Source organism: Pseudopodoces humilis, chromosome 1, assembly GCF_049639895.1.
Source record: "Pseudopodoces humilis isolate 2021_Gansu_Grassland_sample_001 chromosome 1, ASM4963989v1, whole genome shotgun sequence".
NCBI lineage: Eukaryota > Metazoa > Chordata > Aves > Passeriformes > Paridae > Pseudopodoces > Pseudopodoces humilis.
This window is the reverse complement of record NC_142200.1, coordinates 91,033,032-91,321,389: the sequence shown is the minus strand read 5'-3', so window position 1 is coordinate 91,321,389 and position 288,358 is coordinate 91,033,032. Positions and strand designations below refer to the sequence as shown.

General features: G+C 42.0%; 1 protein-coding gene and 2 long non-coding RNA genes across 3 annotated transcripts; 1 reads left to right on the top strand and 2 right to left on the bottom strand.

The window, feature by feature from the left end:
* The first annotated feature begins 4,920 nt into the window (after positions 1-4,920).
* Positions 4,921-13,064, top strand: LOC148185168 (uncharacterized). The gene is made up of 3 exons (XR_015773974.1): positions 4,921-5,108; positions 8,257-8,324; positions 12,046-13,064. It is a non-coding gene; the product is annotated as an uncharacterized LOC148185168 (long non-coding RNA).
* Positions 13,065-103,921: 90,857 nt separating this feature from the next.
* Positions 103,922-268,183, bottom strand: LOC148185166 (uncharacterized). The gene is made up of 5 exons (XM_088053667.1): positions 268,037-268,183; positions 164,336-164,403; positions 160,762-160,822; positions 154,732-154,790; positions 103,922-104,123 (listed from the first exon to the last, which is right to left on the bottom strand). The coding sequence occupies exons 2-5, from the start codon at positions 164,374-164,376 to the stop codon at positions 103,922-103,924; spliced, it is 363 nt and encodes a 120-aa protein (XP_087909793.1). The 5' UTR covers positions 164,377-164,403; positions 268,037-268,183.
* LOC148185167 (uncharacterized) lies at positions 135,370-138,159 on the bottom strand. Its single transcript, XR_015773652.1, has 2 exons — positions 137,972-138,159; positions 135,370-137,608 (listed from the first exon to the last, which is right to left on the bottom strand). It is a non-coding gene; the product is annotated as an uncharacterized LOC148185167 (long non-coding RNA).
* Positions 268,184-288,358: the final 20,175 nt, after the last annotated feature.

Genomic DNA, 288,358 nt, shown 5'->3' with positions numbered 1-288,358 from the left:
TAAGAACATGTGCCAGTGCCTGGCATGAGCAGGTTTTATGTCTGAAAGAATAGCATCTAGGGACATACATTGTGCCCATACCCATGTCTGTGTGTGTCACTCAACTCCATAGGAAGAAACGTGGGATTTGGGGGAAAATCTGGGGCAAGTAGGTGTCTAGCTCCCTTGCTCTTCTGACCCCACAGAGACCTCCAGCTGATGTGGTGATTAGCTTCCAAGTCATTGCCCAGCTGTTGCCCCATGACTGTATGGGCTCTTTGCTGGAATGAGATCTGTGCCCACCCTTGAGACTCTGGTGGCACAAAATCTGTGCTGCCTAATGCACTGCTTGCAATGCTGTGTAGGTTTCAGGAAAGTATCAGAAAATAAATGGAAAAGGGGTCTGAATTTCCCCAGAATAGACAAATTAATGAAACCTGCTGAGCATACAATAATGCCTAAGAAACCTCTCCCTTTCTCCTCTGTTTGTTTATATCTCACCTGCACTTCACTGCCAGACTGGTGGGACTTGGAGCTAGAAAACAGTTTTTCAAGCAGCAAGTTTGATCTGTAGGGCCTGGGGAGTCAAGGAGTGGTCTTCTCTCATCCAAAGGTCACTTCTTGAGTACAGATGTTTCACAGACCTTTGCTTTGATACAAATTAATTATGTGGATTTCTGAATAGTTGGATCCTAAGTGGCAAATACTTGGATCCAGGTGGTAACTGGTACAGATAGCAGAAAGTGAAAAGCAACTGTGCTGCTTTTTTTTTTTTTCCTTGGGAACTTAAAAATTCCAATCTTGCTGCATTAAACTAAGTCATGCAGAAATGCTCCAGCTGTTCTTTGCACTGTGGAAGCCAAATTCAGCATTTTGATGGGTTTTTTTCCTTTGTTTTTGAGAGACCAGTTGTGAAACTATTTGATGTCTTAGGCAACAAAATCGTACCTGTACTCTCCTTCCACTTATTTGGGTTTTCCTAGTTATTTTATTTAAGGTGGACTCCTTACAAGTAATTGTGTTCACTAGGAGGTAAAATGATCAGCCTTCTTTGCAAGCTGGAATGTCCAGTAGCACTGACAGACTTTTAGTCTTTTAGACTCCCTCTTCTTCTTTTTTACTGAATACTCTGATGGCAGCTGAACTCACAAAAATTTTGGTCAAAAGCAGTAGAACACACCAGCAAATAATTCCTGTGGTATGTGTTCTGTTTCTAGTAAGAGCTTTGTTTGGTACAAAGTGTGGTGAACCCTTCTCAGCTCACTCCATTTGCAGGAAGAGGCAACCCTTATTTAAATACTCCTAAGGGAGAATCCATTGAAGTATTTTTTTTTATTATTTTGAAAATTAGATGTGTCCTACATTTCCTATCAATTTCCAGCTGCTAGAGTTCTCTGGAAGGTAGATTATATTCATCATGGTGTTTTAATGAAGGCTTTTGTGTCTGCTTAACAGTGAGTTTCCTGCCCCTCACTTCCTTCTCAGGGCATTCATAAACAGCAACATTGAGTTTGGGAACACTTTCCCCATAGCATTGATGCCTAGAGCAATGTTTATGCTGTGGTTTCTGGATGCACGATCAGGAGAAGAGTACATGCTGTATGGAGCAGCTTGTACCCGAGCAGATCCAAGGATTGACCTAGACACTGGTAACCCCATGCTTACATGCCACATGGCTAGTCCCCTATCCCTCTAGTAGGCATGGACTTTCAGTGCTCAGCTCCTGCTGGTTTAATGGAGAAGAAAATTATCTGTGTGCATTATCAAATTATGTAGAGTCCTTTCCACAGGGCTTGTAATTTCAAAGTCATTCCTCTTGTTTCAGTGAAGCTATTTGAGGATTTTCAGGGTTAATAATAATTTTAATCTAAGCCTTTTTAACTTAAAAGTTAGTCAGCTCTCATAAGGCTCTAGCCAGGTGACTGGTGAAGGTCACAGCAAAGTGACACGTGCAGCATTATCTAGCCTGTTATCAGTGACTGCACCAGGCACAGTTCAGTACCTGACCATATGACAGCACAGTAGCCTGTTTTGATCTTCATTTTCTCGCTTTAATTGGGTGGCCTTGCTCGTGTCTCTCCCTGCCTCTAGTCCTATTAACTTGTGAGTGTGGAGCGGACTGGCTGAGATATCAAAAGACTGGGTACTTAAGATGAACAAAACCATTGAGCAGTTTATAGTAATTCAAAGAATATGGAAGCATTTGCACTTTCTGATACCACCTGCTTTGTGTGCCAAAGATTGTAATGGGAAAAAAGCTTACAAGTTTCAGGAGGGAAAAAAAAAGCCCTTTTTGTGGAAAAAAATTAAAGAAAAGGGCGACAGAAGTTGTCTTGGGATGTGAGTGAAACAGAAACATTGGTCATGAACTGAGTGAAGGAGTTGGATCTAATTACTGTATAACAAAACAAAGGAAGATGGCTTAGCAGACATCTAAATTGCAGATACTAAGCCCTACTGCAGAGCTATAGATTGGACTGTTGTAGGTAAATGTGGAAAATGTCAGTCCAGTCCTTTTTATGGGAATTGCCAGGATCACAAAGATACTCGTAGAGAAATTCATCAAATACTATTATCTCCAGATATGTGTTAATAATATTCTTAATCTTCACTATATTTTCTCTTGGGCCTATATGTTGCATGAATATTTCTTGGCATGCCTGCAGATCTCTAATTGTTTGTATATTTGGCTTGCCTCAGGCCTACTTTAAATGAATGTATGCAAGTATCTTTGCTATGTATGGCATTATTTAAGTGCAAATATCTGTGGTATTGTTTACCATGTGTCATACCATTAAAAAAGTTTAAAAAATAACCACCACCAAAAAAAAAAAAAAAAAAAAACAAATCAAAGAAAATCCAGAAGGGGAATCCTGAGTTTTTGATGTATTGAACAATCCAGTCAATGATATTCAAAGGTGTTAGGGCTACATCTGCACATTTAAAATTCTGTTGGTTGAACTAAATGTTTATATTTTTTTTTCAGAGTTGCCTGAGAGGGTGTAGGGCTGTGCTTGAAACTCATCTAGAAATGTTCTAATTAGCTCTAAGCTACCTTGTCCAATAGCACTGAGTTCAATGTCGACAGAAGTCTTGCCTCCGAAACAAATACACAAGGGACCCTTCCTCTCAGCTGATCTTAGTCCTTAGTCTCAATCATAACAGAGCTATTGTTTTGGTTTGCCTCCCTCAGCAGTCCTTCCTTTGGATCCCAGCATTAAGCATGTTGCATGAAGCCATGTTTTGTGTGCACTGGAGGGCCCTTGGTGCCTCTGGGGATGGGTAGCTAGGGACTTGAATGTACCTGCAGCAGTGGAGACTGAAATGGGGAGGCAGAGGCAGACACAGATTAAGAAATTGGGCCCTCCAGGTAGCAAAAGGAGTTATGAAATATGGTGCTATAAAAATTCTTCTAGGAGGGGGCCCTCAAATGATTGGCATGTCTCTTTTGTGGTTTATGACAGTTCTGGTGTGACAGAGAATGGCAGCCCCATTTTTCAGTATTCGAGGCTATTTATTGTGTGTCACTGTCTTTGAGTTGGCTGCTCCAGACAGGTACTTTCATGTCATTTCCTTATTCCTGCACTTTGCACTGCCTTGCTCTTTCTGTAGGGAAAGAGAAGACAGGGTGAGAGAAATGTGCTGTTGGTGTTTGCCTGCATGGCATGCTGCAGGAGTCAGATTTCTCACAGAACATTTGTGCCTGTGTGGCACCAGCACCCACAGCAGGGCAGTTGAGTGTGCCAAACAGAGCCTGCAGAAATCTGGCTGATCATGTCTGACACACTCTGATTCAGGCAAACGTGCAGATTATTGGGCTCAGTGCTGCACCAGTGGCACGCTCAGAAATGTTTGGCAATGGTCCTGACAGTGTTAGTGTTAAGACTACGGCATAAAAAGATACTGAGCTGCATGGATTTGCCTCATAGTCTATACATGGCCCTTGGACTACTAGCTGATCCCCCTAAATGAAATCATACCATGGTTAGTATCCCCTGCTCAGTTCCTGTTGTGTATTCTCTCTGATGGGTCAAGTTGGACGCAGTTCCAAATTGTTCTAAGTGGTTTGAGTGCTGTGAGTGGCCTGGCTGCAGTCATGCTGATGGGCATTTGTCTTCAGCTCCTCAGCATATAGGAGTCTCCAGCCCTAAAGCAATGGGCAGACTTCCCAAAAGGCAGGGAGGCAAGCTAGAAGAGTGGCTGCTTGCCATTTCTTTTTGGTCTATTCAGGTTAAAAATCAGCTTTGCATGCAAAGAAAGAGAGGAGGTCTCTGTTGGCTGCTTTTCAAGAGACTTTGACCTTTCTTCTCCTTACTTCTGCAGCAGGGTGTTGTGACTTCTTTTCCCTATCACACACCTTTGCCCCATCACAGACATACCCTGTCTCTGAAGCTAACACAAGGAACCTGCTATATCTCTCTGCCCTGACCCCAGTATCTTAACCCACTCTCCCTGTGCTCCCTCATTTATTGTTTTCCTCTTGTCTCTCTCCACTTCACCTCCTGTTAGGCAAAATCTGTGCTGTGTGGAATAGAGGCCGAGCGTGGGCTGCGAGAAGAGAAAATATTTAGACACCTCTAAGCATAGTGTGTCTTCTTGACAAATAGCCTGGTTATTCTGGATGAAGAAAGAGAAACAGCTCTGATTCTTAGCCACCACCACGGAAGCCTGTGCTGCTGCCACACTTCAGGCATTGCTCAATTCTCGTAAGAGAAGCAGGTCGATGGGAAGGCTTCTGGGGCCAGGATCCAAAGTGCTCCCCAAGAGTCTCTGGGAGTGTCAGCAGATTCCTCAGTGAGCCAAGAGAAGGGCCCCTGTGCATGGCCGGGCTCGCTGACGGCACCTCTGAACTATGCGTAGGATTAGCTGCTGTCACTTTCGCAGCCTTCCTGTAAAGCCGGGCTGTCGGGCTCCGTCCCCTCCCTCCGAGCCCCGCAGAGGACGCGGCTGTGGAGGCGTCGGATCCGCCGGAGGCTGGGGCAGCGCTCTGGCTAGCACGGGATCTCTGAGCGGGGAAAAGAGAAGGGCAGGAGTTGTGAAAGAGACTTTTTTACTTCATTACTTTCTTCCCATAGCCGGTATCCTGCCTGCGGAGAGCTCTTAGCAGACTCGTGGACCTGCGCTGCCGTGTGAGTTGAGAAAAGAGAAAAAGTGATGGAGAGTGAGAGAAAACCAAGGGAATCCATTAAAAAATGCCTCTGCTACCTCATTAATCTTTTGCAGCAAATAATATATGCAAAACTTGGGCTAGCAAAGTCTCCGAAGAATAACATTTTTTTTGGTGAGGTTTTAACAAATTAAAGAAATAAATTAAATCAATAGCACAGCAGGAAAGTGCTTGAGGCCTCCAGGATTTGTATGTTTTACCATTGTTCTAAAAATAAACTGGGGGGGAAAAAATTTAAAAGCCTTAAGTTGAAAAATAATATTTTCTTTAAGTAGCCGTGTTTGGGTTTTGCTCCTGCACAGTGCTTCGCCACCTTCCCTGGCCCTGAGGCTTACTTTTGGAAAAAGCAGGTGGAAAATAGTAGAAGCAGAGGTCGCAAAGCCATGTGGTGAAGGGAGAGGCACGCTGGGCGTTAGCGGGAAGGATGTAAAGCAGAAATTAAAACTCTTGTGCCTCACCCCGCTGCGACTGCTGAGACAAGGCATGTGTTAGAGATTAGCAATCTGCTTACTGGCACCCTTAGGCCCAAACCAGTGGGAACATTTCTGGCAGCTTGGGTCAGTTTTGGAAGAGAGGTGGCTGGTGCCCTTCTCCCTTGCTATACTGTAGACTGGTCATTATTTTAATGATCAGAACAAGGCTTCCAGAAGGTTGCCAGAAACCAGAGAAGCTAAAGTCCGCCTTCTGGTTTTCCTTTTCCAGGCTCCTTTTTTTTACTTTGCAGTAAAGTGACCAGAATGAACAGCAGTACAGCTCTGTCTTTTCTTCTCCCCTTAAACTGACCACTTCCCCTCTCATCCCAGCTGCTACCTACTAACATAATTTTCCACTGCCTCTCTTCCCTGGGCTACCTCCACTTCCCATCTGCTGCCTGCTGTCATTTTTTCCATCTCCACCCAGGCCTTGCCTCACTCTCTACGCTGTCCTAGAATTGGAACAACAGCTTTTTGATCTATGATTAAAAACTATCATTTTGATCAATGATCTGCAGGCAAACAGCATTCTGGAGAGAGGCCTAAATGATGGGTAGGTGCCTTACTTCCTACCTCCTCTACTAGAAGAGAATTTCTCCTACTCCAGCCATTGCTCACGCTGAAGCTGAATGCATGCACATTAGAAAAGAAATTAATTAAAAGAAGCCCTCAGAGTTGCAAAGGCAAGGCTGTTGTTTCCTAGTAGGTAAATTGCATCTTGACTGTAATTGCCCCGCTACTCACGCAAATTCCTCAGTAGTGGGAATTATATACGTATATGAACAGTATAAGGAACCATTCTGTTCTTCTGCATAGCTTTTTGTTGATGGACCTCTGACACTTGTCCTTCTAGCCTCAGTTCTCATCCCTCCAGCATTCTCTCAAGGGACTGGGCTACTGATTTTATGTAGATGATCTGTGCATGGAGCAATCCCACATGCACAGCCGGAATACACACATACAGACACACTCATACATGCACATGCTTGACAATTTCAACTCAGCCAGTGGCAGAACTCCAGCTACCCCTGGTATCTTCTGTTAGTCCCTGTGGGAATGTCTTTCTGTCATAGCATTTAATTACATATGTTTCTGCTATTTTCTTCCCTTTCATTTCTGCCTTATTTTGTGCACAGCATGGGCTGGGCTCAATTTCTGAGCAGCAACTCAATATTTAGTTTTCTTCTTACTGCTCACTGGGTGGCCACTACCCTTATTGATGGGACAACATTTAAGTCCTTCTCTGTTTCTCTGATGAGAAAGTGGTTGATTTCCCTGTGAGATTTTCTGTGTCCTCGTCATGCATGTGTATCTGTGGCTACACAAGTGCTTTATGGTGGAACTTGTATCAGAAGTATCAGAATACTTGTTCCCGGTCCCCTGATGGCGTCCACTTACTGCTTTCATTCTTGGGATGGTTTTAGAGTAGAAAAATAGGCCAGACAAAGCTGTGTAATTTGCCATAAAGGGAGGTAGGTATTTTGTTATTCTGCTAGTGCATGTTCTGTTTTGTTAAGAAGGCTGTAGGTTAACAGCCAGGTGTTTTATTCTGCCTGCTTCAGTTCTGAAGAGAGGGGAAAACTACCCCTTTTCAGAAGCCTCTTGGAAAGGGAGGAGAGCTTTTACAGAGGACAGTGTAGGGCATCATGCTCTATCTGACACATACCCCCAAAACTGGAGCAGAGCTTTTGGGAAACTCCCGAGTGTGGCACTGGGCCATGACATCCCCAATTGGCATCTCTTGGGAGCTGGCAGGAATGATTCAGGACTTGGAGCTGAGCATTGAAAACTGCTGGACTTAGGGTAAGTTTTGGGAGCTCCTTAGCATGTGAATACATAACAGCTGGGAAGATGAGGTGGGGAAGGAGTGGTGAGGACTGTTGGGGCTTTTTTCTGTTCTCTTTGTTTTCAGTTGCCTGAACTCACATCTGTGCAGATCCTAACCCCTTTGGCATGCTTTGGCTGCTCACATTAAGGAAAATGTGTGAGAAGACCACCTCAGAGTGCTGGCCAGCTTCAGATGCAGTTGTGACTGCAACCAGTTTGGCAGCAGCTGGATTTCTTTGACCACATCTTCCTGTGTTGGCACTGTTAAATCCTAATGGCAGTCCTGGATCTGGGGCTCGGTAGAAAACTTCTGGCTCTTGCTGACTACTGTGCTGACTCCTGAGTATTTTGAGAAGGCAGGCTCTTCATGGTGCTGGCATTTTCCCCTAAGAAGAAAGGAAACACATTTGGTTCCTGTAGGGCTGCAATAGCAACCACTGCCTGTAAGGAAGACCTGAGACATTGTATGATATTGGACTCGGGTGACTAAGAAGGATAATTCTTGCTGGGCTGAGGGTGAGAAAGAATAATCCTGCTTTTCCTGCAGATTGCTAGTCAGCAAAGTGTTAAAGGCATTGCTGGTTGGATGGGACTGAGGCTAGAACAGTATTTAGCATAAGCCCCTAGCAGGCTGTGGAGAAGGTCTTTGAGAGAGCAATGGATGGTTGTGTGGGCTTAGGTGTGAGGATGACTGAAACTAGTGAGGAGGATGCCAGGTGCTAATTGAACAGAATAAGTGTTTTCCCATCTATAATGTTTTACTGAGGTTCTCCTTTCCATCACCTTAGGAGAATGTTTTGTGTTTTATAGGCCAGCAGGGGTTTCCAAACTAAGACGTTGTTGGAGGTATGTGACCTGATCCAAGTTTTCCAGAGTAGGTGAGTAGACAAAGATGTGCACTCAGCTTCTTGAAGTGTGGGAGACAGTCTTTAGCAGCCATCATTTAAAACATGGGGAAACATATTTACATGAGAGATGTCTCAATTCCACCACTGTGGGAAAAAATAAATACTCATTGCCCCAGCTGCTGTAGTGTGCAGCTGAGGCTTGGCAGGAACTGTGGTTCAGTCTCCTCTGAATTTCCAGTTCTCTAAGAAAACTCTGTGTTATTGAAATGGAAGAATCTGTTTTCCACTGGGATTTAAAGCAATTTGTGCTGAATGCTGGAAGTTTTCAAGCTACTGGATTTTGAAATTGTCTTTGTTAAAAGAGGAAGGGGATCCTAAGGCATAGAGGCTTTGAGGCATGGGTCTGGATTTGTTTGTCATGTGAGTAGAGGGGAGATCTGCAAGTGGTTTCGTTAACCAGGCAGCAATGTTTGTCAAGGTAGGGACAGAGATGCCTACAGACCCCCCTGTAGCACTCACCCTGTGAGCAGAGAGCAGTTGTGTTGTTGCGTGTTTCCCTCATCACTCCAATGCCTGATTCCAGCCTCGAGTACCAAAAGTCTGTAGCAACATGTTTCTGGCCTTAGAGGGAGAAGGGCAAGGAGGTGGCCTACAAGAGGCTTACAAGGTCATGTCTAGACACTAGACAGCAAATATTTGCCTTTGTTTCCTGAACAGTGTATACCAACTTAGGATAGGATCTCCAGAAGTGACCAAAGGACACCTGTGGGAAGCCAGGATATACTGAAACTGAGAAATGCTTTATGGCCAGCAAACTTAGGAAAAGATTAAAATTTTGTTAAAAGAGGGCATCTTGGAAATTGTGGCTAGTTCTGAACCAAAGCTTAAGTCCTGTAAAGGGTAGACATGGGGTTAAAAAGGGTTCATCTAGGTAAAGGATATTCCACATCTAGCCTTGGATTTGAGGCTGAATTCTGTGATAAGAACCATCTTTAATGTAAAGCTGAAAAGATATTATAAAGATGAAACAACTGGAAATAAAAGAAGCCTGGCCAAATTTTTTATTTACATGGGCCATGTAAATCTGTCTCTTGAGCTGTAGTTACTCATCTGTTTTCTTTGCTTCCCAGAGGCAAAAGTAATAGCTCTATGCCAAAAAGCCCAGTTTTCCCAGCACTTACCAAAACCAGCATGAGTTCCTGAATGGCCAATATCACAGAAGTTTATGTGTAAAATTTTAGAGGGTTTTTTGTAAGCATTGATTTTGTGGACAGAGAGGGGCCAACTAAACCCCAGGCCCTCGATAAGTTTGGATTGCTATCTACACTTGATATCATGTTATTGTGATCTAGGTTTCTCTCTGCTTGATGTCTTTCCAAGATTCCCTGTATTCATTTTATCCTTGACAGGCAAGTGAACGTATACAGGCACTGTATCAAAAGGTTTGGAAAGGCAACAGCTGAACATAATCTTCAGATAAATGCAACATACCATGGCCACATAAAAATGGTCTGTCTCATGAATAGAAAAGTGAGGCCTATATCTCTGAAAAGCTTTTGACTTAGATTTCTCCCTAGAGTGTATTGAAGATCAAGTTATCACATCTGTGATCCTGTAACATAGTGAGCTGGGCTGTGGAAACTCTCAGGTATATACCTGCAGCTTGGCTACTCAGAGGAATTTGAGGCTTTTGTTGAGAATGCCCTGATGGGTGCTATGCTGCCAGGGCTTCATGACTTGAGCCTTCCCCAGCTTAGCCAAAAAAGAAGAAATGAGCTGCATATTCCAGCCATGATGCAGTATAAGCATACGAACAAATGTATCTAACTCTGCAGGGCCACATTCAGATGCACATGTTGGTTCCTCAGTGCCAGATCCTGCTATGAACTCTAGCTCTACATACTGTTAGAAATGGCAGAAGGAGACAGATATCTGTATCTCTGCACATGCACAGGGTTTTGTCTTTTTTTTTTGACCTGCAGCATATGGTGGTGTTTGCTTAATCCATAGAAAACTCGCAGAGCCATATATGATGTAACAGATATTTTCCTCACAGAATGCAAACCATAGTTTTGAAATGGGCTGTATTTGTTCCCAGCTCCTCTCCATTTCTGCTGCATAGATAGGCAGGTATGCTTGGTATTTTTGTTCTCTTTATTTTTTCTTAGGGTTTCTTTTTTTTTTAATCCCCTGGAAAACACATAAATAATTCAGAACACATGCTTTATGTCAACTGTTTCAATTATTTTATCTCTATAAAGAGGGCAGAGGCAAACCCCATTCAAACAAGCAAGGGGAGGAAGATGCATTGCAAAATGATGACTGGGTTATGCACAGATATATTTTTGACTGGAAAGCCCGGCTCAGAAATGTGATACCTGCATTTTAATGCTTGGGCACTGAGAGTTGCTGAGTGCACATAAAGACAGTTGAGAGCCCTCTGGCTGGATCTGTGCAGTCCATGACTTTGGGGCAGGATGGGCTCCCAGATGTTCAGAAATCCCACGCAAGTATGCTGTAACAAGAGACTCCATTGGAGGGTGCTAAATTTCTTGGCATTCCCTAGGAATTCAGCCCTTTATAAAGTACGAAGTTTGGGTCACTTTTCCTAAAGGGGAAGCCAAGTCCAAGCTCCTGAAGTCAGATGGAAGTGCTCTGTTGAGTTGAAAATAGGGTTGGATTGGACCCATAATATCTCATCTTCCTGCAGATGTGGTCGTTTCATTTGCTTTTCCATCTCATAGATTCTTGACTGATCAGCTGCTGTGAGAATTCATGAAAGTTACTTTATTTTTCAGCACACCTTACATACTCCCTATAGCTCACGTCAGAGCCCTAGTCTCTTTATATGGATATGTTCCCTCATGCCCCACTGACTGTTCTTCAGCATTGCTGAGAGAGCCTGTCCTCTGTAGTCCTCTGTAGTCCTCTGTAGTCCTCTGTAGTCCTCTGTAGTCCTCTGTAGCTTCTTGGTTCATTCTAATACCTTCATGAGATATATATAATTTTGTATATCTTCTGGCACAGTAGACTTAAACCCATTTCTTTTTTACCATGGTGATAATAAATGTCACCGCTACTTGCAAAGCTAAAGACAGCAAAACAAAATAGGTAATACCCATGTCCAAAGCGTAGAACACAGCAGGGCAATTACATCTTTTAAAAAACCCATTCCTGAGGATTATTTATCAGCCCTTTTTCAAAAACCTATTTGAAGGACAAGTCACAAGTGTTGTGAATATCCTCTCCCAGTATCTCATTTCTCTGCAGGTGGAAGATTCCCCTCATGTCCAACACAGTTTTGATGTAAATCTTGTTTCCTCCTCAGTGGCCACAGAAGCAATCAGGAGCAACCTTTTATGTACCAGATAGATGGGGGACCCTTATAGCATAGATGCTTCTGCTATGGTTATGTGGAACCAGAATTCTGAGGGCCTTTCTCTGCCATATATTTTACATCTGTCCTCAGAGAAGTTTGTTAATCTCTCTATTTTGATACCCTAAAAAGGTCCTGTGAAGGTGCATTCACTGATGTTTCCTGGGGCATTCAGACAGTGCACTGACAGAGGCTACATAGGTGAACAGAGAGAGTGAGCAGGCATATGTATATTAATCTGTTAAAGGACTGATATTTAACTCAGCAATGCTCCTGAACAGATGTCAAAGACTAAATTATCAGCATGTCTCTTATCTCTGGAATTTTGTTTTGTGCTGTCTTATTTTACTGATTGTTTTGTGGTTTGCTTCGCAGCTTCCTGGAAAGAAGAATTTTAAGAACGAGAACAGAAAAAAAGCCTGGTAAAAGTTGTAACTGGCTCTGCCTGTCTGTGCTGTGACAGCCAACAATATCACCTGCTGATGATTTACAGATTCCTAGGAGATGTGTTGTTGAGTCTCAAAGAACTGGAACAAGAACAACTCGCTCAAATTGCTTCCCGTGAAACAGCATAATGTATCCACCCGCTTCATGCTCTCCTAATTTAGGACATGTGTAGTGTGTAATGATGAACTGGCCAACTGATTATGTTGCTGTAAATCTCGTTCCCCACCTTACAAAACACCCCTGATTGACCCCTTTTTCATGATAGCTCAGTGCAACGTTTCCAGTCCACTTCTTGAGAGGGAGAAAATTCACACCAGCCACTTGCAAAAGCATTTCTCCAGAGAGAAAAATGCAACATTTTGTTGTTTTTATTTCATTGGGCAGCCTTTTCAAGTTCTGTGGCCCGCTTTTGCTTCCCTTTAAATTGTGACCAGTATTTATTTATCCCTCTTTGAACACAATAACTTAATTAAGAAACTAATCAGCAGTGTTGAACTGATCTTTCAACTCACCCCTATCACTGAAGGAAATTTATGAACGCATAGTACAAGAAAGATCCTATTATCTAAAAAGCTTTCTACTAAAATCATTTGGCATCTAAAATGTAAGACTTGAAATTCTGCACTAAATTTATAATGAAAATATGTGAACATTATTTATAGAGTCTGAAATGTACCCCAGCTGGATCTAACAAGTTATTTCTGGATTATTTATTAAAAATAAAATTGTTTCAAGTTTAAAGGATTGAATGGTATATTTTGGAATCTGAAGGGAAGATTGTAAAGGTACCTGTGTAAGAGAGAGAAGTTTAATGCTTTAGGTTGCCTCTTCCATCAGTGGAGAGAGGTTGGCATGTTCCATTTTCTTAGAAACTTATCTTTGGATGGAAATTTATTGGCTGATCATCTCAGCAGGGCATTAACAGGATGTCTGTAGTTAGTCGTCATCATCATCATCTGTTATTCCCAGTTCCCTTGGCTTCAGCCTGAGAGAATAATTCTGAATGCTACCTGGGATGGAGGCACCTGGGGCAGAAAGTGACCAGATCCCAAAAGGAGAGCTCCCTCTGTGCACTCTTGCGCAACTCTGGGAACTGAGCTGCTGCTGGCCGTCTAACAGGACAGATTCAATAGAACTTTCTCCTCTCCATCAGCTGAGTGCTGAGTAAATGTCAGCACTGGAGGACCTAGTTCATAAGTCGGAAAATGCCTTCTGGGGTAGGATGGCTCCAAGATGTTTGGCCAAATGTACCAAAACATTTATATTTCTAGACACAGTCTGCAGAAGAATTAAAGGTGCCTCAGTAGCTGCTCTGGAGGAGAACTGAGTGGTTAGAGGAGGGACAGAAGATCCTTTGCTATCAGGCCTCTCCACCTATCCAAGTGGCACTGCGAGCACCTAACTGCAGGTTTAGATCCAGTCCTTTGTCCTCCAAGGACTTGAACAGACAGGTGGAGATAACAATTAGTTCTATGCAAAATCAGGCCTAGAATTAGGGTCTGGTAGCTGGAATTAATGAGAAGCCTGGATTTCTATGGCTTTGGATCTTGTCACTGGATTAACCTGTGTCTAAGAACATATGAGCTCTGTTCCAAGGTTTGACTGCAACTGGGAAACTCCTCATAGTGCCTGCCTTTGGTGATTCTCTGGTAACTAAAAATATGGTGAAAGAGTTCTTAGAGGTCTCTTTTGTTAAAAGAACTACAATTTTATTCCTCCCTTCTTACTTTCATACAATTTGGAGAATTTCATCTTTTATCTTCTTGCCCTGTAGTAACTGGCTTGAAATGTGCCAACAGGCTCAAAAGTCTGTGGTGAGGGAGAGAAGATAGAAAGATACAGGCTGGCATGTAGTGCTTTCTTGAGAAAAGTAAACTTAAAAGGACATAGTGACTGTCCTATGAAGCTTACTGTATCCCTAAAGGATGGGCTAAAGACAAAAGAATGGACTGAGGGAGGTATGACATATTAAGGACTCATGCTGGAAATTCTTTTAGCAACTTGAGGAGCCCCCCCAGTTCAGTTTGCCACTGCCTAGCTACTGGGGTCAGTTGAGCTTCCAGAAAGGTATGATGCAGGAATTAATGTTCTCACACTTTCTGTCGCCCCATTTGCTTGGTTATGGATTATATACTCCACATGAGATCTGTAGGAGAAAGAGAAATGAAAAGAGAGGACTGCCATTTTTTCCAGGAAGAGCAGATTGCAAGACTGTGGCATTTTTCCCACACATCTTGAATAGTTTTATACTTGGGCTTTTTGAGGAGTTTTTAATTAATTTATTGTTTAAATAACTCTAATGAGTAGAGCCCCTGCCACACTGATTCTAATGAGGATTGCATGTGCTCTGTGTCTTTCTCATTGTGGCCTATGTAATTTAAATATCTTAGCCAACATGTGCTGTGGCAGATTTCACTTATATCTGCTTAAATTAAAGCTTGTCAGTTTAGGAGCTAAGAAGCATGCAAATATTTGAGAGATATTTGACATTCACTGCTGAAATCATTGCACTAAATATCTGGCATCAATGACATTACTTGAGAAGGGTTAGAAATTCTTGCTGTGTTGTACAGGCTGGACATTCTGGACTTAATGAAGAAAAATGTACTTATCCTTATGTGTTCATAATTAAGGTCTCCACCAAAATTTCAGCTTGTTTTTCTTCTGTATTTTCTCTGAGCAATATGTGACTGTTTGAGTAGCTCAAAGTTGCTGCTAGGAGAACAAACAGTACCAATATCTCAGAAGTAGTTGGAGTAATAGCACGATATAGCTGTAAAAGGAATGGCATTTCCTTATGTTCTCATCCCCTAGAAATGCAAAGGAAGATGGCGCTAAGCTGGAAGAGTCTGATGGAACCTTGGATGTTTGAACAGCTCCAGGAGATGAAGATTAATTTCCTGTGCATGTGTATTTTTTCCTATTATGGGTCACTATATCAAAACACCATACTATATGTAGTACGTACAGCATGCAAACTTTCTGTGCTGAAAAGTACTGGCTTGTTGACACACTGAAGTCAAAATTGGATATTAAAATGGAAGTATTAAACAACTAGGTGTAATCTCAATTGTAATGTAATTGTAGTGGTACTTAGTTGGTCATTACAAAGGGCAGGAGACCCCAAATATTCCAATACTGAGATAGAGTCCCTGCAACCGATTATAGAGTGTCTTCTTTTCTGATAGAGGTTCAATTAAAATGCAAACAATATCAGAGAAAGTATGATCACAAGATAGGCTGGAAAACATCCCAGGAGGTCTCCAGTCCAACATCCTGCTCTAGACAGGACCTGCCATAAGATGAGACCAGGCTGCTTTATCTAAGTGGGACTTGAAAACCTCCAAGGAGGCTGCACGATCTCTGGGCAACTCTAGTTGTCCCCAGGGGAAAAATAAATATCCTTATAACCAGATTGGACAGCTTTCCACTTATGCCATGCCTTCCCATCACACACTGCTGTGGAGAGCTTGACTCTTGTCATGTTGGTGATCTCTTTGCTCAGCAGCAGGGTGCTCTGCTGACCACCCACTTCTGGTGACTGAGATGCAGAGGAAGCCCTGATGTTCTGGCATCTTACATGGTATAAAGGCAAGTAATAGCTGTTAAATACAGCATTTCCTCTTCTAAAATCCATGTACTGACCTACTCCCTCACTCTAATCACTCCTTTCATTTAACCTTAGACTGGTGGGTCTTGTACTGTTCAAAGGTTTTGAGAACTAGGGAGAAGGAACATTTTCTTTGATCTCTGTTGATTTATGTTGTTTACAGCTAGGCACAGGACAAAACACCACTTCCCCCAGAGAATTTCAGCATTCCATTTTCCACAGTTTATTCCCCATTTCCTTCAGGATCTGACTTTTAGCCATAACCATCTGTCTTGTTCATCGTGAAATTTTGTGTAAGTGGTGTGGCACAAGCCCTGAGCATGTCCTACTCTGCAGAGTCTCATCAGAGCCAAGGAGAAGAGTCATGAACTCAGGTCTTGGCCCTGATACCTGTTCACTCTAACATGTGTCAGCTCCAATTATAGTCCCCTACACATACAGCCCACTGCCATGTCCAGGTTACCAGCTTTGAAGGAGCAGCAGCCTGCCCCTTTACCAACTAAACTCAGCCTAGGTGAAGGTCAGATCTGTCATGCTGAGCTATTTATAATTTGAGAGATACTGAAAATAACTTGGTGGGCAGAACACTGGTGGGGAAGATGGAGTTGACAGAACTGAGCCATCTTTTGTAGCACTTCAGCTTTCTTGTAAGGGAATTTTGGTTTTTGTTTGAATTCAGGGCAGGTCCAAGTGGAGCTGTTACTCAATCCAGCAGAAACCATGTGGAAGAGTGGATTCCTTTACCCTAAAACACTGTGCAACTCTGACTACACTTCTTCATGCCGTGGACTCACCTCTGTGATCCTCTCCCTTTTCATCCTGCTTTGCCCAGTTTCAGGTCTGGAACAATTCCCGCTGGCAGCCTCCTGTAGCACTGGAATGCTGAATGTTTCAGGCTGGCTGGTAAATCTTCACTTTTTGGATAAGAAAACTTGTATATAGAAAAATGAGATTTTGTGGTACTGCTCCACATGGTTTTCAGAACTGCTGTTTACTATTGCCTGAGCCCCTGTTAGTTGAAAAGCTTAGGAGGGGTTCAGGAACTTCACACACTCAGGGTGCCTCTGCACTTTGTTCTCTCTGATGGTATTCAATTAATTTGTTTTCTCTGAAGAATTGGACAGGCATTCTCCAGATTTGGTGCTGCACATGAATGCTCATGCATAATGTGGCTTAAAGAAAAGATGAATTGGTGAGCAGTCTGGAAACCTGAGGCACATTGCCCTTTTGAGTAATGATTCTGCATATGGAAGGGGGAGGAAAACATTGCCATAGGGCCTCTATGACCTGTTCATGGGTAAATAATTATTTAGAAAACATTGATTTGGAATGAAAAGTCAGCTCAAAGGCCTGATGGTTATACAGCAGTTCACAGGGTTAAACTGGGAAGGTTGTGAAATCAGTCAAAAATAAAATTAATCCCTGAACAAAACTGGCCTGGTGAAGTTTTTATTTTGAGAAATAAAGAGAAAAACATAGCATTGTTGACTACTGAGGGTGGAGAAAAGCATCCTCTAGGCTTTTGACATTTTTAAGACGCAATGTTGTACATCAAATTAATTAAGCCAAATGCTGTGTATATGCACAGGAACAACATTCCTGTGAATGGTGAGTGGGTAAGTCCTCTGAGCATTTCCAGGACATGGAAGACTTTAAAATAGACTCATCTAAATTTTTATGGCATGACATATAAGCCAGCCAGGTTTGAGAATTGGGCAAGGCACCTAGGAAGTCAGAAGCCTCACACTAATCTTTATTATCTAAGATGTTTCCTTTTCCTGGCTCCTGTTCCTCAGCTGAAGATTTAGTATAATGCCAAGTTTCAACTGACACTGTCTGTTTTATTTACTCAGTTTAGAGTTTAGATTTCTTTGTGATAGATGTAGTTGACTCAGCTGCAGCCCTTGTAAGAGGAAGATGGTTCATTCTACCTTTTTATCCATGAAGTGTCAAGGAGGAGATGAATTCATAGAAGAGGTAGGGTATGGCAGACAGGAAGGAGCAACTGCTTAGTAAAAAAGGCTTCCAGGGGGCAGGCTGGAATATAATGAATAAAAGCAAGAAGTAGATTCATAATTAAGTATCTTTAGGATGGGAACAAGCAGTTTCATGAGGAGCAGGATTGGTTATGCATGGCCTGGTCTGGTCCAAAGATTGACTGAGTTGAATTAAACCGGAATGGAAGGTACCCCTGCAAGGATGCAGTGGGCAGGGGGAAATGGATTTTTGTTATCCATTTTATGGTGATTATGTTTGACCTAGTCAGTCCAATTTGTGAAAAACTGGCTGGATGGCCTGGCCCAGAGAGTGGGCCAGGAATGGAACTAAATCCATTTGGCAACAGGTTGCCAGTGGTGTTCCACAGGACTCAATGTTAGGGCTGGTCCTGTTTAACATCTTTATTGATGATTTGGACAAGGGGGCTGAGTATATACCTGGTTAATTTGCAGACATCAAGTTAGGCAGGACTGAAGGTTTGCTGAAGGGGTGGGAAGGCTGTACAGAGAGGCCTTGATGAACTGGATCTTGGGACTGGGGCCAGCTGTGAGACCTTCAATAAAGCAAAGTGCAGGGTCCTGCACCCGACTCTCAAGAACCCAAGTCAGCACTACAGGCTTTGGGCTTGAGAGCTGTCACTCTGCCCAAAGCAGAAAGGGACTTTGAGGTGCTGGTTGACAGCTACTAAACATGACACAGTCTGTGCCCAGGTGGCCAAAAGGCCAATGGCATCCTGGCCTGTATCAGGAACAGTGTGGGCAGCAGGAGCAGGGCAGTGACTGTCCCCCTGTACTCAGCACTGGTGAGGCCATGTCTCAAAATCTGCGTTCAGTTCTGGGAACCTCACTTCAAAAAGGACATTGAGGGTCTGGAGCTTGTACAAAGCAGGGCAACAAAGCTGGTGAAGGGTCTAGAAAAATCTGTCTTTTGAGGACTGAGTGAGGCAGCCTGGAGAAAAGGAGGCTCGGGTGGGACATCATTACTCTCTGCCTAAAGGAGGGTGTAGTGAGGCGGGGATCATCTCTTCTGCCATGTATCAAGAGAAAGGACAAGAGGAGATGGCCTTAAATTGCACCAGGGGAGATCCCAACTAGGTATTAAAAATAAAAAAAAAAAAATTATAAGATTGGCTAAGCCCTGAATAAAGTTGCCCAGGGAAGTGGTGGGGTCACATCTCTGTAAGTGTAGGAGAGACTTGTGGCAGGTGGGGATAGGGTTTAGGGGTAACTGTGGTGGTGCTGGGTTGATGGTTGGACCAAATGATGTTCAAGGTCTCTTCTAGCCTTGATAATTCTGTGAGAAATTAAGAATTCTCATTTATTTTCTAGTAAAATCCAATTGCTTTTTTTTCAAAAGCCTCTCTTTGGAGGGGTTCTGAAGAAGGGAGGTTTACCTGCTGAATTGGGATCTCATAACATAAGAAAGCTCTTTCATTGCGAGGTAATTTGAGGTTATTAGAATGAAAAGTACCACAGAAGTCTGACATAGTAGTTACTGAACTGCTGAATACTCCCTCAGGTCCAGAAGCCCATTTCCTGTGCTCATAAGCTGCTCCTCCCAGCTGATGAGAGCCTTGCCAAATTCTGCAGAGATTGTAGGAAGTTAATACTTGAAGGTATCCTCTTCTCCTCTATTTATGCCAAATACAAGAAAAAGCAGTGAAAATTCTGCTTGTCTTGACCACAGCGGAAATATCTTCAGTCAATCAAACCATTAACACTATCTCCTGTTCTTTGATTCCTATTTGTAGCCTCCTGTCCCTTTGTTATATCTTTCCTAGTGCTGAAGAGAAGCTTCATCTGCTGCTCCTGCATCTCTGGAGGTAGGCAGCTCACTGCATGCTGCTGCTATGGAATGCTTTCCATCAACTCCAAGTCCCAGTGGGGCATATAATTCTTCATAAATGGAAAGGCAACTTTCCAGGCTTTGCCCCAAAGGAACACAGAAAGGAAAATGTGCAATATACGGTTTTCTTTCTTTTGATCCCTTTTTCTTTAGATAATGCATGTCAAATTTAAGTCTAATAGTCCCAGTGAGATCCAGTTTATTAGCACTAATAATTTATATGTTTTACAGACATAAACTTCTCGTCCTGCTCATTTCTGAAGTCAGTACACTAAATTCCCAAAATATAGTCTGAGCTTACACAGACATCAAGATCATAGTAACTGGAACATATTGTTTAAGTCAGTGGAAATTCTGGAAGTCTTTTAACACCCAAAATCACTCATTGATCATAAGTAATAATATTCATTCTTATTAATTATTGCTATAGAATTATGTTGGACCCTTTCCATTTTTTAATGCTTTAGGCAATGCTCCATCACACTCTGACCAACATTTAGAAAAAAAATGGCCCGTATGTCTTTTTCTCAAAGCAAATAAATTAATTTTTATGGAATGGTAAGTGGAGGGTAGAACTGAATAAGCTAGTTGCAATGGAAATAATCTTTCAAAACATTGGAAAACTTAGACACTTGCAATAGCATGTGGTCTAATTTCCTGAACCTGTGAGAAAGGACATGAATTATTATATAGCTTACTGCTGAACATATGCCTGATTCCTTATGTATGTAGAAAGCAAGTGTGCAATACGTGCACGAGTCAGGTCCAGCCTTTCTCATTCTGTCTCTTACAAGTTTAAAATCAAGGCAGACGTTGTGATTGACAGGAAGGAGTACCAAGAAGTGAGCCAGGTCAACTTAGGGTAGTCTTGATGCTTCTAAACTGGACTGGACAAGAAGAAAAATAACTTTTGCTAACCTCTCTAATTTGTAAATTTTTTTTCTGTATTTTGTTTAAAAAAAAATTGTTAGAAGTTTTGGAATTATATTTTTTCAGTGTGCATCAAAATGGCCAGTGTGGTAATTTTGAATATGAACCATATTCACTGTTCTTCTGGCATGGCAGTCTTCCTCTAATATTCCTGCACTGTTTTCACAGCATTTACAAATAAGTTTACTGAACCTTGTCATGGGGTGGGGTCAAAGACGATGCAATGGGAGGTTTTTTTTTTGGGGGGGGGTGTTGGGTTTGGGTTTATTTTTTTGGTTGGTTTATTTATATGGAGGACTTGTTTGTTTGGAGTTTGGTTTTTTTTAAAGAAAGAAACATATACCTGAGTATAAAACTCAGATAGAATCTTGGCTCCTTTAAGGTCACATCAAGATGGAATCCCACAAACAGAGGTTCAGTTGCCACATGGGGAATGCAGGATATTCACAGTTCTCATTCAATTTACTGCTTTTACTTGAAAGGTTTCTGGATTCCAGAGCTGGATGGTGGGGTGACATTGAATACAGGAATGTGTAGCACTTTATAGAACTTTTCTTTTATTACCAGCTTGATAATCACATTAAGTTAGACTGAAAATTTGAACTAATTCTTTCCCTTGAGGCCTGGGTTCTAATAATGGTAAAAATCTGTGAAATAAGATGAATACAATTCAATAATTATATTGATAAATAAAATGAAAATCAACTAATTGTGTCATTCAGTCGGTTGCCTGCCTCCGTTGTTGCTGCCTTTCTGCATCAGCGACTGCTAAACTTTTTCTGTCACACTTCAATAAATTTAATTGTGCAGAATAAATGAGCTAATTTTTGAAGTCACAGGCTCTGTTTGCAAGATAAGGATGATGATTTATTGACCTCCTTCTAACTCTGCAAGAATGTCACCCTCCTTTTTCCTGACAACCATAAAAAGGGGTTTTTGTCCCACTTCACCCACCACCTTGCTAAATCCTACTTTGTATATTTACCTTCCCATCTCATTTTCTTGAAGTGGCATAATACAGCACAATAGATCAAAGATCCCTGCCTGAGTTTGGTGGCTATATAGAATATTCCAAATGATTATCAGAACCATGGGGATTTTTTTCTTTCACCTTATACTACTTTTTTCTGATGATCTTTTCATTTTGGAAGGGTGAGGACTAACAGGAAGTACAAGAAAAAAGACACAGATTAATGCCAGTTTTTTTCTGGAAGCTATGTTCTAATCTCAGTCATGGTTCTATGAGTTCATATACCCTGCCAGGATGGACACTTGCTCCAGTGCTCATTCACATTGATAGTTTGACCAGGAACACAGGAAAAGCTTGATACTAGACACTGCACATGCCTTGGGAAAAAAAAGTCAGCTTTGAAAACTTTTGCTTCTGTTTCTTGGGCTTAGATGATGAGAAGATGATCCTGACTATCTTGTCTGTTGATACTGCTGCAATTTTGACAGCAATGGGTTTGTTAAACTGACATGAAATGGTAGGAGTGAATAGGCTGTACCCATTCTTTCCCACCTCTCTGATTTTCTTTGTGTTAGGGTTTTGTTTTTAGCAAAACATCTGTATGACAGGCACAACTACCCTTTTTCATAAGGCTGGGTATTTTGTTCTGTTCTTTAAATTAAGGCCTACAAATAACCTATGTGTGTATGAAAAGGTTTGACTAGATACTGTGGATCAGTTTATGGTACAACTGTGTCTCTGTTACAGCAGACAAATCAGTTGTCATGCTGTAGCAAAGTGATCCCTGAATCTCAAATCTTGGTAATCCATTGAGTTGATAAAACCCTTTAGAGGAAAATAAGATCAGCATCGATGCATCAACTGTGTCAAAAAATGCTCTCAAAGCTCTCCCTCCCTGCCTCTGTCAAATAAATCCAATAAATGACAAGGATGGGGACACCTTCTTTGTGTATAAAATGGCTGCCTCCTGAGGTGCACTGGGCTGTGCAAACCATTTCAGTGTGCACCGTGTTCCTTCTTCGCACTGAGATTGAAACTACTATTGAATTCTTTGACTATGATGCTAGGCAACATAGTAGATCAAATATATATGAAAGCTAGCTAGACGCTGACAAACCTGGCATCCTGGAAGTGCACAGCAAAAGACTTTTTATGGAGCCAGGATTTCAGCCAGGCACCTAGAACACAAACTGTGAGAAAGCATTTTTTTCATGTTTTCGTTGTTATATTGGACCTCTTTCTGCTGTGCTTTTCTTCTAAAGAAGACTTATAACCTCCTAAATATTTCCTGTCAGGTGTTGGCTAGGTAAAATGCATCCCAGGGAATTGCAGCTGGAGGAATCACAACATCCCACATACAGAGCAGTCCAAATTTCTGCCAAACTCTTCGCTGTGTCTTAAACCGCTTGCACTCTTTGTAATTGATGCTTGTAGCAAAAAGGCAGAACTTAACCCAGAAAAGTCTTCTGCATCGTGGCTCTGCCTTCCTTCAAACGAAACCTTACGCCCGATTTAACAGCCTGCCTGGGAGCTCCACACAAACCTAACACAGACAGCCTTTGCCAGACTCTGCTTTTTTGCTGGTAATTGCTGTCCCTCCACGTTTTCACTGTGTGGTTGGTGTTTGTGCCTTGGTTGCTGTGCATCACTTAATTTACACGATCTCAGGAACCTGTCAAACTGCACTGGAGTGATTATATTGATTTTGGGAGGAGCACTGAAAGCAAATTAGACCTAAACAAAACTTACTCTTTGGCAAAGAAAGCATTGCAACTTGAAAAGGATAAATTCCGCCAGCACGTAATGTTTTATTGGGCTGTAGTGAAATACTTCAGAGAAAGATTTCCAGCTCATAAAGCACTTCCAAAACGTTGATTGACCTTCTGTTTCATGGGCCACTATAATTTTTCTTTTTGAAAATTGAATTCCAACTGTCCTGCGGATTTCTTGCACCAAGAACAAGAAAATAAATTTTGTAATAAACCTTGGACATTGTGGGAGGTATAGGAGATTTCTGAAAATGCTAAGTCTGATTCAGATCAACATTTCTAAAGCCGTGGCTTCCTCTGAAGAAAGACTGTGTACTTCTTTTGAAAGGAAAAGGAAAGTCAGTAGTCTTGCAATTAAAGTAGTGCTAATTTTCCAGTTCAGATTTTTTTTCTGCTGTGCCATTCACCAGATCTTAAATTGTAAGTAGATGAAGAACATATTTTATAATTAATCCAAATTGAACATATTCATCATGCTCTGTAAATTGTAGCACAGTTCTGCCCTCCTTTATCCTTTTTTGTTTGTTTTCTGATTATGTGGGTATGACTGATCATTGCTGGTGTGCTCTGGAAGTGGCTTGGCAAAATGCCACCAGCTTGTCACTCCAAGTCTAATTTACAGACTAGCTGAAGGGTACAAGCTTTGGTGAAGTAATTTGTCCACACATGAAACCAGAGTTAGGCAAATAAGAGCTCCTCATGGAAGAAAACCTATCTTCCTTGTTGCTGAATGTAGAAGCTGAACTTTCCAAGTGTGGGGATAAATCAGAGATAAGACTCTGGTGAGATTTTCTTGTCTTTCTAACATACCAGGTTTTTTGTTCATTCTGACAAAGATGTGGAAGCCAGCTCCATTACCAAGGCAATGCACAGCCGAGACCAGAGTTTAGGTTTGGTGTCTTCCTAAAAATACTGGGCCTTTTGTTCATTCTACTGAATAAATGGAAGCCAGGAAGCCAGGCCTGTTATTCAGGCAATGCAAGGATTTGAGATGATTCTGTATTCTTTGATGTTTGAAAACTAAGTTGGCAATAATAGAACCGTCCAATTATGTAAAAATCAGGCGCTTGAGGGTGTATTGAAGCCCAAGCTAAAACAAATAAAGAAGAGTGTCTAGAGATAGGAGCTATTCAGTGCCCATGACTAACTTGGGTTCCCCTATTGCCAGACATTTTCCAGTCCTCAGGAGAGACCCAGTATGATTAAATCACAGCATCCCCTATTTCACAGTATATACTTACTGAAAGACATTTGTTTCCAGTTGAGATTTTTTTTTTTATATGTTGTAGTTTTGAGACTGCCTTGGAATATTTTATATAACATCAGCCACTGTGCAGATTTGTCTATTGTACAGTAATTACTTAAATAGGGGATTTTGTATGCTACAGCCAATGATTCATGAACTGCAGGGTATCTGCAAAAGCAGGCTTTCATTGGGATTATGGGATGTAAAAAGCCTGAAGGTTTCTGCCTTTGATAGCAGACCTGCCATGGCATCCACATAGGGTTTGTCTAATAAATTGTATTAGTGCTGATAACTTCCCTCCCCCAACGTCTTACTATTCTGAAGTGTTTGAAAGAAAACTGTTTCTGTATAAATTATTGCTGTGGCTATCATTAAAGCATACGTTCAGCATCCATGCTGTTGACCATGAAGTATAACAGAGAAGTTGAAAAAGTCCTTCAGAAATTACTTAACATTGTGAAATTTGCAATTATGTGATTTCTAACTAGAAATAAGGGAGCTGTGGAAAGTGTGGGGGAAAGAACACACTTTGATGTTCCCAATGTTTTCAATGGGATGTGAGCTCTAATCTTTCATTAGCTTAGGGCTAGGTAGCTAAATCTCCTACCTGCTTTTGGAAATAGTCTCAGCCACTGATGAAAATGGAGCTACTGATTGATTTAGGGCATTGTCTAATTTGGCATATTGAATTATTTCAAGCCCACAAGAAGGAGGAGGACATGCTGATGACAGCATGTTCATGCCTGTGTATTCAACCAATGTGTTAGACTAGGGATGCATGCCAGACACAGGTAAGCCTTAAGTTTTTCCTTCTGTGAGATCTAGCAGGAACCAGGCAAGGGGAATCATAAATGTTATGATAATGGCTTGCTGCCTGATAAAAATACCTAATTTTTCCAGACGATAAAAGGTTCCTGGTGAAATTTCCTTGCTGAATTTTCTGTCAGCCCATTTTTAAATGTCTGCATGTTTCATGTCATAAAGACAGAAACAGTTGTGTCGTATTTGCTCGTGAGTTTTAATTATAGCCAGCAGAGAATTTCAGACATGCTGATGCTTGTTTTTTTGTTGGGATCCAAATGGCTGCATTTTGTTACCAGGGGTTGGGAAAGATCATTTCCTTAGTCATATTTCTCTGAGATCTAGAGCTGTGTAGATAAAAACAAAACCAAAAAAAGAACCCTTAGTGCTATTAACTCCCTTCTTTTGAAGTCATCACAGCTCAGGTAAAGCAGTCCAGTAGAGAGTAAGTGCAAGTTGGGGTATGTAAAAGCAGAGGGCATGTTTGGTACCCATGAGATTGTTCACTGACTTTTATTGCCATGCAAAAGGGTCACATCAGACATTAGCAGCAAGAAAATTCTAGATGTCCCTATATCTATCCACTCTTGTTCATTTTCAGCTGTGCCTGTTTCAGGCTGCCTAGTGTGCAGCAGGTTGCTTGCTATTTTAAAAACTCAATAAAAATAGGAGGGCAGCCAGCAGTGAGTGTATAGTTGTGTTTATACTGTGTATGTACAGGCAGAGCTGTATATCCTCAACTGAAATTTTCTGTTCAGCATCAGTTCTTTGGGTTAGATGCTTTGTAAGTTTGGTTTGGAAGTCCTGTCTGATTCTACTCTCACTATTCTCAGCTCTATTTTGCAGCACTTGGCCATGCAAAGTGATGCTCCCAAACAGGGCATTGGAGGAGACTCAGCTCAGCAAAGCTGCAGGTAGAGCAGAACTCGTTGCCACTGTTTTCCATATGTTCCTCTCTATGGGGGCCTGACTGGACCTCGACCTGAGGAAAATGCAGAATGGAAACTTAATGGGGAAACAAGTCCCACCCCCAGATATATGAGGCAGCCAAACTCTTTTGTTATCATTCTCGTTGGTTTAGGATGTTTCTGTCCTGGGCAGAGGAGAGTGTGTGTGTATGTGTGTGTGTGTGAGTGTGTGTGCGTTTGTGTACTACAGGAAGCGCATTCATGCCTTGCTCTGCTAATTCCATGGACACATTTAATGCTCAGCCTTAATCTGCAGCACTTAAAAAACCCCTTTCCCTATTTCTTTTTTTTTTTTTTTTTTTTAATTTTCTTTTTCTGTTTTAAGTTAGTTCACATTGGTTAATCGTTTTAGAAATGTTTAGAGCTGGGATTGTGAAACCTTTGCTGGCAAGAGTTTTTCCCCTGGAGTCAAGGAGACTACTCATTAGCATGACTACTTGCCAGCATGAAGGAGGGATTCACAATCTGGAGGCTTGTAGTTTTTAAAATATGTCTCTATTTAGCTGATTTGAGCAGCTGAACAGGGCTAGTTATGGAAATCAGGCTGTCACACTCTGGTGTTTTACTTCAGAATGCATCTTTGGAGAAGAAATGTGTTTTTGCATAACACACACACACGCATTTAAACAGTATTTTAGTTATCTGATTGGTGCCTTCCCTTTCACGTACAGGTATTGTGTGATGCCCAGCATAAACCAAGTCATTTGTTGGTAAATCCCTGCTCTGTTCCCCTCTTAGCTTACTCACAGTGCAAAATGTATGTGGGTCAGTATTGACAGAAAAGCCATTATGCCAATCTCTTGGATGTGGGTAGTGCTTGCAGGACACCTGTTTTTGAGCCCGGTGGGTGGAGAGGGTAGAGGGTGAGCGGTTGGGTATGGTTGAATCTGCAGGACGTGAAGGTGGCTGTACCTCTTGTTCCTGCTCGCCAGAAGCAAAAGGAAGGAGAGAAGGAAGAGGAAGGAAGTCTGGCTCTGTGACAGAAAACCCTGCACTTTATATTACACCGGTTCCCTACTGTGAGTCAGTCACTCCCCCTTTTTTATTTTTTTCTGAGGACGAGTGAAACAATTCTGCCTCTGCTCTGCATGGCTAACAGCAGCAGTGACCTTCAGGCTTGCCACTTAAAGCTGGTGTGGGATTATCCCAGGGAAATTTCAAAACAACGGTATCTTTCCCTGCTGCTCCTCCACCCCACTCTGCTACGTGCCTCCTCTGCAGCCATCAAATCTGGCTGCTGGAGCACAAGAGTTCCCTCTTCTGTCTGCCTCTCCCTCCACCTTCCACAAAGCTGACAGGGGGATTTTTCACCTCCTCACTTTCCTTTTTCCTCTTTGATTAACTTTGGACCAGATGGCCAGTCCCCAATCTCTCAGCATGCATTTGACTGACAGGAGCCTTTGATAAACCTCATAAGAATGAAGTCATCTTCAGGTCACCTCCTCTGCCTGGCCTTTAGCATCCCACACATACCACCATTATCTGCTGAATAGGAGACAAAGGAAATTAGCTCCAATTCCCTATCATCCCCATTATTTTCACACTGATTTAAACAATGAGGCAATGAGATGCCCTTCACTTTCCTTCGAAAGGTACAAATGTCAGCTGTTAAGAAATGCAAACAAGAGGGTTCCCATGTTAATGGATGGGCTTCTTTGTAAAGCCATGAAGTGGTAAAGTGGATTTATTCTCCGCCTGCCTGGAAAATGCTTAACACACTCCTAAACAAATTCTTTAATGACTTTTATTTTATACACAGTGTGGAGTGCTTGAGAAGTCTCATTGTTTTGGTCTGGATATATACAGTGAGGTGATATACTGCTCTGTTGTTTTTCCATATGCAGTTATCCACCGAAATCTTGGAATGTGAATTCCCTGATAGACAGAAAGGTTTAGCTGTGTATGAATCCAAGTACTGTGATGTAGGAAACTACCTCTAATTTCAAGAGAGGAAAGAAATTAGTATACTCTGGACAGAGGACCAAAGTGCATGAAACAAAACATCAACTCTCCAGAGTCTCTCATATCCACTTGGCTATAAACATTTTATCTAAGAAAAATAACAGTACGCCTCAGGAATTATTGCCTATGGGCCATTTCAGGCAGACATGCTAGAAAATATCTGCAAAAATATTAATTTTTATGCAAGTTCTTTCCCAAGATTGTGGTCTTCCACTTGAATTGATTTGCCTCTCAGTTAATTCTGGTTTTTTGGCGACTGAAAGTGGATGATTGGGCACTTGCATGAAAACATTCTCCAGATCACTGGCACACTCAAATACATTGCAGGAGATTAAATCATCAATAGTCTCCAAATTAACACTTGGAAAACTAGTCCATAACTTGGACAACATTAAGTGGTCCAACAATTAATGTGCTTTACATTAAAATATAACTTTGTTCTTCTTTGCTTACTCTCCCTAGTAAAGCAGTCAGCACCTTGCCTCCAAAATGGGGGTTCCTGCAAAGTCATCTCTTGATGTACAGTTGAAAAGCACCACACAAGAATATATTTATATATTCCATACAGCAGCAATGATGCTGGGAGCTGGAAACTGGGAGCTGTATTCCTGTTGCCCAGTATGAAACAGGAGCAAGGACAGTGTGTCAGGTTGAGAGACTGGTGAGCAATTCTGCACACCTTGGCAAATTGCTTGATCTTGGCTTCCTGTGCAGTCAGTGGAAAGAAAAGTCATCTTGGTACTGAAGTCAGGCATGCAGAGTAGTCAGTCCTGCCTGCTTGATGCATTGTGGCTCCTGCTCACTAGAAGTCTGAATCACTCTTTGCTCATTGAGCTTAGATGCCCCTGCAGTGGGGCTTTCTACATTAGACTCTTACATTGAGCAGCCTGAATGTGGGGGCACTGAGAGTAATGGTCTGTGAAGGCCCTTCTGTTGTTTTAAAGTCCTGGATGGTGTTTGCCATGTACCTTTGGCCACTGATGAACTCTGGTCTTTTTCTTCACAGTGTGATCACAAGTACCTTACCTCACCAGTGGCAAAGGGAATTCAGATGATGAATTGTCTAGGCTGATTTATGCTTCTGGGCATCCCTGGCTACCCTTCACCATGAACTCTGTGTCTAGAGAATGCTTTCAGAACTGGAGCATGAGAGGACATCTAGCTTTTAAATAAAGAAATTTTTTGATGTGAATTCAAACATACTCTTGCTGCTGAAGGAGGATGTTAATATGGAAGTCAAGAATAACCTATATTTTTTTTGCTTTGTGAGAATCTTTTTTCTATGATTTCTGTTACTGGTGTAAGAAGATTCATTCTGTGGTACTGCACTAAATGATTCCCATTCAAAGCTGGGCATATGAACCCAACAGAATTCAGTCGTTGAGAAAAGTCTTGAGAAAAATGAGTTAAGCCTAATTAAAGTATAATTCTTCAATCATTCCTGCAAAAAAATCAAAAGAAATGTTTGCTTCTTTCTTCCTTCCAGCTAAAAAGCTTCCAGTGTGGCCTGTACCATCAAAGTATTTCAACTGCTTAGCAATTATGCCTTGCTCCTCTTTCCTCTATATTCCACCTTATGGGGTGAACCTTAAATCACCATAATATTATGGGTGCTGACAATAAAAAGGACAGTCTTCTGCCAGCTCTCAAGAACCTGTCATTCATCTTACTTTTTGAAGCATTTGAATAGCTAAAACAGAAGGCCAGATGCTTGCTTCCATTTATCAAGTGTCACCTTCTTCATGTTGTGGTGTTTTCACCTTGATCAGGGATGACTTTTCACCAAATTGCCTTTTTTCTGACCCTTTGGCAGTCAATCCCCAGCCAGCCAACTGGATGGAGATGGGCACTAGGCTCTGTTAGCTAGAACACGGTGCAGGAACAGATGGCTTCTGCCCCAGCAGCCCTGGTAGTATTTTAGCACTTCTGAAGGCACCTTTGCACTGGTAAGGGTGGGAAGCTCGACACATTTCCATGCATCCTGCTGCACGCTTTCTGATCGGAATCTGGAGGAGGAATCAAACTTCTGGCAGCAGTTATGAACTTGGCAGACAATCAGTTTCTTTTAAGGACCCTGCTGTGTCAGGGTGCAGATCAAGGTGCAAAATTAACCCTCTGAAAAGCTTATTTTCCTTAGATAGGGAAGAAGGAGTTGCATGCAGCTAACCTGTGGCAGGGATTGAAAATTGTCTGCAGTACTAAATATGTTTATTTAAGCACCATTCTCTCCCCCAATTTGCTTTTCTCATACAGCCTGTCACAACTTGGTGTATTTGTCTGTCCACCTCTGCACATGAATGGACACACCAAGAAGATGGACTGATATACTGGCACCAACAGAGTGTGACTTAGGTTGCATTTCAGTAGAAACTCAAATCAATCTGAAGAAGCAAGGACATGGCAAAGCTTGTAATCTCAAGGTTTTGACTTTTGGGTATTTTTAAGCAGAAGTATTAGCTATCTGCAATTCAAAGTGAGGGGTTGAGGGTGGGTGGCTTATGCTTCCCATTTTGTTTTTAAGAAGGTCACAGTGAAAGCTTGTGATTGAATATTTTGCATGGAACTGCCTATGACAAAGAGAAAGATGAGGGGTTTGTCAGAGTACTATGAAAAGAGAGAAAGATCTGTGTTAGATTTTTAAGGTATATTTGAAAGAATGAAATAAAAAAAATGCTTTCAAATCCTCAGGGACTTTCCAATTTATCAAGAAAGACACATTCTTCCTAATGAAAGGTTACTGACCTTCATGAATGTGACAGTTCAATTACAGCCCATTCATATGCAGAGCAGTCGTTGATAAAGGATTTAGGAAATGTGACTAGCATAGCAAAAAAAAAGGGGGGGGAAATGTCTGGAAAATTATTTTTTATTGTGGAGCAAGAAATATAAATAAGATTCAGTCAGGTAGTAGAACCTTTTCTTCTCTGGCCCAGCAACCCATTAGATTTGCTTCAGTGAATACATTGACTTTTCCCTCTTCTTTTTCTACTAATATTTCTGTCTTTTTAATCCTCTGAACTACTAAACCTAACAAATCATAAAGCCCTTGGGGTGCTGAGATGCGGGGTTTCAAACATTTTTTCCCTCTGACTGGCAGAGAAAGCTGGAATGTGTCCTAATGTTTTTTTAAGTGCTTGACTAGTATTTAAACTCTTAAATGGATGGAAAGTTAAAGCAGCAGCAAATGCACATGCACATACATGTAACCCCCCTTCCTTTTCCTTCCACCTTTTCCTCCCCCTGCTTCCCCACACACAGGGAGCTTGGCCTCTCCAAGGCTGTTAATAGCCAAAGCAGATATTGGCTAGACTCTCTGGAGCCAGCCTTCAGCCAACGGAGGGTGACACCTGTGAGCTGATGTTTGTTGAACTCCTCCAGGTGTAGGAAAGATGCTTAAATTGACTTAAGGCAGGAGCTGTGAAAACAGGCAAGTGTGTCACTCATATATACACACAGCCCCCTGGAAGATCCCAAGGCCAAGCTGCTGCAAAATGACAAGGAAGGGAAGGGAAGGGAAGGGAAGGGAAGGGAAGGGAAGGGAAGGGAAGGGAAGGGAAGGGAAGGGAAGGGAAGGGAAGGGAAGGGAAGGGAGGGGAAGGGAAGGGAAGGGAGGGGAGGGGAGGGGAGGGGAGGGGAGGGGAAGGGAGGGGAGGGGAAGGGAAGGGAAGGGAGGGGAAGGGAAGGGAAGGGAAGGGAAGGGAAGGGAAGGGAAGGGAAGGGAAGGGAAGGGAAGGGAAGGGAAGGGAAGGGAAGGGAAGGGAAGGGAAGGGAAGGGAAGGGAAGGGAAGGGAAGGGAAGGGAAGGGAAGGGAAGGGAAGGGAGAAAGATTAGTTTCCCTTGTTTTGAAACAATTCCAGATTATCTGTTTATCTACGTGCATTCACACACACTCATGGATCTGGGCTGATGCACACATGAAGTGTGCACAGAAACAACATGAGGTACCCACGTACAAACCCATCTTGTGTCTTAGAGTGAAAGCAGGCTGAGCACTCGTGGAGTTAGATGAAGACAACCCTTTGAGTAAACTCTCCTCACAGGTGGTCCTGGATGGAGCAGCTGTGGTGCAGATTGAATGCTCGGTACCTTATATCAACACTGGGTTAGGGTTATATATGGAAGGCATTGTCTTCCAGAGAGCAACAACAGATTCCCTACTTTGACCAAGTGCTTGAATTCAAGAACAGTCAGGTGGGTGTGAAGAAGTGGCTAACCTGCCTTTGGAAGTAAGAGCCAAAAGATGTTTCCTTAGCCCTCTACTCAGTATCTGTGAAATGGCACTGCCCAGGCACAACGCTGACATTTTCTGTGCTGCCCAGGCAGGGAAGAGCTGCAGGGATGGAGACTGTGAGATCTCTGTTATTCTCAGAGGAACAACTGCAGGGAGAAGAAGTCAATGCAGGATACCTTCTACTTCCGTTATGACTGATGAGGGTTTTTTGGGAAACCAAAACCACTCTGAGTCCTTCACAGGACTTCACAGACTGGCTGCTGCACAGTCTGTTCTCCTCTGCCTAGTTACCTTCTCTGGGTAAAATTCAAGCCCTATCCCTAGAGAATATTTTTAGCATTTTGCTGACTGGGTGATGAAATTTGTATATGTTCTCAAAAAAGTTCCAAGGGGCCTGTTTGGTGGTCCTGTGGTTTTTCATCAGCAAATACCCATTGGTACCAACTGCTTTATGGTCTCTCAGCCTCTGTTGGCTCATTTGGGTTTAGGTGATCATTGTAGAGGAAAGAACACTTCCTTGTCCTTACTCTAATTTTAGATCAAGGGCTGGCATGGAACTGGCTTTGGCAGCATTGAATGATAATGTCTCATAGCAATGTATACAAATAAACTAATCAATCTGTCTTTATTGGTACTTTCAGATGACTTTGAAATGCATAATTGTAAGGTATTGAATTATGGAAATCATGGTAGAAATTACAAGCATCCCCTTTGGAATGGTCATATTCTTACCTCTCTTTTAAGCTGAAGTTTATCTGATCTATTTTGAAGGGCTTTTTAAAGCAGAATTCTTTGTTCTCCCTTTTGTTTGGCACATACCTGAGACCCTCATGAGGGTGTTAGAGGGCCCCAAGAGAAATGAATCCAATATATTCCCACAGGGTCTGTTTGCAAGAAATCCATTGATGCAGTGCAGCAGGCAACCAAACATTTGTCTGGGACATTCTGAATTTTTTTATATCCTTCTTGCTTTTCCTGATTCCCAGACTGCACTAGAAGCTCTGGGCAAGCTCTGACAATCAGATGACCATCTCCCCTGCCATAGCTTTTAGCTGTCTCATAAGATAGCAAGATTAAAATCAAGTCCCTTCGAGCACTGGAAAGGGGTTTTCTAGTTGTATGAACGTCACTTGCTTCTAATATTGGAAAGAAAAAGAAGATAAAGGGACTAAAATGTTGTCATTTTTAAGTTAAGACCTCTTTGGAGTCTGTCTGTGCTGTTAGATTCATTGTAGGCAGGGTCACAATCCAGCAGAAGAGTTAAACATTGAAATTGGAACATTATTGTATCTGAACTGAGGACTGAAACAATTATATTTAAATTAAGAAAGTACAAGAACTAATCCAAGTATATTCTATTAAATTCTGTATGTCATTCCTCAAATATGTTTTCTGCAAGCTGCTGTAGTCTATTTGGACTTTGAAATGATATAGAAGGTTTACTGGAATTCATCTGTGCTAACCTTTCTGCAATGTTTTGTCTTTGTCTGTTGTAGATAACGCATGCCATCCAAGCTTTTTTTTTTTTTTTTTTTTTCCGGTAAGATCCCCAAAACAAGGCTGTAAAACATTTGTCACTGAAGGGCACACTTTTCACCAGTAGTAAAATGTATTCAGTCTATTTACCAATGACAATCTGATCAACTTTCATTTTTAGATATTTTTCATTTTCATGACAGAATTTATTATTCAAATTGAGTTAAAAGCCATCGTTACTGAATGCAAAATAATAATTATCAGTAGCAGCAGCATGAGAACATTTCTGACCACACTGGCTTTGCTGAAAAATAAAGACTTTGTTTTCTGCTTACATTTAATTGGCAGGGTTCCTTCAAAGTTTACTCTTGGCCCTGAGACTTGAGAGTGCAGTCAGGCATGTGGCTGAGAGCAGTCCTAATAGGCAAGGCTGCATAACCTCACCAGCTAAAGCTCAGGGGCTGAGAGGGGGTTGCTCACCAGGGGAAAAACACAGTGCGCTGCCGCTCAAGCTAGCATGAACTTTACATACTGCATGCCTTGCTGATTGATTAAAAATGTAGTCATCCTTAAAGGCAAACCTCCTAAGGACTTACAGTAAGTCACAAATACAAAGATGGTTTTATGTTGTGCACTTTTATGTAACAGACTCTTTTGGGACGAGGACTTTGTTTGCAGTCAGCGTGAGTTGGTTGGTGGCTCCTGTTAGCTCGCTGGTTGAGGCAGGTTCTCCTCAATCAGTCCACGTGGAAACCAAACTGCACCTGAGCAAACATTGGAAGGTGGAGAAAGAATTGCTTTCAGTTCACAGCCACAAAAGTTGGAGTGACTTATGCATTTTCCAGTAGGGGAAACTTTCTCTCATGAGCGATTGTTTGATAAGATATGGCAGGAATTAATTTTACTGGGGCCAGTAATCATGAATTATTGTACGGCTGCCCCCCTTCTAGCTGGATTTCAAGGTGTATCTGGAGGAAAATTATTGATTAGTCTTTGTCTTTCAGTTGTTCTGGTGCCCTCAGTCAACTGGTATGAGATAACACACAGGGAAGCATTTGCATACATACTCTCTAGGTAGCACAAAAGAGGGGTGCATGTAATAGGCCATGAGCATCTTAGGGTAGGGTTAATGTCTTGTAGCCACAGTTTCAACTCAGCCTGGAAAGCATTGGGAACCAAACAGCAGGTCAATGTGCAAAAGCACATTGTGGTCAGGGTAGGAAAATGGCCTCTGAGGGAATACTCATACCATTGATAGTCATTGGCTCAAACTATTGATAGATTTCCTTGTGTGAAGTAAGGCTGAGGGGAAGAAAAGGTTCCTTTTCCAAGCAGATGTGATGTGCCACCACTGTGTCCTAGAACTCCAGTTTCAACATGGGCATAAATTCTTTCAGGTGCTGTTCATTAAAACAGCTGTGGTGAAGAAGGTAAAGGCACAGGAAGTTGAGTGTTTTACTGTTATTTGTCTGGCCTATTGCACACTCTGCACGTTAGGGTAGACACCGCTCTGTCTAGTGTCTTACAACACATTGATAGGAAGGACTGGATCCAGAGAAGGCAATGTTGGCTCACATTCACAGAATTATATGTTATAACTACATGCGTATATATGTCAGATTTGAAGTATTTAAACAGACCCAAATTCTGGTGTATCAAAGTGTCTAGAAAACACATTTCTTCAAAAGAACCTTTTCTACTTTGGAAGAAGCAAGAAAAACAGGCAAGATATATTACAAAATCTGGGCCTCAGTCCAGGAAAATCACAAGTTTCCAAGATCCTCACATTTCTACACTATGGCCTATATTGAGGTCAAACCTTTTTAAGGTACAGATTTTTCTTCTGGGTACTTCAAGAGGAAACAATGTGGGTTCATTTCCGTTTGGGTTTTTTTTTTCCTTATGGTGAGTAATGGGTCCTGGGATCTTCATTTTTTAAAATATTGTGACTTTTTTATTGCTGGGTTCTATTCTTGTCTTCTGGTTTACAATGAGTCGTGTCATAGTGCTCTTAAGGGTTAAGAATTGTGGATTCCCCTTGAAGAGGAAGGATACTGAAACTTTAAGAGATTTTCTCTAGCATGCTTTTTTAGCAATCAAAGAAAACCTATGAAAGTTGGAAACTTCTGAGTGTTTGCTCATGTAAACCACGTTTTTCATTCGTTGTAGCCCACAATCCTACCAGTTTTCCTATAGTCTTAATATGCCAATGAAATAATTAAAGCATGAATTGCTATTTTCAGGCAAGATGACACTGGAAAAATATCTCTAAAATAATTTTAATGAAAATAAAAAAGTTGATAAAAATACCCTATCATTTTGTCTATGACAGGGATGGCCCTTAAAGATTTTTGTAGGATAAAGAAAAATCTTCTCAGTGACTTCAGCAGTTCATCTCTGCTGATCACTGGAAGGGAGTGTGTAGCTGAGAGATTGCTCTGCTCTACCATCCCCTCAAGAGAGCAAACTGGCACCAGCATAGGATGGTACACAAAGTTACTTTCCAGTATGTCTCCTGATCTGATCTCCTTGGGGGCAGTGCTGGGGCGACTCCAGATCAGGCCTGTGTTCGGTCTGCCAGGGCAGTCAGTCCTGCCCCACTGGTTTTTTACCAGGTAAGAGCAAGTGTATAATCTACCCGTCTGCCCTTGACCTTGCAGTGCAGACAGCACAAAAATCCTTTCCACTCATCCCCCTGTCTGCCACAGTTAATCCTCTGCATTCACTTCTTTTAACACTGCATGTGGATTCATGTAAATGTCATTACTGAGGTGCCTTATTGCCCCTGGGCATAAAGGAGCCCAAGGAACTTCATACAGGGGCATGTAGTGACCATTCAGTGGTGCTATCAAAAAAGGAGAGATAAGATATAAGGGAGGTGGGTGTCTTTTCAGCCAGCCAGATACACAGTCTAACACTGGTGGTACTTTCATGTCTTGCATGAATTGCTGACTAGGAGTTTCATGTGGCTGCTCTACAAGATATTAGTAACATATACATTCCATGCAAAAGCAGGCTTTGTCTCTGCCCAGATATTGTTTGAACATTTACAGCTATTGCCAGCCTGTGGGACAGCCAGCAATCCTTATTTTCAGCCAGATATCTGGACAGATGAAAGAGAACATGTTTGGTGAAACTGGCCCCTAGAGCAGCCTCAGTAATCTGTCAATTCTTGGCCTCCTGTCTCCCATTTAAAGGACAAGAGGTCAAGACTCCACTGTGTCCTGGTGTATTCTCTGATGCAGTTTTGGCGTGCCCCAGAACTGGTCTGCCTTTGTTCCATGCATCTCCTCTCCTGCAAGGAAGGCCGACAGAAGGAAAAATGTTAACAGGAAATTCGTTGTCTCGATCCTCAGTGACTGGAGGAGCCCTGAAACCTTGCTAGGGACACAGATTTATAGTGAAAGTTGAAGTGGTGCAGAAGATTCAGTCTTCAGGTTTTAATCATGGGCACTTTCCAGAGTGAGCCCTGTGCATTTCCACAGAGATCTTGTAGTTCCCATCATTTTTTTTCTGGCCTTTTCTAGAATTAAGTGACAGCAACTACTCTCAGTGTCTCATACCGAGTAAACTGGGAAGTCCATACCTTTTGTTTCTGCTTCATATCAAAGTCTGTTATCCATAGAATGAGAGATAAGGGGGCTTGGTTTGGTTTGTTGTTTTTGTTTTTGTTCTTTTTTTTTTTTTTTTTCCTGCCAGAGAATGTGTGGGTAGGAAAACATCTAATCTGTCAAACTCTTCATGACTAATAAATATTAACTGCTTCAAGTATTCCAATTATCTCAATTTTTAAAAATCTGTGGCCAACTATTTAAATATTTAACCATCTGCCAAAAAGCACTCTTGGAGGTTTATTCTACAACATAAAGGCACTGTTGTTGAAAATGGAAACTTTTAATATAGTGTTTAGATTAATATGATGATGATTTTTTTTTTTCTGATGAAGATAGTGTTTTAAATTTTTTCAGGATCTCCACATAATGACACTCCCAGTCTCCTCTAAACATTCCTCCATTTGAACGTGCCTGAAGACCAAATTGGCAGAGGAAGGTTTAAAAACTCCCTCTCTTGGGACATTGGACAGTTGTTAAACCCATGTTGAAGGCAATGGAGCTGGCCACAGGATATGCCCATTGCCTCTTCTGTATGTTGCAATAACCAAACACAGTAGGATGCAGCAGAACAATAATTATACTCATTTTCAATTCAAGCTTAGCAAAGCAGATGTATGCCAGCTGGGCTTCCACCTCCTGGTCTTCTCACTTTCACTTTCTTTTGCGTTCTTTGTTTCTCTTGATCTGGAAATGTCTGTAAGACATTGGGGGAAAAAAGGGGGGAGAGAGAGAGAGAGAGAGAGAGACTTTGAAATCCTAGGCAGCAAGTAGGAACAATCCAGACAGCAGGTGATATTTCAAAGCTTCAGGTCAAGAAGAGTCATCAAGCCCCGAGGCCTTATATCACTTCAGACCCCCAGAAATCTTCTGAATTCCAGAAGCTTCCTGACCTCTTCAAAGGTAATAATGAATAATCAATACTATATTTGATCCCTTGCATAAAGGCACTACAACAAATGGCACTAGGTCTTTTGAAAGAAAGAATAACATTTTGATCTTACATTGTAAAATTGCCATGCTCAAGACTACCTCCTGGCTCACAGGCTTAATTATGTAATGACATCCAGCTGGACTACAAAGGGTTCTTGCAGAAAGCCAGGCTCCTCTGGGAATAAAGTGTCTGAAAGGAAATATTTAGGCTCAGAGATCCTCTGGCACAAAATGATGTTTCTGAGGAGGATTCTATGCGGTATCACTTTTATGGTGCTCTACTTAGGATAGGGCAATCAATGCAAGTCTATTTTCAGTGCAAGAGACGCTGATTTTTGGGAAGACATTTGTACCAACACATGGATAAAACACTGTTTTGTTCAGATTCTCTGAAGTGTTACAGAAGTGATGAATGTAAACTTACTTCCCTCCTTTCCCACCGGTTATATGTTGCCTCCATTGTTATATTAGAATTGTCTACTGATGGATAAAGATGAATTACACCACCTTGAACTGTCCCTTCACTAGTCAGGGAAAGTAAGAATGTCTTTTGGCTGTGGCATAAATGGCATTGTGTTACAGATGTCTGAGCACACATGGACTTATGAATGTGCATTTGTTATCCAACCAAGGCAAGGAACCTTGCCTAATTGAGGAAAAAACTCTGGAGAGGCGACTCCATCCTTTCAAGATGTTGAGATAGAACTTATTTTCCTTTTGTTGTTTTTTGTTTCTTGGTGAAAGCTCTGAAAATCATTTTATGAGTTAGGACACTGGGACGCCTGCCACATTGGGTGGTTTTTAAAACTGAGTTGCACATGGGACTTGCATGTCTTCCTTGCTTTCTGGGTTGGGATATGTACATCTTTACTGGTTTATATAACAGTTCTCTCTTGTACATCAAGTATAAGACACAGGTGCTAAGTGTGAACAGCCTTGGGTCTGGAAATTGAGATTATAGTATTCCCACTAACAGTGCACCTCCAGTGTCCTACAGCCCTGTATTTGACCCAGACATGGACTTCATGACATTCCTGCCAGTAGCAAAGTCCATTGGTGCAGTGCTGACTCTGGCTGTGTGTTGTATTAATGGCTGAAAGCTCTGAATTCAGTGAAGAGGTAGAGCACAGCAGCTTTGCTTCCCATCATTTCTGGCTGAGGATAAGGACTAAATGAAATTTCACAAGCCGTGATTTCACAGGTCATCTTCATTCTCAGATGAAGAGTCCTGCTTTTATCACCTTTAATAAGACTCACAATTCTGTGCTCTGCTTGTGAGGTACAGCAGGTGACTTCCTTAATTTTTCATTCACTGTGCTTGGAACTCCCTGGGTGAAAATTAGACTGTATTGTTACAACCCTTGTAGATATTTCTAAATTCTAAAAAAGACAGAGCAGTTTTCTAAGATGCTCAGAAACCTAGTTTTTCTAAGTCTTAAGGCCAGAAGAGCTGACACCAAGTCTGGTACAGTCCTGCTAAATCTCATTTCAAGCATGCTCTGCTCTCCTAGTCCTATGTCTCTGTTGAGTGAAGACCACACCCATATTGCTACTAGAAACAAATATTTATGGAGGCAGGTATTGCATAGGAAGGAAGTGCAGCACAGGAACAAGTCCTAATGTTGGACCAAAGCTCTTTGTAGTTGGTGGGGACATGTACAATGACTTCTCTGAGCTGCCAGTCTGGCACTGCTAACTTGAATCTATTTGTGCTTTCCAGCTCCTGCTCAAAGACAAAGGCTCCATGGTTGTTACTGACTGTCCACTGACTGTGCTGTATTCTTAGCATGCTCTTTTCACTCTCTTGACTCCAGTTTTGTCCTTTCCCTCTAAGCAAACTAGTCAGATCTTTGTTCAATGGGATCTTCCAGAGGGGTTATCTTCCTGAAAGATAGGTATGCAAGAATAAAATGTCATAATCATAGAAACAAAATAATGACAGAAGAACAAAATGTAAAATATGTCTAATATCTAAGCTGTATTATTTGTAATTCAGTGTTAATTTTCTCGTGTTTCTTGCCTTTCAATAAATTCTGCTATTCATTGTCAGGTTTTATGTTTATGTATGTGCATGTTTGTGTGGAGGTCATATATATACATGGATTGGGGGAATATATAGAGAAAGATATCCCACAATTTGCTTTAAGGTAAATTTATTGTGTTGCTGATAGCTGAAGCAATAAATGGAGGGAAATTAATATATAAAGAAATTGAGTTATTAATGGTTCCAGGACACCAAAATAAAGGAGCTTGTACTGTCTTTCTGTTTCAAAGAAAATTCCATGACTGTGCATTTAATGAACTCTTGAAAGTCGAGACACCAATGTGGTGGAATGCATTGACAAGGAATGTAACTCTCTTTCAACTGGTGACAGATTTTCTGTAGATGGTATCAGTAGGCACAGCAGAAATGAGATGCAATGTATTTTTTTCCCTGTAAGAGACTTGCAGCTTTTGACTTCTGTGACTGAAATTTTTCACTCTTTTTCTCTTGCTTTGCTTGTCTGGTTATGCTACCAACTTCATGGGAGCTCTTTACTTAGGGTTGATTTACCCCCTCTCTCCATTTTCCCTCCATCCCCCAAGACCCCGGTATTTCCTTTCATACTTTGGCTGATTGTAACTTTCTGACTGTCAAGCATAGCCAAAACAAAACTTCATCTAAATGTTAAACAGAAATCCAAGAAGACTCAGTCATGCCCTCTAAGTACAGATTTAAGGGTCTGATCTGGATTGTTCTACCTGTCTTGAAGGAATCTTTCCCAAGAAATAGCCTTTCCCTTCTCTGTGATCAACTATGAAAAAACATACCAGGCTTTTCTCTCACACTGCCTAGTCATCTCTCTGCAATTTTTTTTAGTCTAAAGATTTTAAACAATGTACTGAAGACAAGCATTTTCAGTAAATAGAAAATGTATTTTATAAGAATAGGGATAAAAGAGTTAAAAAAAGTAAAACATCATCCATTCCAAGCCTTTGCATTTTGAAAACATTGATGAAATTAGTTTTTCACAGTTTTACCAGCACTACTTTTAAGCTTGCTTCCCACGCTGTTGTGCAAGTTACTTGCTGACTGCTCAGGGATACAAATCCTCACCAAGCCTGACTCCTAGTGCCTCTGACAAATGCTCATGCTGTGAAAGAAGAGGCATTCAGCTGCCCTGGATTGAACAGGCTGTCAGACATCCTTGGAGAAGTTACCATGAAAAGAAACTCCAAAACTTTGTTTAAAGTGAGGGCTGTTAATCAAGGCTTTGGTGCTCTCATTAGAGAGGGGAGGAACCATTTAAAGTCAGGAAGCTGCAGTATATGAAAGTCATGAAATCGAAATGAGCGCATCTTTTGCCAGCTGGTTTCACACCCCCAGTTGGCAATACACAAAGGTTTAGAGGGGGAATTAAACCCATTTTTCAACAGATATAGCTATTTTTGTGATTATCATATAGATTCCATGAGCTGCACTTTGGTCCTATCAAGACAGGAAGGCAGCTGCATGAGAGGTGGAAAGAGAGAAAATGATTGTGATGAAATCAGCACCAATAGCTATCATGGGCAGGGAAAGCAGCGTTGGATCCCAGCCACAATACCTTTGCAACCTGGTTTGAATGGGCCTGATGGGATGCCATAATGTAACCTAAGCTGAACAAGGTACGTGGAAAGCTGTCTGACATGGGGTTCTATTTCAAAGAAAAAATGCAGATTCCTTCCAGGCTCTAATTGTTTTTATTTAGCTTGTTTTGCTCTTGGGGCTAACATTGCCTTCAATAAAACGAGATTAAAAAAGTAGAGTGAAATAACACTCTGAGCCAGATTCAAGTGAGAAGAACTTGAAGAAGAAAGAGATTTCCTCAGCATCAGTCTTTAATTCAGCTGAAAGGCCAGAAATAAATAGTGACTGAAGTTTCTCATCAGTCTATGAGGTACAGTTCTGTTCTAATTTGTTGTTTTGTTATTTCTTGGTTTGTTTAGTTGTTTTTTTCCCCAAAAAATCACTGGCCACCTCATTCCATGAAGTATTATTAGAATTGGAGGCAATTTTGGTCAGGAGACTGCTGCCTCATTCTGAACTGAGGACTCAGCTTCCACCTTTATCAGCTCTGGGCACAATCTTACCCTCCAAGCACAACCGAGTTTCCAACTGAAGAACAAATTTGTTTCGTCTATCAAAAGTCAGGACCAAGTCCTCAGCTGTGAACTGCAGGAGTATAAATACTTTCTGGCAATTGGACTTTTGTTGTCTGGTATGTCTTCCTAGCCAAAAGTTGTGGCACCTGCTGCTTGTAACAGCAATTTCCACAACCGTTTTGCATTACCAGAAATTCATCCCTGTGCAAAGAGCACATGTATCTCTTGTAGTCCCAATTTAAGTCCTGTTGTGATTATTTAAGAAGTGTCTGGGAGCCTTGTAGGGACACAGGCATGGGATGAGCTAAAGTAGTTTCTATTTACTGCAAAGGACTAGAAAGTGTCATAGCAAAACACCCATGTCAGGAAAGCAGGGAACAATCAAATGCAGCACTGCAGCTGCCTCCCCATTCGTCTGACCTGAGTACTCAGAATGGCTCTGTCTGCACAAACAGGTGGAAGATCAGTGTTTTTTCATGTTAAAACAGGGAAAAGGGAGGTTGAGAAGGAAAGAATAAAATAAATTACCTATTCAAGCTCTCCTAAAAAGTGTACTGATTTAGTCAACAAAAAGCGAGTCACTCAGTCATAAACTCCAGGCATTGGTTTATTGGTTACTAAATATTAAGGAGAAAAAAAAGTCTTTCTGTCTCATAAATGGCATGTCAGATCTTGAAACTTACTGGGCTCCCTTGTACTGTGCAATTTTTCAAAAGATCCAACATGTATTTGTTCTATTGAGAAATAGAAATAAAAATAGCAGGTCATGGTTTTAGAGGTGGTTTTTAGAGACTTCTTTTTAATTCTAGCTAGACTCTAGAAAAATCCTTGTTAGGCTAGTCAGACTCTAGAAGACTCCATTGATTTATCCTGCAAAAGTGAAGACAAATATCCACAGTCTCTTGTTGCTGGCTTGCCTGTTATTGAACACTATACAAAAACTGCAGATCAGTAGTACACAACCTCTTCAGAACCCATGTGTCATTCTGACAACTTTCCAGGACCAAGGGGGGCAGACCTAATCTGCATACACATTAACATAAATTTACATAGGAATTGAATCGGAGATGAATGTGCACAGTTGTTATTATTGTGTATTTACAATAAACTTCACTGTAAGTGTTGACAGCACTTCACAAAACAGAGAGGAAGACAAAACATTCTTTGAGAGTCAAAGAGTAAATGAAGCACCATTTTCCTGATAATGGTTCTTCGTGGCTTCCCAAAAAATTTCATATGGCCACAGGCATTGAAGAATGAAGCTTTGAGGCTCTCAGATGGCAACTGCACTTGCATGAATGGCAAAATAAATCTGTTTTTCCACAGATAGGAACTTGCTGTGGTCTGTGTCTGGAGAGACTGATTTTTTCAGGGACAGAGATAAGGATTACGGAATTTCTGCATACTCCTCCAACACTGTATTTCAACACATACTTTTTTTCTGGTCTACATGAGTTCCACCTCCCTCTGCACTGCAAGACGAAAGGTTTCACTTATCTCATGTTTTTGTCCACTTACTGTTTATACACTGGAACTGGCATTTATGAGTCAGAGGTGTATTCTGAGCCTGTGCTGGAAGAGGGGTTGCAACTGCAGATTCCAAGACAAGACAAGGGAAATTGTCTATCTCCCAGTATGGAAGAGTCAGTGCTGCACAGTAGGATTCCAAGTACGACCCTTTCATTCCAAAAGAAAGGACCTTCTCTGAAAAGACTTTTAAATTTATGAGTTTTTGATGTGAAGCAGAAGAAAAACATCCTAAGGTTGATTCTCCCCTCAAAAATTAATCTGCAATGGGCATTGACATTTAATAAGGTGGCCTGTAGCATCCCTGGCCATAGAAGATCCTGGGAAAAACTCCAAACTGCCAACACAATTGCCGGATAAGCCAGCCTAACAGACCCAGAGGGCACTGCCAGAAGAAATATCCCCTTTAACTTTCAGCCACAGTGATGCTGTGCATTCATTACCAAGGAGGTGGAAGGACAGCATGATGTGCTTGAATAAATTGTTCAGTGTACTTGTTTTAGATCATGGAGTTAGCTGTTGTTTAAGGTTATTACACTCAGTGCCTTTTCTCTTTAGAAAGTGCAGAATAACAAGGAAAAGGATGTCCATGTCCAGCACAGGTCTCTCTATATTATGTTTTTCGGGGTTAAGTTGTTCAGGATAGAGAGAGAAATTAATTAAACCTCAAAAGCATACACCTGTCAGTGCAGATAAATTTGATTTAGACCCAGAGTTGAATGTGGCACCTCAGGAAACATTTTTATTAGAACTAAGTGGATCCCAGCAAAGGTTTGAGGGTCAGATGTGACAGAGGTATAAAACAGAGTAAGGCCTTGCAACCTTTATGGGAAATGTACCACTATGGGTACCTGGTGTTGTTCAGAACATCTTTTGGCATGACCTTTTTTTTTTTTTTTTTAGGGCCTTGGGAATGAGAAAAAAGGGTCTGTGAGTTGAGGCTCACAGTCCCAAGCATTTGCCATGGAAGATAAAAGAGTTTACCCTGCATCAGCTACTGTGCATGTGAGCTCTTAGCCTGTGGTGAGTCTAAAGTACTGCAATTTATCCTCAACTTTTTTGACTCCAGGTTATCTCTGTGAGCCTAGGTCTGAAGACAGGGACAATGCCCTTTTTAAATATTTCTCCAGGAGGTGCAACTTTTGGCTGTAACTGGACCTAGAGAAACAGGACACTGATATGGTGTCCTGTTTTTTCAAGTTTTTTGGCTGTTTGATTTGTTTGACTGGCATCTGTCTCTTTGACAAGTTTTTCTGAGCTGATTCAAAAGCTCATCTTTTATACTGTATGATTCACTGTTCTATCTGTACTCTAAAAAGGGGAATGAAAACCATCCTCTTGCAAATCTTGCTACAATTATTTGCCATCCTAAAACATGTTCAGGCCTGAACAAGAAATCATAAATAATATCCCTGTGAATAAGTGTCCCAACTCAGGACTTTTGCTTACAAATCTTCTTATAAATTATTCAGCCAGTTCCAATTTTGGTGACTTGCTGAAGAGAATCTAGGTCATAAATTGATATATCCTAAATTGGGTCAGTGACAGGGTAGATTATAAAAGGACTTTTACTGCAGATCCCCAGGTCCTACACCCTGCTGCAATAAATACTTAAATTTTTTGGGGGAGTGTGAGAGAAATCCAAGAGTCTGGGAAAGCTTTAGTTTAAAATACAGTATGGACTAGTGGTAGAATTTCCTGGGAGAGACAGGCACAATTCTCTGGTTCTAAGCCAGACAGGAGAATGAGCTGAAACTAATCTCCAGGCTCCCCAGGGACAGATCCAACCACAAACAGACAGGAAGGTGGTGGGATTTCCTCCAGGTGCTTTCTGTGAGGCACCCACCTAGGAGACAATTTCTGGGAACATGAATGTGGGGCAGAGGAGTGCTTAGTTTGAAAGTGCAGATACAAGCATCAAGCTCCTTAGAGCCAGTGTATCACATGTCTCCAGCAACTGAAACGTAAGGTAATTCCATCGCGTAATGTTAAGCATCTGTAAGCTTAGTTGACCAAATGGGAGGGGTCTGGAAGACCTAAATCTTAATTCAAATTCCTGACATGGCAGCCTGTTACTTTAGACTATTTGGGAGTTAAATATCATGTGCTTTTATGCTTACTATCATCTTTTCAGCTCTTTCCCCAGATTGCTATTTTGAGCCAACCTCAGTACCCACAGAGGGCTCCATGACCCATCCACCGACTGCTGAGTTTGCTATGAGACTAACTGCAACTCTGAGCCTGGTTTTCCCTCCCATCTGGCAGCAGAAATGAACTGCTGCTGACTGAATGACCACTGATTCTCTTGGAAGCAGAGCTGTACAAACAGCAACAGCCAACTCTGTCACCATTTGTGAGGATTTGTAGCTTGGGCCCTGAGACATCTGGCTGAGATATTTACGCAGTCCCGTATTGCACTCACTGAGGCTCTGCGTTCACATCTGGAGTCTAGACTGAGTGACTCTATGGGCTGGCCTTCGAGCCTCTGAACAGCTCATGTCCCCCTTGTTCTCCAGCTTGGTCTTTTTAGTGCTTTATTCATTTATTTATTTGCTGTGGGTGCTTCTATCTCATCTCCTTAGACACTCCTGTCACAGCCACGCGAGAGCTTTAGGGAGGAATGGCAGTGACTGACAGAGAGCAGGTAAAAACAGGCAGGATGGGAAGGGGGAAAAGGCTGTGTTGTGGCAAGGCACCACTTCTCATGGGTGCAGTGATGGGGGATGCCTGGAGCTTGATTATGCTGTTTCTTCAGAGCTCTACAGCTGTGCTGTGGGAAATTACAGTGCTCAGCTACACAGTTTGCATTCAGCACATGCAGAAGGGAGCAGGGGTCCCTGTAAGCTTTTAGAAGTGGCCAAGTGGTTGAGCCAGGCCCACTATCCTGGGTTAGATCGTCAGGAAACTGCAGATACCACCTGGGCCATCAGAGCTGTTCTATCTCAATTTGGTTGACGTTGTTCCCCATTCATTTTCTCAAGCCTAGAAACGACATGGTGGTTAGTATTCAGTAGGTTAAATGTAACGATCTATCTGAGACATTGGCACAGGGACAGTAGATGCATCACTGGTCCCCTGGGAGAGACTTAGGAATTGAAAAGAGACATCTAGGTTTAGAAAATTAATCCCTTCAGTTAGTCATATGTTCTGTCGCTGCCCTTAGTTTTGTATCGTTTTGAACACGGGATGCTAATAGCTTTACCCTGTGCTGGTGCTGAACAGGTGAATTCCTGGCTGATCTGACTGACACTGTCACTGGCAGAATTAGTGGTTGCTGTTGATGCCTGCCCTGGGAGCAAATCCTCTGAAATTTTGCTGCCCTTATCCCAGCCTCAACCTAATTTCTTTCCCTTGGGCCTTTATTCTGTTAGTTCCACTTGCTCCTCTGTCTGTCCCATATTCCCCTTGTAAGAGTTTTCCTTTGTTTTGGATTTCCTAGTTGCCTAAGAGCTCTGTCAGCCACTACTGAAGAAATACTGCTAGGGTGTCAAGGGCTAAGTAATGCTGACAACAGTGGGGTTATGACCTGGAAATGCAGTGGAGAAAAGGAATTGGCTAATAGTGAAAATATTTGTAGCGCTTGTAAAGATGGGTACTACGGATGTACCTGTTTGTGTATCTTACATAGATAAGCCAGAATCTACACTAAGAGAAAGTCACAAACTGTAGAATTATAGGCACTGAAATGCAGTTCAATTGATTCTTTAAAAGAGGGTGAAAAGGGATTTCAGATATTCTCTGTGTGCCCAAAGCAGTCAGCAACAGCATGATGGCAGCTCTAAGTAAAGGGCCTTAATCAGAGTATATAAAAAGACTGGAATGATGTTTGAACAACATGTCCAGCTTCCAAGCATTGTCTCTTTCCTGCTATCAACGACACCCATTGTGCAATAACAACATTTGCACGGAGATATGTCCCCTTTTGTGCAGGGAGAATATATTGAAGCAGCCATAGGGCTGCACTAGCCGCAGCTAGAAAAGTCCCCAAGGGCCCGTCTGCCAGCTGCTGACTGATGTAGAGCTGCTGCTGCTGATAATAGGGTACATGTGCTGGCGTGGAGCTGAACTAGGCAATCTGGGGCACAGTCAGATGTGCTCAACAAGGATCAAGTTCAAACCTGTTTAAGAAGTTAGTTCCCGTCAGTGGTGATTTAAGCTAAGTAGCTTTGTTGTGTATTGGAAAGGACAAGGAATGCTCACATAGTCAGCTACTTCATCTTGGCTGTCACTGTGGTGATTTCAACACAGCCAGGGGAGTCAGAAAGACAGCAAACAGCTGAGATCTGTGACATCCTAAATCACGCAGACACAAGGGGCTAAAGGTGTATTTCCATCAGATGTTTGCCTGCTTGTATGTAGCAGAATTATGCTACATACTTCACTTTCTCATTCCAAGCAGTAGAAATGAAGAGGTGTGAAGACTTCTTTTAAGATGTTGATCACTGTTTCACACTGGAAATGGCTATTGTTAGTGGAAGGTCGCTGATCCATTCAGGAGCAGGCAAAATGTCAGTGGAGGTGAGACTAGAAAAAGCAAATTTTTTGCCTTAGCGATTAATGTTCCATCATTGGAGAGCAAACATAAATTCCCCCACTCTACTAAATGCTCTCACCGGAGAGCAAATTAAAAAATGATCACTGCAGTGTTCAAGAAACATAAATACACTATTAATTAGGCAAATGAGCACTGTAAATGACATTTGTGTTAATGTCATGTAAATATATCATCAGCCATGCTCCTCCTAGAGATATCTCACATGTGCTAAGCAGGATATATCATTGTGTGAATAGTTCACACCATCTAGTATCAGATTTGCTATATTGTTTTCCAGGCTTAGAAACCAGAGTTGGCCTTGTATCAGAACAATCATATTGTGAAGTTGCTGAACATAGCTCCTCTGTGTTTCCCAAAATTATTCAGTTCCTTCATCCGAAAAGCATGTTGCACAGCAGGAAACACAACTAAAGACCTTCCTAGTGATTATTGCCTCCTGGAAGAACTAAAGTCATACTCATTCTGATGGAGAAATTGCGTTCCAGAGCAGCAGTTTAGCTGCTATTCAGCCTTTTTTCTGAGACATGCCCAGTGAGGGCACTTCAACTAGACCTACAAAAGTCTTTAAACTCTAGGTAGACCCTTAAATTATAAGTAAAATCCAATTTCAAGATTACAGCTGGTTGTGGCAACAGGAGTTTGGATATTGATAATAATAGTAATAGTAATAGTAATACTTATTTTTAAAAGGCAGAGTAACTAAGTACCTTTCTGGCCTGGACAAGCTATGATTGAAGCACAGATGACTTCTTCCTGAAATAATTTGTTTTGTCTGCTAAACAATCACTTTATTATTATTTACTTTACCATTGCTACATTACCACTGAAGTGGCAGTTGAATCAATACAAGGAAAATGGTTTCAATCTCATTACCCTGGCAAGGATCCCACTGACCACAATAGTACTTTACCTTTGCATGGGTTAAGAGAACAGCAGGATCTGAACAGCTGGCCACTTAGTTGGGTTGTTGGTATTTCTAAACCTATAATAAGGCAGTGCTGAACTCAAGTATCTTGTAATCTGAATACAGAGATCCTATAGCATCACTCAAGGCCTCTTCAGGGCAAAGCATAGAACATATGAAAGGAAGCTGTAATCTATAATGCCACAAATCTTTTATGAGGATTATCTCTCTTATCTCATCTGGCATCAGAGAATTACATGTAATATAGACTCATAAATGGCTTAGTCACAGAAAGATCCTTTAGAAAAAAGTAGCAGAGAGGAAGTTTTGTTTGTTTCTAAGCCAGAGAGAAGAGGCAAAGCTCTGCAGATGACAAGCGTACCAGAGCTAAAATTGTGTTTGGATTCAATTGGGAGAATTTGCCGAGAGAACTGAGTCCTCACAGCCTTGCTTTGCACATAGTCATTTACAGCCATGCAAAGGGAGGCTTGCGCCTCTATTTCCCCAAAGTCAGCCAGTCTGCCTGAATGTCAGGGGCTATGGGAGGTATAAGACAGTGATTAAACCCTGTAGCTCCACCTTGGCCAAACAAGAGCCATAGATTTGAATAATTTGAGCTCCGGATAGGATTGCTTGATTTATCAGGCTCAGTTGCCTACCTAAACAGATTTACTCATTGCAGAGCCAGCCCAGATTAATCTTTGGTAGTTCTCTCTGACTAACTTCACTTATTTTTCTTTATAGGACCCTGGTGGTTTCTCCAAAGTCAGAACTTAGTATGATGCAGTTTCCCTGCTTGTAACTTTTTTCCTTGTAACTCCTACCAATCTTGTCTCTTTTTCCATGTGTGAAATTCTAACCTAGCCTTGTTCACTTCCTCTAGTTACCTTATTCCTCTCTTCTTCACACCTGCCTATAATTGTTTTTTCTTCTTAACATCTTACTCTGGCATTTTTTTTAAAATTAACAATAAAGAAGATTTGGGCTTTCCCTTCTAAGAAATACTTATCAACATCCTTTCCCTCTACACTTACCAGCTGATTACCAGCCCTTTCCATCCTTCCATGTCTAATTTAATCTCTAACAGTACTGGATCTGTTGTTTATTGTCTATAAGCCAATGTCAGGGGCTGTCTTAGACCCTCTCCAGTCCAGTCTCTACACTTTTCATTTATCCTAAACCACTCTTGCCAAGCTCTCTAATGATGGTAGAAAAAAAGAGAAAGGATATGTTGGCATACCTTGATGTTACAAACACCTATGTTTATATTCTCCTGTTTTGGGAACTGATTAAAATCACACTAAAATTAATGAAGACTTTCCATTGATGTAATGATCCTTTGATAAGGACCAGCAAAATCTTACACTATGTGAGTCAGAGTTCAAGAAGGAATTCCAGTATTTTCATTCATAGATGGCTCATTTCCTGTAGCTTTCACACTGTCCTTTCCACTTGACTGACCTCTGTCTGATCGTATACAATCTCCTTTATATTCCCTCTTACAGGATAAGTAGTTGGATATGCATAGAAGAATGTTGTTCCATTTTCTGAAAGAATTTCTTGGATTCCCTGAAGAGATTAGTTCAAAATTTTAATTAGGGGCATTGGCAGAGTTCCCAAATGCTGGTATATTAGGCTGTGGTTTTAATTTTCATCACCCATTTTGGTTCCTATACAATGCTGAGGATTTCTGATGAGTAGTTTACTTGAAATGATGCACGTTTTGTCCCTCCAGTTTTTGTTCATCCTGTTAATACAGATGAGTCATGATTGGCAGCAATGTCTTGTTTTTTTTCCCTTCCAAAGACTGGGGAGGTTGCCCAATATTCTGAGGACAATTGTCCAAAAGATGTCAAAGTTTGAAGTGACCAGTAAAAGTTCCACTAAAACTCTGGAAGGCATACAGGATGCAAGTGTCATTAATTAAGCTCTAAAAACCTACAGTGCTGTGGGAACCTGGCATAAAATACACAAGCTGAACTTTGTTTGCAACTTCCTTCTATTTAGGAATTCATTAAAGAGCTGAAGCATTTGCAGAGATTTCAGGACCCAGTGGCAGAATGGCTAATTGCTGGCTCAGTCTTTTGTATACAGTGCAGCACATAAAAGGACTGTGATCAAAGAATGCAGGTGCTGCTGAGGGCAATGAGAATGCAAGTACAGTGATTGCTTGCCGGATACAATATATAACGTTTAATTTAGCTGTGCTTTGCTTTGGTCCATGATAGGATTTTGTAGGGATTGCTGAATGATTTTGACTGGAGTGATTTAGCAAACATGTTGCTTAAGCACAGCTAAAAATTTATACTTCTTTTTTAATCTTCCTCCTGTTTTTTCCTCTGCTAGCACCTGAGGGAAACATAACCACTACTGCAGATCTTACTTAGATAAAGGCTTTAGTAAATTTCAGTTGGTTTCATATTCTTCAGTATTTTAGACATGTCTATCACGGTTTATTTTTGCTGGATCCATGATCTTGTAGTGGGGAAGAGTGAAGTTACACAGTGCATCTTAACTTACATATCTTCACAGTGAGAGCAGAAGAACTCACAAATAATTGTATGGCTATATTTACCATACCTAGATTTTGTTCAGTTCCCACTCTGTTCTTATCCTGCCAATCTTTTCATTTATTGTTCTCATCAAATAGCAAAGAGAAGTCTATTGTGAAGCTTTCTCCTTTTTTAACAACCATCCTATTTGATCACCCCCCAAAAATAGCACAAGCCATATGAAACAAGTGGAGCTGTGGACCCTGTCTTGGAGAGCATGCATGAGTAATTAAATAACATGTCCTTCTGTCACCATTTTTGCAGGGAAGGGGATTAAAATCTGTGTTCACAGGCTGAGAGCAGGTGTCTGTGATGAGACCCCATGCTGTGACATGGATGCAGCACATTCTTACATGAAAAGCCCTGGCTGATGAAATGACCACAGGAAGACAACATGGAACCCTCCCAGCACAATCAGAAGAAGCTTAATTAAGCTCTGTGGTTAATTTTAAAGTGAGTGTGTGCCTGTTTTAGAAGAGCATTAAGAAAACTGAAAACATGGCATTTAAAAAAATTATATTCTGGTCTTCCTGACATTCTTCAAGCAAACTGTCTTGTTTCTTTCATGGTCAAATGATACGGTGACTCAGAAATGAACACACACGTGTTTACGTAGATGGGATTTAGTAACTTGTCCAATGTGGTTTTGGAGGTTTTTTCCTTACTTGTGGACATTTTTTTTTCTTTGGCAGAAGGCAGCACTGAACCCACAGTTTCTGCAGTTATTCTCAACACACTTGTTTTAGTTGTAATTATATGACTGAAAGCGTACAGAGACTACAAATTCCCTATTATATTGTTAGAACTTTCATTAGAGAAGGTAAAAAAATAATTGGCAAACTCAGAGAAAAGATTAATGCTTGCCTTAGAATTATTAAAAAAAAAGACAGTACTACTGATGGCAACAGTACTTTGCCTTATATTACATGTACTTTTCCACTAGAGAACTTAAAAGGCTTTCCTGATTTCTGTGAAACAGCTTGAGAAATTCTTTGCATGTACACGTGAATGATTATGGCTGTTGCAACTGTGGTAAAGCAGAGGTTTGAAACAAGAACCAATTGCTCTGACAATGCAGCGAGTCAGTGTTGAAACTGGAAAGTCAAGACTAAAGTACTCATACTCACCTTAATGCAGAATATGGGGTGAAAAACTGTGACCTAGCTATATATGGATTGATGGAGTGACAAAGAACAGCTTAAAGCTTCATAGACACCTTTGCTTTTCTCAGTAGAAGAATTTGCTCTTTCTTTCTGGTCTTTTTTTTTTTTGCCCTCAGTGTGGTTTGGCTTTTTTTTTTCCTTTAGCCTCAATACAGGCAAGGTCCTTCTCAAACATGAAAGAAGGCTCTGTCTGAGAAATTCATTAGCCAAATTAGAGATAAAATAATGAGGGGGTGAGAAGGAGGCAGCAAGGACGGGGGTGGGAGGGGAAATACAGGCAAGGAGAGCTAGAAACAGTTCCCTGCTAGGGTAGCTGATTAAAACAATGGTACAGTACCTTGACTAATGTAGAGCTAATTAAAACTGTATAGGACAAAGCACTTCTAAATATACTATAGGGATCAATCTTGCTATGGTAAATCCATCCCCAGTGAAATTTCATTGACTTCAATGGGTTTTCTTCTGGGATGAATTTGGACTGATAACCTAATAATTCTTTTCTGTCTTTAATTTCTAAGGACTTTTTGTCAGAAGCATGGCAAGGAACTTCAGTCTGGCTTTCAAAAGTGCTGAACACCCAAAACTCCTACCAAGGCCTCCTGGAATTACAGGTACTTGATACCACTGCTAATTTAAGCTGAATTAACTGCTTCATGTTTGCTGTGAGTTTACTTTGTGTACCATGCCAACACATCTGCAAAACCATCCTAAGCTAACCTCCTAAATCTTCTGAGGAAGAAACTTCCTGTGCATAGGTGCAACACCTCACACAATGCAATACAGAGCTTAGCAAAGGCTTCTGAACAATAATACAGTAAAATTAGTAAAAATAAGTAAAAACCACAGTAAATTATAAATTCACAGCATCTGTATTTGCAGAGCAATGGAGAATATGTACTTGGGCTGGTTATGGCATACTTTTGTTACTCAGTTTCTAACTAACTGCCCGTGGTCTGATTTGCCAGCTAAATTGTGTTCAATGTTTTCATAGTTTCTGTGAACTTAAAAAATGTGTCTTTTTATGCCCCTGCAAAAAACATATTGAGGAACAGGACAAAACAAATGAAGGCATCTTACAGTGGAAGTTACAGCTGTCATCTCTGAGGTGTCCCGGACCATTATGTAAAACCACATCAGACTTTTATTGAAACTTCAAGTGAAAGAGAGAACATACTTTTTGGAACATTTTTCCTTTTACTGCACTGCATTTGTAAAGCCCCCTCTGCTTTGGCTTCCACTCCATGGAAGATGTACATCATATAGCTAATGATAGTGTTTCAATGGCACACTTCCTTCTCTTATTTAACTTTTGGTTGTAACTGAGAAAAAAACCCCATCAACAGAAACCCTCACCATTCAGTGAATCGTGCTCTGGTTTTATTCTGAAGGCTGGCTCTGAGAGGAGGATTACTAGTTTATCTCTGTTACTTCAAAAAACAGATCTGTTTGATTACCCAAATGTTTGGTTTTTAAAGGGGCAGCTCCTGGGGATCTTAAAGAAATCCACAGTGCAACAGGGAAGGAATATAATAGACTGTTTTGGAAAAAAATACAATGAGGGGAAAACATAACATACAATACATTTGGTGTGAACTTTTCCCAGAAGAGATTGCTTGAGCCTCATAGTTCACTTACAACCAAAGTACAGCGATGCTGGGCAGCATGCCAGCTCTTGTTATTGTAGTACTGTGTGAGCCAGTTCCCTGGTGAAGAAAGAAAAGGAGAGAGAGAGAGACAGACTTCTCTTTGCCTTTCATAAGTGTCCCATACTTTCCTCTCTGCTCTCTCTGAGCACCCAAACGCTCTTTACATCAAGGTGCTCTGGTGCATGCTACACTGTGCAGATGTCATGCTCCTGGTGTCACATGTGGTACTGTCACTGTTCAAGAGGGCTGGCACAGGGCTGCATCACCTCACTGCACTGGGGCTTTCAGATGACAGCTCTGCCTGACAGTCTAACAGTAAGGCACCCTGTGATATGCGTAGTGAGGATGAGTAACACCTTGTCCTCACAACAGAAGTATCTGGGAAGGGAAGCATTCCTAGGAGTGGGTGCCAGGCTAAGTTGCATGTCTACACTGAATTTTGCAGTCAGATGTGAGCCAGGATAGCTTGGGCTTAATAACATGCTACAGATGCCAGTGAGGCATCTCTGAGTTGCTCAGAGCACTGGCAGACCTCCTTCATGTCAGCCTGAAAAGCAGCACTCAGACACAGATGAGTTAAAGGCTCACAGTCTGGCCCTGAATGTATAGAAAAACTGAGTATGGATGAAAGAGGCCTCCCACGTTCTTGCATCTATATTCTACCTGGAAATTCATCCAAGAACATTTCAAAATCAGCAAACATGGCATGGGGTTGTTTTTATTCCACCCCTCCACATCCACACACCTCCTCTTCATGCTGATATGCTGCCTTGAACCCTGAAACTGCAGCACTCTCTGGGAAGCACTTACACAGCCTCTATCAGAAGCATGCTGGGCTCCCAAATGTGATAAGAAGCTGATAAAAATTATCTGGGCGTTAAAACAGCCTTAGTGGAAGAATGTTTAGCTAAATAGATACCATCTGTCCCTTACAGAGAGCACGTCCTTGTTCTGCCCTGGCCTGGCCACTGTGAGCCATTGCTTTTGTGGTGCAGTCCATGTGTGAACGGGCTGCTGTTCCCAGGACCTGGGGCAACTGTTTATGCAATGTGGACTTTATGAGAAACAGTTACAGTTGCAGGGATTATTTTTTCAAATTTTTTTTTAAGAGTTAAAGACTGGTAATGAAAACAACATTTTTGCCTAATACAGAGAAGTACTGGACTGGATCAGCTCAGCTGAATGCTCATATTGGCCCATACAGCACATTTCTCTGGGGTAGCCAAAGAGGGAAGGAATCCTGAAGAACTATAAGCAGCACACCAGTTACCAAGAGAACTTTCATGTCAGTAACAAACAGCACAAATATTTTCCAAGGGACACTAGCAGCTGGCACACAGCACTGACTACAGCTTTTTAATGTGTTTTCTTTACCTCCTCATGACACAGTAGAACAGAGCATGGATAGACTGGCACTACAGATGGCTCATTGAGCCACTATGCAAATACATAGGAAAAAGGTTAAAGACAAGAACCAGAGGGTAATTTGCTCTGAGAATGACTGAGGAAAACTTTGGAATTTGTGGAACTAAAGAGAGCATGCAGTATACCTAGAGGAAAATCCAGCAGAGCATGAGTCACAAGTACAGAACTATTATCATACTTCCCCAGGGAGAGACAGGTAGTGAGATCTGCAGTGGGACAGTCACACCACCCAGCTAATCTAAACAAATTCCAACTAAATTGTAAAACTGAATCTGCCATGGGTGATCTTGAGAGGTCAGGCTGGTTGCACTACCTCACTGGGTTACCTAAAAGCAGACAGATCAATGCCCTGTGATGGATGCCAGAGACCTGAGGTCACTAATGGTCCTTAATGCTCATGACTAGCCTAACTTGTGGCATCCATTCACCCTTTTCCCATGGACCCAAGAGGCCCATCTCAGCTCAGGCCTGGGCCCCCCTCTTTGTTTGAGCTGTGTTGTTGGTAGAGCGGAATGGAAGAGTAGCGTTGGAAGGGACATACAACGATCACTGATTCCAACTGCCTGACCACTTCAGGGCTGACCATGAGTCAAAACATTCTATTAGGGGCATTGTCCAAATGCCTCTTAAACATTGACAGGCTCAGGGCATCAACCATCTCTCTAGGAAGGCTGTTCCAGGGTTTGACCATCCTCTTGGTAAATAAGTGCTTCATAATGTCAAGTCCAAACTTGCCCTGATGCAGCTTTACAACATTCCCACATGTCCTGTCCCTAGATCCCAGGGAGGACAGCTCAGAACCTCGGTCTACACTTCCGCTCCTTAGGAAGCTGTAGGGAGCAGTGAGGTTGCCCCTCAAATTCCTTCTCTCTAAACTAGACAAGCACAAAGTCCTCAGCCACTCCTCACAGGATATGCCTCCAAGTCCCCTCTCCAGCTTTGGTGCCCTCCATTGCACACATTCAAGGACCTTCATGTCTGTCTTAAATCGTGGGGCTCAGAACTGCACACAGTCCTCAAGGTGAGGCCACACCAGTACTAAATACAGTAAGAAACAAACAGATGTGCCTGTTTCTAATGCTGACCCTGGGGCTTTCTCCTTAGTGGACCTCAGGCCTATGCTGTAGGTGGTTTATTTTCTGGAGGGCTCCCTCATACCATGAAAGATTATTTGGGGTTTTTTTGTACTCCTGTCTTTGGTCCTGTTTACTTTGAACCTGACAGGGTGTTACAGCCAAAGTGCTGGACATGGCATTCTCCTTCTTGAACCTCATAAAATTGGCCTTGGCCTGTTGATCCAGCTTGGCCAGATCCCTGCTTAACGTTAAAATCTCACACAGCACCTCATCATCACAGCTGCTGGTGGGGGTCACTGGTGGTATTTCTCAAAGCAGAAGTTTTGCTAAAAGGGCAGGCAGGCTCCAGGGAACTGATTGTTCCAGGTCATCAGCAATGAGTTTTGAGCTTTAATTGCCTGAAGACACTGAGAAGCAGGGTGGCTGTTATAAGAAATTGGGATCTCAGGAGAAGGGACAAATTCATTCCATGCCTTAATATCTGCAGAGGAAAGGAGATCCCATAGAGTCTCAAGAAGAGGACTTGGCATTGGCTCTGCAGAGGATTAGCAAGGCTTTTGATGATTTACTTGAAGAGCCTTATTGCTGGTGTTGTTTGATAGTGAGGCCACTCCAAAGGCCTGTGCTCCTTTTTCTCTTAATTACTTTTTATTCTAAAGTGAATCTATCACCCCAGAGGTGTGTGGCCTTGAGTAGGTTCCTCAGGCATGAGCTGTCTCAGCAGTGCTTTTAAGGCCTGGAGCAGGAGAATTGCAGAGGCATCTCTTCAAGGGAAAAGCAGTCAGAAAGAGGATCTTCACACACAAGCCATTCTGTGGATTTAGAAACACTTCAAAAGTCAGACACAGTTCCAGCAGCCTTGGGAATATGTGAGATTCCTATTCAGACCAATTACACTGACAAAAAAGACCAAAGAGTATATGCAAAAAATTACTGAGTTTATAAATGTGTAGAACTCATACATTTTGGAAGAATGTTACAAGGTGGGAAGGATATTCTATAGCTCTGAATCAGGTATTTCTGATGGAAGGGATGCAAGAAGAAAATTCAGAATTCCACTTCTTGGAATATTTTGTTTGAATATTTTGTTTGAGTATTTTTCATTTTGATTTTTCCTTTCCAACTTCACAACAGAAGATGACCTGTGCAAATTGCCTCCAAAGTGCCCAGTGATTGGCCTCCAAAGGGGCGCAATGGCTAGAAAAGTGGATCCTTGAAAGCTGCTTCATTTCTGTGACTACTTAAGTAAAAAGTCCAGAAGGGCTCTGCTGAGGACAGATGCCTGTCGAAGTGACATTGCCTTTTGGGACTGCAGCACAACGCTAACAGCTTGTGCTTTACAAAGAGCATGTATAGCCATGATATTATTGAGAGCAGGACTTTGATCAAAGTGCTCTTCTGCTTAAAGCTCAAAAATCCAGGTATTGGGATGAAGTGCAGAAGCTGAAGCCTACTAGCCAGTTGACTGTTCATACAAGATACTCTTCGAATGTTCATAGCTATAGTCAGAGGGCAGCCAGATAAGAGGTAAAATTCAGTTCTGTTATTTGACATTTTCAGTATCAGACACTAGTGAGCACATTTCTTTCTGTTGTGGAGGGTAAAATGGAACCTCTCTTTGATGGGTGTCTCAGCTCACCCTTTATGAGCTGGTTAGAAAGGCTGATCGTAGGACCTGATCTATTTCCATTGCATGTGTTACGCAGATTTCCTTAAAAAGGAATCTTCTGCCTTAGCTAGGAAGATAAATAATGAGAAAACATCTGCTCTTTAAGCTCTGGACTGACCTATAAATCTTAATGATGTATGCAATCCCAGAAGCAGAAATCATCTACAGATTGCAAAATTCTTTCACTCTCTCATTTTGGTTATTTTATTCTGGGTTTTTATTTTTTTTTAGGGTTTTTGTTTTTGGGGTTTTTTTTTGTTGTTGGGGGAGGGGGTTGGTTGTTTTTTTTTAAAAAAAAAATTAAAGCAATTTTATTGTTGTTACTCTAATTCCTGGTAATTTGGAAGCCTGAGTGTGGGTTTTTTCCCCTCACTGTGTCATTATAACTGATAGGAGCTGGTGAGAGGAGGGCATGGCAACCATAATAACACAAGAGGGGTGGAACAGGCAGCCCTTACAAGGAGCTGACAGGCAGAGAATAATGACAGAGTAGAGCATGGATAACTAATAGTTTGGATGATTTACTCTTGAGAAACTCTGGAGGGTGGGATGCTTCTTTGCCTGTTTATTTCAACCTCACATGCTGAAGAAATGAGTTTGCTTAGCTACTTTAATATTTTGCTGTGTATTCTCCTGCCAGGGAATGGGAATCTGCTCTTTTCTTCAGTACTTCCCTGTGGCCTGCCTCACAAAGGCAACATTGCTGTTAATAATGACAAGAGGCTCCCATCTCCTTTTGCCTCTAGAGCTGCAACAGCAGCAAACATTTAAAACAATGGTATCAGTGATGACCATAAAATTAAAGAGGCTAGAATTCAAACTGCTGTGGAGAATGTTATGTTCAGTATTCAGAGAAGGACATTAATGTGGGGTATAGCTCACCGGAAACATGAGCTAAGATAAGGAAACTCCCAACTCAATGATCCTTGTGGGTCTCTTCCAACTCAGAAAATTCCATGATTCTGATCTTGAATTTCCCTGAGACACTCCAAAGAAGTGAACAGCCTCTCATGTAGCAAGTCATTCTGATACCTCCTTGCTTACTGCAAGGTCAAGCTAATTTTATTCTCCATTTCATGTTGCTTTAATCTAAACATTGGAAGAGGTGATGTTAGGGTAAAAGTCTCATGAGACTGTGAGCAGCATATGGACCATTTCTCTTGATAAATCATAGAACCATCTGCATGCAAGTGGGCAGGGATGGAGTAATTCTTCTCCTGAAGCTGTTAATATATCCTTACTTCTCATGAGTCACTATCCTTGGTCTGTAATTTCACAGATAGGTTTGCGGGTAAGATGCCTACGGAAATCATTCACTTACATGTCCCAGACTGGGACAGGTGGGACAAGCAAGGTGGGCTGGAAACTCAACCATCTTCTGGGAGTGGTGCTCCCAGGGCAGAAATCACCCTATTCTGAATTACACTAGAGAGGCACAACTTCAATTCTGGAATGGCAAGGCACACACGCACACTAAAAGTAAGATAGTGTTTTATAGCTCAAACGGCAATTCAGGGAGCAAGAGCTAAAATTAAACACATGGTGATGCTCTGTTTTGTTGTTTCCTGTGCCCTGAATACCATCTGCTTGAAAATCAGGTGAATCAAAGTGTTATTCTGAAGGGCTGCTCTTATTAGATTGATATTTTCTTTAGGTAAAGCAAAGAATCTTGTCTAAAAAAGGATATATTTAGGAGCCTAATCAGTAAATGCAGAAGAGACTGCAAACTGATCAGTGATCAGAGGAGGGTGAATGGTTTTGACTGACATCTGGAGTAAAGCAGTGCTGTGCTCTTTCAATTACAGGTTTAAGACTGCCACAATTGACAGATTAAAGGTGTTCACCCTAATCCAAAATTATACTTTTTTCAGTCAAATTGACCATTGTGTCAGCTTCAATTTGTTCAGATACGTCACCCACAGTGAGTGATTGGACTGATTCACTTGCACACTCTTTGACAAGGTCCCTGTTTTGTGTTCACTCCTTACTCTTGCTATTTCCCTTGTCAGACAGATACTCCAGAGGCATTTCCATTATCTCCCATGTAGCTGTACCTCAGAAATGTACTGGACTGGAAAGAAAAATCCTCAGGCCAATTATTCTGACATAAACTCTACTTATCAGAAAGCACTAGAATATGAAGCATAAGTTAAAATAGCTCAAAAATAGGACACATCCATACACACATATACACCCCAGGCAGACACCTAAGTAATGCTGTGCTCAGTCCCTGCCATGACTGAGTACGGATGAGCACTTTTAAATAAGAAACAACAAAAACATTGCCTGAACATCCAGATCGAAACAATCTCTCTGAGAATGGAAGTGCTTTAATTAAAAAAAAAAGAAAAAAAGAAAGAATTGTTTGCAGAGAGCTGCTCTGTTTTTTTTGGTTTTTTTAAGAAAGAAAAAAAGAAGCAGAAGTGGCCTTATGCTTGGAGAACAGCTACCCTGTAATCTTCCTGATTCTTTGAAAAAGGAAGGAAAACAATGTGTACAAATTTCTGAGAATCTTGCTGATGCTGATTCTCCTTGGATGAGGAGACAGGTAAGAAAAGATGAGTTGCATTTCTGTCCCGCAAGCTGGAGGAAAAAGAGGTACTCAGCTCATAAGCCCAGAGATGTAAAGATACTCAATTTGTGAGTTCTACAGGTGGGCTCTCCCTTCTGAGCCAGACTGAAAGCTTCCACATCTTCCTGCGGAAGTTTCACATGGGGAGGTTTTGGAGAACTCTTAGTGGTGCAACTCACTGCAGTGCCATTTTGAGGTGAGGCAGGTGCTCATATAAATAATGCCATTTTCTTCTCATATTCTTTTGCATCTCTGCTAGTGTTTTGCTTTTGTTGGTTGGGGTCAGGGTGTTGTGGGTTTGGGGAGTTTTTTGGGGGGGTTGCTTGGGGGGGGGGAGTTGGGGAGGAGGCTGCTGTTATTTTACTTCTCAAAGTATCCATGGATATAAAAATGAAATATTTTTGATCAGGTTACAAGTACATAAAAATGTCCAGTGTAATCAATCTCTATAATCCATCTGTCACAGTTTCTCACACACACACACACACACACATAGCCATTAAGTAGAGCTTCCAGGCACAGCAATATGTAACCTTTAAAAGGGATACTACAGCCAGAATAAATACTACTTGCCTATCCCCCAAGGAAGTCTTTGCACTAAAGCTGAAGGAAGTTTTTTTCCCCCTCTCCTTGCCACAGCAATGCTGAGAGGGATGCATGCACAGGTTTTGTGTAGCTCGCGGGACAGTGGCACGCTGCAGAGGCTTGTGAAGCAGGATAATAGGGACTAACTATGGTACCACTTGTTACCACTGCTAGATAATCCTCTGCTTTCCATTCTGAAGATTCTCACAATTAAAATACTTTAATTTTACAAGGCATTTGCAGAATGTTCATAATTCTGTTGACATTTTGTCCAAATTATTACATATTCCTTGAAGGACCCAGGGTGAAGTTGCTGAATTTTGTTTTGCAATTAAGGTTTGAATTTAGAAAATGGGGCAGGGGACAAAACTGCACTCTTTCTGTTATGTTTCTTAGGCAGTTTTAACACCTTAGAGAATTGATGTAGCTCTTTGAACTTTGGCACATACATCATCCCCAACCACAGCCATGGCTTTGGGTTTTCTGCGTAGTTAGTTATCAAGAGAGATATTAAATGTGAAATATAAGAGCACAGCAGTACCTAGTACTATTTATCCAATAGTTTCATCTATCTCTATGAGATCCTAATCATGTACCCTCATATATAACCCTCAGTATTTGTGCAAAAGCAGAATTTCTTTAAAATTACTGATTTTCCAGCTTACCATAGCCATGGCTCACACTGCATGGGGGGTAAGGAAGGTGGGAATCATTCCTTCTGTCTCTTTGGATGTACTTGCAGCCCTCATGCATAAGAAGGCTGAGCAGATGCTTTTCATGAAGAGATATGTCCGCATGGGATTCAAAACATGAGGGGAAGCCTTGGAGGAGATATGGGCCCTTGAACATTTGTCGACCATGAAAACAAACAGTACCACTGAAACCATTTATGTGACTCAGGGTTCAGTTTTAACAGAGATGAGCTGTTGCTGTCACTCCCATTTTAAGATGGAGGTGAGAGATTTTAATAGGCAAGAAGGCAGAAACAAAGAGGGACCACAGAGGTGAGCTTGTTAGGTCAGTAACAGTACTGGTTGGAAGCAGAGTAAAAAAATCATCAGATTCAGCAGGGGAAAAAAAGCAAAGAAAACCATCACTGACTTGTCAAGATCTAAAAACCTTATGAGATAAGGCAGAGAAGAGGCAGGCAGTGCATCAACAGGACTGAGCATCTGCATGTTCTAAGGAGAAACAAAGGTTGACATTTCTCTGCTTGATTGACAGCACTTTGGCCAGCAGAGACTCACAAGGTGGCTGCCCCATGGATACTGAGCATATGAATGTTTAGCCTAATGATGTTAGTCCTGGCCCATTGCTGTGTGTGTTAGCAATAAATAAGACTATTTTTATATATGGACTGTCCTTCTTTTGGACCTCTGTGCCAATAAAAGTTGCTCAAAACATCAAGGGTTACATTTAATGTGATCAGCTTTATTGTGCAGACTGCAGAACTGGCCTCAATTAATTCCTCCTTGAATTAGAGCATATCTGTTTGGAAAACAAAAATCCAGCCTCATTCTCTTTTGATTGAAAAGTTTTCCAGTGATGTATACTCCATTGTAGCCCTTGGGAAATAATTCCAGTTTCATTATCCTGAATGTTAAAAATATGCATGTCAGTTTTATTCTGATTTTGACTGGTTTCAACTTCCAGCCACAGAACGTTGTTACATATCTGCTAAATTGAAAAGACCACATATTATCAGATTTCTGCACCCTGTTTGAATGGTGAGTAAGTCTTTCACCTTCTCCTTGACATGCTAACCACAATGTGCCCTTCAGGCTGTACCCTAATGCCATGCGCCCCAAGCCCATCATTACCCTGAATGGGTAATTTCCGGATGCTCATCAGTGCTTCAACACCCAGAAACACAGTATTGCAGAGATCACGCCACAACAAAACACAGGGAAGATGCATGAGTGGCAGGAGAAACAGTGTTCCTGTCCTAGAGTCATAGATTCATTAAGGTTAGAAAATACCTGTAAGGTCATCAAGCACAACTGTTAACCCAGCATCAACACCATGTTCACTATTAAACCGTGTCCTCAAATGTCCTATATGTTTGCTTTTTTACACTTTCAGGGATGGTGGCTACAACCACTTCCCTGGGCAGCCTGTTCCAATGCTTGACAACTTTTTACACCAAAAAAAACCCCTAATGTCTAAACTGAACCTCTCCTGGCACAACTTAAAGCCATTTCATCCTGTAACTTTTTACCTCTGAGAAGAGACTGACCCCCATCTGGCTACACCCTCCCTTCACTCAGTTGTAAAGATTGAAAAGGTCCCCCCTGAGCCTCCTTTTCTCCAGGCTAAACACCCCCAGCTCCCTCAGCTGCTTCTCATCAGACTTGTGCTCCAGACCCTTTCCCAGCTCCACTGCCCTGCTCTGGACACGCTCCAGCCCCTCAATGCCTTCCTTGTGGTGAGGGGCCCAGAACTGAACACAGCACTCGAGGTGTGACCTCACCAGTGCTGAGTACAGGGGGACAATCACTGCCCTGCTCCTGCTGCCCACACTGTTCCTGATACAGGCCAGGATGTCACTGGTCTTTTGGACACTGGGGCACTGCTGGCTCATGTTCAGCCACTGTTGACCAGCACCTCCAGGTCCTTTTTCCAAACACTCTGCCCCCAGGCCTGTATCATTTGATCATCATAGAGTTCTTTTCCAAGTGTAATGACTCTGTGATTCTGACAGCCTGTAATGCAGGTATGACTTCATTCATGCTGTGATAGCAAAGTGACAAAAATTAATTTTTAGGGTAGCTCAACCCAAGTCTCACCTCCTTGACAGGTGTCACTCTGCTTTAACTTTTCTGAACTGATCTCATTGTAGGCAGAGCTCTGCTTACCTTGACACCAGCTGAAGCAAGCCTGGAGCCATGACACGCAGGCAGTGCAATCACTGCACTGCAAGCCAGGTGATGTCCTGCCCACCCCTCAGACCAGCCCAGCCCATATGGATCTGGTTCTTCTTACCTTTTCGGTGCTGCTGAACATCAGACTGAAATAGGGCCAAGAACTGATCCTTGGTGAATGGCACTCAAAGCTAAGAGACTCCTACTGCTCTCGTGCTTGCTGGTAAAACAGGCTCACTTTAAGGTTGTTAGCTTATGTTCATGGGCAAATGGTGACTTTAATGTTTTCTGACTTTCTACTGCTTGTTCTTGCAACCTCTGTGTTGTTCTGGCAGCTGTCATAAAATCCAAATGGTAGATAAATATGAAAATGTAAATAAAAGTCCTGCAAAGCAGCAAGCAGTGTAGAAGACAATGAAGTACAGGGGATTACATGCAGCTCATATGGGGAATATGTTGCATTAACTAAATACAAACATACATTTTCCTCTGTTTTGTCTTTTGGAATGAGAACGAGGAGGACAAATCAACAGAACAGGGATACCCTGGTGAAACTTCACTGAAGTCAGAACAGTTGCACACCAGGGATGCATTTGGCTGATTCTTTTGCTAAAGGCTGTATGAAAACCTTAATATAGAGTTTCTGCATGTGTGAAGTGTATGCCAAGACAAACGCAATGTGCTAAATGGAACCTCTTGATTTATTTAAATAAAAAATATGTTACCAAAAAACAGTGGATAATTGTAGTGGAATGGATCCAGACTGGAATCATCTGTCTCGTGTCTCCAGAGTGTCTGAGGGAGGGGCTGTAAGGAATATCTTGCTTGTATACCTAAGCAATGTAGGATATGCAGATAGCAGGTAATTTCATGAAACTGCTAAGATCCACCAAGGGACTCTGAGCTCTCTAGAAAACAAAGGTTATAATCAGATGTAAACCAGCTCTTTTGGCTGCAGCTGATATAAACGAAGGGATTATCAAACACAGCCCATTTTCATCAGTTATCTTCTTTATAGGCACTTACCTCCTTCACCCCTTGAGTTCAGATCTGTTGCCAGTATGATCATCACTCCCCACCTGGCCAGAGTCATCAAATTATAAAAAAAACCCAAAACTTACTATCAAAAGTGTTAAGGATGTTCAAGTACAGTTTGCCTTAACTGGGTCAGACTACAATCCTGGAGATATGCTGTGGGCATGGTAGCCAACATTGAAGCCTCAGGCTGGGCTAGAAGAGGCAGTGTCTTTGTGTGGATCAGCAGCAGTCAAAACATCATCCCCGAGCAGAGTTTTACTTCAGTGTTGGAACACCACGGACCTTCTCCTTACAATACCTGATTGCCTTCTGACTGTGGAGGTAGCTACAGCCCTGCACTGGCCTCCCTTCTGCTTGTGCTGACCTACAAAACCCTTTAAACCAGGGAGCCGTTGAGCTGTTCATCAGAAACCCACCTCGCATCAGAGGTTTGGTGGGTTTCTCAAGCTCTGTGTTTCCCCTATGTTTAATACCTGGTATTAAAGCCCAACCAACCAGGGGCTCCCAGAGAACTCCTAAATTCCACTTGAGGGCTAGTGCTGGGAAGAGGGAAGGGGAGAAGAGACTGTGAACCCAATACCTTCAGATATGAGAGACCTGGTTTTGAAGGAATGCCAGAAGCTAGTGCTCCCACGTGCACCGTTGGAAGTGGTGCAACGAAGCTTCCTCGAGACATGAAGCTGCTCTACTTAGCATGAAATAATTATGCAAATGTCTCTAGGAAGAGGTCAGGGTAATCATAAAAGCTAATGCCCATATTAACAGCGCATCAGGTACACGGAGTGAGTGCAGCTCCCATGAAGGAGCACAACAGATCAGAAACCCTCAGCAAAGCTCCCAGCCAAGATGGGTCACTGTTAGGGATAATAAGGCAACTTCATGTCTACATATGCACTCACAGCCGGTGGCAGACTATTTTAGCTTTAAGGGACTGTCTGTGATAGGAGGCAACCAGCAAGAGGAGAGTGGGAAACTAGATAGGAGCTAAAGCACTCCAGGAAATTCCATCGAATCCCTGGATAGACGTTGTCTCACATGTTGAGAAGTGTGATGCTGCAGTACTGAAGAAGTTATCTTGGTTGCATGAGTATTTCGGTATTGCTGTCTTTGGTGGAAATACCTGTTAGAAGAGCAAGATGGAGTGACAGTGCTTGCATAAATGTATTGGGATGGAAAAATACTAAAATATGGTTCGGAGAAAGAATTAAAGGTGAGATTTTCAAAACTAGTTTTGGAAAGTTGGCACTCAAATCTCCCTCATTTCTAGTGGGAAAAGGGTATCCTAATTGGACACCTTTGAAAATGCCTCCTTTTGTTTTTTCAAAGGGACGTAAATTCATTTCAATCAGTTTGTATTATTCAGCTTTTTAAGCACTTCAGAAAATGTCACCATGAGTCAACAAAGATGTGCTAATCAATTACATCAGTGACATTAGTTTAACATTAGCATCCCAGAATTAAATTATTCTTCAAGATTTATTATATGATTTCTAAAAGAAGTTGTCTCCTATAAGACTGGATTATATGAAGAATAGTGCTACCAAATCCAAATGCCTAGGCCAGTATAAATATCCTAACATTGACGTCCTGAAGTTTGAATACTGACACATGAAATCACAATGTTCTTTCACAGCCTCATCCAGGGTCCACTGAAGTCAGACAGAAAATTTCTGATGACTCAGGCAGGTCTTGTCTCAGGCTTTTAATACAGATTTTTCCACCCTATTTAATGCCTGACCTCATACAGCTTTGTTCCTGTAACAAAACTCCTAGGGAATCTCATTCTGTCTGGTATCTGATTTTTGCCTGATTTCTTAGAAATGTCAAGGCAGTTTGCCAGCATGGTTGAACTCAGAAAAAAGCCTAACGGATGGTGAATACTGAGATTCTTTTAAAAAATACACTTTTAAATTATAAAGTTTTGTAGATTATGCTATAAATTAGGTTTTGGCTAATACTTAGCAACTCTGGTGACAGAGTACGAGCTTTCTGTTCCATTTAATGTTTGTAAGATATAAGAGTCATGCACATCTTAAAACACTAAGTAAGCGCGGCGCAGAATGGGACCTGTAATAACTTCTGACGATGGGAGCCCATCCTGCAACAGGAGGGGAAACCACTGCAGTTCAGCAGTCAAAGTGCTGGACTTGGGCCCTTGGAGCTGCATACTTCACTCCTGGCCTACAAACCACATTGTATGAATTACTACAACTCTGCCAGCCTGAATTTCCCTCTGTTTAAAGGCAGTGAATGCTAATTTTTTTCACAAAGCTCTACGGTAGGTGATTGTTTTGTTTGATTAGGACCAACTCAGACAGCAAGAAAAATGCAAAGAAGAAAGAATTTTTTAGACAGTGCCATTAATTTTGTTTATGGCATGTTTTGCATTGGTAGTGTAACAAACTGAAAAAACACATCTCTCTTTGAACCTCACTTTCTTCCTTCACACAGAGTTTTTCAATTTCACAGCGCACAACTGATTCTGGAGGAAGGGGGGCAGAGGGGAGAAGTGATGATTTTGGCAGCGACACCGTTATGATTTGCTAAAATAGCAGCTTGGCAAATCTGGTTTCTCAAATAGCTCATGTTTTGTTAATTACTGACAGCTTTGTTTTTAACTGAACGTGAAACAATGTAGAGAAATGGGCAAGCATGGCCCCTGACTCACCACTGCCCGGCTAAACTCGGCAGGTGGGAGCAAGCTGTCTCCAAGAAGGGGCCCGAGCAGTAATTGCTGCCCCAGTTCATGAGGTTCAGCTGATAGACACAAGGGGAGAGTTCCTGGAATCCAGCTATGAGGTGCCCAAAAAGAATTCTTCCCACCCCAAGCTCATTGGGCCAGTAAGAGATTAGAAATCTTGCCAAAAAGCAATGTGAAGCAGGCCGGAGAGGTACCCCTTTCCCCAGACACACTTTGATCCAGGTAACAATGAGGCATGGGATGACTTGGGGGAACTGTTGGCCTCGGTTCTGTCCCATGTGAAGAACTGGGAGGGATCTAGCTGCTCCAGACCACCCTGGGCTCGAAGCATCCCTGTGGGAGCCAGGAGTTTACCTGTATCTTCAGGGGTAGGTGGAGCCCGCTCACTTTACCCATGTTTGCTTCAGACCAGGGACCACATCCCATGAAAAACAGCAAAGTGTGAGACTTCAGGATGTCTGAACTAAGTATGGGCAAAATGGGCCAGAGTAGACACTCCTCTTGCAGTTCATCTCTCAGCATGTCCTGGCCACCTGGACGTTCACATGGAGCGTATCTCCACGTACATTCATCTCCACAAAACCTGAATGATGCTCAGTCTTCCTGGGTCAACCAACACAGGGCATGCACAGAGCATGGACTCACTGGGCAAGCTTGAGAGATGCACTTTGCACTGGGATCTCTAGGGAAGAAATACAGGAGCTTTGTATGAGCAGGAGCTTGTCCTGCAGGTCCTGCCTTCCCTTCTCCTATCCCAGTGAGCATGATGTACTCTGGTATCAGAAGATGGGGAAATTCAAAGATGTAGAAAACTGAAAATTCAAATCTAATGAAAGATTATTTCTTCTGCCTGCATGCATGTAATTAATCTCTTCTCTGCTCCACGAAATCTCAGGGGCCAAGAACATAACAGATTTTTTTTCAAGGTCCTGAAACCTAATGATATAATAAAAATATCCAGCCAGGTTAATAAATTTTACAAAAGCAGATTTACAAATTCAAGGTTTATACCCATTTCTGATGAGTGGAGACCAGAACTAAAATATTACAGGGAACAAGGATTCCTAAAGATGTTTGTGTGGTGACAAGATGCTGGAGCAGCAAGACTGCTGGCCATGTAAAGCTATTCATGCATAACTGTGCTCCTAATGATCCTGTGGCAATTTATTTTTTGACCTATGTTTATTGTATTGGGTAAATGTCACATCCGCTTTTTGTTTCTTTATTAGCACAGCTCATCAGGCGCTCTGTGAGTGTGTGTGTGTGTGTGTGTGTGTTTGTATATGCACAACACATAGACATAATTACACATAAGTCCTTCGGTGTCACTTTTCCCAGAGCAGAGTAACACTTTGCATATGAAATGAATTTTTATGGAAATAATGCTACAGAGATAATTTTTTCTGACCATTTTTTCCTCTTTACTAATACATTAGAGAAATGGAAATAGTGAGTCAGAATATATCTGTAGTCACATGGCATGAAGAGAGATTCAATTTCCAAAGTACTGAGCTTTGTGTCTCCGTGCAGAAGGGAGTCTGTAAACTTGGGCTGTACAATGCACATCACAGATCTGGCATTCGTGACTGATAAACTGTTTTGAGAGGCAGCAGCATCTCAGCAGTGTGTAGACAAAGACATTGTGCAACTGTCCTCTCACTGAATTTAACTGGAGCTCAGGAAGTGGTCTGGGAAATTGAATTTATGCAGTGAAAGCAGAGTGCTGGGAATACAGGCTGAAAACTTTGGCTCTTTCACAAACTTGTTGCTTGACCTTCAGCACAACAGAAGAAGGATGGGAGTCCAAGATTGACCTTGGGCTGCGTTCCCATCATTGGGCTGCCCTTCTTTCACTAGTACTTGTTTTTCTTGCTATGGATCAGGATTTCCTCATCCAAAAATAAAAAGGCAGGGGGGAAAAACTGACCTATAAAAGGATCCTGAATTATGAAGCCCCAGACCCAGAAGACCTCACTGACAGGTTTCTCCCTTTTTATCCAATGCAGAGGAGGAAGTATTACTCAGTGAACTAAGATTTCACTGCTTGAAGCACGGATTATGTTTCAGTCCAGCTTCTCATCCTGCACAATTCTTCATGCCCCACTGATGCTGTCTAGAGAAGAAAGGTAACCCTCCCTCCTACAGATAGGTCCCACCACCCAGTGCTCCTCCAGGATGCTGCCACGGCTGTCCCCAGCTCCTCCACAGCATCACAGGCAGAGGCGCCTGCCACACTTCCCTCTGGCAGGTCATTGCCTTGACCTCTAAACAATGGAACTTGATGCAAATAATGGAGAGACAAAAAAAGAAAAGGAAAAAAAAAAAAGAAGAAGATGAAAAATAAAAGAAAAAACTACATGATGGCTGGGATTGAAGCAAAGAAAAAAAAATGCAAGAGTGCAAAGTACAAAGGGGTTAAAAAAAGGAAAGAGAAAAAGAGATGGGAGACTTGAATAGCATTGAGTATTTGAATTTCTTTTGTTTGAGAGAGGGTTTTTTTAAGGTTGCTTGGAAATGTAAAGGGCTTTCTTTTTTTTCATTACAGGTGTTCTCTATACATTTTTCCAATTAGAAGAATCTCCTTTATATATTTAGCACTATTTAGAGGGGACTGGGAAGATAAGGCTGCTGAGGAATGCTGCAGGCTAAAGCTAGGCTCTCCAAACTGGCTTTTGTTGCGCCAATGTGAATCACTTAATAATTCATATTTCAGAATACATTAATGCAAATGATAATTTTAGCTTGCTATTGAATTTTTAAATATGCACTACAAGCAATTTATATTTCTGTTCATTTTGCCAGGTAAAACTGTTTAGACGTTTTTAACATATGCTTGGTTTCATTCATCATATATCATTCCATTGTTTTAATTTGGGGTAATTAAAAATTAGGAACATCACAAATAATATATGGAGCCCTGTGTTCACAGAAAAATAACATGGAAATTATGGTCAATCTTGCAATTTGAATGAAAGACATTTTTCAGTGATGCTGCAGTAACAAAATAGCAGTGTCCTGTGTTTCTGAAGATAATCTATATCTAAATAATAATTATTGTGACTAATTGGTATCTCTTTTTCTCTAAATAATTAGTGGGATTTTTCTTGATTTTTTTTTTTGTTGTTGTTTAGATTTACAAGGAATACTTGGTATAGGAAGGACAAACATGTTGTTCCTCTCCTACTGAGCTGGATAGATAATTAGAAGATTCAAAATCAGAGGTTATTGAAGATTCACTTTCTCTTTTTTGTTTCTGGAAACTAATTGTCAGCTTTGACCCCACATTTCAGAGGCACAGTGGGAGATCAAGTGGCACACAAGCTGTGAGACCCAGAGTGCCCAAGCAGGGATTTGCCCAGGGAAAGAAAGGTAAACAGTTCTGGGACTTGCATTTGTCCCATGTCCCTCCAAGGTTCCCAGGGAAGCCAGTCCTGCTGGCCCAAGTGACCATGGCCCAGCAATGTGCCACTTGGCAGGGATATATTTAAAGCAGCAGCTGGGGACAGGGGATGCAGAATTCTGCAGCATCTTGCTTTGCCTCTGTGACTTGTTGCAGAGAAATAAAATGTCTATAGAGAGGGCCAAGGAGCGAGGAGAACATCCTGAGGCCCAGCTGTGCCTTCTCTCTTCCTCACATTTCTGATTGTGGCTCTCCAGCTCCAGCATGCCTGGGAGGGTGTTAACTTTGCTCTTGCCATGTTCAAGGGGTTGTGTAACTTCTCTCCCATTCAAACATGCCTGTAATGAAGAACAAGAAAGAGACTTCTGCACCCCTTTCTACACCTCTGGGGAAGATGCACCACCACCTCACCTTCCCACTCCATCCTGCTGGGCAAAGGAAATAAAAAATTGCTGCCCTCCATCCCTTTTCAGGACAGCAAACCCATCTTTTACCACCAATTGTGCCAGTCTGCATTCCACAAACACCTATTCATCCCCAGCTTTCCTCTGGCCACCACAAGTGCTCAGCTATGATAAGGTGGTAGCATTTCCTAGATAAGAGATCTACAGACAGATATGACCCACCTAACTGTGGGACATATCCCAGAGCTCCCATATGCAAATCTCATCCTGTACTTAATCAAATATCATCCATCCAGGGAGGCGAGGAATAGAAAAAAAATGGAAGTGCTATTAGAAAAGAAATGGTAATGAGAAGAAAAGAGATATCAAGGAACGAAAACAATTTGTTATAAATTAATATTACAACCTGGGGATATAAATATGTCTGGTTATTGGAACACACATTCTCCCCCTTAAACCATTGCTTGAAGCATAAAACTTCCCACGACATGCTGTATTGGTCAATGTATCTCTGTAAGAAGGTGCTTTGTATCTCAGAGGTAGCATAAGAGCCATTAGATGTGGGTGTTGCTATGGTAACTGCTCTTTTTTTTAATTGAATAGCATAGTAAGTAGTCTTGTAAAACCCACCAACCCGTAACTTGCTGGTGCCCTGAGGCAGCATTAATGCAAGCACCTTTTCTTTGTCTTATTTCCTTCCTAGAGAGTCACAGGTACCTCAGCATAAGCTGCATCCTTACAAGGGTAGTAACTGCGACAGCAGAATATGTTCCGATGCCTTTTATTAAGGGGATGGTAAACAGAAGGTCGGGTAAGATATATCACTTTGATTCCAGGTTGCTTTCTAGATCATGGGGTATGGTAGATGGAAGACTCTCCCCTTATTTTCCAGCAGAGATGGAAAAGCCAAAATCTTTTGCTAATGCGTCATCATTCACTTCTTTAACACACCCCCGCTCCCACCCCAAGCCAAGGTGCTGTATTGAAGCCAGTCAGTGAAGCATCCAGATGAAGCCTTCCAGTGCACCAGCCATAAGGATAAGAGGAATTTTGTTTGGTGTAAGGTTTACTGGTTTTCTCTTTCTGTTGACACATGTCAAGTGGTTATGTGTCAGGCATGACTCTTTCGAAATCTCTGAGACCTTCTTCTTTTATCGTAGTTTTCAGAAGACCAGTGATCTATTTGTCTGCTTAGCTGGGTCACCTGCCTGGATTTTGGATCTTCCTGTTCTTGCCTCTGTTCATGTTTTCAGTCAGTAGCAGAGTATTTCTCTATGCACCAATCCTTTTCCAAGCAGGAAAGCTGTCTCTCTGGTTGAATACCTGTTTAAAAATTTGGTCAAACAGACCAGTTTTTTTCAGCTTCAGCTCCAGAAATCCCTTTGCCACTGCTGACAAGCATGCCTTGTCACAGTTTTGCTGTGGGATTCTCTGCATGGGGCTGTATCTCCAGTTTCAATGTCTGTCATGTGAAGTGTACTCATATACCCTCACCCTTTCCCTCCCAGCCCAGCCCCTCAGCCTCAGTACAGTTGTGACATTGTAGATGGTCTGCAAGCAGGTTCTGCCCCTGGCTGACCAGAAGAGCTCTCACAAGAGCCTGGGATTGCTGCCATTTCTTTCTTCTCTGTGTTTTCATGTTTATAATTCCCCATGACCAATCATCCCAATGCTATTCTGTGCAAGCCCACTGAAAGGAGCACTTCATCAGGATGGAAAGGAGATCACTGTCTTTAATGACAAAGGAATAACTAACCTTAAGGCTTCTTTTGTTTGGGATTTTCATTTATATGTTGTCTGAGGCAAAGTCCACGGCTGAGATTTTGGTAATCCCCATTCAGGTGCTGCCAAACAAGGGTGGCACTGATGCAGATATTTGAGATAAGCATTTTTTTTTTTATCCTAAAGGTTTCCCAGTCATCTAAATGTCCTGCTTTGATTGTTGCACGGTTTCAGCTTTGGCAGCGCTCAAGCTGATCAGATCCAGAACTATGGGTTATTGAACTTAAGTCTTCTGAGAAGCTCTTAAAACACCTGACACATGTCCTCATAATCTGCTTTCTTTAAAGTGTTGTTGAAGGAGTGGGCACTCTCCCACATCCAGGCTGTATCCCAGGTGGGGCACAGCAACCCCCTAGCTCTCCTAACACCGTTGTTCCACAGTGGGAATAACAATGTGGGATTTACTGGGTTAGAGTTTTCTCCAAGGCTATGTAGTTTTTCAATGACATTTTGATGTCAAATAAAAAAAAAGATAGCCAGAAAAGCTGCCAAATACAAATCTCAGCTTCAGACAGCTGTAAACCTTGGGTACATTAGAGATTGGAGCTAAGCAGTATTGTCAGACCCTGTGATGTATTTATTAACCAGAAGTGAGAAAATTTATCCCGCTTCAGAGAACTGAAGTGAACTTTGGGTGTCACATAAGCCTGGTGTTGCTCTGCCATTTGGGAAGTTAATTTCCCCCTAGAAGGAAGTTACGGCCTTTAATCAAAGGCTTGTGAAAAGTGACTCATTTTGCTAGGTCGGCAAAGGTTTCTAATTTGTTTTGATATTTTTGGTCCTATCCAGAGAATGTCTCTTATTGGAAAAGACAGATTAAAGAAATAGATAAAAAAGGAGGAGGAAATACTTGATGTGCACTTGAGGTGCCTGGATTTGTTGAAATATGAGCTTGGAAAGTCTGAGTGATCTTCACATTCAGATCACAACTTCACTGTAAAAGAAAGGTCACTTTTGCTTGTATTCTGGGGCAGCTTTTTCTCTTTTGTCCCCTTGGTAAGATCTCTCCTTTTGTATTATTATGGATGTACCTTGGTTTTGAACTTTTCTTTTTTTCTCCTTTTTTCCTCTTTTTTTTTTCTTTTTTTCTTCTTTTTGGACAGAGGACTGATATTTTATCTTTCAAAAGATTTACAAGAAAAGGAAATAATATATGCACCACTGTGGAAAAGCATGTCTCTGTTCATACCTTTGCATTTTACAGGAAAATATGTCATTCCTTTCAGATCCATGAATTAAGATGCACTATTTTTTGCTGAAGGCTATTTTAAATTAGGCTAATAAATTGCTGCTCTCTGCCTTGCGTGATAATGCATTACATTATCTACTGATGTACACGTATTGTTTGACTCTAATGGTGTGGAAATTAAATGTTAGACATGGGCCAGATGTTCCTATAGATGAATATGAAGTATGACTCTGTCGTAGCTGAGTCTCTATGGGACAGAAGGTAGACAGTGAGGTTTTTTGAACAGCAACAAAAAATCTTAAGTGGGTCACTTGCATCCACACCCAAGATCCAGCCCTAACCCTGAGCTGTTGAGCAGCATTATCAACCTGAGCTCCACTATTATTCCTCAGCCAGAGTCAGTGCCTTTCTTACTTCTAACGCCTCGATGCTTGTAAAGCCACAAAGAATAGCTCATAGAGATGGCAAAGGTTTGCTGTCCTTGTCAGACTGACAGACACAGCTCAAGGTGCATCCCTGCCTCCTGACTTAGCTACAAATATTTTGAAGCTCTCCCTCTGCTCTTCCCCCTCTCCTTGTGTATTTTCTTGCAGTGGCTGAGGGGGCTAACAGATGTATGTTACAGTGAATATTAATGAAGGTCCCCCACTGGCATCTCCTCTTGGAAAAGGCAGGGGGAGAACAGTTTACAATCTCACTCGCAGGGCTAAATTACCCAGTGACTCATAATCTAAGTACCAGCAGAATGCTGCTGAACATGGGTATTTAGGATATTTGATAATGATGGACAGAGGCATTTTCAAAATTGGTAATAAAGCAGCTTTGCTTTGGGAATGCTCTGACTCACTACAGATAACTAGAACCTACAAAAACAATAATCCTAACCATGAAATTAACCAAATGTTTGTGTGTAAGGTGGGAAGAAAAGACAATTTTTTGCATTATCAGTAGAGGTCTGTAAGCAAACCAGAAGGACTTTTGGGAGCACTGAATTGGTAATGAATGGATTCCTTATCACTAAAAAGGAGATATGAACTTTCTCCTTTTTTTTTTTTTTTTTTTTTTTGCCAGCCCTGCTTGCAGGACTGGCCCCGCTTGACCACTGAGCTCAGTGCAACTCCATACTGAGGATTTCTTAACACTGTCCCAGCGTACAGATGGCCCCACACTGGCATAGCAGGGAGGGTGGTGAACTGTAGGATGACCATGGAAATGAACAGTGGCATGCAGGAGCAGGAAACAGCTTTGCAGACAGGGAAAAGGCCTGTACAACTGCTTCTGGAAAAAGATGCCACGGGGTAGATAGACTGAAGTGAGGTGATGGAGAGCTGGCCATGGCCACAGCATCACATTGCTGCTGAACGGGCAGTGATCCTCAGCTCATCCCATGAGGGGATGCATTGGTCAGGCTTTTCCAAGGCAGAGGGTACAATTCTGAGCTGCTACTGTGTCATACCCTAGTTTTCTGTCAGGCTAATATTTCTGCAAAATTTTGGATATAAGCTTATTTTTTGGTGCCTGAGCTCACCAGAGGCCAAGAAATTGTAAAGAGTTTTGTTATTTTCCCTGCTGAATGTGTCAGTCACCCCCAAGAGCATCAGGCCCAGACAGCAAGCTCCCTGCCCATTCATGTCCACCACAGTTCTGTGAGCAATGTGGCGTGGTGAAGATGAGTACACAGTGTACCCCACTTGTGTCCACAAGCATCAGTACATGTGTCCTGTCTGTCAGAACATGAACAAGCCCAAATCCTCACCAGGGATGATGCCACAGCACTGGCCCCAGGTGAAAGGCAGCGTCAAGACTTCAGTGTGTCGTTTGTAGAAAGCTAGGATCATTCCCCATCGAGCTGGAGTATTTCTTGGGCCTTTTCAGTGGCAGGCACTGTCAGATATACTGGAGAATGTTTTCATCACAGCTAACAGAGGGCTATCCAGATTGCTCGTAACTGTTTTTAGCACAGTAAACATGCAAACCAAGTGCCTGGGGAAAGAAAAAAAAATAAATAAAAAAAGAAAGAAAATGCCTGTCCTTGCAGTAGCTGATCATTTTTAATTAAATCTCAATCTATCAATCTAGTTACTGTGTGAGAGGGAGAGAATCAGCCTTGAATGGTTTTAGATGTGGGTGATCTGAGATGCTCTGTGACCCTGTGCAGAAGCCAAGATGGCCAAGGCACTCCTCCTGACAGCACGAGGACAAGGCACAGGGCCAGAATGGTCCCGCTAGCCTGGCCTCTGCCTTGCAGCTCACAGGTGAGAGAGTCTGTCAGAGCCTGGAATAGGTTTTTCAGGAGGTGATGTGGTTCCTCGCCTTACTGAGCTTGTATGGAAAACAGGGTTTGTGGCATTTGGGTGTCCCAGATGGCACTATGAGAAGCATGAGCACTTCTGCCCAAGCTGCTGCAATTACAGCTTCCTCCCCAGTCAGAAGGAGCTGAGCATGGCCCAGGAGAGCTGGCTACCATGGCATGTGGGCACCATTTGGGATGGGACAGAGCTTGGGGGGCTCCTTCTGGGCACCCTGCACTCTTAGCATCTGCAGTACCTATCCTCAGTGGACGGGGATAGAGTGACTGGGGAATGAGTTACATTTTGTTCTCTGAGCTCAAGGATTAACCCCTTCTAATGAAACTGGTCCAGAATACTTTAAAATGCAAAGGTAGAGAGGGTTTATCTGATGAAATGTAATATTTACTGTCTTCACATCTTTTCTCTCTCACTGTTGTTCATGAATGAAGAATAAAAAAAAGATGTAAGGACAGTTGCCAGTTTTGATACCAGTTTTGGGTCTAAGAGGAGGCGGGAGGGGGAGGGAATGGCATGTGTTCATCTGCATTTCAAGAACAATGAGCCTTAAACCTGAAATTATTTCCTATTTGAAAACAGTGATTAGCTAGAGCCAATTTAGCTTACTGTATAGCATCAGCATTTGAGCATCTGAGCTGTGGCCCTCTTCGAGCAAGATGTTCTCCAAAGGTCCTTGCCAATCTCCATCTTTCTGTGATTCTGCGATCTCAGAGATGTTATAAAAAGTGAATAAACGAAGCCTCTGATGCCCTGTTGCAAGAGGGAATTGAGTCACAGAGCAATGTACCTAGGTATACAGTGGTCTGGTTGGTGGTGAAAAGCACTAACACCACAACTTAACATGCAGCCTGTTCCCTCAAACATGCAGCCACAGGCGGCCTTTGTTTGGCACTTGTGGCTCAAAATAAGAGTAGAGGCAGCCTTATCTGATCTATGAGAGTGCCTGCAGCGGCCTTGATTTCCTATTGAGACACCACAGTCAAACAGAATAAGTTTCTTATCCATCTCCTAACACCTTCCTTGTTTTTCACATGGAATGTGCCTTATGTGTTAATGCATTTTCTTGTAACTTACATTTCAAAAGTCTGTAGCTCCTTGATACACCTTAAGAAACCATCAGGTTTTCCACACTCACAAAGTAGCAGATATTTTGGAAACAGCACCTTCCATTTACTGCAGTGGAAAAAACATCATCAATTCTTAATTCAGTGGAAACTACTAAATTAAAAATCCTTAAATTACCAAAGAAATTCAGGGCTTGATTCTGGATCTATCAACTGAATGGGAATATTCATCTGTGGAACCAAGACTACCCCCTAATTAAAGGAGCTTTATGCTAAACACAAACAGTGTTTACTGATGGGGGCAGGAGGAGGGAGGAACCAGACACCTAAATATTACCTTTTTCTTACAAAGGTGAGCTATTATTATTCTGGAAATCTCATTTTGCTATAGGTCTCTATGTGTAACTTTCCCTGAGGGAGGTGGGTGGGGTTTTTCTACAGATTTGCCTCATAATTCTATATCCTTACTGGTTGCATAAATTAAAATGATATGATCACTGCGCTCTGTTATCATGATTTCTTACAGCTCAAAAGAACTCCCGTGGCAGTCAGGCAGTAATACAAAATTAAAGTCAGGCATTTTCTATCTCTTCACCAGAAGGTGCCCAATGATCTTGCACAGGAAGTTCTCTCCTATCTGTGACAGGTTTGTAATGGGCTTGCCTTCTTCTGAATGGCACATTGTCCTCTTTGAATGATTTTTTCCTTCATGTCTGTACTTTCATGGTTTCTGCAGAAACTTCCATCTTCCATGGAAATTCTTAAATGAGAGCTTGTCCTTCCTTCCTTTCTATGATAAGGATCTGTGGCCAAGGAAAACTGAGCCAAGATCTCCCAACTCAGTCACCACAGCAAGTAACATCCAATCAGAACTGCTACTGTACAAGGCTGAGCACATTTCAGCTGATGGCCTGACCGACTGACCACTGCTCACGTAATCCAGCCAGCCCTCTCATTGCTAAAAAGCTTCTGGTGGAACCATTACTTAATTTAAAATGCCCTGGCCTGTCCGTCAATGTGGGAAACCAAGAACACAAAGACTTTATAAGAAAAGTCACTGTGACTCCAAATGAAAAACCTACTCTTGCTTTTCCCTTTGCTCTCTAATTTCCATTGCAGATTCACGTCCTGGTGAGCCATGACATATGCACAGCACATTTGTATATGAAATAACTTGCTTTTTCTGCTCTTCCCCCTGCTACAGCTGCTTCCTCACCACCACAACTCATTCTTGTTCCTGGACCTTGTTCACCAAAAACTTTGTAATAGAAAAAGAAAGATAAAAAGTAAAGAATTTTCCAGTGGCATTAGGCTGTTATAATAGTTCAAGGGTTTTGCGTGGATTTGACTTTCAGCTTCAGCCCAGGACTGTGAGCACAAGTTCTGACTGATGTGTGAGCAATCTCTCTGCCACAGTAAGCTAATCACAGCAAGCCAGCTTGAAGTGTCAGTGTATGATGGACAAATGCTAAAAGGCAAAACAGATGGGAAATAAGTCTTTATTTTATGCTGTGAACCTACCAAGTTTGCTGGTGATGAAACCTGCAAATGCATCCCCACAGATAGGCTGAATATGAGCTCAGTTCAGAGCTGCTAAGTGAAATACTGAACAATGGAATCCTCTTTGCAAACACATTTTTGATTGGACTCTTGGCCCTAGGTGTTGAAATTTTGTCCCACTGAAAATGACATTGGCAAAATGCTTCCAATCACCCTCCTCCTGCTCCACAGGGAAGACAGCATGCCCACACAAATAAATAATGGTTGCATCTGAAGGAGAAAGTTCAGTGAGCTGGCATAAGTGATGCTACCAGAGAGAGCTTTGCTTGTTCTATAAAGCATGAACTTTTGGCCAAGGAAATAAACAGAATTTGTCTGCAAATTTATCCTCCTACAGTGCTAAAATATTTCCATCTTGTACTTGTGAGTCTCTATATTTTTTACTAAACTCCCTGCTTCTGCTGCCTGCTGTTCTCTTCTCCCTTCTCCAACAGTTCTGTTTTCTTCCAACTTCTCTTTACTATTGCCTTCTCTCATGTCTTTTCCTTTTGTGCAGTATCCCATCACATACCATCAATGTTTTATCCTCCCTCTCCTTTATAGACCCAGTTAGTACTTGTCAGTCCCCTGGTAGCTGTCCTGCAGCAGTGTTTCCATACCAGCCCTTCCTTCACCCTTTGTCCCAAAGCCAGCAATGGACGTTTGTTTGCATAAGGTACAGGCATGTACTCTTTTAAAGATCTTATTCTACAGCTATGTCAAGTTCCTAACACCACTTCATCATCTAAAATGCTTCGTTCTTCACAGCTGAAGCGAGAGCCTGCTGCCTACTTACAGTGACTGATAAAATGGTAACCACAAGAAGTCTAAAATATAAAATTAATCTGTGTGGGCTGGTTCATGACCCTGAAAAAAAATCCATCCATGCAATAATCCTTGTCTTTGGTCTACTACTGAACTAGCCATAAAGAAATTGACAGATTTTTGTTACCTAACAGCACCCTTTTCCAGGAGATATATAAGGAAACTTAAATAACAGGTCTCTCTGTGAAGCATATGGTACAGCAGCAGAAAATTGTGACTCTAGCAGTGGGACTCTGCCATGGTAACCTCACTCAACATGGGGAATACTGTGTCTTCTCCTGGTTGGTCTGTGTTTTCAGCCTCTTTTAAAGAGACAATAAATTGTTTCAGTGGACAAATCCTCACTGGAAAACGAAGTTGCTTTCCCATGGCAGGACTGAACTGCATTATGCCTACTGAGGTTCAGCTTAGGCTTCACTTCTCCAGGAGTATGGATGGTTCTCTAGTTCATCTCAGAAAAAACATGTGCTCACTTTTCTTTATTTTTTTTTTCCTTTTTTTGGTCTGATCCCGTTGCTGAAACACAAACTTGGACAGGTGGCTGGTTTTGCTCATACAGCAGCAGCCAGCAGCTTCTCCTGCACCCTCTGACATCTTGAATGGAAGTATTGGCACCTCCATTCTTACAATGAGGAGAACTGGCAGCAGGAAGCTCAAGGCAGGCAGAGACGAGAAGAAAGAGGAATTCCTGCCAAACACTGCAGGAATGTTGAATTGTCTCTTTGGGTCTACGTCTGCTCACTGTACACATGTCAATCTATGGAGAAGAGCTCACAAACCAACCCCTTCTCAGGTGCTTTGAGCCAGCTCTTAAATTTCAGGAAAAGCCACACTTGGATAAGCAACGTAAGATGATGCACCAAGCCACACGCATGGGAATGCCAGGCAAACTGTTCAGTATGGAATGCTGTGAGTGACAGGAGACAGATGCACATAAACATTTGTGGACAAATGTTTCTTTCCCTCTGTGCTTTAGAGAACACACAGGTCCCCTTTTGTCCCCTGAGCATCTTCCCATTGCAATACTCCACTCTTACATTCTCAGAATTTTGCCAGGTTAAATTGTTTAAACATTTAATTGTTAAATCATTGAACTGAATATTTTTCTTTCCCTGTTGACCATCCAAAGCTAATGATTTGGGAGAACCTCAATCAAAATATTTCAGGTTTTTTGGGTTTTCTATGAAGCTGAGATTGAAATCAAGGAAAGTTATTCGTTTGTAAAAACAAAAAGCATACAGACTTCATTCAGATGCCCTAACACTGTGCTGCTTGAAACTGAGTATGTGCTTTCAGGATGCCACTGTGCATATGCTTGTTTGCCATTTTAGTGGACATTTTTCTCAAATGTGGCAAATTGTATACATAAATATACATATATAAAATGAAAATCACCATATGTCTGTGTCTGAAGAAGACTTTTTGAGGCTTAGCAACTGAAGTATCTGAAGAATCCCACTTTCAGAACCTTCCAATGAGGATGTTTCAGCCTCTCATGCCTAGAGACCAAATTACATGGTCTTGCTATGAGGTGACTTGGCATGCTCCAGACAGCGATACAACCTAGTCCTTCCCTACAATGGATGAAGGATAGTGTGCTACTGCTAATGGAGCACAAAACTAGGGAATTTTCTTTTTCAGTTACACTTTCTAGAACTGTTCATGCCCAGAAAAAAAAAAAGGCATGAATGGGATGAAGTAGAGTTTTGGGCAAAGGTTGAGCAAGGGGGATAATATTAACTTTAATTTCAGTATTTTCTTGTTTTTAACCTGTTTTGTTCTGGCATCTTTGTATCCTTTTCTTATGATGCAATTATGTGCATTTAAAATATCCTTATTATTTACAGGCAACCATAATAATAAAATATATCCATTGTTTTCTTTGCAGTATAGGTTTAAAACCTGCATAAAAGGCTTATGAAATTTTCTGTGACAGTTTCTTGACAGGAAACACCAGAGATATTACTATAGTAACATTCAAAGGTGATTGCAACAAAAATAAATTAATTCAAACTAAGGTAATATTTGCTCACATAATGAGAGTCATTTGGATTGTGAATTCCTGACAATGGTGAAAAAGGAAAAAATCATCAAGGAAGAATGACAATGTGTCCTCACTCCATACTGCAGAATCCAAAGGCTCTCACTGTCAACCAAGGAGAAAACAATAACACAAAAGTGGAACATATATTCCTGTTTAGCAGAGTTAAGTTATGCACTAAAAGTGGGCTGAGTTCACTTTCACATATGCTTTGGGTTGCCTCTTGATTTCCGTGCAAGCGCCTGTTTATAGCAGGAATGTATCTGTGCAGAGAGGGACCCAGCACCCCTTGGATCAGGCTGTGAATATGAAAGACACTACAGAGATCTTTATCACAGATCAGAAATATGCAGAAAGAATTTGAAAGCAGATTTTGCCCTGCACAAGAGCCTGGCATCAAATGTGGGCATTCCTGTTCTGCTCCCAGAAAAGTATACATAATAATAAAAATAAATGTAAAGCCTCTGTTCTCCTGCAGACCTCTGAGTTCTTAAATAGATAAAACCAAGTGCCAAATTCTGTTCTTCCTGTGCAACTCCATTGATATGTCAGGGATACAGAGTCTGACATTAGGAGATTAGCACAGTGCAGGTGGGATGCAGAACACCACAAAAGGACAAGGTTTTGATTTTTCCATACAGAGAGACTGAGGAGGAGTTCCTGCTCTGAGTGATTTCACTTCAGATGACAGGTAAAGAAAAAAATTAATAGAAGACTGTGCATTTCTCTCTAACATGCTGTAGCACTTTGGCTTGATACAATGGCAGCTGTGAGTTTTGGGAGATGCTCCTCAGAACTGTGAAGGCACAGAGAAAATGCACCAATATCAGACACAGATTTCCCTGCCTCTCTGTCCCTAATATATGCTACATTTACACAAGAATGGGCAAAACACACTTCAGATGCCATTAACACACCAAAATAAATTGTACCTTAGAATAAGCGCCTTGTAAATCAAGGAATGGCACTCATATAGAGTGATTTTCCCAACTGGCCATTCTCAGCCTACCTGAGAGTCTGAATCCAGGAGAGGCAATTCCACAGGCAGTTAGCTGCCTTGGTGGGGGGGAATGCCATGCGTCCAAGGGCATGGGGTGGGGAGGTGGAAGAGAAAGACAGGACAGAGGCAAGGGAAAGAATTTAGGCTTACCCTCAAAAATCCAACCCTCTCCATTAAGAAAAAATATTTTTTAATCACCTTGACCGCCAGTGTAGCCAGCTCTGAAGTAGAAAAGTTCAAAGAAATTGTGCTTCTATTGCCTAAATTTTAATTAGTCCGGGGGTAAACGGGAGCTTTGAAGTTGTCTACACAGCAATTTCCATGTACCCTGTTGACTTGAAGAGACCAAAGACTCCAGCAATATTCTAAGCTGCCCTCTGCAGATGTGTAAACAATTCCACAAAGTGCAAATGTAGGAATTTAGGTCTTAGCCTGAAAGATCTTTTTAAGGATGTGCATACTAATTCCAAAAAGAGACCTTCCACACAGACCTACAGGTCTCCAAAGAATAGCTGCAAAGTCAGGTTCCCAGAAGTGCCGAGACCTGCAGACCCAGTGCAGACCACTGTGTCGTAGCTTGGGCCAAAAAGCTCTGAGCAATAAATTTGTGTAAGTGACAAAATCCTCCATATTGTAAAAAAATCAAATGGTGTTCATTTCCATGATAATTTGTGCTTTGGTTGAGCTACTTTTGACTTAACAGTGAGAGATGAATTTGACCTGCTCTCTCTTTCTCATCTGCTGGGCTGCAGCTGTGCCCTCTAGCACTGTATATGTATTCCAAGCTCATCTAGATGTTGAAACAAAAGAGCAAATTAGATGACAATCTTCCATTCTTTCTGTGTGCTGCCAATACCTGTTTGTCACCATAATGGCATTAATCATCTTTTATTTATAGCAGAACATTGGAAGCTTCCATTTTTCCCTTTTGATTTATTTGTAGGACAACAGGTGCACAACTTAAGCAGGTGTATGGATGTGTGCATATGTTGTGAGTTTGCTGATAGCCACAAAACATCTTTAGTAAATTATTACTTGTATCAAAGCTGCCATTCTTTTTATTTCACGCCTAAACTTAATTCCACAGCTGTTAGCTCCCACACTCCATTAGCTGTTTTGTGTCACAACTGCAGCAATGCAGCTCAGGGGTGCAAGACCTCTTCTCTCACCCTCCAAAAACCCACACAAACAAAACATCTCAAAACCATACACTGCTTCCAGTTTCTTCTGAAACTTGGGAGAGGCACTGAAAATGTATCAACAGTTTCCATTGGCAACTGCTGCAGAATAGCATGTTACTGGTTCAACAGCTGACATGAAATGCCTTTCCATATGTAAAGCTCTGCCTTAAACACACAAGGGACACGAAGAAAAAAAACTTTGTACTTTCTTTTTCTTTTGTCTAACAGTAAATGGGTAGTGTTGAAGTGCTGGATGCTTAAAAAAATGCAGTTATAATTTTGGATCCAAGCTGTGAGAACACTCATTGGAGACAACTGTTCTCCCATGGGCTAGCCTTGAATAAACAATCACAGCTCTGTGTGATATTAGTTCTTAACCAGATTCTAGCATTGAGCTGTTGCCTCGCCATGGTTACTTCCCTTTTAAACCAATGTTTCTTTTCCTTCTTTTTTGCCAAGATTCTTGCTTGCTTGGCAGTGGCTTGTTCTCATTTGAACTTTTGCCCTATTTTAATCTCCACCAATTTTTTACTCTAAAAGAACCTTTTCACTGATACCTCTTTGTTGCCCTGAATTTCTTTTCTGTGTGTGAGAACTTACTCGGGGACATGGCTTACGGGAAAGAGCCCAAGTGACTGTCTTCTTCTGAGTATCCAGCAGCTGGCAGACATATGTGGGATTAGAAAACAAAGCCACAAGAGCACAAGACAGTAGCCACTCCCAAAACAAAATTAAATAAGAAATAAGGAGACACACAAACTACCAGGTCATTCATTTGGAGATTAATTTGTGCTTGTCAGCTCATGAGCTTGCCTCACTCCAATTCATCTGAGGATAACATTGTTAAAACCCATGTAAGAGCATCATTCTGACACATGGGGTTCCAATCCAGAATCCCTCAGTTGTCCTGCACTGCTGGAGCTGGCAGAGCACTGGGGTCCCAAGGATCATATTAAAGCCCTAAGGAAGAGGAGCATACCTCTGGTTGCTTTGAGGAAATTCTCCAGGCAACTCAGAAGAAACAAATCAACAGCTTCTATTAAAAAAGCTAAAATTCCTCCTTTACAAGAAAAACATGTTATCTCGAAATATCTTGACTATTTTTTTTTGTTTTCTTTTGTGGAGATTCTTAAATGAGAAAACCAATCTGAACTTGTTGAAGGCCCTCTCCAAAATTTTCTAGCCACATGGTTGATTAACATTACTTCCACTGCTGAAAAAGAAAAACACTGCTTTGTCTTAGTTGCTCATTCAGCTTCTTATTCCTCCAAAATGTTACTGCGTGGTTGCCTAGAGGAAAGGCAAGTACATGTGTAAAATACACTTGCACTTATGCAAATGCATACATACAGATGTACAAAACCACAACAAAAGTATTTCTTACTAATAGTTGATTTCAGTAAAATCCATTTTCTTACCAGAAGCATAACTTCCAATTTGCCAGTGTTAATAAAAGCACTGTTATTACAATTTATTAATCTCTCAGCTTTGGTTGTATCATTTGGGCTGAATTTTTAGCATAAAGTAAAACAGTTTAAGCCTCTAGGACAACGTACCCCTTTGGTGTGCTGCATGTAAAATGAACCAGAGTAACATCCTGCTGGTATGTGCACTCTGACAGACAAACCAGAGGCCGAGGATTCACTCACAGATTAATAAGGAGTAGTGTTCACAGACTTACCTAAGACCAACTTTTCACCATTTAAAATTTTCTAATTGACATTTAAATGTAGGAATACCAGCAAGCTACATATTTCCTTTAAAATATGTTACCAATACTGTATACGATAGAAGATTTTAAATTAAAGCAATTAAAAGTATATCCTTGTTTGCTTTTATTAACTTTTAAAGAGAAATTTTCTTCACAGTAGCAAAATCAATACTCTGAGATAAAATTTCTAACAAGAATTTCCTTTCTCATAAAATTTTACTGGCAATTTAATTTTTCATCTCTATTGAAACATTAAAATGTAAAAAACAATGTTCCTTTCTTTTTTTCTTGCAAAAGGTCTTTATTTACTTTAGAACCCAAGCAGGAGGTACATGTTCAGCTGAGTTCAATCAATTTCTGCATCTTTGATATCTCTTCATTTGCACAGAATCCTGGCTGACAGAAAAATCACTAACTAATTGACTAGAGTATGCTTTATATGTGAGTGTTGGTTACAGTCCTCTTCACAGCCCCATTGTATCTGAGTTGGAAATGGGCAAAAGTGGGGCCCTCCAAACACAGTACTCTGCTGCACAGAATCCAGCTGTCACCTTGGGCAATCCACCCCTTAATGCCTATTATACAAATTCCTAGCTGGATCCAGGTGAATTACTGTGCTTTCGTGTTGCATATGTACAGCAGCAAATCACTGCACTACTTTGGGCACTGAGGGAAAATTAAAGGGCTCACTGTGTCACTCAGTCTGAGACAGGAACACAGACGTGAGAAAAACAAGGATCCTTTCCAGTCCTTTGCCATAACAAGGGACAGAGAAGGAGGGCTGTTCAAAGCCTTGCATAGGTAGTAATGCCTTGCTTCATTCTAGGCTCTCCCATCTGATGATTCCAAAACTATTTGTATAGCTTGAGTCACTGGAAGATGCCAAGACAGACACAAATATTATGCAAACGTCATGGCAGGGAATTGGGGATGCAGCCAAACTAGGTAACTTCAGTCCAAGACTCATACTGAGATCTACACCTAATACAGCTTCTGCTGTTTCTTATGCTAGAACGGGTCTTTCTAGTGAATGGAAGCCTTCTTTTATAGGACCAACACCAGAACAAAACTGTACCTTGCAGAAACGTGGATGGGAGCACATATACAGCCACACTCTGTCACCAACTGTGTGGCTCCCACCAGGTAGCAATTAGCACAGAATGTGCACCACAATATATAGGCACAATAATCCTTTACTGCTGGCAAGCCCCCTCATCCAGCATCTCCTACTTTTCTGGTTTTCAGTCAGACTCGTGCAGCCAGCACTGCCCAGCCTTTGGGAAGGAGGCTTCTCGTACAATGATGATTTTTGTCCCAGTGCAATGTCACTTTCCCACACAGAGCAGTCCCTTGATCTGGGAGTAGTGCCCATGACTTCTTCAGGAACCACTTGCAAAGGACATTGCAGCTCAGCAGGCCCTTTGTAAATGTGTGGCCGTGACACATTCATCAGTAACAATAACCTCTGTAATCATTTACAATGTCTTTGGGCCTCTGTGTGTAAAAAAATGCTGCTATGTCAAGCCAATGGGAGAAAAAATTGTGCCATGCTTGTGGCTTTAAAACAGGGACTGTGAAGCATTATTTGTATCAAGGGATGAAATAACAAGCTGGAAGGGTGAGAAAACTTGAAAGGAAATAGGCTTAGGGAAACAGAAGCTGGAAGTAATCAATAAATCATAGAATAAAGTAAAGAGAAAGAACCTTTAAAGTGCCCAGCTTAAATGTCAAGAGTATTAGAACAAAAGAGCTCAAAGCAGGAGAATGTGTGACAGGAAAATATTCTGAAAGTCTGACAGAAAGTATATTCACTCCTGAGCATGGAAAAAAGTACAGGCAATGAAGGGCAGCAGAGAAAAACAAAGAAATTTGGCAACTGTGTAAATTCCTCTTCCTCATATAGTCTGAACACACAGGGTCAGTGTTATTGTTTCTAGAAGATTCTGGGAAGTAAAACTGGGTAAAAAAACCCCAAACATCCCATTAGTGGAAAAGATCAATTTTAAATTTTATAGTATGCTGAAAATGTGTTATCACCTATGTGTGAAGGTATGCCATCAATATTGCAGAGTAATAGGATCTTGCTTACGTTATACTACACCAGAAAAGAAACAGAGCCAGGGTGGAGTTGGTCTTATATTTATCTCTGGACAAATTAATTCAGCTAAAATTTAGGCTTTCTTCTAATGACACTCTTTCAGTGATGCATTTAATCTTATATAGCTCCAGTCACACATAGGTCTAGGCATATGTGTTTGTCCTACTGAAATCAATGTATATATCCACATACTTAAAGTTAAGCGGGTACTCAAATATTTTTCCAAGCTGGAGCCTAAGTGCTGATGGATTACCTAGCTAGCTATAAATTGCATGTTTGCTTCTGTTTTTGGCTCCTTGCTCGAAAACAGATACTTATTCTGTCTGAAGCAAGCTTACAACAACTGTTATTCATGTAATATAATAGATTATTCTGGTACCACACACGTTGGACTTCATGAAACAAAACTTTCTGTTCAAATGGGGTTTCCAGTCAACTGAGAAAAGGCTGCTTATGCACTACTTAGCTGAAACCCGCATGGAAAGAAATGACCCCACTCTGCTATACCTTGAAGAGCAATATTTGGGAAGCTGTCATAGAGGCTGCTGGGACATGTGTCCCAGTGAAAGGCAGACAGACCAACTTCTGGCCCTGAGGTTTGGGTGATGGACTTCCTCAAGCATGGAAGATTTTAGGGATTGTGTAGCTATTGTGCCACAGATCTGGGCCACAGCTATTCTTAAGTGCCCTGGTGGCCCCAGCCACTGCACAGGGCTTTTGTTTGGGCCAAGGGCCAAATGGAAGCCCTTTGCAATATGTGTGCAGCCAAGACACGGTTACAGTAAAAAGACATTAAAACCACACACATTTCTCATAGTATGACTAAAGCATCACATTAAAACCATGTGGACCACTCAGACAATGGCAGGGGAGAAAAACTACATTGAATTTGTTGTGAAATACTGTCAGTTTAAATCAGGTAGTGGTATTTGATAGGGAAACAGAGAAGCTTAGTGCATTTTAGAGTCTTCATCAAACTATCCTGCCCTCCTGCTGCATGCACATAAATGACAGTACTGATGTGCAACAGTAATGTCAGCAGGTAAATTGAGTGTTAATGCTTGTGTTAATGTTTCTGAGCATGCCCCCTATAAAAAGATGTGTCCAAAAACCTGATGGGTCTGACATGAGCAGACTGCTGAGTCAGGGAAAAAAAACAACTTACTGCAAGTGCTCATTTGACAGCAAAGGATTTTGTGGTATGCCTCAATGAGACATTTAAAATTTCACTCATAATTTTATGAAATGTCTCTCATTTAAATTGTCAAAGCCTGACAGGCTTGTTAACAGCATCAAGGGGTGAATGGTCCTTCATCTTCCTGCTCTTGCTCAACTGAATGATCGATGAACAAACCAAAGCTGACAGCTGCTGCAAAGATATCAAGAATCAAAGGAGATGCAAAAGATGTTCCTGCTCCTCCTTGCCTAATTCAGCCTAAAGAATTTGACAGTCTGTTCAAGAAAAGGTTGGAAAATCAAGAACAGCAATAGCTTAAAACCTGTCCTTAAGCCCAGCTTTTCTGCCCACTCCAGCAAGGCCCACTACACTGGCACAAGTTAAGGCAGCTCATGAGACTGGGATCCAGTAGTAATTTTCTGTTTCCAGGGGTCTTCTTCCACCAGGAACCCAGGAGCTGAGAACCCAATAAAGGAATAAACACAACAGGCTACACGATATCTTGACAAATTTGACTAAGAACAGTAAAACAAGTATTTTTCTTAAGTAACTGTCGTCCATTAAAATGCCAGTATTTTTCTGGGTGACACCAGCTCTCACTTTATGTCGTCAGTCCATGTCTAAGTTTCCCCAGATTTTCCTGTAAAAAAAGCAGTGACGCACATGAAATACAATGATTTTTCACAGCATATCAATACTTGCTGAAAGCCAAATTCGACTTTCAAGATGTACTTGAAATCTCATTCTAAGAATTAATGAGGGAACCAAAGCATGTTACATGAATAAATGGCCAGTCAGATTGGCTAGGTTTTGGACATTAGGTCAAGATTATAATAAACTAGGTGAATGACATGCAGACCAGGACTGACTACAATCTCAGGATGTGTAACACACTGGGGGGACACACAAAGGGACATGGGGAAACTCTGCATAGCCTGCTCAGGGACATTTTGTGATCAGGAAGTCAGACATCATTAAATAAATGATTCCTTAGATGTTATTCAGCTCTCTGCTATCAAGCCAGCATGGTCTACACTGCAGTTACTGCATGCTTGGCCGAACTGATAAACTTCAATGATGAGGTGACAGGCCTGGCATATTAGGGGAGAACAATGGATGTGATTTCTCTCAACTTTGGCAGGACCTTCAACACTGTCTCCCGTAACACCACTTGCATAACCTTCAGCAAACTGATGAACTACATAGTAAGTAAATAGACAGTGGACTGTCAATTTGCAGGTGGACTGTAAACTGGCAGAACTACTGGGCTCAAAGGCTTGTGATGGGGACAAGATGTCCAGCTGGAGGTCAGTCACATTTTTACTGTGAAGGTAATTGAACAGTTGAATAATCTGCCCAGAGAGGATGTGAAGTTTCCCTCCTAGGAGACATTGAAAGCCTCAGTGGATACAGCCCAGAGGCCTGAGTTCTAGTTTACACCACTTTGAGAAGGGGAGTTGGCCTAGATGATCTCCAGAGGTCCTTTCCCACTTCAGCCATTCTGTGATTCTCTGACAGCCCCATCATTTTTTATACCTTGAAGGTATTGGCATAATGAATATTTGTTGCTTTTATTCTAGGAATGGCACCATCAGTCAGGTTTTTTTACAGAAAGCTTATCAGTTTATTGTAATTTCCTTGACATACAAGCTGAATTTACCACTCTATTCCCATCCTTATTTTTCCCATTTCTTACTTCAGCTTTGCAGAGTGCTCTCTAATGAATAAAGTCTATAGAGTATCTCACACAATGAGAAAAAGGAAGAACTGATTACCTTTTATTGAGAAAAAGTCATTTTTAAAGCTGCATTTGTTACCTAGTTCTGTTGAGTCAGCACAAAGCCTTTCTTTGTTGCAGAGTAGTTTGTCTGCAGCGTGTGTACCATAGTGTCCTCTGTAAGCATGCCATATATAAGGTCTGGTATTCCTGTCCCAGGGTTAGCAACTCTGCATGGTGCCACAGTCCCAAGAGAAACTCAGACAAGCAAAGCCAGTTTCAGGAGCTCCATTTTCATCCTATTTCTAATGCAGTGGTCCTCAACTGAGGTGGCAGTGAGCTCAAAAATAATTTTAGGCCAATATTTAGGCAGAGCTGTGTGCTAAAACGAACACAGTGTGTATTTGTATGTGAGGCTCATCCTGCCCTGCACTGCTGCCCAGCTGCTAAGAGAATCCCTGGCTGTAACCCCAGAGTGAAGCAGGATGTTGGGGAGCATGGAGACAGGGTGTTCTTCAGCACCCCATGAGATGCATCTAACAACAAGCAAGCTGTGCTGTTTGCCAGTGCCTGATGCTGATTATAAGCATCTATGTTGGGAAAGATGTGGCTGCATAGGAAAAGCTGGAGCTAAGCCCCTCTGAGCAGGGATGCCCCATCTGTTCCTGAGAAGCACCCTGCTCCATCCAAGGCCTCAGAGCGGCACAAGGCTGAAACACTCCTGGGAATATCAGTGGTGGGCAGGGAATCAAACAGGTCACAGAGTCCTCTTCAACCCACCCAGCGCATGTGCTGAAGTTAGTCACTACCAGTAGCTGCTATATTTATAGAGGGATGTCGTAAGTTTGACGTAAGACACGATTTGTTTTTTCTGTACAGCAGGGCAAAGGTGCCTTTCTCCTCCCCTTCTTCAGTTTTTGGATAAACCCTTACTTGTTTTCACAGGAACATTAGCTCAAATCTGCTGCTACTGTGCACAGCCGATAAAACTATTGCTTGGAAAGACCATATGTCACATGGAACTACTCAAGAGGCATAAAGCCCCGCTTTTTGCCAATCCTTTAAAGATACGATTTTATGCTCAGTTAAAATGGAAAAGAGCATTATGTTTAAAGATAAACCCATTTACTGTGCAGCCGCTTTGCTAAATTCTGTCACCAAATTACTTGTTAGTAAGACATTTGGACTGCCTTTAAAAAAAAAAAAGTTTGTTGCACATCTCTTTCTCCTTGTTTATCAGTTGCTATGACAATGCTAATGACAATATCACCAAGACAAGGACTAAAATCTTTTACTAGAGACAAGAAAAAGAAAAATCAATCCTGAGGAGAAAGTCCCCCTTATTAAAATACTTCTTGTTACCCTCTTTGACCCAGCTAGTTGACCAATATTCAGGGTCCCTACAAGTTACTCGTGTTTGGAGAACAAACGTCTGAGGGAGTGAATTGAGCTTTTTAATGTGTTTGTTTAGAAAGAATGTACACAATGTCCTGTTACTCTGGGCACAGCAGGAGTCAAAACAATAGTCAGTGTTTTCTCTTTTCACACTTTCAAGCTTCTTTTGAGCCACAACTCAAGTTACCTCTCTTAGGTTTCTCTCAAGGTCAGGCTACAAGGGTTTTCCTTGCTGGCTCTGGCTTGTCCTTGCTACTTGCTATGTCTGCTTCTCTGATGTTTCTGCTGTCACTTTCTGAGTTGCTCCATTTCATCATATGCCACCTTGTCCCCAGCCTTTGCAGTTGGATCCTGGAGAAGTGCCTCAGCCCACGCAGTTCAGCACTGTAGGCATGTGTGCTGTGGTACGTAGGGTGCAGAATGTTATGGTGCAGCTCCTGGAGTCTCAATGAGGATGTCCCAAAAAGAAGGCAGTTCTTTTCCTAGGGAAAGGAAGCTTTCTCACCCACCATCTTCCACGAGGTTTCATGGCTGACTTTCAGCATAACACCGAATTTATTTCCAACAGTGTATTTTTGCTCCCTGTCAGATCAGTTTCTCTACAGTAGTGCTATAAGGTGGGGGAGCAGAAAATATGTTACTATTTCCTAACAAAACAGCCTCTGATGCAACTATAATAAAGTTGTGAAAAAGTCCTACAGGAGTTAAACAGATTTGACAGCATTTAATTTCCATAAATTTAGGGCCTGATCCTGCTTTTCTTTTGCTAATGAGTACTAGAGGGAGATAAAGTATGATTTTTTTCAGACAAACTAAAGACAGAAATAATGCCCCAACTCAGCAACAAAAGACAGGGATTAAGCTGCTGGGACATTTTTATGGCCAACAGAGGTAATTTCAGCATTCCTGCTCTGGGTTAGACCCATCTTTGATGTGACCAACAGGTCTCCTGTTTAGCCCTGACTGCGATACACAGACACTGCCTCTGGCAGTAGTTCTGCTGCTGGCCCTTGGGGCTCTTTGAATGGAACAAAGGTTGCATATAGTATAATCTCCACTCAGACAGAGAAAGGTCTTTGATTATGAACAGCATAAACTCATAATAGTTGCACTTTCTTTTACTTTTAAGGAAACAGACACCAGCAGTTTTAATTTACCTCATATTTATACCAGGGCTATTAACATGGCCCATTCAACATGTTAAGGAGACTGCTTCTAGTTGTTTTGAAGCATGACACATCTCTAGTTTTCATATACTTCCTTTTTATCATTTCTTCCATGTCCTACAATTTCCCACCTTCATACTTAGGTAGGTGATGGTCTGTGGTGGGTTTCAGTGTAGACTCTAAATGAGAAAGATGCTCATAGATGAGAATGACCTCATATACCTATAACTTTGGAAACAACTCCTTCACTACCGCTGATGAACCAGGTATAATTTTCTGAAGGTCCCAGCAACACAAATTATGTCTTTGGCCACATTCACAGCAGTAATATAATACTTTGGCACTAATGAGACAGTCAAAAGTTTTCTTTCTAGACTGTGTTTCCACCCATTAAACTGGGGTGGGCACAGTCCTGTCAGCACTGGTGAACTTCCTGCCATGAAAAACCTCTGAATTCAATAGTACCTCATTTAAATGGAATTTCATATACCAGAACAGAGGGAGCTTGCACCTTTAATTAAAAATCTCAGGCTATCCACTCATGCAGCCAGTTCTTAATCCCTAGGAAATGCCCTTTGCTGAGACCATTATTTCTTAATTAATAGATAGTGAACAGTATATATTTGGTTTAGCCTTTGAAACATATATTTGGTTTAGCCTTTGAGAAAGGGGATGACTTTTCTCCAAGCATTGTAGAGGGATAAACATCTCTCTGCATGAAGCATCCTGTTATGGGTATACTGTATGTAAACTAAAGTGAATGATTCTGCTGAGCTCTCAGCAGAAGATCGAGTTTGGAATAGTCATGTCTTCTGAACATGGGTATTCTGTACAGTAGAAAAATGGATTGGAGGGCAGCGGGGAGGGGGAGTAATTAATTCTCACTTTAAAAGTTTGAAGGAAACAGTACAAAAAGCTCTAGCAAAATTATCACAATAGGATTGCCAAAAGAGACATTAGGTATTTTCAGGTTTACAGGTTATTAATTTCTTACATTTTCAATAAATTGATAGTTGCTAGGTCAGAGTCTTAGGAAAATATCTCCCCTCTCAAGCAAGTATTTTGAACAGTCCACTCAACAAAAATTATTCTCTTCCGTCATACTCTCAGAACAAGGATTTGAGAACTCGTCACTCAGACCTGAACCTGCGGATCAATCCTACATTTGCAGAAATTGGTACATGTCCCAGCTCGAGCCGGGCCAGAGAGGAGCACTCAAGCTTATTTCTCTTGAACTGCCACGTGACTGGGCTTTATGCTGCCTGTATCCTTACACTGACCTTTTGCTGGCTACAAGACAACAGTCAGCTTCAGTCATCATAAAGCTGGGTGTTGAAGATAACCCAGCAACATTTTTGGAACCAGTGCGAACCCAGTGTCAGCACTTGCAATACAAGTCTAGCTGAGATATATTGTATGGCATAGAGAGAGCACTGGAAGTGGACTTCAAGCACTGAGCCACAGCCTTAGAAGCATGCTATAATGTAAGGAGATTACCTTATGAGGCTATTTTGCCTCAGTCTCTCCTTCTGGATGTGTTCCACTTTGCTCACAGTGCTTTCACATTCACTGAGTCAGAGAGCATGAGACTAACTCTTCAGTGAAGGGTTCAGGGCACTTGCTGGAGAGGGCAAATGCATGGGCTTCAGCACAGACTGAGGCACCTCAATAAAGTAGAACAGCATCAACAGGAGCAACAAGCCACCTACAGCCCCACAGCATTCACTGGCCTGCTTAGACACACATTTTTGGAGGAGGACAGAGCATTTGAGGTAATTGATATCCCCACTCCCTTGCTCTACCTGAGACCACTGGCCATGAGGGAGGAGATTCAGTCCCATTCTGTCCTTTCGTACCCAGCCACTATGCGTGCATCCCGCTGCTTTCCAGTGCAAGCTGTAAGAGCTCTACGGCTTTAGGGTAGTGCAGCAACCGTACAGAGAGGTTTCAAACAGCTCAGTTCACCCTGCTGCCTGTCTCCTGTATCCTGCCTACATCCTTACTCTGTAATTGTTTTGTTCTGCTTATGGCATTGGCATAAGGCTGCCAGGTACCTTGGCAGGCAGTTTCCCCCTATCCTAACCTGACTGGTAGCACTTGACTGACAAAATTCATGTTATCAGGTCAGGATCTCCTCTGTGCCACCAGCAAACAAGCTGCCAGGATTAGTTTAAAGCTCCACCGTGTTCAAAGAGACCAGATAGGTGGTTTATTTCTTCCTTCATCCTTACACCTTCCTCCCTTTCTATCAGGAACACCATTTGCTGCTAAACTAATGTTTGCAGCAGTTATTATCAGCACACTGACCTGGGACTTGCCATCATTCCACAAAAGCAATCCTACCCTCAGCTTTGTTAGGAGTGATCTAGCTCCAGGTTTTTATTCAGTGCCATATTCTCAGCTTTGCTCTTGCTGATCATAAGCAGCTTTTTGGTGAAAATCAGTACTCTTGACACTTAGTTAAAGCCACCTCTTGTTTAACACCTCAGGCCAAAAGTCTCCTCAAAAGCCGTGAACCCTGAATATTAGGTTAGACTGAATAGACTGCCTGTGGTCGCTAGCTATAGCAGTGTCTATCTTTGGGAGTAAAAGATTAACATACGCCTGTGGGAAAAGAAAATTCTGACTTGATGACAGCATTTCACACTTCCTAAACAAAAAGAGAGGTTGAACAAAATCAGGGCCTTGTCCTTTTGCTTAGCTATTATTCCTGACTAAAAGTGTTTGCTCAAAAAGTCACTGCGAGGTCTTTTTCCAGTCCCACATGCTTAAAATTATTATTGTTTTGAAAAACTGATATCAGCTGCTTGTGCCCTGCTTTGCTACAATCATCCAAAGGCCGTTAAGCAAAAGTCCTGGAAAACCCCAGTCTTGTGGCACAGGTTTTCTTTCCTCTTTCAGAGCAGTTCCATTATGCCACTTTTGAAGGGTTTGATATTTTGTTCCCAATACTGATTTAGAAGCAGCTGCTAATAAATTGACAGGTTGTGACACCTTCCCATAATTTCAGAGCTTTTTCACCTTAGCTCCTCAGTGCTGCTTTTATGGTTTCAGAAGGCTTTTTGTTCACACAGCTTCCATCTTGAGTAGCTCGTTGAATGGGGTTGTCAAGACAGCTATGCTTCGTGTACATTTTTCCTGGAACCAAATTCAGTGTTGCCTATAAAATTACAGCTCCTCTGTCTGCAGCAGGTTTCATTCTGCAATGGCTAGCTTTTGATTTCTGTGATTTCTCATCTTGCTAGCATCAAATCTATTTAAAATACTTTCATAAGGAGATTGTTTTTATTGGTTACACTTGAAATTCATTCTCTTCAGTGTGTTACCCTCTTTCATTACACACCTAACAAATATAGGCTCATCATTTGCTCTGTGTTGTGCCCAGTGTGTTCACTGGGAATAGAATGTCTGAATATCTGCATCCAGCAAATGGGAAACCAGTTGTTATTAGAGCCATGTTACTACTCTTCAACATTTGCATCGTGGCACTACTCAGAGGCCCTGGCAGATGAAGCTCTGTTTAGCTTGGATCTGTGCGTATCTATATGAAAAGTGAGCATGTACTCTAAATAATCATTGGCAGATGAAATAAGTCTTTGCTAAATGTAGCTTGCCAGCAATATAGTTTTTCTTCATCTAAGACATGAACCCCTGCGTATCTTCTGTCTCCAGTAATGTGTCATTACAGAGAGGCTTTTTTTCTACTTTTGCTTGGCAGATTCCTGCTCTATGGCTTACTTCTAAGGGAGGTCAATGAAAAGTAACGAGACAAGCCTAATGTCAGCCTGTGGGTGTAAACTGGCTACACAAAGATATGCTTTGCTTCAGTCACAATTAAAAAATAAAGATTTGCTTCAATCACAACAAAAAATAAAAAATAAATTTAAAAAAAATAAAAAAAAATAAAAGGGTGTAATTTAAAGACTGGACACACTTGTCTTTGTGGAAATTGTTTTAAACTTTGAAATATTTTTTGTTTTCCCTGTCAAATAACCACAGAGAGAAAGTGTTTGAGAGCACTGAACAAGGATCCAGAGCAAAAACATCAAGAAAAATGGTAGGCAATGGTAGGGTCTGATTTTCTAGTTCTGCATGACAGTGTTTGAACTTGGACATACAGAAGAGGCAATCAATTAAGAGCAATCCATTGATTCTTTCCTAGGGCTCACTGAGACTTACCTGATGTCCAGAAGTCTGAAATATGTGCTAGGCATATGTCTTTTCCTCAGCCTTCCCCCTTAGGTGCACCTACAATTATGGAAATGGAAGCCTGTTGCTGGGACAACAGATGAGACACAGCACCTGTTCAGCCACTTTTCACCTGGGGGCTGCTTATGGGGGAGGTTGGAAAAGTCAGGCAGAACTCCCAATCCTTTTGAAAACCAGGCATGACAAGAAATGGGATCTCTTTTTATCAAGGATTGCTGGCAATATAGCTCAGGACAGGGAGGGGAGAAATAATTAAATTTTCACAAAATTTCCTATTTCTAGTTTCAAATACTAGACACATTTTAAAAATCTGAATGTTATTTTGAAGGCTAGTTTAAAATGTTATATTAATGGCTAAGTTTTACACAGATCTTTTCACACTATGGCTTCACATATTCATAACTAGTTGGTGCTGTGTGCAGTATTATTACTTATGTGGTAAAAGGGCAGCTGAAAAATAGTTTAATTTTACCGGCATATCACTAAGCACTCCCGCTATCTGGTACCACAACAACTGCAATACTCATAAATCTCCTATATGTTTTGTAATGAAATAATATTGACAGCCTGAGCATTACAGCAGAAAGAGGAAGTACTAAGAAAGAAGACAGTTGTACTAAATAGATATCATTATCTGTCACTAATTTATCTGTTACTAATTACTCTTAACCATTTTTTAAAAGAACACTTTTTTAAAAAGTAAATAAAAAAGCAAAATTAGAAAAAATCCTTCTCATCTCTGAATTAGACTTTCCAAAATGGCTATAATTTCTGCTTTTCCCTAAATTGAAAAAAAAAGTAAAAAAAATAAAAAGAAAAGACCACCTTAACTATTTCCAGTGAAATATAAAATCTGAACTTCCCCCAGCTACAAAGAAAACAAAGCATTTCAGTAGCATGTTGCTGATCTTGTTACCAAACAATTTTGTGTTTGGAGGTTTTATTGGTAGTACCACAAACAGCTTACATTCTAAATACTTCCTTTTTGAATTACATGCCAGATCAAATTCTTCTTTTCTTATGCATTAAGCACTTATGCTAGCTCACAGGTATTTTGGGAATACTATCCATCATAAAACTGGGACAGATTTTGCAGTCTCCTATCTATTTTGTTCTACCCTCCCTTTTCTTAATGACTTACATTGAAAGTATCACCTTAGAAACACCGCAATATGGTGAACTCTCACTTGTTTTTTTTACTTTTTTCACAGCTAAATTACAGGACAAAGACTTTAACAATAGAATTCCTTTCCAAAGCACCAATATGGATCCATTCTATCACACTCCATGCCAGACAATTTGGGTAAGTTTTAGAAGAAGCTGAGAAGTTGTTTCTTGCTTTGGTTTCTATTACTGTTCTATACAGTATATAAGTTACTAATGTTATATATCCTGATGCTTTATTAAATCATTGCACCTTCATGGCTTTTCTTGGTCATTTGACCTTGTATGATACCACCCAAGAGTGGTGTGAGAAGGGATATTTGTATCTTATTCTGTGTTTAGAAGGGGGAATTCTGTTTTGGCTCTGTTGTGACTGTTAGCAAACACTGACAAGGGCAGTCCTGGCCAGTTAACCTTTTGCAAAGTTATGCCAAACAAATTGCAGAAGACAGATATGAAGCACTCATCTTCAGCTTCCCACTTGCCAAGTAGTCTGTTTCCCCATGGTATTTTGCTAAGCAAGCATACCATCAGGTACAAGACAACTCACTTGTGTATCTTGATATTTTGCACACCTTTTCTGCTAGTATTTCCTTCTCTCACCACCTACAGCTGTTTCCCCAATGCCAACACATTTTTTGTCAGATCTGTGGTTGATGGCTGAAAACCCCCCCAACCTCCAATTGCTATTTGTGATGTGATTAGACAGGTCAAGTTTAATTTCAGCACCGTGCATGAATCTGTTATCCAATCATCCTAATGACACACTACTCAAACCAGCAGTGGGGCTGAGGACGGAAAGAAAACCTTGATTGTAAGTTGTCTGCCAATGATTGGAGTTTGTTATGAAAGAACACTAACGCAATCATCCTTGGCTCCCTTTGCCAAAGGTAGGGAATGTTCATATCTCTTCATTGTCACTGTACCTGGAGCTGTGTGACAGATGAGTAAAGGTATGCCAGAAAGAATACAGCACTGTGGGAGGGGCTGCTTTTCCTCAGGGTTAAGTCAAGGGTATACACTTAATCACTCAGCTGAATATTGCTCTCCAGGTTACATAATCCAGCCTGCTGAATCAAGAAAACACCAGTGGCAGTCCCAGATAACTTGTTTTGGTTTGTCATTTCATTAGTAGCTGCACATGTTTGAGGCACTCTCATCTTCAGTGGAAGATGCTTCCTTGCAGGGGCACAGCTTCCTGGATGGCATACACGCCTTGCTGCACACCCTGCCAGGGCCTGAGCATCTCCCAGAAAACAGCCCTCCAGCTAGCGAGATGTGCTCCTTGATAAGGGAGGAATCACTGCCAGATCAAGAAAGCAACGGTGAGATGCAGGAACAGGCTGAATCAGCACAGGCAAATCAGAACGTCAACATAGCCATCACATCTGCATGCTAACGTTTCTTGCAGAGAAGTGAAATAGCTAGAGGAGGGAACTCTTTGCTTCTAGTTTTCATAATGCCACTCCAGAGCCACTCTGTATGCACGCTTTGCCTCTTTGAGACTCTTTGGGATGTCTATCATCCATGGGAAAAAACCCTTTCTGAAAACAGACTATAAGCAGAGGCACCAGAGTCAAGCAGGAGCATCAAACTCTCACTTGAGCACTCACTTGTGCTACAGTGAACTAGAGCCTTTATTTGTATCTGTCCTGTGACTTTACCTCCCATCCCCATTTCCAGAATACCTCCCTGTCCTTGAATGTGCCAAATACAAGATTTGGCACTAGGAGCTGACTTCTGCGAAAACATAAATTGACCGATTGCCTTCTTTTTTAAGAAGCCCCACTTATTCCATTCTCCCCAGAGCGAAGAACTGGTGTGCAGTCATGTATAAGAATAAAATACCCTCTCTTTTAAATCACTTTCCATTTCTGTGCTGGGGATGTCCTGGCTATATGACCTTTGAGCTACTGGCAGCATGGTCTTTTGCCCATCCGGGCTCTACCCACAACAAACCAGACAGGCAATACATTTAGGAGAAAAGCTCAACCCTCAAACACAGAGGAAAGGGATTAGACAACTGCTGGCTCTAGGCAAGGGCTTGCCAGGGCTCCCTCCATGACCTTGAGCAAATCAGAGAATTACAGAATTGTAAAGGTTGGAAAAGACCACTAAGATCACTGAACTCATCTGTTACCATGCCAGCTTCCTCACTGGTAAACCAGGCCCCAATACTCTATATCAGACACCTGAGCAAACCTAATCATCTCATAATACTTATTCTGTAGTTTTAATTCTTATTTCATAGAATCATAGAAGTTTGGTTTGGAAGGGACATTAAAGATCATCTCGTTCCAACCCCTCTGCCACGGGCACCTTGCACTAGACCAGATTGCTCAGAGCCCCATCCAACCTAGCCTTGAACACTTCCAGGGATGGGGCACCCACAGCTTCTCTGGGCAACATGTTCCAGTACCCCACCACCCACACATTATACATTTTCTTCGTAATAGCCAATCTAAACCCATCATCCTTCAGTTTAAAGCCATTCCCATTCACCCTTGTTCTATCTCTACATGCTGCTGTCAAAAGTCCCTAACCAACTTTCTTGCAGGCCCCCTTTAGGTACTAAAGATACTATAAAGGTATTATAAAGGAAGTTGCTGTTGAGTCTCGTTGGAGCCTTCTCTTTCCCAGGCTGAACAACCCCAATTCTCTCAGCCTTTCCTCACAGAAGTGCTCCAGCCCTCTGATCATCTTGCTGCCCCTCCTTTGAACTTTGAACAGGTCCATGTCCTTCCTCAGCACATTCTCAGCACTCCCAGCTACTGATACTTAACAAATTATTCTTCCTAAAATATTAACCCTTAATGATGTGGCAAAAACTGCCTGGAAAAATAAAAAATAAAATAAAAAAAATAATAATGGAAAAAACCACACACAAAAACACAACCAAAAATAAGCTATCCAATGTCTGAGCCTGTCACCTCTTTTTGGTGATGGTGTGCGGGGAATGATAACCTACACCACCACCTCAGAGAGCTGGAGAAATGTCCCACCCATTTCCCAGCCTCACCCTTCCTCCTCCTGACAACAAACACCTCCTCAACACGCCAAGATTCCCGCAAAAACCACCCCGAGTGAGAACTGCTCTGGCGCGTACTTGAAATCGCTGGCAACGAAGGCGTGTTGGGTGCAAGAGGGACGTTCGGGACAATGAGGGGCCCCTGGGGCGAGGATGGATGCTTGGGGCAAGGAAGCTGAAGCGGAGCTTTCTCCTCCGGCCTTAAGGAAAGGAAAGAGCGTTTTCTTGGTTTTGTGTGTTTTTTTTTTAACAGGGAGGAAGGTATTTTTTTAAAAAGGCAAGGGAGGGATACTGCCCGCCCGCCTCGGCGCGGCCCCCGCCGCCCCCAGGCCCCTCAGGCGGCGGAGGCGCGGCCGCCGGGCTCCCCCTGGAGGCGGCGGGGGGCGGCAGCGCCGGGAGACCGCCGGGGCTGGGGCGGCCGGGCTGCGGCCTTCCCTGTTCCGGCAGCTGCGTAGTAGTAATAATAATAAAAATTGAAACAAAAAAGCCTTTACTGCTGTTGTTGTTGTTTTTATTAGTAGTATTATTTTAGGAGTTTGCCAGTAATCGTTGCATGGACATCCCCGTTTAAAAATCAGAAGTCTCTGGTCCAGCGGTAGCTGCCAGCCGGACGGGGCCCGTTGTCTCCCAGCACGACTTTCCTCCGGAAAGCTGATCTACACCGTCCTCCTGCAGGTAAAATTGGGTCTGCGTGAGCTTTGAGCGCCTGCCAAGTGCAGGACTGCAGGATCTCTGCGGCCTCGCTGGTGTCCAAGAGCACAGACGGGAAAGGCCAGACTTCTGGTGTGCGTACCCTGGTGACTCGTCCAGCACTGGAAGCGTTGCCACTGCCCCTCCAGGCTCACCTCAGCCAGCACCCTGCAAAGGAGACAGGTGCAGCCACGGAAAAAAACATCTGCAGTCCCTTGTTTGTGAGTTAAATGGCATCATGGAGTGGCTGACCACTGGAGTAGGTCACAGCTAGACACATTGGTGGGGTTAATAAAGTTAAAAAAAGAAGTCTAGGCTCCTTCTTAGAATGTATCTACATTATAAATAAATAAGGAGTAAAACTTCAGTTGTCTGGCACAGGCTGATGGTGAGGGTTTAGCCTGTCATAAGCCTCTGCAGTTTGCTCCAGTCCCACAGAAGTCAGACCTCCAAATGTATCTCGTATTCATTGATGAATTTCCGGTTATTAGTGAAGCTTTGGCTACTCAGGCTTTGAAGAGTGGGCTCTAGGTCTGGAATTATCATGTGGAGGGAGTCTGAGAGCAGTGAAACCTGTACCCCCTGCTTTTTCTCATGCTTTGGAGATGTGCTACCAAATCCTGCTCAGAGCAACGTCTGTGTTGTCTGAGTCTTCAAATCCCATTACAGGTGATTAAAATAATCTAGAGTTAACAAATTCCCAAATCACCCTACCCGTAGTCCTTGTATGAAAGAAAGGGCATCATTTCCGACAGACTGGATGTGGAAAAATTAATTTCCTGGCATCCAAACATAAGAACAGCCATGCTGGTTGAGACTAGTCCATCCAGCCCAATAGCCTGTCTCAAACATAAACAGCAGCTGATGCCTGGGGAACAGCATAAGAGAGGGGTAAGCACACAATGATAGTTCCCTGGCATGCTGTCCCAAACTCCAGCAAGCTGTGGCTCAGGGACTTCCCTGAGACAGATGTGGTATCTTTAAATTTAATAGCCCTTGATGGATTTTTGCTTCCATGAATTTGTGTAATTGCTTTTTGAACCCATATCAATTTTTGACATTGCAGCATCCTGTGACAATTAGTGGCACACTCCAACAAAGCAGGGTTTAAAGAAGAGCCCTTATTTTGTTTGTTTTGAACAGGCCACCTAATAATTTCATCTGATGCTCCTAGTTCTTGTGGTATAAGAGTCAATTACAATCATTCCCTATTTGCCTTCTCGGTGCCATTCATGATTTTACAGATTTCTCTCATGTCCTCCCTCACATTTTGATTTTTCAGATATGTGCTCTTAATCTATTTTGAAATCCCAGTACAGAAGCCATGTCACAGCCTGGACCTTCCTCTGGTCCTAGTGTTACCATTTTGGAGCTAGCAGGCTTGAACAACACCATTTTCAGGATGTAGGCACATCAGATATATTTATATCAGGATGCAGCAGTGTTTTTAGCTTTGTTTCTTCCATACTAAATTCTAAAATTTGATTTACTTTTTTGAACACTGCTGAGAATGGATCTGGCATTTTCATAAATAAGTCTAGATTTCACAGCTCTTCAAGGATTTCTTCTCTGAGAGCTAACAGTGACTCCAGCACCCTCAGCTCTGTATGTAAAGTCTGCTTTGCCCACCGGCATTACAATACACATGTTGCTTTTCCTGTTTTATCACCCGATTACTCAGTATCATGAGATGATGTTTTTGTCATGTGCCATGTTTTTGCTACCATAAATAACATTGTGTCACCCACAAGTTTGCCACCTTGCTGTTCAACCCCTTTCTAGTGTATGAGTCTGGCAGATGGGTTTGATACGTACTTAAGATCCTGGTGAAATTAGATGGGTGTTGGAGGAGGAAGTAGTGGGCAACTATTTCTCCTCTTTCCATCAGCACAGCTTTCATCTCACCTAGATTTGGACTGAGCCAGCTGCTCCTCAGGGAGGTGCTGGCAGGCTCTTTTTGACCCTGCAGCACATTTGGAGGGATGCTGGTGCAGGCTGTCCGTCGTGCGCAAGGCCAGCTGTTCAGCTGACACAACTGATTTGTGCTATCCGAGGATCTGGCTGGAGATGGGGAGCCAGCCATCACGGGCATGGGGACAGCTGACATGGAGGTGGATGGCCTCAGCTGGACACGGGCATGGGGACAGCTGGGGTGGCCTGAGCAGGGTCCACTAAGCAGTGCTGGGTTGAGGGTGAACCTGTGGGGGCAGTGCCCATTCTTTGCCCACCTTGTGGTGGTGTCATCATAGTTCCCTCCACACAACCTGACAGGTATATTTGTTGTTAATAACAAGCAAGAGTTTTGGAGGCAGGCCCCTGCTTCCTCGCTGCTTGTCAGTGCTGAGCACGGCCGGTCAGAGCCTGCTGTGAGTGCTGCTCACACAGCCAGAGCTGTCCCCAGTGCGTCCCCATTCTAGCATGTCAGCCAAGCGTTTAAGACACCTGCTTCTTTTCGCTCCTGCGCTGGCCACAGACTAATAGGGACAAACGGGAAGAGGACCTAGCAGAATGCAGAAAATAATCGTCCTGTGCCAAAAGGGAATGTATGATCAAAACTACAATGGGCAGGCAAGCAGTGAGGCAGTGACCCGCGGCAGCGCAATGTGTCAGGAAGAGAGAGCAGCAGCCCAGGGACAGCAACAGCCCAGAGCCTCAATTTGTAATGACTGTGTGGACCACATGCCAAAAAGTCTCTCCCCACCTCCTTGCTCCAGAGAGCTCTCCTAATGTTCTTAGCTACTTGGACATCACAAGAAAAAGAGCCTGTACGTTTCCAGCACACAACCAAAGGCATTTGCTTAAGCAAAGCATTGCCGTGCTTCGGCACTGCCGAACCTGCCTCTGACTCGGAGTGCTCCAAACACCTGTGAGTCAGACGATGGGAAATTCTCCCTGTCTTCACAAGCACAGATGAGTTTGAACCTTCTGGGCATTTTAGCAGTTTACCATCTGCACATATAACCTTTTTTCTGAGCACACTGAAGTCTTGTAGGAGGATGTTAAATCCAGGAACCAAAATAAGGAAACATGTTTACACCTGCTACATCTGTTCAAGAATTTCCAGCCTCTATTACACTTTTGACTTTCACATTCCCCCTCCTCCTCCCTCCTGTTTGGTCAAATGCCACCACGTTAAAAACAATCCTCTATTTCCCCCCCCCAAGTCTCACAGACATTTTATCAAATCTTGTGAAAACTTACAGCATATGAAAGAAACTGTGAAATGGTCTAGCGACAGAAGCAAGTGCTGGCTGCAGTCTCTCTTCCTTATCCAGGATTTTCAGATACTGGGATTCATTGTGAAGAAAAATTACATTAACTACATGAAATATGGTGATTTCAGCTTTTTAAGCTAGAATGAAAAATGAAGAGTCAAACTGTTTCTGATACAGATTAAATCTTCCAGAAAACCAAGTACAAAAGAAAAAAAAATTTAAAAGAATAGATTATGAAAAGCATTATAGCACAACAAAAAGGCAGCACAGAGATCTCTGTTAGCAGATGCCCCAGTCAGTTTTAACTGGTTTTGTTGTTGGAGACAAAACATAGTAGTACCTTCTGTCAGAGGTGATCTGTTTCACTAAAAGATTTACCTGTATGATTGCACCTATTGCCCAGTCAGATCCATAGATATAAAATATTTATGAAAAGGAAAAAGATTTCTCACTTGTTGGGGGATGATAGGAAAATAGTTTTACTGATCAGAATTCAAAGAATATTTCTTTTCATAATTTTCACCAAATTTTATGTTAAGGCTTTTTTACTGGAAATATTACAAAATATTTTTCAGTGAAGCAAGTACTTTGAATAAAACTAATTCAAGAGTGTCCAGTAGCATTTTTATGACAATTCAAATTAAGGTATTAATAAAGAGGTTGAAAAATAGAGTGAAAGATACAAAAACTGGATAAATTCAGACATTTTACTCTGAGTAATCTGTTTTTTCTAATTACTTTTCTTTTGGAAGATATACATTGAATTTGTGAATATGCGAGCTGGATTATTAATAATATGGGCAAGGTGGTGGTACTGGGAAAAATCCTCTTCTCCCTGTCATTTCCTAATAAAGCCCAGTTAATGGAAGAGAAATGTTTTCATGGGTCAACAGGTAACTAAGGAGAGTGCCATTTAGTGATTGTGGCATTTGGTGTTATGATAGGGGCCTCTGTTTCTTTGAATTGCTGCGGGATGCTTGTGTGAAGCATGCTTCCTACAACAGTAAGAAAAATTAACAATATTGAGGTCAATATGGGACGTATTTGTGAAGGTTTGAGGCAAGTCCTGTGGTCCTAACTCAGGCAAATTCTCACTGACAGGTCTTGGCCAATACAATCTGCAGGTGTCCACTTTCTTTCAGCATTTAGCCCAGTATTCAACCAGAAGAAAGCAGTTCAGTAATTCATTAGGATATGATCATGCCGGGCTGGTTACTAATTGTTCAGAATACCATTGGAGGCACTCCAGGATGCTGCACAGCACTCCACAGCTGGCAGCCATGGTACACAGGCGGGTATGCCACCCAAATAGAGCTGAATTGCATGAGAGCCACAGGAGGAAAGCAAAAATCCCTTGCTTCCAAGCCCATGGGAACCTTCCTGTGTTGTGAGGAGGGAGCTGCAGGTGCAGGGAGCTGCAGGCAGGATGAGTGCAATGCGCAGCCCCACTGCCTCATGCCAAAGAGAAATGTTAGCGGCAAAATAATTTTACTCCTGGCTGTCAAATGGGAGCTGCGGGGTTCCTCTCCTAACAATGAAAGGCAGACTACTGTGCATTAACAGCCCTGCCGGTGCACAAAGTGGCCTAGCCTGTTATTAAACTGTACAGCTAAAGCTGTTGTTCTCCACTTAGCTGAAAGTGAGTTACCATATTGCAGGTCCCCCAAGACGTTCCCTACCCTTGACATATCCTCTCCCTCGCATGAGTGGTAATGACTGGGATCAGATCCCTTAGGCTCCTGCGTGCACTGTTTTACCTTGCTTTAGAGCAGCTTTTTTGAATAACAGAGATTTGGTCTGTCCCCTCTCCTCTTCTCTTCCCCCTCAACTCCCCTACTTTCCCCAGTCTTTATTCCTGAGACTCTTCAGTGGCCATAAGGATCTTTCTCTACAACAAATACAGCCAAGATAACTCAGCTGTCCTCTAAGAAGGTTGCAGGTGGGATTTCCCTGCACAGCATAGATTGGATTTTAAATGTATGCAAATAAGCATTTGTGTGCTCGACCCATGAAACAGAAGCGTCAGGATTTACTAACTGACAGTTTTTTCTTGCAGTTTTGAGTTCACATTTGCAAATTTGCCTCTGAAATTAGCAGAACTGCAGTAATAATGTAATTCTGACTTCCTGGGAATTTCACAGCCATACTGAATAAGGACTTGAGCCTAAAAAGCTGTACAAAGGATACAGAGATTTATTTTGTTATACACACATATGTTTTTAAAGGAAAATATTTGCTTAGTATTAATCTTACTTCCTCAGGATAGACTGGATGGCCTTCACATACACCGCCATAACAGATAAAATCTGTCCTTTCCCTAGCAGCCTTTTTGTGTCACCGCCTGGCTTTGCTTGTTGTGTATACGCAGTCTTGATCTGTCGCTTTCTTCAAGGCCAGCAAAGTAAACTCATGCTCCTGACTCATAGTTCCAGATGGATTCAAGCTCAAGCACACCGTCCCCGTGGAATTTGGCATATGTAGGTTTATATGCCCTAATCAATCAGGCTGATTTCAGTTAATCCTAATCGTCCTATTAGGGTTCCCAGATAGCAACAACAGCAGCTAGAAATCCCCAAGCAGCCTAATTGACTTCATCTAATTACATTCCTTCTTGAGATTTCCATTAAACTACCCCCTGAATTCATTACAGTGGTTTGCTGTAGGTTTTTAGGGCTTCTTAAAAAACATATTCAGCTATTGGGATAGCTCAGTTCTAAGGAGCTGAAGTAGTTACTATATATAAGGGCTTGCCACCTCCACACAGCTATCTGTCAGTTGTCCTGCTCTAGCATATATCAAATGTGCCATCTAATCACTGTGGGGGATACCAGTTTTGACTCCTGGCACCCAGGCACATTTCTGTCGACGTGCCGACCATGGTTCTTCCCTTGTAGCACTGAATGAACCGCACGAGTCAAGAGACTGCCAGCTCCTATTAACCTCTCACATAAAGGATTTATAGATATGTCTCATTACAAAGTAAGGAGCTGACATTCATCTCAAAAGCAGTTAGCTTGGAAAAGAATGCTCTTTTGTCAGTATTCACCTTCCTCTGCGCTCCTTCTGTGGTAGTAAATTGTAAACTGCTCAGTCGAGATGGCATCTGTCATAGTTAGGTTTCTTCGGCTAATTTGATCACTTCTTCCATTAAAGTAATGCTTTGGCTTCCCAAATGTAGCTAAGCTCTGAATTCCTGCCTTTTGCAAAATACTACAATGCACTTCTGGGGAAAAAAAATTAAATTAATTAATGAATTGAAAAAAAAAAAGGCCATCTTCTACCCTCACCATTTAAAAAGTGGAAATTTCTGGGGTAAGGATGAAATTGTTTGATCCCAGCCTGGTTTCCTCTGTACATGCAACTGAGATCAGCTTCCATGAAACCCAGGGAGGCAGGAGGCAAAGGATTCTTTTCATAGGCAGTTTTGTATACAGTATGCATGCATATCAGTGCTTTGACTGGAGTTCACTTAAAAATGAAAACAAAGCTCACACTAGACACTGGGAGATAGGCACTTTGACAAGTGTCGTGTTGGAAAATGCCTTATAAGTGAGACAAGCCTTTGTCTTCAGTCTGTTTGGAAACTGATGCCACTGATCACTTTTATGGACAGTTCCTCTAGGTGGGAATGACACTGATATCATTCACACGGAAACTGCCAGACTGATGTCAGTAAGACAGCAGAGTGTTCAGGCTCATTGTCAGGAATACAATACCTTTGATAAAATAAAATCCTTGACTGGGCACAGAGGGAGCAGGTCTAAAAGGAATGTACCCCTGCCGAATGTTTACTCTTGCATCTCTGCCTCATGGAGGGTGTGTTCTCTTTCGAGGCAGAGCCAAGGACTGCCAAGAAGTTCTGTGGGAATAACACCTGATTGTTGCAGAGAAATAAGTCTGTAATTATGCCATAAACAATGTTGTGATTTTAACTATGCTTAGGCCTTTGCAAGTCACAGCATCATTTTTTTTTTTTTTTTTTTGAGGGGAGATAATATTTTACAAAAATATTGATGTTTACACTAGATTAATGGCTGCTTAACTGAGACCACTGGTGAACAGAGTATCTGTCCAAGGTCAGAACTGCAGACACAGTAAGTCACTAGCAAGTTTTGTGCAGAAGGATTTGTCCTAAACAGATATTTCTAAGAGCTGGCTAAGGTTGCTAATTACTCCTCAGAATAACTTTGAACTGAAATTTTTTGAATAATTTTCATTCCAGAGGGATTAGTAAATCTTTTTAGTAGAAGGAACACACACCAAAACTCATAAAATGCATTTGCTAAAAAAAATATGAAATAATTAAATGCCAGTTTGGAGCCATTTTTCTCCCTTTTCTTGTTCTGTTTTGGCACTAACATGCAAAAGGAAGTTTGGGAGGGGAAGTTTGGGAGTAAAACAAAAACAAAAGAGAATACAAACTAGAACTGAAGAGACTTTAAGGGCTTTCTTAGAATTGAAGACATTGGTGACTTTATAAGAGATGCAGACACTCAGTACATTGTAGGCACTGGGAGAAGCAAAGGCCTAATTCTTCCACACTCAGCAGAGGCATTGGCTGAAAATCCCTCTATTGTTTCAGCAAACACAGACAGTATTTCTACCAGTGCAGCACATGCTCCAATGCAACTTAAACTTATGTAAACAGCTTGACTCCTTACATTAAATATTATGCTCTCTAGATTATTTATGCGACACATATAGAGGAAGATCTCAGTAATTTTTGGGGTGTAAGTTTTAGACTCTTTGTGAAAGCACACCTTTCCTGTGCAGCTCATTTTAAAATTGTAAACATCTGTGCTTCAGTCCAGAAAAATCTGAGCTGACCTGTTTCTCCCACTGATACACAGTGTTCCACATCCCAAACTTCTTCTTAGTCATCAAATGGTAGGATCTAACCAATTCTTTTGTCCCTCCTGCTCAAATACAGAACTATACAGGGGCATGGAAAACTAGGCAAATTTTAAAAAAGGCTCTTGAAATTATGAGGAGTAGAAATGCACTATGTTCAGCTAACACTTCTTTTGAAGCAGGCAGACAATGATGCATTCATACAGTGATTATTTCCACCTCTCTTTGTGGGCATGGACAGGTGTGTGCACAGGCCAAATATCCTTCTACAGTGAGATTGTCTTAAATAGTGGTGCTAGAGGCACAGGAAGAACCATAAACAGAGGAAAGTTTCTACTTGCCTTTTCTTGGGAAGACATTTCTGAAAAAGTAGGGCTCAAAGTTTATCACTGTTTCTGGCAGTTTTTTTAAAGTATGTGTTATTTGGTGTCTGCTGGCATAGCTTTGGGGGCCCAAAGCCACATAAGGCAGAAGTGCCTAGATGCTTCAGAAAGCCTCCAGCTTACATGTCATCCATAGTACCTCCTGCTGGCACTAGGACAAGTTCTTCACCTGTTTCTGGTTCACCACTCGCAGCTGTGCCTACGCTCACAAACACCACATAGCTGCGTGTGGGAACAGCTGGCTCCCCAGGAAGCCCACAGAAGTCAAGGGGAGGACAACATTAGTGAATGACAGACTGTGGGGAGGTCCCCAAAGTGCACTTTTGTTCGTCTAGTCAGTCATCAATTTCACCAGCTCAGCGTGTCGGCTGGCAGCTCCTTGAGGTTTGCAGAAAACAGGGGGGTACGTTGATGTTTTCTGCAGCACCAAATGGAACAAGAACTGGAAAGCGGAATGTTTCTGGTTTCATGGACACATTGGAGCCTTCCTTCCCTTCCAAACACAGGGGCTGCATTGTTTGCTCAGAATAACATCACAGTCTGAGGGGGCTAAGGGATAGGGGAGAAGCTAGTCCATTGTGGCAGAGGAGTGGTAAGCATGCATCTGACAGTGGATGCTCAGTGTGATCTTGACATCAGGTATGGTTCTGTTGAGGGGGCCAGGTCTGAGGGGACAGACATCCTCAGAGCTGTTAGGTTATGATGGTTTGACCAGCTGAGCAAACACCCTCAAGTAAAAATTAATCTTAGCATTTGTTTCCTTGCACTGGGACTGCCTGGTGCAGCAGATACCCTGTGTGGGTGATAAAGGTGGATCCTACACTATCATTTCCTTTGCCTGTCATGTATTTTCTTTAGTGAGACAAGCAGGATGAGAGAAAAATCTGTTCCTGCAACGTGAGCCCCGGCAAAGCTGATCTCACTGTGAGAAAGTATTAGCTTCTTAATTTGTGCTATTGAAACTGTTCTGTGGACTTCCATTTGGTTGGGAAAGGAACTCTAAAGTACAACAACTGCCGTGCAGGGGAGGCTGCAGATGGCTCAGTAGTAACACACATACTGTACACCTGCACATGTTTGGCACAGAAGGGTTTGACTGCAGATTTGTGAGCTAGCCAAGGGAAGACAGATTTATTTTTTTGAGGAGGCAGGAAGATCAGATCACCTCCAGGTGCTACCCTGATAAACACTGTGAATAACTCACCAGTCCGCTACAGCTCTTCCATGATCAACTTCATCGTTGAGATAGGAATTAGAGGGATAGATACATTATCTGGGAAGTTGTCCAGATTCATTTCTGAGGGAGTTAAATTCCCAACACAGGCCTGCTATAAGGAAGGTTGTTTGGATATTGTTGGGATTTTTTCTGCTTGATTGGTTTAGGGGGTGGGGGGTGTTGATTGTAACAGTGTTGTAGGCAATTGGGATATTAGATACACAGTTCAAGCTCCCCCAGTTCTTCCATGGCTGAAAGTTTTTGGGGACCTTTTGAGAAGAGAGGCAAGCCTCTCTTGCATTTTACTTTTTAGATTTGCTCTTCAAATTAAAATTCAAAGGCATTTTGTAAAATAACCATACACTGAGTTCCCTCTATAGCATCCAGAAGAGAAAAAGACCTCCTCCAGAAATCTGTCTCAATTAGGGAAGAGTCTCTGAGGGGATTTTCCACTTGCTCCAGAAGGCTTTGAGTTCAGCCTGTGCTACAGGGAACGGCAGCAAGCAACCTGCAGTTCCTATCCAGACCCCAGCAGTCAGTAGCAGAAAATAGGAGGAGAGCAAGAACGGGGTTAAATGCTCATTCACGTTTCCTCATGCCATGTACCTCTGGGATGCCACACAGCCCACAGTCCTACCTAGCTGTGCCTTTTGAGTCAGGTATAACCTGGCTTCCTTAGGTTGGATATATGCCTGCAGGAGGCATCTCATGTAATAAAGTCCCTGAGCTACTTCACTTGAAGCAAGTGCTTTCTACACAGGGCTGTGTTGTACCACCTGCATGTGCCCTTTTTAAAACGTCCTGGGGTCGCTACCCTATAAAATAGAAATATCTTGAAACAAATGCACGCAGAAAGAGAAAGCTAAGGAGTGTTCATTGTTGGTCCTGTTGTTTCAGCTAAAGCCCACAGGGGTAAAGCAAAGTCCTTTCTTTACAGTGCAGTCACAGCACAAGTGACCACAATCAAGTTCATTTTAAAACCAGTGATTAAACTGATCTAAAGCACAATGTGTTCACTCTCAGTTCAGTTTAACATTGGCTGACATTGATGACATCTTGCATTGATTCTTGTCTGTCTAATCTAAATTGATATAAGCGTGATTTCAAATGAACTAAGCTGAGAGTGTTTTATCCACTCCTTAAGTTCATGAATTTGAAATAAAAACCTTTGACCAGGAAGCTGCAGTCTTCTCACAACGGCAAAACACACAACTCAATACTGATTTTGACTGTTCTCTCATTAACCTTCACTACAAACAGCTGAGGATAGTTATTTGGGGAGCAGAATGGTTAATACTTTGCCTAAGTAAATATAGAGTACAAACAACCTAGAAAGACATACTTATTTTGTGTGGCAGCAGTAAGAATGAGAAATAATGGACCAGACAATTCATCTAGATTACCTTCATCATTCTAAGTAAGCTTCTCTATAGAGAAAATTAACACCAGAGTAAACCTAATGCTACATGAAAAAGCAAAGATGTTACTTCTGTCCACATTTTTTCATGTTCTTAAATTCTTCAGTTCTGGCCCTCACCAGAAGAAAAGCGCTGAGCAGGATGGACTCTTGATCTCACCCACCATTGCCACATGTCTGGGGTGGGAGGACTTTGCAGTGTTGAACTGCACAAGCAGAACTAGAGGAGAGAAGGAGAAATTAAGCAAAGAGGAAATAGAAACATAGAGGATCAAGAGAGAGAGCTGCGGAGAAAGTCTTCTCAAGGGTTTGATTGGTGGCTGATGTGCTTTGCCTTGGGAGAAAAGAAGTTGGGGAATGACAAGGACCAAAAGCTGTGGTGCAGAGGTTCACGTTCTGTGCAGTGCCTGACACAGACCTCTCTGGACAGAGGCTGTCATGTGTCCACTCCTCCCAAGTTTTGGGACTTTGCCCGAAGCAAGTATCTCTGGCCCAAAAGCAATGTATCCAATTCAGCTTGGGTCTAGTTCTCAACTGTACCTTGTTGAGGTGACTGTGAAGTCCTGCAGGGGCAACACCCACTATGGGATGCAACATTTGCAATTGCAGGCACTGGCCTTCAGCAAAAAAAAAGTCAACTGTTTCATTTTGTTCTGAAAAGCAGGACTGCTATGTGCGTGTGCCTGTGCAGATAGGAGAACCAGCCAATTCAAAGTCATGTGTGTATGTTTTTTAGAGGAAAATAACAAAGTTCCCTTCTCTTTACAATTGTTTTTAATATCTCCCTTTCCACATGCTCATCACATGTGTTGGCTCAAGATCACATAATGCAAAAATTGCAAATTCTTTGCAGTGCTCAGCCTTCCATGCACATTTATCAAGCACAGCCTGGTAAAATCCAACAACAAGCAAGAAAGAAATCTCAGAAAAAAGGTGTTTTCAGACCTTTAAATTCCACTGTGGAGAGGGAAAAAAACCCTAAAAAGTATAAACAGCAAACCATCACACTCACCACAGCTGCATTCCAGCAGGCTGATAGGTTCTACAGCTTCAAGAAGGGTATCTTAACCTGATAGAGAAAATGGCTACCATTTTCAGGTGCCAAATTACAACCGTCCTTGAGGTTTGAAAGCTAGAAGCACAGTGCTTAGTTAAAGCAGACAACTCTGTTCCAGTCTGGCAGAAGTGATAAAATACATAGTGAAACTTGAGAGCGTGAGATCCTCTCTTTTCTCTCCTACTCCCCTTTTTTTCTATATTTTTCCTCTGGTGGGTTGAGGTACCCAGTTGGAGCTCCCAAAATAGAGGAAATCCAGGCAGAAGAGCCTATCCAAGTCTATCAGCAGCCTGCTGTGTTTCACTCCATCAGCCAAACTTTGCCACTGGGCTGACACGTAAAAGTTCTTGGGGTTCTCACTCCTTCCCCCTAGTCTTGGCCTGGTTTGTACTTTTCAGAATAAATATGGAATGAAGAGCCTGTCCCTTTAATGCAGATGAAGTGAGAAGGGCAAAACTGTTCCCAAGAAGTCAGTAAAATTGGTAATGCCTATTAATGATTGCAGCAGAGTGCTTTTCAGTTGCCCTATTAAAGGAGCTCTTTGTCCTAATAAATACCAACGAAAAAGCTTTGTCTCAGAGCACCTTCCCTGTACTTTATTTATAATGAGTCTTCTAATGAGTACATAGTGTTTATGCTTCCTTGAGAGACTCATCACTCCCTCTCTCAGTCTGTTATTTAACATACAGTACTCCATGAAGGTGTCCCACTCATCCCAAATGCTTCCCCACCCCCTCCCACACAAACGTCCACATTCTGCTTGTTTCAAGGGCGTCATGCATCTGTTTAGGAAAAGTGAGGACTGGAAGAGAAGCAGACATCCCAAATCTTGTTCATGACACGTCAGGAAAAGGCGCTGGTGGCCCGAACTGTCAGTATGACAACATGGTCCCATCAAGGGCGTCTCTAAAGCAGTTCCTATGCATGTGTCTCAGTCAGGGGTGTGCTTGCACCACTATTTAAACAGGTCATATAATGGTCTGTTATACCTGGTAAGATACTGAGTAAACCACAGTAGTTTGACAGTGTTGGCTGTGTGTCCCAGCCCTCAGTAGCTGCTACTGACTCACAAGGCCAAGAGGCACTCAGTCACTGAGATTTGTAGGTATCCTCCTGGTGGTAATACCAAAAGAATGCAAGTCTGTTCTTCTTCAATGGGTAGTTTTAAGGAAATTGTTGGGACAAAGAGCTCAGTTGTCAAGCAGCATTTTTGCCAAAGCTCCTCATGGCTGTAATTTGCCGCAGCACATTCTGTATCTGGCTGTTTCTGGGTGTTACATGAGCTGAATTAATAACTCTGTGAGGCACTATGTGGTTTTCCATTGCCATTCAGAGTTATGCCTTGAGATTGTGGTATCATACAGGACACATCCCTAATGTGATCTTGAGACAGAACAGAAGTAATTTATGTTACCAGGGTGCCTGAGAAAAAAAAAAAAAAGGAGCCTATTATAGGGTTGTTCCATTGCCTTAGGCCAGAAGATAGACTCTGAAGACTCTCTTTTATTCTCTGTGTTTTTCCTTTAAGCTTTGAAGCAACGAGTAAAAGTGTTTCCCATCCTTAAGCATATCAATTCCTATCCTTTTTCTGAGCCTCTACAATGACTGTTTCCAAAAGAGACCAAAATTAAGCACAAGAAGCTTACATAAGGAGGCTTGGTATCAATGTTCAGTCTTACATTTTCTGCCTGTCATCAACAGACCCCCATCAGCATAAAATCACAACAGCAGTAGTCTTTGTGGTATCTAGCACTTTGGCATTTAGAAAGTCAAAATTGTGTTTGGGGTTGAAGAATTCATGGGAATAAAAAGACTTTCTGATCTGCAAGCATAAAAGAAATCTGCTCCTCAAAGCCGTTTTTCCAGTGCTTCATGCAGCCAGGCAGATTCATGATTCACTTGATCTCTCTGGAGGGTGTCCTGCTACTCGGCTGGGGCACAATGGCAAGGAGTGAAGGACTCCGAGGTCTCTCATACCTCACCCTGGGCTTTGAAATCTGGTGATCAGGAGAAGGAGAGCTCCTAAAACAAAGTAGTGTGTCCTATGTATCAAAGGCTTGAACCTTTTGTTCTTCTGGAAGCTCTCTGGGAATCAGTAAGGGAGAGATGAGAGCACAGGCTTGAACTCTTTAGCAAGTGCACAGCCAACTTCTATAACAGCCAAAATTTGCATGTTATGTTCACATTCAGCTTCAGACGTGACACAACTCAATAATCCATCCTGGAGCTGACAAAAACCATCTGATCCTTGTCTGGACCATGTTTCCAAGCAAGCTGAAGAGAAAATAAAGTACTTTGAAGAACAGATGATACCTTGCTGAGAAAAGAAAAAAAATAAGTCTGTGAAGCCTCTGCTCTTCCCTGTGTCTGTTCACCCACTCTCTTCACTTTTCTCTGGATGAGAAACAGGTTTCCAAAGGAAAATGAACAGCAGAGATCTCACCTGAAGAGAAGGGAAGATAACCAGATTTATTCACTTCTTGTCACATAATTGGCCAGCATACCACCAAAAATGTGACATCATCTTTCAGGAAGGACCGATAAGGAACATCCACAAGGTTCAACAAAATGTGAGGGAGCAGTCACAACTATAAAGCTCAAAGCACAACCATCCAGAGAGCTCCTGTGGATTTTTCAAATTTGAAACTGTGCCTCATTCTCATAACTGACAATTACTGCTGACTGATTGATCATGAGGATGAAATTAGAAGTGAGATTCACCTTCAGTCTTCATGTGGGACCTGTCTTTTCCACTGGAGCATAATACATACACAGTATCTATGTTTTAATCATAAATCATGCAAATTATTTATGAGACTAAAAAAAATGGTGGGCTTTTTCCTCAAGAACAAGAAAGGCCCATTCATGGCTAAGGTTTTGTTTGGCCTTTATAGATGACATTTGATGGTAGGCATGTGCATACACACCTAAATGTTTTTGTGTGTGATGATACATTCTGGATCACTGAAATCACATGGATATGTCTCCTACCTCCCAGTTTTTCCACACAGTTCCCTGAAACTTGCCCAAGTCCTACGATACTTTCATATTAGTTATTCTTTCATTACAATACTCTGCTTATGGTTATTGAACCTGTATCTCACTCCCAGAATAGCAAGAAAAAGTAATTTTGGTGGGCTGCTTCAGTCTGACAACATTTACAGTGTGTACCCAGGAAGATCTAAAGCATTAGTAAAACTAAATGCCAGAAAGAAGGGAATTTGGATTATCTGCATAGAGCAGATCATGGATTCACAACAGCAGAAGGAGCTGCTTTCTTACAGCAGTTTCACCAAATGTCCAGTGAATTTTCTACACTGTAAATAAAGTTTTTGCTTGTAAGGATGGTGCTGGGAGGAATTTATTTTCTGGCAATTGCATGTCAACTGTTCCAACTTATCAAGAGAAAAAATCTGTCTTAAATTGCTCTATTAGCTTACTGAGGAGGAACGCATCCATTTTAGCACAAAACCATATATGGCTGTTCTTTAGACCAAGAGACACCTTTGTTTATTTACCTAGTTCTGAAGGTTGTTTTATTCCCATCAATTTGTTTCTATTTCATCACCTAAGCAAAAACCACTCAGTAGTCTATTTTTTTTTCTTTTAAGATAGAGGCTTTGGCAGTGCCTTTCATCTTGTCTGCATTTTGTATGAAACAATACTTTCTGAAGTTCCTCTGGAAGGAGGAGAATGGAGTGGGGAACAGATGGAAAGGACACACCACCACCAATTTGACTTTTCTCCAGCACATGAAGCACTGGAATTTACTATTCCAGACGTATCTTTCTGTTCATTTCTTGATGCTAGAGAGGTTGAGTGATAAGGTAGAATTCCTGTTTTTTCCCTCCTACTCCTAATTGACTGAAAGGGTTATATTTAAATAATGGATCCCTTAGTCCTGTCTGGTCTGCAAGATGATGTTCAAGTGGTTGTTCTGTTATTGTAAAGTTGATAACACAATTTTTAAATGCAGAGCCTTCACAGCAGGCAGCTGAATGGCTGGCCAGATGGCTGGGTTGTTATTTGGGAGTCCCTGAACTAGCAGCTCCTCGGTCATCAAGGTTCTCCCTCATCAAGGTTGTCATCTCTCACTTACATGTGTCTCCATTGATTCATATCAGTACCACAAAAGGGCCTTTGTTTGACTTAGCCCTAAGAAACAGCAATGGCAAAAATGTATGGGAATAGCTATTCACAATAGCCAAAAGTGGCCTGTACCATTGCAACCAAGGTTTATTCTTGTTTTTGTCATTGCAGGTTCAGCAGTTCACAGTAAATGGCATTCAGTATCACTAGGGACCAGGAAAAAAATCATCAGCAAGGCATTGGTACAGACTTCTGAAAGCAAGACTGACAGGGAACCACTTCTTAATCTCATTTGAATTCAAATGCAGCTTTACATGTGTTGGATGCATATGTTTTTTCACATTAAGATGTAAAGTTTATACAAATCCGAGGTGTGAATGGTTCCCCTGAGTGCTGATGACAAATATTCCAGTATCAACACTTAGCTGCTAAGCTTACCTTAAAACTTGCTGGGGTGATAAGCTGCTGGTAATTTCTCTGCCAGCATTAGATAGAAACAGTGGAGCTCCTGTGCACTTCTCACAGTGACTAACTGGAGCACAGGGTATGTATGAACTTTCCTACTCCTGCTGTTCCAGCTGGCTGGTAGTACATGATTAAAGATCTACAACATGAGAAGTCACAGCCCAGAATCATTGAAGGAAGCTGAAAACGAGTATTTGAAAGTCCTGAGAGTAGATAGCCATGGTCTTATGCAAAGGAACCAGAAAAGTCAATTAATCCTTCTTGACTGTGCATATAGATACTGATTTTTTATTTTTTTTTTTTAATTATTCACATATACTCTCAGTAAGAAAAGTTCCAACACGATTGCTCTAAAGGAAATGGCAAAAGAAGTAAAAGGCAGAAAAAAAATATTAACTTATCTCTACTTTTAAATGTCTCCTAGATATCTTGGTATTTCATTGATGGGTGTAGGAGAGATAAGAGAATGCCCAGTTTCCACAGATAACTTTATCTGGTATAGTCCCCACAGTGATCTCAGAGCAGACAAGGAGAATAAACAATTGAACTAACAGGGCCCTTTCCTCTGCAACTTCTTTAACTCCTGATGATCCATAACACTTTAGTGGGGATATAAGGCTTTTTTATTAATAAAATTCTAAGGCAGTTTTGTGAATCAAAACCTAGGGGGCTCCAGCCAGAATCCCAAGAACCCAAATAATTTCTGTATCAGATTTCATTACAGGAAAGCTTAGGGAATTTCCATATGAAAACTGAAGGAATGAGTCTAAGTAACTGTTTAATATCAAAATGTCAGTAGAACATTCTTGTGGTGTTACCCAAATTTCTGAAGTCAGTCAAAACTGCTCTTTATATCAGAGGCACAAAAAGGGACAGAAGTGATTCCACTATTGCAAAAAAGGCTCTGCAGAGGAGCTGGTCCAGAAAACTACAGGGAAATGGTCTGAGTTCCACACCAACTGTGAATAAGAAAGTAATCAGTTTACATATAGAAAAATTTGTTATAATGGTATGGTCTACAAAAGTTTTCAGAAAGGAACTCACATCATCAAAATTTATGAAGGTCTTCAAAAGGTGAACAGATGGAAAAGTACAATGTCATTGATAAAGCTTACTTGCATATCCAAAATGTTTTTTATGAAGCTTTACATAAAAAAAAAAAGTTTCACATGAGGGGTCGTAACTTGGTAAAAGACAGAAAGCAGAGAAATATATGACCAGTTTTCACAGTGGAGCGAAGTCTAGTGGAATCACACAGTGATGTGTACTGAAACTGTATTCACAAAATAGGACGCAAGCCTCAGTAAATAATGAAGTATGTTGATGCTACTAAATAATTCAAGGCAGCAAAAATGCAATTTGTCTGCAAAGAGTTCCGATTTATCTCTTGATATTGAGTGGCTGGAAAATAACAGGGCAAAGTAAATTTGATTCTGACGGTTGTGACATTCCATGCACGAAGGAAACAGCATCTATGTGTGCACACATACACACAGTGTGTTCTGGCTGAACTCAAGCCTCTCAGGATAGACATGTTGTGTCCTGTAGACAAGGCTCTGAACACATCCCTTCAGTGCCTATCATCTGCTAAAACAGCATATAACCTGTTAGTGGGAAAGAAATCAAGGGCAAAAATAGAGAAAGCATCAATACATGTATTGTATAAATATTTTGTGTTGCACCCACCACCAGGAAGAGGGGTTACTAGACTGAGACAAAGTGCAGAGCAGGCAAGTGGGATGACTGGGGTTTAGATAAAGCTTCCATACAGGAAGAATCAGGTCACATCTACATTAGAAGGTAATTGGGTGCTGAAGGGTGGACTGACAGATCAAAGCAATTGCTGTTGAGAGCTCTGCTCCTGAAGGGAAATAATTTCAGGCCAGATATAATTCAATCACCTGGGCTGAATGTCCTTCCCACATGTGGGGGCCAAAGCTGACAGCAGAATCAGTGGTGGGTTGGACCCTTCTGTTTCTGGTAGGACTTGGAGCATGTTTACAGCAGCCCTGGAGCAGAGTTTCTAGTCTGGCACAGCCAGAGGCAACCAAGCAATGTACAGTACATGAAAGTAGTTGTTTCAGATCTCACTTTGAGTAAAAATGCTAACGCAGATGCAGAGTGGTTGGTTACTTGTTTCTTTGGGGTTTTGGGCTTTTTTAATTGCATAGGATTTTCTTTGTCAAACCAGAAGAAAGGTGGTTGGAAAAGGCTTCAGAGGTCTATAAAATTAAAGATTACTTAGGAAAGGTAAACAAGAAACAACAATTCCCTCTTTCTTCTATTATAAGAAGTAAAGATATCTAATGAAATTATCAGGCAACAAGCTTAAAAGCAAAAGGAAGTACTTCTTTACACACTGGATAATGAAATTGTGGAACACATTACCCAGGATGCTTGCAAGGCCAAAACCATAAATGAGTTCAAAAAGAAATTATACAAATGAATGGAAGAAAGGTCCATGATGGGTTAAACCTGATAATGTAGATGAAATTTTCAGGTCAGGAAGAGTCCCAAATTTTCTGAAGCTACAACCAGTGTATACATTCCTTATTCTTGCTCTTCTATCCAGCACACTCAGAGACATGATGTGTGCTCTGGCCTCATTTCCTTCTCAGGAAACTATATTTTAAGGTTGCGGTGAGCTTGGACAACCCAGTCTGCAAAGTTTAAGCACAAAAATGTCATCAGATTTAACCCCTCACACATTTGTGGTCTTTTGATGACAATTCAGCTCTCCATTTTGGCACCTTCTGGTTTTTAAGCTCTCTCTGATTATCACAGGTGCATTATGCAACAAGTCCTGTGTGTAAATTCATAGGGACTAGCTCAGGCTATGTTCATCTTGGCTGGAACACCTCTCAGATACTTCAGTTCAATTGGACTTCCTGAGCCTGAGGAGCAGTCTGGAAAGAGTGAAAACAGAAAAGGTGGTAACAGGCACTTCAGCTATTCAGTAGCAAGTTTTGTAGCCAGGAGAGTATCTCTAGAGTGGAATTAATGGTGCTGAGAATTATGTATTCGTACTATATGTCTTTCTGTGGGGTTTAATTTAAACTATCTTCAGTTTGATCCCAAAGATATGAATACTGTTGACAGTTGGATCACACTAAGTGCATTGCTGGAGCACATACTACAGTTGATTTTCATCCAAATGGAATCCAGTTTGCACACTCCAAGACCACTCCACAGTAAGAACCAAAGCATGATGTGGGGGCAGTCGGGAGATTTATTGCAGGAATGCATGCCTGATTCAAACTCAAATGGTAATCTGGTACCCCCACTGACTACTACAAGAAAGCTTTGTAAGGGGTTATTGTCAGTTTGCCATAGGGTAAGAGTTTAGCCTACTGTGAACAACTAAAATTCTTCAAATTATCTCCCTTCTTCTCTTTTCTCCTCCCTACAATTTACATTCTGTTGTGTCAACCCATTTATTTAGCAGTTAATTCACTGCTGGTAAGTCAAAAATATGGCTCATTGAGCTTATAGACAATGTCATTTATTTTCCTTTCATTTTTTAAGCAAGGGCTTGAACTTTTTTTTTTAAATAAAGCTTCCTAGACACCATCAAGAAGTCATATGTGATGGGGACACACTCATGTCATTACATGCTGCCATGACCACAACAAGAAGGTCTCAGCATCCTTTCTGCTAGACCCATAAGGTCCTGGAAGCAAAATGCTTGTATATCTTTGCATTCAAAATGCTGACACTGTCATGGAAGCTACTATATCTGTATACTACACAGGAATGTGTCTGCTTTTGAGAGCTGGGAAGGTGGGGAGAGACAGAGAATGAGCAGCCAGAGTGGGAATTCACCATATTCACTTTAGGGCCAGCATGTTTGTACCTGACAGAATCTGAACTGGGTTTCTGTGAGTGACACTCTCACTGGCAGCACTGATTACCAACAGCAAACCTCAACAGATGCTGACAAACCATGGTTTGGGAATCTGCATTTTCAGGAGAGGCAAGTTAATGGCATCAAGTTTTAGCCCCTCTACCAGCAGCATTTTCTTTCTTTGCATGCACAGGCCAATACAACAAACTCTATTCCAACCTAGTCTTTGAAAAAATACCCAAAGAAAAAAAAAAACTAAAAAAAAAACCCCACAAAACAAACAACCCTCCCACCCCCACCCTTCCAACTCCAAATAGTAAAGCAAAATAGATGCCAGACTGACATAATATCTACATTTGATTATAAGGGCAATATAGACCAATTATCTATGTATTTATTTTTCACTGAAGAAGGCATAAGAAAAGCAGATGTCCTTGTAAAGAATCCATAATCTCTTGGTTTGCAATATTTAATGTTTCCTAGAAAGGGTAAGATATGACCAGCGTGCGCATATGACATAAACAGTGGTGGAAATTACTGTTCTGTAATTCAGTTCAAATGAGCCTAGATCAGAGGCAACTGACAGGCTCATGAGCTGCAGTTTACAGGATAGAAGTCAGAGCAACCAATGGGATTTAATAAAATAATTCCAAAAAAAGGTCCTTAACCTTGCTATGCCTCCTCTTCATCTGAATGAAAACACATTCATTTACTGAATTAAACCAATGAGCGCATCTCATTGGAGGCGTGCGCCATCATTCCTAATAGTTCCTCAGCAGTGCACCAGGATATGGAAACTGAAGTACAGGAGAGGGAAGTTACTAATGTTAGTGTGCTAGAAGCATGGTAAGAATGCATCTGTCCTCCCTCTGAATGCTGAATTTTCTTCTAAGCTGCCAGTAGATGAATTAAGTGACATTGCAGCTACATTCTTGTGAAAAAAAAAAAAAAAAAATATATATATATATATCTTAGCTTAAAAGTCATCACAGTTTTACTAAAACTTTTTCAACAAATATAAAATAGTTTTCTGTGTTAGTAGTAATTCAAAGTTCTGACTAATCTAATTTGAATTTTTCCTCACAGCTGTGTCCAAGTGTCATATGTTCACGGAAGCTCATACTATCACATCAAACTACAAATCAGTAAAACTAAAGTGGTGAAGCTCAGGTGCAGCTAGTCTTTGCTATTTAAAACAAAAAAAAAAATCCAACTATCAATGATAGCCATGGAAAAACTGTTGTGGTTTAACAAAAGGGTTGTTTCTCAAACTGTTTCTCAGCAGGTGCATTGAGTTCCAGATTGACAATGTCTAGGATTGTAAGTAACGTTAAAACTGCCTCATCCAACAGGATTTCAGAGCAAGTAAGAGTATACCCATATCATTCAAGCACCGAGGGTAGGAGCTTTCTCCCAAGATAAAGTGTCCTGCTGTGACTTCACTTGCAGCTGAAGGCTGGGTGTTTAAGCAGTTTAACAGTTCACAGTACTATGTAGTTTCTTTACAGTATTGTCATGGGGTAGCTTTACCTTTAAGGTGGTTTTCAGAGCTAAGGAAGTTGAAACTGCTGGTGGCTGATGGGAGTTTTTTCTCCTGACCAATTATCGGTCATTTCTAAAATTGACAGCAGGTCTGACCATTAAAAAGTGAATTCGACCTGTGAACACCCCCTTAAGAAGTACAGTCAGAGCTCTCTTGTCTTCTTTTGTTTCCGGCTTTTGAGAAGGTAAAAAGGCCCTGTCATATCCTCCTCTTCCCCCCCCCCCCCCGGGCCGGACAAGGCCGCAGAGGACGAAAGTGGGGGGGGGGGGAGGAAAAGAAAGCAGAGCTGCTCAGTTACTGCTGCTGCTGGACTGAAACCTGACACTATGAACTCTTGCAGCTTTTCTAAAGCTTTTAATTCTTTTACTACTTGGATAAACCGTACAGATTACTCCTTTTCCCAGAAAGATAGAGAAAGAGAGAGACAACACGAAGAAGACATCATAGAACTACCAAAAACAGTGAGGAAAAGAGTTAAGTTTTAAATAGGAGAGAGAGAATAAGAAGATGTTTTACAGCTGAAATATCTTTCTGTTAAAGCTATGGAGATGGACAATAGTAATTTAAAAAGACTCCTTTAATTCATAACAGAGTATTGGGAGGAATAGAGTGTTCAAAGTGTGGACTTCTGAGGAGAAAGAGAGTACTTGTGATACAGTGAGTTGCTGGAACTGGGTAGAGTGAAGATTTTGAAGCCTTGGGGGGCAAAAAGAAAACTCTTTTTCCAGGAAAGCTCACAAAGACAGATGAAGAAGACTTTTGCCTTTGAATGACTTATCCTTAAAATGACATCCCTAAACTCATGGCCCATACACACCTCAGAGCGGTGTGAAATGGGAGGAGAAGATCTGATGACAGATTTCCAGGCAGCTGACATCAGAGCAATAGGAAACTATAACAGCAATAGTTTTCTTGTGAGAAACTCCATAGGTTAGCAGAAGGAGACTTCTGTTTCTCTACAAAGACTGATGAAAAGATTCTAGCAAGAATTGGGACTGGTTTTGACCACCAAAGTTCTAAAGTTTTTTGTCTCTATGTTGTCATGTGTACAAAGAAATGGTCAAGTGGTGGGAGATAAAAGGGTTTTCTGGAAGTTTGTTCTGGTGTTCTTGTAGTTTGTTAATAAACTGTTTTTATTCTTTTTAAGTTTTAAGCCTATTTTGCTCTTGTTCTAATCCATATCTCACAGCAAAAAATAAGTATTTTTTTTTAGTTATTAGTTTAAAACCATAACAAGTATGTACTGTATGTTTACAATACTACACTAATATCCAGCTCACACATATGACAGTTGTGAAGTTGAAAATGTGAATACTACTCTGATAATACAGTAAGATCCTTAGGATGTTGTGATGTTAAATTTACATCAAGAATGAAAGCTGCACTGAGATCAGGTTAGGGCTTATCTGCTTCCACAATTTGCTTTCTCCTTTTTCAGCTACTCTCTACCCCAAACCTGTACCTTACCTGAAGGTCAGATATTGAATCTGCTCTGTGTTCAGTCTCCTTTTGGAAATAAATTTTCTTCTTCACGTCTAAGTAGATGGCACCATTCAGCTTCATTAACATTATCTCCCTTCTCTTGTTACAGCCTGATCATAAATGTTCACAACAGTGCACTACAAAAAAGGTTGAGTTTTAATCACATTCTGAGGCTGTGATATATGATCACTGATCCCACACTATATGTCTTTCTACAAACAGCCTTGCAAATAGCCCTGGTGTTAAACATAAACCTTTATATCAGAGCTCCGTGTTCAGTAATTCCTCAAGGAAGAAAAGGCCACAAAAAAAGTCTTACAGAATTAATGAAACACCCAGGGTCTGATATGGAGAAAACATCCATTTGTGAGATTTGCTTAATTCCATGTTGCAAGTAATAGGAAGGGATGGTACATTCTCTTCTTTCCATTTCTACATGCAAGTGCCCTCATGGAGACAGGTAAATAGAATGGAGACCTACTGAAAACCAAATTCTTCAAGGGCAGTCATCAATGCTGTAGCATACTACATAGCATACATAGATTTCTTATGCAGCTAGATATTTATATGTTGCCAAAATAGAACTTTTTTTGCTGTAAATCCTATGGATCTTTTAAAAGATTTTTACAAAGAGCAAAATGATTATTTAAATATATTATTTTTGTGCATCTGACCAATTAAGCTCTTATTATAAACTAAAATTTTAAACCTCTGAAGCAAAAGTAACATCTAAAAAAAGGAAACAATTAGACCAAAAGACACCTCATCAGGATTCACGTGCAAGCTGATGTGGTAGGAAGCTGACAGAGACTGAATTTCTAAAACCTTAGTTGTATTCACAACTGTATTCAAAGCTGGCTAGAAGTAAATAGTTCTCTGCCTTCTCTAGATCAGCTCATGACAAATCCAAAGAGAAATGAACCTAGCAAGCTTGTTTCCTTTCTCATTTCATATTTTTCATAATTGGCTTCTATTAGATTGGATTATAAAGTGTACTCAAATTACTGACTCACCAATCCCAAGAAGGCAAGTCTTTAAAGTAATGAGATTAACAACTGTTGATCAAAGAAAATTGCCATAGATGCAAGGCTCTGCTTTTGTTGGTGAAATGCATTGTTAGAGATCTGGCTGGACTGATGGGTATTTCATGCTGGCCACCACGGACAGCTACACATGGGAAGGATTGCTCCTAAAATAACAGAAAGGCCTGACCACAGGAGATTGCCCCTAGTGGAAGTTCAAAGGTTTCTTCATGTCTCTTTTCAGGGATACTAGAAAATGTAGTAAAACCAGGAAATGTCCATCATAAGCAGACTCATCCCAGTGTCCTTTATTACTCCAGAAGCTCTGGGAAGCTTTGTGCCTGCTGGGAAGTTCTATGAATATGGAGAAATTAAAGAAAATTGTCTTTGGAGGATGTCACCCTTCCTAGAGTTTCTGTCAAACATGCCACAGTGAATGTGTCGGAGCATCCTCAGGAAAGGCTCGTTCATAGAGTTTTCCAACACCTGTTTGGATGTTTCCAGAGGAGAAGAAACATGAAAATCTTCCCACCATTTTCAGCGCAAATGCCAACATTTCATTTAAGAAAAAGAAGAGGATCAAGGTGGAATGGGTGCTCTTGGGGACAGTGAGTTGAGGGGAAGTGAGCAATAAAAAAAGCAGCCAGGCAAGATTAATTTGAACCCCTTTAGCTGGATGGTGATTAGACTGAATGCATTCTATCCACTTGGGCAAGAAGGCAATTTGTTGCTCCACATGGCTATTAGCAGGATAGATTAGCTTCATGGAAATTGAAGCTCTAAGGTTTGGGATAAGCATTCCTGAAGGAGAAAAATGAATACAGATAAACTTCAATACAACTTTCTTTCTTCCATTCTCTTCCCATCAAAAGCTAGGCTGGCATACTGTACAGACTGTGCTTCTAGAACAGAGAAAAGCAGGGATGTTTTCCTTCAGTCTTATTTATACTCATCCACTTTGAGATCCCTCTGTGAAAAAATAAAAAGTAATAGAGAAGAAACACAGTTTTAACAAAAACAAATAAAAAGGCCATCTCTGCTATATTGGTCATAGTTTTACACTCAGTCTGCTTTGAGCTTTGCTTATGGGACTCCTCAGCAACACATACATGGGAACAGACTTTTTAAAGTCCTGTAACTGTTCACAGTGTGATGATGGTAAGGGGGTTGCAGGAACCTATTAGAAAGCACCCCATGAAGCAGAGCCTCAAGTGGTTGAATTGCCCTTGCCACGATCAAGTTTCCCTATAGCTCAAAGGTCAGTGTCTGTTCTGTTTTCAGTGTACATTAAAATTCTCTATTCTGAAAAGACAAAAAAATGCTTTGGGGGCGGGCTGTATCCAGAACCACTCTGCAAGTATTTTTGATGAAGAAGGAAAGCAAACTAATGGCACTGTCTTTCCCATCACATCTATGTAGGCCATATAAACCACAGGAAGAGCGGCAGACCTCAGTAGACAGTACACCACAGAGACACTTATTTCATCACGGCTCCCTCACACCCTGTGGAGCTGAGAACGACGAACACTTGTCTCCAGATCCCAGACTGAAACTTAACTGAGTGCAAATCAAGCCACTAATGAAGTTCAAAAGTGGAGGATGGTTCTTGTTATCATTAAGTTCTCATTTTTTTCCTCTTGATTTCCATCCAAAAATAAACATTTTTTTTAAATTCAGAATACTTCCTGAAGTGACCAACATTGAGAATATTGGGAATATAGACAAGTGGCACCAAAACTTTTTTCTCAGAAACATGCTGTTCAAATTACTTGAATTTCTTTCAAATATGCATTTAAAAAGCAAAATTCACTCTCTGCTGACACCATCCAAATGGATCCAAATTAGATTGTCCTTATAAGAAATAAGTGCAAATGATATTCACATGGCTTGTTCCTCCACTGAGATCAGTGGTGGAGGCACAGAGTGTAGGCAGATCAAGAAATAAGATCACTATCAAGAAGTAAGGGTGGTCTTGATGCTCTCTGAAACATGCTACGTCTCAACCTGGAACTGGCACTTCTTGGCTGGATAGGGCTTTCTATTAGGTTAATTCCCATTGTAGTGCAGCCTCCTGATCGTACATAGGGCACAGAGAGTGACCTGAACCCAAAAGCAGGGGTGCACCTAACTGGGTTGTTATGAGGCAGGCCCTGAGTGGCCCCTTTTCTATCCAGTTTTCCTCTGCAAATCACAGGCACTGAGAATCTTTCACAAAGAAAATCTGTTTTTCTGTCACATTTGGAGGCTATTTTCACATCATGAATCTTCCCTTGATCAAGCCACTCTTTGCTATTAAAAGGATTTTAAAAGGCTTCAGGCTGCACAATTTTATATGTTTTAGCACAGCATGTTCATGAAGGAAGCGGCTTGAGGCAGGTGTGATTTCAGGATATGTCAGTTGACCTTAAAAGTAACCATGAATTTTAGCACAGTAATTTCCACAGGCAAATAACCACATCTATCCACATTCATGTCAAGAGAAAGATTAGAACTAGAATCTCCAAATGTCAAGCTCATGAGAGTAGTAAAAAAGAAAGAAAGAGCACATCAAGAGCAATAGCAGAATCTCCCACTCCTGACCCCATCAGAAGAGGTGAACTCCAACAGGCAAAAGGAAATATAATGACAGTGCCAATGAAGCAGTTATGCGGCTTCAGTTGCAAGGTTATCACTAGGATATCACTAGGATACCTCATTAAGAACTCACATCTAACAGGACTTCTGGGCTGAAAGCTCAAAGGAAATTTTGTACTGTACTTATATTGAGATTTGCACATCTTCACACTTAGACCTGGGCTTGACTTCAGCACATACAACACCTCAGCAGAGAGATGAAGAAGAAAGCTACTCAAGCAGTAAAGCTTGGTTTGCCAGAGAGAAGGTACAGATTGAATTTGCACCCTTTTTATGATTCCTGCCCTCTGTCTTTTAACACAATAGAATGTCTTGGCCATAATAAGAAAAAATAAAAAATAAAAAAAAAAATCCAAGTATAAAAAAGTTTCATAGCAGATGTGGAAACAAAGGAATAATTTTTATCCTAAGAACTGAAAATGAGGCCTGTGTAGTTTTGAGGAAGAGAAACTAGATCAGGAATTCTGGCAGTGGGAGGAAAGGCATATGCAGAGATCTGCAGAAAGAGAGATGATTTGGAAACATAAATCACACTGCTGTGCTATCAAGCCAGCTGTAGCATCAGCACTGTGGATGGGACTAATCATCAGTTAGGTCCAGTTAGCCTTGGTTTCCTGTTCCATAGTGAAGCTTTCTAAAAAAATTTTCTGAATACTCAGTAAAAGGCAGGAAAATTCACCTGAAAATGAACCATTTCTTGCCGAAGATTCAGTGTGTACTTTTTAAATCACGATCCCTCACTGTAATCAATGTGTGTGCTCTCCAGGAGTCCAGCCCTAGCTTATGCCCAGGGCAAGGGGCAGTTGATAGAATGAAGCTAAGAAGAATTCTCCCAAGGAGAGCAGAATTGAAAAAATGACCCACCTCAACAGATTCTAGATGCATCTTTAATTTTACATTATTACCTGTCTCCATGAGGATTTGGCCAAGGAAATTTTTTAAAATGTCACTGAGTATCGGCTTGGTGGTCAGGATTAACAGTAGCAAGGGCACTGCCTCAGCAGTTCCAGCCCCTCTTTTTGGAAATCTGAACACTAAGTCCTAAATCAGCCTTTGGACTGAGCCTTATACTGAATCTCGTGTGCCTGCTATTACCACTGCCTCTGAGCTCTCCTCCCAGAATACTACAGGGTCAAAGTACAAGGGAACTCAGCTCAAAAACTGTTGTGGAGTAATGTGTGGGAAGTGAAAGCCTCCCGAAGACTGCAATTTTCTTCAATAATTTTGGTGCTATTATATGCTCAGTTTCTGCCAGAAGTTTGTGTTCTGGCAAGCTCCTAGCTAGCAGCATGAGAAGGGGGAAGACATTTCTTTTAAGGATTTTTTTTTTTCCCTGAATATGCACCACTGAAGAACCTGGTGACAAATTATTTTGCAGAGTGTGTTAAATAACATAAAAAGGGTGTTCCAACACATGATCACGAATAACTATGTTAAGAGAAGCTTTACAAACAAACCTTTCTCAATTCTCAATCTTGCTACTTCATTCCCCTGTGTGCATTTAACCTGCCTGTGGTGGAGAGGCAAAATGTACCAATTAGACCTTTGCTCTAACTTAGGGTGTCAAGGAAGCCCCGATTTTGTGAAGAGAACTGTCACTTTTACAGAGAACTCACTCGAAAAACATTTGACATGGCATTTTTTGTGCCGGTATAATTTCTAGTATGAAACAAGAGAAGGCAAAAAAGAAAAAAAAAACAGAAAACCCATCCCTGCCCTGGAATTTTTGGTGAACACTGGAGCAACCAAAAGGGGACAGATGTTGCTTTAACAGTGAACAGGGGATATGAAGGAAAATCTGGAGCTGCTGGGGCAGCTGAGGGGAAGAGGGAAGGACAAAGGAGTTTCTGCAGGAGAGGGCTGTAAGGACACAGGGCACAAATCCATAAAAACACAGGCTTCAGTGATTCCTACACTCATACAGCAACTTCTTTTTCGAAGGGGAAGCCATTTCACTATTAGGCCCCATTGTGCTATTTTGAACAAGAAACCTACTTTTCATTACCAGGAACCAACATTAGCCCTCTTCATGTCTGTCAGACTCAATCTCAGATGTCTGGCAATTACTTGAAATTGAACTCAAAACAATACCGAGGTTTTATTGATAGCTTCTCATCAGTTGCTTGCTGTTTCTTGCCTTTCAACCAATAGCCTAGAGAGCATCCAATTCTCCTACACCATGCCCAACAGGGTCAATTTTCAGCGAGGTTATTGATGGGGACTTGACATTTAAGGAACACACAACCACTGTGGCATGAACAGCTTTTTACCAGCTCATAAATATTGCTAGGTTGAAACGTCCTTTTTCTCATGCTGAAAACTGAAACGTTATTTCCTTGTTTCTTTTTTGGCTCAGCATTTTAATACTGTAATTTGCAGTTTCCCTAGATTTCCAAACTGTGAAGGGATAAATGTTACTATGTGAGTTATTTCAGGTAGCCTATCCTGGAGCCTCTGCCAGCTGGACTAAACAAAATCAGTCAAATCTTGTCTAGCAAGGATTTCAAAGAGAAGAAGCAATAGATATGTCAATACTTCATGGATTTTTTTTAATGAAATCTCTTGGCAACAGAAGAACTATTGGGGTTTTTGTTGTTATTTTGATCATACTCTGGCCTTTTACTTGCTGGGAGGGATGAAGGATTCTGTCAAGAGAAGGTCAACATCTTGAAAATGTGACTTTTTTATAGTGAAATTTGCCTTTGCAAGGCTAAACCAGTGCAACTGTATGCCCCTGATTCCCACTTTTTAGGACCCCACTTTAAATCTAATGCTAACTCTAATGGTCTATTGACTGATGTGTTAAACTTTAAATTTCCCAGTGACTTGGAAATGATCTGCCTCCTTAAAAAGTAGAAACTAACTGAAAAGAGAAGAAAACACATGGGTTTCACACACTTGTTTTCATCTGAAATTCAGCTGAAAGTCTTCACTCGCTAGAAATCTGAGATGAAGTCCAGGACAGCCCCAAAGGCATTGTCTCCAAAGAGGCAGAACTTCTGGAGACCTCTTGGCCCCAGCTTTAAGCAAAAGTTAACAGTGATTCTGAAAAAATTTAAATGGTCTTATAATTGTTTCTAGAGAATGTATTAATTACTGCAATATAAGGTAAATATAGGGCTTTGTAACCTCCTTCACACACCCCTCATCAAATTAATTTCAGAGCAGAGACCCCCCAGGACTCAACAGGCCCATTGGGTTAATATTTTTACAACATCTGTTTAAAGGATGAGGTTCAGCTATAGTGCATTGAAGAAACAATACATTTTGTCACCTGGTTTACCATGATATTACTCAGACACACCTTGCTTGTGAGTTTTATGTCCTTACAGCTGAAATTTTGTTTTCCTTATAGAAGTTCACTCTCTCTCCATCGAAGCTCATAAATTGCAATCTTCTAAGATGCACTAAAAAGAGGACTGGTTTGAAGGACTTCAGACATGCTCTTCCATCAGAGAATGTATTTTTTTAAAAAAAAAATCCACACACAATCCAATTACATTAATATTCTGTCATTTTTGTGTATTTTATTCAATTATGATAGAACATATTATTCCAAGAATATAAAAATATTTCATTTGGAATTTTTTTTTCATCCTGTGTTACTGTATAGCATGTGTTATTTTCCTTATTCATTAAAAATATCTGCATATCAAGCATCTCTTCACTTCTGACATCCTGATATTAAAGGGTATAAATATTTTTACTTATAAAAATAATATATTTTATATAATAAATACTTAAAAATAAGATTCAGCATATCAATCAAGTAGAAACAAAATATTTTTATGTTTTTTATTTGCTATTTTCACAGCACTGATTCCATGAAGATTTCAAAATCTTTATTTGGAATTCAGATTCAGAGAACTGATCAGTTTGAAAAGGTTGTCATTCCCTGAAGAAAAGGGTTTGCTTGTACCTGCTGTACGCTCTGCACACAAAACACAAACATAAGAGATGTCACAGCCGGGTAAGAAAGCTGATAACGGGAAAGGCACTGCCCAGAAGGTTGGAACTTTAGCTCGATTCCAGCACTAGCAGTAAATGTGTGATGCCCACAACTATTATAAATGAGACCTGTACCCTTTCATCAGTGATATGACTTCAAAAATGAGAAAAAAAATATTAATCAACCATTCAAATAAGTAAATAAACACCAATCATGAAAAAAGCCTCAAGTTCACTGTAGTGCTAAATGATTTTGACTTTTTTTTATTTTAGCAGCATAGTTATGTGTTAATTATACATATTGCAAAACATTTCACTGTGTGGTAGGGCAAGTACACAGCTTCATTTTAGAAAAATAGTAGAAGCAGCAGTCTGACTCAGTTGAATTGAAGATGAGATTTGGAGGGACCCGAAGTCTTCTCACTTAAGATGATTTATGTACCACCCAGGTGAGAACCAGCAAGGTCTATGTGTAGGCAGTCATTTCTGAGACATTTGGTTTCACATAAACTTTATAAGTATTATTTTGAGATGCTTTTCTCATTCATTCACAGGGTAGCAGAAGGTCCTTGTGGTAAACTAGAAGGACAAGGACTGCTCAAATGCCATTAAAGCAGTTCCACTTCCAGCTCTTCATTTTGGCCAGACGAAGATGGGTATGAAGAAAGAAATGGAATGGATGTTCTCAGCTGTGCTGATGGGCTGGTGGAAGGGCATCAGCTGAAGGAGAAAGAAAAGGAAAACTGACCAATCCTCAAATTACCCTGAGCCTCAAGGCCAGCAAGCTGCTTCACAGGTGACTTCATAACCAAGCCATGAATGATTCAAAAAGCCTTTAAAGATAGTCTCCCACTTGTTTTGCTTGTTCATGAGAATATGTTGCTCCTGGGAAGTGATGTGGCCAGCATGTTGTGAGTCATGAATTGCACTGATTGCAAGCACAGCTGGGAATCCTCTTCAGCCATTCCCAATTGCTTCCTTTCTCTAGCCTATTTTATCATTTGATTTTTTACTGGCAGAATAAAAAAGTTACATTAAAAATAGGGCTTTGTTGCTTTTTCTGGCCCCAGCGCTTCTTGGCAGCTGATTTCACTGTCTCTCTTTCCCTTTCTTTTAATTTTTTTAAATCTTCATTTATTTAGAGAGCACCAGACCCACCCTTCTCTATCCAGAAAGTCTCTGCTCCTCACTGATCTGGTGACTTGCTGTGGCAATTCTTGTTTGCAGCAGGTTGACCTGGTATCACTCCTGTCCTGCTCTTGTACAACCACCCATTTTGTGTGTGGGTTTGACACTGGAAATATCTTTTGTTAAACTCTCTTATTTGCTTTCCAGCAGAACTGGTAGCTGAAACCCTGGCACTGTAACTCAGTAAAACCTTTTTGTGTTCTTCTTTGCTCTTTTTTTTTCATACAAGAGCCCAGAAATTTTCCCTGCAGGCTTATAATTGTGCTGCCATTATAGGATAGGTCTTTTAAGCCAATCATCTTAAATGCCCATCTTTCTGTGGCTGGCGATATTTTGTGTCAGAAAAAAGCAAATCTCCCTCTCTCCTTGCTATGTAGACATCCCGATGCAGAAATTAGGTTGTGAAAATCTGTCTCTTAATAATCCAAAATAGGAAATAATCCTCACATCAAAGTCAGTGAAAAGTCCCCCACGGGCTTCAAATAGCTTTGAGTCAGGTACTGAGGGGTGAAGCTGAGGTCTCTGCACCATTCAGGTTCCTCTTTAAATAAATTGTTTGATGAGAATAGGTATTATTCATTATCAGAAGAGCAGTATCAGCTTTGGAAAACTTTTCCTTATTGTGGAAACTGCCTGGCAATGAGGGATTGGGACACTGAGACCTGCTCCCTTTCCCCCTCCCTCACACGGACCCGGCAGCTGCCTCTGGCAGGAGGAGCCCTGTGCTAAGCACTGCCTTTCAGCTCCACAGTTTTTTTGCCTGCAGCCCAAGCAATATTTGACACATATTGTATCCTGTTTCTGCTGCATCAGCAGTGTTTGTGTAAACATGTTAGCTCATCCAGGCATGAAACTCACAATTGTTTTCCCACTTGCAAAACAAACCACATCCAATAAACACAGGGGATGGGGCAGTTATTCAGATTTCTACTAAAGCTGCTCAACATGAGAGAAGTGGTTAATAAAGTTACTACTCTCCTTGGCGATCCGTCAGCTGCCTCTGATATATGAAGTGTTGCTGACATGGCAGGAATGATGACATTGCCTTTCAGCAGCCCCATCCCCATCTCTCTGAGGGGACTGAGCAGATTGAGAAGACTGATAGGTTGTCTCTCCTGATGGTAACGGGGGTCTGGTTCCCTTTCTGTTCAGTGCACAGCAGAGGAAATACAGCACAGCAGCACCACCTACAAATCCTGCTTAGCTGGGATTGATGGCTGGATCCCAGGCTTGAATGCTGTAGGGATGATCTTGCTGGGAGGACACAGAGGCGAGGTTAGATGGGTAGCTGGAAGCAACCTGGGGAAGAAGGAGCAAAGGTCTCTCAGCTCAGGGAATGTGCTCAAAACCAACCTGTTAGTTCAGGCAGGTGTGTTAGCTAGACAGACGCCCATGCATTTCTGAATATTGAGGGACAGGAAACAGCAGGAGCAGCCAGGAGATTCACCATTCTCTCTATTTATCTTAGATACACCACAGCAGACAGAGCATCTCAAGATGCCTTTTAGCCCTGCAGGCAGTGAGAGCATGGCAGCCTGAATTCATCCCATCTACCTGAGCATTGAACCCTTTCACCGATTTGGGAGAAACAGAGACAGACAGACAGACAGACCTCATGAGCTGTGCAAACACAGGGCAGGAAGAGGTGCCCTCTGCCAGTACCTTCTGCTCCGCAAACTGGCTGAAGTCAGCCAAGACATTCCCGAAAGAGTAGGCATACATTTTTCCTTCTGCACCAAGTTCCTTGCTCCTGGATTCTGTTGTAGTTGTCTTTGTCATTTACAACGTGGGGTCTCGCACAGACTTTATTGAGGGCAGTAGCTGAGACCAGCCAAGGTGCTGATGGCAGCGTTTCCTTCCCTGCCCCACCCCTCACAATTTGTGATGGGAGGCTGCTGCTGGTGTAGCTTGATTAATCTCCAACCTGTTTTTACTCACAGACCCATCTGCACACCTTCAAATTGTTTTGTGAAACAAAGACCCAAAACTTCCCAAATTATCTCTGTTAAAGAGACATGGTCTTTGTGCAGGTTCATCCAGGTTATATGTCCCCTGCTCTTCCAGCAAGTGGTGCCACTTGCTGTAGGGCTGGTGCTTCTGAAAGCCTATGGAAAAGATTCATCTTATGCTCAGTAGAATTTAGGATGCATTCATTTGGGTCTGTATTTTGGAGAAATAGGGAAACAGTCAAAATTTTGAAAATTGCTCCTTTTGTTTTATTTCTTTTTCAATGTTAACATATATTCTTTCTTATATCTGCCTCTTTTATGTATCAATAAATATCTTCACATACGAAACAAGAATATTGAATGATTACTTTTCACCAAATCAGTATGAAATAATATATTAATAACATCCCCTGGGCCTGTTCCATTTAAGCTCTGATACTATGAACTGGTGAGTTTTAAACAGCCTGTTTAAATACAATCATACATAATACATGATTCCTCAGGGGTGGAGACAGAGCCTGGACCTAGCTGTTCTTTACTATCAAAAAGTACAGCCCTTGGTTCCAGCTGAAAGGGGGAAGGAATAATACTGAACTGTAACAATGTTGAATACAGGCAAGCCATGCCTTTCAGGAACACTTATTTTACCTTTATCTTCCCAAAGTAAACTATATTGTACACAGTCTACAGACTTTGTCCTCCAAAAATAAAAGAATTTTAAAAGTATGAAATAAGCTATGTCTTAGGAAACAGTTGTTTTAAATTAATTACTGATTTTATTAGGTGTTATTATTTATATGTCTGAATCCACAAAGTATATAATTTCAACAGTGGGTGGGTTTGGTCCATGCAATGAGCTGAAACTCAGATTAAAGTCATTGAAACCCAAATTGAAGTCTTCTAAATCAATCTGTGAAGCTTTGTACATACAACAGAACTAGAAGTTCTGGATAACAGAACTGTACCTGGACTGAATTTGACACATTACAAAATTATTATTCAGCTGTCTAGGGCAGCAAAGTCCATCTGAACAAATCATCATCTCCATCTTAGGTTCATGAACTTGTGTAAAAAAATATGAGGGTTTGCATTGATTTTAATTAGATTCAGGGGTTATTCCACAGGGTTTTTTTGTTGACTGAAAGATACATGTTGTATTTAAATGACTTTAAAATAATGAGTAATAGTTTTCCCAATGAATCTGTTAAAAATACACCAATGTGATTTTAAGAAAATAAATGCTAGTTTGCCCTGGCACATGAAATAGGTTCCCTCTTCTAGAAAGTGGTCTGGAGTCTGAATGCCTGAAGAGGATTAAAATGGGCCTGAAATGGCTGTTTTAAAGTTCTTCATACAATCGGTGTAAGAATAGTACAGTGCTACTAAGAATTGGGTCCTCCCTCCATGTGATAATCAGATAATTGTTGAGTATTCTGTAGTGCATTTTCCTTCTAACTCCTGCCTTGTTGACTGAATCCTCCTGGAAAGTCACAGTACAGAATTATCCTGCTTCATGAAACAAGTTTTACTTTGGGGTCTCAAGCAATGCTTCAGAAATGTCAGGGGGTTGAGCTTCATGGGTTCAGCCTTTTATAGCAAGCTGCTGGGGAAGAGAAACATATTGCAAATAAGTGCTAAATCCCAGATAAAGGTGCACAATCTTCTGTGATTCTGGTCTTCTTTTAGCCTCAGGATCAACTTCTGCTTCTAGAAACACTAACAGTTAAATATTATTGAGTCTCAGATGAACATTTACAAGAAGCAAGCATTTGTCCTCAAATACCAAAGGCTTTTGAAAAGCTCTGTCGCTTCTCTCCAGTGATGGAAGACAGCATCTTTGGAAGAAATACTATTCTCTAATGACTGCCTGCTTTAATCCAGAGCACACCAGAGGCTAAATAAACTGAGTGGGTTAAGCCAAATGTGCATACAGTTCATATAGGCCTTGCTCAGGCTAATGGATCATTGTTATGCCAGGATATAATGGATAGATTGGCAAGTGTCTGTCCTTTGCTTTTTTGATGCAGTCTCTGGATGAGCATGTAAGGCCACATTTGCTTGCTTTCCACAGTATTCTTTCATACAGTCAAAACTTAATTTGTATTCTCAGAATGGTATAAAAAGTTTCAGAAATAATTCAAAGTAATTAAAAATAAAAGGGCAGGAATTTGATGCCAGGGAGGGGAGCATTTTCTCTTTTAGCCTCTGTTTGTGGATCCCATTGTGCCAAGGCAGAAAACAGTGAGATGTTCAAATATTAATAAAGTGGTAGCACAGCCAAATTAAAATGCCCCAATTCTCATAAGTAATGTTTCCAGCAGAGCACAAAAGAATAATCAAGCCCCCAAACTAGTGAAGGAGAATTTATGACCCACCATCTGAGCTGCCAAGAACTCCCTACATGTCGGCACTGAGGACAGCATGGAAATGCTTTGCCTCTAAAACTTTACCCAACTCTGTGCTACAGAGCAATCCAGTGCCGTGGAAAGTCTTCTGCTCATTTCTTGAGGCAGTCAGTCCCTGCTTAGCCCATGTCTCCATACCAGCACAAAGACAAGCAGCATAGTCTTCTTTGAAGAGGCAGCTCTCTCAATAATAGGAGTGGCTCAAGTTGCACTCAACGTGCAATCCCACATTACAATGCAGGGAAAACCATTGTCTCCTGGGGCCATCAAAAGTGAACTTGGACACTGAAATTAGTGCATCAGCAGGGGGAAGTGGGATTTGGTAACGTATTTTATTTTATTTTATTTTATTTTATTTTATTTTATTTTATTTTATTTTATTGTATTGTATTGTATTGTATTGTATTGTATTGTATTGTATTGTATTGTATTTTATTGTATTTTATTTTATTTTATTTTAATTTTGTTAACAGCAGATTCAAGAGTCTAAATTTCTTGAAGGTGCTATTCAAGCAAACCAGCCAGGTGGAAGAGCTTAAACACTGGCCTCTGCATGTCATATGAACTCATCCTATGTGCTGTACACACTGCACTATGTGTGGACTGGCCTTTTCCTGTATGGTTCAGGCTAGACTTGAAACCTCTGTGCTGTGATATCATAAAGAATTTTGTGGGTTTTAGCATGAAGTGAGGAAGAAACTCCAAACTGTCTCTAATACAGCTCTTCTCTGCGCTACATTTATCTCCCTTCTAACCATTCGGACATTAAGACAAACTGAGCTAACAGGCAGGCATCCTGCTTATATTATTCCATTTCCACATCTCTGATGAATTTGAAACATTACAGTTTTCTTTACGTGCCCTTTCTCTGTCATGCATTCTGGCTCATCTCAACTTCTCAGAGTGGCATATCAAATTTTTATTTATGTGTCTTTATGCATTCAATAGTCAGACCAACCCATCTCTCTCTAGACTGTTTTTCCATTCCAAAACCTGTACTGCATACATTTCAGTTGCAATTTTGGTCTAATCCTTGATGAGATATGAAATGTTTCCTGACATCAAGCATCCTAATGAAAATTTTGAAAAGCAGCACCTACCATTTTATCGTTAATCTACCCATGACAGACTTGTCTATCAAAGAGCTGATCTCTCTAACTCAGGTAGTTTGCCTTTTACCAGATTTTTTTCTACAGCTAAAGATACATACTGTCCTTCACTTTTCATCTCTTATTGTTAATACATGTGTAAACTCTATCCTTCTCTGTCTCTTCATATAGAAAAGGGAAATGGCATATAATCAAAGGAAGTGGATGAAAATCAGTTTCTAGAAATGTAGATTTAGACTCTTCTACTAACCCTTACTGATCACTGGTAGTGACCACTCTCTACCAGTGAAGACTGGAGACAGATGTCTTTGAGAGTGCCCCTTTTTCAGGATTTAAATGTACAGCTCTTGCATGCATCCCTGTCATGCAAAGTAGTAGGAAGCTGCTCCCCACAGTCCCAAGAGGACTCACTGCTGACTAAGCTGTTTATGCCTGTGCCCTCTATGTCAGGTGTTTTTCTTCTGCTCATCGTGCTGGAGTCTACCAAAAGCTTCACTGTCTTCTCCTCTGGTCCTCTTGTGCTATATGCCAGTCTTATACAGATATGTGTCACTTGATGTGCACATTTTGTAACGTCTCAGTGCACGTGGTCTTAATCCATCTTGCTGTAATATGTTCCATGAGTTAAATGTACATCACATGCAAAAGGAAACAGTTTCAAATCACCCTTCTGTCCCTAGCACACTCAACAAAACTCTACGGAAATAATACAGGAGGCTCGCTTGGTCCTCTTTTCAGTTTACTAGAAATTTTGGCTGATTAAAACTAGAAAAATAAACACTTTAAGAATTAGCTCAGGTTTGCATGTTCCAGTTCAGGCAGACAACTGTACCTCCATGACAGCAAAATCAATGCTGACACAGCCATACATGGACAACATTTACAGAAATGTAAAAAGAAAGGTTTCTGGCCTAAGATTCCAGCCTAATTGAGCCAAACGCAATAAACATGATAATTATTTCTTCTCACAGTGAAGTGAACAATTCAATTTGGAAGGAAAGATGTGCCATTGCTATTCCCCAGTCCTGCTGTTATTTTATTTTATATGCACTGTTACTGCTCGTCACAGAGATTTTCTGCATTTAGTTAGGGAGTACCTTTGCCAGAGAGTTCAATTTATGGCCTAAACTGGGGTTAATGTGGCTTCTGAGGGCTTGTCTACGTGGGGCCGTTAGAGTGCTATAATGGAAGCTGTTCATTTCCATCACGAAGCCTTTCTGGACCCTGTGGAATGGGCGCAGACCGGTCGCTCACTGGAGCTTGAGCGCGCCCTGGCCTGACAGCTGTGCGGCTGTGCGGGTGCCGCGCTCTTCCCAGGCTCGGTGAGGGAGCTGGCTGTGTCAGCCCACACTTGGCACTCCCAGGCAAGAGACTGTCATCTTCAGGGAGAGCTGGCAGGCCAGCCGTGCCGCATGGACAGCGCTCTCTGCCACCCCTCCACAGCCATTAGAGGCTGCCGACTCCAGCCTGGAGAGCGCACCTGCCTCGCTGCATCCCTGCTCCCCAGACAGACCAGCCCAACACACATCAGCCTCAGTGCAGAGTCGCTGGGGAGGCCCCAGGACATCTGCCATCACACACCCTTTGCAGATTCTGCTTTTGAGCGATTACAACTCTTGCAAAAGCAAACGGACCCAGTGTGTGCATCTCATGTGGGTGGTGTCAGCTCTGTCTGCCCAGCTGTCTGCGAAGGAAGCACCAACCTGGGGATTGTGTTGCTGCACTGTGTTCCTCAAAACTGCAATGCAGAAATGCTCCAATCTGATAAGATCACGGAGTAGTTCAGCTATTTCCTCTTCTCTGCTTAGCACCAAACTGTGTGACATCCGAATTCCTTGCAACATTACGTATCAGGTTAAAGGAAGCAGAAGGTGATAAAAGACTTTTTTTCCCGCAGGAAATGTGGTGTTATCTGTTAAAATCTGTGCAAGATTTGCTTACTTTGATGTCATGGCCTTTGTTTCTCGCTTCAGAGCAATGGCTATGCCCATAGGGGTCTGAAAAAGTGGTAACTTAGGTGGTTTCTGTCAAGGACAATGGTACCACTCAGCTGCTGTCCCCCGACCTCCCACATACAGGGCAGCCTGGCATGCACTGCTGCAAGGGGAGCATGCTCAACAGGCTACATGCATTTGTGGGTGCTCTGAGGGAAAAAAACAGAATAAACAGTGGTGAAAGAAAGCAGATGCACAAATGTTTACCCTATCATCTCAGCACACAGTGGGCCTGTTGCAAAAGCTCAGTGCTTTCTCAAGCTCAGAGATGGACTCATCTCATGCACATCTCCAGGTGGCAGAGAGCACAAGCAGGGCTTTAGCACAGACCAAAAACCTTGGTGCATCATAGACGAGCCAGACATAGCTGAGAATACTACAGCTTCTTCTATGGGTGGGTAGATATCCTGAATTTCACTTCCCCCAAGCACAGCACAAACCTTAGGTGCATTAAGAACCATCATTGCAGGTGGAAACGTGTCCTGCAGCTCATTTCACTATGCAGAAATACCTGCACACACCACCTTTTTTTGTTCTGTTGGGTTCTCAACTACACTAATGAAATATTAATTTTTATATCAAATTAAAGTTATCTTGTAGGTGAGAATGCTGCTCACATTTGTGCTATACCAAGGCTGAATGAAAGAATGTAGGGGAATAATTAGTGATTAATACTCAACCATCTCCTAGATTTTGAGGTAGACTGGTGTCTATTGTGGAAGGAAATTACTAAATGAGCTGCTGGTGTAGCAAGGTAGTTAAATAAACCAGGCCAGGAAAATTGCAGTTTCTCTAAAGGAAGGTTAATAGCTGGCCTGGAAAACAGACACTAAAGGAGAATAATTGTGTGCATACAGATGAAAAAGAGAAAAAATAGACTTGGAATTTTGTCTTAGAAACCTTCTTTATCTCTGCACCAAAATATCTGTGCCCCCACTCTGATCCAACTGGCACAGAAAATTCCATAAAAAGCACAATAAATACCTCCCCAAAAGACCAATGATCATATCCATGAAACACTTGCCTTTTGTATTTTAGAGGCAAGGCACAGGAGAAAGCTTCACTTTAAAGAGTTGAAGCCTGAGTAGAAGTAGAGAACTCATGTTAAAAACTGCATAGAGATTATACATATGAAGATTGGTTAAAATCCTGAAAATAAGAGGGTATATAACCCCTTGTCTAATTTTGCTGGGGACTTAGAGTGTGTATAAACACTTCACCCACAGGCCATCCCATCTGGGTCAGGGTGAAGCCTTTTGTTCCTCCTCCCAGAGTCCCTCTTGGCTGTGGCCCAGCACAGGGCTGTTGTCAGCACACTTGCCCCCAGCTCCAAAAGTCTTCAGCAAAACTTAAGCCATCATTGCCATGGACCTCAGGTAAAAGAGAGAAGAAGGAAATAAGTTTTGTTAATATTCTTCCCCAAAACCAGAGGCCATGGAGTCTGAGTGCCTGCTGCACACATAAACAGTCCAGCTTCAGTGGTGTAGCTGCATCAGACTAATTCTCATTCCTGGATTCCCCCCTGCTGGAACCAGGACATACCTCCCTCCTCCAAGGTGGAAAAAACTTTGACTGTGCTAACTTGGTTTAGTTTACTCATTCCCTTTTATTTCACCCAAACTTTGGCAGAGGAGATTTGGGTGTGAGGCATGTATTTATAGTGTAGCTTTTATGTATTTCAAGTGTAGCTTTTATGAATTTCTTTGTATTTTTGCCATTGGGATACACTGAAAAGAAATGCAGCATTCAGCATCACAGATGTTTTCTGCTTTACCTTTTCTTTCTCCTTGCTCTGATGTCCAAGGAAGTCCACGGGCTTTGAGGGAAATGCATTTCATATGTCAGAAGGAAAGATAGGATGTGAACTCAATTTCATCGGCTCAGTTTTGTTGTGAGCTGATACTGCGCTTGTAGCAAGAAGTCTCTCTGTATGGGCTGAGTTTTCATCAAATCTTGTGAATGATTTTTTGTTGGTATTCTCATCCCAGACAAACCATACTGCAATCTATCACAATTCACTGAATGCTTCACGTACTTGCCAGGCTGCTTCACAGTTTTGCCGTGCTTAGAGGTGCTGATGAAAACATATTTTCTGTCTGTTTGCTATTACAGCAATTGCACTTATTAAGCTGCACCTTTTTCACAGCTAGTGTGGAAGAAGGCGAAGAAAAAATCCTCCCTTCAATCACTGGCACCTCAGCTGTTTTGACTGCAGCAGTTGAATCCAAGGGATTTTGCATTTGAAAATGTGAGTAAAAGTTGTGTTTGGCAGAAAGGGGCACAGCCATTTTGAGACATGTGAGATCCATTCCCTTTTAGCCACAATTTCACAATCTGTGGATGCTCCAATTTTCAAACATGCCTGTTACAGTTAGCTCAGATCCCAAGTTCTCTGGTGTATATAATTCCTGAGAAAGCAGTTCTTCTGGCAGATTAAGGGAATAGTTTGCTTTTGCCTGAGGCCATTAACATTTTAATAAAATGGTCGTCAAATGTGATAACAATTTATCTTTAGGGGACTTTATCTATTATTAACCTTATTAAGTAACAAGTTTATTTTTGCTGACATGTAGATTTTCCAGCCTTCACCAACACTGATTCTGTTTTTTTCTTTTAATTTCATTTCCATTATGTTGTGTTCCATTGCTAAAAGTATGTTTTGTGAGTCTGTTTGGCTTGCTTTTGCACTGATTTTTCAATGCTTTCCATCTTCTCTCAGTTAGGAAAAATTTTTGATCTCATTAGAAAACTATCAGTCATTTCCATACAGGTAAAATTCCAGTTTTTCACATCCTGATTTCTCAGACACTGGATTATCTAAAAATTATTTCTGTTCCTTAAAATCAAATTCAGAGAACTAAAATTTGTCTAACAGAAGCTATAATTATCCAAGGTTTCAGATGTCTGCCAAGATTACCAGGGTTACCATTATTCAGTGTAATTAATGCTTTCACCAATTTAGAAGACTGTACAAACATCGTGGCTTCATGCTACTAGACAATGAGCACTTTCTATGAGATGATAAATGTCTTTGCCTCCTGCAGATTCATCAGTATTTTGCAGGTTCAGGATCCATGATGGTCACATATAGGAAAGGCTGAAACAGTTAAGAAAAAACCAGCTTTCAGCCCCAATTCTCCAATGTGCCCAATGAATAGAAACCACAGTCTACTACTAGAAGTAAACACAGTAAGTATTTTTTGATGTTTTTTATAAGTTTCCCAACAATTTAAATAAGAGTTCACTTCATCTCTTCTTTCTATATATCCTCACATATTCATGCTATTACTGAGCTTGAAATGGAATGCTCTGGAAATTTTACAAGACAAGTACAAATATATGTTGTGGGCACAAAATGACTTGCTAAACTTCAAGGTGTTTACCTCCATACCCTTTACATTATTTCTATCTTAATTGACAACTACTCTTTCCAAACCCAGCCAACAGGGAAAAATGGAGTGCAATTGTGCAGGGCTTGTTGTCAGTGAGTGTACTCCCTTCCACCTGATTTACAGGTGAATGCACTGCAATATCTGCTGCATGACAGATTTGGCTCTCCTGGGTGGAAGTCTGCACTCTCCAGAGTAGGTCTCTCTGCTCAGTCACAAAGCCTACAGTGTTAACCAAGCAGACCCTCTGCTACAACTCAAAAAGAGGGTAAAAATCACCAGTTTGTGAACAAAATTCCCTCTCCTACAACATCTTAACTTTTTGTAACCTGTCTAATAATAGTCCATGAATCAACAACAGCGGAATGAACAAAAACATTGAACAGGTTCCTCCCTAGATTATAAATAGAGATGAGTTTGAAAAGATTTATGGAGGATTTTGGGCTTAAAAAATTCACAGTAATAATGATTTGTTATTAAAAAGTCATAAACTGTGACAAATACACAGGAAGCTCATTCAAACACATTCCTTTCAAATCACTCTGCATGAATCACTGACTTTGCAGAAGATGGCCTCTTGAGTCAGTAATAAAAGGCTGAAGACTGGGATGGCATGCCTAAATCTACCACAAAATATGTTTCTGGCATTAGTTAAAAATTGCTCTGTGGGCTTCCTCATCAATCAGTGTTGGGTGAACCAAGGCTCTGCCAACACTTTTATAAGATTAGTTCATTCGTGTCATTAAAAAAAAGATCTCTGAATGAAAAGCATTTATAACAGTTCTAAAAATCCAAATTAAAAGCTCAAGTCTTTTCCTCTGAAGAGATTCCTGAAATTGTTTAGGTCTGAACATATGCCTGTACCCTCTCAGTCTCAGGAGACAAGTCATAGGTCAGATCCATATCATCCATGAACTATGAAGGAAGTCTATGGGCAAGCTCCATGGGCTATCGAAACTGCCTATTTCAGTTCTACCATAAAATTACCAAAAATGAAGAGTCTTCAGGGTCCTCTGTAAGAGGACAATTTAGCAGACAGTCCTTCTCTTGGCAGCACTGTTCCCTAGGAAAGTCCTCAGATGGAAGCTGTTGAGACTTGAGTGCTTGGCCTGCCTCAGGAGAGCGATGAGCGGAAGACCTCCCTGCCAACACTCTTCCAGACAAAATTGCTAATTGATATTATTTGGTCTTTAAAATTCAGTACTAGTGAAGCTGCCCTCACCACCGTGAGCAAGCAGAACAACCTACATCTACTTGATTTCCTGCTTTTTTTGCCCATTGAAAAAAAAAAGCAGTTTGCCCTGGTGCTGTACAACAAGTGGCTGCGAGACAGCAACCATCCATTTCCATGCAGCGTACAAGTTTGAGTGTGTTTGGCTAATTATCTCATTAACCTGTACCTCTTACTGTAGTGGTGGGTGACTGAATAAAAGGCAGCAGCAGTGGGCCTGGAGTGTGGGATCTTTGCATACCTTCTCTGGGGTGTTTATATCTGCCTAAGCCAAGACATCTTTAAGAGAATCAGCAAAATTTAGATTTTTATTATGAACATCAACAAATAGCACCTCTCTCTCTTTCTCTCTCTCCCTTCCCCCTCAAGTTGTCCCCCCCTCCCTTTATTTTTTTAGTGACAATTTTTCTAAGGTTGAATGACTAAAATAACAAAGGCTTGAGTTCAAAAGCAGTCACAACTTGTGCGCAAGCACAAACTGAATGGTTTTGTGGCAGAGTCCATTTGTCAATAAAATTTGTCAAAATAATGTTGATTCTACTTATATAGTAGATGTTGATCTCATCACTCACACAGTGTTACAAGAGGTAAAATACTATGAAACTACCTGGTCTTTATTTTCACCCTAAGCTCTAGAAGATTGTGAAACAGAATACAGGTGCAAAATGCATGTGCTTAAAGTCCCAGTGATATAAAAGATTCATAAACCTAACCAGTGCTCAAACCAAGCAGGTAACAAAGGGTTGACATGAGACAAAGGGACTGTCTGTGAAATCAATGGTAAGGAACAATTTTTTTGAATAACACTAGAAATTATGTAGACATATAAGAAGAAAAAAGAAGTTATACTAATTAGAATCTTTAAACTGTTTTGAGAGGGAAAGGTTCATGAACAATCAATATTACCTATAGGAACTTTTAAATAAGAAAAGAGAGGGGCTGGTGGAAAAGTACACTTGAGATGAGCTTGAAGAAAGGGTTTATGATCTTTAAGAAAATATTTTCAATGCCTGACTAAAGAATATTTTGAGATAAGGAATCCTGTTTCTCCAGATAACATTCTCCATTGCAAAGAATATTTATGTGGTCTATTCAGTTAGAGACAGAGATTATCACTAACAAAAAACTTCACAAGTGATTCTGGTAATTATAGCCTGGTTACTCAAAATTTGGTGGAGTTTTCTTATTTGGCAGTCAGCCTATAGAGATCAAATCATCCACCTTGTCCTATTCTTAACAGCAGAGAATGAAACCCAGACAAAAAAGCAGGCTTCTCCATGAGATACAGTCTCTTTAAAATGGCAAGAATCTTAATTTTTGCCTAAATAGGGATGAGCAAGGACTCGAAATCTACATGCCAGCAAGCAGCTCTTTTAATTAGACTTCTCTTCTATCCTTCTGCATTAGTTTCCAGAAAACTTAGCAGACAGTGTTTTTCATTACTGGTACTCTCCCCATCTGTCCTTGTGTGTAGGATATCTGTGCAGGGAAAGAATTTGCGAGGCTGAAGCCAGAGAGGAGACTTCTTGGAGATCATTATATCGCCAATTGTGGACAAAGGAGAGGTGTAAGTCCCTTCTATAGAGTGAGAGTTATCTGCTGGTTGCTCAGTGACAGTTTGATTGACTGATTTTATTTCTCTTTTGGTAATGTTTGGTGTAAGTTCTGGGCAGTGTTTCTAATATCACATAGTCACAGGTTGGTGATTTTTACCCTTGAGTTTCATTTCTTGTGCCTAGAGGCCACAATCTAGGCCTGTGTTAAATTAAAAAATGGCTGAGAAACAGGATTTGCAAATGAAACCTCCCCTCTTCTATTTTGTATCTGGATGCTTTTGTTGGGATGCACACAGTGTGGGGTTTTTTTTTTTTTGTTATCAGCTGCAGTGATTACAGCAACTGCATAGTCCACCATGCCTGTCTGCCAGGGGCTTTCTGTGAACACGGGTGTCATATTTCCCACTCTCACCCTCACTTTCTGTCCCTTGCTCATCACTGCTCAAGATGTCAGTGATAACCCAGAATTTTTCAGAGTCTGCCACCTTCCCCCTCCAGCCTTTGAGATAAGTGCAGCTGAGTAGCTCTTGCTGTCAGTCCCTGGAGCTATCAGGCTCAGAGACAGTGCTTCCTTAGGCAAGGGCTTTTGTCTGGAAGCCCTCCCTTTGATATGCCTATTGATGCACATCTTCCATGAGCTTCAGAGGGCGATTTAAGAGAAGTTTCTATGGTTTATATTTCCATAATTCTGCAGGGGCTTCAGTTGTTTGGTTTTTATTTTATCAAAATGTAAAGCAAACAAAAGGGGGACAATTTTAACCATGGCCATTGCACGTGATGAGTTTTGCACTTTATTATTTTTATGTGAAATGTTCATATTCAACTAATTGCTCTGTCAACAGGCACTCCAAGTCTTTGAATAAGAATGAAACAGTATATCCAGGTTCAAGAGTTTTTATTTAGAAGTTAAAAGGTTGTTCCATTGCACAGTGTACCAGGGCATGTCCCATCATACTGTATGACATCATTTGACCTAACCTCATAGAAGCTGAGTGGTATTATCCATGAGCCAGCACAAAAGAATTATATGAGGTATTCTGGTCAATGCCAGACTCACTGGTCCCATAAGTATTAAAATAAGTATATGATAGACAATAGGCTAGTGATTTTGCCAATTGCTACACACTTACTGCTTTAAAACCAACTCTATAGAGTTTGCCATGTCATTCTTCCTTTATCTCTGGTGAAAGAAAACCTGATATAATTTGTAACACACAAGCTATTCCTAGGCAGGAAAAAGGGAAAATCTTCTTGTTCATGAAATTATTTCTGACACTATCATGAAATTTTCTGATCTGGGTAATCCAGAAGGGGGAATGGTCTTTGGAACATGTAATTGACACAGTTTTGCTGAATTTCAGTTTAAGCTTTATCATTATGTATTTTCTACTGGGGCTAAAACAAGTCTTTAATTTTTTTTTCCAATTTAATATTTCTTTCTGATGCTAGCCATACAATAGCACCTCCATGAAACAGTTCATATGAAAGTTATAGAAACAATAAAAGAGCCCAGAAATATCACCTACAATGGGATGAGCCCTGCTTAACCTGGAAACATTGATCTCAGCTAAGTGAAGATCTCTGTTGTGAAGCACCAAATTCTTCCAGGGTGTCAGCATGCCACACAGCACCCAGGTGCTGACAACCTTTACTATGTGTGCTTCCATACCTAGGTTCCCTCTGCTCTTTGCTAGTCTCATGGAAAGTGATGCAGAAAAAAGCTGGGGGAATATAGGAAGACACACACCTTCCTAGGATAGAAACTCTTCCCTAGAAAATGTGTTGAAGTGTTTAGGAACCAACAACAGACATACTATTATTGCAGGATTTGATACTGAACTGCATAAGCAGACACCAATACAGCAGCTTCAGACAATTTTCCAGTGAGCAGTGTAGGCAACAGATCTGCTGGACATCTTTGCGTTTTCATCTATTTGGACCTGGGCCATTTGGTTCAGGTAGCCTTGTTAAGAAGGGATTTGCAGGTCTTTGTGGTGTTACAGCCCTGCCAAACTGGAAGCTATAGACAAGGTCAGTGTCTAGGACTCTCTTGTATTAAATGAGCAAGTAAGCTTATATGCATTGCAGATTCCCTGCCCGTGAGATCTCTTGTCTGAAGCAATCTGCTGAAAGGTGATAGGGTTGAAGTGTAGGCTAGACAACATGCATATGGCAGAGGGTTTGTAATATTCTAAGTAGCATCCACTGTGTTTTCCTGGGTCAACATACAAAGGGTGTTGGTAAATCAATAGTTTAATCCAAGTGTGACAAGACAATTTATCAAATCTCTTAAAAAATTGCTTCTCTGTGAGACAAAGCAGCGTTGCTGGCAGAAGCTGTTTTACACCACATGGCATAACACAGTTATAGCCAGTGAGAGGTGCCTACAACCTCGCCTTTCTGTGCTGAGAGGAGGACGAGCTGGGCCACCCTACTGTTTGTGCTTGGGAAACACTATTAGGCACACAGTGACATCTTGCATTATAACATTATAACACAGAAGGGGTGGAAACAATGGCTGTGTGTTCAGCCTTAATTACATGGGGGAATTTGTTTTGCTTTCGGTTGAAGAACAGGAGCAATTGCTCCCTAGGCATTATAGAGACACAACTCACAGATCTGAAAGACTTCATCTCTTTCAAAGGCATTGTAGGGATGCTGCTGCAAGAAAAGGCAAGGATATCACTGTGTTACTGTGACACCTACATCAGGGAATAAAAGAATGGGGCACTTGCATTTCGCCATTTGATAGCTTTGTGTGAACCAAGAGCAGGATTCACAAAGCCTGGGTTCCTCCAGTTCAGTCCCAAGCTCTGTATTCAGACATTAAATTCCCTCAGCTTCTGAAATCAAAGGGAACAATAGGTACATGCACAAATTAGCAAATGTATGTGACCACGAGCGTACGGCCTGCAGGTTTGAAAGATCCAGGCTGAGACTTTGTAGGCATACATCTCCACATATCAAATAGAGGTGCCCTTCTAAATTCCCAGATTCAAAACTGTGCTCAGAGCCCCCATCAGGATACGTATATTAAACATAAAAATTCTTTGACCTAAGGTCTGAATAAAGCAAACTAAATTAAAGCCAAAGGAAAAGAACAGTAGGGGAAAAAAGCCCCTATCTCTTTCAAAAATATGTATAGTCAGATAGAAGTCAAAGCTTTTATTCTGAAAAAAGCCTATGTATTATTTTAAAAGAATTCTTGAAAACAGTTTTGTGTGTATCAAAAAGGGGTTATACCTTGTCCTCATATAGAATATTCTTATTATAAAATAGCTGTTATAAACATAGAACACCGAGAAAAGTTTTTCGTAAGGCCATTAGGCTACTTTAAACCCACGTATAATTGCTCACAGGATAAGAGCTTCTATTCATATTACTCAAATACCTTGCCTCAGCTGGAGACAGTTGAAAAGAGTACAGTGTGCCACAAGACTGAGTGAATGAGCTCTAACCTTTCCTCACTAAAGCAAAGTAAAAGATACCAGGCTTGTTTTACTCTGTGGATAATGAACACAGTTCAATCTCTCATTCAGTTACCTTCCTCATAGTTCAGGCTATGTGTCATTGTGCAAAAGCTGTTTTTTATTATTTTTAGTGGTTTGTTTTTTTTTTACTGTTTCCCTCAGAGAGAATTATGGATGAGAAGGCAAGAATTCCATCTAGGAGAATGCCTTGTTCTTGGCTCCTCCTGGATCAGCGTTTGAGCAGCAAAAAACTATTGCAGTTTCAGCATCCTTTACTGTGATCAGCTGGTGTCAATGCACTTTCCCTGAACAAACTCCACTTAAATATCTGTGTCTGTGCTGTGAAGCAGGTATGACCTACCACATGCCCCACAAGTGGTCACCGACCTTTTGGAGGGTATCACAGCTCTTTTCTTGGTTATGCCCCAAATTTCCTTCCAAAGGAAAGCAGGGTGAGTGAATGGAGGCCAAGCAGCACAGTGTCCCAGAGCATCCTTGCAAACACTGCAGACAGAGTACATGCACCTGTAGCTCCTCTTTACCACAGTTACTATCTAAAGTTTTGTAGCTGGTTAAAACCTAACAACACAGTACATAAAAGTTCATAATGATGAGTCAATACAAAGCCATTAGGAAAAAAATCCAGGATGCAAGAAGAAAATGCCTTAATTTTTATTTTTAATTGCCTTAATTTTTTCACTGAAACGGAAATACCCAAGTAGCCAGTTGTGATCAGCATGATTCTATACAGGTCAGGGAAATGGCAGCAGTGTTAGTCTTGAAAAGGTTATTTAGGGCTTTAAAAATAGATGTTTCTTGATGCATGTTAAGTTTTTCCTAGACGTGCAAGGAAGTAGCCTCCTATTCATTCTGCAATCAAATTCTAGTTGGAAATAAATTTCTTTTCCCCATTGTTTCCTAAACTGTACAATTCAGCTTGGAGCAGAGGTCAGCTGATGATCACTTTCATGCTTTTACATATTTCCTCCAGAAAAACAATTCAGTAGTCATGAATATTCACACAGCACTGTAGAATAGCATGCAGGAATTGTATTTTTCTGAAAGCAAGAGGACAAATATAATCAGTACTTTATTTTGTACATGTTACATATCTACCACATTAAAAAAACAATCATTCCCCAACAACCTTCCCTCAGAGATACTTCCATTAGGAAAACACTATATAAGCAATTTCTGATTTTTTTTCTTTTAGTGAACCTAGATATCTGTGTTTGACGATACTGCATTTAGTGTTCATTGTCCTTGGGGAAGTGAAGAAAGAACCCAAATTGAAAGCACCAAGAAATGAAAATACTTACTTTTTGTAATTCCTGTTGCATTCCAATATCATGGAGCAAGTGTTCAAATAGGCAGGCAGCTATCAGATTTTCATCCCAGTGGTGAAAATGGAAACAAAAAAATAGACAGGAGGAAATCAGAAAAAATAAATGGAAAGATGGCGTGAGCAGAGAAAAGGTAGATGAGAGAAGGAAAAATTGTGACAACAGGGGAACATCTGTGAAATGACATGTGGAATTTTACATGCTGACCTCAGAGAGGAGCAAGTCCCGAGATGCTTCCTGGGTTACAATTCTTCCCCACCTCCCTGCTACCACAGTCACCTGATAACATGGCAAGTGGAAGAGTTGATACCTGTCATTTTTATTGAGTAGTTTTCCAGCTCAGTTTGTATGCGGCTGCTTCAAAGAACAAAGAACAAAGCCTCTGTGAAAGACACCACTGCAGAAGGGTAGACAGGACTTCTTGAGGACCTAATTTTATTTACTTTAATTCTCCATTTTTTAGCAATATCTTTCACCACATGAGTAAAGTTTCCTAGGAAGCCTAAAAGTTTTACACACAGCTGAAAATGCTACTGAATAGCTGATGGAAACAGCCCCAGCCACCTAAAGAGATCTTGCTCTTGACTAGGAGGTTGTTGGAGAGGAAACCACCAAGGTAAACCATTCTGTTATTTCACCCTGAGCAACCTGATCTAGTGGGGAGCATCCCATGCCAGGGAGATTGCATCTTTAAGGTCTTTTCCAACCCAAACCATAAAATTATGCTTCTATGATGTCTCCTAAGATAAAGGGCTGCACTTTCAGAGTGGTAGAACAAGTGCTATGCTCTGCCAGTAATGACACTTTCAAGAGTGTGTGAAACAGCAGAGAGGAGAATGGGAAACCAAACAAATACTAATCCGTTTCCCTTGAATAAGTATGGAGCAGTAGCTCTTTTTTAAAGGAATAAAATAATTTCTGGAAGTATTTTTCTCTCATAAGGTTGCAGTAACCATAGGTAGAAATTCAGTGATTTTTTTCACTACGTTTGTTAAGCAGACAGATTCCTTTCCTTTCCCTGCATCCTAAATAGGATGCATGGCTTCAGTCCCCATGTCTTCTTTCTCTAGAAGCAGTTACTCTGTTTAATCATGGGATGTGCTAGAAGCCAAGGTCATCAGCAGTGAAAACCTGTGTCTTTGCACTCCCCCACGTGTGTCCCTCCGGCTCCTGCAGCTTCCTTTCCTGGCAGCAGCTGCTCCTGCTCTTCATGCTGCTTTTAAAAGCAGTAAGGAATGGGAAAGTGAAGGTAACATGAGTGAACAGCAGCAGCACAATCTTGCAAATGAGTCACCACAACATGTCTGGCTATCATGTTCTGTGTAGCTCCATGTTTGATACACATCTAACAAATAAACTGGCAAAAATCTAAAATACCTACGAACTCCCACTGTTATGTCAAATTCATTTGAAATGAGTAAAACTTATTGAAAGGGTGCACAGACAGGTAAACAAATGGAACATGATCCTATACCTTCTGTACAAACACACATAAACCCAGTGTTATTGTGGAGCTGTTGAAAGGTACTGTCTTGGTTTAACAAGTTTGGCTGGGCAGCCCCAAATCCAGCTTTCCACACACTTCAGTGTGACAGCTTGACCCATGCCAACATTTCCTTTACAGGCATCTCAGCATCCTGCACAGTTCTTGTCTTTCCAGCTCACCCGAGGAAAGGGAGCACAAGACATGGCAGGTTTTTCTCCAGGAGGCTACAGCTTCTCCACCCTCCAAATTAACCTCATCCCAGACTCTCCAGATGGACTGAGGGCAATCTGAAGTGGTGCTGACCTGAAATTTGCAGTTTCTACAAGTAATGGTTTTCCCCCCTCTGCTAGACACAGCTCATGCTTCACCTCTGAGGCTTGGAGGGGTTAGAGATCAGGCTCCTGAATAAGATAGGACCTAACTCTGGACTTTCCTCAGCACAAACAGTGTAGTCTGCTGGATTTCCAGGTTCTCTACACAAACTTCTCAAGGCTTTCATATAAGTGCTCCTCTAAAGATAGTTTTGCTTAGGCTGTGCAATACATAACACACACAAGAGTCAGTAGGGAGAAAAGGCTATCTCCATGACAGCTAAATCTGCTCTGCCAAGTTCCTTAAAGTTATGGCTTAATATCCTGAAGAGTATCAAGACAGTGGCTTGGTAACACTTAGGATAAAGCAGGACCTATACCTTTCATTGTGCAGCACTTCCAGCTTAAACCAAACTGCCTTTTAGTGGCACATTGCCTCCCAAAAACCTGTGCCTTCAGGGATGCCCTTCAGCGCTGTGGGAATTTTAGCTCAAACAGAAAACTAGTCCCTTGTAGGAAAAGTGGGAGCATAAAGCTCCCCATCTTCAGCTTCACCACACCGTGGTCAGAAAACATGTTTTTCTGTGGTTTGGTTCTGTTTAATCTATCACTCAGTTTGTTTCACAGTTTCTTGATGATCTATAAAATGCCACAAAAGCATTTTTCTGAGAAAATTCTTTTGGACTTTTAATTCCAAAAAAACACGCAAATCCTCCCCCCGCCCCCCCTTTTTCTTTCCCCCTTAATTTTCAACAATCACTAATATCAGATTTTTTTTTGTGGGTAATAAATTCCTGCTTTTTTCCTGAAACTCTAACTACCTGTAACATTTTCTTTCAATCTTCCCATCTAATTGCCTTTCTGTAATTAAATACAACATTTTTCCCACATGAATTATCACTAGGACCTAATCCCAGATCCCCAAATCCCATAGTAAATATCTGTTCTGTACAAGCTGACACAACAGTAGTCAATTCATTGAGCACAGACTCATCTTTTCCACGAAGGCATTTAGCATCTTTGCTAAAACTGTCTCACTAGCAATTTCAGCTAATAAGAAAATGAAGTTAGTGCAATGCTCCTGAAAATAAATTCTGAAGAAGACATCCCTCTGCTTTAATAGAAATTGAATGCAGTCCATTTCTCTTTCCCCATGTCCCAAACAACACATCAAAACAACGTTTAGCAAGTGAGCTACATTTCACAACACCCTTGCATCAGAGGTGAACTTGGCAGCATAAATGCACGAGAAAAGTTGGTTGTTTGGGCTTTGGGTTTTCTTTCTTTTCTGTGCAGCCTGTTTTCTCCCATTGCTTTAGAATTGCCCAAGATTACTCCATTTTCTCACTTGTGTCTCCAGTGGCTTTTAACCCTCTGCATTGCCTAAGTGTCAACACCAGAAACCTTTTCCCCTGCCCCTTGAATTCAGGTTCCCCAGAAGTGCTGGGGAGCACTGCTGTTATTTCCTGGCATATCCTACCTGAGTTTGACTCAAATACCATGAAATCACAGGTGGGAGAGAGGGAGACAGGTGTTTTAAAAAACAGGCATTCGAAGTTCTCTTTAACCAAACAAGGGGGAAAGAGCTGAGGACATCATCCAGAGAAGGTCATCTATAAGGTTATTTTCCCCCATTTTTCAGTTTTCTTAATGGTTTCAAAGATATTATTTTCTCAAGTGCAGTGGTGGTTAAATAGTATATGGAAAATGTTATTCAACTTGACATTTTCTCTCCAAGTAGTGTGGGCTCTATAAGATGGGTCCTTCTAAGTTCCTCCTGTGTTCTTTGGTAGGAATAACTGCAGGCCAGTTTGCATGTTTGGTACAGCTCATGGACATGCATCTCAGAAAATTTGGCCCATAAAATTCTTTCTCAGATTTCTCAGCTTCTCTGCCCAAGAATATTAGAAATGTGACACTTGAAATCTGTTTTCCCAAAACATTTGGTCTGGTCAAGCGCCTTCACACAATGTATGTGGCAGGCAGATGCAATGGGGACACAAACATGGCTGAGACAAATGCTTACCCATTCAGCAGAGGACATGTGCATCTTTTCTTGTTTACTGCTGCTAGACAACTCCATACACTGCTGGTAATGACTGTATCTGGGGGTTTTGGGTTTTTTTGGGTGCTTATATCTTACCCAGTAGCTTTGTTCATGCAAATAAAATTATTCTTAACAGTTTGGAAAACTTCCTTTGCTTTAACTTGGAAAGGCTGAATTCAGTTTCCATGGACCTCAGTGGGAGCTGGATTAAGCTGTATGACAAAATCCTTTACCTCTTACCATGCTGCGACTGCAGAAGGTGCTGAATATCCTTTTACTGATTTCTTAATTTATCCTTTTGTGATTTACCAAAAAGTCTTACATTTCTTCCCATATGTTGGGTTTTAATGAGCTTCTGCAACCAAATCGAGCCAGACCTTCTGCTCTTTCTACGGTCTCTAGCCATTTCAGAGCCCCAAAGCTTCAGCCTCCACAGGAGTTGTCCTGCACCAAAGTCAAGGAGATTTGCAGTATTTCTCACTCATTTTTTCACATACTCCCTCTCTGGAGTATGTTTATTTTTCCTTATGACTGTCTTGCCTATCCAAATAATAACTCTGGGAAGGTAGAACTGCAGACGGGGACAGCCATATCCTCTTACAGCCCAAGGGGGAATAGGGGGGACAAGAACTTTACCTGTAAAGTTTTTGTATGAAATCTAAAAAATAAATGGTGTATTTACCTTAGCTAGCATCCATTTTCAGTTTGATAAATAGGTACAGTTATCCCCAGGACATCAGTAGTAGGCATAACTTAAAAAGAAATAGAAATATGCTATTTTTTCCTTCATAAAGAGCTCTGCCAGTCTTTGTTTTACTTTGTTTTACTTTCTTTGCTTCTCTTCAAACCCGTTAGTTTGATGTCTTTGAAGATCTTTTTAAGAACAGTCTTCTATTTCGAAAAAACATGTCAAATTGGGAAGGAGGCTCCCCAGAAATAGAGCACTGTTTCTACAGAAATAACTCTGATTGATGAATTCTACATAAATCACCAAATAAAAATTATTTAAGATAATTAGAATGCCAAGTGATGGCAGCTCATCTGCTGAATTTAATAATTACATTTAAGGGCCCCCATGTTCATTGGAAAGATAATCTTCACATGCTACGTGGTGCTGTTCCATAAGACATCCAAGTCAAATGTGCTTTTGTTTGTTATTCTTTTCAGAACATGGTGGTTAATTTAATTCTTGTTTGATACGTGCTGAAGTACCTGAAGTGCCTTCAGGCACTCCAAAGATTTCTACCCTCTGATAATAAGACATGAGAGAAAGCATCATGATATTTATAAATTGTGAAACTAATCACACCCAGACTTTGCTACTGAATAGATTTTGATATAGTTACTCTGGATTTATGCCTCTATAGGTTAAAAAAGAAAACCATAACTTTCAGACAAGCTTGCCATCAAAAATGGCAATATTGCTTTGAGCAGAGCAGATAGAATCTGTATTTTGGATTTGCTCTGTTTTACAACACCTTTAAAGAACAGCATGTAACCACAGGCAGCTGTAGATCTAGTCTTACAAACTATGCCAAAATAATTAAAAGAAAAAAAAAAATGCACATGTTCCCAAGTTGTGTCACTTGCCCACCACTGGAGAAAGAATTTTTAAAACAAGCCCTCTATAATGTTTTGAATGTTCAAATACAAGTCTGAAACAGAAACTTCCAGCACTCACCATGCCTCAAAATAAAGTGAAAATTTTCCATTCAAATCAGAAATAAAAATAAACAAATAGGAAAGGCAATTTTCTTCTCTGTTTCTGTAAATTAATTTTAGAGATGGGCACAAACCATAAAACTCAGATTCGGATATAAACCTGGGATCATATGGCTCAAAATGGAGCCAGACCACCACCATTGCTGTCAAAAAGTAATAACTGGTTAGTTAGCAAAGTTCCCTATCTCACAGTATATCTCCTGATACACTACATCATCTTATATCCTGTGTTGATGCATCAAAGATCTAACACCTTAGGACCCTGTGACAAGTATAATAATTTTTTTTTTTTTAAACAAGTACATAGCTGGGATAAAAATTTTTCACTAAAAAGTTTGAGCCTCATTTATGGAATCTCATACAAATCCATTTCACTTAGTGAAAGACAAATTCTACTTAAAAAATCCAGGAAGAAAGGATATTTAAATACAGTGACTCACCAAAAATATGATCCCAGTCTTTATGTTGACGAGCTCCTGACAATTCCAGTTTAGTCTGGGACTAAAAACAGAAGCAGACAAATATTTTAATACATGAGCTTTTACAGAATGCATTCATACTGGACAAAAAGGACAACATGAAATGGATATAGTAATATTTTTCATTTTAGGAAAAAAGTTTATCAAAGACTATCATTCAGCTAATCAAATGTGTTGCCAATATTTGTTATTTGATACCAAGGAAATAAAGAGACTCGATAAAGCAACTTGGATGATGACAAGTAATAGGGAGCTAGGTCCTAGACACCCACATTGCCTCCTTAATCATAACAGTTCCTACATTGTTTAAAATATAAATCACACAAAGTGGTCAAATACAGCTTTAATTCTCAGTGTAATGATTACATTGGTCGATTTCCAAGACCACAGCTAAAGGCCATGAGAACTTTTTAAATATTTTCCCAGCCATATACATATTGTCCCGAGAATAAAAAAAATAAAAAAAAAGGCAGCAAGAAACCAAGAAAGAAAAAAGCAGAAACCATATAGAAAACATAATTGTGAAATAAAACCTTCAACAGGGAGTTATTTCTCTGCAAGTGAGCTTTGAAATTACAAGGAGACATGAAGATTTTGATCCAGCAGCCCACTGAATTTTCATGATCATTTTGGAAGGTGGAAGGGACCACCTATAGTACCTTGGACGTCCTTACAATGGGTTTGAGGAGCTTCAGGTTTCTTTCTTTCTTTATTTTTTTCCCTCTTTTTCTTGTGAGAAACAGACTGTTCATAAAAATTTATTTCAAGAGCTTTCCCTTCACTGTCCTGTGCAGAGCTACAACAGAGTGCTATTAGCATCTGGTTCTGCATATGCCTAGAAGCTCATTCATTTCAAGCCACTTGCAGAATCAGGGCTTTGACATGTGATAATTTCCTAAAAAAATCTGATATGGATGGAGTTTTTTTCTCAGAATGTACTTGAAATTTCAAAATACTCCCAACTGCCTGCTAGTCTCCTCTCAGGAGACTAACCTTCTGAGGAATCTTTTCTCATAGTGTTCCAATAAAGAAACAGCCTGACAAATGCGTAGTATGATGAAAAGAATCCTGAAAGACATCAAAATAAAAATATGAATACAAATTTACAAGCTGTATTAGTCATAATTAACCAGTCAGGAGAAAAAGCAGCGTATAAAGACCTGCTATGTAAAAAGTATTGAATATTTTAGCAATTCTTTAGGAAGGTACTGAACTTTCCTTGCAATTAATTATTCATCCATAAAACTTTCCTTATTTCCTCCTCAAATTACTGCAGAACTTTCTTCTCCTCAGTGAGATCAGGGGTGTAATGACATGCATGTATACAGTGCACAGACAAAAACACATACCCATAAAAAAAGCTGCATCAGATACCACCCCCAACTTTCCCCGGTTGTACATTTGATGCTTGCTGGTGCCATTAAGCAAACACAAAACAACAGCAAGCGCATTCTGTTGAAATGTTTAGCTAAATGGAACCAAAACAGTCACAGTTCACAATTTCATAAATACATTAATTAGAAGTGTCTCCAAATAGCATGTGATTTTGAATTATTAACATAAAACACTGCATTATAAATGACTGCAAATTGCATTCCTTAGTGCTCTCCATGCTTAATTTATTATGCTGTAGGAAAATTTGCAAATTACTTCACTGTTTTATATTTAATGGATAGTTTTATATGTATATTGTTTCATTAAGATAAAATTAAACCACTGTGTATGTATTATATGCCTTTCCAGTGACATAAATGTCACTAGAGACCCTCTGATTTTGTCAGAAGGGGAGCGTGCTTTTTGTCATCTCCTGGATTTCATAAAGTGGTGAAGTTTGGAGTTTCTGCCCTTTCCATGCCCATCCATAATCCCTTCTTCCAGACAGCCTATTTCCAAAGTTTGCAGATGGCTCTGCTGAAAAGTTCCCTGCATTTTGGAAGTATGGATGGGGGTGGTGGAGAAGCCAGGGCTGCTCCATGGTCTGAAGGCAAAGGAGTTTTTCCAGCAGTGGACTCTGCTGCCAGGGCAATGCAGGTGCTGTGCCGCCTGTGCTTTGTGGGGGAAAGCGAAGGTGGCGAGCCAGGTGTTCCTCCTGCCCTGAACCCCACAAGCACAGACACCTCTGGAAAACCACTTCAGTCTCCCAGGAAGAGGAAAAAAGTGGCTGGCATGGGCTGACTTGCTACATAACCAAGGTTTTTATTGTTTTATCTTCCTGCAGGTGGTAAAGGATGGAAACAAAACATATTAGGAAATCCTGGTGATGCTAGGTGGGGATATGTGCCTGGAGAAATACTGGGGAGGGAAGGTGAAGGACACCGTGTATGAAAGGAAAATTCATTAACTATGTAAATACAAAGACATCCATCTTTGACAACTTCTTTGTATGCTGTCTGTTCTTAGCCATTTGTCTTCCCTATTTGTAAATTCCTCAGAAGAGGAACTGCCTCTAACCATGTGCTTGTTGAGTGCCTGTTACGATGGGGACTCGACTTCCCTGAAAACCTGAAATGCAAATAGACCGTAAATAATAGATATTATTTATGATACATAAATAAATAGCATTGGGCCATGAAGATGCATCCTAGATGTCTTTAAAAAGGTTGTTTCATTCCATGTTTTCACATCTTTCACATCCACATCTTTGGTGGATGTGATAGATATTTCTTTGAGCTCACTTTCAGGCCTTTTCAGAAAACTGGTTACCTGAGTGCATGGGTTCTGTGTAGATTTCAGTGATGCTTTTGTTTAACAAAAATATAGCACAATAAAATACTGCAGTATGGGTAGGAGGTGGAGAGATGGCCTGTTCGGGAAAGCTATAAATTCTGCTGTAAGTTGAAATTGTATTAATGAAATTGAAGCTACAAGACGATGCATGCATGAGAGAGAGGGAGAGAGAGAGAGAGACAGCCCTCTGAGCTATTCTTTTCAAGTAATGAAGATGAGACTCTGTCAGAGATTGAGGTGTCAAAACTAGAAGTGCTGGAACAAATTCACAAATTAAAGAGCAACAAGTCACCATGACCAGATGGCATACATCTGAGAGCTCTGAAGGAACTTAAGAATTAAGTGGTTGAGCTGCTAACAGAAAAATATGCAGCCTTTCATTAAACTGCTTCCATGCCAGAGGACAGGAGGTAACAAATACCTCGTCTCACAGAATCCGAAAGGTGTGTTCCTGCAAGCTTGATTAAAGCTGCAGATTGCTTTTCTCTTTTCATCATCCTGGCTTCAGAGTGAAGTTGGGCACATCCAACAAAAAGTGCTGCCCTCAGCTGATGGGAGCCCCTGGTGAAAGCCAGCAGAAGCATTTTGCTGACTCAGCATACAGAACTGACCATTAACCCGGCTATGGCTAGGGGCTCTTGCAAGGACTGACTTCAGTGATAATTAAAAAACTACTGCCCTAATTACCCCCTACATTCTTAAACAGCATTTGGATTCCACAAGTCCCCCTCCCTGGCAGTATTTTTAGGGTAGCTTCTTTCCAGGACACATTTATGAGTATGATGAGAGGACAAAGCTATCATCTTACCTATCCAGGAACATCCTTCTGGTTTTATCTTCCACTTCCATTTCCTTATGATCCAGATAAAAAAGCTCCTTGGGGTAGCATTCGGAGGAGAAAGCACAGAGAGGAAAAATAATAGTTCAAGGTTTTCCTGTGCAGCACGTACCATGTATTTACATCATCGTGTAGATTTTAAGGTGTGTGTTTGGTCACCTAGTGCTGTAGAGCACAGCTGCTGTGCTGCTGCTCATGTGCAAGCCTGCACAGAGCCCAGCTGATGCATGGGAGGCCATGCAGACCTGGCCCCACAGCCTCAGGTACCCCCCATGTGCACAGATCATCAGTGCAGGGCATCAGCAGAGCACCCCTGCCCTCTCCTGCCAGGTGTGCATGCAGACAGATCTCACCTCCCCAGAGGCAAGGCTGGGGGGTGCAGAGATCTCTGATCACATCTTCTGGGTGTTACAGAACAGACTTTTTGCATTATTATGCTCACATCAGGTTGACTACAGTATATCTTCCTGCTAGGTGCTTAGGCTTTGACAGACAATTTCAAGATTTAGGAAAGTCATCTGTACCAGCGAAGGTCTCTACTAGTCACTGGTACTATTAAAAATATGTCTCTCTTCCAGAGGGAATCTACTTTATACTTGACCTTCATGCCCAGACACTTTTTGTGTTCTTAGGTTAACGAAGGCCCTCAGGAAACAAGTTATCTCTTTGAGGATTACAAATAGATTTCAAACTATCAAAACAAGAGCTGTGGGAGAACAGCTTAGCCATCCCCAAAAAATATGTTGAGATTTAAAAAAAAAAAAAAAACAAAAACAGAAAGAAGATGGGGTTCTTCTTCTGCAGCAGGACCTGCACCTTGTAAAAGCTTTCATGCGTGACAACTAGAGACTCTTCTACCATTTCAAAATATTCAGAACTGGAGAACTGTTATCTAGGATACACAGAAAAGGAGGGGGAACATCTGCTTGAGAATAACCAGACATTTGGTGCTTCAGACACATATTTCCAACCTGTAAGAGTGAGACTTACATCCCTAGTTCTAGTGAACACCCCAAGCTACTACTCAGGGCGAAAGAAGCTCTTTTTCTAGTTTGGATAAGAAGTTGAAAATGAAACAAACACATGTGCAGAAGGTTTGGGTTCTTAAAAGTATTTTTTCCCCACAAATTAAATGCTATGCAAGAGAAAACTTTTGGCCATGAGAACTCTTGCTTGTTCAGGGGCTTCCTAGCATCCTGAAACCACTTCTCTTGCATCAGAGGACAGCTGTAGAGCAGATGTTAAGAACCCCGGATTCAGATGCATGGGCTGGAAGCCAGCTCTTACCTTGCCGGTATTGTTCAGCCTGGCAGTCAGACTGGAGGGTCCAGTGCTTGAGGACTCCTCAATGAATGAGGAGCTTGAAGTGTGTGGGATTTTTTCTCTGAGGTGGGGGGTCTAGAGAGAAAACCCTTTTCTCTCACAGATGTAACAGGGAAGTGTTGGTTACATCATCTGTACACTATAACAACTTTGGAATTATGATGCTTTTTTAACCTTGGATCATACCTAGCTAGAGTTGATGCACTGGCACAAAGAAGGAGGAAGACTGCTGCTGTCTTTTGACAACAGTTGAAAAACCTGCTTTCTTCTTCCAGTGCATATATACTCATATTTTAAAGGAAAACATAGATGTTTGTTCAGGCAAAAAATTAATAACTATGAACAGTTTAAACTTTGATTTAATTTCTTGGTGTTCTTAAAATACACATCTGTTAGTGAGCAGCAGTGGATGAGAAGAAGTCCAAATCTCTCTAGTAGCAGTTTGGGTGGGCTGGAGAAGACCATCATCTTTTTCCCTCTAGTGGACCTGCTGGAGAAGATGGTCTATTTATCTCGATATCTCAAAAGTCCTTACTTTTCTTTCGCTATTAGCAAAGAGTCATCCCTCCCTCATCTTTACATCAGTTTCTATCTTCAGAAAGGCAAGTTTAAGCAGATGCATCAAAGTTCTCTGGGTGGTCAAAGCCACTCAATCTTCTCCTGGAATGGACAATCCCAGATTTTAGGTCATGATGGAAAGTCCCATCATGAGTGACTTTTGTATTTTCAAAATCTTTTGGAGGAACCGCAAACAGATGTTCTTGCAGAAATGTGGAAAACAGGATATGTGTGGGAGTCCTTGCTGGGACAAATGGTGGCAGTCCTGTGGATTAAGTAATGGCCATAGGCCTTAAACTCAGCAGAAGCCATCGGCTTAAAAATATCTAACCCTCCCAACTTATTCCCTGTGCATTCCTTTCATGGCAGTCACTTCCTTATCCTAAATCAGGCAGTAAATATGGGCAAATTCACAACTTGCTCTAGTGACTTTTAACCTAAAAATGCAAGCTGCTTTTATGTTTTATCACAAGTGAATTCCATGCATGACTATGAAAACCCAAGTTTTCCCATGCTTGAGTCAAATCAAGGCCTATGCCAACATTTTTGCAGTCCCTAGGCTGGAGCAGTGCAACTTATTCTTGGTGAAGACATCACTGGAAAACTCCACTTGGTTCAGAAAATAGAGATCCTTTAAATACTCTGCAGTGGTCACTGGCTACTTTCAAACAAACGTGTGGTGCTAACCAAGACTGACAGATCCCTCCATGTCAGGGACCCACTTCACAAAGAGCCAGACATTTTCTTTATGTCCCTTGAAACCACTGAGCTCTCTGGGCTTCCTGCAGACCTTGATGCTCTCCCAGGAGACAGTCCCAGCGAGCTGCCATCTCTGAATCTGCTGGATGTTTCATAGTCACTTCCATCTCTATGCTCTTTTGGAATCTCCAGAAGCTCAATTTGATAAGCTTCAAGTTGGCCTGAAAAATGCAACTGTTTTTCAAATCTCAAATTGGCTTTTGGCAAAATTTACCTCAGGCTCTATTTTTTATGGCATCTTTACTGTAATCATTATTTTCTTCTGGTTGAAATGATAGGCAGGCAGGCACAATGTATGAAATGTATGAAACTCTTCAGAAAGCAGACAGATACTCAATGAAACAGAAATTATTTCTTTGTGAGCTAAAACAGGCTCAAATAACAGAATCGAGTTGACCTTGAGTGAAAACCAAGCATGGTTTCTTGGCTCACAAGCTGAAGCAGCTTCAGGACTTTCATCTTTCCCTAACAGAGTTTGGACAGAGAGACTGGTGAATGCAGAGTGTGGCCCCAAGCAGGCAGTATGAAAGCGGGTTTGGGAAAGCCAATGTAATCTGTGTGTTCTTACCACTGGGACAGCTCCTGCCTGCTGGAGTTAATGGAGGCAGCAGCTCTGGTATGGTGCCAGGCTTCTCCCCAACTCCCTATCCTTCTCAATCCAGCCAAAACTGTTCATCTGGAAATTTGGGGAATGATGAGATCAGCCTAAAGCACTTCTCCAGCCAGTGCAAGAGAATTCCACAGCGGATGGACCAGCTTGCTTCTGTTTGATGTAGCGCAGCACTTAGGGTAAGGTCATTAACTTTTCCAGGATGTAATTTCTTTCATTTTGTGGAAGTCTCAAGTCCCTGAGCTTTGCTCAAGACCTAGAATCTAATGTCTTTTTCTATTTTCTCCCTGACAAGTCTCAGAGATATTAAAAATCAAAAGAAGACTCTAAGGAGCAAATAAAGTCTCTTTAAAGTACTGTTCCACTTTTGTGTTAACTCACAGAAGCTTTTTGCTCTCTCTGCCTGGCCCCAGTCAGATCTTGTATAAAAGGGAAAAAATGCACTTAAAAGTACTGTTTTCTTTCCACTTCCCCCTCCACCTCAAATCATTAGTCTTTCTGCATTTCTCTTTTATTCCCAGACTGGCTTGTGCCGAATCAGATTATAATACATTAAACCTTGAAGAAACACAAAGCCTCTCCAAAGTGCTCTTTGGGGTCTCCATACATGTGTTCTCTTGCTCTTTCCTGCAATAATTGCTGCCATCCCAGGGTCAGCTCCTGTGTGCAGGTCCCACTCCGACACACAGCCTCACCTCCTATCGCTGAAAAATGAATTCAGAGTGGGGTTTGCCTGCACGTCGCCTCTGCTTTCATGCACAGAAGCAAGGGAAATGCCTTGTCTGCAAGGATGTCCTGCCCTACTTTTCCAGGCTCAGTCCCTTTTTGCAGAAAGGGGTTTCTTCAGCTTTTTTGGAGAAATAGGGATGGTGGTGTTCCAACCCACTTCTCTGGAACACCTTTATTCCCTCTGCTAAAGGCAGAGCTGTCAAATCACAGTCCTGGCCTGATTGGCATCTATGCCAAGGCTCCCCTGATTTCATTGAGACCATGGCCCTCACACCTGTGGAGTCAAGTGAAGACAGCCAGTGATGGGAGAAGTTCAACCACATTTGTGTTTTCAGAAGGAAACACTGTCTTAGCTTGGCCTTTGAGCAGGAAGAAGGTTCTATAGGGATATCACTGCTGTAAAGAACAGCCTCATCCTAGGACAGCACGGTGCAAAGAGTTGAATATAAAGCTATTGCCAACCACATCGACATCAGTCAAAAAAGAAACAGAAATAAAACACAGTGATGAACACACCCTGAGTGTTATTAGACTCATTAGTCACAGTTATTGGAGAGCAGCAGCTCTCGTATTCCCAAGTAGTACTTCCCACTCCCCATAGGAAGAACATAAGAAGCTCCAGGAGGAGCTCAAAGGTACAAATAGCCCTCATCTGTGGTGGCCAAAGCTGCTTTATCATGTGGCTGCTAAAGCTCCTGAGACATCTGCTGCTGCAGAGGAAGTCAAGTGAAAGGAATGATCCACAGCCGTGGGTGAGCTCTGCACCTGGAAGCACCTGGGGACCACTTCTGCCCACTCAACACCATTATGGCTCAGAGCACAAAAGCAGTTATGAACCTACAGTAAATGAGTCATTGCGAGTTCTGCAGAAAACTTGTTACTGGGAGAAAAAAATATATCAACCTGAACACCTGACAGCCAAAGAAACATCAATGTGTTCTGAAGGCACGTAGCAGCTTTTTTTGGCTTCTGCAGGGGCAGAACACACCAAAATCCTTGGTATCATCAAAATTGGCATTGTGTTTTTCCATGAGGCCTTACACACAGAATAAATCTGTATGTAAATGAAAAATTTTTCTTCAAGCCACCAACTCATTTCCTTTCTTTCTTCTGGAGCAGTTGAGTCTACATTTCTTCTGAGAGTGTAGGGAGAGAAGAGTGAACTAATAGGCACAGGCTTCCACCAGCTTTGTTAGAAATCTTGAATTCCCTCATGAAGTGCTACTCTTCTCCCCATCCTGATCTCTTCCTCTGAAAAAAGCCTGCATTCACATTTTTGTGGTGGTTTAACAAAGTGAGAAAATGGGTCTACGATGGAAACAGGTAAGGTTAAAATCCGTTTCTACTCTTGCCCTAAGCAGGAAATGAGGAGATACCTCCCAAAGTGAAAGACTGGTTATCTAGCTTACTGCAGTGCTATGCCAATAAAGAAGCCTTTTTTCTATTTAAAGAAGTAATATAATAAAATGTTGGTTCATTTCATTATAATAGTTAGGAAGGATTTGCTACTTTCACAGCATAAATTTAGATTAATTTTTTAGATTTGACAACGTTATAAAAATTATATTGATTCTGAAATTATAATTTTAGATTGGTTCTGTCATTTTAGCCTATTAGCAGTCTTTAAATGAAGTGATCCAATGTTACAATCAATCTTATCTTCCATTATGCACTTCCTGGTGCTAAAAAGTAAGATCGATTCTAATTAACTACACTGGTTCAGTCATTTGGGTAGTTTGTTCAGAAAAAAAAAAGTTACTGCCCTAATATCAGTAAACAATTTGTTATACATTTATGTACTGAATTTATATCCAAAACAAGTGTCACTCCTCTGGTAAAAACAGTATGGTTGCAACTCTCTAAAATATAGGATGGCAACATTAGTGCTACTGGTTTAGCCAGTGCAACACATGAAATATGTTCAGGGTCCACATGAGGTTTAAGAAGGAAAGCAGGGTTAGCAAAAAAATACTTCCTCTGCAGCACAGGCTGTAAATCTATATGAACTTTCAAAGTGACTTGGAAAATGGCATTTCCAACAGGCAGCTGTGGCTAAGACGACAGGCTCAAATGCTGCTTTAAGAGGCCATGATGGTGAAAATAATGCTTTGAAGCAAGCTCATGCGATTTAAATATGAATCATCTCAAAGTCACTTATTTCTTCTAGCATTTCCTGGCTTCAGCTTACACTGGGGAGACCTTGACACCCACCTTGCCCTGTGCCAGTCTCAGACTCCATAGGCCACTAGCATTCAAATGAACTCTGTAGATGTTGGCATAGGTGCAGGGCTGTGGGGGACCAATGTGCTGTGATCCGACATCAAATGAACCTGAAAGTCTGATGAACTCTTGGAGAGAAAAGCAGAAGCCAGAAAGGTAGACTGATTCTAAAAGAGAAAGCAAATTCTAGATTCTAGAAGGAAAGCAAAGGCCGACCTCTGGTAAAACCCTAGGGAACATGTACGTCTCTTGCAATTTTATTTCGTAGTATGCTTAAATCACTCTCTTAAGTGAAACACTATTACCTCAAATACAAATCTGTTCATTTTCTCATCTATAATGCTCATGCCTGGAGTCTCTTCTAACTGGTTCTTTGCTTTTCCATGCTGCAGCTTTAAAGAAATGCAGCATACACACCCTCACCACTAAATCAGCTTGTCTATCTGTCACATTCAGGGCAACTTGGAAAGGATCTACAGCTCAACGGATGCTAGGCTTGCTTTTCCAATCACTACCACTACATCCTTTTGTGTGGATCAGTGTGCTGGGGAATGAGTAAAGAATAAGAAATGTGGGCCTGGCATCCTGCTGCAGAGTATTTCTTGACTTCCTTCCATTTATAGGCCCCCACACATGCTTTGTTCCTATTCTCCCAATGGCATCATCTTACTAAGAAGCCAAAGTGCTGAAAAGAACTGTGAAAGGGAGCAGTAACTTTAAAATGTTTCACTTACACATGGCTTTCTTGTTGTTTTTCTTTAAGATCTCAACCTTGGTCATTCAATGGAAAAAGTTCAGAAAATTACTGTGAGCTGCTGTATCTGCCCACTTTGAGCTGAAAAAGTATCTTGGTCAGGGGAAGAGAAGTCCTGCAGAGGAAAAAAACCCATGTGGATGACAAGTGGACTAGCACTGTACTTCCCAGCAGGCCCTCAAGTATTGCTGCCAATTATCATGAAGCTTGCCAATAGTTCTTAGGAAGGGGAAATCTCAGAACCCCATTTCTTGATCGGCTCCTTTTATCCTTTCCTTGAACATGTCTCAGTACTGAAAATGTGCTGGCTGAAAAGATTGACTTTGGATTCTGTGGAAAGCCAATGCAAAATTACCCTGGATGATGCTGGAAGCTTTTGCATGGGAATATCCTTTTTATGCTGACGGTTTGTTACTCAAGTGACAGACAAATGCCTGGCAAGAAAAAGTCTTAATTTCACTGTTCCTGCTATTGCATTTGTATTGCACACTATCATTAATTATTTGCCATCTTGTAAGAAGCCTTTGGGAGCCTGATTCTCCACTGCCTCACACCTCATGTAATCATTTACATCAGTGCAAAGTGAGTGCAAAACACTCTCACTCGTCTGCACACAGCGGGGTCCAACTCCAGCGGCATTCCAGCAGGCAGGGTGATGGAGAGTGAGTCTGGAAAGCATCAGAGGGTGCATATGCACACACTCTTGTTTGCACAAGACAAGCAGCATTGGTTCACCTTTAACTGATGCCACTGGAGAAGCAAGAAGACAGACTCCTGACTACCTCACAGCAATGCCCTAAAGCTTCTTGAATCTCACCACCAGCTGCACGAGGTGCCGCTGACACTTTGCAATGTGAGTCTGTCACTGACAGTGGCATGTGGGACATGTAGCCTGCTCATGGTGCTTTGTGGGGTCACAGGGGTTCCTTTCTGCTACAGCCCTAAGGAGCTGCTGGGATGTTCCAGATCCCCCTCCATGCCCAGGGTTCCTCCCCTCCTGAGCTGGGTTTCTAAATGCAAGGTGGGCATTGCTAGCTGGGCTGTGGATGGGAAAGGCAAGGTCCCGGGGCACCTGAAGGAGAAGATGGCTGGGGTGATGTGGAAGGAGACCATGATGCATGGCTATGACCATGATGCAATGTCACCCAGAAAAAAACAAAAAGGAGTGGTAGCAGGACAAGGTGAAAGATAATTGTGAAATAGAGGAGGTGACTTTTCCGCATAAAAAATGCTTTTGTTTCTTTCCCATTTCACAGGCAGCATGTCTATTAAATGTGGCTTTTGCTGCCAAAGGACTTGTCATATTACATTAGGTTTAGCAACTTCTGCTGTGGCAAAGTGTGCAGCGTCTCCCTTCACATAAAGAAAATATTTTCACAAGTCTGTTCAACCTGCTAACTGTGATTACAGACAGTTGGCCCCTGACATGACATTTATTGCTCCAGCGTCCAAGCAAGAGCCTCACAGCACTGCCCAGCCAGCTACCTGAAGAGCACATATGTGTGTGGAGATCTTAAACAAGTTTCTGCTAATGGCTTCATTTTGTTCCCTTTTAGTAGGTCTTTAGCAGCTTGATAGAATATGTGGTACAGTAAAGTAGTAAAAATAAAAAGAGTACACGCAAGCCCCCTCTTTTTATGCTCGCTTTGAAAGGTATGATATGATACAATATATTATATCCATTTGCTGCTGCAAGTGCTCTTTGCATGCATATTTATACTTTGCTCAGCAAAATTCATCATAACTGAGAATCACCACAATTGTCTACCGCCACTTGAGAGACAATCTCACACAGAGTGAAAATAAAGGACAGTGAGAAACAACCCCAAAACCAGAGACCTGCAACATGTGCTGACAACAAACACAAACAGGTTGACTTAGTGGGGTGTCTACATCAAGGAGTCTAAGAGGTGGCCGGCTAGAGGAAAGTTTGCCATGAAATAAAAAAAAAAATAAAAATAACCCCAAGATAAGCCAAAGCAGAGCAAATGATCAAAGAAGATGCTTCCCTGTTCCCCCACAGGATATGCTGATCGTGGTCACAGCATCTACTGGAAGCAACTGTTGAGTGACCAGCTTCTCCATCGCTGCATCCATTAACTGTGCAGGCTTCTGCAAGACCCTATCTATATATTCTCCTGGCATTTGGGAAAAAAGAAAGCATAATGAAGGCTTTGTCAGTACAAGAAAACATAATCTGGCAATCATTTGGTTATTAAAGATTTGGCTTTTGGAGGGGGTGAGTTGTTTTAAATTGGGTTGGTTATTTTAAATATTTTGCATGAGTTTAAATAATTAAAAAATGTGTTAAATGACCTGGCTTTTTGCCTTCACTTTCCTTTCCTGCACAAGACATTTGTAGGGCCTGGATTCCTACATGACTTGGCCTATTCTGTCTTACTTTTTGGCAGGTCACTTTGCTCTATTCTTCTCCAAAGAGAAATTAAGCTCTGGCCAAGGGAGAAGCAGAGCAGAATGCAGCCTGCTACAACAACTTGTAGTGAGTTGGAAAGAACTCTGTGTTATAGATGAGAGCTGATCAAATACCCTTCTCTTTTTTGTTGTTAATTTCACTGTCTGATTTTTAAACTTGCCTGTGCATCTGCCAGCAGCACTGCATCTTGTTATAATATTCTTATTAAGCAGGTGGATGAATCATGAGCAGAGAGGATTTAGTTCCATTTTGGTTTAGGGTATGCTCTTCAGTGATTAAGTCCCATGTACCTCTTCTGCCGGATTGGGAATTTGAGTGATTCTACAGCCTCAGTCTGAACAATCTCCCTCACAGTTTTGTTTTCTATCATGTCAGAAGCACTTACAAAAAGACGATGTAAGATTCAATGCTGGGCACTCATAACTTCTTTTGACAGAGTTGTACCCCCCTTGGCAATAAAATAACTCATGCCCAGAAAGGATAAGAGAACAGCTCTATTCTGCTTTCCTCATTTGCACCTGTTTTCGTCGTTGGTGGTTTTGTTTTTTCCGATTTTCCCTTTTATTCTCTGTTGGTATTGATATCTGACATGGGCCTGGATAACCAACAAAAGGTGGGCATCAAAACTTGGGGATGGAGAGCTCACATGCCGAAACAAAACCATTTTTCTTTCTTCTTCTTTGCCCATGGTTCAGATAAAAGAAATCATCTGAGAGCAGCCTACCCTGATGCAGAGAACCTTCCCTGGACATTTCTAATGTACTGCAGTAAAAAACATTTTTTTCCCAAGACCCTGCATAAGTCCCCAGGGATTCTTCTTGATCCAGTCTTCGTTAAAACAGAAAGCATGTTTGGGGGGAATGACTAATCCCCTGCCTGAATGCAATGTGCCATTTGGACACTTTGTGATCTGGTACACTAACTCTCTGATTTGTTTGGCCTTGTGAAAACCTTTCAAGCTAGACTCTGGAAATTTACCCCTGAAGCCTCTTCTGGGGCTTGTGTTTTTTATTTTTCTCCCATTTCCTCAAATCCTTCCCTTGTTTCTAAAAAGTGCCATCGTCCGTTCCTGAGCCCTCAAATCCAATTACCAAACAATGTACAAATATATGGCTGAGCGTGGTCTATGGGAACAGCTGCAAAATTGCTAATATTAGGTCTAATTTAGCTACAATAAATTAGCAAGTGTGTGGAAGCAAAATGATGACAGCATAATTATAACAAAAGTCGATGTGTTGAAGTATATGGATGACAATACATACTAATTTTAGCGAAAAAACGCAGCAAATGAAATGCATGCAATGAACAGACGGGACTAATAGCTCAGACACATATACTTAATGTGACCAGTCAGTGTAAAAACAAAAAGATAGATGAAGCTGTTCAGAATCTAGTGCTAACAAGCAGTGTAGTCTGAAACCATTAACTGTCAGGGGTAATAACACTCAAAGTACTGAAGTGCAGTAAAACAGCAGCACTTTTCTTGGGATGATGTGCTGATGTACAAGCACACACCTGTGAAGAGGGTACTAAATCTATCCTCGCGTTTATTACTATGGAGGGAGGAAAAACAACACTAATAATGTAAAGTATAAACGAAAATAGCAGACAGCAGAGAGTGACATTTGCATGGTCCCAGTCAGCTTGTTAGCTGAAGTGGGTTTTAATTAGCTATTTTCCAGCAAGCAAACGAGCAAATTAGTGGCAGCCATAAACAAGCAGAGACAATCAGGCCCAAAGAAAAAAAAAAAAAAAAAAAGATCGGACCTTTTTCTGTGTGTTTTCCTTTTGGAAATACAATGCCTTCATGCTTCAGCTAAATATTTCTATTAACCAAAAGAATGTGGTAAAGCAAAGACCTTGGCAACTGTGCAAGTTCCCAAAGTGGCTCAAAACACGATGTTAACATTACAGCGGGGACACAAAGCCCTGCTCTGAAGAAACCCACATTGAAGGCTAAACCTTGGGCCTCCCGTGCAGAGCCTCAGGGCTCCAGTGCACCTCGGCTCTGGTGAGCTGCTCTCCCACAGAAGGCTGCCCACCCATCCTCAGCTTTTGGGACAACAGGGCCCCAGGACCACCCCTCGCTCCCACCCTGGACGGGCAGCAGCAGGTGCTTCAAAAAGTGTGATGCAGGGTGTAGGTGCCACCTTCTCCCTTGCACTGCAAGAGGCATAAGATGGGTGTTGCCAAAGGGATGCCTGAAGCTACCAGCTGCTCCTGCTGCTGAGGGAGATGGATATAGCTGTGCAGGGGCTGCAGGAGACAGGCCACCAGGGTGATTGTGAGAAGGGGAGAGAGGTGAGCAGCAGGGACAATCCCTGTTGCTAAGCTATCTTGCTAAGAGAAGATGCCTATCAGTGTAGGATGAAGCCCTTGGCAGGCAACATGGATTCAGGCAGTAATGAACAAACCCACTTTTGATGCTTCATTTATTACCACAGTATTACTGGCTGCATAATGAAACCTGCCCCGCTGTTACAGCAACATGAGCGTGGGATGAAGAGCCTTCAGAGCCTGGTCAAGCAAGGCCCAAGGTTAAGTAATTCACTGTAGTACTTTTGCTACTAAACTGATTATATTAATAATCAGCCATAATGAAAAACATGGCAAGCTTATCCCTCGAGTCAGCCGTGTTTACCCTCCTGTTCCCTCTGATTTTAAGAAATGCTGATGTGGCAAAGATGGGAAACCCAATACAAAGGACAGATTGCATGCTTGTATCTTATGCTGAACATGCTCAAATCCTTCAGGTATAAAACCTGACAGCTGAAAAGTCACTTAGCAGTAAACAACTACTAGATGTAGTTGCTAGGCAGAAGAGTTCAGTGGTTTGAGTACTAATCTAGACCTTGGGAAAGCTGAAGTTCATGTTTCACTCTATCAGAAACTTCTAGGGCCATGGGTGACCCAGCCGATCTGTCTGGGGATAAAAGTACTTCTGCCTCAGGAATTTTCTGCAAAATGCTCATTAAATATTGTGAAGGGCTCAGATATTACAGAGAAGGGGCTAATTAGTTGGAAGGAAGGGAAAACACCTAATAGAAATTAATCTTATTTATGCATCACTATTGGTACATGTGGCACTAGAGAAAGACATTGCAGCAGGCTTTCAGTTGGTATAAATTATCAGAGAGCTGCAGGAGAGACTCTCTTGCCTCCCTGTCCTTGTCTTGTGCCAAGGGTATTACAGTCTAATTAATACAGATAACATGAGTGCAGACGCCTACCTGTTGGGCACCGTTGGAATATTAACACAAGGGGAGGGCTGGGGGAAGGCTCTTAAAGAAGGCTTATTTTATTTAGTTCATTTGTTTAGTAATGTTTTGATGGTCAGAAAACCCTGGCAATGAGTAGAGCCCAAGAGGCAATTAGCAATGGGGCAGAAAATGTAATGAGCCAAAAAACGAATTAACTTGAGCAGACTAGGCACAGACACAAGGGGCCAATGCTTTTTGCTAGTTTATAACCCCTACCCCTCTGCTGAATTCAAAAAAGTAGGAGGAGGTGTGATTTAACATAGAAACAGCCTGCAGGATGTTTCCTACCACACCCGGGGTGGCTCTTCTCCACACAAAGCACCAGCTGATGTGGTGGCAGGCAAGCAGGCAGCCTGGATCAGCTCTTGCCTAAAGCCAGACTCTCTCTGTAAAGTTTCCTTCCATGCCACCACTGAGGAGGGCAGAGCACAGCACCCAGCAGGTTGCCACCATGCCCAGGAAGAGGGGGCAGCCAGGGGTACCCCGTCAGACAGCAGCTCCCAGCATTGCCCTGCCAAGGCAGCAAGGTTATTGGCAGCAAGAGTGGGGCTTGTGGACTACAATGAGCCAAATTTTGCTCTCTTTGCCTCTTCAGAGTTTCTTTTTCTCCTTTGTTTATTGTTTTTCTTTGATGGCTTTCAGTTTATGCTATTAGCAAACATACATTCTCTGTACTAGAATTTGTTTGAAGTCACAGGCTGATATTGTTTTCAGCTTGTACAAAATCATAAGCACTTTCACCACACTCAAACTGTTTGCACATTTTGCTTTTACAATGAACTTGTTTCCCTCCATCTGACAGCAGCTCATGAACATCACAGGGAAAAAAGCATAGGCAGTTGTTCTTGCAGGTGCACAGGGATGGTAACTATCCAGCTTCCACAGGGGGACACAAGAGGTAACTATCACCCAAACTGTCACTTTAGCCACCTTGCTAGCCATTAGAATCAAAGATAAGGATTTGTAGCTTAGAGAGCTGCTTGACTGAATCACAGAAAAACACAACTGCCCCCAAGTGTGTGCTAGGATGATTTTCAACGCATGCTGCAGTTCTGCAATGCTTGGTCTTACACGGCCCACAGGCTTTGTCCTCAGGGATATTATTTGAGCAAAAACCAAAAGTTGTTATGTGGAGTTCAGGAAGGGAAACTTTGAGGAGGGAAAAAAAAAGTTCACATAATTTTAATTCCCTTCTCACATGGATAGCTCAATGCCAAATGAAAGAACAAGAAAGCCATGAAGCACACACACTTCAACACCTCTCCTTTCTCCCTGGGTCATGCCCAGTGCTATTTCATCATGGCTAGGGGACTTTGGGGGAAGCAGGAACAGAAGGGAAAGAAGAAAGATGATCTTTAAAAGAACAGAACTGTTGAAAATTCAGAGCAAACAAGTCAATTCATAGCTTTATCAGCATATAGCAAGTGGAATAGCAAGATATTCCTCTTCAAAGAAGAAAGTCCCCAAATGGATAAAGGTTAAGATAAGGGGGCAGAATTTCTGCCTTGCTCCATGAAGCTCACTGCTGCTCTGACACTGGCTGGATCTTTGGTCTTTTTTGGGTAAAATATCACTGAGCATAGGAAAGTCATGACCAGCTTCCTGAGCATCCCAATGGAAAAAAAAAAAAAAAAAAAAAAGCAAGGGGTCTAATCCAAATCTTTGACACTTTATATCAACAACTGTAAATCTTTGCCTCAGCTCCTGACAGCCTCAGAAGTTAAATGGAGAGCACTGTTCATTTCTTATGCCTACAATGCTCCATTGCTTTCAGTGAAGCTGCAGGTTGTAATTGAGAGTCTGGTAAGGTTCCTTTCCACTGAGTGATGTTACAATCTTCTTTGCTGGAATTATTTTAGCCTTGTAATAGCTCTTTTTAAAGAACAGCCTGATCTACTTTCCAAAATCTTCTGCAGAAAATAAGTTGCATTCATAACACAGGAATGAGGTTGAAATCCAAGGCTTTCCCCAGCAATATCTCACTCGCCTCAGGACATGTCTTGATGATTCCCTCTGTGTGGTGGTGCTTCAGCAGCAGAAGGAGAAACAGCTTTCAGCAAGGATCCTGACAGATCAGAGACAATATGCCTTCAGCAGCCCAGGGAGCTTGGGCAAGCAGGAGACAAAGAGCTCAAACTTCGGCCCCACACACATCTGATCTGCCTGGAATATCTGGGTTACCCTTCACCTGGGCACTGAATGTGCCAGCAAAATGTGTTTGCTTTGGCTTCTCTGCTTGAAACATCCCATACAGATGATAAAGATGACACGGGAAGCATTGTTCTGCTCACAGCCACCCCCACTAGAGAGTCTCTGCTCATCTCTGGGGTCTTGCCTACACACAGTGAGACTCTGGGGTTTTCTTTACTGCAATAGAGAGACCGCACCAATGCCCACAAAACAACTGAATTTCTTCTCTATTTTTCTATCCCGGTCTCTCTTACTCCTTCATTTGCAATCCTCTTCTGTCTAAAGTTAGCTCTGCCATCATTACTTGCATTGAGTGCATATTAGACTAGGCTCTCAGGAATTAATGAGAAGGCTTAGCAAAGGAAGATAACACAGGGATCAGGGTGGCAGAACTGGGTGCTAAATAGCAGCTCCTTTATGATTGGATATTGAAGGCACAAATCCACCTTCAGTTCTTACTGATTTCATGAAGAGCTTCAGGAAATAAGCTTGTTTTCCTCTGTGTTGCTGTAAGAGAACCCCTGATGGACACAAAGAAATGAAAGTCTAAGCAGATACATGCGAAAACCCCCAGAGGTAAGGTCAGACCATAGTTAGCGAGGGGGTGCCTGGCTTTGCTGGGCCAGCATGGTCCAAAAGGTCAAGCCATGGTGTTGGTTTTGTTAGAGGAAGCAGCCATGTGGTGTCTATCACAACGACAAAGAAATTGTCATTTTGGAATTTTTAAGCTATCTCTGTAATATTTTTACAATGTTTTGTGACTAATATCCCTTATAACAAGGCAGAAGATGCCTATTTCTGTAGGAACTGTAGCCAGTCTGACTAATTAGAAAGGAAAGCACCTGTATTTCTGCATTAATTATAATCAAGAGGAGTTAATCCAGTCACACATTTTCAGAGGACATAGACAAGACTGAGCTCTTCTTTCCTGTCCTGGTAGCTCTCCTTCTGATAAATAGGGGAACAGCCAAACTTCTAACTACAAATATTTCCCACCAGGTAATAGAAACTGAACATCTCATTCCATTTGTTCTCCTCCTCTTTGCCTGTTTTCCTTCTTGAATGGAGTAAAGGGTACTCATTTCAAGCATCTTACAGTAAAGCATGGAAGATGCCTCAGGCTGCTATTTTGCAAATGAACGACAAAGCCCAGATATGAACTGAGGATCCAACTGTAGTCATAATAAAACTTCTGTCTGCAGATGTGATTACTGGTAGCAGTGGGAACATGAGAAATTCATAGGCTGAGACACAATGAGCTCCCTTACAGTCTGAGCATTCCTCTGTAATTTAGATAGATTAGGGGTGCAAATCCCCCAGGATTTAATCTTACAAGTACATTTTCCTGGCACTTCATACTTTGCCAAAAAGTGCTTCCCAGAGGCGTCTTTTCCCCTCCCACTTTTTCTATCCTTCTGCATTTAGTTCCAGCAGCAAACATGGGAAGAATGGGAGAAACCCAAAAACTGTCTTATTTTCAAACTCAGTGATCCTCTTTGCATCTGAAAGATTAGGTCAAGCTAATGTTGGAGAAAATTACTGACATTCCTTGTAATTAACAAATCCAGTCAGTTCACTTTTAATGTTTACTTCTGTAAGCTTCTATCACAGAAAATGTGCCTGCAGTTTTCTTGACACCGAGGTGTAGCAGTGATCTTCTGGTAAAAGATATCTTACACCAAAGGGCAGATAGCTCCTTTTTTTTTTTCTAAATACTAATACAGCTAAAAGAGTTTCTTGAAGAATAAGTGGGATATAGGCACAGAAGCACTTTTTTTGCATTACTAATACAGAAGATCAGATTTCAAACTGCTGAATATGATATAAATATAGCCTTTTACAGATGAAAATAAATGGCAATACATAGTCCTGTTGACTTCATTTGGCTTTGGATCAGCCAAATGGATTGCTATACATATCCGAAGCAAAGAAGATTTTGACATAAGCAAAAAGGCTAGACACAAGAACCAGAAATCTGGAGTCTGGAAGACAAATAAGCCACCCATATAAAAACACTCTATGACTTTTCATGCTGCAAATATTGGCAGTGATGACTTCTCCCAATATTTTCAGATGATCTATACATTCTCTAGGTCTCATCTGCTTTTCTGCCATGGCCTTAATTTTATTCAAATGCAGCACACAGGAAAGAAACATTGCCTTTTTCCTTAGCTTGATTTTGCTGTTATACAACAGAACAAAACCCATCAAAATGTGAAGTGCAGAAGAAAATCCAGACCACAAAAAAGCATTTGTGCAAGAATGATAAAAAAATCAATTGCTAAAATTACTTTTTTGGTATTAGCTTTCAGGCAGCAGTGGACAAACAGAAAAAAAGAATGTCTCCTTCTAACTGTTATCTGAAGATAAGAATGCCTGAAGTATTCGGATTTGCAAAGCTGTGTTGGCATCTTGTGAATTCAGGTTTGCACTGAGTCTGGCAAATCCATTCTCTTCTGACATCAACATTTCCCCTCTCTCTCGTGAAGTGTAAGTGATTACAGAAAAACAACCCACTTAGGGAAAACACCAGTGGTGTTTCCTGACCAAGTTCCCTGCTGCAGCCTGGTCTTCATCATGGCTCTGCTGTAAATTTCCCCTCTCATTGCTGAGCACTTGCTCACCAGGCCACCAGTGACGACGCTCCTGGACCTCTGCACACATCCAAACAGCACAAGCACCCATGAAGAGCATTGCAGGTTGCTTCATCAATGTCCTTTTATTTATTTTTTTCCCTTACATATTCCTTGGCCTTCCTATTACATAGCAATGTGATAGACAATGTGCATATCAGACAAAAAAATCGCAGAGTAAAGTGAGGCATAGAATTTTACAAAGACTTTTTCCACTTAATTCATAGTCTTCTGCTGTAGTAAACATTTCTGCTATGCTGTATTGATGATTAATAGAAGACTTGACATAAAACAAACAAGATAAAAGAATGATACTCATTGTCCTTCTCATAGCATATTTTCTTCTAAGATCTCTCCAGATTAGAAAAGGAATTGTTTTTCAGGACTTAGGTATTTCCAGTTGTGGAATCAAAAATAATATGAATCAAATTATTGAGAAATAGTGATGATATCTCTGAACATACAGGAATTTTCAAGCTGTGACTTAAAGGCAGGAGAATTTTTTTTCTAACAAGAGAGTGTGAAGACACAGCCGCTTCCTTTGAAGGACAGTGTGAAAATTCAGACAGGCTTCCATACTGCTCCAAATGAGTGCAAAATAAAGTAGGCACTCCAGATCTTCTTGGGAAGAGTATTGGAAGGGGCTGAAAAAAGAATCATACTTCTGGAGAAGGGATAACTGGCTTTCTGAAGGGATCTAAAGACAGATTGATTCACTTCCCAAGGCAGTGCACTGGGACAAACATAATTTCCTGGATGTTAACAGTTAATAATGCCATTAATAGCATGATAGAGGCAGATCACGCCTGACCACACCGCAGTAGCTGTGAGATAGAAGTGACAGGCTTTCAGAGTAAAACACTTCATTGATATTGTGTAAGCTGGCACTAAAAGATGGCTGTAAAACAAAAAACCCTAACTGCTGATGAAAGTGGGAGCACCATCCAAACTGCATCCTCCAAATACCTGACTTCAGTGAGAGAGCTGTTCCATTTTTGTCTCCCAAAAACTCTGGTTCCTTTTGCACAAATTGCTTTTGTGTTTGTGGGTCCTGTTCCTCCCTCCTCAAACTAGACAAACTGGCACCAGATCTCTCAGAACATGTCTCCTGACACCCTTTAGGAAAGCTGTCATATCAGAGGGCACTTTGACTTTCAGTCCTGACTTCCAGCACATACACACACAGAGGAAGAACAAGGACAAAACACTTCAAATTTCAAATCACTGACACAAATGTCCTTAACATAAAGATTCCTGTGAGCCACAAATATTCTTAGATTCCTTTGCTTTAAATCAAATACTTTCATCCTTAGAAATTTCTAGTGGTGCCTTAATTCTGGAACACGCAAACTTCCATTCACAGAGTATCGAGGTTTGGGACCTAGGCAATCCTTCCCAACAAAGATGACAAGAAAGAAGCTATAATAGTTGTGTGATGCTTTTTCCTGTACTTTTTTTTTATTTCATTATTATTTTTCTTTTTTATTTGTAATGAAAGAGAGAACCTGGAAGATAGCAGGAACCAAGGTTGGTCTAACAGTCAAACACAATATATTTGTCATAGTTTTCATGTTATATTTCCCATATGCATATTAGTGCTTTCTATTGGTAGAAGAGAGAAACCCTTGTCCCACCATGTTGTTATTGGTTTCAGCAGCATAAGCTGAGCTTTTCGTTATAAGAAGAAATGATTCATGAATCCATCTCATTTGTCTTTGGTTTGGATGGGAGAATCTCTCTTTGCCCATCAGAAGAAAAATGGTCACTACCTTTTTTTTTTTCACCACGTCTATAATTTATTATCTCCTTGCTGGGGAAGAAAGGAGATAGAAACTCTCCTGCAAAACAAGAAATGACCTATTGCTGGAAGGACTTAACCCAGGCACAAAACCATAATTGCTAGAATTTTCTTTATCACTGTTTCTTTCCTTTATCACTGCCTTTTCAGACAGAGGCATCCTGAGAGTACCCTCATAGCTGGCACCCGAGCATGAGACCTCTGGGTGCAAACATATGAGCCCTACCTGTTGCATTAATGTAGGATTCCTATCAGATGTCACTTAGAGCAGCCCCAGTGTGCTCCTCCAGGACTCCCTGCTCTAGGTTAGAGATGGCTGCAGCCCTGAACAGCAGGAGTCCATTCTTGCGTATTTTATTGATCTCAGTATGCACTTAGGCAAAACTTTTTTTTTTTTTTTTTTTTATTTAACATTGATTTTACAATTGCTTTCACAACCTGGCACAAAGGTGGAGATTTACTCTTGTGTCCCCAAAGGAGAGTGCAGTCTGACATGGTAGAGTGGATGTAGTGCTGAGGGCAGTGCAAACAGCCCCTCTGAATGGGTGTGTGTGTGTGTGTGTGGGTGTGGGATGGGGGGATTGGTGGCTGTTGCAGCACCAGGTACTGGGAAGACAGAGACCCGCAGCATCCCATACCCTTAACAGTCATCACAGAGGCAGCCGAAAAAACTGTCAGACTGGGAAGGCTCAATAACAAAAATATTCTTCTATTTAAAGAATGATCTCATTGGTGCCCTCAGGCTTGCCCAGGTAAAAATCTCCTGGTCTTCTACCTTTAGAGCAGGACTGCAACCATACAGACATCACATTGCCCAGCATTTTATTTTCATACATCTTTAAAAAGAGAGCTGCTATAAATCCTTTTTGAGTTACAGAGTATTTTGTTCCCCAGACAATACTTCAGTTTCCTATAATCACAGATAAATGAAGAAGTGTTCTGGTAATTATACTAGCAAAGAGCATTCACTTTCAGAGAAGGATATTTCAAAAATATTCTGGGAAACTGCAGGTAAAAAAAAATCCTGCTTGGTTTGCTCTCCCCTCCCTGGCTCTGGTGCCAGCAATAACCCCACAAGCCAGTCACAGCCTTGGCTGCATTCAAAGCAGCATGGCCATCAGGGCAAGGGGTGGCATTCTGCTCCTCTACACCTGCAGCACTTGCAGTGCTGCATCCAGCTCTAGGACCCCCAGCACAGGGAGGGCGTGGACTTGTTGGAGCAAGTCCAGAGGAGTCCACCAACATGGCCGATGGGATGGAACACCTTTCCTAGGAGGAAAGGCTCAGAGAATTGGGTTTATTCATCCTGGAAAAGAGAAGCCCTCAGGTTGAAGTAATTGTGATCTTCCTCAAGGAAACCTGCAAGAAAGAAGGTGAGTCTATTTACAAGTGTATGTAGTGATAGGAAAAGGGGCAATGGCTTCAAACTGAAAGATGGTAGGTTTAGATTAGATATTAGGAAGGAATTTTTACTGTGAGGATGATGAAGCAGCGGCCCCGAAAAGCTGAGGATGCCCCATCCACATTCAAGGCCCAGATGAATGGAGATTTGAGTGACTTGGTCTAGTAAAAGGCGGACCTGCCCTTGGCCTTTCTATGAATCTGTGGTCTTCCTCGAGAAATGCACAGCAGTTTGAGGACCAGCACCCTTAGTGGGGCCAGAGCAGGGCAAGAGAGCTGCCCATAAGTCAGCAAGCAGGTCTATACTGAGATGAGGGAGCAGGAACCTCTTTGAAGGAGTCCCTTTGCAGGTGCTGCTGTGCATATCTGGGCTCACACTGACTTTCATCCTCCCTATCTCAGCCAAGAAAAATGCAGTCTGGTGCTGCCAACAAGTCAGCTGCCACAAAGATTTCCCCTCAGCTCTTCAGCAAGGAGCACTTTTCTGTCTGCTCTGCTGGGGAATATAGACTCTTCCCAGGTCTAGGCCCTGATTTACCCCATTTTTACCCACAAGAAAGTGGCCAAATGCTATGGCAGCACATAGCATTTTTACACACACCTTGCACAAGTGGCGGTGGGAAAGGAAAGGAGATGCAAGCTCAGGCTTCGGCAACCTACTAACCAGGAGACTGCAGACCATCTGTCAGAAAACCAAAGTATTTGTTTCCATTAAAAATGCTCAAAAATGCTGGTGCTGTAGATTTGAAGGGGAAGATGGCAGGAGCATTTCTGTTAGTCTCCAGTGGCTTTGCTGAGACCATCTGTAATAGAATAAAAAAAGGAGGGCACATGAGATGCCGCCCGGGTGCAGCATGTTATAATGATGCATCTCCTGGAGACAACGTTGCCTTCAGATGAGACATCTCCCCAAGAACACTGTCACTCACGGCTTACTGCAGGTGTCAGGTGCCCCAGCTATTGTTATTATTATTATTAGATATTTGCCGAGTGCCAGCGGTGCACCTGGTGCTCGTCATCAGCTCAAACAAGCTGCTGATTTTTAACAGTGGACTGACTGCATTTCCACTTGTGAAAATTTGCCTGTTTGCTTCTTCAGGCACTATCTTCTCCAGGGGGAATTATGCAATATACTTTTGTTTCCTTCCTCCAGGACTTCTGGTACCTTTATTTTTTTTTAAACATACAACAGCCCAGGTCCTCACCACAGTAAGCCAGTCTTTTTTATCCGTCATCTCTTCGGGATCAGATCACTAATTCACGTACAGGATAAGACAACTGCCAAATTATTATACTACAAAGAGAAGATCTTCAGACACCTGTCATCTTGATGAAAGCAGCACCATCAACTGACCTTTGCCAGTTCAAGGTCGATAATGAGACAAGTCAGGCAGGAAGAGCAGCGTGTGCTGACTCCATTAACGCTGGCTGTGTGCACACTCAGTAGCACTGCGTCTCCTGTCAATTAGTGTGGGTAAACTAGGGACTGCTGATTGCCAGAGACATGGCATAGCGAGCTGCTGCTACCTTTACTTCTACACCCTGCTGCATTTTAATTAGCTCCGTTCCCCTGACTATTTCTTCAGAGCTTCATTACTGCCGTCTTCAAGAAACTCTAGGCAAGCCTTTTACATTGCACATCGCTAATGAGAAGAGATGTGAACATCCTCACCACGGAGCTGGATAATGCCGGACTGTCTGCACGCGCACATGAGGGGCCATGTGAAGATTTAAGGGGCTTCTCAGCACAATGCAGTGTAAACATCGCTCAGAGATGGCAAAAGAATAGAATGAGTCAGAGCCCACAAGGGAAAGTATTCCCAAAGTGACCAAAAACATAGGATGGAAAAATGGTGCACGTTCCATGAGGCGTGCAGGTGAATGTCTGTGTGAGTGCTTGCATAAGGTGTGGCTTTAGTAAGGATTTTTAAAGACCACCCACACAGACTACAGTTCAATAGCCTGAGGTTGTAAGTTTGGAAAGAGAGAGTTGCCCCAAGGGCCACCACCTTTGGCTCGCACAGTCCACATGGGACACAGAAACAGCCTTGAAGAGTTGACAGACAAAGGATCTAGAGCATCACTCAGTCATTTCCAAGATTTCCCATGGAGTGCCACAGTTTTTCAGCAGAAAGCCAGGTGTTTTTTTTGCTGTATTTTTAACCTTTTTTGCACTCAGTCAGTTTTGCAGTCAGATGATATCAGTGTGGCTGTTCTAATCTTCCTTGAGATTCAATTATATTTGAAGCAAATTGTGATAGACAATTGCTGCCTTTACAGGCAAGTACTGGCCAAACCGACTTGCAAAGAGCTTCAGACTAAAATATTAGAGTCTACAGCTCTCCCTCCCTTCACAATACACAGATGTGCTTGGTACAGGTCAGCTTGGTGAGGGACCCATGCCAGCATTTTGAGTCAAAGTCTTGATCCTGTTCTGTTTTCCTGGCTTCAACAGCATATGGGTGGTTCTGCTGCTACTTGGCCCAGCCAGCTATATATCCCTGTTATAGCTCAATATGAATATTACCTGAGTCCTACTCCCACCCTGTATGACCAGCAGCATTCATTCCATCCTCGCAACAATAGCTCTTTTAATTAACTTCTCTCATACGTCACTCATGTCCTTACAGACTCACAGCTAATGAGCCAGCAAATCTACTTTGGGATTGTTTACCTCAGTGAGCGCTGGCACAAATCTTGTAGATGCCACAAAAAGTTGTGATGAGAGCGTTCATGCTGGAGACATGTTGGAGAAATCGTGGGGTGGTCTGAAGAAATTCTGTTTTCTACATGGCTTCGGGAGCTTCTGGATAAAAGGCGGAAAATTAATTAGGCTGGGGTTTTTTCTGACAGTCCTTTCATTCTCAGCAACTGTTCAGAAATTAAGGATGTGTTGCCTTCAGTTCAGTAGCTGCTTTTACTGCTTTAGAAGAAAAGGTTCCTCAAAATAATATGTGCCCAGGAAACCTCCCTTACAGTTAGTGACCCAGTGATTGGGTGTTTATTGCTGTCTCTGCATTGAGCAAACTTAGGCCTAGAGATGGATTGAAAGTGGCTTCAGTATCCTTTCAGCTGCTTTTGAACATGCCCAGCAACAGCTGCTGTCCTATGACTGCCCGTACAACAAGCCAGTCCACCTGGAGAGGATGGTCCCATGAGTGTGATATGGAGAGAAGAAAGCAAACCCAGAGAAGCTGGCTGGACATAGGGGAAATCTCTCATTATCCTGTCAGGAAGTGGTGCAGGACTGCCTCTGGTGAGCCTGTGGCTCATCACAGAGTTCTACAATGGCACATTCTGGCCTCAGCATATCCTGTCATAAAAAAAAATAAAAGTAACCCACCTCAAAACTGAAACACTGCCTTCCCCCACATACACCTGGAGCTCTTTTTTTTTATTATTATTTCCCTTGAAGGACTAAAAGAAACCTACTTTGCACACAGGCATGAAATATAATTTTAAAAAAAAAATCACATCACCAAAGCATGGTTTGTTTTTCTAAATTGCCATCTAAACCTGATGGGGTTTTTGTTTCCTCTGAAACAAGAGGCTGCTGTCAGCCTCTACACAGCCCTCTGCATTCTCCCAAAGCTAACTGGAAAAAAAATATTCCTTTCTTTCTTAAAGCAAATAACCATTATCCAGAAAATCCTGGACACCCAGCATTGCTTCTCCTTTTATTCCTCACCCACGAGCAGTCAGATTGCTTCAACATTCATGCTGTGCCATCTAACAAATGCTTGCTAGCCACCTGTGTGGATATCTTTAAAAGAGTAACTTTAAAAAACACCCACCAGCATCCAAACATATGGATATGTGCCTGAGGGTTGGATACATTCTGTACATACAGTTATTCTCATGCTTGGTGCAATCTGATACTCCATCTATGCTGTTGCAGGGACACCTCCCTGCATCCTCCCACAGGCTCCTACACAGCAGTTCAGGATCAGCCAGCGGGTATCAGTGGTAGCTGCAATCTACATTCTCTTTATCATCTCAGTGTTCGCACTTTATCGTGCCACCCTGATTGATAAAGATAGAGCTGACATAAAGGAGTTGTATTTCAAAGTAAAGGCGTGAAGTCATACAGATGATGGCAAGGACGGGTGCTTCTCTGTTGCCACGGGGGAGTCTGGCTTCATAAACCTCTCAGCAGAGTAGACGAAGCCACTTTTACCAACTCTGGCCATTCTATTAGAAATATCTTTTTATTTATTTTTCATAATGCTCCAGCTGTGCGTGCCCACACAGCATGAGGCTGACTTGAGGAGCCTGAAAATATTAGCATTAAAGCTCAAAATAGAAGCAAACCACTCCAGATCCCAAATCTCTTCTCTACAGGTGACAGGATCGCTGCCTAGAAAAGTGCTTCTTTCCCACGCTTGATTATAATTTTTCCATTAAGATGAATTAGCTTCTTGACAGAAAATAGTATTACTAATAGAGCTAAGCCTACTTATTCCCCCACAAAATTGCTGTCTTTTCACTGGGAAAAAAATAAAAATTAAAAAAAATTATTTTGCCACATACTTCACTGAAAGCAAAATATTTCTGACATGCATTTCATTGAAAACCAAAATTTTTTGACTGAAAATATGGCTGCAGTCCCTCAGGAGACGTGCTAGTTCATTGACTCCCTTTTCCCCAAGGGAGTCTATGCAGAGAGAGTATAGAAAAGAAAATCCACTCAGACTCTGTATTTTTCCCTTTCCCCACACTTCCTCAGACCACATTTACTGCCAATCCAGACAGCAGGCGAAGGACAACCCTTCTCATTCCCCAAGCAAAATGCAGCGATGCTCACTACACATCGCAAGGCACCACAATGGCCATGACAGTTACACATGAGAGACCAAGAAGCCAAAGGAAATTTTCCCATAACTCTCTCCTAACTGGGCTGTGCCATTTCCAGCCTCCACAACAGCATCTCCTTCCCTGCAGCACTGACAAGACAGGACCCACAGCGCCTGGACCACAGCTCTGGGGGTAGCAGCTATTTTGCCCAAAGAAAACCGTCTTGCAGATTTTCAAGTCCCACACATAGGTGAAAAACCGTGGATGCCCGTCACACCTCATGACTCACTTTGGGGCTCTGGCACATCCATGAAGTGTACTCAGAAATGCCTGTCACTCTGCATCTCCTCTGCTGACAGCTTAGTGAGGGGCTGGACTCTAATAAACAGAAGATAGCACAGAGGCAGCAGCATCCAGCCAAGGCATCTATCATGCCTTAAAAGACAGAAACATATAGGAGGTTTCTATCTTGTTCATAATTAAAGACTGTTTTTAGTCAAAAAATAAGCGGCAACTGAGGCAAAAATTTGCTGTGGTATGCAGGTGTCTAAACAAGCAAAATAACAGGATTTTAAAAGCATGGTGGCACCTACCACCCCTCAGAAATACGCTGACAAGAAAAGCAGAAGAAAGACAAAGCAATGCTGATCAGAATAAAAGAAAAGAAGGATTTAGGGATTTATGTTTGCCCAGTAGTCAGCTGCACAAATTGCTTGTGAATAAGGGTTTAAAATGTTTTAAAATGTGTTTAAGGCATATCTAGGCTTGCTTATTTGCCAAGGAATGATATTTATGCATTTCTATCTGTTCTGTTCTAAATCACCCAAAATAGACTGTAATGTTGCTAATAAAGCAATATGAATCCAAAAAGAGCAGAAGCAGAAAAAAAAAAACCAAACATCCCCAATTAAGGAAATAAGAAATAAAAGACATGGATGTGTTCTGAAGCTGAGAGTAATTCATGCAAACAAACAAATCACCAAAAGCATGCTAAAGAAGCAGGAAGGAGAAAACATGTGGTGTAGAAACTACCATGTGTCCATAAGAGATTTATCTCAAGAATCTCTCAAGTGTCAGTGCTATCTGTCTTCTTGGAGTGTAGGGATATTTAAGCAACATGAACCATTACCACAGTCTTTCCAAACAAAGAACAAAAGAGGAGAGAGATCAAATGGGAAACCATGTGATTTTCTGCTTCTCCCAAGATTTACCAAATTTGCCTAGGAACAGAGCCAGGAAACAAACAAACATGGCCCTTTCTCAATTAAAAAAATAGAAGCTGAGAGAGACCTGGGCTAAACTTGAGAGATTCAGGGCCAAGTTGTGACCATCATTTCATAGCTTGGTACCCGTGCCAGCTGCCCTCCATCCTGCCAGCTTGCATGGTTTCACCTCCAGGTAAACCTTTAAAGGTATGGTCACATTGGAAGAAGCTTTACCTTAAAGATAAATGCTATTTCACTAGGTCATTAACTACAGCTCATGACTGGACTGTGAAAAGCCAGATTTCAACACGGGTTAAAAATATAAGGGATAGATAATTTGTGACACTCACTTTCCTACCTTGGCCACTAAAATGGAAGTAATTTAAGCTGGGCTTGTGCTACAAACATCAGGTCCTTGCTGTAAGGCTAAAAGCAGCTTCAAATGCTATGTTCAACTTTCATTTCAGCAATGCAAAAGTATGAGACAAAAAGCCAAGTACAGACCACATTCTGCTTTCCCCTAAATTCACATTAATTTACATGGAGCATCTCTGCTAGCTTCCATCCCCACCTGTGCCTGTGTGCTACAGAGAAGGATTTAGGTCTGCAGTTTTAAAGTTGCTTGTGAGAACCAACATTCTGAAGCAATCCTAGGAAATGTGTGTGAAAGAAATCTCCTTGGCTTCTTTTTCCCCTAGCAACAAGGTAGTAAACTCCATGGATAGTAGTCTCCTAGAAAATAAGATAAAGGATAAAAAAAAACCCTAAGAGCTATCAGAAAATGGATAAAACAGCATGATATGAGAGGAAAAAAAAAGAAAAAACAAAGACCTCAAGACCCTAGCAGTGCTCACTAGGCAAAGTGAGAATGGAATAAGTCTCCATTCTTTTACTCCCCATTATAATGTGCTTGTTCCCCCCTAGTGACCATATTATTTAATTTTTTTTTTTTCTGGATGATTTTCTGTGATAATAACTGAAAAAACAATAATAGAAATCTACTTTTTCTCCTGGGCCTTGGCAGAATTACTTTAAATTCAGCAGAGCAGGGAAGAAGGAGAGAAGGTTTGCATTTTCTGTTTGAGTCCTGGATCTTCTATTATACAGCAACTCTCCATTATTTCAAACATGCTCATTAGGTGCTGAGCTAAAGGTAACTATAATTAAACTCAATTTTCTATCTAGCACCAAGGTGCATAGGTTTCTGGGCAGCCAGCTCCTTGTCACCTTTCCTGTGTACTTGTGGCTAAGTATGAATATTAATGAATTCTGAGTTCTCCTCACCCTCCCCTTTCCCAATTTATTCACAACTATTCTGTCTTTCTGCAAATGAAAGAAGAAAAAAAAAGGCAAAATATAATTAGCTTCTCTATGAGAAGCCCTCAGTCTGCTCTGGCATCAGTGACTGAGCCTCCCACCTTGCTAGTGGACAATGTTCTTATGAAGAAAAGAACCTTTAATCAGACAGGGATTTGATTATATTCAGAAGCCCTGACAACCTTCTGAGAGTCCTAGAATGAAAATAAGATTTCCTGCTCGTTTTCCTGGCCATGAAAAAATCTTGCTCAGCCTAACAATAAATGTTTTACCCAAACTTTGTTCACACATTTCTTGATTGAAAATCTTCAGACTCTCATAGAAAGTGAGGACAGAAGGTTTGGTCTAAAACTGCTGGTGCTAATAAGAGTAATGACATCTCCCCTCTGCCAAGCCATCACTTCTCTAGAGCCTGCAAATTAGCTTTAATTCTGGAGTGGGAATCCATAATTATCAAGCCACACTCTTGCTACAGACTGCCAACACCAGTCCTTCAGGCAAAGTCTCCTGTCAGCAATCCCAGGCACGGTGAGGGCACAGTGAGTCGGTGTGTTCCACCACAGGCTGACCCCAGCTAGGGGGACAGGCAGAGAGTGGATGTCACCACAGCCTTTTCTCCTTCCACATCTCAGAGAACCAACTCCAGGGCAGCACTTCTGCAACAAGGAGAGCAGGAGAACCTGCAATGGAAAACTGATCACAGGATAAGGTGCCCTACCATCAAACTGGAGAGAACTTCAACGGGAGGGAAGTACACCAAAGAGGCAGCTCAAAACACGAGTGGTTCACTTACTAGCCTATCCAGGAGCTGCCACCTCAGCAGAAAGAAGAACAAGTCTCTCTTTCTTCACCTTGCCTGTTTTTCCTGGGCTACATCACCACAGGATCATCTTGAGTCCCACCATCTCTTCCCAACCCCACTGAGCCTCTACTGTGGCTCAGTGCAGCAAGAGCATCCATTTCCCACCTTCCCTTCACCCCACAAAAAAGACTGGTCACCAGAACAGCTGCGAGGACCTTCTCAGTGCCATGATTCATCATTCATGCCCAAACAAGTTCAATGGGCTGGTTCATAGCACACACTGGTACCCTGTTCGGCTCTCTAAACGGGGGCACATGTCACTGCATCTTGTGCTCCAAAAGCACACTCCTCTTTTCAGACCCCAAAAAAGGTGGACTTGCACAGAGTGTGTCTGCATTTGGACTGATGAGTGTGCCCCAAAATAGAAGACAAAAAGCTGATTCCAGCCTTCTCCAAATTATTTTATATTATTAATGATTTGCATTAAAAAATAACCCCCTTTGACTGTATTCACACCTCAGTGGTGTTTACTGACTGAAGGCGTGCTGGTAAATATGTTTGCTGAAGAAACATTCCCTGCACTGGCAAATTTTAGGCAAATATTTGTGGTAGGCCATTTTCAAAACTGCAAACCCAAATATTTATCCCACAAAAAGGATTCTAGAAGTCCACTTGCAGGACAGAAACGTACCACACAACCCCTGTCTCCACCAGCTTGATGGGCACCCAGCAGCTCTGCAGACAACAAATCCTTCAGAGGGGTACTGGGGACAGCTGATAAAATCCCAGCTTGCTTACAAGCAGACCAAAACCCAAAGGTGAGAAGGACAAAATTTATGAAGCAATCAATTCATAGCAATTATTTGCTCAGGGTGCTTATCACATATGGTGAAATGAGGAAGTGCACTCGAGGCCTGGCACAGCTCCACTGAGGTTAAGGTGGAATGGGGTTTATTCCCTTTTGTTTCTGTGGCAAAGAATAGCAGCACTGCTCCCTCAGATTGTGTTTTTGCAGGCTATATGCCCTCAGAAGGAGGGTCAGCTGGATGGTGGCCACTAGACCTCAATTAGATAGGAAAATACTATGTCAATGGGAAGTCGTACATAGCTGCAGAAATGCGCTTACGCATGCACAAACCAGAGAAGAAGAAAGCAGCTTAGAAAGCAAATTTTCTACTAGATCCAAGCCAAGCATCTATAATATATGTTTTGTTTGGTATTTACACAGAATCTATCTGAAAACGAAGGTGCCTTTAGTTGCCAAGGGTAGCAGATGTGTTTTCAGCAATCTACTGCCAAAAAGTAAGTTAAGAAAGGAGAAGAGAGAAGTTCAGCTCCTTCAGCATGGAGAGCATGGTGTCCAAATACTTCAAGTCAACCACTTGCAATAAAATTTAAAATATTTAACTCAAACAGCTGATACTGCAGCTGATTATTTTTAATCTGTGCAATAGTGCAACCCCCAAACAGCAGGAGCAGAGGAGGCATCATGCTTTCCTGTAGTGTACTTTTGCCTGTCACCCATAAGGGATATGTGGGAACAGCCAGGAGACCTGCCCTGGGCCAAGCCTAAGAAACTGCAGAGGCAGGACTTGTTTGAGGATTTTGCTGCTGCCTCCTCCAAACAAACTGGGTGGTTCAGGCTACTGAACAACTTGATCCTGCAGCCCAGTCCTGCCTGACCAGTCCTCCCCACTGCTCCTTCACGTAGGCTCAGCACAGAGGACAGGGCTCAGCCCACCTTTGGCACAATGTCCCCTGAGCACACATTTCCTTCCAGTTCAGTACCCGGATGGGAGGGCAGAAGGAAATCTACATTGCTACCAGCCTGGTGCAAGAGACATGTTGCACTCTTGAAAAACAAAGGTTTTTAATTTTTTGAGTTCTCAGCCTTTCTATCTTTCATGACCTAAAATTTCATTCTCAAAGGACTTCCTTGAAGGCATTTTAAACAGAACTACACATAAAAAGCCCAAATGGCCGACAGAAGATCAATAGTGTTTTTCCCAATGCAACCTGTGAAAAATTGCATTTTTAACGTGCACTTTTAACCTCTCTCAGACTCCCCATCTCAGTGACAACCACACAGCATATGGTTCTAGTCATCAGAAGAATTAAACAAGTATCTACGAAGATAATAAAGCAGTAAAACCCACAATAGAGATTAAACCCTCTGGAAACCTGGAAGTGGAAAAGGTTTAGAACAATGCTTCATTGCAAATTGGAAAATCAGAAGATAATTTTGTTTTAAAGCAGACTAGAATATGAAGACACTGTGAAATTGTAGAAGAATTTTTAATGGATGTAAGGCAAAGGAGCTGATCATCAAATATTGGGAGGGCTAACCTATGCTTGCCAAGGGAGCAGAGGGTGATCGGTACCAGCAGCAAAGTATCCGATCAGAACCTGCTGGGGAAACAAACTCTTGGTGTCACAACAAGAATTTGCCAGGCAAAGGTTGCCCACTCTGGACCAGTGTGCACAGTCCTCCGGCGGTGTAAGCACTGCAAAAATTCCAATGCACCTAATGCGGGGCAGAAATACAGAGTTCAGAGCTGAGATGGGGGTGCAGCATGCTAGGCAGTTCTCACCATTTCAAGGACACAACACCACAAGTAGCCAGATGCTACTATACTTACTATTTCTACAAACAGAAAGGTTTGTATCCACAGCATGGTTTCTAGCAGCAGGCACAAGTTGCCAGACATGGTAACTTTGCAGAGGCCATGTCTGCGCAAAATTCTTGTGGGAGGGAGGCAGAGTCTGGCCCTGACCCTGGTGCAATCTCAGATAGTAATCTAGTAATACTCAGAGAGTAATCTGAACTCCAACATGACTCCAAGTGGTACGCTGTCAGACAGGATGCTGCACCATCTGCAGGGACACCCTCTGAACCACTGCATGGCAGAGAGCCTCTCTGAGTATCCATGGATGGTGCATGGCTGAGAATCCCCTTTTCCTGCTGGCCCTGGGAGGCGGAGAAGTGCACAAGCATGACTTTCTGAAGATTTTGCATGCATCAGTTGTGCTGCATGAAAAATCTCATGTCAGAGCACTGGAAAGGTTGCTAATTGCTAATTTTACTAAGACTGAGAAGGAAAAGCCATAGCACCTGAGTGATTCAAGAGCCACAAAAACTGCCCTACTGCAATATCATAAAAACTGTATTTTAGCCTCTGACAAAGGCTCCCAATTTTGTAAAGCCTTACATACATTAATAAGCCTAAGTATTTGTGAGTCTCTGTAGCCTAATTATTAACATTTGCAATTAATGCAAATGTCATTCACTATGGTTGCACCTACGTTACCTGCTTAGCTATCTGCCACAAAGTGTGGGGGTCCTAAGGGATTTCTCCTAAGAGATCCCTGCTCTCACTGGGCCTGGGTTTTCCTTGCAGAGACTAATGCGCACTAGTTTCATCTAGCATTCTAATTTTTTCAGGGAAAACCTGTCCCCAGGCTTGGGAACCCAGAAATGTTGCTACATTATATGATATGCTGTATGTAAGGACAGAAAACCCCACGAAATGCTCCACAAGCCCACGCAGAAAGGCAGACTCTCAAAAGCACCTTCCATTGGAGGCCAGCAAAGAGAACAAAAACATTTTTTCTTTATTGTTTCACAAGGGACAAATGCTATTGAAAAAGGAATAGCCAATAACAGTAGTAGCAGCAGACAATACTTTCTGGGATTAAACTGTAAAGAAATATTTGCAGGAAACTGCACATTGATTCCGACTCTGCAAGCCTCAAAGATTTTTCCTGGTTGTGAGTCCAAGCTTCCACGTCCACCCCACCAAAGCTGATGGAAATGGACAGTGCTGGCTATTCAAGAAGTTCTTGTTTTCAGAGGAAGAAAAATGAGGAGAAACGTTTATATCAACACAATCATTCCTTTGGCTCTTTCACCCTCGTTCTCCCAGTCCTGGCTATTAAATAGATCGCTCTAGCTAGAAAGTTCTTCATACAAATTCCTTGCCTATACACTACTGCCGACTGTTTGATGATGCTGTCGCCTTCCCAATGCCACAATGTTTTTTCAAAAAAAATACAGGTATTTTTTTCTGATGACATTCTATTTAACAAAAAAACGTCAAACCTCCAACTTCAGATACAGCAGAAAACCATCATCCTGTGACCAAAAACCGCAGAATGCCTGAGGTAGGAAAATACTATTTATTCTTGTAATGGATTTTATGAACAAATCAAATGAGGTGAGATGTTTCTGAAAATTTGATCATTCATCACCAAAGCCTTTTCCCATCTTGTACTCATCATTTCTACTACCTGCCACTGCTGGAAATATGTCCTGCTCATAGAAATAGATATAACACGCACACACTCACTCATGTGTACACATTCCAAGCAAGTGCCTGGCCTTCCTTGGAGAGCAGCAGATTTATATAGATGCAAGGAACATTTAATCAGTCATTTTTATTTGCTTTTCTTTTAATAAAAAACTACTGCAGCTATGGAATGTGAACTTTTGCCTACTTCTTAAACATCAAACTTAACCATTCTCCCTTCTTTTTTCCTCCATCTCAGAAACAGTCTTAATAAAGCTGCAGAGGACATGCATCATGTTTCTCATGTTTGATTTTTGTCTGTCAGATTGGCAACAATTTTAGTGTTACAGAGATATAAAAAATCCCAAACACTTGAGTCAACTTATAATTTAGTTATCTCCATGCATTTTTTTGTTTTCTGAGGCTTTAGGAAAGAAGATTCTGTGATCACAAAAAAAAAAAAAAAGTGATTTTAATTCTGTTACAGTTTTGCACATGTGTATACATGTTTTTATATGTGTGTTTTAATGTCAGAAAATACCATTAAAAAGTCTTGGGTATTGTGGGAATAAATTTTCAGCATTCTTGCTCATTTAAGGGCAGCCAAAAAAAGTGTATTCACAGAAGCTTGGCAGCAATCCCTCACAGAGACAAATAAGTACATTACAAGACAGTGCTGTTCCCATTCCACTGTGCAGCAATGTAGAATTTCACACTCTGTTCATATTGTAGAAGACTGAATAAAATTTATCAATGCTCAAAAGGTTCATTAAAAAAAAAAGAGCAAAACCCAATCCTTGCAGCACGAGCACTCGAGGTTATCAGCTGCTGGTGTGGGGAGGTGCTGTGGTGGACTCAAAGAATGGAGCACAGCTCTGCTGGGCTGTGCCATTACAGGCTCCTCATCCAGCAATGTGGTCATTCCTGGAGTCACTCCATGGCTTGCTCTTGGGAACTTTCCCTCCATTTCTAGGACTAAAGGCATATACTTCTCTGCCACTTGTGGCTCTTGGGAATAAAAAAAAAATAAAAATAAAAAGGCTTAGAATTTCTCTCACTTACTTTTCACTACCCGGGTGGCCAGTGATCAAACATGACAGTTGATAGAAATGGTTTTTGGCTATCTACCATCCCTGATTTTTAAGCTGAATAGAAGCAATATTGCAACAAGAAACAATTTCAAAACAACTTACTTAAAATATCACAAATCTCCAGCTCCAAGATTACTGCCACAAAATAAAACCACTGAGGTTATTTTTTCTCTTGTCTTACCCCAACATCCTCTTTTTCCCCTTGCTCTGGAAAATGCTTTTCCTGCATCTTTCATTCTTCCTTCCCTCTTAGGAGCTGTTTTATCTCCCTGGTGCACACAAATTTCCTTCTCAATATCATCAAACAGATTTTATCTGTCTGCCTCGCAACAGTCTTAAAAGATACTCTCTCAGACATCAGTCTCCCTGGCCAGACCCTCTTCAGCTATCCTGCACCTCCAGAGACTCTCTGGACTTTGTGGCTCTTATAGGATGTATTGAAACCGACTGCATCTTCCTGGCTCCCTCAGAGAAGACCTGCAACTTGTGGGGTAGTGAAAAAGCTGAGCTGCAAAATTTGGGAGGCAGAGGATCCCAAGGGAATACCAAGGTACATCTATTCAACAGCATTCTTCATATCATACTTCATACTTAATAACATCAGCTTTGCTAGAAGTCACCCTAAGTCTTCACCATATTTCCAACTTTAATTTTTATGTTGTTGAGACACACAAAGATCTAAACTGAGAAAGCATTCAGGTTAGATTCTAAAACTGGTCAAATATTTGTAGTCATGTGACACTACAAGATAGCACAAGTGTGAAATTTTTTTCAATAAATGGAGTGTATTAAAACAAATTTAAAAAAGAAAAAAAGTTAGAAGAAGCCCCTAGGGTGACCATTACAATTCACTTTAAAATCTAAAAAATATTGATGGTAATGGCTAGCTTGTTCCTAATGCATTGGGAAATAACAAAAATAATATATATAAAATTTATGAATTATGATAGTTTTAAGAAAATGGGCCATTTTTCCATTTCCATTTTAGTAAGTGATTTGTTAGGGAAAATACTTCTCTCACTGCCCTCATATGGTAACAATATCAGAAGGGCTGATCTGTTCAGGCACTATTGAAGGAGTAGTTTCTGAAGTAGTTTCACAAACACACTCAAATACTACCAGAGAGGAAATTTCTAAAATGCATGTGTTTTTTTCTTCTAGTGTTAGTACAAGATGGAGAGACAGGCTTGAAAAGCCAGTTTGAATCCCCCTTGTGCCATGTTGAGATGAAGATCAGACACACTGCATTCAGAGCTTAGACCAAAGGGGCTTCATTTTCTTTTGTCTTCTAGTTTTTGGTTTCATCTGGGTCAGATAGTCTGTGAACAGCCATACAGGTTGGAAAGTTGTTGTCAATCTACTGAAGCTGGTGTAGCTTGGGTAATGCATTAGTATCACCGTGTATTGTTCTGGGAACCAGAGAGAATCTCTTCAGGACTACCTTTCTTTAAGTGAAGTCATGTTGGTTGTTGGATTGAGGTTGGAGAATCACTGCTCTCATGGCAAATTTCAGTAGCAGCTGCTGCTTTAAAGGAATTTGCTGACAAGAGAGGTCCCATCCAGACTAGTAAAAGGATGACCAGGACCATCCTGGGGGAGTAAGATCAACAGGTAGAGAACAGCCTGCATCCATGAAATTTAATTCCCCTACCTTTTCAAATTGCATCCAAGCTGCCTGTTTCCGTAGGAGTGTCATTAGCAACGCTTTTTTCCCAGTACAAACCTCATTGTCTAAAGCACTTCCTCCTATTGGCACCACAACATCTACCAAAGGACCAGTGACAGGCAGCCTGGATGATGTGCAGAAAAAATATTCTTACCCAGTCAGAAGGACTGAGGGGAAAAGCAGCACTACAACAAAAGCTCCTCAGAAGAATGCAAGACTAGTGTGTGTGCAAGAAAGCTCTGGGAATGGCCAGCAGGCTCAAGGGCATCCTTGTGATGGCATAATTATTTTTTTTCTAGTCATCACAAAACACAACACTAAAGTGCAGTTCCACAATTCTAAGGTAAGTACTGGCATGCTGTTCTTGATGGTTTTCAGTGGGAAACTCTCATGAGCATCAACATAGACATGGTGTTGCATAACCAGTTTATCCTCTGACTGCCCCATGCTTTCTGCAAATGTGGCATCATTCCTGCAGCTTTCACCATTGTGGAATCACAGGAGACAGAGCTGGAAAACACCTTGAGATGTCCCACGGTACAACAAGCTGTATCTCAATGCCATTTCTAATGGCTGCTTCTCTCCCCTGCTCTCAAAAACACCTCACCAAGGAGAACAGCTCCCCAGCTCCACAGATATTCTTTTGTCCAGTTCCTCACTATCCACATATTTTCTCTTGCTTTCTCTCCCAGGTCCTTCTCTCTGCAGCTTATGACCACTGGTTCTTGCTTTGCCTGCTACAGATGTAGAGAAAAGATCATTCCCCTCTCTTTCCACTCGAAAACTATTATCCTGTCCCATTTCCTCCATCAGTCTGCTCTCCCTTACAGTAAATAACCCAAATCTCTGCCTTTTTTCTTCTTAAGCTATGTATTTAGATCACGTTTTTGAATAACTTAATCTTCTCTTCATCCTCTCCAAGTGACCAATGGCTTTCGTGAAGCACAGTGCCAGACACTGGACATTAAATAGCTTTAGCAGTGGAAGCATCATTTCAGGACTTTGTTGTTTACATGTCACAGGGTGAGCTTTCTCCTCCTCACAGCAGGCTGACATTGTTCACATCTGCTTGGCTTGGCAACATTGCTCTGAGATCTTTCCTGGAAGAAACCAACAGTTTCTTACCCCTTATTTAATTAATGATTTTTTATTGTCCCCTACCTTGCACCAGGCACTGTGGAATTTCATCTTATATTTAGGAAAAAGCTTCAGTTTTTCAGAATTGCTTATAATTCTAACTCTCTATTGTGCTTGCAGACTTTCTCAGATTTGTTTTAGCTTCAGGCTTGCTAAGCCTCCCATGATCCAGGTCATTAAAGAGAGCATTGGATGAAAGTGGATGGAGAACAGGCACTTGTGCACTATTCACAAGGCAAGATTTCTAAAAAGATGGCACTTTATCACAGTTCCATAATACATATTTTGACATTCCTTTCCCCCTTTTGCTATCAACCACCACTCTTCTGGGCTGTGACTTTCAAATTTCCTCCTACACAAAGGCTTTAATAAGATCCTAGAAAGCATTTTCTAATTGGTAACTCTGAACTTCAGCCAGGAATATAAATTTGAGGTCTTTAAATTATCTTAATTGATATCTGTGGAGACTCACACTTACTACTGGACATTTTATATCTCTTGCAACCAAAAAAAAAGGTTTGAAAATCCTGTGGCCTTCTTTCTGATATTCTGCATCCCCTCAGTGAAGGTAAATTTTGTACACATTTTGGCTTAACAGTGTATTGTTTATCTTTTATTTTTTTGACTGGCACAAACTTGTCTTTTGTTTGTCTGTGCTGCATTTCTAACAGCCTGAGTCTATTTGATGTGGCAGATCTGTGTGTTAAAGGTCTGTGACACACAGGTAGCACATTCCTTGTTTTGAGCACCACTGTGAGTCAGAAACTCCTTAGTTTCAACCCTGATTTTGCTATAAAGGCAGCTGCACACATCTAGGAAGATATTTTAGCTCCCTACCTTGTTTTAGTACCAGCCAGTGCTAAAACAACCCAGCAGACAACACTGTCTTCCTTGCTTTCAGTGAAAGTCCAGAATTAATACCCGCAGTGAATTGCACCCAGCTAAATGCACTTAGCGACAATTATTCTTTCAGGTTTTCTTTCAGTGCATATTTACAAACAACATCTTGGAAACAGGCTACCAGATCTTCAGCTGGTGTAACCATGCAGCTCCACAGATGGCCAGGAGAACTGTTCACGAAGGCATTATGTTATCGAACTCTATTATGTTATCGGGTTCTGTAAATCCTATTTGACAAGATCTGCTATAAAACCAGTTTCTGCACCCCTGAGCTTTATTGCAAAACACCTGCATTTATACTTCTTTGTTCTGCTGAGGGCAAAATATTTTAGAAGCTGAATCTTTTAATGGAATTGATGTATCAAGAAGAGCAGGTGGATTTCTTGAAAAAAAAATTAAAAAGCAAACAAAGGGAAAGAAAAGCAAAGGAAGGAAAATATAGCTTCACTAAAATAGCTTTTCTGTAACAGAAGACTAAAGAAATACTATTAGAAATCAAACACAGGAAGATTAGGAGTTACAGAAACTGGAGGCAAAGAGAATTAGAAGTAAAAGAAGCAGAGCAGGAATACAATCACAAAGGTCAATTGATAAAATATGTAGCAAGTGCTGAACCAACACCGATCAATACCGCTCAGTATGAACTGAATCACAGCCTAATAACCACATCACATCCACTTCATGGCACTATCTATCACAGCACAGCAGGAGGCACTGTCCAGTCCACTTTCTTCACATTCACATGGACTGGCCCTGCCAAAGGGTCCAGAAGAGCAAGATGGAATGTGTTTCACCCTTGGTGCTTTGCCTCCAGTACTGAGAGGTGCCAAAAAAATGCAACACCACAGACCTACACTCCCCAAAACAAGATGGAGCTAGGAAGAGCACTGCTAAATTCAATGCCTGCCACATCTTCCAGCCAGGAGGCAGTCCACAGAAGGGAGCATCATGGTGAAGTTTCCTCCTCTGTGCACACAGGTTTGCACCCTGCTCATCGTCCCAGGAAGAACAAAGCAGGTTTAGCCTCACCTGCTTTGCCCTCTGAGTCAATCCCAGGGTTCCTTTGCAGGCTCCATCTCCTGAACAACATGCAGGTGAGCAGGGAAATCCCTATACCCAGCAAGATTTGGTCACAGTGATTCCATCTCCAGGTCACCTCTGGAGTAAAACCTCTGCCTTCTCTATATAGGAGGATGAACTCACATAGAAAATAAGTAGAGATTGGATTGAGAAGAAGCTTAATATCAAATGGTGAGGTCAAAGTCAAGTCTTTTTACACCATATTATGGAAAAATTTTGGCCCTTTTCAAATCAGTAAAAGTCTCCAAAGTGTTTCAAAAGACCCAAAAATTCATCATGAACCTTGATCTAATGCTTAAGATGTTTGACCTGCATCTTTGCCAAAATGCAGGTGGATCTCATGCAAAATTTTTATGAGAGATAATCAGCAGTATATGCTTCATGAAGATGCTGCACTATTGCTTGAATATGACAGCATGTTTGGGATAGGTTGCAGTTATTATTGTGTGCCCAAAAGGGAGTGTTGAAAGAAAAAGATAAAAAAAACCCCAGCTTTTTCTCCAGTTACCCTTATTCCAGAGAGTACTGGATATTTAATGGTTTCTTATCTATACAAAGCCACAGAAAAGCACCTCTCCGTCCTATACCCTGCCCTGAGCCTGGAGGCTCCTTAGGCTAGCGCCATCCCAGCATGCTGGTGCCTGTTGCTGGCGGGAGGGCTGGGACTGGCACTGCAGCTGCTGCCACTCTCTGCCCTGCCCGAGCAGAGCCTGGGGCAGCACAGCCAGGCAAGGCACAGGGCCCCTGGCACGGATCCGGAGCGAGCTTCGTGCTCTAACACCTGTGGATCCGCTGGAGATGACTGCAGCCCCTCGGGCAGCTCGCCTGCCAATGCAGCACACACAGATGCTATCAAAGCAGTAGCCCTATGAAAGACTGGGAGCTGATTTCCTTGGTTTTCTCCACAGCTCTTTCCTGTCTTTCAGCTGGTCCCGTGCCTGGGACAACACCTTTTCTTAAAGCTTGTGTTCTCCTCCTGCTTGTTTTGATTTTACATTTTGAAGAGGTTAATCACCACTGTCTGACAGATATACCAAATTCAAGGTTCTAAAAAGTCTTCAGGTTAACTCCTTTCTAAGAAAACTAAATGTATATAACAAATCCACATTGGGATGAACAAGCCTCATGTTTCAAAACATTTCATGTCACCAAAAACATCTTTCACAATCTTAACTGGTTGAAGCATGACCAAGCAGCAAAGCAGGCTTACAGCTCTCCCAGACTGTTATAGTACCTCTTCATAGCATAACTAAACTTTCAAAAAAAATACTCTACCGTAGTTTTTCTTTTTCATTCTCAGTAGTAATGTGCTATATAGTTAGAGGATACATTTTAAGATTACTATGCATTGCTTATATAAATATAGATATATATTAATATTATATACGCTCATATAACACATATACCAGGATATCACAAATATTAAGAAATAAATCTTACCACATATGTTTACAGAGCTGTTTGCAAGATTGAGCTGTTTGCAAGATTTTGGAGTCTAATTAACTGAATGTTCACCCCAAATGAGAAAATTAAAAATCACAGGGAGATTGAGAAGTGGCACAGGAGTGGAATTGTCTCAGGAAATTAATCAAAATGTGCATAACCAATTATTTGACAGATATTATTTCTAATTATAGCCAGATATCACAGCTGACAGAGAAGGTAAGGTAGCTTTTTACATAACAGCAGAGCACAGGACATCTGTCACCAAAATCTATTCTACACCTAATTCTCTTAGTATCTCACTTAAGGCTGTCTCTGATCAAAATCATAGATAAATAACTCTGTACATTTCCTATTCTGTGGCTTTGTAAGTAAATTAAGTCCACAAGCTGCTAAGTCTGGAAAATACTGTCCTGTGTGCTCACCTATCTTCCCACTATGGGAGAAATTCATGGAGAAATCCAGCTGAGACTGGTATCTTGACCCATGCCCAGCTTGTGCTTGCAATATGCTTTTGTTCCTACATTATCCCATGCCGTTTGAAAACACCAAAAAAAACCCTTTGCTGAGTTTCTAACAGTCATTATTTCATCATTTTATGTGCTGCTAATCTTCAGGGCTGAGGATGACTTTGTTTTGTTTCATAGTCATCAGACTAAACTCAGTCCACTGGGGTTAATTCATCACCAGCAATGCTGGCAAGAGTTTTATGCAGCTCCAAATACTGCCAATGTACAGCTCAAACACACATATATCTGTGTTCACACATGCCCACACACACATAAAGGCGTGTGTATATAAAATTATGGGTACATATACACACGGAAACAAATGCAGTTTCATCATGTTTTCCTTTAAAAATAATTTTAGCCAGTGGCATTGCAAAATCTGCCTGGCCTATAACCAGGAGCCTGCACCTGCACAGATCCCAGTTGCAGAACCCATCCTGTAATTGTTAAGCAATTTGCCTGTTAAGCACTGCTGGCAAGAGTCTGGCAGATCTTACGCTCAAAAGAACCAGTATTTGTTTGGCTCATATGTTACTAAGACACTGCACTATTCCTCAGACCATCTAGAAAGCTGCTGTTGTCATACTGGTAAGAGGTTTTGCTTTTCCCTTTAAATTAATGAAACATTCCTTTACTTGCAAGGAGCACAGCTCAGAAGTACCAAATCCTTCCTAAAATGATGTTTCTATCCTAGACATTATTCCTATATTTGGAGACGTAGGAAGGAGCAGGGCTCATCATTCCCTGCACCCACTCCTACTCTTTAAAAGAGGAGCTGGCTCTGGAAAAGGAGGTTCAGGCTCTTTCCCTTGGAGAAAACAATTACTTTCTCTTCCTCCTTCACTTCACTCTCTCGCCAGACTTTTTAGTTGATCTTTCACTAATGTTAGCATATCCCTCCTGGCCGATGCAGCTGGCATGGGCAAGAGCAGTGAAAATGCACTGCAGCTCAGGCTTCAATGTATGACAGCAGCCAAACTAAAGATGACCCACAGACTTTGGGTTCCCATAGCTCTCTGAAAACCATGTTGCTCTGTCTTCACTGTTACTGCCCTGTTAGCACATGCTACTTATTGGTGGGGTGCATAAAAACATATCCAAAACCACCAGCAAAAACAAGATTTGCATAAGCACTGTAACAGGACTGTAAATAAAGGCTCTCAAGGAGGTCAGGGAAATGCTGGCAGAAGAGGTATAGAGGTGAGGGCTGAAAAACATTTTCCATTAATTTGATTCCCCAGGTTCCAAGAAAGCTGAATTACTTATTTAGAAAAACACAAATGTTGCATCAAAACTACTCGATTGGATACCTGGTTATTCCACATAATGTCCAAGGCACTACATTTTGGCTGTCTGCTCAGCTCAAAAACAGTCAACACAAATTAGTCATGTTCTCCATTTCCTTGAGCTTCCCTTTCTGGATTCCTCCCCTAACATTTTGGGTAGAACAGAGAAAGATCAAAAATAAGCAAGTGTGCAGACCTCTGTTGAAAATTTTTCAGCGTTTTCTGGAAGTGCAAAATCACTTCTCATAAAATCGCAGCCTAACTCCCTGTCTAGAAGCACATCTGCTAACCTGAAACATTTGTCTTCTACAGTCAGTACAGGGCAACAGGTTGACAGATTAACCCTCGAGAGGTGCCAGACTCAGATACCCTGGACAGATAAAACAAACTTTGGAGATGCCTCTCTCTCGCAAAGCTAACTGTAGGAGGATCCTGGAAAACTTCAGTTCTTGTACATTTATAAAGGGAGTAGTACATGAACCACTGGCAGTGAAGGAGTTGAAGTAGGTTGAGAGGGGTCCTGCCTTAAATATCTTGTGGCAAGCATAAAGCACGCACAGAAAGGAATGGCAAGTCTGAAGTGCTGATTGCTATAGAAACCATAGTACAATTTCCATGTCTTTTTTTCTGTGTCTTAATTTTTATTTCTCCTGTAATAGAATTTTTACTTGGCATAAGTAAAAATCTGGACTGCCAGTCCTTCCTTTGTGGTTTTTTTGGAGTGTTTTTTTTTTTTAACAGAACAAATTTTAAGGCCATTCTTTACTTTCTTTACAATTTCTCCCCGCATACCCACCAGATGAAAAGCTTTCTAGCCATGCCATTAATCTGCAGGTGCTTTAGTGAGGAGTTGATGTGCAGGTTTAACAAACTACTGGAGATCAGTGCTTGAAAAATGAGGACCATTATTATTCCATGCCTTGCAGATTATGAACTGATAGCTGTAGCCTCCATCCTTTGCTTGTGCTTCATAGCATGGAAATCTCTGTACATTCAGAGAAGCATTCAGTTAAAACGGAAATGGATTTCTCTGTCTAATTAGACTAAGTGCTCTCTCCTAGCCTTTGTCCTTGTCTTTCTGGGATCTCATTTACTGTGCTATTTAAAAGGAGCCACATCTGTTACAATGAGCTGTCTGTCAACTAAACATCCCATATCAGACACAATTTTCTCTCACCTTTTACTTACACTTTTCAATAACAAGATGATAGATGCAGATTTTAGTCAGCAGTTTTTTTAAAACTGCTGAAAGGAAAGTTTGCCCTCCTCCCTATTCTCTTCCAGCTTGCAATATGGTCCTGATTTAGGGACACCATGAACACTGAATTAAAAACCTGGATTAGTTTGGCCTCTAAGTGTGCTTCTATTTAGACCACTAAAATAAAAATCATCTTAGTCTTTGCATGTTTTAATTGGAAATACTGCTAATCGCTCAGTAGCAATAGACATGTGCCTCACTGTAAATTTTACATTCACCCCTAGCAGCTGCAGCTGGTGTTGATTTAGTGTTACCCTGATAACCCTGCTGGGTGGTTTTTCACTTGATTTACATTCCCTGTGAAGGGTGGAGGTAACATTTCTGAAAGTGTGAAAACAAAGTGACCTTACAGCTAAACTCTCCTTCCTACAAGCAGGAGAGCAGTGCTTTTTACATCTGACCTTTAAAAGTGAAATTCCAAGGGTCATCCTGAGCAACTCTGCTGCAATAAGCTTTGTTTTAATCTACCAACCACAAACATTCAGGGTCAGCTCTGAGTGTCTGTTCATTACTTTGATTTTTCCTCCACTGGTGTTTTTTGCACACGCACGGGGGAAGGCAGACACAGCCCAGGGGAAGGAGGAACCCCCTGCACGACCGGCTGGCTGCAGGTGCGGATGTGCTACGGGTGCACAGACACACACAGCACCATGCTAAAGGCTGCTGTGCCACCTCCAAGCCTCCCAACCTTGTTTTGCAGCCCAGTGCTGGGCAGAGAACTTTACCTGGGTCCTGCAGCCTCATCAAGGCTTAGCTCAGAGCAGCAATCACGCTGCTCAGGCAGGGGCAGCCACAAGGACTCAGTTGCAGTTTTCAGGCTGGGTGTTCTCACTGTGCTGCTTTTATAAGGCAGCACTTTCTCATGGCTCTCCTGTGAATTTAAGCTATGAATTCTTAGTATTTGTTGGGCCTGGTTCATCAGTGATCTGGTTTCACTAGGCCTTTTGAGGCTCAGTCATGACACAAATAATGATTAATTGTAACAATAAAATCCTTTGTCTGAAATACCTGTGCATCATTTGTAACAGATAGCTGATCAATACTTTGAAAACTTAACATCCTGCAAGGGACAGAACAGCTTACTTTTTTCTTTTTTTTTTTTAACCCATTTCCTATGAGTGTGTCATCAGTTACTTGTTGCTCTCTCCTGTACGGATTCTTGTGGATCTGAATCTTAGTCTAACATTTCAGTCTCAGATGAAAAGCAGACATTGCCCTTTGTCCCTAAGTTGCATATTGAAAGCCAGCCTTAAAATTCCATGTGGAAACTGTGCGAAGAGCGAGCAGAAACACAGCTGAGCCTTTACAAAGACCAAGGTGTGCCTCTGCCTGGTGAAACAGCTGTGACAATAGGTGGGACCAACACACTGGGTTGCTAACTGCTTCTTTATGTCATTTTCCACCATTTCCCTTTCAGGCAACAAAACTCCATTGCACCAACTGCTGCTAAACATCTAATGTTTTGAAAGATTTGGCCTTTCTGACTGCAGCAGGATTTATATTAAATTTTGACACATCATCTTAGCATACCCCTTAATACCTCTAGCTCTGGTATATACCATGAGGAAGGTATGATAGATGCAGCCCTTATCTGATCTGATCCAGCCACAAAGCAGGCAGTCTTTGAGGCATTTTATCTTACAATACAGATACCTTCTCTTGGATTGTATTTTGTCTCTGCCAAGTTCAGTGTGAAGCACAGCATACAGCCAGAGGGAACAAAATCTATGTTTTTAAACCGTGTTCCTTAATGAGTCTGCCCCAAATTAAAACAGCCTCTGTTATAACTTCAAAAGCCTTCCCACTTCTCAGAGATACACTCACTGCATATATCTCAGAAGCAAAGTTCATGCCAAAGGGCTTTTTTATACTCTTTTTTTCTAGCTTAGCTGCCAAATGCTGCATTAACTCAGTAGCTGAAACGCTGACTCATCAGACCCTACTCGTTAGAAATGCCTGTGTGCTCTCAAATAGAGATTGCTTTCTTTTCTGAGTTTAGCTGCCTCTTCTGTGACAAGTTTCAAGCTTTATGGCCTCAAAAGATATTTTACTCATATTTGATTCTGAATTGCCACCATAGATTTAGACCTATTGGCTACCCTTTCAAACCCTCTCAAGTCTGGAGTGACAGGATATTAGTATTACTACTGTTACTACTACTGTTGTTGTTGATGTTTAATATTTTTATTGTTGAATTATATTATTTGCTCTTATTATTTACATTAAAAAATGTAATAATTTTTTACAAAATTTCTTCATCTGAAAGCTGAAGATCACAGGTGTTGCTATCTTTCCATCTTACAAGGGACATTTATTTCAAGGGACCCCAGCTCAGCAGGCACACATTCTTTAATTGAAACCAATTTACGGTGCCATCAGTTCCCTATATTTTCAGATTTCACTGAAATCACATGATTTCACCAGGAAATTGAAAGTAAAGACAAAATTAACACAAGAGCAGAAATGATGAGAGAATGTGATGCTGAAATTGCAGGAAACAATATTGTTTGGGTAGTTCAAGGCAAAATTAATTGCAGGGCAGAGACAGATGATGTGGCACAAAGTGTGTCTAGTGAGGGGCAAAATCACCTTGCTCAATAAATATAAGATATATTATCTTAATATAATATATTTCTCACACACATTTGGTAAATGCAGCTTAGAAAAAAATTACCACTTTTTAACCTCAAAAATGCTATAAAATTTACAACCTGACTTAAGAATCTTAAGGGTCTGGCAGAATCTTTTCAGGTTACTTCTCTGATCAAGGAATCCAGAACAAACAGTTTGGATTAAATTCACTGCTAGGCAGACAGTATACAGGACACAGAATATGATAAATTCCATAATGAAAAAAAAAAAAAAATCATACCCCCACATCTTATTCACATAAATCTAGTGATGAAGAGATTCCAGCAAAATTTAATTTTTACATCCAAAGATACTCGGGTTTGGCCTGAATCTGTTCAAATACAGCTCCTGTTGCTATTTATAATGTTATCAAGTGATAGTGGTTTTTAAAACATTGTAATTCCCCTTACACTGGTATTTTACGGGCTGAAGTCCCATGATCCCTCATGCAGCTGTCAAAACCTCCAACTTTCCCAGGACAACTGTTTCAGTTTATTTAAGTGCTATCAGTGCCAAAATCTGGGGCATTCTGGAAATCTGATGGTAGCATAAAATAAACTGAAGCTGGGTGTCAGAAAAAATGGAACAGGGAATATATTACTCACTGACTGAGTTAATAAGAAAATGAATGATATAATTAAAAACCTTCTTTGAAAATAACAAGCCACCAGCAGAATTTTTCATTTTACTGAAAAACTCAGTACTGAAAGGCTGCAAAAAGTAGGCACTTCACCCCAGAACTGAGGGCTGGCTTCGCACCACTGTGCAAACACAGCTTTAGCCACAGAACAGGCATGTTCTTTTATGGCTTAATAAACATGGCAGTCATCCAGTCACGTCCCATGCATGCCAAACCTTTACTTTCCATACTCAGCCCTCACTGTCAAAGACCTTTTTTTTCTCTGGTGAGACCCCACCTGCAGTGCTGCATCCAGCTCTGGGGTCCCCAGCACAGGAAGGACATGGACCTGTTGGAGCCAGTCCAGGTGACTGACACAGAAATGGTCAGAGGGGTGAAGCACCTCTTCTATGAGGAATGCCTGAGAGAATTCAGATTTTTCAGCCTGGAGAAGAGATGGCTTCAGGATGAACTAATTGTGGCTTTCCAGTACCTGGGGAGCCTACATGAAAGATGGAGAGAGACTTTTTATGAGGGCAAGTAGTGACAGGACAAGGGAGAATGGATTCCAACTGAGTAGCTTTAGATGAGCTATTAGGAAGAAATTCTTTACCATTAGGGTTGTGAGGCACAAGTTGTGGATGTCCTATCCCTGAAAGTATTTAAAGCCAGCTGTTTAAAGCCAGGATGGGGCTCTGAGCAATCTGGTCTAGTGGAAGCTGTCCCTGTCCCTGGAGGAGCCATTGGAACTGGATGATCTTTAAGGTCTTTTCCAACGCAGGACATTCCACAACTCTTTGATTTACAGTGACTTTTACTGGGCCATTTGCAAGGGTGGAAGAGATACCAAGATCTGACCCTAAAGGACCCAGACGACACAAGCAAAAAATGAACAGGTCTGGGAAAGATAAGAGCAGGACAAAGGTCATCACAAAAGTTTAAGGAAGCCTTTTCTCCTTGTATGTTTGCTTGCAACTTGGTTGAGAAAAACCTGGTCCACTCCAGTGGCAGAGAGGTATTTTGGAGGTCAGGGCTGGGGGCATCAGCCAAGAGGCCACATATCACAAGGTTTTTCCACTGCATGTTTTAGATTTGCTGGCCTGCTGGGCTGCACAGCTTTTCTGATACAAAATGTATCATCCAAAGAAAGCACGCTGATCAGTCTTAAGGTAAATGCAGGGTTACAGACTTAGTTTTCAAAGTTTCCTTTCAATTTATTGTTAAAAATAAATTAAATTGGTGCCACCAAATTTAATGACGAGGCTACCCTGCTGAGTTTGGAGCCCAGAAAGCTATTGTCTCCCTGGTCTATGTATCCTAGACTGTGCTAATGTTTCTTATAATGCAGCTAATAACCAACCATCAGCAATAAATGCCTTGTCATCTCATTGTTGCACACAGCAATAGCTGGAGCAGTGATACTGACAAATGAACCTGTGTAATCACTTTAGATTTCTTTGTTACATTTCACAGTGTGAAGACTGCTTCTGCTCAGCACGTCACAAAAAAACAAACAAGAGCTATAGCTGTCTCTTCCATCAATCTCAGCTTATTTTTGTCAGTCCTCTGCCTGTACAACCACAACCCCACCACCGCTTGACAGTGAATTGCAGAGCTGAGGGTTTGAGGAAGGGAAGATGGATGGTGGTCAGAGCGAGACAGATGGACCTCTGCACTCTCCCTTCTCCTTTGTAAACATTTTTTGCCTTGAGAGAGCAAACAGGCTGGGGAAACAGAACTTTTTTTCTACTTTCCAAGGCTTCTTCGTATGGAAAAAGAGAAAAGTGGGAAGGGGGGGACTCTCATTAAAATCCAGTCGAGTCTGCCATTTTCTCTTTTACCTTTTCAATCTTTTTATAGTTTCAAATCATTAACTATCAGCGTGAAGCTCAAAGGTAGCAGTAGCCGTCTATGAAACAGTGACACATTTGACAATAATGCTTTTGAAGAGCTTGTCACATCCTCTTTCCAAATCAGTCTCATTAATGCTCAGACTGTCTTCTCTTTTCTCCCTGCTTCTTTTCTCCTGATTTCTCTCTAATTAGCTTGTTTTTTCATGCTCTCTCGTTCCACAGTTTGAGCTTAAAAAAAAAAATAAAGAAAAAAGAAAAAAAAGGAAAGGAGGTGAATGTCATTTCCATGAACCCCAAGGCCAAGTTAATCAGCAGAATTAATGACTCTATTATCCATTAGACTTGGGGCTATGGTGCTTGTATGGCAGCACCCAGTGTTCTTCAATCCCACGCTTCTTCACTTTGCTCTCACAAATGTAAACTTTTGCTGCCTCCTGCAAGCACACTCGCTGATCCAGCCAGACCACCACGCTCCCCTTTGTTACAGCAGCTGCCGTGACCCCAGAGGCAGCCTGGGCATGCCCCTGCTGCCCTCCATTACCTCTGAAACAGGAAAGAGAGCAAAACCTAACAGCTGAAAAAAGGAGATGGGAAAAAGTGAGGTGGTGTTACTTTTTCTTCTCCCTTTGTCACATTTATCTCCCCAGCACTGTGCCCAAGCTGTGTCAGTCCCACTCCATGCAGATGCTTTGGACTCCTCACTTGGAGAAGTGGCTGGCAGATCTCAGTGCTTCAAATCCAGGGTGAGGCAGAAGGTTCTGCAAAACAGGATGCCTGCAGGACTTACCTCCTCCAAAGTGCTTTACATCTTCACAACTCACCCATCAAATGGGCAAAACATCACTTGCCTTTTTGTGGAACAGAAACAGGAGCAGAAAGACAGACTTCAGACTTGTGCCATGAACAACCAAAGGATTAGAGCTATCAAACCGAGATGTGAGCTAATTATATCTGTGCCGCTGGAGGATGACCACGAGGATGGATGGCAGGGAAGAGCTTGTACAGGCCAGGAGTCCCCCTGTAAAGGCAGTGGGTTCCCCAAAAGCCTTTTGCAGGGTTTATTTTGAGAATCCTGTCACAGTACAGAGGGCCTGAGCTGCTCTTGTCAGCTACCCTGATGAAGTGTGCCAGTCCTGGCTCCTCCATCACTGGGAGCAGCAGAGCAGAAGCACCTGAGACCCCTCAGCATGGGCAGCAGTGCTGCATTTGAACCTGCTTTTTCAGTGTGGCACCACTGTGCAGATGAGGGCAGGATTCACACTGGGTCACCAGGACAGTATTCTCTGTCTGCTGTTCCTCGTTTTTCACCTGATAGAAAGTTATGATGTTGATTGCATCACTGGAGAGAGGACATGCAAAGGCCCCAAGCTGATGGAGAGTTGCTCTTTCTGTGTCACTGAGTTTTGCATGGAAGTCTAGGGTAATTTTTTCTTCTATTGATCCAATTTCCTGATCCACAGTTTTAACAACATTGCATTGCTACATAGTCAAAATGCAGACAGCCCTGCTCCCCCATACTCACCCACTTCTGTTCAGGAAACAGTGATCAAGAAAAGGATATGATAAGAAGGGGCTTTGCTCAGCTTGAAGAATGAGAAGGGCTTAAATTGTCTTTCTGAAAGGATAACCTTATTTTCACTCTTGCAACCAAAATAAAGTATGATCCCTAGGAATGATTTGCACAGTTGCTCTAGTCTGTAGCCATGAAGCCTTAAAAATCAGTGGCAGCTCTTCTTTGATCTTGCTAGGAGTGGGCTGATTTCTGGCATGCATCTTGTGCCGAAGCAGCGCGGCAGAGCATCATCATCCACTGGACTCAAACCTCCGAGAAGGCACAGCAGCCATCACAGAAATGTCTGCAGGCTTCTGGAAACACCTCAAACCCTTCAGCCTGGGTGATCCTTATACTTTAAAAGAAAATTGAGCTTCCCCTCACACCGTTAGTGCATTGAAGCCATTTTGCTGATAAAAATGCAGCCTCTGTGCTGAGGTCAAGAGCCTCTCCCCACAGGAAAGTGCAGGATAACAAACCCAAGCCATATGAGGTACAAGCTGCTTGCATGGCAACTAGTGAGATATTTTCAACTACCAGAAATAGAAATAAAAGGCAAAAGGCAAGTATTACATGTCAACGCATCTGAGAGCATCTAGAAAAGCCAGATACCTCTTCATATATGTACCCCACTAACTCACTACGCAGGTTGTAAGACACACACGCAGACAAATCTTGATGTAGCACAGATGCAAACCAGGGGCTGACAAGACCGAACCCTCCCTTCTCCTTCTCTGCAGAACACAACATCTAAATGAAGGAGACAAAAACAGGACGAAGCATCAAAGTGGCCATGTGTGGCTCCCTGCTCCTCCAGGGAGAGAAAAAGCTGGGAGCACAACCTCTTCCAACTCTGCTGCCTGCCCTGGACAAGCTCAGCCTTCCTGCCAGTTTTTATAACTTCAGAGTGATAACTTCATTATGGCCACCCTGGTGACACAATGACCACCCCTGCTTTCCAGCTCTGTCCCTGGCCATTTCTCTCTCCGGGTACTCAGCAGTACTGATTTGCCATGGCTCACCCCTGCTCCACATCCTCTTCCCCTCAGGTGTGAAGGTTTACACTGCAGCAGCTGCACAAGCTGCTTACACAAGTGCTGAGCAAAGGCCACGCTGAGCCCCAGCATTCCAGCTTCTTTCTGTGGGTCATAGCCAGGTGGAGGGTGGTCTCATCTCCCAAGTGCCAGCAATAGGACAAGAGGAGATGGCCTCAAGTTGTTCCAGGAGAGATTTAGATTGAATCTTAGGGGCAAAGAGTTCTCAGAAAGAGCTGTCAAGCACTGTGACAGGCTGCCCAGATAAATAATTGAGTCACCATCCCTTGAGGTCTTTAAAAGCCATGTATTTGTGGCCTTGAGGGATGTGGTTTAGTGAGGGACTTAGCAGTGTTAGGTTAATGGTTGGACTTGATGGTCTTAGAAGTCTTTTTCAACCTAAACAACCCTATGAAAAATTTTCTCATATGAACTCCACACTGCAGCAGAAAAAGTTGGCCTCAAATTTCCCTGTGAAACAGGGCAAAAAGTTACCTTGGTGTTCACTGAGGCAGAAAAATAATCAGTTAAAAAATTAGGATAAAATCCATGAGTGAAAACCGAGAAATAGCCTAGCCAGTGATTAGCATTAGCATGTATCCCACATGGAGCCATTATTTTGCCACCATATCTTTTCACGCGCTGTTGTTTCAAATTCACTGGACCAACGTGACTGAGCAACTGCTCCCCACACCCAAAACTAAACTGACCTGAGAGAACATCTTTGATTTTACCCAGCCTTAAATGCCTGATCAAAATTCAGTGCTTTTTTTTTACATAGAGCTTTAATATGCAATTTTCCAAAGTGCTTTCAACAGTAAATATAGTAGGCCAGGGATAAATTTGGCCCAATGTGTTCAACCACATACAATAGAGCTAAAGCACAGGAGACATCCTTGAGTCTCAACCCATCTTCCCCCAAAAATCCATAATAATAATATTTTTATTTTAGCACTCATACCTGAAGGCCTCTAGGTACTTTAAAAAAATGTATAGAGTAGTAAAAGCAATTTAGTCCCCAATACTTGCGTATTTTAATTCATGGTATATTATTATTCCTCTGCACATATATTGCTTTAGTCATCTACATTTTTATGCCCTTTCTTTTAAGTGTACAATTGAATTCCTAACTATATTTATGGACTGCTGTATTTTCCCTGTACGCCTATGCACCTTCTTATTTATTCATAATCTCCCATTTCCTTTTAAGCTATTGTTTGCAATATATATATTTTTTTAATCAATAGTAAACTCCAGGTTTTGACTTTTTTAAACTAGAGACTGCATGGGGCTATGCAATGCTTTGTTGACACAAAAGAGTGAAGACAGGATTTGGCCCAAGAATACACCACTCCAGGTAGGAGGGAAACCATTAAGATTCACACTGCATCTTGCATCTCTGGCACACAAACAATGGGCAGACAGGTATCAGCCACCTCCACATCCATTGTCAGGAGTATTCACTTTGCTAGCACAGACATCCCATTTATGATCAAAATTCCTTGTAGCAGCAGGTTACCCAAGGCCTTGCCAGCGTGCTTCAGCATTTCTCAAAGCACTTTGATGGAAGCAAGGATGGTCTTATCAAGTCCTTCCCAAGACCACTGTCCCCTCCAAGAGCACCAACATGGGTAGGTCTGCATGCAGCCATTCAATACAGGAGTGTTGTGGCACCAGTTGTCTGCTGCGTAATCTACGGCGTAGAATGTTATAGAACATTGTGCTGCTCAGACTGGTGTTTTTCCACATCTGGTTCCCTTGAAGGGCTTTGCCAGAGAGGAAAACTGAGTACAGTTAATCTGAATTAACTGCTAAAATGGATTAGTTAAAAATGTATTAAATCTCTGTGTACGTATTCTCCTTCAGAATTAACTTGGCCTTTACGAGACTTATCTTACTTTACCTTAATTCTGAACAAGGACATCTACACAGGGATTTAATGGAATTTAATCAGTTCACTTTAAATTCAGATTGTTAAGCTAGCTTGGGCTTCTTTTCTTCCACGTGCCTCTGCAGACTAACTTGTAACTCAACATATCTGAGGAATGGCTGACAGAGGATAAGAATTTGTACAGCATTGCAGCCATTTTCCTGAGACATGGTGTCTGCTTCCTATTTTCACTTACATGTATGCACTCAAAAAGTCTGACAAAGCATCTGCACTCCCTTGTAGTTTTCAAAGAAACTTGCTTCTGAAAACAGCCAGGATCTTCTCCATCATAACCACACAAAGACACTCAGCAGTGGCACTCAGGGAGTCAAGGTGGTTCTACTACGGCTGACACAAGACCCTCCTCCTGGTAAAATGGAGAGGTCATGATGCGAGGGGACAACCTCTACCACTTTTTGTTAATTGCCTCCTAAGCACCAAGTCATGAGGAGACACAAACACTATTTTTTACAGCAACTTCTATTCACCAAGCTGTTACTTCCAAGAGGACATGACACAGAGGGTTTTTTTTTATCTAGCAGCTATGCCAGCAAACCAAAACCAAATGTCCCCCTGGAGTTACAGGAGACCAGTTCATCCCACTTGATTGTTTTTGGCAATGCTTAAATGCAGATCATTTAAGCTGGCCAAGAGGAACTACCATGTTCCTCTGACTTTTCTGCTCCAAAAGGGTGGAGAAATGAGCTGTGAATGCAGTACCTTGCTTCTGCCTTACAGCTTTCTCTCTTTCCCCATATATCCGTACCCATATATTTAAACCACCTTCTTCTTCATTCAGTATATTTCTCTTCAGAAGTCACATATTCCACTGTTCATCTCCTAAGGACAGCCAGAATATAGCATGGAAGGAAGTTGTCATTTCTCTGCTATTCCTTTGGGTTTCATATCATAAGTCAGAAAGGCCCAGACAAGCCTATAACCTGCAGGATTTTGCACTATCTTCTTGCATGCTGTCTTTTCTAAAGACATTTTGAATCAAATTCTAAATATCAGCAGCCTTGATACATATGAGAAAAAATATTTTTTGTTGCTGGGTTTGAAATGGAGGGAGAGACACCAGAACAAGGAAGATGCTGCATTAGGTTGGAAACAAGTGAGGTGTAGGCTGTGTCACTGCCCTCTCACAACTTACCCACTTAGACTGCATGAGGAAAGATGGAATTTTTACATTGTACATGTCCAGCCACTATCTTAACCTGCTATCTTAAAAAAAATTGGTTTGTCATTAAGACCTGGACACATCTCACCGGAGTTCTCTGTCAAAGATAAGATTCATAAGCAGATGGGTTTGTTCTGGGTTTCTGGACTTGTTGCTTGGTTGTAAGGAAGTGGATCAATGTTTTTCCCTCCTCTGTCTCTCCATATAGTCAGGCAACAATTCCTCAAAGTATTTAAATCACAGCTCTGTCCCTCTGCCTGCATCCATCCTTGTCTCTTTGGCCCTACCATCATTTTGTCATCAAGTTCTGTACACTAGAGGGGAACTGCCATGGATTATCCTTTCTCTGACTTATGTACAGAGCAGCTCAAAAACCCTCCATTCCTCTATTTTCAGGTCTTCCTTTTTTCTGTTCAAATAATCAAAACATTTGTTATTGCCCCTTTTGTGGCCTACAGACTCATCTCTGCAAAGGATCTTGATCCTTTGCAGCAGCATCACCTTCTCTTCCTTCTAAGCAAGTTGTGATGTTGATCTCCAGGTTCATGCACATCACAGCTTTCAGATGCACTCCAGCCTCTTGCTTCATTTCCCACCAAAACTCTCCTCCATGCTGCCACTGACACCAGCTTTGCTGCGTGCTCTTCAGCTTCTTGTGACGTTTCAACGTGCTGACTAATATAGGTCTTTACACAAACACCCTCTCTACACCTGTCCGCCGGGTTTATCCACCAGTCATCCTCGTTCTGCTCCTCTCTGCAGGGAAGTCCCACAAAACCAGCCCCTCAGCAATGGCTGGGGCAGCCATCAGCCAGATAAGGCAATCTGCAGTATTTTTATCGCAATTGCTTTCAAAGCTTAGAATTACTTTGCTTTTCTTTGTCCTTTCTGCCTTCTCTTAGGCTACACAAACTTGTAGCCCAAGAGGAAGGAAGGCTTTACATGCTTACATAGCATCAAGAAAGCACTGCTACTCCCAAGTCCCAGTTGCTCTTACTGGACAATAAACATTGAAAGATAGTGTCTTTGGGCACTGGAAACTCCCTGAATGTTAAGATGGGCATTGCCTTGTCTAACACACACACACACAGACATACATTAGGTGCTCACATAGCAAATAAGTGAGAGGCACTATTGAAGATACAGTTAGCAAATTGCCCTTTTTTCTTATATCTTGTTGCAGTAGGAATATCTGTCACTCTCTTAGTGGTTTGCTGCTTGGAGGGTGATTTTAATTAAAATGTAAAATGTCAAACATTAGTAAGAAGCAGGATAACCCTGTGGGGAGTGAGGATGAATCAAATTTATTAGTCACTGAGCAGCAGGCTGGTAGCCCTTCACTTGGAGAAATCTTAGAGGCAGTTAATGTGAAATAAAGAATTATTCTAATCTCCCCCTATTCAAACTAACCTTCTGAAAAACACTATCACAAGTTTCCACTAATTCCAGAAATTAAAGACAAATCTGCTATAGAGATCAAAAAAACCTCATTTTGTGCGTGTAGAAAACACAAAAAGTTAAGTCCCATTTATGAACTGTAAAGGAAAATGTCTCTCTTAGGAGCATTTCTCTCTGTTATAAAGAAATGGCTGTGTTAGCACTGTACACATTGTGCAATAGGATTGTTAGAGCCACTGGCATTTGGTAGCAAACATGAAAACCAGCCCTTGGGACTATTCTTTCGGGAACTGTTTCAAAGAGCAGAATTTGCCAGTCCACAGTGCTCAGGAACAAGGATGATTATAAAACCTTCAGGAGCAGAGAAGGTCAGGACTGCAGCACATGCAGGTTCCACCTGTCCTCATACTGGCCTGATAGTTTCTGTAGTTCTTCTTTACACTGTTGCTGCATCCACTGGATGGTTCTATCATCCTTATCATCCACAGAAAAATAGTATCTCTGTTATTTTGCAATGTTCCCTTTAAAAAAAACATTTCCACTGTACTTTTTCTTTGCTAATATAAAGCTAACAAACATTCTTCTTTTATTTTTTCAAATTTCAAATTTAATAGACTCAAAGGAAGAGTAGAACAACATCCTATCTATCCTGTAAATAGATTACCTTGTGGCTTATTCCACATAAAGGTAGCTGAGAAGTTTATGGGGACTTTCAGAGCCCTTTGCCTAAGAGAGCAAAGCACACAGTGACAAAGTTAATGCTGTCTTGCAAAAGAGGGGCTGTGGATGGGGTTCTCCAGGTAGATTTTCAGCTCTACAAATGGATGGTGACATTTTCTCTGGGCACCTCTTTGCATGGCAGAAGTCACAGATTTTGGTTGGCAATCATGTCCTTGTGCTTATTTCCAGCCCCTGCACACTGTTCAGTCATAAGGCAGGCCACAAGCAGTACTCTCTGGTCATTCACATCCATCCACAGCCCATCCACATTTGGGCTGTGCTAGGGCTAAGCTGCCTTTTGCAAAGGGGGAAATTCCCTTCCTTGAGAAGGCATCAGCTGCTACAGAAGGAATCAAGGCAGCTGTCTCAACAGATACATTAAATACAGGATAATTTTCATACCATTGTTTCATAATGAAATGCTTTTATTTATTTTTTTTAATTTTTTTTTAAACTCATGATGGGGTGTAAACTCTTGTGAACATTTTGAACAGCTTTTAGCTAAGAGTCTTCAAATTAAACTGTTTGATTCAGCTTGAAATCTAATTCTATATGGCAGAAAAGACAGGCAGCATTTGGGAGGTGGGGGGAGAAAAAAAAAGAATAGAGCAACAATATAGAGCTTACAAATTACAACCAAGTGGAGCTGTCAATAAGATCTTGCTCACCATATTGTCACAGAATTTTCCTTCTGTGTCACATTGGTCATTACTGTAACACTACATGAGAAATCACTCCATCTGTTAAAAAAGAAAAGAAAAGCAGCTGCTATCCTCCTGCAAAGACAGAATTAACAAACACACAGTAACTGTATTCCTTTAAACTTTTGCAGTCACAATTTTAGTCCCATTTTATTTGTTCCACACAAACCACCAAGCAATCCCACTGCCATAGTAAAAAGGCCCTCAAAAAGTTCAGTAACCAACATGAAAGATGCTACCTACAGAAAATGTATGACTGTAACAGCTTTAGTTCTTGCTCTGATGGTTTGGAGGGTTTTGGATTTTCTATGGTGGCAGCTAAGGGGAGTTTAACATTTTGGGGAGGGGAGCATTAATCCATTACTTGCAGGAGACTAGGAGAAATCTTCACAGATTCAAGGTTATTTTGCTGACTTAGCTTGGCAGCTGAAACAGGTGAGTCCCATTACATCCAACTACATAAAATAAAAGTATTTGAATGCATGTAGCGGAAGAGCCTGGATCAACAGCAGCAGGCTCCAGCAGAGGCACTCAGGCTCAGGAGGAAGCCTGGGTTAAGATTTTATGGCTTGCCATTAACACTAAACAACATGTGGAGCCCCCGGGAACAAGCTCCTTTAAGATCACAGCTAGGCTGTATATGCCAATAAAAGGGCTGGGAGCGATAGCACCTATGCACCATAGTTTTCTGTTCCTACATTATGTTAGAGGGTAGCCTATAACCTCTACAATTTCGGGAACACTGATCCAAGATCAGGGAAACCCCAAATCAAACACCTAACAGAAAAAAAAACCCAACAGTCACATTCCTCCCATGAAGGATGAGATAACTAAATATGACTTAACAGCAAAACCAGACATGACAGCCAGTGCATATGAATAGCTATTGAAGGACAAAGGCTGGTTTGGGTGTGATCAGGCAGGACTGTACTGGAGACAGCACATTCCAGGTAGATGGAGCCGCTTGTTAAATAACGTCTCAGGCAAGCTGCAGCCTGCCTGGGGGACATCCCTTCTTCTTCAGGTTCATGTGTGCCTCCTTTCCCTCCCATCCCCTCAAGGCTGGCTCAGGCTTTACACATCCCACCAATGTCTGCCTTCACACTGGCAGGTCCCTGCTCCAGCTTGAGCTGTGACCAGCCATGGTCAAGAGCCATGGAGCAACCAGAGGGTGTTTGGATGGGTCACCATGCTCATGTCACCCTTCTTACACTCTTCACCAAGCACCTGCTGTTGGCCAGGAACAGGGATAGAAGCCTTCTTAGAGGCACAAAGTTTCAGTGAGTAAAGCTGCCACCATGCAAGGGTGACTTGTTTTTTGGCCTGGCAGGTTGTTTCACCAAGCCTGTAGGCACATCTATGCCAAAAGAGGAAAAAGAGGCAAGTGCAGCTCCAGCTGTTTGAACAGAAACCCCCTGTACTCAAAGAGAGTTCACTCCAGGGGCATTCCTGATCCATTTTCTATCCTGTAGGACTCTTCAGTTCACTAGGGAGTGATTTGCAGCTCTTTTGTGGCAGAAGGAATATGGCATTAGGCAGCATCATTCCAACAATCTGCAAGATGGTACGCTAATTTTCTGGAAAGAGTAAATTTCTTTATAAGTGCGTAAGTTGTATCTGTGCATCTGGTCTGTTAATTCATCCAAAGGCTTCACCATTCTAATAGGCTCAATGGCTACTGTAGCTGGTAAAGTACCTCAAAATAATTATTAAGGATACACAGTTAAATAGAGTATTATTTACTTTGTAACAATGCAAATATCTAAGTGAGATCAGCGTTCCATTTCCTAGCATGAGTGATAAAAATCTAGTTCCAAAAATTTTTTATGGAGAAGGAAACTAATGGGAGAAAGGAAATTAAGACGGAGAGATTTGAAGTACAACTTCAGCAGGGTAGTAAAGCAAGAAATATAATTACCTGTTTTAACTGACACATTAATAAACAGGACTTTCCTGTTAGTATCAAGGTAAGGTATTCAAATAAACTGCACTTCCAGTAAAAGTCTCTTTAAAAAATTTATGAAACAGTGCCCACTAAAGATGATCAGGAATGTTTCAGAGCTTGAATCAAGTGTCATCAGAAAAGGAAGTACTATTTTTTTTTCATGAAAACCCATTAGTTTCCAGAAGGAAAAAGCAAAACAATGCAAAGCAAGCAAGAAAACCTGCCCAGCAAAAGTTTCCTCAAACTCTGGGTGAAATTTCTGGCCTTGAGTAGAGAGAGCCCTAAGTGACCAGAGCCCACTCTAAGATGATTCAAACCACAGCCTGGCCCAAGGTTTCCATCATTCTGCAGCACCCTGTCATGGCAGGCTGAGTCCTCCTCATCTCCCCTGCACACTTTTGCAAGTGAATACAGCTGGGCTGATGCAGAAGATCAGGTTTTCTGATCCTATTCTGAGCAGGACTAGAAGAAATTTTAAACAGGGACTTACAGCCACAGGATTCGCCTGAATGGTTCTGGAGCCTCCAAACCAGCAAAGTAGTCAGATCTCCTCCTGCCTACTTCTGCTACATATATGCATATGACAAAGCAACTGTCTTAGCATACACTGTGGATTTGAAACACAACAAAATATTCTGTGAGGAGTTTTCAGCCCTATTGTTTTTACCAGGGATAGGCCAAAGGGTTTGGATGCATGAAGGGATTTTAAATACCACGAAGTTTGTTGGTACTATTTATGAGGCTTTGGTTCAAGCCAACCAGTATTTTGACCAAAAAAAAAAAGAAACTGTTTTTTTGAGGCAACACAACATGAAGGCATTCAAAGCATCTGCCAGCCTGCCATCATGCAGTTTTTCAGTGTAAAGGGTCAGCAAAACCACTGCACCATACATGAACTCTTCATAGCCATATTTATTGTGCAAATGAAAAACTGTTTTACACAGCATGCCCAACCAAGAGCTTGGCACCACAGCAAGAACTAGTCTCTATAGCAAACTGGATTTTATCACAGGCTGAAAGACTCTAAAAGTCCTTGAACACAAAGAGCTCCATTTAGAAAGAAATTGCAGTATGTAAATATAATCCACAATCAAGGCTCTCAGAGTCACAAAATAGCATGACTATATCTCTGATTACTAATTTAATCAGTCACCACAAGCTCTTAAGTGAAGAACCCCAACCAGACAAAGGGAGCTCCTTACAGCTGTTTTTAGCAGGCAGTATTTTGCAAGAGGCATGTGAGCGCAGATCCCAGTTTGTAAGAGATCCCAGGTCTGAGGGGCAACATTTACCAAAACAAAATGAGATTGCAGTGACGTGAATCACAAGAATCTGCAGACCCAATCCTGCAATGCTAAGCCGCATATTCACCATGGTGTGAGCGAATATGAGTCTTGGCACTATCCACAGACTCCCTGTTAATCAAGATGCATAAGAAGCAAGAGCTAGCTCAAAAGGCTGAAAAAAAGCACTTACATTGAAAAGATCCATCTTTTTTTTTGCTGCTGAAATAAATAAATGAATAAAGTCAAACCAGAACAAAACAGGTATCTGTTACTGATGCAAGTGTCATTCCAGACTAAGCAAAAGTCTTAAGTAACCTACACTCAGTAGAACATCTGAGGAAGAGCAAGACTTTTGTGCTGAGACTTCCCTACATGTTCCAGAGGCATGAGGGTTACCACAGTCCAGCCCAGGGCAGCAGCACTTTCCACACAGCAGCTGCAAAGTCCTTTTGACCTCCTTCCATTCAGGACCTTGAGCAGTGTCTGGGGAAAAGCGGGATCTTATGTCTCTATTATTTTTAAATTGACAAAGAGCACACAGGTCTCTCCAGCTACATATTAGGTGTCTTAAATACATCTGTGGATCCAGAGAATAAAACAATGTATGAGTCTGTCCAGACCCCTTCCTGTGTGAAGTGGTTGAGCTTATCTGTGGTACTAGGGGGCATTACAGAAGAGGCTTGTCTGTGGTAGGAACAGGTGAATGATCTCCTTTCGTTGGTGGCTGAGCTTAGGGAGGAAGTAGACTAAGGAGTATTAGGGAAAGTGAAAGGGAAAGAGATTGGTGGAGTTGTGCCCTTTCACTCTTGAGGGAAGCCCCTGGGAGTCAGAGGACTCCCAAGCCTCCCACTGTCAGGCAATAGGAGGCCACAACCACCCCCTGAAGCACTACAGGCTGGGGCCGATGTGGCTGGACAGGGTCCAGGCAGAAAGGGACCTGGGGGTACTGGTGACAGCCGGCTGGACATGAGCCAGCAGTGTGCCCTGGTGGCCAAGAAGGCCAAGGGCATCCTGGCCTGTAACAGGAAGGCTGTGGCCAGCAGGAGCAGGGAGGTCATTCTTCCCCTGCACTTGGCACTGGTGAGGCTGCACCTGGAGTGCTGTGTCCAGTTCTGGGCCCCTCAGGTTCAGAAGGACATTGAGACACTTGAGTGCATCCAGAGAAGGCAATAAGGCTGGTGAGGGGCTTGGAACACAAGCCCTGTGAGGAATGTCTGAGGGAGCTGGGGTTGTTTAGCCTGGAGAAAAGGAGACTCAGGGGTGACCTTATCACTCGCTACAACTCCCTGAAAGGTGGCTGTAGGCAGTGGGGGTTGGTCTCTTTCTCCAGGCAGCAACTGACAGAATGACAGGACACAGTCTCAAGCTGTGCCAAGGGAACTATAGGTTGGCCATTAGGAAAAAGTTTTTTACTGAAAGGGTGATAAATACTGGAATAGTCTGCCCAGGGAGGTGGTGGAGTCACCATCCTTGGATGTGTTTAAAAAAAGATTGGCTGTGACACTCAGTGCCATGGTTTTGTTGAGGTGTTAGGCATGTGTTGGACTCATTGATCTTGAACATCTCTTCCAACCCAGTGATTCTGTGATGCAGGCAGCCTTTGGATTTTAGCCCATTTCCGTGTCTCCCCCATCCACCTTGTTCTGTCCACTTTCACTGAAACCCTTTGGAGTGACTCATCTACCACAAAGGCACCTTCTTTGCACTGTTGTGCTAGGCCACCAATCTTATATGGATACCTCCGACACAACAGGGCAGCCAAAAATGGTACAACCTTTACATATATATTGTTAAGTCAAATGATCACACCACTGCTGCCTACAGATATGAATTATGCCCATTATCTTAATTTTCTGATAATATCTCAAAGTGATATTAAAATATCTATACGACACATTCCTTCTCCTCTCCCACCTTCCTCCCCACTCAGCCCTAAGTAATCAACGGGTAAAAAAAAAAAAAAAATCACAATGCCACATAACAGGAAATCTCTGCTTAGTTGGGTGTATTAATAGCTCAACTAATTTTCTGATGTAATTGCTTTAATTGTTCCTGTCCCAACTGGTTTTCCAGAAGAAAAAGGAAGGTTCATTTAAATATTAAACACAGAAAATGTTGGGGTTTTTGTTACGGCTTTGCACGCAGATGTGAAGCAGAGTGCTAAATATCAGCACTCTGCCTAGCTGAAGACTGTTGTGTTAGCAGGAATCCTCACCTATTCGTACAAACTAGCGTGTACCAGATGGCTCCATGGGAGTCAGGAGGCTTGAAATGGAGCAATCATTCAGTCTGCAGATGGAATATACAGTACGTTCCCAGTTAAGTAAGGGGCTCATTTATTCAGATAGATTCTGCATATATGGAGCGTGTCTCAGAGGATAAGCTAGTTTCTATCTCCAGATTTGTAGCAAATTTCTGAGCTAGGTCCATCCTCCATACACTTCTACTAATAGAATCCAAAAAAACCAAATCCCCTTTACTTAAAACATGAGATTTTGCTCAAGCTGCGCTGAAGTATAACACTGAACACAAAATCTACAATTTTTTAAAAATCTTCTCAATCTGTAAGATAAAAGGTGCTCCAATATTTTTTTCAGCACCCATTGTGCAAACATTTGGACAGAACCTCTGAATTTAGTGTAGAAGAACTACATATTTATACAGTAGCTATGATTATTTATCACCAAAAAATAAACTAGTGACTTAATGGCAATTAAGACCTACAGAAGCAACACCCACTGTTGCCATACAGAGTTCAAGCAGTCAGCCATGCCTGCCTTTGACTTCTGCAGAAGCGCAGAGGCAAGATATATGCCTAAGGCAAAGGGGCACGAAGGACTCTGCCTCTTGAACAGACACCCTTAGAAGTCCAAGCTAGAAGTTTCTGACATGGGACTGTTGTTATTTGTACAATAATATAAAACAGAAGATGTCCTGAACAGGATTAGGGTGGGACTCAAACTACTCAAAGACATTGCAAAGCAACCTTGGTCTTAAAGACAAAGATGAAGCAAGAATTCTAGCCTCAGATTTTCAGTGGTCTACTGAAATTTTTCCAGGCAAAAAACTGAAGAAAATTATGAAAAGCTTTTTCACATGTCAGAGTGAAAAAATATTCTTTGTTTCATAGTGTAAGGCTTTGTAGAACTTATTCTGCAGGGAAAGGAGTATGAAAATATATTGGGTTTTGGTTTGTATTAGCCAAAACCCATGAAAACACAAGTGCTCGTGTTCCACATAGAAGGGAAACACCTCGTCCTGTGTTTTGCCATCACAAGCCAAGTGATTAAAAACATTAAAAGATTTTCCCTCCATAAAATGTCTAAAAGTAGTTCCTGAGAGCCTGGTCAAGCTATGACCTAGATGCACACCCAGCAATGCTGCTTTCCACAGTGGTCCTTCTGGGACACCAAGTTGCTTCAACACACACAGCTGTGATAGTTTAACACCAGCAGGAAATTAAACTCCAAATAAGTCACTCCCCTTCCCCCCACCTCTTCTGGTAAAGGAGGGAAAAAAGCAGAGACTGGGTTGAGTTAACATTTTATTGAAAGCAAAAAGCAATGGACTAAGACATGCCTGGTAACAACAACAATATTAATACCAAAAGTATACTAAGGGAGAAGGTGTTTTACCCACAAAAAGGTATCCACCATGGGGAACAAAACACTGGAGGGGGGCAGGCAAACATGGGACGCTTCCGTTGGGATACTCAGTTTTTCCTCCCAAAACCAAGGCCCCTAGAGATGATGTGGATAGTAGAACAAGCTTGCCACACCCACACCTTTGCTATGCCCCCTCTCTGCAACCAGGGCAACCATCCCCTTTTCTGCCTCCTGGAAGCCCCAGCACCTCCTGGCATGAGCATTTCCAGCAATTTTTGGCAGCCTTCAAAGGGATGTCTTCCAGGCTTTGCTGGTTCTGCCCTCTGCATACCCCATGCTGCAGCTACCTAAAGGGGGACCTCTCACTTGATCCTTTATTTGGCTCCCGGTACCTGACACAGGCAATGTGGCACGTGATAATGGGATAGTTTACAAATGTGAACATCACAGGGTAAGTATTGATTTATAATGACAAGTTGGAGGAGCAGGAAGAGGGAATTGTTAAGGGACTGTCTCCTATCACTTTCCAAGGATGGGAGGAACTCAATTATACCCAGCAGCCTCACCTAACGTAATTGTATTCACTGGCTGCTTGCCTTTGAAGTGCCTCTCCTGCAGTATGTCTTGGCAGTGTATTCTGCCACATCAAAAAGGAAAAAGTTTTACTACCTGTGCTTTTGGAGGGCTCATTAAAAAACACACCAAGTAGAGAGATGGAGCAGAAAATTGTTATCAAGTCCTCTGGGGTTTTTTGTTTTGTGTTGTTTTTCTTCTCAGATCACACAGAAGCCCATGCACTTGGTGGACTCTGTTACAGAAACGTTGATCACACGGAATGTTGTTAATTCATCACAGCTTTGCTAGGCTACTTGTCTTCATTTACCATGAACACAAACAAATTCTACAGACACACCATATCAAATCTGTTCTCCTGAAAAGGAACATTCACTGGTGAAACAAAGAGAAACGTAATGGCAATTAATAAACTAACATTTACTGCACTAATTAGCATCTCCTAGAGGGCTTGATTATGTGTTTACACCAGTTAGATACAGCTCAGTATGAGAAAATACCCACATTTCATACATCAAAAGACATTTCTTTCATATTTCCTCTTCCATCCTTATAGTAGTGAAGTGTGAAGACAAGAGCACGAAGGAAGGTAGAATAATTCATTACCTTGTCTGCTACTGATTTGTACATTCAACAATTTTTTGGAATAAACACAAAGTCATAAATTAGCTTGTAGCAAAACAGAATTAATTGAATGTCTTAGTAGGATCATCAAACCAAGGTTTAAAGTCAATTTATCTGCCTGGGATATTGCTAATTTAGCTTCAGCTCATTAGGGCGAGAGCTGTGGATGGGACACAGACTCACAAAAACACACACCAACCCATGTCTTCCCTATGTAGGGACAAAAATAGCTCATATATGTCACATACAAGCACATGCATATGCATGTACATGTATTGCCATTCACAGAGAAAAAAAATGTGAGCAATAAGTACTCTCAAGAAAGGGATTTTATATTAAGGATTTCAAATGGCTCCTGAAGACATCTAGTCATATTTATAAACCTAGATTGTCCCAGCTTCCACTGGATCCTTGTTATTTCCTTAGCTCATGAACAGCATGGATGCCACAATGGATACCAAGAGACAGTGTGGTTTCATCAGCCCCTCCACCTAAGAGGCAATATTCCAAGGCTGGAAACAGATGTGGGACAAATAGGACACAGAAGTCAGTACTATGGGTTTGAGAAACATTTAGGGAACAAATACTGTGATAATCTCTGTGGATACTCCACTATAGACAGAATGTTTCCTGTCAGGAGGGCTTTGGACAATAAATGCTCCAGCTAAGCAAGGCAGATGGAGCGCTGCAGGAGCAGCCTGACACAGAGTGTGCTACTGGCTCCATCATGCCGCTCTTACAGGCAGCAAGTTGGAAGGGTTTCCTGAGCTGGTGTCACAGAGAAGCAGGATTTAACAAGCACCTCAAATGCAGATCAGGTCTTGAAGCTTATCCTAACGCTCTGTGCTCCCAGATGTGTTCTCCAGCAAGAGCAAAAGATTTTAATGGGACTGGTGAAATAAAACCCCAAACCATCAGGGCTCAAAAGCAGCTCCCAATTGTACCAGGCTAAAGGAAAACCCCAAGCAGACAAAAGACAAAATGCAGCCACTGGGTGTGATGAAGTGGAAGGATCACACACATTGCTATTCAAACAAATTCTGGGGAAGGAAAAGGCAACACAGCGCAGCACTTCAGCACAGCTTCACATGAAGTTCGTGATGGTTGCACAGGCTGATGCCAAAGGCCAAATGCAACACCTGGCACATGAACAAAGTCAGTGCACTGAGACAAGCAGTCAGGATATAAATGGCATTTCAAATCTACAAACCAGTGACACACAACTTGCCAGCTGTGAGCTTCTCACTTCTGTCACTACATCCCCACCTCATGCTCTTATTCCTCTTTACTGTTTGCATCTTGGGAGGACTTACAGTCTCAGCCAGCTGTGCTGAGAGCCACAAAAGTGTGTGATGGCAGAGTCTGTACCTCACAATCTAGTAAAAGGAGGAAAGCAGCTGCAGCAATGACAAATTAAATGATGAGACCTCTCATACAGGGCCTTAAGTGATAGGCTGCCCAGGTTACATCTTTAACACTCTCTTAAGCACAGTAACACATTACTGCTTACACACCTAAAGATTCAGACAGCAGAATGATACAGGCAGCAATCTCTAAAAGCACCAATGTTCAGATCCTCCCGAACTGGGCACTCAGAAGTTTTTGATAATGCCAGTAGGTGCCTATGAATGGTTTGCTGAGCAAACTTAATATAACAACTTCAGGGTGTAGGAGACACTTCAACCAAACCTTTTGTCCTTTAGTTTAAGCGCACCCTTAATGACAGTTTTAGTCACAGCCTGTAGATAGAACACTTCTTCATTTACCAGCAGCCTTACCTTTCTTCAGGGGCAAAGCAGTTGACCTAGAAATCTTCCAGGTTGCCACCACTTTGGTTCAACAAGCTGGCCCTGATACAGACTGTAAGTCTGGTGAGCCTGCAACATCATAAATATGGGGCCAACCACCTCACCTGCACACCCAAGCCATGAGATCAAATTCTGTGAGTGGGTATGAGCAAGCTGTCCTAGGCTCAGTCTCCTACAGGCGAATGCCTGTAGATGATTTAAAACATGCAACAAAGGCTGCTGGTGCTCAGGTGACTCCACTGGACATTCAGGCCTGAGTTTTTCCAGGCTGCCAGTTTTCAACAAAACTGGATCAGTTGCTGCTTTTAGATTCCAGGGGACAGTCATGGTAGGAATATCCCTTTTGCATCTCAGTCTGTCCAGAAACTGTGATATCTGCTGCTGCAGTGGAGATTTTTGCCACTTTAAAATCATTGAACCTTCTGTCCTAAGTTTCAAAGATTTCCAAGCACAGCAAGCTAGCTCTCTGAACATATGTATGCATAAAATGGATGCAAAAACATTTTTGCTCTTTCTTCTTTTTGACCACCTCTCTATTATCCTACTATCCTATGTCTTTCCTTCCACATTTACTGATCTGTTTGCTAGAGGCAACACAGAAGCATCTTAAATGGGATATATCCTGCTGGGACAGGGAATATAGCTGGCAGCACCACTGCCTTCTGCTAATGGCCCCAGCTTTCAGTTGTCTTCTCCCTCGCCAGACGTCTGTCCTTCTGTAAGCATGGCTGGCTGCAGTCCATCTGATATGAAGATGATGTCTGGCAGCTCATGCTCAAAATAGACTCTTTGATGTAGCCCCTCATCCTTGCCAAACACCCCAGCACCAGGCTAAGGAAAAGGCAGGGCTAAATTGTGTATACAACTGTATAATACAGGACTAATACAAATATTTGTCCAAATATTCAACCAGCATCAAACCGAGCACCACTAGTTGTAATGGACCAATGCCATTTCACATCAGTCCTCCTAAAAAGGAACAAGCTGGTCATAGCACATTTAGCTGTAGATACAACAGAACTTCTAAAAAATTCTTTATGAAAGACCTATTTCCCTAACACCTTAATTGTCCCTCTTTTGGGCAAAATTCTACTTCATTTTATGGAGGTGATTTAGGACTAAGAAGTCTTAGAAAGAGTCAGCAATAAAGTAGAATCAGGACTGCTCTGAAACCCAGCCTATAAACTATATTGTTCAGTCTCCAAACTCTCCCATATTATATAGATTTCTGACATGCATCTGCGTGTCTTTTGAATACTATTTGCTTTTGTAGTTTCTCATTCTGTGCACACAAGTTACTGCCTTCCTCTCCCAGAGAGCAGGCAATTGCCTTTGTGCTATGTCTTCCTCCTCTACAGAGGAAAAGGTCCTTCTGGCCCGTGGGGTATGGCAGTGCACAGGTTCTGCACATTTCTTTGGTAGCTAATTTTTCAGCTACTTGGAAAAGAAAGAAGAATTTCAAGATATGTCTGCTTGAAGAAAAACAACCTGATTGTTTTCTTGCATTAGAAATGGCCCTGCTTTAGTTAATAAAAACATTGTTTATTTTTGGAGAATTTACATTTATTGGCAGCTTGAATGTCACTCCAGCTCCACTGCTTCCCTGTCCCTCCCTTTCATGTGATCTGAAAGCAACTTTGGTTTGTTTCTCACTCACAGCAAAGCAGAGCTGCAATAACAGCAAATGGTCCTTGGAAATCACAGTCACATTAGGCTTCTGTTCAAATAGCTTTTAGGGCTGCGATAATAGGAGGCATTCCTAATAACTGGTGACTCAGTGAGACCCTGCACAGAAGGCCTCCAAATGACAGTACACAATTTAGAATTTAATCTAGAAACAGTGGCGGTGATGAGATTCCAGCTGGGGACCTTCTGGTGTGGAGGCCAGCGCTGTAGCAAACGGTGTACAGCAACTACTTTATCCGACCAGAAAGGGGATGAGCCTCTTCTCTTCCCCTGAACTTCACTACGACTTTCAGGGTGGTGTTTGACCTGTGAAGCAGAGAGGGCCTTCACTGCTGCCTTGGCTCTGGAGACTCACAACCCTGAATCATGGCGCATTAAACTGCTAATATGTGTACAGCATCCAGTCATGCAGCATTAATACTAAAGTCAGTTCCTGAACGCTGAATTTCAGCACACTTCGCTTCACAGGCCACCTGTATTGTGCTTTTGGAGTGCCATTGGTCTGCTATAAATCCCGACTGGATGCTCGCCCAGAGAGAGCAAAGACAGAGCTGTCCCCATGCTCTCATTTCCACCCAGCACACTACTTATGTCAAAATCACACAATGTTGGCATGACCTGTGATTAGCTACCGAGCAAATGTAAAGAAAAGGCTTCTCTTTTTTTTAGAGGAGAAAGCCATGACTCTGGTGGCAGAAGAATTATATTTTGTTTCTTAAAATAGAGCCTTTGAACACTTAGTCTTTGCCCTTGTGATGTGCAGAGAGGGGAATGTGGCACAGATGTGCCTTCCCAAGAAGAGCCTTGAGTGGCCACTGGAAAACAGACAAACACAGTGCTTGGGAAGAGAGAGGATGGATGAGGGCCTTTTGGGTGCACACACACACCTCCTGCCCTCCTACTTAAAGTTCCTCTGATGCGCCCTGGAAGCATCCAGTAAGAACAACAGGAAATCTGTCACATACACCAGAGAAAGGAAAAAAGGTTGAAAGGAGAAATTACTGCACTCAGAGAGTTGGGTCCCACTTAGTGAAAAAAAGCACTGTGGACAATAAACTTCAAATAGCCAGGAGAGCATTTACTGACTAGTGGGCAGTCAAAACAAATACCGGGACTTTGGAATTATTTTTTTCTTTTTATTATCAGGGGTCTTCCAATGGGGTGCAATATTTGCTAACATAGAGTAATTTGAGTTACCCACAGATAGCTCAAAAATACAAAGAGTTCATTGCCTAGATATCTCTATTTAAAATAGCTTTGCTTTTGTTCATCAGTGTAAGGCACATGGCTGAGAAGTGGCAAGGTGCCAAAATGAAACTGCTCCTAATTTTCAGAGGAGGCCACTGGCTAATTACACAGACTGCAGGTGTGAAGAGAGAAGCTCAAAGTAATCAATAGTAGTAATTAATCTGCTAGACTGGAGCTAAAGAGCTAACAGCTGGACATCAGAAATGGACACATGCAACAAGATCAGCAATAATTACCTCTTTAAATATTGAATTTCCATAGCAACAATTAAGCATATAAATAAAGGCTTAAAATCAAGGCTCCAAGGCATGATGCTGAATTGCAAACACAACATTCTCCAAATCAACCCTTTTAGTAAAACAGTAACAATATGCTTGGGCTGGGTCGACTGGTCTCTGGTGCTAGCAGAAACTCAGTTTCTGCTGCCTCCAGATTTTTTGGCTCTTCCTCCTTGGCTACTTCCAAACCCTCAGGTTCTGCTGTAACTTCTTGTCATCCAACTAGCATCTAAAGAGACCTAGTGCAACACATGCCAGCTACTTACTCCCTCTTTTCTAAGGCTGTCCATGCAACAGCTTTGTTTTTCCCACTCTCTGAAGATGGCTTCCCTTCAGGATTCTCTGCTGAGGCACCATTTACATCAGGCTTGCAGTGCCATCTTGCCTGGGCAGCATCAAATCACTACTGGTAAGTGACCTTATTGCAGCTTCTGCTGGGCTGTCACAGATGGATCAAGGACCACAGGAGCTGCTCTGCTGTTCATTATGTTCTCAGCCATCTGAGATGGCTTCCATGGATCCTGTTCTCTACAGACTGCACCTCACCAGGCAGTAACCACAGACCATGTCACTGCAGTTCAGATGAATTTTAGCATTTAAAGCAGAGGAGGCCAATCTGCCTCCAGCTCCATCCTGCTCATACCTTTACTGCAGGGATGAGTTTCCTTCTCCTTCACAAGAGTTAAATAGTTAAATTTCCAACATATTTGACAGGCCACATAATAATTCACACCCCAGTAATAAGAAAGGAAAAAAATTTAAATCCACTTGGCAACTATGAACAGAGGCTATATTGAAACACTGTCAGGGACATTCTCCTCTGTACAACTGCTTCAGTACAAGAAAATATAAATCACACCTATAGAAATCCAATAGAAAAAAGAAATTCTAAATTACATACTTCATTTTGATCCCTACATTCCTAGAATCAAACTTGGAACTACATGAAAATTTGAGGATCTGTTTTTGCAATTTTTAAATTTTCTGCATTTTAAATATTCTCCTATCATTTATCACTTCATTAATCCTGCTTTCCAGGATTTTTTTTTTTCCTTAAAAGAGCTAGAAGAAAGGGACGCATTTCTATAGGCTAATACTGGCTCCAGTTAGATAACTCAGCTGAGGAACAGAAATGCCTTGAACTTTTCATTGCTTTCAGCAAAACGTTATAAAGGTCCACAATAACTACTCTTAGGGTAGGATAGGGACCTATATTTTTTGCTTCAGAAGGCAGTGGCATTTCATAATTACCCTCATGTATTGATTCCCCCAACCATGTCAGCAATATTTCTGAATCTCCATGGCCTGTAAATACTTCTACACACTGTATTTCAAACTCTTCTGTGGTACAGATTTGTGATGTGCCTGTCATGCTAGGATGTTTTACCAGTGGAGTGCTCTTACAGCTTTAGTACTGACTGTGTTTTCTGTCTTTCTAACAAGTGAGCAGCAGTTCAGTTCTCTGTGAACAAACATTCAGGTTGCCAGGTGTTAACAACACATCTAAGTTGAGTTTCCTTTAAAAATTATGTGCTTGGCCCAGTGACACTTTTGACTTTGTACCAGGTGCATACAAACTATTATCTCAACCCAGCCACTAACCCAAAATCAGCTGGATGAGGATCATCTGCTTCTCTCCCAGGTTTTCATCCATGGAAGAAGCAGCTCAGTTGTCCATAGGTGATGCATCCCTCACACTGAGAAGTGTTTGGGAGAGGCAGAAACATGAAGGAAGCTTCAAGCTCCACTCTGAGCATCAATCCCATCTGCTCTGGCATCTCAGTGGTTGGTGGCTAAAGATCAACATCCAGGAACCACAGAGGTACCTGGCCCTGGTGAAACACCAGGAAAGGCCAGGGGAGACAGGCAGCAAACTCAGCTCCCCAGCAAAAAACAGCTAGAAAAAAACCCATCAGATTCAGCTCTCCAGTGCCTCATATCTTCCATCTTGTGAAAAATGATGTGTTTACATGGTATGAAATGCTGCCATTCTGGTTCAGGGACTGAAAACAGAGAGACCACAGAAAGGTCAGTTCCATGGGGCTGAAGATCAGTGTTTGTTCTTAATTCTACTACAGCTCTCCTGTGACACTTCAGCTAAATTGCTCACACCTACCTTGTTGTACCCATTCATAAATATGTTGGACAGACACGTTAAGAAATGCAATTTTCTTTCCTGAGTCACCTATTTGGTTTTGACATTCGAGGATCTCTTTCCTAGGAAAGTTTGTCTAGATTAGGAAGAGAATTCAAAATTAGCCTCCCTTCCCCTAAAATGGGCAGAGTATACACAGTGGGAGCCAAGGTCTGTATTAAGGTCTTTCCCCATCACTGTACAACACCGGAGCTCACTAAATCAGGCACTCATGTTTCCCAGTTGTTAGGGGATTCCAGAAACACTACTTGACCTCAGACCATCCTCAGTGTCTTTTTGCCAGTGACTGTTCTTGTACCATATCAGTAGCTCCTTCACATATGAAAACAAAATTGGAAAGAGCCTGTGAAACACTATTTCTCCCTCCATCATTCGGGATATATCAGGAGTCCCTGTCTGTGACCTGAGGAAACAGGGAAGCAGAGAAAGAGGGATCCTCTCATCTCAAGACAGAAACGTAATAACCAGCAGCTATTCACTTTGCCCAACTCTAGGCAGTAAATTTAGGTGCCAACACTGAAGGAGATAAGTCATCCTAAGCTGCCCATATATTGAGAGAGGAAGTTACCCCTCCGAATTTGCGCTCAGAGGAGGATATTAAGCTCCTGTTTGCCCTCTTCTCCCTTGTGCACTAAGCCTCCTAAAATGCACGTTATACATGATTCAGAGGTTGATATGTTCTAAGTCAGTGTTGGCATATGCTTAAAGGTGGAGTTCAACTGTGTTTTGATAGAGCAGCAATTATTAAAATGCAGTGTAGAAAACTGATAGCCTTTAATATAAGTACTGCTGGAAAACAAACTAGGGATGGGAAAGGGATTCTTCAGTTTCTTTTCCATGTAGCTGTCTTTGGGGGAAGAAACCACAATAAGCTGTCAGGTCAGTGTCAGTTCATCAGAAAAAATGCCAAGGCTGCCTTCCCAGGATATTTTGAGAGCATTCACACTGGAAATACACAAGAATAAGAAGTCTCATGACATTTCTGCCAATTCATGTCTGGATTGCATTATCATTTGAGAAGAGACCGAGTCCCTCCCAGAACAGGGAGTCATTTCCATGAAGAGCTGTGAAATGGAGCCAAGGTTTAGGGTGTATCAAGGAGGAAGCCAGTGCAGCCTCAGGCCCCCAGATTGCCCTGCAGCATGCAGGGCAGCCTCTCCAGGTCCTGCTGCTGGCAGCTGGGGGCAAAGCCAGGAGCCCTCCTTTCTGACTAAAAGCCATGAGTCTGTTTTCAACACTGAGGTAGGAGCTTAACTTTAAAGACACTTTTCTCAAAACCAGAAAAAATTGGCCTCTCCTAGTTCACATCTCCCTGTCATGGGCATTTATTCAGTTCTTACCAAAAAGACCATCTCTGTCAAGAGAAAAGCCCTCCCACAGGGAAATTACCAGAAGAAAAAATTCTAACTTTGCTGCTTTAGCACATAGGATGAGTTTCTGCCTTCCTCTTGACCAGGCAAGGAGCCTGGAGGCACTAACCTTGCAGGGCAAATACCTCTCCAGCGCTATGAGTTTACAAATTTCCCAACAAGGACAAGCTTGCTCACTAGTTTGCAGAATCAAATTGACTTGAGTGAGACATGCATAGATCATGTACAGGTGTACATATACATATATATATGTATGTATATATATACACACACAAATGTGTGTGTGCGTGCATATACACGCTCACATGTGTAAAATAAACAACCTCATAATTGCTGTTTCTGTATACAATAGACTCTAAGAGAAGCTTCTCATTGTTAAAAGGCTAAGCTTAAGTAACCATGCTCTCTCTGTTTCCTCCTGGTCAGATCAGGGTTTCCCACTGCATAGCTGGCTCATTAATTCATCCTGTGTTTTCCATACACTCCTCAGCTTTCTCCTCCCACACAGCACTTGGGGCACTCACAAAGAAGCAAGCTTTGTGTGTATGGTTGCTGGTTGGTGCTGGTGCATCCTGACAAGTGCATCCTCTAGCAGGGTCCACGTGTTCCCTGGGCTGGCTGCCAGACAGTAAATTCCAGCCTGACCACCTGCATGTAGCATTCTCAGACATAAAGAGGACAAGGAAGCACAGCATCGTGTGCCTACAAGCAAGAACCATGCTTGATGGCAGGAGAGACAGAAGTTGGCCGCATAAAAAGCTCATAACTGTTTTCCAAGAAAATGCCACCCGTACAGAATAGTATCAAACAAAGGTTTACTAGGTGCTTTTGAAGTCACCTCCAACCCAAAGAAGCCACCAAAAATGACCCTACAAATTCCTAAGTATTCTTTAGGTCTATTTAATTGACCATATAGTCAGTCATCTCCAGAAGATATGTCTGCAGCAGGACAGGGGTGGAATAAGCACTGAAGTTCCTATTCCTGCATGCTATCATAAGCCACTTGTTTAATAACTTTTTGTGAGGATATCCATTTTATCAGACCAGCTAGGCAAAGAGACTTAACACTTCACAGGCATCCATTTCCTTGGATATCTATGAATTAGAAAAACATCGTCACATCGGGGAGCTGCTGTTGAGTGTTAAGGTAGAAATGTGTATCAGCGTGACACATCACAGCCTGTAGATATGAAGGAGACATTTCACTAAGGTCACATGTCTAGTGCCAGCAGACAGGCAGCTCCTTGGAGCCCTTGGAAATGACCCAGGGCTTAATACAGAAAGCCATTTCAGGGAGACTGACATGATATGATTATTCTCTGTATTGCAGCACAGCTCCACAGCTAAACACACTACTCAGCTCACAAGGACTGAGAATTGAACTAAGTTCTGTTTCCACATATCATCAGCTGAAGTTATTGCATGGTGGGGGAGAGGTTGTCAAAGAAAAAAAAAAGGTAGCCAAGTTTTTCCAGACTGGGTAACTTGTAAAATACTTGGAGTACCATACTTGGAGATTAAAAACACACACAAGAAGCACAGGAGCATCTACTGTGACTGTGCGAATATCTGGCCTATATAAACCCAAGTCCTCATTTCTGGTTTTGTCTTCCTTCCAAGTATTATTACATCTTCTCAGACTTGAACTGCAAAATACTTTGAGTGGAACATTTCCTACTTTGGTCTTACACAGGATCTAGTGCAATGAGGCTCAAGCCACGATGCTACCATAACACATCTTGGAAACTGCTGTTGGGTACACAATTTATTGCTGCTGTTCTCATACATGCTGACACAGAGGACACCCAGTTTAAAACAAGATGATAGCTCTAAAGACCTCAGGGCCTTGATTCTCAGATCTTTGTTCTGACCCCTCCTGCCCCACCTTGCCTTACACATCCCCATTCCAAGTTAGTGGGATGCAGAGTAGGGTTGAACCTCTGTATCCCACCAGATGCCACTCAAGTACCTGTTCGTGAACACTTTCTCTTCCCACAGTTTAACATCTTCAATGCTTAGCAAAACTACATGTGTACAATGCTTGCCATGCTGTTCACACAGGAAATCAAAACTGTTTATTTTTGCAACAGGCAAATTGCGGGCTAATTTATACAGATGTATTTATTCAGTGACTCATTAACAGTAAGTATCACGAACCTAATTTACTGCAACATCAGCCCACAGATTGTGGCAAATTATGTTACAGAGAGAAACAGGACCCAGGTCTGTCAGAACTGACTTTTAGAATTGAGGTTTATTTTTAGCACCCATTTCACAGCCAGCTTTACATCAGCAGGATGGATTTTGTCAGTACACTCTGCCTATGCTTACTCACCTATCTTCAAGTCTTTTTTTTTAATTTCTGTTCTAGTGACAATTTTTTTGTGTGTGGCAAGACATAAGTGTTCCCGTGGATTAAATACAAAAGCAGGGTAGGGTTTGAGTGCTTTAAAAAGCACTTCAGTAAAATTACATCAGTAATTCATTCCTCACAGCTTTATCAAACCAAGGAAATATTTCTGGGGCAGTATAAGAAAGGGAAATATTTAACTGTTCCAGATCAGCTTTTAAAATTGAGATTTATTTTGCTTAGGAAACAAGTGCAAGCCAAACCTTTTCTTCAGATCCAGTTTGAAAAAAGTTTGTATTTAAGGCATTTGCAGTGCAAGAAGATCAGAAGTGAGGATGAGCACACTCACATGCTGCAAAAGGAGACCAGACTCTTGCCTGTAATTGTCTAGTGGTCAGAGTATTCACCCTAGAGGCTAAAAAGCATTTTTCTTCCCTCCACCTGTTTCAAAGAAATTAAGCCATGCTCCCTAACCATCAGGAGAAAGTTACAACCATCAGGTGGGCTGCAGGGTGTTCAGTTTTTCCTTGATTCTCTCCTATTGGAGCTGTTCTGCTTCCCAATGAATATGTATGAATTCATTAAGAGACAGAAAAAGAGAGACTAATTAGTACACTTAGCTGGGAAGGCTGGTTACCCTGTCCCCATCCCTGCTCTAGTGAATATCTCATTAACTATACAAAGAGGAACCAGGGGCAAAAAACAAGTTATAAACATCCCACTTTCCAAGCCAGAGCATCCTATAGCTTAGCAGGCAGAGGTCACATGTGCACATGATTGAGTGCCCTGAGAAGCAGACTTGACACTAAAAGATGATCCACAGTGACCAATCTAACCTCAAAAACCCTTACCCTCCCCATCTCTAAGCATTTAAGAGGCAGAAAAAAGGGGGAAAGGCAAATGTCCCATTCTGATTTCCAGACACACATTCAGAAATTAAAGCCCCCAAAACCATCAGTGCCTCCCAAAAGCCTCAGACCACAAGTCCCCTTCCTTACTTCTCCAGATCAACACCTGTTAGCTTGATTAGATGCTCCCAGAGTTTCTTAAAATATAAACAATGCACATGTTCTGTCTGCTGGGTTTTTCTCTCACCTTGCTTTTCCCAGATTGACACATGCAAGCTTTAGTATAAGCATTCATTTACTGCTTGCATTTAAATTTATACACAACCCATAAAAGATTAATACATATCTATGAGGAAGACTTTTATATCAGTCAGATCAAAATTAATGAAACCAGTCGAGTTAGTAGGTGGTTGGTTTACATGTTTTAATTCTAACATTATCCTATCACGTTATACTACCCTGAAAGTGGTTTAATGTATTTTGTACATGTTGTGAAATGCTTTTGTGGTCTCTTGCCACTGCACCCTGGTGAAAAACGCCCCCTGGTTAGAAGTGTTTGAATAAATTACTAAATCAAGCACAAAGGAAGAAAGCCAGTACAGAAATTGGGGAGTAGAATAAATCAGTGTGAGGAGAGAATATATTCTTAGACACAAAATCCCTTACATAATACTTTGCTCAATAGATCATATTTTTCTTTAGCACTGAGGGAAGAGGCTTTTTGCAGATTAGAACATTTTGAGCATTTGACTGAAGGCAGAGAAAGTTTTATTTATAAACAGAACTGCAAAGGAACAATAGGCACTAACATCTGTAGTCATTTGTGAGTTATGTTTCTGAGTGTCAGGCTGAGAATATGAATTATTTCTTTGCAGACCATCCATTTCATCACCCAGTCCAGGTCAGTGAAAATAAGAACCCCTACACTACCTTTATTATTCTTCAAGACTAAACATGTACAAGACAAGGATTTTTTATTTTTCTTTTTTATTATTTTTCTTTTCTTTTTTTTTTTGGAGAACAGACATTTTATTACTGAAGAGCTTTTAAATCATGGGGGAAGAAACAATTTCCTCTAACCCTTCTTTTTCTCTCCATTGAAGGTATAAAAATTGTCCTCCACCTGTTAACACTCACAGACCAATAACTTGAATTTTTGGCACTTATTTATGGACTCAATAGACCCATCCACACCTGCTTTTCCCTTAATTAGTTGACTATCCAAAGGCTGCAGACTGGCTGCTGCCAGCTTCCTGTGGTAATAGGGAGATTATTTAGGGCTGATGTAAAAGCACAAAATAAATGAATAAATAGATCTCATGCAGAAACACTAACAAAGGAAATATTAACACAAGAGGGAAAATAAATAACAAAAAGTGAAAGGGGCATGTATTGCTGGGGAGGGCTGGTTGCTTGGATTTTTTATAGCCAAATCTGAGAAACATTTAAACCTCTAAAACATCTTTAGGGTGACACACAAGCAGTACAGGGCCCAAGTTCAGTACTCTTGCACTACTTCCGAGGAGTTTGGGATGACCACAGAGGAGGTGAAACCTTTAGCCTCCTCCCTCTACACATTTCAAAGAGAGAGCTATTGTGGTGGTAGGAGTCAAACTATTATTAGATTAGCTATTACTCAGAGGGAGGAAAATGCTTGAGAGATTTACTTTTCACTGTGCTATCAGCTGAGAAGTTAGAGTAGTAGGCGTTTGAAGATTAAAATGACAGGAACATTGTAAGCACCTAAGCAGGCAGGGATTTTGGGGGGTTTTTTAAGAAAACACTTAAGTCCTGTTTTTCCAGTCTAGTAACACAGAGGCACCACTTACTACATTTAGCCAGTGAACATCCTAGTGAAAAAGTTAGTATCTCATTCCCAGATAGGGACAGTGTTGAGGCAATATCCTATTTGAACTTGCACCTAAGTCATTTCAAAGGATGGAATTAACTCTGAACAAGGGCTGCAAGTTGCACAGAACATAGTGGCTTTCCTGAGAGCTCTACTGCTTTTAAGTTCCTGCCTTAACACAAAAGGTGCAGCACCCAGCACAAGGACACACTCATCCATTTTATACCCTCCAGACAAAGTCATAATTACAAAATCTGGTCCTACCACTGCTCAGATTGTTCAAAGTTTTATTTTTAGGAGAGCAGCTCCAATAAAGCACTCAAGTCGTACTGTTTCTAAGGCTCAAAGGAAAAAAATTGCCTGGTGGTGCATGTTAGGACAGGAGAAAAGGAAAACTGTGTAATTAAATACCTAAGGATGAAATAGAACAAGTAGGATAGTAAGAAATAATTACTCATCTGAAGGTTTGCTTTGACCCGCTATTCTGCAGTCACACCTATTTTACTATTATGTTACAATAACCCATTTTGTTCTGCTTCTAGGCTCAGACCTATGATACTACATTAGATGAATTTCCTATGTTGTCCTTTTCTGTTTGGGAAGTAGTATAATTATAGCGACTGATTCGGGAGAGCAACAGTTTGGAAATGTTGCCTGAGGCATACCACAGTCCCATGACTTGTTAATAAATCCCTTCTCTCCCAGGAGCTTTTTTTAGCTCCTTCTTGAAATAATGTTATCACTTCATTGCAACATTTTCCTCCTATTGCAGGTTTGCCAAAAAACAGGGATAAGAGAAGATGTTCAGGTGCATCTGACATATCAGAGGGCCAGCTTGGCTCACACACAGGCCACGAAATCTTTCCTGTTAAAAGGTTCAGTCTTCAAAGAGGTCTGAAATCTCTGCCAACTCAGAGTACACCTTGCCTGAAGTGCAGGGAGGCAGGATGGAGATGTATCAGCCTCCTGTTGCAGCCCCCACAGGAAAAAGTACTGAGGACTTGGAGAGACAGACCTCAATTTTGAATTCCTTTCCTCTTCTGCTAGCCCACAGACATTTCAAAACACTACTATAATTTCCATTACACAGTAAAAAAAATTGATTTTGTTAAATTAAAAAGAAAAAAGAATGCAACCACTTGAACATAAGACACCTTATTTCATTTTTAATGATATATATATCAAGTAAAAACTTATATGTTAATTTCAACTGCTTAAGTCACCATTATTTTCAACAACAACCAAAAAAACCAAAAAAAGATTAAAAATACCCATTTCTATTACTATTGAATAAACCTAGGAAATTCACTGACAAATATCTTTGCTATCAGAAAGCCTGGGCTGCCCAGTAGCATGTATCAGTCTGGATAAGCAATCCTTTGAAAATAACAAAATTCAGTTGTACAACTGTTTCTTGACCTCAGTTCCCCAAGAACACACTTTGTAGATGCAAGGAAAGGAGGACAGCCACCGATGACCACAGTGAGACAGCATCGACCTCCTTCCTTGTGCCAGTGCTAACTGCACTGCAGGTGTGCTGTGCCAGAGGGAAGCTACACACATCTAACCCACACCCAGACACACAGCCTACAGCAGCACCTCACACCAGCACTAAACCTAATAAGTCAATTTTATCTTATGCCCTTTTACCATAAAAACCTCATTTCTAGGCACATCTCCCTACTGCATCTCGGTGTTGAAGTGAAATTCTGAAGTTCCCCCACATGCATACACACACACAGGTATGTGCATTCAGCTTCCCTTCTCACCCACCCTGAAATTTTTTCCTTTTAATCTCCAAGCTCTGCCAAACTGCAGCTAATCCTCCCACCGTTCAATACTGCTCCAGCTAATACAGTGACTGCAGCAGGAGTGGTTGCAGATAATTCCCAGTGAGCAGCACCAGCTGCAGGGGGCCAGAGTCAATGTTTTATTGGCATGTACGTTGATTCTGTGCTTCCTGGATTTTCCATTTGGAAAGGTCTCAGCTAAAACTGGGTGATCTTAACTCTGCATTAATAGATTTTGTTTAGGTTTTTTCCTTATAACTCTCAGAGCTTCTTTGTGGTAAGGTAGCTGTAATTATCTTCAAAGACTTTCTTTCAGAGTTTTTAGCATCTCACGTTGCATATCACCTCTAGAATCAAACTGAGATTTGTAAAGCAAATTACATCCCAAATACTGAATGCAGAAAGCTGTAAATGTAATTTGACCAATGAAGACAGCTACTTACAAAAAGAGCACATCTCTGCAGCATTACAGAGTGAGAAATCCCAGTGCTAGGTGTGGGGGGGCGAGGCTCTGCATGTGCTGGAACACCAGGATGGAGCCAGAATCTCAATGTAGTTTTCAGGCAAACATTTAATTCCTAGGAAGCATACTCCAATCACTTAAAGCAAGGACGATAACTCTGAAGCAATTTGGAAAGTTGTGGTGGGCTTTCAACGATCACCACTCCTAGGGATGTGGGATAAGTATCCCCCTCCTTTTCTGTCTTTGTGAACAGCCCCACTGACACAGCCCAGTGGGAGGAATTGGTGATTTCCCCACCACCATGAGCTAAGCAGCTTCTTTCACCAGATCTCCTGGACCCGGTAGGCATCCCCAAAATCATGCTCCTCCCTGGGTCCTAACAAGTGGCCAGCCAGCAAGAGCAGCCACAAAGGAAGCCAAATGGGCTCACCAGGAGCAGCTCAACACTGTACAAGCCCTACCAGGACAGCAGTGCCAGCATTTCACCATCTCAATCTAGGGAAAAGCCAGGCTGGGATACGTCACCATCTATAATAAACATCTAGAAGGCCTGATTGACCACTTGCTTCAATCCTACTTCCTACTTGCACACAGCATGCCCCGGGGGAGTCTTCTTCAACACTATGCCAAGCTGTAGCATTATGACTTTATTCTGGTGGTTTGGCACATTTTCAAGATTCTCCAAGCCTTGTATAAATGTAAACTTCCCGCTGAGACTGGGAAGAGGGTGAACAAGGTTCTGCAGCTTCTCCTTTTCATCATCGCTCAGTTGTAAACCATTGTAGAGCAGACAAAGAGAGCACACAACACCATGGGGGCCACAGAGATGAGTGGGCAGTGCCAGCTGACCCTGTATATTTGCTCTCATAAAGGGAAGGCCCCTGTTAACCCCAGGTTTGCAACATGCCATCAACATCACTGTTCCAGCAGGGCAGAAGGTGGCAACTTCCCCTCCTCCTCCTACTCCAGCCTCCATCACCGCCCTTTTCCTTGCCTTTTTCCAAACTGACCACCTCTCCAGCCACAAAGCAGAGGTTTCCTCACACATACCCTGTGAGTGTGTTCTCCCACCCAGTGCCTAGAAGAGTCAGCAACTTGACCCAGCCCAAAGCATTTCATCCCAACTTGTGACAGTGTCCCCATTGTTACCACACAATGGTGGCACACCTGTCCACAGATGAACAGTCACTTACAGGTGATGTCTCTGGGATGGCTTAAAAGTAATCCTAGGTTCAAGCCAGCTATATTATGTATTCAAGCCTGGAGTTGGAGTTTTCCTTAATTGTCACTAAAGAACGTGACAGCCTTCACTAGACCAGGCTAAATGATGTGGACAGAGGGGTTTATACTGATCTTGATCAGAAGTTGCTCATTCAGCAGCACAGGAGATGTCAAAATTTGGACAAGCAGACAATTCTCCAGAATGACCCAGTTGTCTTTACACTGACAACCATGGGGTAATATGCTGCTTTTTCCTCTTCTCCCTGCCCCTCTGGCTGCAATATCACTGGAAAAAAAGTTCCCTTATCTAGTAAATAAAACAATCTTTAGTTTTGACTCACTCTTATGAATAAACAGGATAGAGAAAAGCTTATTTCTTGAGAAAATTCTTCTGTGTCCTCTATGTCCTACCCTATCCTGCTGCAACACAACTTGGATTTTAATTCCTCAAATAAAGTGTTTGGCTTCTACATTCCATGCAGAAGTTTTTAAGTAGAGACCACTTTTTATCTATTCCTACAGCTGCTTTCTTACAATTACATTAGCTATCTATTTATTTTCCTGCTTGGGAAAAAAAAAAAATTGTCAAACCAAACAACTCACCATTATGTCTTTTAAAGTACATATACACTTTTCTATAAAGCTCTGGAAATTCTACAGCACTTCATGTCCTTCTTCTCCTAATAAGACTCATTTTAAAGGGCACCAATATTCCCAAAGAAATGGTGCAGCCTTCTCTTACTGCACCAGAAAACACATTTCAAACATAAACAAGCTAGCAGCAACCATATCTTTGTTTGGCAAACGGAGTAGTCTCATCACTTAGTCCTGTTCATAGCAACACACAAAGGAGTACTCTGTAGCCAGGGGTAATAGCTGATCCCATAATCTGGCAGTAACACTTAGAAAGATTAATTACCCTATTAAGATCTTAGACACTACTAAGAAAATCTTTGTATAAACCTTTTAACTCACAACAAATGCAGCATATTTGGTGCCATCAGTTTGTTGCACAATAAAGGTTCTCACCCTCCCACACTTGCTCAGTTTAGTCTCTGTCTCCCATGCTATATAAACACACACACGTGCTCACACACACAGCACTTCTTTCCTTTTTTTTTTCTGCTTCTTTTTTTTCCCCTGTTTTCCCAATACAAAGGAATAAAGTACAAGTGTGTTTGGAGCAGATAAAGTAAAGACTCCTTCTGTCCCCAAATTGGCTGCCTCAGAGATTAAGCAGCAAGAGCAGACGCTCGCTGATTCAAAGGCTGCTGCTGTGTCAGAAACCAGAGGCACCTAAGCAGATTCAGGTTGTAAACCCTACACAAATTATATATCCAAAAATATAAGGAGGGTTAAATTATGAAAGCACGTTATCAAAAGACACCTTCTAAAGTACATGGCTCCTGATTAGCACCATCAGATGCCAATGCAAAATAGCTCGTCACCTTGGCACGGCCTCCCACTTCCACACTATCTCGCTCTCTCACTCTGTCCTTCTCTGCCACATCGTCACCAGCAAGAAAAGCTGCAACAGTGTGAACAGACTTAGATAAAGCAAATGTGAGGCATCCAGCAATGTTTAAGATCACCATTACTGCCCCGGCTATCCATAAGGCGATTGCATGTGATTAAAGTCTGGCGCAAGGGGAAAAATGTGTGCTTCGGGCACAGCCTGTGGGGAAGCAGGCGGGGGCTCTCCTCTGCTGGGAAGCAAGTGGGAGGATGCAGGGAATAACACTTTACCTGCACCCCGCTTCCCTTATTTCCATCTAGGGACTAAGCACCAGATTTTCCACTCAGGGAACCCTTTGCCTGAAAGTCAAAGATGTGGTTTAACATTTCACAGTCCTTTTCTGAGGGAGCACTTCCAAAAAGAGCATTGTAAAATCTTTGATGCTTCTGTCTTGTAAATGAAGTGACAGAAGCAACTCCTACCCTAGATCCTAAATGCAACAGGCATGAGCAGTAACTTCCAGTTGCCAGCACACTGTCCATACTACAAAAATCACATCTGCTTTGATGCATTCCCCCTGAATGCTTGTTGTCTGAGCTTACTATTTTGATTTCAAAATATATCTGAAGAAGCTGACCTTGGAAACATACCAGGAAACAAAAAATAATAACATTCACATCCTAAAGCATAGTTTTCTTATTGCTCATCACTGCTTTTCTTGATAATTGCCAGGCCCAAGTTTCGTCAAGGATGATTTCATTTGTCAGCGGATGGTGCGGGTGGGTGAGGGCCAGTGTTCCTGGTACACAGGGAACATCCAACACGGCTACCAAGAGTTGTCTGAGCATCTTTTGTTATTCCCATCCAACGCCAGCCACAGAAGTAACTGCTGCTTTGCAAGTCAGACCCAAGTGCCCAAGCAGACTCGTTGCATTTCCAAAGCTTTCCCCACAAATTCTCTCTGTGAGGCATAACCCACTGTGCAATCACACTGTTCATATTTAAGCAGTCAATGACATTATTTGCAATAACCTATGCTGAGGATGACCCATTTCTTCCTCCCTGACATCTGGTAGGTTTTGTGCAACTCAATGGGCAAGACAGAGCGCAGTAACTCTGATAATCTTCCTCTGCCACATCCAGGTCCCTTTCAGTGCCTTATGGCCGGCTCTGCTCCTGCCGCAGCGATTATGGAGACAGCAGTTGTGCTGTAATTAGGATCCTCCAGGGCAAGCCAATCTGAGTTAGCAGCAGAGGCCAGCTGCTCCACTGCCAGCCACATCTTTTTGGCACACCCTCCTCTCGGGCACTCATGCCCTCCTGGAACCCATCCTCTCCTCCCGAGCACCAGCAATGCTCGGACGGGCTTTGGATGAAGAAATTTGCCTCTTTTCCACCACTGCCAGCCCCATCCAACACTGCAGCCAGACGAGGCTTTCCCCAAGGAAGGCTGAGCCCAGAGCACAGCCCAATACCCCCCTGTCCTGTCCTACAGAGATCAGCTGCTGTTTCAGCCCTTTCATGCTGTTTTCACTGCCAGAAGCCACATTTTGCACAACGCGGATGTGCGCATTTCTTTTTGCACCGAGAGATAAAAGGCGGGAGGAAGGAGGGGGTGCGTGTTCAGAACAGTTCTACCCTGGCCTTTTCCCCTCCTGATAATGACCCAGACAGTTACAAGTGTGACCACCTCTGAGTCACACATTAAGAATCTTATTATAGTTCCATCTTTTAATTTTCTCCGGAGTTAGAGTCCTGCACCATTTCTGCCTCCTTTCATTAGGAAAGAAAAAAAATGCTGACTATTTTCTGTTTGATTTCTACTACTACCAACAACACATAATAGCTTGCACACTTAAACATGTAAGTAAATTTTAAAATAAAAAAATACAGAAAAACCCACACATATGCCTTTTCTATTGACTTCTTAGTGTCTCTGTTTTTTATCTGTTCAGGCTTGAGCAACAGACAGGCTACGGCCATATTCATTCTTGGTCAGTTTTGCTTCCTATTTTTATTATTATGTTACTTACTGGTTTTATTACTATTACTTCCATCCTGCAATGAACTGACTTACCTTTTTTATTTCATTTTAAACGTTATTAAAAAAAGTCTACTGCCATCCCTCAAGAGCACCCCCTCAAAAGCATATCTTCCAAGAGATGGCAACACCTTTGCCTGCAGCACTTTGCAGCATGGTGCTATGACCGTGGCCATGATAAAAAAGTCTAGAGCAGAGATGCACGTTTCGCTCTCCTCTTATAGGGACAGTAGCTCATTCTGACGTGTCTAATTTAACCAAACCACATCTTTTAGAGAAAATGGATGGTCCCCTTAATCACAGATGGAGGTAAAAACAGCGTAGCTACTCAGTGCCATTCTGGTGACAAAGCTGACCTTAGGTAATTTTCATAATCACAAGTCTAGGGCAGATTGGTAAAGAGCTACCAGGTTTCATTAAATAGGTTCTGGAAGCAAAGGGAAGTTGTTCTCCAGTACTTTCTATGGGTTCAGGTTGTCTTTACAACCATGTTCCCATTCCTAGGTTGAAATTGCCATCATCTTTCTCTTAAACTAATTTCAATTTTCTGTTTTCAATAAAAAAGAAGAGGCTCCTGTGGTGCAGTGCTTCAAGAATACAAAAAATAAATAAATAAATAAATAATTGCTATCTGCTTTTGTTAAAGATTAGGTTTCGTTTTTTCATTAAATTCTGTCGAAGGAAAACAGCCCATCTGCTACAATTCTACATGTTCCTCACCTATTAGGTCCTAAGAGCATCTGCTCTCCTGCCTGGAGTGGAGGGACGGAGCAGAGACCGGAGAGAGCGGTAATTCCGTGTAGTTTTCCTCCCTCTAGCGATGGAAACAGAGATTGCGGGTCACCCCTGCTCCGGAGGAGGACAAGATGTAAAGAAATCCCCCCCAGAAGCTGGTACCTCGCAGTACGCTAGAGGATCCCGGTGACCTTTCAGACCACCTCCCAGATCCCGGCACATGAGTTGTGTGCCAGGAGACCCCCCATGTGCCAGCCCAGGGGATCAAGAACCCTGCTGTCCATTCTCCACTTACAAATACACCCTCTCTGCCAAGAATTAGGGACAGAATTTTCAGCCTTTGACCCAAGAGGCATCCAAGTGCATTTCCTTCCACAGACAAGAACAAAACAGGGTGATACGTGTGAACTGCTCCGGCTCTTCTGTTGCATTTTGCCTGGGTTTAACGACTGAGGGGCTCATAAAAGAGCATGTGTCTTCACAGGGCTTCTCAAATATTTACAGAATGTATTTGGCATCCCCTGCTAATAATATCCCAATAGGTCCCCAGATAGAGTGTGAGAGACTGAGGCACTCTTGTTCTGGTTGCTATTTCGCAGCCTTCCCTCACAATGCTGAAAGACTCCTCAGTTCTTGTAAAATGGAATGAGACAGGGAAACAGATTGCAGAGGTTCCCGAAGCTGTTATTTTAGGAAACACTGCTTCATCGGTGCAATTGCATGCTTTCTCCAACCAGAGTTCTGTGAGGTCCACACTTACTTTTCTTCAACTTACTTGTTGAAATTAAGAACAAAACCCCACAGAAGTGGACAAGCTTGCTAGACAGACTTCTTGGGCTTACTCCTCTGAAGAGAAAATTACTTGTTTTGACCCCAGTACGTTTCTGATACCAGATGCCAGAAAACACCCTTTCAAAGCTCCCTGTCCTTGGCAATGAGCCACCCTAACTAAAGCCCACCTATGCAATGGGCAAAGCCAGAGTCTCACCCTTTGCCCTTAGTGTCAATCCTAAACAGCCTGGAGCTACTCAGATGGGAAGAAAGCAGTTTATTTCTCATGGTCTGGGATGAGAACAGCCAAACAGGCCTTGTGGAAGTGCTTCCCAGGCAGGGACATACAGGAGAAACTATATTTCCCACACCCTTCCTTTGATTTCTGACACACACACAGAGTCCCCAGGGACCTGAAGTTCCCGCTGCAGTAGGAAAACTAAGTCAACAGCACCAAGCCTCAATGAAATCTCTGTGGGAACAAGGACAAGGAAAAGAGCTTACTTTGTATTGCCCATTCCTGCAGCAACCCAAACACGGGTCCTGTGCAGGGCTCCCATCCCACTCTACATCCACCCCCCTCAAAAGCCACAGCTCTGGTCTCTCTCTGGAGACCCTCCAGGATCATATCTGTGTGTCCAGAGATAACACCTCAGCTAAGACGGGCTCCAGAGACAGACCTGTGCAGCTGGATGGAGATAATCACTCCTGCCTGCACATCACTGATGTACTCAGGGTGCAGGGTCAACAAAGTCCAAACTCCTGCCCTAACAGGGGTAGCCAGTCCCACTTTCACTCCTTGTATCCAGCTGCTAACATTAGAGAGGGACCAGGCCTGCCTCAGCTGCAGGTCTTGGTTGATGCAACAGGGCAGTTACAACCTGCAAATGAGATCCAGGTCTTGACTGTATATTCCCTCTCTTTAAGCTTCACCCAAATCCCACTCAATCTCAGTTTGACTCCAGCATGCAATTAAATTCTGTCCTAAGTGAGGACACTCTTGTGAACTAGGCTCAGAAACACAGTTTGCCCAAAGTGTGTTTTAGGAGCAGCAAACTGAAGAGAATGGCTGCTGTCAGGCATGGTGCCAAAGGCATCACCACTGAAAACAGTCCCCCAGGCAGCAGGGTGGGAAGCAGGTTGATCCCAAACTGACCTGGGAAATTTTCTCCTTCCACACATGTACTTTCTGAGTTTTTACCTACATATATATATATATATATATATATATATTTATTTTTATTTTTTTTTACCTTCCCCCTTCCTTCCCCCTTCATGGTTGAGGGGGAAGGAAGAAGCAGAAGTCACCACCTGTATTTTGGTGCCAGAAACATTAACAGCACTGCTCAGTGGTAGCAAGGGTGCTCTGTGGGGCACATCAGGGGCTCCAGGAAATCTGGAGCAGGGCCAGCCCTAAAGGAGACACATCTCTCTCCTGTTTTCAAGAGCACAAAGGCAGGCACACCAAGGACAGAACCATATTTTGTATGGAAGTCTTGCATAGAACGGCAAGGCAGCCCAAGCAAGATTTGAGGCATAAGAACACGCATAAATGCCCTTCTCTCCTGGCTTAATGCACAGTCTTTATACCAAGCTGTAAACAAGTGCCCTACAGCCAAAATGATGCTGTAGAGTGCCCCATACAGCACAGGCACTGCACAGAAACCATTTGCAATGCATTTGCTGTTCTCTGCACCATAGTGCTGCTCTGGGCTGATCCCAGGTTCTTGCTGGGACAGAAATGTATTGACTCTAAAGCCTACAAAGAGAAATACTCAACAGCTGTGGGCCTGCACCCTTCCCCAGAGCACAGCAAGTGGCACAGCGGGAAAAGGGAGGAGATTCTTCTAAACAAGTCTAAAAACTACCCTTAACAGCCAAAAGACGTGTTAACATTGGCACCAAAAAGAAGAAAGGACGAGTCCGCCAGTTAAGGAAAAAAGACATGTAACTGCAGTGGAATTTCTAGGAATAGCTTCATTTCTCGTCTCCCTCAAGAATTCATGTGAAGAGCTGGAAATACAGAGGATGAAGCTAGGCACTCACAGATGTCCCAGGGATGTACCGAGGGATGTGCCAGGGCAGTTTCTCCAGGCACAGTTCCCTGCAGATGGTTGCTGAGTACATCCATATTAGTCCAAGGGTGTTTCTGCACACCATCTGAAGTCAAGGAGATGGAGCAGGGTTGCACAAGCAGAGGCTGTACAGAGAGCCCCCAAGGCTTCCCCCTTCCCAGTCACACCCCTTCTTCCCACCTCAACCAGCACTGGCAGTCCCACACACACCATGTAAAGACACACTCTGACCATCAGCACTGTAGAGTTTGCATTGACTGGGCTTTGCTGCCTTTGATTCACAAGAATTTATCTGCCTTAAGCACTCTTCCACCACATCCTACAGTGAGAGCCACTCACTTCGGGCTGCTGCTGTCTTATCCTCTTGGGCAGGTCCCTTTGCTTAACCATTTTCACCCTGTTGGTCACCATAAGCTTCCTCCTAAATCGCAAAAGCTCCTACCATCAGTCTCCACCATCTGTGACCACTCATCTATGGGCATCCCATAGGACATCCTAAGACTACAATATTGGGAAAAACAGATCCATCCAAAAACCTGTGCAAAATGTGCACATCTGAATCCAAATTGCACCTGCTTCCAAAGTAGCCAAGCTGAGTCTCCAAGGACTGATATCGCCACAAAGCAGCCTGTGTCATCACAGACTGGAAGACTTCCTGACTGGCTATTTAGGTACTGGACACAATATGCTTTGTCCTTCCCATCCAAGCCAGTACACTGTAGCTTTTGGGTGGCTCTACCTTCTCCATTCCCAAATCTATAAGGAAACCTTGGAACAGACCAACACTCCATATCAGCTCTGTTCTTCTGCAGGCAATTATGTATGAGTGTGAAAGTGAACACATGAGGAAAATGGGAGTCGCAGAACATACATGAATACACTTTTGGCTTCTGTGCATTTGATTCACGATGGTTAAAGCACCACCAAACACACCTCAGCAGCATTTAACAAACCAAAGACCACTCCTGGTTACTAGATACAGTAATTTTCTACACAGATACTGGGATTTGTCCTTCAGAAAACTTCACAGCCTTGTCATGAATCTCTATGATTTACAGTACCTGCTGCTAGCCGGAGCTCACAGATGGAGCGCCAGTACTCCAGACTGACAATACGCAGCCAGTAACGCTGAGCAGGGATGTGTCACCTCTATAAAGGTTGAAAATAGGACAAAAATATCAGAGAACATAATAAACTTCTGATAGAAGCTATTTTAGTCCTCTAATCTGAATATTCAGGCTTAATTTGGTATTTTACATGGGGCCAATTAGGCATCCACACAATGCCACGAGGCTGGTTTGCCACTGATGAGTATTCTGGGTTTGTATTTCTTCTGTCAGCACACTTAGTCACTTGTTATTTCATGGTCAGCTTACGGGTATCTTTCCAGGGAGGTAGCAAGGAAGGGAACATATTATCTTAAAAAGATATTAATTTAATTTCATCAGGAGACCCTTCTTTCCCACTTACGTTTGCAAGTTTGCTTAACTAGGTTGCCTGCCATTTTCAAACACCAGAATTTCAATTTATCTACCAAATTAAACAGTCACCTCTGTACCCCAGGGGAAAGCTTCACAGAGGGAGGAAAAGAGGGAAAACGTGTACACATGGGCACACATGCACACTTTTCTGGCTTTTAGAAATAAGGAATAACTTTTTTTCTTATAGCAGCATCAGATCATCCAGAAGAAAAAAAATAAAATAACCTAATTGCGGGATTAACCAGCTCGATTTAGCTGTTCCAGCAAGGGTATAGGGTGCTCAGAAGGGAACATGCAACTGGCTATCAGTGGAAGTCTCTGCCACATCAGCACTGTGAGCCAGCGCTTCTCCGTTTGTGGCACAGCCTGAAAGGGACTGCATGCCTGTCTGTCATGAGCAGATCACTTAAGAAGTGATGAGAAACATTTCTAAAGGAATGATGAGAAGTGTCAAAACATTTTAAGTGTTAAAAGCAACAAAAGATTTGATTTAGAATTTTATTCCTCTATCCAGCCAGAACTATTGTCAGCAGGGATGCCTGACTCTTCTCAAAAAAAATTCTGTCTTTTTTTCTTCTTTCTCCCTCTACTAAATTTAAAAAATATTCCTATAATTTCCAAAGCAATGACAGGAAATATTCCTATAATTTCCAAACCAATGACTGGAAATGAGGATCAAGGAATCAAGAAAGCTGAACCCTCCTAGCAGTCAAGGCGAATTCTAGCAGACTTGCTGACACACATTAGAAGACGGAGAAACTACTGACTTTAAGAAGTGATAGAAAGCTCTCAGCAGCCTCTCACAGACCCAAGGAGGAGGACACAGAAGATGATCCATGCATCTCATGCACATGGTCACTTTACACATTGAAAAATCACAGAAGAGGCCAGAACAACTTCCAGTCCCCCCTCATCAGCATGACCCCAGCAACAGCTCAGTTTTAGCATTGGTAACCAGAACTCTGCAGGGTGGCATCCTCACCTAAGAGGGTTTAGGCCATGCAGGGGACACCACACCTGTTGGGCACAACTCTGTGCCTGAGGGCCATGCTCAGTGGGAGGGGAACTGCAGGGTTTGCTCTCCATCACTGGGAGTGCATGGGCATAGCCATGGTAGCCACTCAGCAATTTCAGGCCAAGAGGGAGAATTGAAAACACAGAAAATGGTCAGGATAAACAGACCTTTATTTTATCTTTTTGAGAATATATCTAATAAACAAAACTACAATAACCACACCAATACCAGCCTTCACCACAGCTGGCCTCCAGCTTTCTTTCAAATGCTATCTTTACAAAAGTCAGAGCTTTTCCCAGCTGAGAAAGTAAACAAGCCAAGTTTGCCCTATGACCAACCTGGTGCTGACTTGGGAACACATTTCTAAGCTCTCACTGAGGGAGAAAGTAGTGCTTGTGCGCTAGATTTGGCTCCTGGGGCACCATGGTCCCACAGGAGTTTGGAGAGGCAGCAAACATCAGTCACAATTTTATGGGTAGAGGATAAGATTGAGGTAATGAAAAGGGGTCTCATCTAGAGACAGGTCTTAGAAGAGCTCTGCATCCTCCAAAATATTTAAAGGGATTGTTTTTTCCTAGGAAGAAAGCAGATTTTTAGCAACCTATTTCCAAAAAAATAAGAACAAAAAGAAAGTTGTATTACAGTTTTCATTTCTCCTTACATCTTTTCTTTCTCATTTCCTCTCACACACTGGGAATTCCCTTCTGATTAACTTTTTAAAAAATTTTAAAAGAATAAAAATTTTAAAACCAGCACACACAGAAATAAAGAAAAAGGCAGCCTCGGAGCTGGTATCACGTGCTTCCAAGACAGGCAGAAGCTTTTTTCAGGAGACTGACAGATCAGTCAAACACGGGACTACTCATTTTTATAACTCTCATCAGGAGCCTTCTTGCCCTGACAAGCCTTCATTGTGCTCTCTGCGGGCAGCAGCCAGTGCAGACCTCCAGCATCTGATGAACCCAAAAAGGATCGGTGGCTGGAGGGGAAAGGGGACAAGAAGGGTGACCCTCCTAAATAACTTTTGCAAAGTGACTCATCCTTTCACTGACAGCATTAACATCTCTGCTCCTGCCAGCTGGGCAGCTGCTCCAGCCCTCAGAACAGTGAGGGAATGTTTTGTTCCAGAGATGGGAAAAGGGGGGCGCAGGGGGAACAACCCTTCTGTGTGCATGTGAGCGTGCATTTGTAATTGCCGTATGATTTCAGCTATTTTGACCTAATAAGAGTTATTGCATTAGTCACCAGCCCTGGTACAAACAGATGGGTTTGCAAGAATTTAAAACAGAAGCAGAAGGGAAAAAAAAAAAGATATGAGAGATGCCACAGTCTCCAGGGCAAAAGGGTGTCCTGGGCATGGGAGTTGAGGAGGTCCCACACAGTACGACCCCACTGAGAGAAGCTGGCCCACAGCACCTGGTGACTTCCCACCTCTCTGACAAAGTGCCAGGAGACCCCATCCTTCATCCAAACAACTGGACTCAATACTCCTCTTGTGCTGAAAAACATTCTCATGAAAAAGAAAAAGCACAGCTGACGTTAGACAATGGTTTCTTTAAAGACCTCCATATTTTTGCACATTGTAAGATCAGCTTTCAGATCTTCACCATAAAGTTTCAGTACAAGTCAGTAAGGCTTGCTTGGGACACAGATTGCCTGGTTTTGCTCAGGGAGCATACCTGGTGTCTGGTTAAAGAAAAAGGCATGGCAAGGCAAAAGTTAGCCTTCCTATATGCTGAAGCATCCAGATTAACCAAACATAAGCCTCAGGTCCACAGGGTTGAGACCACCAACATTAGGAAAGCAGATTCAGTGCATTTGGAGCACTGTTCCCACAGCCAATATTTACTTTTCCAAACTAGAGCAGGAAGGCTTTGCCATCATTCATGGAAACATGGGCAGTTCTCTACTAAAAATACTTTCTAGCCTTCCCCCTTTCCTCCTCCCTACAGCATTTCCAATTTTCTTTCCAAAAGCTTTGGATAGGCCTCTGCAGACTCTACTGCCAAGAGGGACTGGACACACACACATATCTTTTCTGCCTGGCTCCAGCAACATTCCCCTCACCCATGCAAAAATTCTTCTTCACCCAAGAGCTCCATCCAAGTCCACAGGAACCTCCCGTTGGCTTCTACCTTGGAGTATCAATTCTAAAAACTCTCCTCTGAAGCCTCTAACTTCCCCACCATGTCCCTATATTTACTCTTTGCCTCAGCACCTTTCATCAAGCCAGTGCAATCAACGCAACATTCCGGGTAGCTGCACCAGAGCATTCTCCAAAACACAGGTACAGCCACTCCTGCACGGGGTTGAACGTGGGACATGACAACAGGGAAAGGAGTTCCCTTCTAAGCACAAGAAGCCCATGGACCAGAACATCTATTCTTTGTGGGGCACCTCATCCCAAAAGGATGGGAACTGGGAACACTGACATCAGGCCTAAATGTGGACCCTGAGCCCCAGCGTGCAGGGAAAGGGAGGGGGAAGCTTCTTGCACTAAATTACAGATCTGAACGTCAGTGACAGTAACCCCAGTCAATGAAAACTTGTAAGAACCTGCCCAAGCACATACATTTTCATTTTAAAATAAAGAGAACAAATTTGGGAGCATAAAGGTTTTAAATTGTTGATTGGAAGATTTGCATGTAGACAGAGTATTGTTTTCCTCTCCTGGCTCACTGGGTAGCAAAACAGAAAAATTATGTGTAATTAAATGGAAACAGTACCAATTAGCTGTGATTCTCCAAGCTGTGGAATGAGTAAACCAACGAGGAAAGACTGTTCTTGTCCTCTGGCAGCCTCTTCATGTCAAGATTATTCTGAAGATATCTTAAATCCACTTAAGCATGAACTACGCAAACAAATTTCAAAAGAAATCAGTGCAGGTGGAGGGTTATTTACTAGCCAGCGTAATACTCAATCAAACATATCCTGAGGAATTAACTTGATTGCCAGTACTTGAGCTCATTTCATTAACATTACATCTTTGTCCTCCTTGAGTTATGCCCCTGAAGTTTAAAGATTAATCTAGATAGGGACAGGCTTATCTTTTACCACTATAGAAAGTGGCCTTTGGGTCAACACTTTTAGATACTCCTAGGGAAAGGACACACACAAGGACAGCAAAAGTCAACAAGTTACTGTATCCAGTACACACAAAATCCTGAGCTTTAAAACAGTCAGGCAGACTCCACTAAGATGTTCCCCATAAGTCCCATTGCACAATAACAAATTCTGATTGAAGTAGTGTTTCGTTATAGACTTATTTTCCCCTCTGAGATATTGTCAAGGCAGAAATTGCATCACCTAAACCTATTAAATAACTGCAAGAACAGCTTGCTTCTCATAATTTAAAAGTAGTATACTGACTGTGCAGATCAGCAATGATCAGTAATCCTGGTTTATATTAGTGCTTCACACAAGAAGAGAGTTGGACCTGAATTTGATGTGGACAGATTCTTCCGATAGTTCTCTTTCATGAGAATAATTGCTGACAAGCAAAGGAGAGAATTTAGCGCTTCGTGGTGCAAATCCAACATCTCAGCTCAGACTTCTACAGACAGATATCCACCAAAACATCATCAGCATGTTGTTCTTCCATCTTTTTTCATGCATATTTTTAGGCTCAGCACAAAAGAGGCAGAAGTACATAAAGAACACATTTGCCAAAAACAAAAATAAAAGGAAAAAAAAAGAAGCCACAACCTGGCTGAGTCACCATTTGAAGCTATTTCATGGTACTGTCACCTCTCTGAAATAACACCAACTTCTTCCTGTCTCAGGGATAATTTGTTTCAGTTTGGTGAGCTTGATATTAACACACCCCAATTAAAGTTTTTTCTTCTGAGCAAACAAATGGCAGCTTGCATTCTCTAAAACCTCACAACTAGTCTGCTGCTACATACCTGGGGATTTTTGGGGGTATCAGGAGGGCACCTTGGAGCTAAAAGGAACAGAAACTGTGTGTGGCCAAGAGGAACCTCTTCTACACACCAAGGTTAGCCCAATACCATGTGTCCTGCCCACTCTCCACCACGGTGTGACCCTGTTGGCTTTCCTCCAGGCAGGGAACATGCCACCTCCATAGCACCTGCCAGCACCCTTTCAAACTATTTGTCAAGTAACTATTTGTGAATAATTCTTTTAGTGCTGACACATTTTATAAGTTGGCTGAAGATAATTAACAAATAGGGAAAAAAAATACAATTGTGTAGTAGAATAATTTATTGCTAATTATTCTCTCAGGTCTAAGAGAGTTGCTGACCTTCTCGATACATTTCTTTTAGTTAAATGAGTACAAACAGATGCTGACCTTCATCAACACAGCATTGATAGATTTCCTGAGGAAACACAAATGAGAGTGTAAAGACATGACCAAACATATCCCAGCCAGTCGCACATTAGTCATGAAGAGCATTTTCCAAAGTGCTTACTTGGTTCTAATGCTCTGTGTTTTGGAGGGGGAGTAAAGGGCATGTCACACCTCCTACAACTCAAATACAATGGTCTTGGAGTTGAGCAATTGAGAACCCAAGGACATAAAACAAGTGGGTATTTCAGATCATTTTATACATTGTTTTGCACTTTTTTTTTTTTTTTTTGTCAAGACAGCTTCTGGACCATTGTTACTCATCATTTGCATCAAGTTTTAATCTAGGGACAGCAAGAACTGTGAGTTTGAAATGTGACACCACACATCACAATTTAATGAGGCCTCTAGGGCTACGTGCAACACTGCCTCATTCCCCCTGCACGTACAAATACACTCAGATGGTGAATCAGAACCGAGAGCATCTTGCAAAGCACCCCAGGGCTTTATTTAAAGGAAAAAACCCTGCGATTTGTCAAAGACACTACAGCTCTCTGGAAAGAATGAGATAGTCTTCCTGAGTATTTGTGCTCGTGGAGATGTAGAGATCCTTGTCAGGAGTGGAAAATGGAATCGTTATGGTTTTTAATCCTGAGCAGCAAGTAATTTTAACAGCAAAGTTTCTACTAAATCATTTTTCTTGACCTGAAAGGGTACACACATACAGCCTCCAACAGATGTGTAAAGCAGTTAAGTCAGTATAGATGCTCCATTCAAGGCCCTCCTGAACAGAGATGCCAGTGCTACATAAAGACAGGTATTCATAGCATCCTCCTAGAGCAATTCCAGCCATCCAGCTTTGACATTATTCACAGCAGCTATACTCAGAAACACAAGTTTTCTCTGCAGTCCCTGGAGCAAGGAGACTGACCAAGCACAGCTTGACTCCCCACGCTAGAGAGGGCTGAGTGAGGACCACCGCTCCCTGTCAAGAACTTTTTGAGATACAAGTCAGTGACCTGTCTGCAACAGACCTCACACAAGAAAAGTAGTTGAAGACAGCTAACAAGCTCTAATCAGGAACTTCAGGCAGTTTTGAAATAAAATGACCAATACATCATACATCCTTTTCCCTGGCTGCTGGGGTGAAGAGTCAGAATTATAACAATAAAGTTTTGCTTTTAGTTTTTAATGATGAACTGACAAAAACGCTCAGTACAAATCCAGATCTGTTTCCTTCTGAGGCTCCCCAAACATACATTTCACCTACTTGCTTGTGCACACTCAAAAAGCTGAAAACACTGACTTTGATCTAGCATAGAAGTCATTAATTACAGAAAGGAGACTAAGCTTCATCTTTCAATGTTCACCACCCCATCTCTCTGTAGGCTCTGCAGCTATGATACATACATAACCTACAGGAGATCTCTGTTTTTCCAAGTACAAGCAAACTGCCAGCAGTACGTGCTGCCGCTCATTGTGGAAGTTAGTACCAAACTCTGTTACTTAAACATGGAATCATAGATCATTAAGGGTTGGAAGGGGACCTTAAGGATCATTTAGTCCCAACTTTCCTGCCATGGACAGGGACACCTCCCACTAGGCCAGGCTGTGCAAGGCTTTATTTAACATGGCATTGGACATTGCCAGGGATGGGGCATTCATAACCTTCCTGGGCAACCTGTTCCAATAACTAATCACTCTCATAGTAAAGAATTTCTTCCTATGATCTATCCCTAATTTCCTCTCTTTGTGTTTGTGAATAATCTAACACATTAAGGCCTTGATCATAGGATTCATATTTCCTATGTGACACTGTCTGATAAACAACTTTTTCCTACCTTTGGCATGGTGTTGCACACTGCCCACAAGCCCAGGTTTTAAACTTTTGAAAGGTTTACTCAAGAGCCTACTTGAGTAACCACTGCCTGTGTATCAGAAAGAGTTAGAAGAGCTGGTGACACTATTAGACCCCCACAGCTCTGTGATGCCTGGAAATTCAATTGTTGAGGCATCTGGAAAAGGCAATTTGTGTCCTATATTGCAAAGGAAATCAAACAAAGCCTTAAGGTCTTCATCATTTGACCTCACTCATGATTATGACTTCGGATTATGTAACCAGTCCCATCCACAGGGGTTTAGATCCCCTATCCAGAGCTCTGCTGACCATGATATTTCAGAGAAAAATAAGAGCTAAAAAAAACCAGGGGAACAAATTCCCCAAGCTCAGAAAACCCCTTACTAGCAAGCAAGAATAAAGTTCAACATCCATTCTGCAGGCTGTGGCCCAACAGGAATCACAGCACTCTACCCCATGAAAAGAAACCCCTCTTTCCTGAGTATCCTGAAAGACAGGGATGAATGAAGGGATCCTTGTACCAAGAAGTAGTTGCTGAGTTCACACAATCTTATTGCTAAAAAAATAGACCAAACAAAAGAAAATTTTTTTTTTTCCTTTTAAAGCCTCAAGTGAAGCTCTCCACTGCTAAGCTGCTCCTCTAATTTGTACTACTCAAATACCTGCAACACTATCTCTCTTACCAAGATTAAATTCAGGGAACTGGCAGGGACTAGACAGCAGCTCTTTCACAGAAAAATAGTTCTGGAAAATGTGTCTATGTCTTCCAAATATAGGTACTTATATGAAATGATCACATTATCCCTCAGTCTGTTTCTGATTCACTGAAATGCATGAATCTCTTTAGATTCACTTCATAAACAGATTTTTGAACACCCTCATCATTTTGCTGACCTTCCCCCCGATTTTCTTTGCACCTCAGCCCTGATTCTACTCAGAGTTCAGAGATAGACTATGGTCCTTTCAACACGAACTTGACAGTTATAGGTAGAAAAAAAATAAAAAAGGAATATCAAGAAGATAGGAAGTTAATTTCTCTGAAGGCATAATATTTATATTAATATTTGCCAGTTTTGACAAAAAGGTCCCTTTCACAGTGCAGGTACAAGTTATCATCCACCATTTGCAGAACATTAACAAGCAAATGTCTGGATTAGCACATCTAGCTGGAACAGAAGGAACTGCAGAATGAATTTCAAAATTAAAGAGCCCAGAACACCTGAGCATCACAAGTGAGCACAGTGCACTGTACTTTGAACACCAGCCAGTGAGACTACATTGAGCTGAAGCACAAGAAGGAACCACAGTCTTTCTTGAAAGTACTAAAACAAAATCCAGCGGGACTTGTAACTCAGCAAGTAAAACACCTGCTCTTAAGTTGAGGATAGGACAGAAAAACATGCAGAAAACAGTGTCTCCTACTGAAAAAAAAAAACTAGAAATAGTTCTTCAGAAACATGTATCTTCCTTCACTCACCACTTTAGCAAAAGTATGAAGGAGGAAAGCATTCTTTCAACATTTCACAAACTTAAGAGAAAAATCAGTAAATCCTTTAAAAACAAGCACTTACCTAGGACTTTCCCCAAAGTTGGTGTACTTCCCTCAGGCACTGCACAGAAAGCCACCCCACTTTCTGCAGCTAGTAGCAATGAACAATTACAAATACCTGTCTTGCTCTCTGCAGACTTTTGTGATACTAAAATAATTTTCAAATGGAAACAGCTGCAGGACTGAGAGGGTGCTGGAACTAACATACCTTCACCCTCTTTTCTTCTTGGTTTCACCTTTGCACTAGAAGATGTATTTGCAATGCTTTGTCTTTTGAGACCATTCAGTTTTCTTTTACTTTAAAATTATGCTTCCCTTTGTTACCTTTAATGTTGTTTCCATGTCCCTTACTGTTAGCAGAGCTATCTTAAGAGGCCTTGGAAGACAAGGCTAAATCTCATTTTTGCCTCCACATAAATGATGTTATTCGTGGGGAAACCAAATACAACTTTTCCAGTAAGAGCAGAGAGAACATATGAGGAAGGTATTTGGAGAAAGCTGGGTCTGACCAAACCTTGGTAATTAGTGAGGTTTGGGATGGAAGACAAGAAACAAGGTCTGTGTTGGGAGATGCAGGTGGGAAGCTGAAAGTGACTGAAAGTTTGGGGGCTGGAAAGAGACCCAGGGGCTACAGGGGTCAGGCTGACCATGGCCTTTCCAGAAAGGTCTTTTTCTGTCACCCCAGCTTTCCATTTTTCTAGTCTCTGTGACTACTTTCCTTGATTCCATTCCTTTTCCTCCTATTCCCCTCCTCCAGTACAAGCAGAAGCTCAAGGGGTATTTTGAAGTACTGGATATCATCATTTGTGCATCTTCTTGCTGTCAGCTCCTTCACATGCTTCCACCTCCTTGTGGCAATGGTCAAGCGCAAGGCAGGGATGGGGCTCCCATCTGGCAGGAGCAAGGCAGGCAGGCCCTTCTTGTGGACCACAAAGACCACACACACAGCTTGGGTACTGCACCTGTGAAAGCTGTGCTGAGCCAGAGAGAAAGGAGGGCAGATACAGCCAGATATGTCAGGGCTGCTGGGGAATCAGCCACGCCTCAGCGATACTGGTTTCTGCTCTCTATTAATAGGGCACCAGCTTCCTGCTCCTCCAAGAGTCAGAGATGCTTTGAAGTAAAATCAGCTTTTTCCGGGGACTGATCAAAATAGAAACCCAAGCTGCCTAAATCTGCAATGGAAATTTCAATCAACATTAAGTTTTTAAATAAAATTTGGACTCTATTCTGGTCAAAAATGAATTGAATAAAGAAATCAGATACACAAATAAGGTTTTTGGTCAGCTTTTGCTTTACATTCACTCTAATAAAACTTCCTGCAAAATGAGCGTTAACTCTAGGAGATCCCAAGTCCTTACTTGTGTTGAGACACTGCCAAAGATGCCAGCAGTCAGCCCAAAGAAAACAAAGAATAACTAGAAATTTTGCACAGGTAGAGACCCCATCCTCCAGTTCTGACAACTCCCAGTCGGTGAAAGTCAGCCTCCCAAAGAGTTAATGTTCCATGGGCCAATAAAAGTGTGATTGATTCATCGATAACACACTGCTGCCTTGGGGAGAGGGACGAAGCCATCTCCAGAGACAAGTGAGGCAATTGTTTGCTGTCCCTGGTGCCCGCAGAGTGCCCCGCGGTAACCCCTGTGCTCTGGAATACTCACGTTGGTTATTTCGAAGCGGGGTGCAGAGCTGTGCTTTCCCATGGCTGCCACTAATGACTTGCAGCTGTTGCTAATCCGTGCCTCTGATTTCCTTTGATTGCTGTGTGTATGGATGCCTGTGGTAAACAGGCATCTGCCAGGTGCCAGCACAATCAGGGGGGAAAATATAAAAAGTTCCCTGTTTCAAATTCAATGTGACATTGTGCTTGTCGAGAGGCAGCCGTTTAACTATTTAAGGGGAACAGTTTCCTGGGCTCTTCACTGGCCTCCTGGCTATGTTGGAGATTCTCATGCATTTTGGTGACAGCAATCTCCCAGCCCCAGCTGTAGGAAATAGCCATGGGGAGAAGCTGGTGTCTAGAGGAGCTGTCCCAGCCATATAACTCAGGCCCTGACATGCAAGTTTGGCTCTGCTATCCCACAAAGCTGGGGCTCTCTGGCTCCACTCGTTCCTCCCTCCTCAGGCACAGCATCCCAGAGCTTTAGAAGGACATTTGTTCCCATGTGAACTCTCAGGCTGACCTCAGCCTGCTGCCCCTTCCTCCTCGACATTTTCTGCTCCTGCTTCACATTACATGGAAAGGCAGTGAAACACCTCAGCTCGCAATTCCAGGCTAAAAAGAATGGAGCAGCAGCTTCCCACAGCCCATTAGGGAAATACATGTCTTGATGGAAGCCAAGGCTAATATTAAATTTTCCGGAAGGAAGCATAAGGGTCTCACAATAAAAAATGTCCCTGAAAGTGTTTCCCCAGCAGGGTGCCATAGCCTGTTTCTAGCACTAATGTTCTGCCTCTGCCCCACAGCCCCTCAAAGCAATTTCTCTGGGCATTTCTGATTCCCCTCCTGTCACAGCAGCCAGCTGAAGATGCCACACAGCTGCTCCTCGCCTCCATCCATCATCCTTCCTCCTGGTAGCAGGTAATTATTCCCAGCTGTTCATTACCCAAGACCATCACACCTGACCCATATTGTTTGCCTTTCATTTGCACCTCAGGTACAGGGAAGAAATACATAAAGGAAAGCTTCAGAGAGGAACTTATTATATGCCAGCGCTAGATAAAGGGATATCCTGCTCTCTCCAAAGCTTTTTTGTGGCTCATTTCCTTGGGTTGCTACTCACTTGTGCACCAGGTCACATTTAAAGGGCAACAATGAGTCAAAGATTCAAGTCTCCTGGAGCATTCATAGGTGTCCTCAGCACTGTCTTGTTCTGGTTTCCCTGCCTGCTCATCCTGCTTCCCTGCATGCTGTCAGCAGTCCTCAGGCTCAGGAGAGTGGGAAGCTCTGTGGAGCAGAGCAGAGGATGCAATCCCTGTCCTGACAACAGTGCTGGAGAAAAGTCACGGATATTGAAATTTACTCCAGTCTCTTTAAGTCTTGTTCTACTCCCTATTAGAAAGAAGGGGGAGCTCAGCTTAGGAGAGGGCAGTGATGTTGCACCTGAAAAGCCAGAGGGTACACAACTGCAAGAGTTATGTTCTCTAAGAGTCATAGCTGTGTGCTGGCATTACAGACCTCCTTCCCACTCGAAAAAAGAAGGCTAAAAACAAACCATATATCCAAACATGCACACACAATGTCTGCAACCAGAGCTGTTCACCTTGTTCAACTAACAGCTAAGATAACAACTGAGAGTTGACTCATCACTATCATAGCTGATACAATCCTTTCATTTTTGTGCAAAGTGCTAATTCTAGCTCCCTGCAGACAGATGACTGAAATGGAAAGCTGAGCATCCTACTCTCCTAAAACAAGGCAAATAAGGTGCCTTAGAAACCAAAGGTCTCTCAGTTAAAAATGATAGGGCTGGGCTTTGTTTCAGAGAGCCAGGATGACAGAAGGAATTGGAGAGAAGCTGATCCAGGTGGAAAAGGAGAAAGGACCTTCATGAGTGTGCCACTGTGCACTGCTCATAGGAGAGTTAGAGGATGGGGTCTTTGAGCTAGGGAACAAGTGATGGGAAATGGGGGTTTTGAATAAAGAGGCAGACTTCTAGTGTTTGACTGCTAATGAGTTCAGTAACCTTGTACATGGGAGGTACCATCTGACTTCATAGACAACTGAGTTCTCTATCAGCCTTTTCTCCTCTGTGGAATAACTAACTTTCAGCTTTGGTCATTATGTCATATTTAGCTGATGTAGAAAAAGCACATCAATTTTGGTCACTGAACAAGGGAAAGCAAAAAAATCCTCTAGCAAATATAATGCACATCCAAAAAGTTTTCTTTAGCTTAAAGACTGGGTGATTTTGGGCTTGGAGCTACACTGGCCCTCAAGACTTCTGCCAAGGAAGAATGCTCTGACCCTCTTAATCAACACTGACACTCCAGTCTTCCTCTGGGCTGTAAAGCAAGGCTCTCCACACTCCCAGCTCAGGGGGGAAAAAGATGGGCATTGGCAAAGAGCAGCAGGGTGAAGGTCAAGGCAGCTCCCAATTAGCCTGTCAGCTCTGTTCAGAAGGTCACATATCCTTGTTCAGATGTGACTGGGGACTCAAGGGGACAGGAAGGTTTTACATTTCACCATTGAGACTAACAGAGGTTTTGTCAAGTACTTACCAAGTTATTTAGAAGGAAAACAAGAACTCATCTGGGCTTCTCCTTTGTTTCAGTCCTGCTCTGGGTTCAGGCACCTGAGCTGGCAGCTGCATCTCTTTCTAATCACACGAGAGAGAAGGGGACATTCATGCTGTCATCCCTGCTGGCATATCCTGTTTCTGTAAGTTCACATCTTGTAACTAGCCTAAGCTAGTCAGGGCTGTGTTTTTCAAGGAAAAGAAAAACATCTGAACCTTGGCATCAAACCCCTCTGGAAACTGGCCATTGCCTAGGACGTAACCAAGCCCTTCAGCTCGGCTTTCATTACAGCAAGATTTCCCAGGAGAAAATTCCCAGAGGTCTAACAGCAGGGACTTTTCTTAGGATTTACGGTGTCACAGACCTGGTTTCTGCAGCAGTAAAACACACAGACACACCACCAATCCCACTCAAAAGCCACTCACAGACCCACATGACCTCTGCTGGGAGCACAAGTCTGTTATCAGCCTCCCCCCCAGCAAGGTAGGAGGGTGCCCGAGGACCGGCTGGATGCCAGTGGTGCTCTCCCAGGCATCCCTTTCAATGTGGCAGCAGGCAGCACAAAGAACAGAGGGGCCCAGGGTCCCAGCCCAAGCATGGTGCCAATGATGCCAAAGAGAGGTACCCTGCCCCAAGGGAGGCCTGTAGGGCCACTCCCCACTAGGGAAAACTGAGGATCAGACCTGATGCAGAGTCTGACTCTGCTTCCCTATGCGGATTTGCAAGGTTCATACACTCTGTCCCCTGAGCATTATTTAATCTGCAAGGTAAACTGGCCAGCACCAGATTCCAATGATGGCAACAGCCTCTTGTTGCCATCAACAGCTCCAGCCTCCATAGAGCAGTAGAGTGGAGCAAGCACCTCACAATGGATGGATGCACTGCTCAGTTTGCCATTCTAATCTCTTCCCACCATACCTAGGAATGGTTATGAAGATAAAAGAGAGGCTGGAAACTGTTATTGTATCAAAGCAGATCTGCGGTATCCAGATTTTGTGTGGTTCTCTCGTATTCTCCTCTGCTGGCTCTCTATTTTTAAAATCTGAGCGACAAAAAATAAATTACTCTCGACCTGAGTGTGAAAAAGAATTTTCTTTTATACTGGAATCTTAACTTTATCTGATAATGAGACACAAGTAATTTCCTTGAGTTTCAGCTGCAGCAAGTAATGAAACAGTGAAATCTTTCTTCGCTGATTAACAGTATTAGGCTTCCAGGGAACTGAAGCAATTCTCCAGTCTCAGGGAACATGAGAAATTTGCAGGTAATCCTAACCTCATCCGTGTCCCCTCTGACTCCTCAGCTTCTGTCTCACTCAATATGTTAGATTGGCAGCAATGCAGCAGAACATAACTTCCCAAATCATTAAACTGATTTAAACTTCTTGGGGAGAAAAAGTTTATGGGATTTGTGTTGTTGTTTTCCAGGGTTTCAAACCCTTAAGGGACACATTTCAATATTTTTTTCACCACTGGGAAAGGAGGCCTACTTGCTCTCCCTTGGTATTTCCAGCTGTGTCACCTCAGCTAAAGTACATGGAAACTCAAGGACAGACTTTCTATTAACTTCAGTGGGCTCTCAAGCAGTGGGCTTATGTCAAACACCAAACATTGTTTCAATCCAGAAAGAAGCATATCTCCCTATAAACCTATGAATGCATTCAGGCTGTGCTGTGAATCCACATCTTAAACATATAAATTACAATTTGATTATTATATAATTATAAATTATCCACATTATAATTATATAAATTCCACATCTTCTCTTACAGGTTTTCTGATACATCAGCACATATGCCAAGCCTCAGCACTTGTACTTCACAGTGGTCATCAGCCAGTCTCCAGTTTTCTTTTTGCAGCCAGGAGACCACAGGCTGTCACAAGCAAAAGCAGTCACGTTTTGGGAAGAAGCAAAAGTGTTATAACAGAGATCATTTATGACAATAACCCATAGCTCTATTACAGAAAGAATAATCTAGAGTCTTTTTAGAGAAGCTTTTTGGAAAATAGCTAGCCATTTTGGTGCCAAATGGGATATAAGCATCTGGTTTCCAAAGGACACTGAATATCTGTTCGCTGACAATATGATACTTCTCTGCAAGTTTCACAGACTAGCCATAAAAAAAAAATAAAAATTATCAACCACTAGGTTGCAACTCATTCTTTTTCAGAGCTGAGAAAATTATGTGAGATGATGAAGCTGCAGACAAAACTTCCAGAAGGTTTTTCTTTATTTCCACATGCTGTTTGCTCTGTGCTGATGCTTTCAGACCTGCTGCTCCTGGTGCCTGCACAGCGTATGGCAACTGAGCATGACATTAATGCCCAACTCTGTGGCAACCACATGCCTGTGTACAACTGAAGTCAGTTGCACACACTCATGTATAAGCCTACTATTTGGGTATTAATTGAATAAGCTTTCAGAAATAGTTTAAGCAAATTAGTTCCTGACACATTGCACATCTTGAGCTTTCCATTCGTGGCCTTTCATTCATAAGCGATCATCCACAGAGTGAAAAGAAGCACACTTCACTCTAATTAGGGAGGAGCTAATTATCCTCCATCAATTAGATCCTACAACACTTCTCTGTAAACAGTTGCTGGAAAGGTACATAACAGATTAGTGACTGAAGACCTAATTAATAAGGAATAATGAGCTCCTTCCTGCAGGAGATAGAGGAAATGTGCTCTCACTCCTTGAAAATGCCTAGCGATAAGAGCCATAAAACAGACCATAAATGTGGAGTCATTTTGTACATAAGAGTTTTCTTGTTTTTACAGCCAACATGCAGCCTGTGCTTTCCCAACCTCGCTGTGCAGGCATGCCACACCACTCTGCCTGCCATCAACAGGGTCGTGCAAATAGAGCGAAGGAAATGTTGGATTTCCCAGCTCTTATGCTTCATCTGCTATTTGTACTTCTTTTCATTAAATTAAATATGTGTATTTTTCCTCTGCCTATTTATAGAAAAGCAGCAGTTTAGATTTTTTTTTTTCCTAATTGGCTTCACAGGTGATTTTTTCTGCTTACACCCCAGCAGTTTTATGCTGCTCTGTTGCAGTCACTGTCAGTTGTGAGTCCCCATTTCCACCTGTCACATAAGTCCCTTTGATTTCTAGCTCTTGGCTCCTGGTGCGGTTGGACGCTGCTCTCCTGCTCGGTTTCCTCTTTCTTTCACATCAGGATAGCTTACCATTCTGCTTTTGTTAACAGCAGTTTCAGTCACTGACAGTCCATTTATCTTTAGGATTATCTTCCCAGAAGACACACATTTACCTGTTTCCCAGGCTTGTTGACGTCTGCTTTTTGAAGTTCACTACTCTCTTTCTGCTCCTTTCACTCCTTTCTTTCCCCAGAACAGTGATTCTGTTGTTTTACAATTGTTTTCACTCAAATTTCTTCCTAACTCTGGTTTACCTCCATCCATTCATCCCTTGCAGAGTAAAATTTTAAAATAGACACTGCTCTAATATTTTCAATGTTATAATTTCTAAGCTTGGATCAACAGAGAAGATGAAAGTGATGCTCTGGTTGTTATGTACCAAGGTGTCTCACCAAGATGCTTCTCTTACAGCCCATCCAGTGGAAGAAACTGGTTACACTAAAAACAAATAAACCTGGATTCCTTTAAAAGTTCCTAACTCTACCAGTATTCAGTTAAAAAATATCAGGAAATACATATTCTACAGATAAATTATATCAGTCAATGAAAAATTCTGTGAGTGTCCTATGAAAACTGTTCTAACCCACATCAAACAAAAGTTAACTTTGAAGCATTTGAAAAGACAGAGAAATAAATTATTCCCGAGGAATCACTGACTGAGGTTACATAGAAGTAAAATAAAGGGAAAGGGGGAATTTTTTTTTTTTAAAAAAAGAAACCACTCAAAAGATCTCAAAAAAACCAGAAAATGTCCTCTTAGTAGCTGCTCTCTCCTGTTTCAGAATCTCCACTAGTGATTATAACAGTGCGGATGGACAAATATTTCTGAGATGGACCTGGTCCCAGGCTGCTCCAGACTTCAGACCAAGGAGATTTTCTAAGGGATGAGGTGACAGAAAGCCCAGGTATGATCTGTCTGGGAGGGAAGCAGCAGCTACTTCAGCCTGTTCCTCCAGCATATACACGCTTTACACACTTCAGCATTTTCCTGGAGTGTGTGTTAGCCTGCACACCCAGAAACAGACAGGACAGAGGGATGGACAGAGATTTAATGCACTCAAAAGCCAGATATACTGAAACTTCAGAGTTTTGAACAATGAACACGTGACAGAGCACTGATAGTTTTCTGGGAAACAGAAACTGGTCTGAAAATATTAGAAAAGCTGCAGAGGAAATGGGAAGAAAATTTGCTGCTCCTATACATAGCAATTTGTTTCTTCTGCTCAGGATGATGAGTGAGGCTTCAGCTGGGGTATGGTCTCCAGTTTTGAGCATCACACTGTGAGGAAGATAAGGACTAATAGTAAAATACTTAGAGAGCCACAGAAACAATCAGATCTCGAAGGGATTAGTTTATGAGAAAAATTAGTTTCAACAATGCCGATTTATTCAGAGGAGAGAGAACTGAGAGAGGTGGGATGGGTTTAAGAATAAAGTGTTTTATCCAAGGAAATCTGTTTCACATACTGAAGACAAGAAACAGATGTCCTGCAGTACCACATTAGGGAGGGGAAAAATCAGGTAAAACAACAGGAATGGGATTAGTCTGACTAAACACAGGTATCTCTGCTGTAGGCATCTTGAGCTGAAGAAATCAGCATCAGTGAAGGCTGTGGTGAGAGTCTTCTTGTCCTCAATAGATGACTACAGTCAAATTCAGCCTAAATGTCCATTGAGCATCACAGCAGCCAAGAGTGCTGGGTCAGAATACAGAGAACAAGGGAAGTCTGGTTTCATGGAGGAGGTTTCATTCCAGCCAGAGACCAAAACTGTGACAAAGCCCACTGCAACAGATACAGAGAAGCTGGAACTTCTCAGCACTCTCACTCAACTGGGCATCAGTTAAAAGTCAAACTTATATTTGAAATACATTTAAACCAAAAAAGTGCCCAAGTGTGCCAAGATCTACTTGAAGGTAGCGTTTAACAAGCATCTTACTAACAAATTAATATAAGTAAACTTAATTCACTGTGAATATTTATATATTTAATAATAATACCCTCAATATTTAGCTATCATATGAAAAAGTAAAGGTTTCAATGGGATTATGTTTGAGAGGGCTCTTACTAACTCAGCAAAACAGGGAGTCTTGGAATACAGACTTGTTATCAGCCAACTGTCTGCTTGGATAGATCCTGCAGACATCAAATCAAACTCTAAGAAGGCCAATCTGAGTAGGGCACAGATAAATAAACCAATAGAACAAGCTTCTGGTGAATTTGGGCCAAGTCCCTGTTGCAGATCAAACCCACAACACTCAGGGCTACCTCTGCATTTTCCAGGTCCCACAAAGGCACAGCTGAACAGCACCAAGGCTGAAAGAAGAATTTTTGCTCTAGACCCAGACCTGGCACTTCTACCCATCCAGCTGTTGTACCAAGCCACCACCACAGCTGCTGAAGAGCCAGGACCATGGTGATTGGCACTCTGGCCACTTACAGCAGCGTTCCAGCTGCTTCTGCAAGCATACACGGCTTGAAGGAGGCGCAAGAAATGTGTGATCTCTGACTCTATGAGTTACCTAAAGAGACGCTAAATACCGAAACATTTTTAATCCACACGAGGTTAAAATCTAGGCTTGTCCAAAAATTTCCCTGTGCAAGGTCAGCTCCTTTCTCAATTACTGAGCTCAGACACTGTCTGACAGAGCCCAGAAAGGCAGCTCCCTTAGGACAGACAGGGACCTGACATAACGCTGATGAGTAGGACTGATTAGGATTACTGTGTCATGAATTTGTCCCTCGTTACCTACCAGAAGAACTAGTGGACAAACATGATGGCAAACCACCATCACTTTCCACCTCAAGGGCACTGGAAGCAAAGGCCAAAATCATTCTCATTTGTATGAAAGCAAGCATGCCTTCAGATGCAGAAAGTCTCAGTGAAGAGATTTTCATTAAACATTTTTGTCCAGATAGAAGCACTGATTTTTTTAAAACATCTGCAAGGCATCATGACCGAGTGAAGAGATGAAAGACAGTCTCTTGCTGCCAAATCAAACAGAAAAGGGAATCTATGTGGATGCATATCTAGCTGCTCTTCTCACCCCAGGAATGCTCCAGCTGGGAATGAATAGATTGCAATGTTAAAAACCAAGGTGATCACATCTGTTTTATTTCTGCACGTATCCACCACTAGAGGCCCTTGCATATCTCCTCCTCTGGAGAAGGCTGCCCTCAGTTAAACCCCTGTGGCTGAGCACAACAAAAAATTATATACTTTTAAATCAAACTCTCTGCTTGAGGAGTTCCAGCCCAAATGACTGATAAGAGATGATGGCTGAAACTTTAAGCCTGTGATTTTTCCTGCCTTAGCATCCAACACTCAGCCTGGGGGCTTTAGGTTTGATACATAAACTTCAGCAATCTCACTTAGGTTTCTTGTCCAACTTATATCTTCTGGCATCCTTTCAAGAAAAAGCCAGGCCAATTTTTTATTTTTTTTTAATCCATCTATTTAATTCAAGAAATATCAGAGGATTATAGTTTACCTGTGTGCTTACATGTGTTTATCCAAACTCCAAAAGACACACACAGTTTTCCGCCTGCCATGCAAGTAAAGCAAAGCACTTTCTCAGATGCTTTTCATTAATATTACAAAGCATTTTGAGGTCCCAATTTTGGTCCTCTGATGCAGATGGCTGTGAAGTTGATCTGAATGTTTGCCATGTACATGGCTCCTAGAATGAGGAAAGGCTGTGACTGGGACTTTGTATATAATAATTCTCTTCTTCCTCTGCCTCAAATGTTACTTCACTGGAGTCAGCTTCTGCTTTGGTTCATTGAAGCCAGCTGGTCATTTCTGCATCCTCAGATATATCAGGGGAAAGAGAGGATAGAGGGCAAGAACTTGAGTGTGACCTCTGCTAGATTCTGCTCCCCTCTCCTTTTTCTAGCAAAAGGTAAAAAGTAACATGGAACAGCTCTGGAAATGTAAGGCACCTGGCTCCTTTGCAAGGATGATATTGCAAACATTACGATTTTACATCACCAACATATGAGTCTTATGAACTATCATCTAATAAGTTTGGGATATATATTGCTATTCTTGCTATGCCCTGAGCCAAATTACTCATGGCTTTGTTATACCATGACTTTGGGATGGTCATCTTGATTTAGCACTTAAAATTATGGAAATTTCACCATACAGCCCAGGAAAACCAGAGTGTTATTTCAAGAATAACACTCCTAGTTACAAATTGGGTCTGGTTTCTAGTCTGGACATGCACCATGTGTGTTGGATAATGCTCCATGAGAGTCTTTTCCACTCATAGCTTGCCATTATTAAACCTGTTGGGTACTAAATGCCCAGAGTTTGGTATTTGTGGGCTAAATTCCTCCAGATGGTCTCCGTGGGACAAGACAAAATGCAAAATCCTTCCTGAGTAGTGACTTGGCTGTCAAGTGTGACCAATGACATCTCCACTGCTGCAGAGGACACATCTATCCTGTAGCACTCAAAGTTCTACCTTGCTCCAGAATTAAAGCCCAGATGTGGCATGGCCAGATGTTTCACCAAGCTGGCCTCCTGTTGGGAGCAGCAAAGGAGGGATGCAGTGGCCATCAGGAACTGGCTGTGCCCAGCAGCAACTCTGCTGCCCCCAGCCTCCTCAGCCACAAGCCCAAAAGCTTACAAGTACATCTCTCCTGCTTCTTACTGGGGACAAACTGGAGCAAAACAGGGGCTCATCAAACCCAGATAGACCTTATTAGTTACACAATGCCACTGTACTTGCTTAGGAAGGGAAAATTTGGCCTGTGGGCATGTGGCAGGTGTGGAAGTGGCATGTGTCTCACCTTGTGAAAGTCACTGCTCTGCTTTTTGTGTGCCTTTCACCACCTTAGTCTCATCTGCACTCCTCCAGGAGTTTTTTGACTTTATCTGTCCAATTTTGTTCTTCCCCAGTGATCAAAAAGTGTAGCAAACCTATCATGGCAAAGGTAGATTCACCTTCAGAGTGGGGAAGTACTTCACCACCATCCCCTCATGAGGCTGCCTGACCCACCAGCAGCCCCAATTCACCTCTCACATCTCTACCTGAGTGCACTGTCAGCTCCTCTGGGGTCACACACACATCACCTTCCTGTGTCCAAACAAACCTCCTGACTCCAATGAAGGAGACTGTCATCTCTAATTCCCTTGTAGCAGTCTTTAAAACATTACAGATGGATAAACAGTCACCATGTTTTTTAAGGCCATTAGACATTTGTTCCCTTTTTAACAAGAGATCATTAACCTTGTTTTAAAAATACACAGGTTGGAGAGCAGTAGTTTGAGTGTTATATTCCTGTTTGGCTACATGCACTGCCCTTGGTGCCAGCAGTTTGCATCTTATCAAGGATTTAAGCTCTTCTGGGATGAGGGCAAGGTTTTTTTTTCTGATGGCTGAAAGCAGGGGTCACTCCAAGTAATTACTACGGCTGCCCCCAAAGACACCAGCAGCCGCAATGATTTATCACTGTTGGCACCACAACGCCCTGAGATGCCAGGGAACAAAAAGGACTGAAGGAATGGTAATGAGACACCTGCAGTATTTCTAGGCATCCTGCTTTTAGCAGCTGAAGACTTCTTAGTGGGGCTCCCTGCAAAGCTTCAGGCTGGGAGGAAGGCACAGCAAAAGGGGATATAAGGAAAAGTCATTGTGTAATGTGCTGTTCCCATCACAGATCCTGCAAGATGCTGTTTGGAGGCAGAGGGAAGAAACCAGCTAGGTGATAACAGGATGCAAAGGTGGTTCTTGTCAAGGGTATTTAGAAACACAGGAGAAAGGTTTGAATACCCATATCATGTTATAACAGGTTGAAGAGGCCACAGCAGGAGCACACACAAAGAAGCTCCAGGAAGCTTTCTAAAAATTTCCAAGGCAAAAATATTATCATCATGTTTTTATTTTGAAGAAGTAAAAGGACTCACAAGTTTTATAGTGAATTCTTGGCCTAATCAGAATTTGTTGAAGCTTCTTTAATTTCTGTAGAAAATGCACAGATTTTCATCTGTAACGTCAAGAAAGCCCAGCTAGAAGTTAAGATTAATTGCAACCCTATTAATTTTATCAAATGGGAGGGTCAAGATTTATGTGGTTCAAATAAACCATTTAAACAATCCATTAATGCCCTATTTGTCTGCTTTCCTAGGTCTGCCTTACACTTCTCTATGGGAAAAAATATTCTGGGTCGTGGTCCATCATTATCAGAGGAGTCTGAAGCATTTGAAAGTACAAAAATAAATAAAATAAATAATTTTTCCCCTTTTTTATTGTGACAACTCCAGATTCATCAGCAGAGCTTATCTCAGGGGTTCCTTGCCCTCTCAGGGGCATCACCAGGGCACTGTCACAAGGAATAAGCACAGCCAAGCAAAGCCAGCCTGCTCCAACGTGGAGTCACAGTGCTACGGAGGAAAAAACACAGCTTTAATCGTGTCTCAAATCTGGGAAAAAAACCTTTTTCCCTTATTCAACAACAAACATGTTTCATGACTAAAAACCCATCAAAACCTGTCTTGGCGTCCCAGAGTTTCCCACGGTTGTTTTGTAGGAGATACAGAATCCAGACACCACCAGGTGGTTCAGAATTGTTTCCCTGCCCTTTGTCTTTGCCAGTTCAGTGACTCCGCTCGCAGCACGGCACTAGAACCGAGCATTTTTTTACATTTTTAGGTACCCACGAAGGTCACTAGATGGCAGCAAGAAACTGCACTTGGCAACCCGATGGGCATCTGCCCACCTGAGTGCCCCCAGCTTCTCCTCGCCTGCAGGCAGGGGCAGCCTCTGGGTGCTGGGAACTCACTTTGCCCGGGAGTATTTTTTATTATTATGTCCCTTTTACCCGGGACACCAGTCCCTCGGGATACAGCTTGCTGCCCATCACAGTCCAGCAGCTTTATAAACCCAACAGCATCCTTAAAACACAATAAGATCACATAGCTAGAGCCCAAAACCTCACAAGTTTCACAGTGCAGGTGAGTGTTACCTTTCCAAGAAGCTGGAGGGATGTTCCCATTTCCAAATTCTCTTTATGCCCTTTTTATCACACCTGCATCATATCACTTCTTGCTTTCCCGACAGTGAATGTTATACATCCAGGTGGCAGAGAGGGATCTGCTGGAAAAGCCCTCAGCCAGCTGCATCTCCAGTCCATCCCAAAGCAGGGCCTCCAGCAGGAAATGCCTCCCCAAGAGCATCTTTCCTCCACTGGCCCCTGGTTTCTTTAGTAGATGATTTCTCAAGCTGTACTTACAACAGCAGGGGTCACATGCACTTGGTGTCAGCAGAGTGCTGTGCTTTCTGAAAACCTTCCTCAGTTACCAGCTACCTGACCTTGGCCTTCCATACCCACCCACTATCTCTGTCTCTATCCCTCTGATGGAGCTGTTCCCTCACAATGATAATTTGAAGCTGCTTTTTAGTGTGTTCCAGCACACACACTCACTTCTCCTTCAGTTCTAAGGTCTCTGTTTACACTTTCACCAACCTCTCTTTGGCTTTTCTTCCTATTAGAGCCAACTTTTTATATAACTGTACTGATCTGAATGACAGAATTGTCTTTGGCTGCCCCAGCTCATCCCTCTGTCCTGACACACCTACAGAGATGCCCTCCTCACCTGCCTGATGGGGTGGAAGGCCAGAGAAGAGAAAATAACTGGAATAACCCCATTGGATTTGCTTCATTCTCTCTTCAGTAGTCACTTAGAGGCCATAGACAACTTTGGTCACTCACCTGACCATGCATTGTGCATTTCCCCACACCATGTCCCATGACAGCTCCTCTCAGGGGGCAGAAGGATCACTCATACCCTGCCTTTGTCAACACATTGGTGCCCTCTGTCCAGGGGTAGAAAGAGCAACACAGAATAAAGATCTTTAAAATGAATGACAACAGGCTCAAACTCGTCTGTGGCACAAGAACTGGGAGCAAGGAGGCTGCTCACAGCTTTGCTTTCTCCAGCTTTATTTCCCACACAGAGGCACCGAGCTGTGCAGCTTTTCAAACTGTGCACTCCTCATAAGCCTCTGAAAGCAATGACAACCAGTGGCCACCTTGAGAGATTATTTTAAGGGCCTTCCAGTGCTGCTCAAGGGAAGCAGAGGAGTTTGTACAGGGGTACATCATCTGTCACGCTCCATTTTTAAGCTCATTCTTTAGGCAAAGATGACAGGATGGGATTGGGGTGACTCCTTTGTCTACAGCAGCACAGTACTTATGTTCATGCCACACAATATACATATCCCCAGTATTTACTTCTGCAAGCTGTATGACTCTTCCTGGGGGGGCCCAAACCTGCCAGCAGCAGCCTTGAACCCCTCCTGAATCAGCCACAGAAGGTAAAGAGAAAGACACAAATTCCCCAGTCTGGTATCCATAAAAGCCACCTTTCAACCCCTTGCTGGCAGAAGGGGAGACCATGAGCACCCCTTACCAGAGGAAGGATGAGATCTGACAGACAGACAAAGCTCCAGTTACAATTCCCCTTTGACATCAGGTGCATTTAGCATCATGTGCACATAAGCCCCCTTTTCTGTTCTCTCCTCTCCCCAACACCCAACCCCTGACATTTATTCCAGAGCAGCCCACAACTCAAGGAACCCCATATCTCATCTTTCCTCTGCAGCCTGCTCTGCTACAGATGCCTGGTGCAGGAGCCAGGACCTGCCCTAGCAACCTTCTGCAGCCAGGACACACCTGGGCAGGGCTGGGGTGTGAGTTGGGAGGTGCAGCATCCCCCAGCTATAGTCCCATGGCAGGGGGTGAGTGTGTGAGAGCTGCCACATGCAGCTGACAGCAACCTGAAAAGTCAGCACTCAGACCTCTGCTTTGTACCTTAAAGCTGCACAAACTTGGCCGGATAAACTGACTTTCTCCTGCATTCTTTGCTAACACTGCCCAGGTTCCTTCCTTCATTGCACTGGGTTTCTAACGACCTGGGTGAAGGCACAGCAAAGTGAAAATAGAGAGTTCTTTTGTACAGACTTTGTTTGTTTCTCTTGCCCTGTTAAGGCTGCTTTCCTCCTCTCTGCTAAAGCTGCTCCTTCAAAACACTCTCTGACCTTTGATGTCTCACTCAGACCCGGTTAGTCTGCTGCTGTACCCCTCACTCTGGCAGTGATTCTGTTCAAAGAGCCCCATTTCACTCAGAGGCTGCAATTTCACCCTCTCTTTTTTTCCCAGCATTTAATCCAACCTGCTGCAGCACTACCCCACTGATATTTGCTAGCAGCAGCCAACCTTCAGCCTCACAAGCTTTCTATCCAACCCAACAGCAGTCCCAGGGAAACCTCCCAGGCAGCAGAAGGGAATTCTTGGCATTTCCAGACCCTTCAGAGCCCATGCCAAGAAGAAAATAAAGACTTTAGCAGGAAAAGTATAACTGTTTTCTGGTGCCCACTCAGAGATAAAAGTTATTAATTTCTGAAAGGTAAAGTATTGGCTGTCACTGTCAGCTGTATTTCCCACCTGCTGGGAAGGTCACTCCCTGGCCCTTGCCTCAGTGGCTGCTTTTGCAGCTCCAGAGCACTCATGCAGCTTTGGCTCCAAAATGGTACTCAGCTGAAACCTGTGGATTAATCCTCTGATTTGTCCTGTGGGGAGGGAAGCTGCCTAGCAGAGGGGCAAGAACATCAGTGATTTCCCTTAACCCTACCCCCTGACTTGGCTCACACCTGCAGAAAGGGGAAGAGCAGCAAAGAAAAGTCCCTAGAAAGCCCTTCAGTACACAGAAGAAAGCCAGGTTGTTTCCAGACTTGTAAAGGCTCTGTTCCTGCAAGTAATAGTGAAATTTTCCATACAGAGAAGTGTCTGAAGCATTTCAGAGACATCCTTTAACTTCTATGAAAAGCTATTCTGTTTTGCTCCCACAGAGCCTCACACATCACAGTTGAAGTGCACAGCAATCCATGGTAAAACCCTTATCCCAGTTAATGGGAAGTTGCATCACCCCAGCAACACAAGCCATGTTTGGATGTGTCAGATGTTACGGCATTTGGAGAACATAACCTACTTCCTCTGGCTGAATTTTCTCTTATTTCCAGAGACTCGACCACTGCAGCACAGCCAGACAGGGGAGCAGAGCTTGTATTCAGCTGTGATGCAAATCCGTATTTCACCTTCCCACTACAGCAAAGGGGAAACTGCTGTGTGTGGATCCGTGTAGGGCCAGACCTCACCAATTTACTCCATTTCTATTCCCAGCCTTGCTAGAGGTCAGAGAGAAGAGATGGACACTATCCAGCAGCTTGCATAGCCCCATCCCTTCCTGCCCCTTTCTTCCCAGATTTGGGGAGTTGGCTCAATCAGAAGCCATGAGGTGCCCCATTATCTAGCCAGCAGATCCACACACAAGCATGATTCAATTTCCTCTGCAACCCCTCCAAGACCCTTGCTGTCACTGTTGAGAGCCCCCAGACTCGGCCCAGCTGTGGCAGAGCGCCTGACCATGGGTGGATCCACACCTCTGAGAAAAAGGGTATCCTACTTTCTGGAGCAGGAATGTGGCTCTGCCCAATGTCTCAGTTTCATCCATCCTTGAGGCCACACAAGGAAAATATTTGGGGGAAGTGGGGGAGGAGAACAGGGAGGGACAAGGACATAAACACAACCTCCCATTATTGCTCAAGGATGTTCAAGTCAGGTTCCTACAAGAGTTATGCAACAGACCCCCATCTGCAGGGTCAAGTGAAGGAAGATGTGCCCACCTGAAATCCCAATATAGGCTTGAAAAATTCCCCTGAAGATGCTGAAGAAGAAGATTAGGCACTGGTGTTTAAGATGTCAGCTCAGGGCTCTGTCCCACCCCAGTGCTGGATCCACTAGGCAAAAGGCATGACGTCGTATGACATCTCATGCCAGCAGGGCAGGAGGGTCCCCACACACCCTCCCTCTGTGGGTATCTGTACCTCTCTTGTGCCCTGTGGTGCCAACACCGACAACAGCTCAGCAACACACACAGGTCTCCATGGAGTAGTTCATGCTGTGGTGTCCATCCATGTGCCAGTCCCTGAGCTACCACTTTGAGAAACCCAACTTCCAACCCACCTCCAACATATAGAATCACTTCTGATTCCTCCAGGAATGTAAAGTCTGACAGTGTGCCCACATCAACTATTTCCCAGCAGAGACTGGGCAACATTAAAGGAAAAACAGCTAAATCACTTCATGAAATCATCTGGCAAGGATCCCACATTGTTTTTTCGCCTTTGAGTCAGACAATTATTGTAACCTGCTTTTTGTTTCCTGGCCCCTATTTTGCCTGTTCACCCATGTGATCCTTCACTTACAAGTTGTTTCCACACCACGACACAGGCAGGAGATTCAGAGCAAGGAGCACAGCCAGGAACTGATGCCTCTCCACAGCTTTTCTGGCAGCTCCGTTGCTTCCCGGGAACAGAGGTGACGCAGCACAACCTGCACTAACATTCCAATGGTGGTTGTGATGGACAAGGAAAACTTTAAAAGTGCAAGACAAACCTCTCTGACACTCATCACTGTTTCCCTCTTGCTCTCCTTCTGCTTTCCCACACTCACATTTTCCTCTGCACAAAGTCACTGGTGAGCAGCTGCTGTTCCTGTGCTGCTGCGGCTCCTCTCTCACACAGCACCTGCCCTGTGCTCCTCAGGGATGCAAAGAGAGTCATGAGCTGTGTTTTACCCCAGGGCATTTGACTCCCAATATTACCAGCTTAGCACAGAGATGCACCAAATGGATTTACTGTGGGTACCAGAACAGTAAGTGGCAGAATCCTACATCCAAGGCAATATTTGGTTTTTCTTTTTCCTCTCTCTTTCCCACCTTGGACTCGCACATCTTTCCCCCACTGCTTTCCCAAAGATGTAAGTGAAACACAAATGATACGGCATGAAACAATCCAAATGGTTTCTAGTTAAACCCTATTTAAAAATAAATGGCATCTTTGCTTTCAGTACATTAGCATCCATTTTTTAAAACAAATCTTGGGGAGGAAGCTATTATACTTTGATGCAGTCCACAGAGTATAAAGCAGTCTCTTCTTCCTCTGTCCTGCCAAGCCACGGGAATGCTGCAGCCCAGCAGCAATCCCAGCAGGCCCACATCAGTGCCAGCTTTACAGGAAGCTTTGGATGTGCAAAATCCCGTAACAAGAGGCAGAGGGCACATCTTCAGCCAAAATCACTGTCATTTCAAAGAACGAGCCAGGGCTAGGGGGGACAAGAATGATGGTGACACATGACTTGCAAAGAGCAAAATAACTTCATCTTCCCCCAGAAAATGCCTCCATCCTTCCCCAGCAAAGCAATGTCCTGCATAGCTTGAGTGCCCTATCACCCCTGGACTTCTCCAGGCCTCAGACTGCCACGTATTTTAGTCTCATGTGCACTGGAGCATAATCACATTTGGGAAGAAACTGGCCACTTCAGGTGTCCCAAGATCACTGTGTGCATATAAATATATAGTTAGATAATGGCAATTATATAAAATTACACAATAGTATAATGATAACATATGAGTAATGGGGCTTATAATAACACCTCCACTCCAGGAGGTCATAAGCAATCCTGGTTGTCACTGGTGCTCATCCTTCCAGTGTGACCTCAGCTTAATGACAGCTGCAGACATGGACTGACACCAAACCCTGGATCTGAGAGGGACTCACCTTCCCAAAGGAGTGGAAGCAGGATTACTGAGTACTTTGCTGCTCCCATATAGAGTAGCCTGGGGAAAATAGGAAAACTGCAGACATACCTCCCCACCAGGGTGTGTGTGGTGGGGGCACACACTTCCCTCTAGGCCACCATCACAGCCTGTGCCAGAGAAGCCCTTGTAGATACTTAGAGCTGTAACACCCCCCCATCCCAGCCTGCACAGGCTCCAGGGTCTGCTGGAGTCACTCAGGAGTGATGGAGTTTACTGCTCACTTAGAAAAGCCACCAGCCTAGTTAAATCTCCCCTTGATTTTAACTAGAAGGCTGTGTCTCACCATGCCTCAGTAACACCCAAAATACATGGATGCAGGATCAGGAGACACAAGGTGGTTAAGAAAGGAAGGGGGCACCACCCAGCATTCCCTTGGGTGATGTCAGCAACAGATGAGGCTGCTGGAGGGAGGCAGGCATGCAATCCCAACAGTCTCCGTGCCCACTGCCATTCAGGGCTCCTCTCCCGCGGAGCTGTCATCCCACAAAAGTTTATACACAGGCACAAACTTGGCACAGACCATACTGGCAGCAGTGGGACACACATGCACATGTAACACTACGCACAACCACAAACCCAGGCCTGGCACCATCAAAACCCAAACCACAGCTGGGAAGAGCGACCAAAATCCTTAGAGGGATTATGAAGCTTACCAGAAGCTTAGAATTAGGGGCTTGCTTTTAATTAACAAAGAAGTACATGCTTGATTTTTGCTGAGTTACCCCCCATTGTTTACATACATGCTATTTTCTTTGAATTCTTTTTATTGATCCCATATGCCTCAACTCTGGCAGCTGAACCAAGTCATCTTATAAAAATTAACAAAAATAATGTAGTCTTACACGTTACTCCCATGATTTGTTCTCCTACACAGACATTTTCCTCTCCCTACTTTGAAAGGGTTTTTCTCTCTCTGCAGTCAGGTTTGTTTTTTCCCTGCAATATTCATTTCCAGAGGGATTTGGAGGGGCTCAGAGGAAGGGTCTTGCCACACCAGGAGCTGCCAGGAAGCAAATGTGAGCAAGAGCCCTGAAAGGCAGGAAAGACACTGTGGCAGCACAGTCATGTTTCCCCCAGGGCCCCCAGACCTGCCTCCTCTTCCAGGCTCTTGTGAAGCATCTTTCATATGCCCTGTTCAGCTCCCAAGATGGGATTTGGGACATGGGACAAAAAGCTTCTACAACCATGTCCATTCCCCTTGTGTTTCCTCTATAAATGGGTCTCACCTTAAGTACACAGATAGCTTTACTGGCTCATCTAAGATGGGATTAGGGCATTGCTGAAGGAAGTTGACTCTTACGTGGAGAAGAGAGGTGAAAGGACCAGATTCATGACAAAACTCTCCCTTCATCTCACCATGGTAGGACCCTGTCCAAGCTCCCTACAAGTGATGAACAGGTCCAAGCCAAGCTCTGTGCAGCAGCACAGCCCTGTGAAGGAGACACATTTACCATCTCTCACAGCATTCAGGCAGAGAGATCCTCTGGAGTGGCTGTACCGGGTGCCAATTCAAATAATCACATAACAGCACGAACAGCTGCACCACTTGTCTGGAGGGAACAGGCAGAAAGAAAACCCACAAGCATCACAGTCTGTATGAGGGATGGGACATTATGGGAAATCTCTCATCTTCATAAATAGAATTAGTAAGAGGGTCATATTTACCTGCTGAACTTTAACCAGGACACCTTTGGCTAACTAGTGAAGTGTCTTTTCCTCCAAAATCTACCTGAAATACAGACTGAAGCCTTTGATTAAACACAAATATCACCATACCAAATGTTATACATTTGGTGGAAGAAAGTTTTCTCAAAGCCACCCCAAGCCTCCACTCTGTCTACCAGAGTTCTCCTGTGGCAAGAGCCCTAGACCACATATCGGGGTGATGTGAAGACAACATAGCTCAGAGGTGGTAGAAATTAGTGTAAAATCCAGCCAATCCACCACTACCACAAGCATCCTTCTGGTTTCTGAGCCACCACAGATGTATCAGGCCCTGCTGCACTTCCTCACCCAGCCAAGAGAGACTCAGGTCTGGCTACAGCCCAGAACATCCCTGTTACCACTTTGAAACCACTGCCCCTGAGGAGCCACAAACTGCTCTCTACTGAACCTTGTGATGACACAGGCTGGAGGCCCCAGGGCGTGTCACATTTTAGTTGTTCATAGTCATAGCCTGAGCAAAGCTAGAAGTTTCCTTTCCACTCTGATAATGTTTTTAAAATGACACTACCTCACTTGGTGCCACTGGCACTGCAACACTGCTCACATCAGCCAACTTTGGTAGCAGACATGCCACAAGGCTTCTCCAGTGGAAAGATCATCAGGAACACTGTCCCTTCCAGGCAACAGCTAAGTGGGTAAAGCATAGGTCAGCAAAACCGAACACAGCGTAGCAGAAAACAGATTAATTCCCCTCACCTGGCAGTGCTGAGGGCAGAACAACAGAGCTTAGTCAAGCTTCAGTATCCCAGGGAATTAGGTATCAATCCCTTGATCTTTCCCATCGCATATCTCACTATCCGCTCTGACTGAGAATCCCAGGGAGACCAGGAGGAAAAACCTCCAAATGGGAGCAGGTATAGTTCAAAAAAAGACTCAAAGCTTTCTCAAGAGGCATTCAGCTGAGCAAGGCTCAAGGTCCTCAACTAGCTCCTCTAGTATCCAGAGTACTGCTTCTGGGCACTTTCATAGGGCACTCCCTAGAGTCCTCTTCCTAGGGCCTGACCACAGACCCCCATCCCACAAAAGGTTTAGGGTTGTAAGGGTCCTTAAAATCATCTAGTTCCAACCCCTTGCCACAGGCAGGGACAATTTCCAGTAAACCAGGTTGCAAGTCTTATGCAGCCCGGTCTCGAACACTTCCAGGGATAGAGCACCCACCACTTCTCAGGGCAACCCAACCAAGCAACAGAATGTTCAGACACACTCACATGGGTCAATCCAACAGCTCCAAGAGCAGCTTCCCCACTAGTTGCGGTGCCCAGGATGAGCAGGAACTGCTGGAAGCAGGAGTCTCCTTCCCCTCACAACTGGGAACCACACACTACCAGAGGTACCTGCACCTACCTGGGCTACAAATTTTTTAGCCAAGACCCAGGAAAACACAACTACCTACTAATTGGCCAGTCCTCTGGGTTTCTCAAAGTCTGACCTCTTGACACTGGCATGGATCTCAAGAAGGTGAGATTGTGAAATTTCCAACTGTCCTTGATAATGGATTATGCTAAGAAAGGGTCAGCACCAAGAAGGATTTTTCTGCTACATTACTGTACTCAGGAAAAAGACATGGGGTGCTCTTGCTCAGAGGCTTCACTCTTCTGCAGACACTTTTTATAACCCCATTTTGATAAATCAGAGATCCTGCAATTTTCCCTTTTTGGATAAAACACGAGCATGTCTTCAGGCAGGTGTGGACACAAGACTTGCTCGTAAGCTCTGACATGGCTATTAAAGCATCCCTGCTGAATTTTAAAGTGCACCTATTGCTAGGTGCACTGCTTGCTAGCACAGCTAGAGCTCAGACTGGACAAAGGAATGACAAGAAAGGATTAAGTTTGCTTGGTTTTTTTTTTTTTATATATTATCACAGTACAGATTTGAAGCCTTGAGTTTGCCCACTGGACACCTGTGAGACACAGCACGGCAGTGGCTGCAGACATGGCTCATTAGAGAGGCGTTAATGAGGTGTTCTCTGCGCTAAGAAGCTCAGCATGAGATGTCCCATTCAAGAAGTAACCCATGGCACCAAGTGGAAAGCATTTCCTCTGAGAAGTATGATTTTGTGGGTAGCACAGGCCGTTGGTTTGGTTTCATTTTTGTTGTGGGTTGATTTCGGGTTTGGATTTTTTTGGTGCTTTTTAATGATGTGATATCCATGGAAAGCTCTGTACAAAGACAAGCCTTTTTGTTCTAATTTTTCTGGCTTCCAAAAACTAAGAAGTTTTCAGACTGGAGCAGTTGTAGAACTTGAAAGAGAAAGTAGCTGCCAAGCAGGCACCAGGATCAAAGGACACTGGGAAAGCTTCTTGCAAGGGAAATCCTTCTGAGAGGCAGGCCATCACTGCTTACACAGGAGGAAGGATTCCCAGGAGGAGTCACAGGTTTTACAGGGAAATGTGACAGAATGATGATGGGGTGGGCAGCACCATCCACAGGATCAGCCTAGAGTAAAAATGGGAGACCAGGAAGGGTGTTTTAAGAGGGTGATGCGGGTTGTGTTCGTCAAACTGTAAGGATGGATCAGACTGTGGGTAGCGTAGGAGTGGGTGTGTGTGAGTGGATGGATGCGCACACAGAGAGGTTAAAAAGGTAAATGACATCTTGTGTAATCTCAAAAAACATGGAGAGTTTAAAATTGAAGGATTTGGTTACAAATAACTCTGAAATAAAAGGCTTTTGAAGAAAACTAACCTTCATGGTAAGTGCAGGAGCTGAGAGGGGAAATTGCACCTTGAAGCTGGGATCAAATCAAA

Bases quoted from the DNA above. Each gene is read 5' to 3' on its own strand.
- LOC148185166 (XM_088053667.1), bottom strand. From the start codon at position 164,376: ATGGAAGTGGAAGATAAAACCAGAAGGATGTTCCTGGATAG. The intron at 154,791-160,761 runs GTGAGTCACTGT...AAAATCTGATAG, and splicing joins AGACTGGGATCATATTTTTG to CTGCCTGCCTATTTGAACAC. The intron at 104,124-154,731 runs GTAAGTATTTTC...TCTCCTTTGCAG, and splicing joins TGCAACAGGAATTACAAAAA to GGTGCTGGCTGAGGTGAGCC.